The sequence below is a fragment of the Anser brachyrhynchus genome, assembly GCF_964034855.1.
Source record: "Anser brachyrhynchus genome assembly, contig: SCAFFOLD_187, whole genome shotgun sequence".
Classification (NCBI taxonomy): Eukaryota; Metazoa; Chordata; class Aves; order Anseriformes; family Anatidae; genus Anser; species Anser brachyrhynchus.
The window spans coordinates 1-269,893 of record NW_027663572.1 but is presented as its reverse complement, the minus strand read 5'-3'; the positions used below and the strand labels follow the sequence as shown (position 1 = coordinate 269,893).

The window sequence follows — 269,893 nt, the reverse complement described above, 5'->3', positions numbered from 1 at the left end:
AAAAAACAGTTCTGCTCTCAACAGTCAGGCTAACCCAGAAGATGTCCTGGAAGAAACACAGCTATAGCTATAGCACCAGCACCTCCTCTTGCAAGAGCCTTCTAAAGCTGTTGCTGTATTTTGTAGAAGACTGACTCTGCGGCATACATCGGGTACGATCGGAGAATTCCCACCTGACCAAAAGCCCCAGGAACTACGGTTAAATAAAAGATAAATTAATATAAATGAATATAATTAATAATAAAAATTAATAATAAAAATTAATATCCAGAAAGCTGACAATCATGAGCTAGGCATCCTGCTAATCATCCCTCCTGCAGGCAGGGGGAAAAAAAAAAGGTAAATTAGATCCAGGACTAGTTCCCAGGAACTTTGAAGCTGCTAACTATACTGCCTACAGTGCCCAGGCACCTTCAGAGCTTAATGGTAAGAGACAGAGGGTTTGGTGGGCTGTAATTAGGATCACAAGCACACAAAACACATCTATTTAAGTATTTCTAAGAATCGACTTATCGACTAAAGTTGTAGGGGGAAGGATGAGAAAAACAGCGGGGTAGGGATCAGAACCAGAGGTATAACCTCACAAAATCGCATCGGTCGCTTTCGTGCCTCCCCAACTGCATCACTGAGAGACAATTAACATTAAGCCACAGAACCTTCTGCAGAGTGGACATGATATTGAAGATAAACTGAAATTAATTGACAAATGCTCTAAGCAAGCTATCTGCTCAAAGCTCGTCCTTTTACGTTATGAACATTTGCACGATTCGTCTGGTTACAAAGCTAACTGCTATAATAAATGCACACATGTAACACCTATCAGTTTGTCTATTTATCAAATCATTAAAATTCTTCCCCGATAAGTTACTGTTAATTTGATCTGCGCTGGATGTGCAGCAGCCATTCTCTGTGCAGAATCCCCCAGATATCCCCACGCACGTGTTTGCTCTGGCACACTCTTTAAATAAACCTACTGGAAAACACGCAGAGATAACAGACAATGGAAAAGTTAGAAAACCATCTCCACTGATTATTTTTAATCCACGTGTAAGGTTTATCAGTTAGCTACACAGTGTCGGCACACGCAAGCTATGGCACTTTCAACATTAATGCACTGTTCAAGCCAGAGGTTTCAACGGTTGCTCTGTAAGCGTGGGGAATGTTTGCATTGCCCTTCCAGGCCAGCTTTAGATGGACAAGATTGATTGTCAATATGTGGTATAAGGGACTTGGCATTTCTGCAAGTGATAAAAACCTAATTGAGCAGCTATCCATGCGTAGCGCTCCCTTGGTTTTGCATATGATAATCAATCCCCTCAGCTACGTTGCTCATTTAATAGCGGAGAGGTTTTGGCTGAACAAACATGTGCAGAGGGCATCTCCAGAGCATCTCTCTGGGCGTCCTGACATTTCTTAGCAAAGAGCTGCTGGGAGGGATCTCGGCGCGTCCCCCCTCCAGCACGGGGATTTTCACACCCCGAATTGACGGACCGCTTTCACCGTCAACCTGCTGTACCCTACAGCACAAACGAGAAGCAAAGCCTGGCAGGTAACGTTCAGAGAATTGATGATGGGCTGAGGAGGGGTGCAGGGAGCGGGGAAAGCCCTGGGGGTGGCACTGGGGGTCCTGAGGGCAGCGGGCTGGGGGTGAAGGGGAGGGGGAGGAGGGGGGTAATGGGCTGGGTAGAGGGGTAAGGGGGTAAGTAAGGGGCTGAGGGGATAACTGAGGGGGTTAGGAAGGGGCTGAGGGGGTAACTAAGGGGGTAACTAAGCCGTTGAGGGGGTAACTAAGGGGGTAAGGAGGTGGGTAGGGGGTAACTAAGGGGATAAAGGGGCGGGTAAGGTAAGGGGGTAAGTAAGGGGGTAACTAAACGGTTGAGGGGGTAACTAAGGGGGTAACTAAGCCGTTGAGGGGGTAACTAAGGGGGTAACTAAGCGGTCGAGGGGGTAACTAAGGGGGTAAGGAGGTGGGTAGGGGGTAACTAAGGGGATAAAGGGGCGGGTAAGGTAAGGGGGTAAGTAAGGGGGTAACTGGTGGGCTGAGGGGGAAGGGCCCGCTGTGGGGGGGCCGCTCCTCACCCGCTTGCTCCTGGCACAGGGGGGCTTCGCGGCGCCCAAACGGTGGCGCCGCCTCTTCACCTTGCCGCCGGCCGCTCCTCCTCCTCCTCCTCCTCCTCCTGCTCCTCCTCCTCCTGATCGGGCTCCTGGGCTGCCGCCCGGCGCCCCGCCGCCACCGGCCCTGCCACCGCCGGCCATGCCGCTGCCGGTCGCGCCGCTACCGGTCGCGCCGCCCGAGGCCATACCGCCCCCCCCCCCGCGTTCGGTGCCGTCACGGGGCCCCCCCGCCCCCCGCCGCCACGCGCCGCGGGGCCTGCCCTGCCCCTCGTGGGAATAAAAATGTTGTTTTTGCAGAGTTACGTTGTTTAAAGGTAAGGAATGGGGTATTGAGGTGTGCTTGCAGCGATAAGAACGCTTAGCAGGCGACCTTGTAAAATGCAGACAACCAGACTCCGTAGAACAATTCGGGGAAAATCACGGTGTTGAGTCAAGTCAGGTAAGTGAAGAACCATTACCGCTTCAACCAGTAAAAAAGTCGAAAGAAATTCGAAATTTAACAGGCCGGCAACTGAAGGCCATGCATTGTCTGGGAAGCATCAGACAGATTGTGAGCCTGGATCACCCCCTCAGTGGGGAAACAGGGGAGGGTCCCGTCATCAAAAAGTATATAAACTGGGTTTTGGAACCAGCAGGGGCGCTCCTGCTCGTGGGACGCCCGCCACTGCGATCGCGAATAAATTCCTGCTTCGCTGAGCTCCTCGCCTGAGCCCAAGTTATTGGCTACGGAGTGTTTCTCACAATTTGGGGGCTCGTCCGGGAGCCAGTCGCCTACTGGGGAGCCCCACCGCCGCAGCAGCAGGAAGGCATGCCCCGCTGATTTCAGCGGTCCTGTGCATCGACGGCGGCGGTTCTGCGGAGAGCTGACAGAGGGCCCGAGACTGATGAAAGAGGCAGGATCCGTGAAGGAGTGGGGAAGGGAAGAAGGCAGGCACTCCGGCTTTGAGAATTGATCCGGTAACTCTGTGCACAGACCAAGGTAAGAAATAGGAAGTATTGCCTTGGGGGTCGGGTGAGACTCTGTGTGCCGTGTGATTGAGACGTACTTTTGTACGGAGCGAGTGTGGAGTCCTGATCCGCGGTTCCGCAGCTCCGCGAGGGGCGCGGCCGGAGACGGACGAAGCGTGAGATAAGGGAGAGAAAGGAAGAGTCTCGGGAAATGTGGTGTATGGTAAGCCCTTGCACGGGGAAGTGCTTGGCAATACACCAGGGAAATTTGGTGTGCGGTAGTCCTCGCACGGACGGGACGCCCGCCACTGCGATCGCGAATAAATTCCTGCTTCGCCGAGCTCCTCGCCTGAGCCCAAGTTATTGGCTACGGAGTGTTTCTCACACCCTCCCCCTCCCTCCCTCGCGCGCCCCCTCCCCTCACGGGAACGCGCGCCCCCCCCTCCCGCTGCCGCTCCCGTTCCTCGCCCCGCCCCGGTCCCGTCCCGGTCCCGCCGCCCTCCCGCTCCCGCCCTCAGGACCCGGCCGCCATAATGAACCCCGGCCCGGCCACCGTAAGCACGGGGCTAGGAGTCACCTCCAGAGCCTCCCCGCGCCGTGGCGCCGACCGCTGGTGTGCCGCAGCACCGCGCCGGGCGTGGGACGGCGCCCCGAGCCCACAGTGCTCGTCAGAAAAGCCCCGCACCGACAACCGATACCCCCGCACCGACAACCAACAGCCCCCACGCCGACAACCAACGCACAAGCAGTGTTTTAGGCCGGATTCGTGGCCCCGTTGGTCCGGGAGGCAGTCGTCACGCTAAATTCTACCCCACGGCAGGGGAACGATGGGCATCGTGACAGATCGCCGCCCCAGAAAATAAACACATAAATAAAGAATAAAAACGATAACGGGACATGAATCGTGCCCTTAATAACAGACATTGGGCAGTGAAATCACCGACTTCTGCAACAATACGTGCTCAGGGAACTGACTAAAACCCCTCCTGCATCGGCCATGTAATAGCTAGGCAAACATCACATAATACTTCCCTCCCTCATGTACACCAAACCTATTAAGGCAACCATAGTAGCGTGATAACGTGATTTTTCTCCTCCAGATCAGCGTCAAAGGCAGCTACGCTAGGTTTGCTCATAAGTTCAAACGCTGCTTTATTTATTTATTTAAATGCCATTTTTCTTATTTAGAAGGATTTCCATAGGGTGACAGGCCTTTAATGACACTCACGACTCAGAAACATTTGCCGATGCAGTCAAACGGTGTCTATTAACGCGAGGCACTGAAGTTAATTGGTATTAAAAATGAGCCAAAACGAAAGGCAAGTATCTGCGTGTCCAGCAGAATGACAGCGATCATCACCATTTGATCAACCTTCCCTGTGAGTTCTATCTGCAAGTTACTTTGAGGTAGCGCTAGAAAGAAGCGGTTGGTCCAGAGCATCCCTGCAAAAAGAAACATCCACGGCTTAAGTACCGTTTACTCTTTTGGTATCCTTTTAAGTACTTTTTACCCGTTTCGGACTCCTGCCTCTTCCCGGCTCACTGATGACAGCATTAGCAGCCCCTCAAGCTACTGTCCTACAGCCTTTCCCATCAGTGAAGAGATAGGAAAAACCCCACTGCTTCTTGGAAGAGAAAACCAGCAGGTTTTTGAATAAAAGCACTCTCTGTTGCAGCTAGGTACAATGAAAAGAGTTTATGAAATCATTACGGGACATTCTTGTAGAAAACTTCCTCAAGCTTGGAAGAAAAAAAACATTTCAGCTAAGTAAAACAGAAAATAACTGGAAGAAGTGAAGTATGGCGGTGTTGGAAAAGTTGCTTCAAAGACTTGTTTAATTAAAAAGAAGGAAAAAAGCAAGTTCCTACTGCAATCCCATCTTTGTCAAACTGATGGCGGGCACCAGTACGATGTGTTCAGCTAACACAGGCTGGAAGTTGTAACTGCAGCTGTGAAGTTTACCCAGTAAAAAGACTCCGCAAAGCATTCTAGCAGTTCCGATGCAATCACTGCTTCCTGAATTTGTGACTCACGGTTAACACGGCAGTACAGGAAGAAGTCTGGCATTCACTGTGCTCTTACGGTAAAGAATCTGCCCTGCGCACACCATCCCAAGCCAGGTATGCGCTCCTAACAGGAAAGGACGATAGGCTGATAAGTCTCAGCAGAGGGAAAAAGACATCAGAGAACTACTTTATAACAGCAGCACGCGGGCTGCAACCAACGTTCTCTTCCTCTCATCATTTTCATTTCTGTGGACTCCAAGAGAATACACTCCCAACATTTTTCAGCTCTGGAGAACAAACAGCCCAACCAATCTCATTCACTGAACTACAAAACTGGTATTTTTGCTATCTAGTCCGGAAAAGGAGGCGCACGTCTCTAACGTACAGTGTAGAGACCTTGTTAATAGGCAAAGTCTGCATAAAATAGGTGGCCACAGCCTGATTTTCTGACGTTCAGGGCCTTGGGTCACACACCACCACAGCATCAGACTTAATGAAGTCACCAATCTATGTGGGCCTCTCGTTACACAGGTCACATGTTATGGACCAACCTCTCAAAGGCCAAAAACCAGCACTGATACTGCCGGGCCAACACATATCTGTAGCATCCCATTTCTGGGTGACAACACAATGAATGTTTCCACAAAGTACTCGATGCAACCTAACTACTGTGTTTGGTGATGCAAAGCAAGCCGTGTCAAAGCAGCGTAGCACCCAGGCACATTCCTGGAAGATGTTTTGCTGCTCACATTGAAGAAAATAGATAAAAAAATCCTGTGCAGTTTGCACTTCTGAGCTCAAGTACCACAGCTATGCACTGCAATTGAAGTGGCATCAAACCTTGTAAGGTTTTGAAGCTTCAGCACTGCCATCCAAATTCAAGGAGGCTGCATCTATTATCTTGAATTTGCCCCAGCTCAGTCCCCTGAAACAATTCCATAGACACGTACAAGCAACCCTTTTCCCACCCAGATTCTTTGCTTCATCTATTCCACCTCTACCTTGTGTCATATTCTTATTAATCTGCCCCTCAAAAGACTCCCTGGCTCACACAAAGAAGCAACCCAACAAATCCCTGTTCCCAGCCACGTTGCTTTCATGCTTTGGGAAGAGTTAACTGCAACAGCTCTAACTGTGATGCCACCTCACCCCCTCCACCTATGTGAGGTTCTTTGCCTTCTGTCTCCTCCTACGTGTACACCTGCACTAGAACCAGGAAGAATGTGCTTCCTACAATACTCCAAGAGCCTCTTCTGTTTCAGGATGTCATCATTTCAATTCAGGACTGAAAGTATTCCTAGCAAAAACCCAACAGCTAATAGCTAACAGAAGCAGTTGCTGGTGATCAGCTACAAGTAACCTGGAAGTACTGAGGAGTCACAAAAGAGAATTTGCATTACATTTAAGAACAGCATGCAGCTTAGGACCACTGCTTTCACTGACTACACTAAGCCATAAAAAAGAATTGGATTCTTACCTGCCATCACAGCAATTATGGTTTATGTTGCCCCCAAAACACACACGGCAGTACCAGAACTGTGTCAACTAGCTTTAACAGCTTCCCCAGCTATTAAGTACAGTAATTTCTGCTTCCTTTTTTTTCTTGGAGGAATATTCTTTTGTTTCCAGCCTCACTTACTTATTATACACACTGTTAATTAGCAACTATTTCTCCATACTCATAGGGTTATGGAGTCCCTATGACTGGAAAAGACTCTGTACCCTTCAAGATAAGAACAGCATAAAGGCAGCAACTCGCAAGACTGCTCTAGCTTAAAGCAAAGCTTTCCTCATTGCTCTCATCTCCTTTGACTTGAGTGCTGTCATCCTTCTACCAGAGCTTTAAAAACTTCATTACCACGAATGAAGGAAGACCAGAGCAATCAGAGAGGGTAGCAGAGGGTATAACTTAAGGAGCTGTTACTAGGATTTTTTTGTTGTTCCTGGTGGACTATTTTTCTCCTTGCCAGCAAGGAGGGAAAACCAGCAAGTTGTTTTCTCCAAGATTTTTTTTTTTTAGGTTTAAGAACACGGATTATGTTGTAGCAATTTCTTCGCTGTAAAGCGTCAGCTGAGAAGTCTAACAGTAAGAAGGGCAAGGGAAAACTGAATGCTGATGCAGAGAGTGCCAGCAGACATCATCCTCATTCCACGGGATGTTTGTAGCTATGGCAGTTGAAGTCTACACTTCCATATGCTTAACATACCCTATTTATAAGCCAATTTTAGCTGACCTAGCATGTATCAGTAGTACAGTTAGAGCCAGCAGCCTGCAGGAAAAAGTGGGCACAGGTGTTTCCATAGCAAGGCCTGTGAGTGTCTCCCATACATACTTCCAGTCTAAGCAAGCACATGAAAGGCTTGGCTTGTCGCTTACCTAAGGAACCAGGAAAACAAGGGGAAGCTAGATTTTGCTTGTGTCCTAATGCCCATATAAAAATAAAGACAGATGAAATACCCTTACTACCTTGTTAAATTCCATAAGCCGGAAGAGAACGTGCTGCACACAGGTACAAGTAAAATCCCTTGCTGGCAGGTTTGCAGAAACAAATTTTTTATTTACACAGGCAAGTCTATCTTTAGACCCCATTTACCTCTTTACATTTCTCGAATATTTACATGACTTCATGATGCTCCAAGAAGGGAGTGATGAACAAAAAGATTACAGAAACTGTCAAAAGCATAGCAAAAAAAACCCAACCTATCATTGTGCTTTAAAACTTATGAGCTAGAATAATGTAGAAGAAATGTAGTTTTAGCACTTTGGTCCTAACGGTCATGCTCTAGAAGACACTTAAATAGCAGAGGGGATTTCAGAAGTGACCGTATCCAGAGGTTGCCAGTGACAATTCATGAGTGAATCGTAGAGTTCTTCGCTTGTCTCCGTGAATTGTCTGTTCATTTCATCAACATCCAAGTAGAGCTGTGGATCTGAAAATAAAAGCCTGGTAAGTCCAAGTATCAAATCTGAGGCATGCGCACAAAAAAACTTCACGTGAAATGGCTAATAAAATGTATTTTAAGCTAAGTGTAATAAGCTATTAGATCTACTAATTTTAGTGAGGTATTTAGTCCTCTAAAATTTTGAGCCTCACAACTCCAACTTTTGGGAATTTGTATATTAGAAGGCTGGGACTAGAACTGTCTTTCAAGATAAAGACAAAGACAATGTTTAAGATAGTAAAGATAACGTTTACGGATAATCAGCCATGAAACCCTCCCAAGAGTCATTTAATTCACTTCTACGGCAATACACGTTACATAGGATAGTTTCTAAACACTAACACAAAATGCCTCCACGTGAGGAACTTTGCAAACCTTCCAGGACACAAATATGTTTTGTACCGTATTTGTAAGTGCAAGCTGAATCCTCCTTTTGGAATCTGCAACATAAGCTTTTACCTCAGGGTGGAGAACAAAGCTTTTGCATATTACTGAGTTTCTAATATAAAATCTGTTTAGCGGAACCAATACAAAGAACAAAATTCTGTCTTAGACCATTTTCAAATGGGAATGAAGGCACAGGTACAAGAAACCTGCTGCGAAGCATTGACAGTGTCCCGTTTTACTTGATGCGGTCAGTGTATGCTGTATCAGCTTTAAAACCCCAGCTGATTGCAGATCAACCCCACAGAGGTTTGACCTCAGCTGAACTTTCAAGATGTTCTTCATCCAGTAGAGGTTGGCTTGTATTGTTAAAAGGCACAAGGATGGCTAAACTCAAGTGACAATGATAGAACCCTTATTACCGTCAGTAATTAGGTCATCACCGATTGCAGTCATAACTGAAGATTCCTGAAAGACAGAAAAGGCTAAGTTTAATCATAACTCATTTCAGAAAGCATCACAGATTCAAAGTGCTGCAGTCTCAACCCATTCCTTCTTCCTACAACTACAAGGATAGATGGCATTTTATCTACTTATTTTTAGAAGAAAGCCAATATTACAGTACAGGTTGGAAGGGACCTCCGGAGGTCACAACTAATACATCGACCACGATAAGTCCACTTACAACAACTGTTTAATTTGCTTTAAGCAAAGCAAATCAGAAGAACAGGAACAGAAGAAGCGTACGCAATTATGCTGTCAAAACCATTCTTTGGTATGCGTGAACAAATAATGGTGTATAAATCACTAATTCTATGGATTTACTATTTAAGCACTTAAATACAAACACCTCTGAATGGAATCTGCTCTTTTAACTTCACACTAAGCAGAAAGCATGTTTTCAACTTCGGATTCTTTTTGCTGATTCACACAAATCTGTACAACGTATTATCTGTGAAATATTTTCTTTACAGCAAGCGTGCAGTATCTTTACCTCAAAAACAGCTGGAGCCATTAAAGAATCTCCTAAAGAGCAGTCTCCAACAGCTTGCATGCTGTCATAGGGAGCATAGGAGCTGTAGTTGTAGTCAGCGTGAGCATCTTAACTCCTCTGCGAGTGGTAGTTCTGGTAATCTTGGCAATAATCATTATAGTTGTATGACTGGTACCGCTGCAATTCTGCTTTCAGTCTGAAACATGAGAAGTTGCATACAGTCAGAGAACAGAAACTGTAAACCCAGTTCTGAACTTAAACAATTTGTCAGCTTACATACTTCAAAACTTAAAAGGAAGCTTTCCTAAACAGTCACCTAAGTGACAGCTTAAGTCACAGCTCAAAACCTCATTTCTATAGAAGCAAGCATCCTCACCTTTGCCAATACCAGAAGGAATTGTTCTCATGGATTAACTCCAGAGCCTTGACATGGTTACCTGTACACATCAAGTATTTTTAGCGTTGGCATAAGCAAGCTGCTGCTAAGTCTCTGTGCTTTGCTAAAGATTGATTTAAGACCAGAGACATTTATCAAGCACAGCTGCTTTAAAGATGCAGTCTTAACCCTTCTATCTTTTGTTTGGTTAATTACTAGATCTTATTTCCAGAAAGAAGTGAATGGAGTCAGATTATCCATTTCAAAGAAGCATCTGACGCTGCCTGTCAGTTTGCCATGTCTACCTCCACCTGCTCAGTTTTTTTGTTTGTTTAAAGTCCATTAAACATTCAACAGCTGCCAACTATACCGCTCAGGTGAAGTCAGTCTTGCTTAACAACACAATCGCGATTCTCCAGCATGACGCCTTATTATTAGTGGGAGAATTACAAAATACACTGGTTCTTAAGAAGAAAGGGCCAGCTGATTAGCTTTCACTACTTTCCCTTTCAAGATTTTCTCAGGGGCAGCTTCAGACTAATGACAAGAACCAAGACAAGTGCTATCTGTACTAAAACTGAGGTACACTGCATAAAGAACATTCAGATAACCCAGCTGCATATTCAAAAAAATCCGCTGTTTAGACTTGTCTTCACTGATTCTGTACAGGCAGACCTCCTGTGGTTGCAGTGCCCAGTTTCTCTGACTTGAATTGGGGATGCAGAGAAGTGAGTTCTATGCTTTTGGGGAAGAATACAAGCTGAAGGCATTCTGAAATAGCTTCCAAACTCAGCAAACATGAGGGACAAACTAATCCAATGGCTGGGTATTTCAATGCTAAGAGAGCACGGTACTCAGCCATTCAGAAACGTATTACTGATGTGTATTTTAATACCTACATTTGTTTCAATACTGCAAAGCTACACAAGTTCTAATAAAGAGGTAATCCATTGTCTTGTTACTGTAGTAAACAAACAGAAGATACATCATCTTAGGTCTTCTGCTTCCAACTGCACTCTTCCTACATACAGTTGTGTAGGGAAGGAAAATCTGAAAATACTGTTGACGTTCTTCTGGATAGCCGAAGCAAGAAAACATGTTTGTGGCTTATTCTTGTTTTCAAAATAAAACAATATTAATTTAATCAAAAAATTTTGGCAAAGAAGTTTGGACAGTGCTCTCTTGGAGAAGAGCATTTCCATTCTAAAGCAGAAGGAGGCAACATTTGCAGAATTATGCTAGGTAAACAGAAACAGAAGTGTCATTTTTTACTATTTAACAGAACACACAAGCTAACCTCATGAACATACTGAAATTGTTTATATGAAGTCCTGTTTTGTCAGTATCCTGGATCAGAGTTCATCAAATTTGGTATCAATTCTTTAACCGTTCAGAGACCTGAATTGCCTTAAATAAGTGATAGAACTGAGCCGGTAGAGTAAGAAACCCTCTCAGGAAGTGCTAAGCTTTAAACTCCCCATTGCCCTAAGCTCATGAAAAGCAAAGAATAGCATTCTAAACCTGTTCTAGTAATAACGCCTTTGGCTATCTCCCTGCGTTCCCATTTTTCCCCCCCACTTCTTTCCTGTCAACCCACTATAAAACTAATTATGTGCTTCTCTCAAACTAGAGGGAAAGCTCTAAGAACAAGAACTCCCTAGCATATAAAACCACTTCTTGTCCCTTCTACCTTATGCAGGCCCAAACCTGAAAATATTTACCAATGCGTTCAGCTTTGCTACTGTTGAGAAACAAGGCTGGTTACAATGGCAGCTAAGCCCAAGTTGCGCTGTCTGGCTAGACTTAACAGTTGGATTCCCCCAGCCATCCTGAAGCAGGTTGATGAATCCAGGGAGTCAAAACATAGGACTTCTGCATTTCTGGTTTTGTAGACTGCATCGTGTGTACAGCCACTACAGCAAGGGCCACAGACTTTCCAAAGGCAGAGCTACAAGAATCTGATTATTTAGAATAACTGTATCAATGCACAACTCCTTGGTTACCTTTTAGAAATTCCTATGCTCAGCCGGATTCCTTTTCCCCCCAGACCTGGTGCGTTCTGGCAGTCTTGCAGTGCCCTCATCTGATCACCTTGCTCACCAAATCTGACATAGGCATACCCTCTACTATTTTCAAAAGGGAGAAAACCAATTCTGGTATGCATAACAGTTACAAAGCTAACGAATTCAGTTTCTGTCTTCTACAAAAAACAGAAGATAGCAGCTACTATAGCTTCTATTACTTAAGCAACCTCTCTGGCATGTCCACGTGCACAGAAAAGGCTTTCACCAAATTAAAACACTTGGGCCAGAAGCAAAAAGCTTATTCCTTGGTAGCATTAAGATGCAACTCACTGAGAGCCAGCAAAACAATACATTTTAAGTGCTCTCTGCGTAAGTAATCAGATTCCATATTTCTGCATATACAGCAGTTAATCAGTTAGCACTAACCCACTCCTTTTGGAGCCACAAACTTTATTGGTCACAAACACCAAGAGCTGGCTGTAATTATCTGAACCAGTATTAACCGGTACCTCTGAACTCTTCAAACAAAAATATCTTTCAGGTGCTCTTAGAAGAACAACATCAATTGCCTGCAACAATTTGATGGCTTTGCTAAACGGAGCACTGAAAAGCACAGTGGTACAGTTTCTTTTGTAGCCTGTTCAGAAATTATAGCCCCGTGCCTACAGCTTCAAATCAGGCCAAGCTTACCAGCCCAACTCTTACAGCTTAAGTTCACTGCACTCGAATGCCTTCAAGACGTGCTTTTAGGAGCCATGGAGAAGAACCCTCTGGTAAGACCACCATTATAAAGTACTGAGTGTTGTTTTACACTTAAAATAGAACTATCTGTTACAGTCATTCATCAGCTTTCCCTAGGCTGCTGCTCTCTCACTACTGAATGTGATCCTGCTCTCAGTTTCCCACTAACTTTTTCCCCCAGCGTTTATGGCCTCTTTTCATCTATGACACTTTTAAGGGACTACACCGTGTTGAAAAATGCTGGTTAACATTTCCTTTTACACAAGGTGCCTCATCGAATTTTCCTGACTAAACCAAACCCCAGAACCTTAACTAGAAGAGGAAGCACACAAACACACACGCCTCCCTGGCCACCATATCTCCCCAAAACATATCTGTTCAGTAACAGACCAACTGTAAGAATACTGCGATTAAAATCAGTATAGCTCTATACACTGCTTTTGTTCGGGATTACTAGCTAATGTCCTTCCCCTTACCCCTTCTGGAATTAATACTGAATTCTGTACTCCAAAACGCGGTTCTTAAGTCATACAAATGACATTTAACAATCAGAATTTTTCCACACAGTGATCCTCAATAAAAACTTCAATCCTCTACTGCAGTCTTTCAACAAATTAAAGGAATACAAAACTGGCTAATAACTGTTCAGTGATTTTTGGACCTTTGTAGCACTAGAGTAACAGCAGTACACTCTGCAGCATAGTTGCAAGTACGTGGGAATAAGATACTCTCTCTCATCTCTTTTTTTCTCTGAAAAGTGTGAGGCCTCTATTTCACCCTACTAAAGATTTTACCACCAACTGTACTGCTAGCATTGAGACACTGCAACTTCTGTGCTTGTATGAGATGCAGGACAGGTTCCTTAAGGTGTCGCAATTTTTTGTCTAAACCTAGTGTTGAGATCAAAAAAGGGATTGCTACTAATTGCGTACGTATCAATAACCAGGACAGAAGACATGCTGCATATAGGAATTAAACTTTTTCTAAAGCTCTAGTACATGAACATATCAAATCCCGCAGATTTTTTCTAGTATGGTTTCAGAGGTCTTACTTGATGGACATAAGCGCACAAGTGAAGACAAAAGATATTCTGTTTACCTGAAGTACATGAAGGTTTGAACTACATTCTAGTCCTGATCTTTCCAGTCAAAACTGTTTAAAAAACAACCCACCAAACAGTAAAACAAACAAGAAAACCCCATGCTTCCTCTCTACATAAAACTTTTCACAATTGTGTTTTCTGCCCACCACCTGGCTTTAAAAAGTATACGAATTTCTTTGAAAGATCATGTTTTTAGTCTGAACTCCAAATGAACAACGTGTAGGGCATGTAAAGAACAAGCACGTCATTAATGAAAGCTTTTCTCTAAAAAGGATAAACTTATTCTTGGGGAAAAGTGTGGAAACAGATGTTATCTAGGCAATATTCCTACAGGAAAAACGAATAATTTTGCCACACCTCAAAGGAAAAAATAATTGTGCTTAACAGGTAAGAAAATAAAAAAAATCAGAGCAAACCAAAAAATAAATCACAGAATATGCATCCTCGTTTTAATCATTAAGTATTACCTCTGAGCTCTGCTTTGGTGCTTGGCTTTGCACTTTCACAGGCTACACACTTCGTGGCCTCTGCTTTGTTTTGAACCAAGCAGGTCTCCCAATCCCAGCTTCCTTCAGGCTTCTTGAATTTGTCTAAATCCAGAAATTCTCCAGAAGGAGCAGAAAATGCAGATGCACTGCTACTGGTCACAGGTGTTGGACCCTCTGTGAGACAAACAAGACAGTTAACCATCCTGTTTGAACATGAACTATAAAATGAACATTAACTTTTAAATTTGATTTGTCAAATCCCACAGAAATGTTCAAAACTACTCCGCAACTCCCCCCCCCCCGCCCCTGAAAAAAATAAAAGCCACCAAAAACCCACAAAGAAACAAACAAACAAACAAAAAAAACAGAGTGGAACTCAAAGCTTCCAAACAACACACAACTCTGTTCAGCACACAAGCTTCTGCTGCTGTTGACCACAGTGTAACCTCCATAAAGAGGCCTGACAGGTGCCTTTTAAAAAAAAGGTGCCTTTTAAGAGAGAAGCAGAAGATAACGCTTCAAATTCAAAACCGGAAAGACAAGAATGGTTCTTCCCTTCCACAGCACACGCAGAAAACTTTTATCCTAGTATTACTTGCATCGCTCTTCCTCTTGACAAGTGCAACGTAACCGTGCAATTCACTGCACCATGGTCACAGTAAACCCCTCATTTCCAGAATTCCTCCTTGCAATGGCAAGAGCCTCAGACAAAGATGCCGACTGACCGCTCAGAGGTTGGAAGTCCAAGAGAATCAACTCTGTCTGAAATCCATTATCTTACCTCATGAAATTTCAGTCTTACCGCACAGGATGATTACAAAAGCCCGGTCTAGTCCATCTTAATTTGTTTCTTCCACGATATATTTGCACAGGTGTTTTTCGATGTAATGGCATGTTAAATGACATTTAGAGTCAAAGTTAGAATTAGAATCGTATTTTAAAAACAATACAACCACGCTCAAAATCAATTACGGTCACACACAATGGGAAACAACCCAGTACTGCCCTGAAGAAGTTACCCAGCGGGTCACTCGCTTTCTTGAAGCCTACCACTGACCTTCATAGGCATCTCTCTGCTTTAGCTTAAGACTAGTTAAGACTACACTGTCTTGAAATCTGGCTTCACATCTCCCCTCAATTACATACAAACGGTGAGTAGAGGCATTTTGGCCACATTCTGTAATTTTTTTTACTTATTTTTTGAAAGAGAAAAACGCAGTCATTTTTAACTCTTTCTATGGAGTTCTCATTTTCGCCAGTGAAAAATCACTATGTTGTTTTTAAATTAAGTCACCCACTTCAGCCATCTTCCCTCACCAGCTGCAAAGCCGGGGGTATCTGCATTGATCCAGCTCCGTACTAATACATTTCACAATCAGTTCAATTTATGCGACAGGCTGGAACCTGGGCTGAGACCTCTGAAGTGCCTGTAAACCAATCCTGCAGACAGCCGCTAACCCATCAACCGTACCTGGGAATCGTGTTGCTTAAAATATTCCATATATGCAACGTACTTTTATTCTGTACAAGATTCACAGAGGCTAGGATGGAAACAACAGGAAAAAAAGGACCATACCTGGTTTCTCAGACTGACAGGCTACACATTTGTTATCTTCCGTCTTATTTGGTACAAGGCATATTCCACAGTCCCAAGAGCCTTTCGCCTTCTTAAATTTGTCTCCAAAGCCCAGAGTGGCTGTTGTGTCAGTGCTGCTCGAGGAGGATGTCACTGTCACCGAGCTGTCTGTGACCACTGGTCATGTCAGAGCAGGCATTACTCCCGTTCCAGGTTTTGGTGTCTCACATGCTATACATTTTGTAGCTTCCGGTTTGTTTTGGACAAGACATGTATCACAATCCCACGTTCCAGGTACTGTTTTGAATTTGTCTCCAAAGCCCAGCATCCCTGCTGGGGGCGCTGCTGGCTTTGAGGTGTCGCATTGACTTGAACTTACTGTCTGTTTCATACTCTCAACTGTTGACGCTTTAGTAGCTTGACAAGTTACACATTTGTCCTTTATGTCTTTGTTTTGCAGAAAAGGGTCACATGTATCAGATTGCCAGTACGATGCTTGTTTAGAAGTCTCTTTACCTGCAGAAAAAGTTGTTATTGCAGGCCTAGTATAAACCACTGTGCTTGTTGTAGGTTGTGCAGACGTAGAAGAGCGTGTTTTCAACAATCCAAAGTCTAGGAAGCAAGAAAAAAAAGTCTTCCTGTTAGCGCAGCACCTCACTACATGTAACTAAGTGACTTTACTAGAGGGCAAAAATTTCAACCCAGGTGCCAATGGTTACAACTAGACATTCAGACCGAGCGCAACAGGAAGTCCCCAGAAATCTTATCTAAACGGATGAAATTTCATCTGCTGCACTGGGTCACAACAGAACATTTCGTTAAAGCTTCATTTAACTCTTTGTTTCCAAGCAAGCTTTAAATCAACATTTTCACTGGTCGATACAAGTACAAACAGACAGTAGCTGACTGAAATCTGACAGTCCAACGTGGAATGGAAATAATACAATTTGATTAAGACGCGATGCCCAATCGAATCAGATTTCTAAAGCTCCTCCTTCCGTAGCAGATGACTCAAATCTACTCCAGTAACTGTACAGAAGTTTGTACTCGGAGCAGCAATCCATACGGTATTTTCCCACAGATGCTGAATATTAATTAAATAATAAAAACTCAAGACAATTGAACAACTGTCTAATTTTCTATAATTAGGACAACTCCTTATTTAAAAGGTGGCAATTTTAACAGAAAAGACAAGCTACTAATACAGAAAGACTAAAGGAAATGCATCTTAAACAGCAGCTCAAGTTGCTTGTAAATCTACCTTGAACATAGTTGTTTTGTGGTTTGTTTGTTGGTTTTTTTTAATCAAAAATGAAGTCTTTGAACAATGTGGATTTAGATTCTGCTTCTTTTAAACCGATAAAGAAAGTGAATGTCACTTCACTCAGAGGTCTTTCCTTAAACAAAATGCACAATGTATTTTCTCTCACTTAGCTCTTTCCAACAGAGAAATGTGCTGCCTTCTTAACAAGTATGTAAGTTAGAAGAAGACTTTTGGGAAAAGATCAAATTCAATAAAGCCCTTTTTCTTAAAAGATATCTTTTCCACAGACACACTTTATGAAACTGTTGAAAACAATTGCAATTGCTTAAAAACAAAATTCAGAAAAGGGTTTTTAACGTAAAACACTCCACTTCTGTTTGCAGTTTAAATTTTAATCCACAGGAGCCATTGTAAGCTAAGGCCCAAAGATTCGCAGCTTTCGCCATGTATTTGGAACTGAAGCTCTTTCCTATTCTTTCTTCACCTGGGCTGAAGGTGGGACAGGAGTGTTGAGCTTTACAAACATTTCCTTTTCAATTCCACAAATTGTATTTACTTAAAATGAAACACCGATTATCTGGCTAATTCTCTTAGTACCTCATTTACAATTACATCCTAACACGTAAAGGAGATGCAACCCATCTGCTTTTCATCTTGCAGTTTTACTTCCAGCAACAAACACCACTTAGAATAGAAGGGGGCAGATGCACCCTAACAAACGCAGCGCTTAATGTAATGCTCTCCTACATTCATATTTATAGCAGATACTCTATTAACCATAAGTCGTGTGTTGGTTTTTTTTTAATAAAAAATGCTAGCGTATTTTTTGCAGCATCTTTTTAAAAGGAGTTCATTATCTCACCAGGATTTTTTAGAACGTCTAAGACGCTTCCTTCCTTTAATACGTGGGCAGTGGTGAAGGGACCACCAGCAAAATCTTTGACCTCCTCTTTCTGTGTGTTGATGTTGGTTGAGGTGGTGGTGTCTTTTGAAACAAAAGAAAACAAAAACAGCTTTCACAATGTGACCTAGTTAGAGCAGATTATACTCACTTTTGTTAGAAACAAGAATTTCCAGCTTCATGCTTCTCACATAAGAATCTTCACAAATTCTACTTACTTTGCAATGCTTTATGATTACAAGCAAAACAAAAAGCAACAAAACAAAACAAAAATTATAAAAGCAGATCTGTCACTGGAAAAATACTGCAGAAGTCCAACACTGCCTGGAATTGCTAGCATGCGCAGACAGGACAGATTGAAGATTTAATAAAGAAAAAAAGGAAAATCAGCACTTCAGATCTGAAGTGCTAAAGTTTCAGTTACCTAGGGTAAGAAAGGGCGTCACTGGAGTACCACTGGGTCCAGAAAGTTCTGCCGATTTTACAACGGGAACACTAAATGTAAACCCAATCTGCTATGAACAAGAGAGGTTTTTCAGATTCTCAAGCCACAGGAACTCCAATCGAATGCACACACAAAACCAAATCTGAAAGCTGCTCTTCACATTTGTAGCACGCATGCTGAATGACAAATTATAAGCCAGAAGCCTACATACTTTTCTCCATCAAGGCAGATTCTGCTTTAGTGTTCTGCAACAGCCTACTAAATGCCTAAGAAAAAAAGTCAAGCTCCTTTATTATTTTACTTACAGAAGACGTAGGTAGCACTTCTGCCTCAGTAGATTTCACAACTGGAGATGAAAACGCAAACTCAGGACTGCTAACAGTACTTGTTGGTTGTATCTGTATTTTCAAAAGAATTAAAGGTTTATATTTAAGAGCAACAACTACCTGAATTCACTATCCAACAGAAGTCCCGCAGTGACGTCGAAAAACCTGATGTTTGAGTTATTTTGCAGATAAAAGTAATAATAAAACACAGGGAAGTTTCCAAGTGGGTATAGGACAATATCTTCAAAACCAAATTCCAGAAACTGAGAGGAAAAGCTGGAGATGCTACTTAGGTCTAAATGCACGGAAAAGCAAGCCAGGAAGCTGAAGAACGGCAAACTCAGCCCAATGATACTCCAAGAACTTCAGCAAACACCTCAACATGTTAAAGCAGCTGTCTACTTCAAACCGTACAAAAAATATTTCAAGTACTCTGGAACAGATTAATGTTTATTTTATTGCAATAATATGCCAATTATTGCACCCTAGGCTCATTCTATGTGAGGCTCATATGACCACGTTACCTCTAATTTAATAACTTAAATAAAGTTGTGGTTTAACCATTGCAGGCAACTAAGCACCACACAGCCACTCGCTCACTCCCTCCAAGTGGAACAGGGAAAAGAACTGGAAATAAAGAAGTAAAGTTGTTAAATTTGAGGTAGCATTAATGACTCATCGCATGTAATGGCTACCTGGAAAGACAAATGCCATAACCCTGTACATACTCCCCACTCCTTCCCCTTCTTTCCCCCAGCATTTATTGCTGAGCACGATGCTAAATGGTGTGGAATATCCCTTCGGTCCTCTGGGCTCCGCTGTCCTGGCTGAGTGCCCTCCCAGCCTCTTGTGCATCCCCGACCTCCTCGCTGGCAGGGCAGCGTGAGAAACAGAAAAGGACTTGTCACTGTGTAAGCACTGCTCAGCAACAGCTAAAACACCAGTGCCTTACCAACACTGTTTTGCTCACAAATCTGCAACACAGCATCATCTACTACGAAGAAAATTAACTCTACCCCTGCCAAAACCACTATAAATAACTTGGCATAAAGTCCACACCCCCCTTCCCCCGCAGACTTCCACAGCATTTGAAGCAGTTATACAATCACGTTAAATGGGAGTTGGCAGGCTCTAAGACTGAGAGAAGCAGAATCAAAACATTTATGCCTTTTTCCCCAAACTGGCATACAACCCCAATTCATTCAGCTGCGTAGAAACTAATATTTGTTAGTTTCATGAGCACCACAGAAAAAGTCAACTCGCAATAAAGCAGTATACTCATTGTAAACATTATTTATAGCATAAAGATTTACCTTGCCCGCCGCCGTCGCTGCTGCATCTGCCATGCCTGCCGCCTCCGTTGAATTTGCCACGCTTGTCGTTGCCGCTGTTGACCTTGATATGTCCTTTGTCATCAGCAGGTATGGCATGCCCGCCGCCATTATTGGATATGTCAAGCCTGAGGGCACTGTTGAACACGTTATGCCTGACGTCGCCGTTGTATATATCATGTCCTCCACCTCCTCCTCTGATAGATCTGTCAAGTCCTCCACCTCCGATGGATCTGTCATGCCCTCCACCTCTGATGGATTTGCCATGCCCGTCGCAGCTGCTGGAGTTGCCGTGCTCATTGCTGCTGTTGAAACAGCGCTCGGTGACGCTGAGACAGCGCTACTACCAACGAAACTGGAATTGAACTGAGGCAGCGATGCAGCACTGATGGGTAGGGGTATTTTCGGTAGCACTGGTTCCTCCACTTCCTAAAGTTGCAAATTTTAATTTTTCTTATACAAGACATACTACTTTCTCACCCCATCCCACCCAATTTATTAACAAAATTAAATAGAACAAAAATCCATACAAATTAAGAGAAAGCAAGTTTCCAGAAGAAATCCCGATCTCCCCACCTCTGTCTACCACGTCATTTTAATTTATGGCAGGCCTGCTTCCACATTATACTCTATTCAACAACTGTACAGCAAGAACACTGAAAGTTAACTCAAAACCTGTGCGGAACATTGATGCACAGATCACATTTTTTTTCTTTCTTCTCTGTACTTTAGTCATCAAAGCTCTAGAGAAGCATCATCCTTTCTAACTACCCTCGCATGGCTTCAATTAAGAGTACACTCTCAAAACAAGTGAGAAAGTGTTCCTCTTGCAAAATTAGGCAGGATAGCTGCCAAAGTTTCTAAAGTCACTACAGCAGTGAACGTGGAAAAAGGTAATGTTTAAAGAAGCAGGTAGGTTCAAAAACCAAACTAAACACAAAAAGCACCAAAGAAAGTCAGACTAGCAGCACTGAAGATTGTGTTCTGGTAAATACAGTCTATACCATGTATCAGGATGCAAATATAAAAATCAGAAAACAGCCTCTTAACAACTTCAATTTTCATCCCTGCCACTTACTTTATTTGATTACTAAGATTGGATGAGTTATGTTTTAAATGGCATAGGAAATCTGACCAAAATTTGTACAGTACTATCATGATCTACTTAGAAATGACTAGGCAGGGATGTAAGTTGGTACTACTGATATTCAGTGCATCCTGTAGCTTACATCTGTTTCACAGTTTTGATTTGAAAAGTTTATGGAACTTTTGATATTTGGACCATTATTTTATTTGTGTTACAGGAATAAACAACAGTGTTTACGATTTCTTTATATTGCATCATCCTGAAGTCCCATTTAATGATTTGAAACTTAAATTAACTTAAATACTTAATATTAACTTAATATTAATTAAATACTTAATATTAACATAAATACTTAAATTAACTTACAGGCAGCTTATATAACATCCAATAAAAGAAAAATTAATCTGAATATTCATGGTCATAGTTTTATGGAATAGATTTTTCCTATTAAAATGAGAAAAAAACTCTCTCACAATGAGTTTGGTGAGTATCAAAAACTGAGTCATCGTTAGCAGACATGCAGAATGCTGTCTTCTACTACTCTTTCAAACTCTTGGCCTGTATCTTTCTGTATGACTTAAATATGAAACCAAAAATTAAGCTTTTTTTTTTCTTTTTATACTTGGCACTCGTTTCAAGTATCATTCCTGTAGAAAAACTATACAAACCTTCACCAAAACATTACTTCTCTTCTTAGGACTCATTCATTCAATTGCTAACGAGAAATGTTATAGTTTGAAGAATCTCCAAGGTAAGAGAATTAAAAATTTCAAAATTACATAAGCAAAGTTCAGGTATTCAAAGACAGGAAATCAATTGGAGCCTGCTCTGAAACCCACAAGAAAACAAAAACAATGCAAAAATAAAGCGGTATTGTTATAATTTACTATGATGCAATAAAACTGACACACTTAGCTAGTTACTTCAGTAAGCTCAGTGACAGCAATTAATTTAAGAGTCACTTACCTGTTCTTGTACAGCTCTTGATAAATAGTGTATTCCTCTTTCCCTTCTCATTTTGCCGCCTCCGCTACTCACTCCTGAAGACAGACCATTGGACGCAGCAGTACTGAATTTGTAGCTGGTCACATTGCTAGCACACGACAGTACAGAAGTTGGGGGAAACAAGAGAAAAAAAAATCACCAGCCAAATTTTTTTTCAAGATATTAGAGCTGTTATTAGTCCTAGAATTGAAACCTGCTGATCAGAAAAAAACTAAAGCTGTCTCACAAGTTGCTAAACGCTGGTAAATACTTGATGTTCTAAATAGGAAAAACTTTATTAACAGCAGCAATGAAAAGGACATACATAAGTGCACCGTTCACATGGGAACAATGACTAAGCCAGAAGACCTGAAATAGAAGAGCTGATTTAGATTGTTATTTTCCAGTGCTTCCTTTAAATAGGACTGGTTCTCTGATTCTGCGATGCACGTGTATCTTTTGCAGGGATATAAAAGAACAGCTCACAAAAATACAGAAAGAGTGCACATATGCACACATACACATGGGAAACACTGCCAACAGCTCTGATAGAATAGGGACGCCTTAGACTTGTGTGGCAAGGTAATATGGCCTAAGCTTCAGAAGCAGCTCTGGCTTTCATGTGGCCATCAGCAGGAACAGCAGAGGTGTTTGGGTATGCCAACATTCCAGAAGTCTTTTCAGACATGAATACAGATCCCTTTTGTAAGGCATACAAAGGCGTTTTTCTGGTACTTAAAAAAGCCTAGCTCAAAACCAGAAAGATATCCTAATCCAAGAGCAAATGGGGAAAAAATAACCCAAACCAGAAGTGGAATAGGGAATAACTCTAACAAAAGTACTATGGCAAGAAAATGAAGTATGCCTGGAAAAACTGTGACCTCAAAGCTTATCTTGCAGCCAATCAGTCAGTCAGTACAAAAGTGCATTAGATCGCACTGGAAGACACCAGGTCAAACTCCCACAATACTGAGGAGGAGAACTGGTCTAAACTTGTCAAATACTTGACAACAGCCTGCTTAGCACTGTAACTGCATAGAGGAAGACAGATCCCTAAGGCAGATGCTCAGACTTTTCTCTAATCCAAACTGTCAATCCATTAGAATTCTGAAAAAAGTCTTACATCAAAATAGATCTTCATTCAGACAACTATCGCTTGCCCATAACAGCCCATATTCCTCTTTCTGTTAACACCTGTGAGCTTCAAGGGGGCAATGACAGTTGTCAGCCTTCAAGCAAGTCTAATCTACAATTGGACTCAGGATATAAAATATATATATATACACACACACGCATAGATATATAGCATTGGTGGGCCAGAGATTTACTGAGTATTCCAACTCAACTGTCCAAAGGGACTCTTGCCAGCAGATCAGTGTGGTGCTCCTGCTCCAGAACATGGCACCCAACAGAGACCAGCATCACAAAAAACACTACCACCACTACCTACTCTACAAACAAAAGGTAGGGCACTGCAATAAACTTTGTGAACGAAATCAAAAGCAGTGTGAGTTTTCTGTATCTCCTTCCTAAATGGAGAAGTAGAAAGGAGTTCTAACAAAGACAATTTAGAACAGTTTGAAAAAAACATAATTAAAACCCAGCACCTGATTGCACCTGTACCAGAACCTTAAAGCCAGTCGCTTCCACCCCTAAAAAGGTGGTTGTTGTGAAGTCCAACTTTTAGATGCCAAAACAAAGTGTTGAGTTCTTTCTGCAAGCCAAAGAATGCCCATGGTCACCTAAGAATTGCTTGGCAGATGAGCATAGAGTCAACAAAATTCCCTGCTACTGTTCTTTGAAAAGAGCGACTCCCTAAAAACCGAGTGCAAAGTCCCTTAACTCAAGCATTATTACCCAAAACACCATTTGCCCAGAAGGAAAAGCCATCAATATTATCTGGAGGATAACTCATTTGACCTAAACCAAGAAAGCAGTATAACACAAAGCAGTCTCCTCAAGAAGAAATTCAATTAATTCTGCTGGATTTTTTTTATTTTAGAGATGAGTTAGCATTTGGCCTCAAATGATTCTAAAGAACACATGGTCTTCATGTGAACTCAAAGCAGACAATTAACTTCATCATGAAAGGAGTATTAAAAAAAAGAATAATAAATCATAAATCTTCCTCCATGTTTTTGCTTAAAAAATAAAGAAAAAAACACATCAATAAACATCCTCCTGAACTGTAACTCACTTCGCCTACTTCACCTTCTAAAGAATGCTTCAGAAAGAATCATCCCATTAGGACAGAGCTTTCAAACTGCAAGCAATTAAATAGCTAAAACTAATAGCTTTTCCCCTAGGGAACATTAAGAGGGACAAATTATTTTGTTATAAGTAAACTGAGTTATAAACCATGAAATATCTGTCAAAGCAAAATTTGTAACGCTACAGATTTAGTTAAACTACAAAATGAGCCATATTTCCTGTAGAAGGAAAAAATAAGGCCTCCAATAGCAAAGATCCTTTCTGTGGATACAGCATTATAACGTGCTTCGTTTCCCATCTTCGTATCCTTCTCAGAAGATAAACTTGGGATAAAAAGCGGTGTATCAGTACTTTTATTCTTGCTCATCTTCCTTCCTTTCATAAAAACAACAATTTTCTCAAAGTTATATTGATCTTCAAACACAATCCAGACTTTGCAGCTGCCTCAAAATACAAAATTTTCATTGGATTTCCCATTCCTTTTACTGAGAACTGTCACCACCTTTCAGGTGCAGACCGTACTGAAAAAGGAGATTTCTTTCTTTCTTCAAGTAAGTTTTAAATTAATAGATGTCATACCTTTCAGATGGTTCTGCTCGCTGTTCTGCAGGCAAAGTCTTCTCTCTCATCCCCTGCAAGTTAAGTTTAGTTCAAGACTTAGCTGAATATGTACAGAATACACAAAGTACCAACAACCACTTCATGTGTTTTTTTGTGGTTTTTATTTTATTTATTTATTTTTAATTTTATAGCCCTGAATACACCTCACCTACTTAACGTTGTTCCCTAATTCAGCATTGTGGGTACAGTTCAGTTAAATTTTGGGGCTAAAGTAAGCATCACTGCTTCACTCAGCATTGAGGACAAACTGATAGAACACTAAATCAAATTTGTCAAATCCTCTAACAAAGAAAGTAATTATTTTAAACAAAATGACAAAAATTGTGTGTGTGGGGGGGAGAGTTTTCATCAAAACTTGTGTTTGCCAACCCCGTAAAAGGGACATACTTTTCTGTTTTCTATCATTTATCAACAAACAAGAAAAAAAAAAACTCTACCCCCCTAAAAACTAAGCAGTTGCTGCTACATTCATTTTAGAACTTTACCAAATGGAGATTGTGCTGGCTAAACAATACAGAGATTGAAAGAGTTAAAAGCAATAAGCAACCAGTATTACTGTCCACTTTGATTTCCAGCCTAAGAAGCCCATACACTTAACACGTGGTCATTTGTACACTCAGACTGATACTGGAAACACAGATGTTTTCGCAGAAAGAGATGCCCATTTAATTTTATGGAAAATTTATCAGACTCCATCTACTCCAAAGCAATCAAAACCGATAACTCAGCACATTGTCAGAACTCTCACTTGGAGCACATAGCTCACCTGGAATAGTTTACACAGAACACGAGCATGTTTCATCAGTGACAGCTTTGTGTACATGAGAATATAAAAGGAAAACATTTCTGTCTTTTAATATTCTTTCACTGAGAACAGGATGACTCAATAGCACATCATGACATCGTGAAAACAACCACAAGACACTGAGTGTTCCAAAAACAGAATTAAATCCATAAAAGCTCAATCTATTTCACAATGGTTCCCACTGCCTTAAAGCTCGCCTCAAACATACTATCAGTACTTTTTGCAAAGATAGGATAACAATTGGTTTGAGAAACATTCCAAGACTGGAAAAAAAAAACAGGCACATAAGGACTCAAAAATGTACTCACTTGGAACTTTGTGTCTACTCTCTGGCAAATTTTGCTGGACTGAGTAGTTGAAGTCGGTGATGGTTCAGAATACCGCGTATAACGCATCGGTTGACGGTTTACCGTTGGTGTCACAAGTCTCTTAACAGGTGGAGGCTGGAATGCATTCTGGGATTCCAGCTTTGAAAGGGAAACAGCAATCAATTTATCCTTACGTCCACCCAAATTAATTCCAATATTTATTGATGAAAACAAATTACAGAACTATAAACCTCCCCCCATCGGTCTTGGCACTCAGTGAATACGATTTGAAAATTCTGAAGACCGTTCAACTTGTAGAGGGAAATCACCAGAAAACCAGTAACGAAATCCATAAAGCTATATATAAGTAGCCAAAGTCTGACTGAATTCCATTTCAAAATTTGGCAGTTAGCTTCATAGACAAAATAATTCATGCTACCATAATTAAAATAACCCATGTTCCTAGAATATGCTCCTATCTTTTCCTCTGCCCACACTGTGATTTTTTTTTTTCAGTAGCTTAATTCATTAATTTAACATTCGAAGTGTTAAGCAACTAATTATACAGGCTTCTGGGCTTCACATCCCCTACATTTTCCCTCTTCAAAGTTACACAAACAATAGAACACACTCAAAAAAACCAACTTGTCAGTCTTACAATAATCTCATTCATTAAAATATGATCCAATGCTTTACATGTGCATTAGATGCACTTCAAGTAGTGGGTTTGACTTCCCTTTTCAAAGCATTTTCACAGACCAGAGTTAATTTTTAACACAGACCACTGCGTGTTCTGCAAAACTGACTTAACTGAACTGTCAGACAGAAAACAAACCCTAAAGGCTACAAGATTTACCGATGGCTCCGCCTGCGGTCTTAAGGATCAGAAAATACAGTCTTAGGAAGCATGCTATTGTTCAAATCAATACCAACAGGAAATTTTTGTTTACGCTGCAGCTTTAATTTCACAGTATCTCCCAGCTCTTAGTAATAGGATTCACACTCTCTCTAAAGTATATAAAAATACATCTTTCTAAAAAATATTACATTCAGTTTGAAACCTTGAATAAGACATGTTTTATGTAAGTTCACAAATCTACTTCGAGTGAACGACGGTTCATTGCTGGTTTTAAAGGTAAAAAAGAAAAATATTAATTCCCCCAGTTAGGCATTCAATACACCAAGAGCTATTCTGCCTGGTACAGTTCCTTGAAATAAGAAAAATACCACATCACTGCTACCCACTGCAGAAGTTTAGCCCGAGTGCACAAGTGTTCCGTCAACCGCATGTTCACTTTAGCAGGAAAACACACGATCGTCTCCTCAGCAAATAATTGCTTCTCATCACGGGCTACCCTTCTCCCGCCACCATTATGAATTCTAGTATTATGAATAGACAATCTATCTCCTTTCACCCACTGACAGCTGCGTGCAACATTCATTTAGTGGCTGATAATTTCAGGCTCTCTGTTGCAAATCTGGCAGATCTTTCTTAATGCCTTATCACAGGTGTATTGCTATAATATAACTGAGAATTCACACCAGATTTGGTTTTAGTTATTTGGATAATATTTATGATATACTTCACTTCTCCATGCCCTTGTAATTTGGCAGATGGTGAAAAGATGGTCCAGGAAATCTGAGATGTTTGTAAACTCTGAAGTGATTGTAAACTTAATTATACATCCATCCAATCAAGGAATTGGCACAGAAACTTCTTGAGACACTGTCCCTTTTCTCATTAGAACAGAAGATGAAAAGTTTGCACATCTTGTTATTTCCTTCAGTCACCTGATCTTCAAGTGGTCATTTAAGGGTTTTGCAATTTAATAAGCCCAAGGATACCCCTAACTAAAGTCGTCAAAAAAAGATGACTAGTTTTCATTTTTTAAAGAAAATGAAAGGAAATCATGCTTTACCACAGCATTATCACCAGTTCTGTGCTACCTCCAAATAGGAATTTAGGAGCGTTAAGATTTATAGCGTCAGAAAAGAAAAAGAAAAAAAAAAACCTCTACCCCCCTAAAAACTAAGCAGTTGCTGCTACATTCATTTTAGAACTTTACCAAATGGAGATTGTGCTGGCTAAACAATACAGAGATTGAAAGAGTTAAAAGCAATAAGCAACCAGTATTACTGTCCACTTTGATTTCCAGCCTAAGAAGCCCATACACTTAACAAGTGGTCATTTGTACACTCAGACTGATACTGGAAACACAAATGTTTTCGCAGAAAGAGATGCCCATTTAATTTTATGGAAAATTTATCAGACTCCAACGATGGTTCATCGCTGGTTTTAAAGGTAAAAATGAAAAATATTAATTCCCCCAGTTAGGCATTTAATACACCAAGAGCTATTGTGCCTGGTACAGTTTTGCAATTTAATGATACCCCTAACTAAAGTCATCAAAAAAAGATGACTAGTTTTCATTTTTTAAACAAAATGAAAGGAAATCATGCTTTACCACAGCATTCTCACCAGTTCTGTGCTACCTCCAAATAGGAATTTAGGAGCGTAAGATTTATAGCGTCGGAAATTAACAATTTTCCTCCTCTTTACTTTGAATGGTGATAAAAAGCACAAAAACTAGTTTTCTGTGCCCGAATGAACACGGAAGTCTGTACAAAGTCTATATGACCACTCAATCAGTATTTTTCTATTTGTGATCATTTCTTCAAGAGCAAACTTGCCTCAACAGGAATTTTAATATGCAGCTTCACCCCAAGTTGGGGGACAAGATAAAACGACTTGGTGTGTTCTAGAGTTGTTGCTCTCAACTTACAAAGATAACATAATTCTTAACCTGAGTAATCTTCACAGCCCATCATCTATTGTGGATACATGCCAATATTAACTTGATTTGATGTCTATGTTGTCACTGAGGTTTGAGAAAATTTTTCTAATAGTGATAAAGCATTGAAAAAGTTATCTACCTCAGCTTAAGACATTATTGGTTCTTACCTTTCTTCGTTTGGACTGGAAGTCAGTAATATCCGGTTTATCTATGTCCGGAGGCTAAGGGAAAAAACAAAGCATAACTATTAGAGGGCAATTTTTTTTTCCTGAGAGAGAGGGTTCCCTGCAACAAAAATGTGGGGGTTCATGGTCAACTTACACAACACAGCGGCAAAAGAGATGTCATTCTTTTAGCATCCTGTTGAAAAAATAGCGCAATAAATTAAACCGGCCACAGCGTAAGGAAGAATAGTTTTATCTTTATCCTTTGATGGCACATTTACTAAGTTTTATAAACACATGAAGCAAAAACAGATTAAAAGAAGTGCTATTTACCAACAAAGCGGTTGACAGCTTCTCCACTGCCTCCAAGATGCACCACGCTGAGGTACTCAAGGTAGCGTGGGACCACACAGTTTCTTGTCTAGCTTTCGCTCTCTTTTGTGCCTGAAAAATTAGCATTTTAAGTGTTACAATGGTCAATTCTCAGCTAAGGAGGCATGTATTTTATGTCCCAAGGCTACACTGATGATACAATCAATATATTCTGATGACAGAGAAACATGCAGTCACTGGGAGTTCAAGCCATAAAGAAGAGAATACATTCGGAGTTTAATGAAGTTTACCTTGGGCCTCAGTGCATCTTGCACGTGCTTGTTGCACGAGCAATAAAAGAACTCCGTACTTGTAAAAGGTCAAGACGGATGATGCCAGGACTGCTAAGGCCTCCGAAGCAGTAATCAGGGAAACAGAACTCAAGAAAAGGCTTGTGGTACAGAAAGCATTTTCAGTAACAACACAGACCTCAGAGTTTCACGATGGTCTAAGTGTACCATCTTAAAATCAGTGTATACAATCATAACCAGGAACTAGTTTTACTTCTCTCTTGCTTCCTCCCTTCCCCCAAGATTAAAGTTGGCTGCAAATCTTTGTCTTAAAAGATAAAGATCTGATTTAAACTGTAACAGATCTAAACATTACACTGAAAAAGTAAACTGTTTATTTGCACCACCCAACTTCAAATATCAGTCAAAAACTTCCTTTGGTGTGACTTTTTTTCTTCCCAGGTTAAACCCCTCATATAACCACACTGTGCTTATCACACGATGTGAAGACAGGAAGCAGACCACGCAGCATGTAAAAACACAAGTGAGACTCACAGAACCACAGAATGGTTAAGGTTGGAAGTGACCTCTAGAGATCGCCTGGTCTACCCCCCCGCTCAAGCAGGGCCACCCCGAGCAGGTTGCCCAGGACCATGTCAAGTCAGCTCTTGAAGACCTCCAAAGAGGGAGACTCCACAGCCTCTCCGGGCAACCCGTGCCAGGGCTCCATCAGCCGCACAGTGCAAAAGCATTTCCTGATGCTCAGACAGAGCCTCACGTTTCAGTTTGTGCCTGTTGCCTCTTGACCTGGCACTGGGCACCGCTGAAAACACAATGGCTCTCTATGCTCTTTGCACCATCCATTCAGGTATTTATATACACCAATAAGATCCCCCCTGAACCTCATCTCCTCCATACTAAACAGGCCCAGCAGTCCCTGCCTCTCCTCAGAGGAGAGGTGCTCCCAGTCCCTTGATCTTCTTGGTGGCCCTTCGCTGGACTCTCTAGTACCTTGCTGTCATTCACAGCAAGCAGCAAGAAGCAAGCTACTCTCTCCTTTAAAAGCCTAGTATTTTGGTTCCTCTTTTTACCATAATGCAGTAATATTGTAAAAAACAAAAATAGCCGACCAAAGAGGGTTCCCAGCTTTGCACCACAAGGTTTCAAGGTTTCCCGTAAGTGAGGTACTTGTACTGCCCTTTTTCCGTTGCACAAATGGACTGTCAGAACAGAGCCAGCAAACCCGCGTTTTCATTTTCTTCAAATTCCTTTTGATTTATCGATAAAAGTCACTTTCATTTAAATACATTCCTACCAAACCTGATTTGACTTTCCTTTTCGATTCAGCTCTAGCTAATCAGAGTTGTCAGCAGTTTTTATTTGCTATTTCCAAGAACTCTTGGGGGCAAATAACTCTCTCCAAGAACTATATGAATCATTCAAAACAGAAAGCATGTTACTGCTTATCTTGGGACTGCATTTAGTCCTGCATGCCTCTGTGTAACAGAAGAACAAAGGATCAGCAAAGTTGATTTTAGATATTTTCAAAGACTGCAGGTTTATACAACATATCCATAGCATGAATGTAGGCATGCTTGGAAAAGAAGATCCACAGATAAATATTAGCCAGGTTTGACTACTGTAGCTTTTGCTACCATAAACACAAGTTTTCAAAGTTATGCTGTCATTGGTTTTTTTGCATCAAGTTATTTTAACGTAATGTAGTCAGAGGCAGACAATGGCACTTGAATGGAATTTTTTGAAAGACCTAACAACAGAGGAAACCCCAACTACCAACAACTAGCCCAAACTGTCATTCTTGTTCTTTCTGACAAGTATTACCTGTGGTAAAAACTGTCATTAAAGAATTTAAACAGAAATCAATCTCGTCTATTTTTGTAGACCAAGAAGGCAGAAGAGCAACTGTTACCACATATTCAGCTCCCTGCTCAAAGCTCCTTTGGCAGTGCTGCTTTTTTTATTTCCATCACTATTTCCCACTACACTACTTTTCTCATACCTGATAAGGTTCCGTCTTTGGCTGCCTTGATCTTACAGCTGCACCACCGGCATAGGCCGTCTTTCCGGGGTAAAATGGAGAAAACCCAAGCTGGTTTTGCTTAAAAACAGACGTGCTTCCACGTACCTACGGAAACACAGTATGAGAAGTGGATAGAAAAACAGGTACACATTCAAACTGATTAAAAGAAATACTGTGCAGTACTTACAGGACACAGTCCTCCAAAAACAAATAAACTGAATGCAGGTTTCTTAGAGCTAGCTGCAGAATGCTGCGAGAGGGAATGAGTTCTTTCAGCTTCTGTGGGCCAGAGCAGTGACGATGAAGTATTTTTTAAAACTGCAACATCTGCCAAAATGACGTATGCTAGATGTAAATGCCTCTCGTACGTACAGAACTTTAACAATAAAGATCACACTAATTCAAGTTCTTCAATACAGAAAAATAAGCATGACTTCAGCTTCTTTAAATAGATCAACTTCACGTACAGACTGAAAACCAAGTATCACCTACAAACTTGAAAACTGTTCACAGAGCTGCAAGTAGTTTTCACCAATCTTACCAAGTTAATACTGTGCTTCCAATGCAGGTATTTTTTTCCTTCAGGCTAAGATAAAAGAGGACCGCATAAACATCAGTGCATTTGTACGGACAAAGCTTTTTTCTGTGTTGGTAAAAGGCTGGAGGCCAGCACAGATCATAATCGCACAGGTTTTAAACCTGGAAGATTCCCCAAAGGCTGCTCTAAGAGTTAACGATCTTCTGCCCATGTATGTTTTACGAAGACACACCAGAAAGTTCTAGTGCACTCAGGTTATATTGCTAAAGCCCAGCAACTCTACTCTCAGCTGTACAAAAGTTCTCTGGAAAACCTGCTGAGCACACGTCAGTCCCTGTCTATATGGGGGACTAGAAAAAGCTGCAAACCTGCTGTTCGCCCTTTCAGCGAGAAGACCTACGTACCAACCTACATCGACACGATGCTTATTTTTTATTTTAAAATGGTGTGCTTTCCTCAATGAATTTGGCAAAAGACATGAAAGTATTGACAGCTGAAGCCTTCTACCAAGAAAGGTCAAAAAACAGCCTATAGCTTATGACAGAGTAGTTTCTTTATCTTCTCTTGCTGAAACACAGGAAAACATCTCGTGTTCCTATTTGTCACCTGCACTTATTCACATTTAACCAGCTGTCTGTTAGATATTCTGAGTCACTCTTCCTTCTAGACAATCAGCCTAGTTGTCAAGCTACGGCAAGTCAGCCTGATTTCCTACCGTCCCAGTTCAAAATTTACATATAACCTAGCTGAATGTGTATATTTCAGCATTGACTCTTTCTAACATCAGGGTATCATAAACGTATTCCAAAGCACGCTTCTATTAAAAAGGTGATAGGATTATATACTTCTAAAACACTAAAAATTCAATTTAATTCTCGCATCCAAAGTTGACATTCACCTATTTTATTTACTAAGGTGATGTGGAATATTAAAGAACGCAAGGTACTTCACATTAAAAAAAAAGTCAATTAAACAGAGAACACAAAAATCACCTTCATCAGATGCTCTAGAGGAGGAATCACTGGTTGTTGAGATGTTATCATCGTCTTGTTGAGAGGTAGAATCTTCTATTTCTTTTATGAAGGACAGCCTAGGACTGCCAATGCCAAATATAGAAGATGTCGAGGGCTGACAAGGTGGGACAGGAGAATCCAGCATGGTATAATTCAGACGGCTCCGATGAAGAGAGGGCCTTGTTAACACAACTGGGAAGTTCAGTGCTGATCTACTTGTGGATGGTTCTAGACAAGAACAGGGAGATAATTAGCTTTGCTATAGACAAGCTCACAGAAGCCAAAACCTGTTTCCTATCGACAGCCATGCTATTGCCAAGTTCTAAGCGCAAAAAGAGAGAAGCCAAATTTAACTTCTTCCTCACCCAGATACGGTTGCATCTAACTGTCTGGCTACAACAACAACACTGCTTGCGATACACAGTATTAATGTTGCATCCAGAAGTAGTTAACTATGAGGTTTTACAACACCACATTCTGACCCCGTGCTCAAATGCTCTAACGCTGACTTGGCCGTTCACTAAATCAAACATATATACTCCTTCTCCCATGTACAGCTTGCAATAAGCTTTACAAAATTTGAGATTACACGGTAAATTACAGATAACACTGCAGCTTCCATAATATTGGAACAAAGGTTACATTAATCTGAATACACAACATGAAAATGAACGTTTGCAGTACTTTTTTCCCAAGTTCTTCCATATCAGCTCACGTTAGAGGCAAAACATCATCTCCTACCCATTAACTATTGGGAATTTGACCCAAGGGACAAGGATGTTGACCCAAGTAACCAGATGAGCATTTTTCCCTCTTGAAGCAAAGGGTCTGCAAACAACGCCAGTGGCCTGGAATAGGTGGCCTTGAAGTCTATCTTGCTAAAAAAAATCTTATTCTTAAGCATAGTATTCGACACCCACGGACAGCAACATAAGCTGCAAAAGGTTCCAGGGTGTCCACCTGCTCCTGATCTCCTGGAGTTAGCAAGCTTGCAGTGCAGCTGTTCTTACTGAAAGCTCCTTTCACGCAGTTACATAGGAAAGCCAACATGTGTTCCTCAGTCACGAAGACCTTCTCTATTCTTTTCTCCAAACTCATTCCCAAGCTACAGCTACACAGAAAGCCATCAATCTCCTTGTTTACAATTAGATGAGGATGTTTCTTTTTGCAGGGATGCTCTGGACCAACCGCTTCTTTCTAGCGCTACCTCAAAGTAACTTGCAGATAGAACTCACAGGGAAGGTTGATCAAATGGTGATGATCGCTGTCATTCTGCTGGACACGCAGATACTTGCCTTTCGTTTTGGCTCATTTTTAATACCAATTAACTTCAGTGCCTCGCGTTAATAGACACCGTTTGACTGCATCGGCAAATGTTTCTGAGTCGTGAGTGTCATTAAAGGCCTGTCACCCTATGGAAATCCTTCTAAATAAGAAAAATGGCATTCAAATAAATAAATAAAGCAGCGTTTGAACTTATGAGCAAACCTAGCGTAGCTGCCTTTGACGCTGATCTGGAGGAGAAAAATCACGTTATCACACTACTATGGTTGCCTTAATAGGTTTGGTGTACATGAGGGAGGGAAGTATTATGTGATGTTTGCCTAGCTATTACATGGCCGATGCAGGAGGGGTTTTAGTCAGTTCCCTGAGCACGTATTGTTGCAGAAGTCGGTGATTTCACTGCCCAATGTCTGTTATTAAGGGCACGATTCATGTCCCGTTATCGTTTTTATTCTTTATTTATGTGTTTATTTTCTGGGGCGGCGATCTGTCACGATGCCCATCGTTCCCCTGCCGTGGGGTAGAATTTAGCGTGACGACTGCCTCCCGGACCAACGGGGCCACGAATCCGGCCTAAAACACTGCTTGTGCGTTGGTTGTCGGCGTGGGGGCTGTTGGTTGTCGGTGCGGGGGTATCGGTTGTCGGTGCGGGGCTTTTCTGACGAGCACTGTGGGCTCGGGGCGCCGTCCCACGCCCGGCGCGGTGCTGCGGCACACCAGCGGTCGGCGCCACGGCGCGGGGAGGCTCTGGAGGTGACTCCTAGCCCCGTGCTTACGGTGGCCGGGCCGGGGTTCATTATGGCGGCCGGGTCCTGAGGGCGGGAGCGGGAGGGCGGCGGGACCGGGACGGGACCGGGGCGGGGCGAGGCGAGGAACGGGAGCGGCAGCGGGAGGGGGGGGCGCGCGTTCCCGTGAGGGGAGGGGGCGCGCGAGGGAGGGAGGGGGAGGGTGTGAGAAACACTCCGTAGCCAATAACTTGGGCTCAGGCGAGGAGCTCGGCGAAGCAGGAATTTATTCGCGATCGCAGTGGCGGGCGTCCCGTCCGTGCGAGGACTACCGCACACCAAATTTCCCTGGTGTATTGCCAAGCACTTCCCCGTGCAAGGGCTTACCATACACCACATTTCCCGAGACTCTTCCTTTCTCTCCCTTATCTCACGCTTCGTCCGTCTCCGGCCGCGCCCCTCGCGGAGCTGCGGAACCGCGGATCAGGACTCCACACTCGCTCCGTACAAAAGTACGTCTCAATCACACGGCACACAGAGTCTCACCCGACCCCCAAGGCAATACTTCCTATTTCTTACCTTGGTCTGTGCACAGAGTTACCGGATCAATTCTCAAAGCCGGAGTGCCTGCCTTCTTCCCTTCCCCACTCCTTCACGGATCCTGCCTCTTTCATCAGTCTCGGGCCCTCTGTCAGCTCTCCGCAGAACCGCCGCCGTCGATGCACAGGACCGCTGAAATCAGCGGGGCATGCCTTCCTGCTGCTGCGGCGGTGGGGCTCCCCAGTAGGCGACTGGCTCCCGGACGAGCCCCCAAATTGTGAGAAACACTCCGTAGCCAATAACTTGGGCTCAGGCGAGGAGCTCAGCGAAGCAGGAATTTATTCGCGATCGCAGTGGCGGGCGTCCCACGAGCAGGAGCGCCCCTGCTGGTTCCAAAACCCAGTTTATATACTTTTTGATGACGGGACCCTCCCCTGTTTCCCCACTGAGGGGGTGATCCAGGCTCACAATCTGTCTGATGCTTCCCAGACAATGCATGGCCTTCAGTTGCCGGCCTGTTAAATTTCGAATTTCTTTCGACTTTTTTACTGGTTGAAGCGGTAATGGTTCTTCACTTACCTGACTTGACTCAACACCGTGATTTTCCCCGAATTGTTCTACGGAGTCTGGTTGTCTGCATTTTACAAGGTCGCCTGCTAAGCGTTCTTATCGCTGCAAGCACACCTCGATACCCCATTCCTTACCTTTAAACAACGTAACTCTGCAAAAACAACATTTTTATTCCCACGAGGGGCAGGGCAGGCCCCGCGGCGCGTGGCGGCGGGGGGCGGGGGGGCCCCGTGACGGCACCGAACGCGGGGGGGGGGCGGTATGGCCTCGGGCGGCGCGACCGGTAGCGGCGCGACCGGCAGCGGCATGGCCGGCGGTGGCAGGGCCGGTGGCGGCGGGGCGCCGGGCGGCAGCCCAGGAGCCCGATCAGGAGAAGGAGGAGCAGGAGGAGGAGGAGGAGGAGGAGGAGGAGGAGGAGGAGCGGCCGGCGGCAAGGTGAAGAGGCGGCGCCACCGTTTGGGCGCCGCGAAGCCCCCCTGTGCCAGGAGCAAGCGGGTGAGGAGCGGCCCCCCCACAGCGGGCCCTTCCCCCTCAGCCCACCAGTTACCCCCTTACTTACCCCCTTACCTTACCCGCCCCTTTATCCCCTTAGTTACCCCCTACCCACCTCCTTACCCCCTTAGTTACCCCCTCGACCGCTTAGTTACCCCCTTAGTTACCCCCTCAACGGCTTAGTTACCCCCTTAGTTACCCCCTCAACCGTTTAGTTACCCCCTTACTTACCCCCTTACCTTACCCGCCCCTTTATCCCCTTAGTTACCCCCTACCCACCTCCTTACCCCCTTAGTTACCCCCTCAACGGCTTAGTTACCCCCTTAGTTACCCCCTCAGCCCCTTCCTAACCCCCTCAGTTATCCCCTCAGCCCCTTACTTACCCCCTTACCCCTCTACCCAGCCCATTACCCCCCTCCTCCCCCTCCCCTTCACCCCCAGCCCGCTGCCCTCAGGACCCCCAGTGCCACCCCCAGGGCTTTCCCCGCTCCCTGCACCCCTCCTCAGCCCATCATCAATTCTCTGAACGTTACCTGCCAGGCTTTGCTTCTCGTTTGTGCTGTAGGGTACAGCAGGTTGATGGTGAAAGCGGTCCGTCAATTCGGGGTGTGAAAATCCCCGTGCTGGAGGGGGGACGCGCCGAGATCCCTCCCAGCAGCTCTTTGCTAAGAAATGTCAGGACGCCCAGAGAGATGCTCTGGAGATGCCCTCTGCACATGTTTGTTCAGCCAAAACCTCTCCGCTATTAAATGAGCAACGTAGCTGAGGGGATTGATTATCATATGCAAAACCAAGGGAGCGCTACGCATGGATAGCTGCTCAATTAGGTTTTTATCACTTGCAGAAATGCCAAGTCCCTTATACCACATATTGACAATCAATCTTGTCCATCTAAAGCTGGCCTGGAAGGGCAATGCAAACATTCCCCACGCTTACAGAGCAACCGTTGAAACCTCTGGCTTGAACAGTGCATTAATGTTGAAAGTGCCATAGCTTGCGTGTGCCGACACTGTGTAGCTAACTGATAAACCTTACACGTGGATTAAAAATAATCAGTGGAGATGGTTTTCTAACTTTTCCATTGTCTGTTATCTCTGCGTGTTTTCCAGTAGGTTTATTTAAAGAGTGTGCCAGAGCAAACACGTGCGTGGGGATATCTGGGGGATTCTGCACAGAGAATGGCTGCTGCACATCCAGCGCAGATCAAATTAACAGTAACTTATCGGGGAAGAATTTTAATGATTTGATAAATAGACAAACTGATAGGTGTTACATGTGTGCATTTATTATAGCCGTTAGCTTTGTAACCAGACGAATCGTGCAAATGTTCATAACGTAAAAGGACGAGCTTTGAGCAGATAGCTTGCTTAGAGCATTTGTCAATTAATTTCAGTTTATCTTCAATATCATGTCCACTCTGCAGAAGGTTCTGTGGCTTAATGTTAATTGTCTCTCAGTGATGCAGTTGGGGAGGCACGAAAGCGACCGATGCGATTTTGTGAGGTTATACCTCTGGTTCTGATCCCTACCCCACTGTTTTTCTCATCCTTCCCCCTACAACTTTAGTCGATAAGTCGATTCTTAGAAATACTTAAATAGATGTGTTTTGTGTGCTTGTGATCCTAATTACAGCCCACCAAACCCTCTGTCTCTTACCATTAAGCTCTGAAGGTGCCTGGGCACTGTAGGCAGTATAGTTAGCAGCTTCAAAGTTCCTGGGAACTAGTCCTGGATCTAATTTACCTTTTTTTTCCCCCTGCCTGCAGGAGGGATGATTAGCAGGATGCCTAGCTCATGATTGTCAGCTTTCTGGATATTAATTTTTATTATTAATTTTTATTATTAATTTATTCATTTATATTAATTTATCTTTTATTTAACCGTAGTTCCTGGGGCTTTTGGTCAGGTGGGAATTCTCCGATCGTACCCGATGTATGCCGCAGAGTCAGTCTTCTACAAAATACAGCAACAGCTTTAGAAGGCTCTTGCAAGAGGAGGTGCTGGTGCTATAGCTATAGCTGTGTTTCTTCCAGGACATCTTCTGGGTTAGGCTGACTGTTGAGAGCAGAACTGTTTTTTGTGCGTATAGTCACTGCAATTCAGCATTACTAAAATTGAAAATATTTAGATTCACTGATTTTAATGGGTAGTATGGTCCTGACTGTCGCAGTAGATAATTGCTGAACTTCTGGTTTAGTTGGTTTTCACGGGAGGGTGCGAAGAGGAAGAGTCCTGGAACAAGTCTGTAGGTCAGGAGCTGTTCAGGCGTAGAGTTTCCTGATAGCCTTGCAGATTGACGACCTGCTGGTGAATTTTGGCAGAGGTTTCAAAACTTTGAACCTTGCCAAGGTCACTTGGAAGTGCAGAAAGTGATAGGTAGTTGTAAATCAATCTTAGGTGAATTTTAGGTTTACCAGAAGTGTAGCGATCCTATGCCAGGGATCAACCTCGTCGTCGTCTTCTGAATATTTGCTGTATAATATCTGTCTTCAAGGTCCGTGGAAGGTGGTATCGCAGCATATGCTGTTGACTGCGTTTCTGTAATTAAACAAGTGTTTTTTCTTTCAAGCAGGGAATAATTAGCAGAATGACAGAAACTGTGAAAAATATTGTACCGGCCTGGCTGCAGAAGTATTTCAATAAGCGTGAGGAGGAGTGTGTAGACAGAAATGAATCTGCAAACCAGGAGGAGACTCCGGTAAACTATCACCACGATTATTCAGATGAAGATACCATAATCGATGAGAGATTCACGCCTGAACCAGCAGGAATTAGTAGACGAGGTATGTGAAAAATCATTTGGAATTCTGGCCATCTGTATTTATTCACAGATTTCTAGTTTTGAATCTGAATTTCAAAAGGAAATTGGAATGAGGGTTTTGACAGAATGAAAAAAAACCCAAAAAAAGTCAAAACAACTGTTTGTGAAACCGTCTTAGCTTTAAACTGTATACACAGTTACGAAGCATACATCTTATGCTCTTGGAAGGCATCAGTTAACTTTAGGTACTCTATTAGCCAGGTGCTAAATGCTGAAAATAAGTCATTTGCAAGTGTGCTGGGTTGCATTTTCCATCTTTTAAAAGATATGGAATGAAAATCTGTCTAATTGCCTAAGGCAATTAAAAAAATTAATTTGTTTTGCAGTCTTCGAAACAAAAGACTAGATGCTAGAATGGCAGAGGAAAATTCCGTCTCGTGTCCCGACTTTGTTTGTTTTGTTTTGTTTTTTTTTTTGTTTTGGGCTTTGATCAATTTAGTAAAGTTCCTCGTTAACTTGATGGTGAACTGGGGAACTTGTGCACGGATGTGGTTTATGAGATTATTATCCTTAAAATATTCAATAACTTTAAGGTCTACGCGGGGGGAGGGGGTGTCTTTGAGAAGGTATTTGGACCGTTGGCAACGAGGTTTGCAACTCCTTTACCTCATGAAAGATTAATTTGTCTTATATCCAGTGCCCCTCACTGTTCCTGTAGTCCTGTTGTATAAATTTGCATCTATTCTTATTTGAGTTTCTCTTAAATTAGCTGTTTTGGGGAAGTCAGCTTTTAATAAGTAAAGAAGTTTTGTCTGAGCGTGCGTAGGTAACCATAGATAATGTGGAAAGTCAGTTGCTTCTGTTGTTGGCAGAATCAAAAAATAAGGAGGAAATATCTTTGCCTCCAATCTCATCTAATTGTAAACAAGGAGATTGATGGCTTTCTGTGTAGCTGTAGCTTGGGAATGAGTTTGGAGAAAAGAATAGAGAAGGTCTTCGTGACTGAGGAACACATGTTGGCTTTCCTATGTAACTGCGTGAAAGGAGCTTTCAGTAAGAACAGCTGCACTGCAAGCTTGCTAACTCCAGGAGATCAGGAGCAGGTGGACACCCTGGAACCTTTTGCAGCTTATGTTGCTGTCCGTGGGTGTTGCTTACTATGCTTAAGAATAAGATTTTTTTTTTTAATTATTACTACATTTTGAAACCAATGTGTTTCTTCAGTTCTGAGGTATCAGTGTGCTGGAGCCTATATTGGGTGGCCTTCCGCCTGAAGAACTTTCTGTATCTCAAATGGTGCTGTCCTAAAAATCTGCTCATGGTTTGGAGAGCTAATTAGTGGTACTGCAGTGGTTATGAAGATTGAACTAACTAGTTTAAGCTTCAGTTCAAGTATCAAGAGGATAGTGGCTCAAAGTCATTTGAATTGCCCAGATTCCTGGGAGAGACAGTAGGCTTTCATCAGGCAAAATACCCATGAATAGTTCCATTCATTTAGCAAGATAGACTTCAAGGCCACCTATTCCAGGCCACTGGCATTGTTTGCAGACCCTTTGCTTCAAGAGGGAAAAATGCTCATCTGGTTACTTGGGTCAACATCCTTGTCCCTTGGGTCAAAATCCCAATAGTTAATGGGTAGGAGATGATGTTTTGCCTCTAACGTGAGCTGATATGGAAGAACTTGGGAAAAAAGTACTGCAAACGTTCATTTTCATGTTGTGTATTCAGATTAATGTAACCTTTGTTCCAATATTATGGAAGCTGCAGTGTTATCTGTAATTTACCGTGTAATCTCAAATTTTGTAAAGCTTATTGCAAGCTGTACATGGGAGAAGGAGTATATATGTTTGATTTAGTGAACGGCCAAGTCAGCGTTAGAGCATTTGAGCACGGGGTCAGAATGTGGTGTTGTAAAACCTCATAGTTAACTACTTCTGGATGCAACATTAATACTGTGTATCTCAAGCAGTGTTGTTGTTGTAGCCAGACAGTTAGATGCAACCGTATCTGGGTGAGGAAGAAGTTAAATTTGGCTTCTCTCTTTTTGCGCTTAGAACTTGGCAATAGCATGGCTGTCGATAGGAAACAGGTTTTGGCTTCTGTGAGCTTGTCTATAGCAAAGCTAATTATCTCCCTGTTCTTGTCTAGAACCATCCACAAGTAGATCAGCACTGAACTTCCCAGTTGTGTTAACAAGGCCCTCTCTTCATCGGAGCCGTCTGAATTATACCACGCTGGATTCTCCTGTCCCACCTTGTCAGCCCTCGACATCTTCTGTATTTGGCATTGGCAGTCCTAGGCTGTCCTTGATAAAAGAAATAGAAGATTCTACCTCTCAACAAGACGATGATAACATCTCAACAACCAGTGATTCCTCCTCTAGAGCATCTGATGAAGGTGATTTTTGTGTTCTCTGTTTAATTGACTTTTTTTTTAATGTGAAGTACCTTGCGTTCTTTAATATTCCACATCACCTTAGTAAATAAAATAGGTGAATGTCAACTTTGGATGCGAGAATTAAATTGAATTTTTAGTGTTTTAGAAGTATATAATCCTATCACCTTTTTAATAGAAGCGTGCTTTGGAATACGTTTATGATACCCTGATGTTAGAAAGAGTCAATGCTGAAATATACACATTCAGCTAGGTTATATGTAAATTTTGAACTGGGACGGTAGGAAATCAGGCTGACTTGCCGTAGCTTGACAACTAGGCTGATTGTCTAGAAGGAAGAGTGACTCAGAATATCTAACAGACAGCTGGTTAAATGTGAATAAGTGCAGGTGACAAATAGGAACACGAGATGTTTTCCTGTGTTTCAGCAAGAGAAGATAAAGAAACTACTCTGTCATAAGCTATAGGCTGTTTTTTGACCTTTCTTGGTAGAAGGCTTCAGCTGTCAATACTTTCATGTCTTTTGCCAAATTCATTGAGGAAAGCACACCATTTTAAAATAAAAAATAAGCATCGTGTCGATGTAGGTTGGTACGTAGGTCTTCTCGCTGAAAGGGCGAACAGCAGGTTTGCAGCTTTTTCTAGTCCCCCATATAGACAGGGACTGACGTGTGCTCAGCAGGTTTTGCAGAGAACTTTTGTACAGCTGAGTAGTAGAGTAGAGTTGCTGGGCTTTAGCAATATAACCTGAGTGCACTAGAACTTTCTGGTGTGTCTTCGTAAAACATACATGGGCAGAAGATCGTTAACTCTTAGAGCAGCCTTTGGGGAATCTTCCAGGTTTAAAACCTATGCGATTATGATCTGTGCTGGCCTCCAGCCTTTTACCAACATAGAAAAAAGCTTTGTCCGTACAAATGCACTGATGTTTATGCGGTCCTCTTTTATCTTAGCCTGAAGGAAAAAAATATCTGCATTGGAAGCACAGTATTAACTTGGTAAGATTGGTGAAAACTACTTGCAGCTCTGTGAACAGTTTTCAAGTTTGTAGGTGATACTTGGTTTTCAGTCTGTACGTGAAGTTGATCTATTTAAAGAAGCTGAAGTCATGCTTATTTTTCTGTATTGAAGAACTTGAATTAGTGTGATCTTTATTGTTAAAGTTCTGTACGTACGAGAGGCATTTACATCTAGCATACGTCATTTTGGCAGATGTTGCAGTTTTAAAAAATACTTCATCGTCACTGCTCTGGCCCACAGAAGCTGAAAGAACTCATTCCCTCTCGCAGCATTCTGCAGCTAGCTCTAAGAAACCTGCATTCAGTTTATTTGTTTTTGGAGGACTGTGTCCTGTAAGTACTGCACAGTATTTCTTTTAATCAGTTTGAATGTGTACCTGTTTTTCTATCCACTTCTCATACTGTGTTTCCGTAGGTACGTGGAAGCACGTCTGTTTTTAAGCAAAACCAGCTTGGGTTTTCTCCATTTTACCCCGGAAAGACGGCCTATGCCGGTGGTGCAGCTGTAAGATCAAGGCAGCCAAAGACGGAACCTTATCAGGTATGAGAAAAGTAGTGTAGTGGGAAATAGTGATGGAAATAAAAAAAGCAGCACTGCCAAAGGAGCTTTGAGCAGGGAGCTGAATATGTGGTAACAGTTGCTCTTCTGCCCTCTTGGTCTACAAAAATAGACGTCTGAGATTGATTTCTGTTTAAATTCTTTAATGACAGTTTTTACCACAGGTAATACTTGTCAGAAAGAACAAGAATGACAGTTTGGGCTAGTTGTTGGTAGTTGGGGTTTCCTCTGTTGTTAGGTCTTTCAAAAAATTCCATTCAAGTGCCATTGTCTGCCTCTGACTACATTACGTTAAAATAACTTGATGCAAAAAAACCAATGACAGCATAACTTTGAAAACTTGTGTTTATGGTAGCAAAAGCTACAGTAGTCAAACCTGGCTAATATTTATCTGTGGATCTTCTTTTCCAAGCATGCCTACATTCATGCTATGGATATGTTGTATAAACCTGCAGTCTTTGAAAATATCTAAAATCAACTTTGCTGATCCTTTGTTCTTCTGGTACACAGAGGCATGCAGGACTAAATGCAGTCCCAAGATAAGCAGTAACATGCTTTCTGTTTTGAACGATTCATATAGTTCTTGGAGAGAGTTATTTGCCCCCAAGAGTTCTTGGAAATAGCAAATAAAAACTGCTGACAACTCTGATTAGCTAGAGCTGAATCGAAAAGGAAAGTCAAATCAGGTTTGGTAGGAATGTATTTAAATGAAAGTGACTTTTATCGATAAATCAAAAGGAATTTGAAGAAAATGAAAACGCGGGTTTGCTGGCTCTGTTCTGACAGTCCATTTGTGCAACGGAAAAAGGGCAGTACAAGTACCTCACTTACGGGAAACCTTGAAACCTTGTGGTGCAAAGCTGGGAACCCTCTTTGGTCGGCTATTTTTGTTTTTTACAATATTACTGCATTATGGTAAAAAGAGGAACCAAAATACTAGGCTTTTAAAGGAGAGAGTAGCTTGCTTCTTGCTGCTTGCTGTGAATGACAGCAAGGTACTAGAGAGTCCAGCGAAGGGCCACCAAGAAGATCAAGGGACTGGGAGCACCTCTCCTCTGAGGAGAGGCAGGGACTGCTGGGCCTGTTTAGCATGGAGGAGAGGAGGTTTGGGGGGATCTTATTGGTGTATATAAATACCTGAATGGATGGTGCAAAGAGCATAGAGAGCCATTGTGTTTTCAGCGGTGCCCAGTGCCAGGTCAAGAGGCAACAGGCACAAACTGAAACGTGAGGCTCTGTCTGAGCATCAGGAAATGCTTTTGCACTGTGCGGGTGATGGAGCCCTGGCACAGGTTGCCCGGAGAGGCTGTGGAGTCTCCCTCTTTGGAGGTCTTCAAGAGCTGACTTGACATGGTCCTGGGCAACCTGCTCGGGGTGGCCCTGCTTGAGCGGGGGGGTAGACCAGGCGATCTCTAGAGGTCACTTCCAACCTTAACCATTCTGTGGTTCTGTGAGTCTCACTTGTGTTTTTACATGCTGCGTGGTCTGCTTCCTGTCTTCACATCGTGTGATAAGCACAGTGTGGTTATTTGAGGGGTTTAACCTGGGAAGAAAAAAAGTCACACCAAAGGAAGTTTTTGACTGATATTTGAAGTTGGGTGGTGCAAATAAACAGTTTACTTTTTCAGTGTAATGTTTAGATCTGTTACAGTTTAAATCAGATCTTTATCTTTTAAGACAAAGATTTGCAGCCAACTTTAATCTTGGGGGAAGGGAGGAAGCAAGAGAGAAGTAAAACTAGTTCCTGGTTATGATTGTATACACTGATTTTAAGATGGTACACTTAGACCATCGTGAAACTCTGAGGTCTGTGTTGTTACTGAAAATGCTTTCTGTACCACAAGCCTTTTCTTGAGTTCTGTTTCCCTGATTACTGCTTCGGAGGCCTTAGCAGTCCTGGCATCATCCGTCTTGACCTTTTACAAGTACGGAGTTCTTTTATTGCTCGTGCAACAAGCACGTGCAAGATGCACTGAGGCCCAAGGTAAACTTCATTAAACTCCGAACGTATTCTCTTCTTTATGGCTTGAACTCCCAGTGACTGCATGTTTCTCTGTCATCAGAATATATTGATTGTATCATCAGTGTAGCCTTGGGACGTAAAAAACATGCCTCCTTAGCTGAGAATTGACCATTGTAACACTTAAAATGCTAATTTTTCAGGCACAAAAGAGAGCGAAAGCTAGAGAAGAAACTGTGCGGTCCCACGCTACCTTGAGTACCTCAGCGTGGTGCATCTTGGAGGCAGTGGAGAAGCTGTCAAGCCCTTTGTTGGTAAATAGCACTTCTTTTAATCTGTTTTTGCTTCATGTGTTTATAAAACTTAGTAAATGTGCCATCAAAGGATAAAGATAAAACTATTCTTCCTTACGTTGTGGCCGGTTTAATTTATTGCGCTGTTTTTTCAACAGGATGCTAAAAGAATGACATCTCTTTTGCCGCTGTGTTGTGTAAGTTGACCATGAACCCCCACATTTTTGTTGCAGGGAACCCTCTCTCTCAGGAGAAAAAAATTGCCCTCTAATATTTATGCTTTGTTTTTTCCCTCAGCCTCCGGACATAGATAAACCGGATATTACTGACTTCCAGTCCAAACGAAGAAAGGTAAGAACCAATAATGTCTTAAGCTGAGGTAGATAACTTTTTCAATGCTTTATCACTATTAGAAAAATTTTCTCAAACCTCAGTGACAACATAGACATCAAATCAAGTTAATATTGGCATGTATCCACAATAGATGATGGGCTGTGAAGATTACTCAGGTTAAGAATTATGTTATCTTTGTAAGTTGAGAGCAACAGCTCTAGAACACACCAAGTCGTTTTATCTTGTCCCCCAACTTGGGGTGAAGCTGCATATTAAAATTCCTCTTGAGGCAAGTTTTCTCTTGAAGAAATGATCACAAATAGAAAAATACTGCTTGAGTGGTCATATAGACTTTGTACAGACTTCCGTGTTCATTCGGGCACAGAAAACTAATTTTTCTGCTTTTTATCACCATTCAAAGTAAAGAGGAGGAAAATTGTTAATTTCCGACGCTATAAATCTTACGCTCCTAAATTCCTATTTGGAGGTAGCACAGAACTGGTGAGAATGCTGTGGTAAAGCATGATTTCCTTTCATTTTGTTTAAAAAATGAAAACTAGTCATCTTTTTTTGATGACTTTAGTTAGGGGTATCATTAAATTGCAAAACTGTACCAGGCACAATAGCTCTTGGTGTATTAAATGCCTAACTGGGGGAATTAATATTTTTCATTTTTACCTTTAAAACCAGCGATGAACCATCGTTGGAGTCTGATAAATTTTCCATAAAATTAAATGGGCATCTCTTTCTGCGAAAACATCTGTGTTTCCAGTATCAGTCTGAGTGTACAAATGACCACTTGTTAAGTGTATGGGCTTCTTAGGCTGGAAATCAAAGTGGACAGTAATACTGGTTGCTTATTGCTTTTAACTCTTTCAATCTCTGTATTGTTTAGCCAGCACAATCTCCATTTGGTAAAGTTCTAAAATGAATGTAGCAGCAACTGCTTAGTTTTTAGGGGGGTAGAGGTTTTTTTTTTTCTTTTTCTTTTCTGACGCTATAAATCTTAACGCTCCTAAATTCCTATTTGGAGGTAGCACAGAACTGGTGATAATGCTGTGGTAAAGCATGATTTCCTTTCATTTTGTTTAAAAAATGAAAACTAGTCATCTTTTTTTGATGACTTTAGTTAGGGGTATCCTTGGGCTTATTAAATTGCAAAACCCTTAAATGACCACTTGAAGATCAGGTGACTGAAGGAAATAACAAGATGTGCAAACTTTTCATCTTCTGTTCTAATGAGAAAAGGGACAGTGTCTCAAGAAGTTTCTGTGCTAATTCCTTGACTGGATGGATGTATAATTAAGTTTACAATCACTTCAGAGTTTACAAACATCTCAGATTTCCTGGACCATCTTTTCACCATCTGCCAAATTACAAGGGCATGGAGAAGTGAAGTATATCATAAATATTATCCAAATAACTAAAACCAAATCTGGTGTGAATTCTCAGTTATATTATATCAATACACCTGTGATAAGGCATTAAGAAAGATCTGCCAGATTTGCAACAGAGAGCCTGAAATTGTCAGCCACTAAATGAATGTTGCACGCAGCTGTCAGTGGGTGAAAGGAGATAGATTGTCTATTCATAATACTAGAATTCATAATGGTGGCGGGAGAAGGGTAGCCCGTGATGAGAAGCAATTATTTGCTGAGGAGACGATCGTGTGTTTTCCTGCTAAAGTGAACATGCGGTTGACGGAACACTTGTGCACTCGGGCTAAACTTCTGCAGTGGGTAGCAGTGATGTGGTATTTTTCTTATTTCAAGGAACTGTACCAGGCAGAATAGCTCTTGGTGTATTGAATGCCTAACTGGGGGAATTAATATTTTTCTTTTTTACCTTTAAAACCAGCAATGAACCGTCGTTCACTCGAAGTAGATTTGTGAACTTACATAAAACATGTCTTATTCAAGGTTTCAAACTGAATGTAATATTTTTTAGAAAGATGTATTTTTGTATACTTTAGAGAGAGTGTGAATCCTATTACTAAGAGCTGGGAGATACTGTGAAATTAAAGCTGCGGTGTAAACGATTTCCTGTTGGTATTGATTTGAACAATAGCATGCTTCCTAAGACTGTATTTTCTGATCCTTAAGACCGCAGGCGGAGCCATCGGTAAATCTTGTAGCCTTTAGGGTTTGTTTTCTGTCTGACAGTTCAGTTAAGTCAGTTTTGCAGAACACGCAGTGGTCTGTGTTAAAAATTAACTCTGGTCTGTGAAAATGCTTTGAAAAGGGAAGTCAAACCCACTACTTGAAGTGCATCTAATGCACATGTAAAGCATTGGATCATATTTTAATGAATGAGATTATTGTAAGATTGACAAGTTGTTTTTTTTGAGTGTGTTCTATTGTTTGTGTAACTTTGAAGGGGGAAAATGTAGGGGATGTGAAGCCCAGAAGCCTGTATAATTAGTTGCTTATCACTTCAAATGTTAAATTAATGAATTAAGCTACTAAAAAAAAAAAATCACAGTGTGGGCAGAGGAAAAGATAGGAGCATATTCTAGGAACATGGATTATTTTAATTATGGTAGCATGAATTATTTTGTCTATGAAGCTAACTGCCAAATTTTGAAACGGAATTCAGTCAGACTTTGGCTACTTATATATAGCTTTATGGATTTCGTTACTGGTTTTCTGGTGATTTCCCTCTACAAGTTGAACGGTCTTCAGAATTTTCAAATTGTATTCACTGAGTGCCAAGACCGATGGGGGGAGGTTTATAGTTCTGTAATTTGTTTTCATCAATAAATATTGGAATTAATTTGGGTGGACATAAGGATAAATTGATTGCTGTTTCCCTTTCAAAGCTGGAATCCCAGAATGCATTCCAGCCTCCACCTGTTAAGAGACTTGTGACACCAACAGTAAACCGTCAGCCGATGCGTTATACGCGGTATTCTGAACCATCACCGACTTCAACTACTCAGTCCAGCAAAATTTGCCAGAGAGGAGACACAAAGTTCCAAGTGAGTACATTTTTGAGTCCTTATGTGCCTGTTTTTTTTTTCCAGTCTTGGAATGTTTCTCAAACCAATTGTTATCCTATCTTTGCAAAAAGTACTGATAGTATGTTTGAGGCGAGCTTTAAGGCAGTGGGAACCATTGTGAAATAGATTGAGCTTTTATGGATTTAATTCTGTTTTTGGAACACTCAGTGTCTTGTGGTTGTTTTCACGATGTCATGATGTGCTATTGAGTCATCCTGTTGTCAGTGAAAGAATATTAAAAGACAGAAATGTTTTCCTTTTATATTCTCATGTACACGAAGCTGTCACTGATGAAACATGCTCGTGTTCTGTGTAAACTATTCCAGGTGAGCTATGTGCTCCAAGTGAGAGTTCTGACAATGTGCTGAGTTATCGGTTTTGATTGCTTTGGAGTAGATGGAGTCTGATAAATTTTCCATAAAATTAAATGGGCATCTCTTTCTGCGAAAACATCTGTGTTTCCAGTATCAGTCTGAGTGTACAAATGACCACTTGTTAAGTGTATGGGCTTCTTAGGCTGGAAATCAAAGTGGACAGTAATACTGGTTGCTTATTGCTTTTAACTCTTTCAATCTCTGTATTGTTTAGCCAGCACAATCTCCATTTGGTAAAGTTCTAAAATGAATGTAGCAGCAACTGCTTAGTTTTTAGGGGGGTAGAGGTTTTTTTTTTCTTGTTTGTTGATAAATGACAGAAAACAGAAAAGTATGTCCCTTTTACGGGGTTGGCAAACACAAGTTTTGATGAAAACTCTCCCCCCCACACACACAATTTTTGTCATTTTGTTTAAAATAATTACTTTCTTTGTTAGAGGATTTGACAAATTTGATTTAGTGTTCTATCAGTTTGTCCTCAATGCTGAGTGAAGCAGTGATGCTTACTTTAGCCCCAAAATTTAACTGAACTGTACCCACAATGCTGAATTAGGGAACAACGTTAAGTAGGTGAGGTGTATTCAGGGCTATAAAATTAAAAATAAATAAATAAAATAAAAACCACAAAAAAACACATGAAGTGGTTGTTGGTACTTTGTGTATTCTGTACATATTCAGCTAAGTCTTGAACTAAACTTAACTTGCAGGGGATGAGAGAGAAGACTTTGCCTGCAGAACAGCGAGCAGAACCATCTGAAAGGTATGACATCTATTAATTTAAAACTTACTTGAAGAAAGAAAGAAATCTCCTTTTTCAGTACGGTCTGCACCTGAAAGGTGGTGACAGTTCTCAGTAAAAGGAATGGGAAATCCAATGAAAATTTTGTATTTTGAGGCAGCTGCAAAGTCTGGATTGTGTTTGAAGATCAATATAACTTTGAGAAAATTGTTGTTTTTGTGAAAGGAAGGAAGATGAGCAAGAATAAAAGTACTGATACACCACTTTTTATCCCAAGTTTATCTTCTGAGAAGGATACGAAGATGGGAAACGAGGCACGTTATAATGCTGTATCCACAGAAAGGATCTTTGCTATTGGAGGCCTTATTTTTTCCTTCTACAGGAAATATGGCTCATTTTGTAGTTTAACTAAATCTGTAGCGTTACAAATTTTGCTTTGACAGATATTTCATGGTTTATAACTCAGTTTACTTATAACAAAATAATTTGTCCCTCTTAATGTTCCCTAGGGGAAAAGCTATTAGTTTTAGCTATTTAATTGCTTGCAGTTTGAAAGCTCTGTCCTAATGGGATGATTCTTTCTGAAGCATTCTTTAGAAGGTGAAGTAGGGGAAGTGAGTTACAGTTCAGGAGGATGTTTATTGATGTGTTTTTTTCTTTATTTTTTAAGCAAAAACATGGAGGAAGATTTATGATTTATTATTCTTTTTTTTAATACTCCTTTCATGATGAAGTTAATTGTCTGCTTTGAGTTCACATGAAGACCATGTGTTCTTTAGAATCATTTGAGGCCAAATGCTAACTCATCTCTAAAATAAAAAAAATCCAGCAGAATTAATTGAATTTCTTCTTGAGGAGACTGCTTTGTGTTACACTGCTTTCTTGGTTTAGGTCAAATGAGTTATCCTCCAGATAATATTGATGGCTTTTCCTTCTGGGCAAATGGTGTTTTGGGTAATAATGCTTGAGTTAAGGGACTTTGCACTCTGTTTTTAGGGAGTCGCTCTTTTCAAAGAACAGTAGCAGGGAATTTTGTTGACTCTATGCTCATCTGCCAAGCAATTCTTAGGTGACCATGGGCATTCTTTGGCTTGCAGAAAGAACTCAACACTTTGTTTTGGCATCTAAAAGTTGGACTTCACAACAACCACCTTTTTAGGGGTGGAAGCGACTGGCTTTAAGGTTCTGGTACAGGTGCAATCAGGTGCTGGGTTTTAATTATGTTTTTTTCAAACTGTTCTAAATTGTCTTTGTTAGAACTCCTTTCTACTTCTCCATTTAGGAAGGAGATACAGAAAACTCACACTGCTTTTGATTTCGTTCACAAAGTTTATTGCAGTGCCCTACCTTTTGTTTGTAGAGTAGGTAGTGGTGGTAGTGTTTTTTGTGATGCTGGTCTCTGTTGGGTGCCATGTTCTGGAGCAGGAGCACCACACTGATCTGCTGGCAAGAGTCCCTTTGGACAGTTGAGTTGGAATACTCAGTAAATCTCTGGCCCACCAATGCTATATATCTATGCGTGTGTGTGTATATATATATATTTTATATCCTGAGTCCAATTGTAGATTAGACTTGCTTGAAGGCTGACAACTGTCTTTGCCCCCTTGAAGCTCACAGGTGTTAACAGAAAGAGGAATATGGGCTGTTATGGGCAAGCGATAGTTGTCTGAATGAAGATCTATTTTGATGTAAGACTTTTTTCAGAATTCTAATGGATTGACAGTTTGGATTAGAGAAAAGTCTGAGCATCTGCCTTAGGGATCTGTCTTCCTCTATGCAGTTACAGTGCTAAGCAGGCTGTTGTCAAGTATTTGACAAGTTTAGACCAGTTCTCCTCCTCAGTATTGTGGGAGTTTGACCTGGTGTCTTCCAGTGCGATCTAATGCACTTTTGTACTGACTGACTGATTGGCTGCAAGATAAGCTTTGAGGTCACAGTTTTTCCAGGCATACTTCATTTTCTTGCCATAGTACTTTTGTTAGAGTTATTCCCTATTCCACTTCTGGTTTGGGTTATTTTTTCCCCATTTGCTCTTGGATTAGGATATCTTTCTGGTTTTGAGCTAGGCTTTTTTAAGTACCAGAAAAACGCCTTTGTATGCCTTACAAAAGGGATCTGTATTCATGTCTGAAAAGACTTCTGGAATGTTGGCATACCCAAACACCTCTGCTGTTCCTGCTGATGGCCACATGAAAGCCAGAGCTGCTTCTGAAGCTTAGGCCATATTACCTTGCCACACAAGTCTAAGGCGTCCCTATTCTATCAGAGCTGTTGGCAGTGTTTCCCATGTGTATGTGTGCATATGTGCACTCTTTCTGTATTTTTGTGAGCTGTTCTTTTATATCCCTGCAAAAGATACACGTGCATCGCAGAATCAGAGAACCAGTCCTATTTAAAGGAAGCACTGGAAAATAACAATCTAAATCAGCTCTTCTATTTCAGGTCTTCTGGCTTAGTCATTGTTCCCGTGTGAACGGTGCACTTATGTATGTCCTTTTCATTGCTGCTGTTAATAAAGTTTTTCCTATTTAGAACATCAAGTATTTACCAGCGTTTAGCAACTTGTGAGACAGCTTTAGTTTTTTTCTGATCAGCAGGTTTCAATTCTAGGACTAATAACAGCTCTAATATCTTGAAAAAAAAATTTGGCTGGTAATTTTTTTTTCTCTTGTTTCCCCCAACTTCTGTACTGTCGTGTGCTAGCAATGTGACCAGCTACAAATTCAGTACTGCTGCGTCCAATGGTCTGTCTTCAGGAGTGAGTAGCGGAGGTGGCAAAATGAGAAGGGAAAGAGGAATACACTATTTATCAAGAGCTGTACAAGAACAGGTAAGTGACTCTTAAATTAATTGCTGTCACTGAGCTTACTGAAGTAACTAGCTAAGTGTGTCAGTTTTATTGCATCATAGTAAATTATAACAATACCGCTTTATTTTTGCATTGTTTTTGTTTTCTTGTGGGTTTCAGAGCAGGCTCCAATTGATTTCCTGTCTTTGAATACCTGAACTTTGCTTATGTAATTTTGAAATTTTTAATTCTCTTACCTTGGAGATTCTTCAAACTATAACATTTCTCGTTAGCAATTGAATGAATGAGTCCTAAGAAGAGAAGTAATGTTTTGGTGAAGGTTTGTATAGTTTTTCTACAGGAATGATACTTGAAACGAGTGCCAAGTATAAAAAGAAAAAAAAAAGCTTAATTTTTGGTTTCATATTTAAGTCGTACAGAAAGATACAGGCCAAGAGTGTGAAAAAGAGTAGTAGAAGAGAGCATTCTGCATGTCTGCTAACGATGACTCAGTTTTTGATACTCACCCAACTCATTGTGAGAGAGTTTTTTTCTCATTTTAATAGGAAAAATCTATTCCATAAAACTATGACCATGAATATTCAGATTATTTTTTCTTTTATTGGATGTTATATAAGCTGCCTGTAAGTTAATTTAAGTATTTACGTTAACATTAAGTATTTAATTAATATTAAGTTAATATTAAGTATTTAAGTTAATTTAAGTTTCAAATCATTAAATGGGACTTCTGGATGATGCAATATAAAGAAATCGTAAACACTGTTGTTTATTCCTGTAACGCAAATAAAATAATGGTCCAAATATCAAAAGTTCCATAAACTTTTCAAATCAAAACTGTGAAACAGATGTAAGCTACAGGATGCACTGAATATCAGTAGTACCAACTTACATCCCTGCCTAGTCATTTCTAAGTAGATCATGATAGTACTGTACAAATTTTGGTCAGATTTTCTATGCCATTTAAAACATAACTCATCCAATCTTAGTAATCAAATAAAGTAAGTGGCAGGGATGAAAATTGAAGTTGTTAAGAGGCTCTCTTCTGATTTTTATATTTGCATCCTGATACATGGTATAGACTGTATTTACCAGAACACAATCTTCAGTGCTGCTAGTCTGACTTTCTTTGGTGCTTTTTGTGTTTAGTTTGGTTGTTGAACCTACCTGCTTCTTTAAACATTACCTTTTTCCACGTTCACTGCTGTAATGACTTTAGAAACTTTGGCAGCTATCCTGCCTAATTTTGCAAGAGGAACACTTTCTCACTTGTCTTGAGAGTGTACTCTTAATTGAAGCCATGCGAGGGTAGTTAGAAAGGATGATGCTTCTCTAGAGCTTTGATGACTAAAGTATAGAAAAGAAAGAAAAAAAATGTGATCTGTGCCTCTCTGTTCTGCACAGGTTTTGAGTTAACTTTCAGTGTTCTTGCTGTACAGTTGTTGAATAGAGTATAATGTGGAAGCAGGCCTGCCATAAATTAAAATGACGTGGTAGACAGAGGTGGGGAGATCGGGATTTCTTCTGGAAACTTGCTTTCTCTTAATTTGTATGGATTTTTGTTCTATTTAATTTTGTTAATAAATTGGGTGCGATGGGGTGAGAAAGTAGTATGTCTTGTATAAGAAAAATTAAAATTTGCAACTTTAGGAAGTGGAGGAACCAGTGCTACCGAACATACCCCTACCCATCAGTGCTGCATCGCTGCCTCAGTTCAATTCTAGTTTCGTTGGTAGTAGCGCTGTCTCAGCGTCACCGAGCGCTGTTTCAACAGCAGCAATGAGCACGGCAACTCCAGCAGCTGCGACGGGCATGGCAAATCCATCAGAGGTGGAGGGCATGACAGATCCATCAGAGGTGGAGGGCATGATAGATCCATCGGAGGTGGAGGACTTGACAGATCTATCAGAGGAGGAGGTGGAGGACATCATATATACAACGGCGACGTCGGGCATAACATGTTCAACAGTGCCCTCAGGCTTGACATGTCCAATAATGGCGGCGGGCATGCCATATTTGCTGATGACAAAGGACAAGGCAAAGTCAACAGTGGCAACGACAAGCGTGGCAAATTCAACGGAGGCGGCAGGCATGGCAGATGCAGCAGCGACGGCGGCGGGCAAGGTAAATCTTTATGCTATAAATAATGTTTACAATGAGTATACTGCTTTATTGCGAGTTGACTTTTTCTGTGGTGCTCATGAAACTAACAAATATTAGTTTCTACGCAGCTGAATGAATTGGGGTTGTATGCCAGTTTGGGGAAAAAGGCATAAATGTTTTGATTCTGCTTCTCTCAGTCTTAGAGCCTGCCAACTCCCATTTAACGTGATTGTATAACTGCTTCAAATGCTGTGGAAGTCTGGGGGGGAAGGGGGGTGTGGACTTTATGCCAAGTTATTTATAGTGGTTTGGGCAGGGGTAGAGTTAATTTTCTTCGTAGTAGATGATGCTGTGTTGCAGATTTGTGAGCAAAACAGTGTTGGTAAGGCACTGGTGTTTTAGCTGTTGCTGAGCAGTGCTTACACAGTGACAAGTCCTTTTCTGTTTCTCACGCTGCCCTGCCAGCGAGGAGGTCGGGGATGCACAAGAGGCTGGGAGGGCACTCAGCCAGGACAGCGGAGCCCAGAGGACCGAAGGGATATTCCACACCATTTAGCATCGTGCTCAGCAATAAATGCTGGGGGAAAGAAGGGGAAGGAGTGGGGAGTATGTACAGGGTTATGGCATTTGTCTTTCCAGGTAGCCATTACATGCGATGAGTCATTAATGCTACCTCAAATTTAACAACTTTACTTCTTTATTTCCAGTTCTTTTCCCTGTTCCACTTGGAGGGAGTGAGCGAGTGGCTGTGTGGTGCTTAGTTGCCTGCAATGGTTAAACCACAACTTTATTTAAGTTATTAAATTAGAGGTAACGTGGTCATATAAGCCTCACATAGAATGAGCCTAGGGTGCAATAATTGGCATATTATTGCAATAAAATAAACATTAATCTGTTCCAGAGTACTTGAAATATTTTTTGTACGGTTTGAAGTAGACAGCTGCTTTAACATGTTGAGGTGTTTGCTGAAGTTCTTGGAGTATCATTGGGCTGAGTTTGCCGTTCTTCAGCTTCCTGGCTTGCTTTTCCGTGCATTTAGACCTAAGTAGCATCTCCAGCTTTTCCTCTCAGTTTCTGGAATTTGGTTTTGAAGATATTGTCCTATACCCACTTGGAAACTTCCCTGTGTTTTATTATTACTTTTATCTGCAAAATAACTCAAACATCAGGTTTTTCGACGTCACTGCGGGACTTCTGTTGGGTAGTGAATTCAGGTAGTTGTTGCTCTTAAATATAAACCTTTAATTCTTTTGAAAATACAGATACAACCAGCAAGTACTGTTAGCAGTCCTGAGTTCGCGTTTTCATCTCCAGTTGTGAAATCTACTGAGGCAGAAGTGCTACCTACGTCTTCTGTAAGTAAAATAATAAAGGAGCTTGACTTTTTTTCTTAGGCATTTAGTAGGCTGTTGCAGAACACTAAAGCAGAATCTGCCTTGATGGAGAAAAGTATGTAGGCTTCTGGCTTATAATTTGTCATTCAGCATGCGTGCTACAAATGTGAAGAGCAGCTTTCAGATTTGGTTTTGTGTGTGCATTCGATTGAAGTTCCTGTGGCTTGAGAATCTGAAAAACCTCTCTTGTTCATAGCAGATTGGGTTTACATTTAGTGTTCCCGTTGTAAAATCGGCAGAACTTTCTGGACCCAGTGGTACTCCAGTGATGCCCTTTCTTACCCTAGGTAACTGAAACTTTAGCACTTCAGATCTGAAGTGCTGATTTTCCTTTTTTTCTTTATTAAATCTTCAATCTGTCCTGTCTGCGCATGCTAGCAATTCCAGGCAGTGTTGGACTTCTGCAGTATTTTTCCAGTGACAGATCTGCTTTTATAATTTTTTTTTGTTTTGTTGCTTTTTGTTTTGCTTGTAATCATAAAGCATTGCAAAGTAAGTAGAATTTGTGAAGATTCTTATGTGAGAAGCATGAAAGCTGGAAATTCTTGTTTCTAACAAAAGTGAGTATAATCTGCTCTAACTAGGTCACATTGTGAAAGCTGTTTTTGTTTTCTTTTGTTTCAAAAGACACCACCACCTCAACCAACATCAACACACAGAAAGAGGAGGTCAAAGATTTTGCTGGTGGTCCCTTCACCACTGCCCACGTCTTAAAGGAAGGAAGCGTCTTAGACGTTCTAAAAAATCCTGGAGAGATAATGAACTCCTTTTAAAAAGATGCTGCAAAAAATACGCTAGCATTTTTTATTAAAAAAAAAACCAACACACGACTTATGGTTAATAGAGTATCTGCTATAAATATGAATGTAGGAGAGCATTACATTAAGCGCTGCGTTTGTTAGGGTGCATCTGCCCCCTTCTATTCTAAGTGGTGTTTGTTGCTGGAAGTAAAACTGCAAGATGAAAAGCAGATGGGTTGCATCTCCTTTACGTGTTAGGATGTAATTGTAAATGAGGTACTAAGAGAATTAGCCAGATAATCGGTGTTTCATTTTAAGTAAATACAATTTGTGGAATTGAAAAGGAAATGTTTGTAAAGCTCAACACTCCTGTCCCACCTTCAGCCCAGGTGAAGAAAGAATAGGAAAGAGCTTCAGTTCCAAATACATGGCGAAAGCTGCGAATCTTTGGGCCTTAGCTTACAATGGCTCCTGTGGATTAAAATTTAAACTGCAAACAGAAGTGGAGTGTTTTACGTTAAAAACCCTTTTCTGAATTTTGTTTTTAAGCAATTGCAATTGTTTTCAACAGTTTCATAAAGTGTGTCTGTGGAAAAGATATCTTTTAAGAAAAAGGGCTTTATTGAATTTGATCTTTTCCCAAAAGTCTTCTTCTAACTTACATACTTGTTAAGAAGGCAGCACATTTCTCTGTTGGAAAGAGCTAAGTGAGAGAAAATACATTGTGCGTTTTGTTTAAGGAAAGACCTCTGAGTGAAGTGACATTCACTTTCTTTATCGGTTTAAAAGAAGCAGAATCTAAATCCACATTGTTCAAAGACTTCATTTTTGACTAAAAAAAACCCAACAAACAAACCACAAAACAACTATGTTCAAGGTAGATTTACAAGCAACTTGAGCTGCTGTTTAAGATGCATTTCCTTTAGTCTTTCTGTATTAGTAGCTTGTCTTTCCTGTTAAAATTGCCACCTTTTAAATAAGGAGTTGTCCTGTGTCCGATGCATTCTGAAAAAGATTATAGAAAATTAGACAGTTGTTCAATTGTCTTGAGTTTTTATTATTTAATTAATATTCAGCATCTGTGGGAAAATACCGCATGGATTGCTGCTCCGAGTACAAACTTCTGTACAGTTACTGGAGTAGATTTGAGTCATCTGCTACGGAAGGAGGAGCTTTAGAAATTTGATTCGATTGGGCATCGCGTCTTAATCAAATTGTATTATTTCCATTCCACGTTGGACTGTCAGATTTCAGTCAGCTACTGTCTGTTTGTACTTGTATCGACCAGTGAAAATGTTGATTTAAAGCTTGCTTGGAAACAAAGAGTTAAATGAAGCTTTAACGAAATGTTCTGTTGTGACCCAGTGCAGCAGATGAAATTTCATCCGTTTAGATAAGATTTCTGGGGACTTCCTGTTGCGCTCGGTCTGAATGTCTAGTTGTAACCATTGGCACCTGAGCTGAAAGTTTTGCCCTCTAGTAAAGTCACTTAGTTACATGTAGTGAGGTGCCGCGCTAACAGGAAGACTTTTTTTTCTTGCTTCCTAGACTTTGGATTGTTGAAAACACGCTCTTCTACGTCTGCACAACCTACAACAAGCACAGTGGTTTATACTAGGCCTGCAATAACAACTTTTTCTGCAGGTAAAGAGACTTCTAAACAAGCATCGTACTGGCAATCTGATACATGTGACCCTTTTCTGCAAAACAAAGACATAAAGGACAAATGTGTAACTTGTCAAGCTACTAAAGCGTCAACAGTTGAGAGTATGAAACAGACAGTAAGTTCAAGTCAATGCGACACCTCAAAGCCAGCAGCGCCCCCAGCAGGGATGCTGGGCTTTGGAGACAAATTCAAAACAGTACCTGGAACGTGGGATTGTGATACATGTCTTGTCCAAAACAAACCGGAAGCTACAAAATGTATAGCATGTGAGACACCAAAACCTGGAACGGGAGTAATGCCTGCTCTGACATGACCAGTGGTCACAGACAGCTCGGTGACAGTGACATCCTCCTCGAGCAGCACTGACACAACAGCCACTCTGGGCTTTGAAGACAAATTTAAGAAGGCGAAAGGCTCTTGGGACTGTGGAATATGCCTTGTACCAAATAAGACGGAAGATAACAAATGTGTAGCCTGTCAGTCTGAGAAACCAGGTATGGTCCTTTTTTTCCTGTTGTTTCCATCCTAGCCTCTGTGAATCTTGTACAGAATAAAAGTACGTTGCATATATGGAATATTTTAAGCAACACGATTCCCAGGTACGGTTGATGGGTTAGCGGCTGTCTGCAGGATTGGTTTACAGGCACTTCAGAGGTCTCAGCCCAGGTTCCAGCCTGTCGCATAAATTGAACTGATTGTGAAATGTATTAGTACGGAGCTGGATCAATGCAGATACCCCCGGCTTTGCAGCTGGTGAGGGAAGATGGCTGAAGTGGGTGACTTAATTTAAAAACAACATAGTGATTTTTCACTGGCGAAAATGAGAACTCCATAGAAAGAGTTAAAAATGACTGCGTTTTTCTCTTTCAAAAAATAAGTAAAAAAAATTACAGAATGTGTCCAAAATGCCTCTACTCACCGTTTGTATGTAATTGAGGGGAGATGTGAAGCCAGATTTCAAGACAGTGTAGTCTTAACTAGTCTTAAGCTAAAGCAGAGAGATGCCTATGAAGGTCAGTGGTAGGCTTCAAGAAAGCGAGTGACCCGCTGGGTAACTTCTTCAGGGCAGTACTGGGTTGTTTCCCATTGTGTGTGACCGTAATTGATTTTGAGCGTGGTTGTATTGTTTTTAAAATACGATTCTAATTCTAACTTTGACTCTAAATGTCATTTAACATGCCATTACATCGAAAAACACCTGTGCAAATATATCGTGGAAGAAACAAATTAAGATGGACTAGACCGGGCTTTTGTAATCATCCTGTGCGGTAAGACTGAAATTTCCTGAGGTAAGATAATGGATTTCAGACAGAGTTGATTCTCTTGGACTTCCAACCTCTGAGCGGTCAGTCGGCATCTTTGTCTGAGGCTCTTGCCATTGCAAGGAGGAATTCTGGAAATGAGGGGTTTACTGTGACCATGGTGCAGTGAATTGCACGGTTACGTTGCACTTGTCAGGAGGAAGAGCGATGCAAGTAATACTAGGATAAAAGTTTTCTGCGTGTGCTGTGGAAGGGAAGAGCCATTCTTGTCTTTCCGGTTTTGAATTTGAAGCGTTATCTTCTGCTTCTCTCTTAAAAGGCACCTTTTTTTTAAAAGGCACCTGTCAGGCCTCTTTATGGAGGTTACACTGTGGTCAACAGCAGCAGAAGCTTGTGTGCTGAACAGAGTTGTGTGTTGTTTGGAAGCTTTGAGTTCCACTCTGGTTTTTTTGTTTGTTTCTTTGTTTCTTTGTGGGTTTTTGGTGGCTTTTATTTTTTTCAGGGGCGGGGGGGGGGGGGGGGAGTTGCGGAGTAATTTTGAACATTTCTGTGGGATTTGACAAATCAAATTTAAAAGTTAATGTTCATTTTATAGTTCATGTTCAAACAGGATGGTTAACTGTCTTGTTTGTCTCACAGAGGGTCCAACACCTGTGACCAGTAGCAGTGCATCTGCATTTTCTGCTCCTTCTGGAGAATTTCTGGATTTAGACAAATTCAAGAAGCCCGAAGGAAGCTGGGATTGGGAGACCTGCTTGGTTCAAAACAAAGCAGAGGCCACGAAGTGTGTAGCCTGTGAAAGTGCAAAGCCAAGCACCAAAGCAGAGCTCAGAGGTAATACTTAATGATTAAAACGAGGATGCATATTCTGTGATTTATTTTTTGGTTTGCTCTGATTTTTTTTATTTTCTTACCTGTTAAGCACAATTATTTTTTCCTTTGAGGTGTGGCAAAATTATTCGTTTTTCCTGTAGGAATATTGCCTAGATAACATCTGTTTCCACACTTTTCCCCAAGAATAAGTTTATCCTTTTTAGAGAAAAGCTTTCATTAATGACGTGCTTGTTCTTTACATGCCCTACACGTTGTTCATTTGGAGTTCAGACTAAAAACATGATCTTTCAAAGAAGTTCGTATACTTTTTAAAGCCAGGTGGTGGGCAGAAAACACAGTTGTGAAAAGTTTTATGTAGAGAGGAAGCATGGGGTTTTCTTGTTTGTTTTACTGTTTGGTGGGTTGTTTGTTAAACAGTTTTGACTGGAAAGATCAGGACTAGAATGTAGTTCAAACCTTCACGTACTGCAGATACACCGTGGGTTACGGACTTGACATTCACTTATTTCTGCAGGTTTTGGTGCTGCGGCTGCGTCCACAAAATGCTGCCTTGCCATCATTTACATTCGGTGTTCACTCAGAGTGTTCAGGTGCAGAGTCTGCAGCTGCCTCACAGTTTATTTTGGGAAGGACAGAAGAGAAGCAGTACTTGCAAACCAGTACTTCAGGTAAACAGAGTATCTTTTGTCTTCACTTGTGCGCTTATGTCCATCAAGTAAGACCTCTGAAACCATACTAGAAAAAATCTGCGGGATTTGATATGTTCATGTACTAGAGCTTTAGAAAAAGTTTAATTCCTATATGCAGCATGTCTTCTGTCCTGGTTATTGATACGTACGCAATTAGTAGCAATCCCTTTTTTGATCTCAACACTAGGTTTAGACAAAAAATTGCGACACCTTAAGGAACCTGTCCTGCATCTCATACAAGCACAGAAGTTGTAGTGTCTCAATGCTAGCAGTACAGTTGGTGGTAAAATCTTTAGTAGGGTGAAATAGAGGCCTCACACTTTTCAGAGAAAAAAAGAGATGAGAGAGAGTATCTTATTCCCACGTACTTGCAACTATGCTGCAGAGTGTACTGCTGTTACTCTAGTGCTACAAAGGTCCAAAAATCACTGAACAGTTATTAGCCAGTTTTGTATTCCTTTAATTTGTTGAAAGACTGCAGTAGAGGATTGAAGTTTTTATTGAGGATCACTGTGTGGAAAAATTCTGATTGTTAAATGTCATTTGTATGACTTAAGAACCACGTTTTGGAGTACAGAATTCAGTATTAATTCCAGAAGGGGTAAGGGAAAGGACATTAGCTAGTAATCCCGAACAAAAGCAGTGTATAGAGCTATACTGATTTTAATCGCAGTATTCTTACAGTTGGTCTGTTACTGAACAGATATGTTTTGGGGAGATATGGTGGCCAGGGAGGCGTGTGTGTTTGTGTGCTTCCTCTTCTAGTTAAGGTTCTGGGGTTTGGTTTAGTCAGGAAAATTCGATGAGGCACCTTGTGTAAAAGGAAATGTTAACCAGCATTTTTCAACACGGTGTAGTCCCTTAAAAGTGTCATAGATGAAAAGAGGCCATAAACGCTGGGGGAAAAAGTTAGTGGGAAACTGAGAGCAGGATCACATTCAGTAGTGAGAGAGCAGCAGCCTAGGGAAAGCTGATGAATGACTGTAACAGATAGTTCTATTTTAAGTGTAAAACAACACTCAGTACTTTATAATGGTGGTCTTACCAGAGGGTTCTTCTCCATGGCTCCTAAAAGCACGTCTTGAAGGCATTCGAGTGCAGTGAACTTAAGCTGTAAGAGTTGGGCTGGTAAGCTTGGCCTGATTTGAAGCTGTAGGCACGGGGCTATAATTTCTGAACAGGCTACAAAAGAAACTGTACCACTGTGCTTTTCAGTGCTCCGTTTAGCAAAGCCATCAAATTGTTGCAGGCAATTGATGTTGTTCTTCTAAGAGCACCTGAAAGATATTTTTGTTTGAAGAGTTCAGAGGTACCGGTTAATACTGGTTCAGATAATTACAGCCAGCTCTTGGTGTTTGTGACCAATAAAGTTTGTGGCTCCAAAAGGAGTGGGTTAGTGCTAACTGATTAACTGCTGTATATGCAGAAATATGGAATCTGATTACTTACGCAGAGAGCACTTAAAATGTATTGTTTTGCTGGCTCTCAGTGAGTTGCATCTTAATGCTACCAAGGAATAAGCTTTTTGCTTCTGGCCCAAGTTTTTTAATTTGGTGAAAGCCTTTTCTGTGCACGTGCACATGCCAGAGAGGTTGCTTAAGTAATAGAAGCTATAGTAGCTGCTATCTTCTGTTTTTTGTAGAAGACAGAAATTGAATTCATTAGCTTTGTAACTGTTATGCATACTAGAATTGGTTTTCTCCCTTTTGAAAATAGTAGAGGGTATGCCTATGTCAGATTTGGTGAGCAAGGTGATCAGATGAGGGCACTGCAAGACTGCCAGAACGCACCAGGCCTGGGGGGAAAAGGAATCCGGCTGAGCATAGGAATTTCTAAAAGGTAACCAAGGAGTTGTGCATTGATACAATTATTCTAAATAATCAGATTCTTGTAGCTCTGCCTTTGGAAAGTCTGTGGCCCTTGCTCTAGTGGCTGTACACAGGATGCAGTCTACAAAACCAGAAATGCAGAAGTCCTATGTTTTGACTCCCTGGATTCATCAACCTGCTTCAGGATGGCTGGGGGAATCCAACTGTTAAGTCTAGCCAGACAGCGCAACTTGGGCTTAGCTGCCATTGTAACCAGCCTTGTTTCTCAACAGCAGCAAAGCTGAATGCATTGGAAAATATTTTCAGGTTTGGGCCTGCATAAGGTAGAAGGGACAAGAAGTGGTTTTATATGCTAGGGAGTTCTTGTTCTTAGAGCTTTCCCTCTAGTTTGAGAGAAGCACATAACTAGTTTTACAGTGGGTTGACAGGAAAGAAGTGGGGGGAAAAATGGGAACGCAGGGAGAAAGCCAAAGGCGTTATTACTAGAACAGGTTTAGAATGCTATTCTTTGCTTTTCATGAGCTTAGGGCAATGGGGAGTTTAAAGCTTAGCACTTCCTGAGAGGGTTTCTTACTCTACCGGCTCAGTTCTATCACTTATTTAAGGCAATTCAGGTCTCTGAACGGTTAAAGAATTGACACCAAATTTGATGAACTTTGATCCAGGATACTGACAAAACAGGACTTCATATAAACAATTTCAGTATGTTCATGAGGTTAGCTTGTGTGTTCTGTTAAATAGTAAAAAATGACACTTCTGTTTCTGTTTACCTAGCATAATTCTGCAAATGTTGCCTCCTTCTGCTTTAGAATGGAAATGCTCTTCTCCAAGAGAGCACTGTCCAAACTTCTTTGCCAAAATTTTTTGATTAAATTAATATTGTTTTATTTTGAAAACAAGAATAAGCCACAAACATGTTTTCTTGCTTCGGCTATCCAGAAGAACGTCAACAGTATTTTCAGATTTTCCTTCCCTACACAACTGTATGTAGGAAGAGTGCAGTTGGAAGCAGAAGACCTAAGATGATGTATCTTCTGTTTGTTTACTACAGTAACAAGACAATGGATTACCTCTTTATTAGAACTTGTGTAGCTTTGCAGTATTGAAACAAATGTAGGTATTAAAATACACATCAGTAATACGTTTCTGAATGGCTGAGTACCGTGCTCTCTTAGCATTGAAATACCCAGCCATTGGATTAGTTTGTCCCTCATGTTTGCTGAGTTTGGAAGCTATTTCAGAATGCCTTCAGCTTGTATTCTTCCCCAAAAGCATAGAACTCACTTCTCTGCATCCCCAATTCAAGTGAGAGAAACTGGGCACTGCAGACACAGGAGGTCTGCCTGTACAGAATCAGTGAAGACAAGTCTAAACAGCGGATTTTTTTGAATATGCAGCTGGGTTATCTGAATGTTCTTTATGCAGTGTACCTCAGTTTTAGTACAGATAGCACTTGTCTTGGTTCTTGTCATTAGTCTGAAGCTGCCCCTGAGAAAATCTTGAAAGGGAAAGTAGTGAAAGCTAATCAGCTGGCCCTTTCTTCTTAAGAACCAGCGTATTTTGTAATTCTCCCACTAATAATAAGGCGTCATGCTGGAGAATCGCGATTGTGTTGTTAAGCAAGACTGACTTCACCTGAGCGGTATAGTTGGCAGCTGTTGAATGTTTAATGGACTTTAAACAAACAAAAAAACTGAGCAGGTGGAGGTAGACATGGCAAACTGACAGGCAGCGTCAGATGCTTCTTTGAAATGGATAATCTGACTCCATTCACTTCTTTCTGGAAATAAGATCTAGTAATTAACCAAACAAAAGATAGAAGGGTTAAGACTGCATCTTTAAAGCAGCTGTGCTTGATAAATGTCTCTGGTCTTAAATCAATCTTTAGCAAAGCACAGAGACTTAGCAGCAGCTTGCTTATGCCAACGCTAAAAATACTTGATGTGTACAGGTAACCATGTCAAGGCTCTGGAGTTAATCCATGAGAACAATTCCTTCTGGTATTGGCAAAGGTGAGGATGCTTGCTTCTATAGAAATGAGGTTTTGAGCTGTGACTTAAGCTGTCACTTAGGTGACTGTTTAGGAAAGCTTCCTTTTAAGCTTTGAAGTATGTAAGCTAACAAATTGTTTAAGTTCAGAACTGGGTTTACAGTTTCTTGTTCTCTGACTGTATGCAACTCCTCATGTTTCAGACTGAAAGCAGAATTGCAGCGGTACCAGTCATACAACTATAATGATTATTACCAAGATTACCAGAACTACTATTCGCAGAGGAGTTACGATGCTTACGCTGACTACAACTACAGCTCCTATGCTCCCTATGACAGCATGCAAGCTGTTGGAGACTGCTCTTTAGGAGATTCTTTAATGGCTCCAGCTGTTTTTGAGGTAAAGATAGTGCACGCTTGCTGTAAAGAAAATATTTCACAGATAATATGTTGTACAGATTTGTGTGAATCAGCAAAAAGAATCCGAAGTTGAAAACATGCTTTCTGCTTAGTGTGAAGTTAAAAGAGCAGATTCCATTCAGAGGTGTTTGTATTTAAGTGCTTAAATAGTAAATCCATAGAATTAGTGATTTATACACCATTATTTGTTCACGCATACCAAAGAATGGTTTTGACAGCATAATTGCGTACGCTTCTTCTGTTCCTGTTCTTCTGATTTGCTTTGCTTAAAGCAAATTAAACAGTTGTTGTAAGTGGTCTTATCGTGGTCAATGTATTAGTTGTGACCTCCGGAAGTCCCTTCCAACCTGTACTGTAATATTGGCTTTCTTCTTAAAATAAATAGATAAAATGCCATCTATCCTTGTAGTTGTAGGAAGAAGGAATGGGTTGAGACTGCAGCACTTTGAATCTGTGATGCTTTCTGAAATGAGTTATGATTAAACTTAGCCTTTTCTGTCTTTCAGGAATCTTCAGTTATGACTGCAATCGGTGATGACCTAATTACTGACGGTAATAAGGGTTCTGTCATTGTCACTTGAGTTTAGCCATACTTGTGCCTTTTAACAATACAAGCCAACCTCTACTGGATGAAGAACATCTTGAAAATTCAGCTGAGGTCAAACCTCTGTGGGGTTGATCTGCATTCAGCTGGGGTTTTAAAGCTGATACAGCATACACTGACCGCATCAAGTAAAACGGGACACTGTCAATGCTTCGCAGCAGGTTTCTTGTACCTGTGCCTTCATTCCCATTTGAAAATGGTCTAATACAGAATTTTGTTCTTTGTATTGGTTCCGCTAAACAGATTTTGTATTAGAAACTCAGTAATATGCAAAAGCTTTGTTCTCCACCCTGAGGTAAAAGCTTATGTTGCAGATTCCAAAAGGAGGATTCAGCTTGCACTTACAAATACGGTACAAAACATATTTGTGTCCTGGAAGGTTTGCAAAGTTCCTCACGTGGAGGCATTTTGTGTTAGTGTTTAGAAACTATCCTATGTAACGTGTATTGCCGTAGAAGTGAATTAAATGACTCTTGGGAGGGTTTCATGGCTGATTATCCTTAAACGTTATCTTTACTATCTTAAACATTGTCTTTGTCTTTATCTTGAAAGACAATTCTAGTCCCAGCCTTCTAATATACAAATTCCCAAAAGTTGGAGCTGTGAGGCTCAAAATTTTAGAGGACTAAATACCTCACTAAAATTAGTAGATCTAATAGCTTATTACACTTAGCTTAAAATACATTTTGTTAGCCATTTCACATGAAGTTTTTTTGTGCGCATGCCTCAGATTTGATACTTGGACTTACCAGGCTTTTATTTTCAGATCCACAGCTCTACTTGGATGTTGATGAAATGAACAGACAATTCACGGAGACAAGCGAAGAACTCTACGATTCACTCATGAATTGTCACTGGCAACCTCTGGATACGGTCACTTCTGAAATCCCCTCTGCTATTTAAGTGTCTTCTAGAGCATGACCGTTAGGACCAAAGTGCTAAAACTACATTTCTTCTACATTATTCTAGCTCATAAGTTTTAAAGCACAATGATAGGTTGGGTTTTTTTTGCTATGCTTTTGACAGTTTCTGTAATCTTTTTGTTCATCACTCTCTTCTTGGAGCATCATGAAGTCATGTAAATATTCGAGAAATGTAAAGAGGTAAATGGGGTCTTATCTTAAAGATAAGACTTGCCTGTGTAAATAAAAAATTTGTTTCTGCAAACCTGCCAGCAAGGGATTTTACTTGTACCTGTGTGCAGCACGTTCTCTTCCGGCTTATGGAATTTAACAAGGTAGTAAGGGTATTTCATCTGTCTTTATTTTTATATGGGCATTAGGACACAAGCAAAATCTAGCTTCCCCTTGTTTTCCTGGTTCCTTAGGTAAGCGACAAGCCAAGCCTTTCATGTGCTTGCTTAGACTGGAAGTATGTATGGGAGACACTCACAGGCCTTGCTATGGAAACACCTGTGCCCACTTTTTCCTGCAGGCTGCTGGCTCTAACTGTACTACTGATACATGCTAGGTCAGCTAAAATTGGCTTATAAATAGGGTATGTTAAGCATATGGAAGTGTAGACTTCAACTGCCATAGCTACAAACATCCCGTGGAATGAGGATGATGTCTGCTGGCACTCTCTGCATCAGCATTCAGTTTTCCCTTGCCCTTCTTACTGTTAGACTTCTCAGCTGACGCTTTACAGCGAAGAAATTGCTACAACATAATCCGTGTTCTTAAACCTAAAAAAAAAAATCTTGGAGAAAACAACTTGCTGGTTTTCCCTCCTTGCTGGCAAGGAGAAAAATAGTCCACCAGGAACAACAAAAAAATCCTAGTAACAGCTCCTTAAGTTATACCCTCTGCTACCCTCTCTGATTGCTCTGGTCTTCCTTCATTCGTGGTAATGAAGTTTTTAAAGCTCTGGTAGAAGGATGACAGCACTCAAGTCAAAGGAGATGAGAGCAATGAGGAAAGCTTTGCTTTAAGCTAGAGCAGTCTTGCGAGTTGCTGCCTTTATGCTGTTCTTATCTTGAAGGGTACAGAGTCTTTTCCAGTCATAGGGACTCCATAACCCTATGAGTATGGAGAAATAGTTGCTAATTAACAGTGTGTATAATAAGTAAGTGAGGCTGGAAACAAAAGAATATTCCTCCAAGAAAAAAAAGGAAGCAGAAATTACTGTACTTAATAGCTGGGGAAGCTGTTAAAGCTAGTTGACACAGTTCTGGTACTGCCGTGTGTGTTTTGGGGGCAACATAAACCATAATTGCTGTGATGGCAGGTAAGAATCCAATTCTTTTTTATGGCTTAGTGTAGTCAGTGAAAGCAGTGGTCCTAAGCTGCATGCTGTTCTTAAATGTAATGCAAATTCTCTTTTGTGACTCCTCAGTACTTCCAGGTTACTTGTAGCTGATCACCAGCAACTGCTTCTGTTAGCTATTAGCTGTTGGGTTTTTGCTAGGAATACTTTCAGTCCTGAATTGAAATGATGACATCCTGAAACAGAAGAGGCTCTTGGAGTATTGTAGGAAGCACATTCTTCCTGGTTCTAGTGCAGGTGTACACGTAGGAGGAGGCAGAAGGCAAAGAACCTCACATAGGTGGAGGGGGTGAGGTGGCATCACAGTTAGAGCTGTTGCAGTTAACTCTTCCCAAAGCATGAAAGCAACGTGGCTGGGAACAGGGATTTGTTGGGTTGCTTCTTTGTGTGAGCCAGGGAGTCTTTTGAGGGGCAGATTAATAAGAATATGACACAAGGTAGAGGTGGAATAGATGAAGCAAAGAATCTGGGTGGGAAAAGGGTTGCTTGTACGAGTCTATGGAATTGTTTCAGGGGACTGAGCTGGGGCAAATTCAAGATAATAGATGCAGCCTCCTTGAATTTGGATGGCAGTGCTGAAGCTTCAAAACCTTACAAGCTTTGATGCCACTTCAATTGTAGTGCATAGCTGTGGTACTTGAGCTCAGAAGTGCAAACTGCACAGGATTTTTTTATCTATTTTCTTCAATGTGAGCAGCAAAACATCTTCCAGGAATGTGCCTGGGTGCTACGCTGCTTTGACACGGCTTGCTTTGCATCACCAAACACAGTAGTTAGGTTGCATCGAGTACTTTGTGGAAACATTCATTGTGTTGTCACCCAGAAATGGGATGCTACAGATGTGTGTTGGCCCGGCAGTATCAGTGCTGGTTTTTGGCCTTTGAGAGGTTGGTCCATAACATGTGACCTGTGTAATGAGGGGCCCACATAGATTGGTGACTTCATTAAGTCTGATGCTGTGGTGGTGTGTGACCCAAGGCCCTGAACGTCAGAAAATCAGGCTGTGGCCACCTATTTTATGCAGACTTTGCCTATTAACAAGGTCTCTACACTGTACGTTAGAGACGTGCGCCTCCTTTTCCGGACTAGATAGCGAAAATACCAGTTTTGTAGTTCAGTGAATGAGATTGGTTGGGCTGTTTGTTCTCCAGAGCTGAAAAATGTTGGGAGTGTATTCTCTTGGAGTCCACAGAAATGAAAATGATGAGAGGAAGAGAACGTTGGTTGCAGCCCGCGTGCTGCTGTTATAAAGTAGTTCTCTGATGTCTTTTTCCCTCTGCTGAGACTTATCAGCCTATCGTCCTTTCCTGTTAGGAGCGCATACCTGGCTTGGGATGGTGTGCACAGGGCAGATTCTTTACCGTAAGAGCACAGTGAATGCCAGACTTCTTCCTGTACTGCCGTGTTAACCGTGAGTCACAAATTCAGGAAGCAGTGATTGCATCGGAACTGCTAGAATGCTTTGCGGAGTCTTTTTACTGGGTAAACTTCACAGCTGCAGTTACAACTTCCAGCCTGTGTTAGCTGAACACATTGTACTGGTGCCCGCCATCAGTTTGACAAAGATGGGATTGCAGTAGGAACTTGCTTTTTTCCTTCTTTTTAATTAAACAAGTCTTTGAAGCAACTTTTCCAACACCGCCATACTTCACTTCTTCCAGTTATTTTCTGTTTTACTTAGCTGAAATGTTTTTTTTTCTTCCAAGCTTGAGGAAGTTTTCTACAAGAATGTCCCGTAATGATTTCATAAACTCTTTTCGTTGTACCTAGCTGCAACAGAGAATGCTTTTATTCAAAAACCTGCTGGTTTTCTTTTCCAAGAAGTAGTGGGGTTTTTCCTATCTCTTCACTGATGGGAAAGGCTGTAGGACAGTAGCTTGAGGGGCTGCTAATGCTGTCATCAGTGAGCCGGGAAAAGGCAGGAGTCCGAAACGGGTAAAAAGTACTTAAAAGGATACCAAAAGAGTAAACGGTACTTAAGCCGTGGATGTTTCTTTTTGCAGGGATGCTCTGGACCAACCGCTTCTTTCTAGCGCTACCTCAAAGTAACTTGCAGATAGAACTCACAGGGAAGGTTGATCAAATGGTGATGATCGCTGTCATTCTGCTGGACACGCAGATACTTGCCTTTCGTTTTGGCTCATTTTTAATACCAATTAACTTCAGTGCCTCGCGTTAATGGACACCGTTTGACTGCATCGGCAAATGTTTCTGAGTCGTGAGTGTCGTTAAAGGCCTGTCACCTGTTGTGGTTTAACCCGGCTGGCAGCTAAACACCACACAGCCGTTCGCTCACCCTCCCCCCTCCCTCTCTGGGATGGGGGAGAGAAACGGGAAAGTGAAGCCGGTGAGTTGAGATAAAGACAGTTTATTAAGACAGGAATATAATAATAACAATAATAGTAATAATAGTGATAATGGTAATAGTATTAATAATAATAATGTGTAAGAAAACAAGTGATGCACAATGCAATTGCTCACCACCCGCTGACCGATGCCCAGCCTATCCCCTAGCAGCCGGCCCCCCACCCCAGCCAGCCACCCCTATGTATTGTTTAGCATGACGCCAGATGGTATGGAATACCCCTTTGGCCAGTTTGGGTCAGCTGTCCTGGGTCTGTCCCCTCCCAGCTCCTGCTGCACCCCCAGCCTGCTCGCTGGCAGGACAGAGCGAGAAGCCGAAAAGTCCTTGGCCTGGTGTAAACACTGCTCTGCAACAATTAAAACATCAGCATGTTATCAGCGCTCTTCTCATCCTAATCCAAAACATAGCACCCTACCAGCTACTATGAGGGAAAATTAACTCTGTCCTAACTGGAACCAGGACAAACTGCTTCAGCACTTTTGATCTTTTACAAACTCAGCTAAATTATTTAAGTTCTACTTTGGGCACCGTGTTCCTTCATCAGCCAGGATTTTGTGGATAGAGTTGAGTCTTCTTATCACGCGAGGCCAATAAAACAACTGAGTAATTTAAACCTTTGTGGCTGCTCCCACCCCCAACACTTTCCCATTCCCATGACGACTTCTCATCCCCCAAATGACTTCTCACCCCCAGGTCTCACTCGGGGACCCACCACCCGCAGCCGCTCCCCATCAGGAGCAGACATCCCCAAACCAATTGGCGACGCGGGCAGCGGCAGAGGGCTGCGTTCAGCCCCCACCCCCCCCCCACCCCCCCCCCCGCTGACCGATGCAGGAAATAAGTGCAGGCAGAGGCTTTGCAGGGTGGAACAGTTTGTAATTTATTCCCGGGGTAATTAATTGTGGCTGCCACCCCCAGCCCGTCCCCAGGTGAGGCCCGGCCGCCTGCTCAGGCGGGGGGCCCGGCCTGCCGGCCCGTGCGGTCTCCGGCCCCCGGCTCCTCCTGCCTGACCCTATGCAGCCAGGACGTGTCCCCGACGTCGTCGTCCTGCTGGGACCTTGGCAGTCTGCGCCCCACCTGCCCCGCGTGCCAGGAGAAGCTCCTGACGAGCTCTCCTGCCATGGAGGGGCTGCGCTCCCTGCGCCGGGGCGAGACGCTGCGGGAGCGGTAGCTGGAGGGGCTCGTCTGGCGCTGCTGCTGCTGCTGCCGCTGCCCCAGCCGTGCGTTGCGCTGGAACCTCCTGCGTGGTCGTCGGGCCAGGCGCACGATGCCAATGATGTGCCCGCGGCCTATTGCCGAGGCAATAGGGTGACATCACCAGGGTCTCGGGGTGCCCCTGTTGGCAGCACTGACAGAGATCACCTGACTGTTGCGAGAAAATGCTGATGTGAGATGGCTGCTCCATGCTGACAGAAGCCAAGCAAGGAGAGCGGTATTAGGCTAATTAAGAAAAGCCATCTCGGAAGAGACCGAACCCAAGAGTGGGCCAAGGAGTGGGCCCTAAGGTATCAAGAATAAAGTGTCACTTCAAATACGTTCAAATACGTGAGACTCCCATCAAGTCAGTGCTTGATGGGCACCCCGAGACCCTGGTGATGTCACCCTATTGCCTCACAAGAGGTGGCTGGCTATAAATGCCCTGAGCGGCGCGCCTGCGGCCAGTCCAGCTGGCGGTATCGAAAGCTCGAGGTCCTAAGGCTGGAAGGAAAGAGAGAGGCGGAGGTGTGCCGAGAGGCACACGCGAAGCCATTGCTGTTGCACCCGAGCCATCGAGGTCCTTCGGTAATGTTCTCAAATCTATAGACATCTATCTGCCTCATCTGTCCTAAGCGCGGTCTTGCCATGTATAACCTACCACAAGCAGATTTGCCATTCTAACGGCAATGTCTGCAATCCATACACAGAACAGTTACCGCTACAGTACTCTAGACAATTGGTTGAACCTAGAAAGCTGATGTCTCTTTGCTGCTGCAATGTTTTCTTCCTGCTCCTATCTGCAGTAGTCCTGCTGGTGTCACGCCAAGCGTCGAGATCCAGACAGCGACACGCAAGGCATCGAGGTCCTGCCGGCGACCCGGGGGGTGCTGAAGACCCCAGGCTGCTGCTAAGTGCCTGGCACCAGGGCAGCCTCCCCCAGACGAAAACCAGCTCCACGTTGCGGCGGCCACAGGCATCATGAGCTGGCGGCCACGGCGGCAGCCAGAGGAGGCCCCCGAGGAGGAGACGTGCCCCATCTGTTTGGAGCGCATGTCCAGCGCGGCTCGCATCGACCCCTGCAGGCACATCTTCTGCCTGGAGTGTGTCCACGTCTGGGCTGCCGAAAGAGACACCTGCCCGCTGTGCCGCGGGCACATCATTGGCATCGTGCGCCTGGCCCGACGACCACGCAGGAGGTTCCAGCGCAACGCACGGCTGGGGCAGCGGCAGCAGCAGCAGCAGCGCCAGACGAGCCCCTCCAGCTACCGCTCCCGCAGCGTCTCGCCCCGGCGCAGGGAGCGCAGCCCCTCCATGGCAGGAGAGCTCGTCAGGAGCTTCTCCTGGCACGCGGGGCAGGTGGGGCGCAGACTGCCAAGGTCCCAGCAGGACGACGACGTCGGGGACACGTCCTGGCTGCATAGGGTCAGGCAGGAGGAGCCGGGGGCCGGAGACCGCACGGGCCGGCAGGCCGGGCCCCCCGCCTGAGCAGGCGGCCGGGCCTCACCTGGGGACGGGCTGGGGGTGGCAGCCACAATTAATTACCCCGGGAATAAATTACAAACTGTTCCACCCTGCAAAGCCTCTGCCTGCACTTATTTCCTGCATCGGTCAGTGGGGGGGGGTGGGGGGGGGGTGGGGGCTGAACGCAGCCCTCTGCCGCTGCCCGCGTCGCCAATTGGTTTGGGGATGTCTGCTCCTGATGGGGAGCGGCTGCGGGTGGTGGGTCCCCGAGTGAGACCTGGGGGTGAGAAGTCATTTGGGGGATGAGAAGTCGTCATGGGAATGGGAAAGTGTTGGGGGTGGGAGCAGCCACAAAGGTTTAAATTACTCAGTTGTTTTATTGGCCTCGCGTGATAAGAAGACTCAACTCTATCCACAAAATCCTGGCTGATGAAGGAACACGGTGCCCAAAGTAGAACTTAAATAATTTAGCTGAGTTTGTAAAAGATCAAAAGTGCTGAAGCAGTTTGTCCTGGTTCCAGTTAGGACAGAGTTAATTTTCCCTCATAGTAGCTGGTAGGGTGCTATGTTTTGGATTAGGATGAGAAGAGCGCTGATAACATGCTGATGTTTTAATTGTTGCAGAGCAGTGTTTACACCAGGCCAAGGACTTTTCGGCTTCTCGCTCTGTCCTGCCAGCGAGCAGGCTGGGGGTGCAGCAGGAGCTGGGAGGGGACAGACCCAGGACAGCTGACCCAAACTGGCCAAAGGGGTATTCCATACCATCTGGCGTCATGCTAAACAATACATAGGGGTGGCTGGCTGGGGTGGGGGGCCGGCTGCTAGGGGATAGGCTGGGCATCGGTCAGCGGGTGGTGAGCAATTGCATTGTGCATCACTTGTTTTCTTACACATTATTATTATTAATACTATTACCATTATCACTATTATTACTATTATTGTTATTATTATATTCCTGTCTTAATAAACTGTCTTTATCTCAACTCACCGGCTTCACTTTCCCGTTTCTCTCCCCCATCCCAGAGAGGGAGGGGGGAGGGTGAGCGAACGGCTGTGTGGTGTTTAGCTGCCAGCCGGGTTAAACCACAACAGGTGACAGGCCTTTAACGACACTCACGACTCAGAAACATTTGCCGATGCAGTCAAACGGTGTCTATTAACGCGAGGCACTGAAGTTAATTGGTATTAAAAATGAGCCAAAACGAAAGGCAAGTATCTGCGTGTCCAGCAGAATGACAGCGATCATCACCATTTGATCAACCTTCCCTGTGAGTTCTATCTGCAAGTTACTTTGAGGTAGCGCTAGAAAGAAGCGGTTGGTCCAGAGCATCCCTGCAAAAAGAAACATCCACGGCTTAAGTACCGTTTACTCTTTTGGTATCCTTTTAAGTACTTTTTACCCGTTTCGGACTCCTGCCTTTTCCCGGCTCACTGATGACAGCATTAGCAGCCCCTCAAGCTACTGTCCTACAGCCTTTCCCATCAGTGAAGAGATAGGAAAAACCCCACTACTTCTTGGAAAAGAAAACCAGCAGGTTTTTGAATAAAAGCATTCTCTGTTGCAGCTAGGTACAACGAAAAGAGTTTATGAAATCATTACGGGACATTCTTGTAGAAAACTTCCTCAAGCTTGGAAGAAAAAAAAACATTTCAGCTAAGTAAAACAGAAAATAACTGGAAGAAGTGAAGTATGGCGGTGTTGGAAAAGTTGCTTCAAAGACTTGTTTAATTAAAAAGAAGGAAAAAAGCAAGTTCCTACTGCAATCCCATCTTTGTCAAACTGATGGCGGGCACCAGTACAATGTGTTCAGCTAACACAGGCTGGAAGTTGTAACTGCAGCTGTGAAGTTTACCCAGTAAAAAGACTCCGCAAAGCATTCTAGCAGTTCCGATGCAATCACTGCTTCCTGAATTTGTGACTCACGGTTAACACGGCAGTACAGGAAGAAGTCTGGCATTCACTGTGCTCTTACGGTAAAGAATCTGCCCTGCGCACACCATCCCAAGCCAGGTATGCGCTCCTAACAGGAAAGGACGATAGGCTGATAAGTCTCAGCAGAGGGAAAAAGACATCAGAGAACTACTTTATAACAGCAGCACGCGGGCTGCAACCAACGTTCTCTTCCTCTCATCATTTTCATTTCTGTGGACTCCAAGAGAATACACTCCCAACATTTTTCAGCTCTGGAGAACAAACAGCCCAACCAATCTCATTCACTGAACTACAAAACTGGTATTTTCGCTATCTAGTCCGGAAAAGGAGGCGCACGTCTCTAACGTACAGTGTAGAGACCTTGTTAATAGGCAAAGTCTGCATAAAATAGGTGGCCACAGCCTGATTTTCTGACGTTCAGGGCCTTGGGTCACACACCACCACAGCATCAGACTTAATGAAGTCACCAATCTATGTGGGCCCCTCATTACACAGGTCACATGTTATGGACCAACCTCTCAAAGGCCAAAAACCAGCACTGATACTGCCGGGCCAACACACATCTGTAGCATCCCATTTCTGGGTGACAACACAATGAATGTTTCCACAAAGTACTCGATGCAACCTAACTACTGTGTTTGGTGATGCAAAGCAAGCCGTGTCAAAGCAGCGTAGCACCCAGGCACATTCCTGGAAGATGTTTTGCTGCTCACATTGAAGAAAATAGATAAAAAAATCCTGTGCAGTTTGCACTTCTGAGCTCAAGTACCACAGCTATGCACTACAATTGAAGTGGCATCAAAGCTTGTAAGGTTTTGAAGCTTCAGCACTGCCATCCAAATTCAAGGAGGCTGCATCTATTATCTTGAATTTGCCCCAGCTCAGTCCCCTGAAACAATTCCATAGACACGTACAAGCAACCCTTTTCCCACCCAGATTCTTTGCTTCATCTATTCCACCTCTACCTTGTGTCATATTCTTATTAATCTGCCCCTCAAAAGACTCCCTGGCTCACACAAAGAAGCAACCCAACAAATCCCTGTTCCCAGCCACGTTGCTTTCATGCTTTGGGAAGAGTTAACTGCAACAGCTCTAACTGTGATGCCACCTCACCCCCTCCACCTATGTGAGGTTCTTTGCCTTCTGCCTCCTCCTACGTGTACACCTGCACTAGAACCAGGAAGAATGTGCTTCCTACAATACTCCAAGAGCCTCTTCTGTTTCAGGATGTCATCATTTCAATTCAGGACTGAAAGTATTCCTAGCAAAAACCCAACAGCTAATAGCTAACAGAAGCAGTTGCTGGTGATCAGCTACAAGTAACCTGGAAGTACTGAGGAGTCACAAAAGAGAATTTGCATTACATTTAAGAACAGCATGCAGCTTAGGACCACTGCTTTCACTGACTACACTAAGCCATAAAAAAGAATTGGATTCTTACCTGCCATCACAGCAATTATGGTTTATGTTGCCCCCAAAACACACACGGCAGTACCAGAACTGTGTCAACTAGCTTTAACAGCTTCCCCAGCTATTAAGTACAGTAATTTCTGCTTCCTTTTTTTTCTTGGAGGAATATTCTTTTGTTTCCAGCCTCACTTACTTATTATACACACTGTTAATTAGCAACTATTTCTCCATACTCATAGGGTTATGGAGTCCCTATGACTGGAAAAGACTCTGTACCCTTCAAGATAAGAACAGCATAAAGGCAGCAACTCGCAAGACTGCTCTAGCTTAAAGCAAAGCTTTCCTCATTGCTCTCATCTCCTTTGACTTGAGTGCTGTCATCCTTCTACCAGAGCTTTAAAAACTTCATTACCACGAATGAAGGAAGACCAGAGCAATCAGAGAGGGTAGCAGAGGGTATAACTTAAGGAGCTGTTACTAGGATTTTTTTGTTGTTCCTGGTGGACTATTTTTCTCCTTGCCAGCAAGGAGGGAAAACCAGCAAGTTGTTTTCTCCAAGATTTTTTTTTTTAGGTTTAAGAACACGGATTATGTTGTAGCAATTTCTTCGCTGTAAAGCGTCAGCTGAGAAGTCTAACAGTAAGAAGGGCAAGGGAAAACTGAATGCTGATGCAGAGAGTGCCAGCAGACATCATCCTCATTCCACGGGATGTTTGTAGCTATGGCAGTTGAAGTCTACACTTCCATATGCTTAACATACCCTATTTATAAGCCAATTTTAGCTGACCTAGCATGTATCAGTAGTACAGTTAGAGCCAGCAGCCTGCAGGAAAAAGTGGGCACAGGTGTTTCCATAGCAAGGCCTGTGAGTGTCTCCCATACATACTTCCAGTCTAAGCAAGCACATGAAAGGCTTGGCTTGTCGCTTACCTAAGGAACCAGGAAAACAAGGGGAAGCTAGATTTTGCTTGTGTCCTAATGCCCATATAAAAATAAAGACAGATGAAATACCCTTACTACCTTGTTAAATTCCATAAGCCGGAAGAGAACATGCTGCACACAGGTACAAGTAAAATCCCTTGCTGGCAGGTTTGCAGAAACAAATTTTTTATTTACACAGGCAAGTCTATCTTTAGACCCCATTTACCTCTTTACATTTCTCGAATATTTACATGACTTCATGATGCTCCAAGAAGGGAGTGATGAACAAAAAGATTACAGAAACTGTCAAAAGCATAGCAAAAAAAACCCAACCTATCATTGTGCTTTAAAACTTATGAGCTAGAATAATGTAGAAGAAATGTAGTTTTAGCACTTTGGTCCTAACGGTCATGCTCTAGAAGACGCTTAAATAGCAGAGGGGATTTCAGAAGTGACCGTATCCAGAGGTTGCCAGTGACAATTCATGAGTGAATCGTAGAGTTCTTCGCTTGTCTCCGTGAATTGTCTGTTCATTTCATCAACATCCAAGTAGAGCTGTGGATCTGAAAATAAAAGCCTGGTAAGTCCAAGTATCAAATCTGAGGCATGCGCACAAAAAAACTTCACGTGAAATGGCTAATAAAATGTATTTTAAGCTAAGTGTAATAAGCTATTAGATCTACTAATTTTAGTGAGGTATTTAGTCCTCTAAAATTTTGAGCCTCACAGCTCCAACTTTTGGGAATTTTTATATTAGAAGGCTGGGACTAGAACTGTCTTTCAAGATAAAGACAAAGACAATGTTTAAGATAGTAAAGATAACGTTTACGGATAATCAGCCATGAAACCCTCCCAAGAGTCATTTAATTCACTTCTACGGCAATACACGTTACATAGGATAGTTTCTAAACACTAACACAAAATGCCTCCACGTGAGGAACTTTGCAAACCTTCCAGGACACAAATATGTTTTGTACCGTATTTGTAAGTGCAAGCTGAATCCTCCTTTTGGAATCTGCAACATAAGCTTTTACCTCAGGGTGGAGAACAAAGCTTTTGCATATTACTGAGTTTCTAATATAAAATCTGTTTAGCGGAACCAATACAAAGAACAAAATTCTGTCTTAGACCATTTTCAAATGGGAATGAAGGCACAGGTACAAGAAACCTGCTGCGAAGCATTGACAGTGTCCCGTTTTACTTGATGCGGTCAGTGTATGCTGTATCAGCTTTAAAACCCCAGCTGATTGCAGATCAACCCCACAGAGGTTTGACCTCAGCTGAATTTTCAAGATGTTCTTCATCCAGTAGAGGTTGGCTTGTATTGTTAAAAGGCACAAGGATGGCTAAACTCAAGTGACAATGATAGAACCCTTATTACCGTCAGTAATTAGGTCATCACCGATTGCAGTCATAACTGAAGATTCCTGAAAGACAGAAAAGGCTAAGTTTAATCATAACTCATTTCAGAAAGCATCACAGATTCAAAGTGCTGCAGTCTCAACCCATTCCTTCTTCCTACAACTACAAGGATAGATGGCATTTTATCTACTTATTTTTAGAAGAAAGCCAATATTACAGTACAGGTTGGAAGGGACCTCCGGAGGTCACAACTAATACATTGACCACGATAAGACCACTTACAACAACTGTTTAATTTGCTTTAAGCAAAGCAAATCAGAAGAACAGGAACAGAAGAAGCGTACGCAATTATGCTGTCAAAACCATTCTTTGGTATGCGTGAACAAATAATGGTGTATAAATCACTAATTCTATGGATTTACTATTTAAGCACTTAAATACAAACACCTCTGAATGGAATCTGCTCTTTTAACTTCACACTAAGCAGAAAGCATGTTTTCAACTTCGGATTCTTTTTGCTGATTCACACAAATCTGTACAACATATTATCTGTGAAATATTTTCTTTACAGCAAGCGTGCACTATCTTTACCTCAAAAACAGCTGGAGCCATTAAAGAATCTCCTAAAGAGCAGTCTCCAACAGCTTGCATGCTGTCATAGGGAGCATAGGAGCTGTAGTTGTAGTCAGCGTAAGCATCGTAACTCCTCTGCGAGTGGTAGTTCTGGTAATCTTGGCAATAAGCATTATAGTTGTATGACTGGTACCGCTGCAATTCTGCTTTCAGTCTGAAACATGAGAAGTTGCATACAGTCAGAGAACAGAAACTGTAAACCCAGTTCTGAACTTAAACAATTTGTCAGCTTACATACTTCAAAACTTAAAAGGAAGCTTTCCTAAACAGTCACCTAAGTGACAGCTTAAGTCACAGCTCAAAACCTCATTTCTATAGAAGCAAGCATCCTCACCTTTGCCAATACCAGAAGGAATTGTTCTCATGGATTAACTCCAGAGCCTTGACATGGTTACCTGTACACATCAAGTATTTTTAGCGTTGGCATAAGCAAGCTGCTGCTAAGTCTCTGTGCTTTGCTAAAGATTGATTTAAGACCAGAGACATTTATCAAGCACAGCTGCTTTAAAGATGCAGTCTTAACCCTTCTATCTTTTGTTTGGTTAATTACTAGATCTTATTTCCAGAAAGAAGTGAATGGAGTCAGATTATCCATTTCAAAGAAGCATCTGACGCTGCCTGTCAGTTTGCCATGTCTACCTCCACCTGCTCAGTTTTTTTGTTTGTTTAAAGTCCATTAAACATTCAACAGCTGCCAACTATACCGCTCAGGTGAAGTCAGTCTTGCTTAACAACACAATCGCGATTCTCCAGCGTGACGCCTTATTATTAGTGGGAGAATTACAAAATACACTGGTTCTTAAGAAGAAAGGGCCAGCTGATTAGCTTTCACTACTTTCCCTTTCAAGATTTTCTCAGGGGCAGCTTCAGACTAATGACAAGAACCAAGACAAGTGCTATCTGTACTAAAACTGAGGTACACTGCATAAAGAACATTCAGATAACCCAGCTGCATATTCAAAAAAATCCGCTGTTTAGACTTGTCTTCACTGATTCTGTACAGGCAGACCTCCTGTGTTTGCAGTGCCCAGTTTCTCTGACTTGAATTGGGGATGCAGAGAAGTGAGTTCTATGCTTTTGGGGAAGAATACAAGCTGAAGGCATTCTGAAATAGCTTCCAAACTAAGCAAACATGAGGGACAAACTAATCCAATGGCTGGGTATTTCAATGCTAAGAGAGCACGGTACTCAGCCATTCAGAAATGTATTACTGATGTGTATTTTAATACCTACATTTGTTTCAATACTGCAAAGCTACACAAGTTCTAATAAAGAGGTAATCCATTGTCTTGTTACTGTAGTAAACAAACAGAAGATACATCACCTTAGGTCTTCTGCTTCCAACTGCACTCTTCCTACATACAGTTGTGTAGGGAAGGAAAATCTGAAAATACTGTTGACGTTCTTCTGGATAGCCGAAGCAAGAAAACATGTTTGTGGCTTATTCTTGTTTTCAAAATAAAACAATATTAATTTAATCAAAAAATTTTGGCAAAGAAGTTTGGACAGTGCTCTCTTGGAGAAGAGCATTTCCATTCTAAAGCAGAAGGAGGCAACATTTGCAGAATTATGCTAGGTAAACAGAAACAGAAGTGTCATTTTTTACTATTTAACAGAACGCACAAGCTAACCTCATGAACATACTGAAATTGTTTATATGAAGTCCTGTTTTGTCAGTATCCTGGATCAAAGTTCATCAAATTTGGTATCAATTCTTTAACCGTTCAGAGACCTGAATTGCCTTAAATAAGTGATAGAACTGAGCCGGTAGAGTAAGAAACCCTCTCAGGAAGTGCTAAGCTTTAAACTCCCCATTGCCCTAAGCTCATGAAAAGCAAAGAATAGCATTCTAAACCTGTTCTAGTAATAACGCCTTTGGCTTTCTCCCTGCGTTCCCATTTTTCCCCCCCACTTCTTTCCTGTCAACCCACTGTAAAACTAGTTATGTGCTTCTCTCAAACTAGAGGGAAAGCTCTAAGAACAAGAACTCCCTAGCATATAAAACCACTTCTTGTCCCTTCTACCTTATGCAGGCCCAAACCTGAAAATATTTTCCAATGCATTCAGCTTTGCTACTGTTGAGAAACAAGGCTGGTTACAATGGCAGCTAAGCCCAAGTTGCGCTGTCTGGCTAGACTTAACAGTTGGATTCCCCCAGCCATCCTGAAGCAGGTTGATGAATCCAGGGAGTCAAAACATAGGACTTCTGCATTTCTGGTTTTGTAGACTGCATCCTGTGTACAGCCACTACAGCAAGGGCCACAGACTTTCCAAAGGCAGAGCTACAAGAATCTGATTATTTAGAATAACTGTATCAATGCACAACTCCTTGGTTACCTTTTAGAAATTCCTATGCTCAGCCGGATTCCTTTTCCCCCCAGACCTGGTGCGTTCTGGCAGTCTTGCAGTGCCCTCATCTGATCACCTTGCTCACCAAATCTGACATAGGCATACCCTCTACTATTTTCAAAAGGGAGAAAACCAATTCTGGTATGCATAACAGTTACAAAGCTAACGAATTCAGTTTCTGTCTTCTACAAAAAACAGAAGATAGCAGCTACTATAGCTTCTATTACTTAAGCAACCTCTCTGGCATGTGCACGTGCACAGAAAAGGCTTTCACCAAATTAAAAAACTTGGGCCAGGAGCAAAAAGCTTATTCCTTGGTAGCATTAAGATGCAACTCACTGAGAGCCAGCAAAACAATACATTTTAAGTGCTCTCTGCGTAAGTAATCAGATTCCATATTTCTGCATATACAGCAGTTAATCAGTTAGCACTAACCCACTCCTTTTGGAGCCACAAACTTTATTGGTCACAAACACCAAGAGCTGGCTGTAATTATCTGAACCAGTATTAACCGGTACCTCCAAACTCTTCAAACAAAAATATCTTTCAGGTGCTCTTAGAAGAACAACATCAATTGCCTGCAACAATTTGATGGCTTTGCTAAACGGAGCACTGAAAAGCACAGTGGTACAGTTTCTTTTGTAGCCTGTTCAGAAATTATAGCCCCGTGCCTACAGCTTCAAATCAGGCCAAGCTTACCAGCCCAACTCTTACAGCTTAAGTTCACTGCACTCGAATGCCTTCAAGACGTGCTTTTAGGAGCCATGGAGAAGAACCCTCTGGTAAGACCACCATTATAAAGTACTGAGTGTTGTTTTACACTTAAAATAGAACTATCTGTTACAGTCATTCATCAGCTTTCCCTAGGCTGCTGCTCTCTCACTACTGAATGTGATCCTGCTCTCAGTTTCCCACTAACTTTTTCCCCCAGCGTTTATGGCCTCTTTTCATCTATGACACTTTTAAGGGACTACACCGTGTTGAAAAATGCTGGTTAACATTTCCTTTTACACAAGGTGCCTCATCGAATTTTCCTGACTAAACCAAACCCCAGAACCTTAACTAGAAGAGGAAGCACACAAACACACACGCCTCCCTGGCCACCATATCTCCCCAAAACATATCTGTTCAGTAACAGACCAACTGTAAGAATACTGCGATTAAAATCAGTATAGCTCTATACACTGCTTTTGTTCGGGATTACTAGCTAATGTCCTTTCCCTTACCCCTTCTGGAATTAATACTGAATTCTGTACTCCAAAACGTGGTTCTTAAGTCATACAAATGACATTTAACAATCAGAATTTTTCCACACAGTGATCCTCAATAAAAACTTCAATCCTCTACTGCAGTCTTTCAACAAATTAAAGGAATACAAAACTGGCTAATAACTGTTCAGTGATTTTTGGACCTTTGTAGCACTAGAGTAACAGCAGTACACTCTGCAGCATAGTTGCAAGTACGTGGGAATAAGATACTCTCTCTCATCTCTTTTTTTCTCTGAAAAGTGTGAGGCCTCTATTTCACCCTACTAAAGATTTTACCACCAACTGTACTGCTAGCATTGAGACACTGCAACTTCTGTGCTTGTATGAGATGCAGGACAGGTTCCTTAAGGTGTCGCAATTTTTTGTCTAAACCTAGTGTTGAGATCAAAAAAGGGATTGCTACTAATTGCGTACGTATCAATAACCAGGACAGAAGACATGCTGCATATAGGAATTAAACTTTTTCTAAAGCTCTAGTACATGAACATATCAAATCCCGCAGATTTTTTCTAGTATGGTTTCAGAGGTCTTACTTGATGGACATAAGCGCACAAGTGAAGACAAAAGATATTCTGTTTACCTGAAGTACATGAAGGTTTGAACTACATTCTAGTCCTGATCTTTCCAGTCAAAACTGTTTAAAAAACAACCCACCAAACAGTAAAACAAACAAGAAAACCCCATGCTTCCTCTCTACATAAAACTTTTCACAATTGTGTTTTCTGCCCACCACCTGGCTTTAAAAAGTATACGAACTTCTTTGAAAGATCATGTTTTTAGTCTGAACTCCAAATGAACAACGTGTAGGGCATGTAAAGAACAAGCACGTCATTAATGAAAGCTTTTCTCTAAAAAGGATAAACTTATTCTTGGGGAAAAGTGTGGAAACAGATGTTATCTAGGCAATATTCCTACAGGAAAAACGAATAATTTTGCCACACCTCAAAGGAAAAAATAATTGTGCTTAACAGGTAAGAAAATAAAAAAAATCAGAGCAAACCAAAAAATAAATCACAGAATATGCATCCTCGTTTTAATCATTAAGGATTACCTTTGAGCTCTGCTTTGGTGCTTGGCTTTGCACTTTCACAGGCTACACACTTCGTGGCCTCTGCTTTGTTTTGAACCAAGCAGGTCTCCCAATCCCAGCTTCCTTCAGGCTTCTTGAATTTGTCTAAATCCAGAAATTCTCCAGAAGGAGCAGAAAATGCAGATGCACTGCTACTGGTCACAGGTGTTGGACCCTCTGTGAGACAAACAAGACAGTTAACCATCCTGTTTGAACATGAACTATAAAATGAACATTAACTTTTAAATTTGATTTGTCAAATCCCACAGAAATGTTCAAAACTACTCCGCAACTCCCCCCCCCCCCCGCCCCTGAAAAAAATAAAAGCCACCAAAAACCCACAAAGAAACAAAGAAACAAACAAAAAAACCAGAGTGGAACTCAAAGCTTCCAAACAACACACAACTCTGTTCAGCACACAAGCTTCTGCTGCTGTTGACCACAGTGTAACCTCCATAAAGAGGCCTGACAGGTGCCTTTTAAAAAAAAGGTGCCTTTTAAGAGAGAAGCAGAAGATAACGCTTCAAATTCAAAACCGGAAAGACAAGAATGGCTCTTCCCTTCCACAGCACACGCAGAAAACTTTTATCCTAGTATTACTTGCATCGCTCTTCCTCCTGACAAGTGCAACGTAACCGTGCAATTCACTGCACCATGGTCACAGTAAACCCCTCATTTCCAAAATTCCTCCTTGCAATGGCAAGAGCCTCAGACAAAGATGCCGACTGACCGCTCAGAGGTTGGAAGTCCAAGAGAATCAACTCTGTCTGAAATCCATTATCTTACCTCATGAAATTTCAGTCTTACCGCACAGGATGATTACAAAAGCCCGGTCTAGTCCATCTTAATTTGTTTCTTCCACGATATATTTGCACAGGTGTTTTTCGATGTAATGGCATGTTAAATGACATTTAGAGTCAAAGTTAGAATTAGAATCGTATTTTAAAAACAATACAACCACGCTCAAAATCAATTACGGTCACACACAATGGGAAACAACCCAGTACTGCCCTGAAGAAGTTACCCAGCGGGTCACTCGCTTTCTTGAAGCCTACCACTGACCTTCATAGGCATCTCTCTGCTTTAGCTTAAGACTAGTTAAGACTACACTGTCTTGAAATCTGGCTTCACATCTCCCCTCAATTACATACAAACGGTGAGTAGAGGCATTTTGGACACATTCTGTAATTTTTTTTACTTATTTTTTGAAAGAGAAAAACGCAGTCATTTTTAACTCTTTCTATGGAGTTCTCATTTTCGCCAGTGAAAAATCACTATGTTGTTTTTAAATTAAGTCACTCACTTCAGCCACCTTCCCTCACCAGCTGCAAAGCCGGGGGTATCTGCATTGATCCAGCTCCGTACTAATACATTTCACAATCAGTTCAATTTATGCGACAGGCTGGAACCTGGGCTGAGACCTCTGAAGTGCCTGTAAACCAATCCTGCAGACAGCCGCTAACCCATCAACCGTACCTGGGAATCGTGTTGCTTAAAATATTCCATATATGCAACGTACTTTTATTCTGTACAAGATTCACAGAGGCTAGGATGGAAACAACAGGAAAAAAAGGACCATACCTGGTTTCTCAGACTGACAGGCTACACATTTGTTATCTTCCGTCTTATTTGGTACAAGGCATATTCCACAGTCCCAAGAGCCTTTCGCCTTCTTAAATTTGTCTCCAAAGCCCAGAGTGGCTGTTGTGTCAGTGCTGCTCGAGGAGGATGTCACTGTCACCGAGCTGTCTGTGACCACTGGTCATGTCAGAGCAGGCATTACTCCCGTTCCAGGTTTTGGTGTCTCACATGCTATACATTTTGTAGCTTCCGGTTTGTTTTGGACAAGACATGTATCACAATCCCACGTTCCAGGTACTGTTTTGAATTTGTCTCCAAAGCCCAGCATCCCTGCTGGGGGCGCTGCTGGCTTTGAGGTGTCGCATTGACTTGAACTTACTGTCTGTTTCATACTCTCAACTGTTGACGCTTTAGTAGCTTGACAAGTTACACATTTGTCCTTTATGTCTTTGTTTTGCAGAAAAGGGTCACATGTATCAGATTGCCAGTACGATGCTTGTTTAGAAGTCTCTTTACCTGCAGAAAAAGTTGTTATTGCAGGCCTAGTATAAACCACTGTGCTTGTTGTAGGTTGTGCAGACGTAGAAGAGCGTGTTTTCAACAATCCAAAGTCTAGGAAGCAAGAAAAAAAAGTCTTCCTGTTAGCGCAGCACCTCACTACATGTAACTAAGTGACTTTACTAGAGGGCAAAAATTTCAACTCAGGTGCCAATGGTTACAACTAGACATTCAGACCGAGCGCAACAGGAAGTCCCCAGAAATCTTATCTAAACGGATGAAATTTCATCTGCTGCACTGGGTCACAACAGAACATTTCGTTAAAGCTTCATTTAACTCTTCGTTTCCAAGCAAGCTTTAAATCAACATTTTCACTGGTCGATACAAGTACAAACAGACAGTAGCTGACTGAAATCTGACAGTCCAACGTGGAATGGAAATAATACAATTTGATTAAGACGCGATGCCCAATCGAATCAGATTTCTAAAGCTCCTCCTTCCGTAGCAGATGACTCAAATCTACTCCAGTAACTGTACAGAAGTTTGTACTCGGAGCAGCAATCCATACGGTATTTTCCCACAGATGCTGAATATTAATTAAATAATAAAAACTCAAGACAATTGAACAACTGTCTAATTTTCTATAATTAGGACAACTCCTTATTTAAAAGGTGGCAATTTTAACAGAAAAGACAAGCTACTAATACAGAAAGACTAAAGGAAATGCATCTTAAACAGCAGCTCAAGTTGCTTGTAAATCTACCTTGAACATAGTTGTTTTGTGGTTTGTTTGTTGGTTTTTTTTAATGAAAAATGAAGTCTTCGAACAATGTGGATTTAGATTCTGCTTCTTTTAAACCGATAAAGAAAGTGAATGTCACTTCACTCAGAGGTCTTTCCTTAAACAAAATGCACAATGTATTTTCTCTCACTTAGCTCTTTCCAACAGAGAAATGTGCTGCCTTCTTAACAAGTATGTAAGTTAGAAGAAGACTTTTGGGAAAAGATCAAATTCAATAAAGCCCTTTTTCTTAAAAGATATCTTTTCCACAGACACACTTTATGAAACTGTTGAAAACAATTGCAATTGCTTAAAAACAAAATTCAGAAAAGGGTTTTTAACGTAAAACACTCCACTTCTGTTTGCAGTTTAAATTTTAATCCACAGGAGCCATTGTAAGCTAAGGCCCAAAGATTCGCAGCTTTCGCCATGTATTTGGAACTGAAGCTCTTTCCTATTCTTTCTTCACCTGGGCTGAAGGTGGGACAGGAGTGTTGAGTTTTACAAACATTTCCTTTTCAATTCCACAAATTGTATTTACTTAAAATGAAACACCGATTATCTGGCTAATTCTCTTAGTACCTCATTTACAATTACATCCTAACACGTAAAGGAGATGCAACCCATCTGCTTTTCATCTTGCAGTTTTACTTCCAGCAACAAACACCACTTAGAATAGAAGGGGGCAGATGCACCCTAACAAACGCAGCGCTTAATGTAATGCTCTCCTACATTCATATTTATAGCAGATACTCTATTAACCATAAGTCGTGTGTTGGTTTTTTTTTAATAAAAAATGCTAGCGTATTTTTTGCAGCATCTTTTTAAAAGGAGTTCATTATCTCACCAGGATTTTTTAGAACGTCTAAGACGCTTCCTTCCTTTAATACGTGGGCAGTGGTGAAGGGACCACCAGCAAAATCTTTGACCTCCTCTTTCTGTGTGTTGATGTTGGTTGAGGTGGTGGTGTCTTTTGAAACAAAAGAAAACAAAAACAGCTTTCACAATGTGACCTAGTTAGAGCAGATTATACTCACTTTTGTTAGAAACAAGAATTTCCAGCTTCATGCTTCTCACATAAGAATCTTCACAAATTCTACTTACTTTGCAATGCTTTATGATTACAAGCAAAACAAAAAGCAACAAAACAAAACAAAAATTATAAAAGCAGATCTGTCACTGGAAAAATACTGCAGAAGTCCAACACTGCCTGGAATTGCTAGCATGCGCAGACAGGACAGATTGAAGATTTAATAAAGAAAAAAAGGAAAATCAGCACTTCAGATCTGAAGTGCTAAAGTTTCAGTTACCTAGGGTAAGAAAGGGCGTCACTGGAGTACCACTGGGTCCAGAAAGTTCTGCCGATTTTACAACGGGAACACTAAATGTAAACCCAATCTGCTATGAACAAGAGAGGTTTTTCAGATTCTCAAGCCACAGGAACTCCAATCGAATGCACACACAAAACCAAATCTGAAAGCTGCTCTTCACATTTGTAGCACGCATGCTGAATGACAAATTATAAGCCAGAAGCCTACATACTTTTCTCCATCAAGGCAGATTCTGCTTTAGTGTTCTGCAACAGCCTACTAAATGCCTAAGAAAAAAAGTCAAGCTCCTTTATTATTTTACTTACAGAAGACGTAGGTAGCACTTCTGCCTCAGTAGATTTCACAACTGGAGATGAAAACGCAAACTCAGGACTGCTAACAGTACTTGTTGGTTGTATCTGTATTTTCAAAAGAATTAAAGGTTTATATTTAAGAGCAACAACTACCTGAATTCACTATCCAACAGAAGTCCCGCAGTGACGTCGAAAAACCTGATGTTTGAGTTATTTTGCAGATAAAAGTAATAATAAAACACAGGGAAGTTTCCAAGTGGGTATAGGACAATATCTTCAAAACCAAATTCCAGAAACTGAGAGGAAAAGCTGGAGATGCTACTTAGGTCTAAATGCACGGAAAAGCAAGCCAGGAAGCTGAAGAACGGCAAACTCAGCCCAATGATACTCCAAGAACTTCAGCAAACACCTCAACATGTTAAAGCAGCTGTCTACTTCAAACCGTACAAAAAATATTTCAAGTACTCTGGAACAGATTAATGTTTATTTTATTGCAATAATATGCCAATTATTGCACCCTAGGCTCATTCTATGTGAGGCTCATATGACCACGTTACCTCTAATTTAATAACTTAAATAAAGTTGTGGTTTAACCATTGCAGGCAACTAAGCACCACACAGCCACTCGCTCACTCCCTCCAAGTGGAACAGGGAAAAGAACCGGAAATAAAGAAGTAAAGTTGTTAAATTTGAGGTAGCATTAATGACTCATCGCATGTAATGGCTACCTGGAAAGACAAATGCCATAACCCTGTACATACTCCCCACTCCTTCCCCTTCTTTCCCCCAGCATTTATTGCTGAGCACGATGCTAAATGGTGTGGAATATCCCTTCGGTCCTCTGGGCTCCGCTGTCCTGGCTGAGTGCCCTCCCAGCCTCTTGTGCATCCCCGACCTCCTCGCTGGCAGGGCAGCGTGAGAAACAGAAAAGGACTTGTCACTGTGTAAGCACTGCTCAGCAACAGCTAAAACACCAGTGCCTTACCAACACTGTTTTGCTCACAAATCTGCAACACAGCATCATCTACTACGAAGAAAATTAACTCTACCCCTGCCAAAACCACTATAAATAACTTGGCATAAAGTCCACACCCCCCTTCCCCCGCAGACTTCCACAGCATTTGAAGCAGTTATACAATCACGTTAAATGGGAGTTGGCAGGCTCTAAGACTGAGAGAAGCAGAATCAAAACATTTATGCCTTTTTCCCCAAACTGGCATACAACCCCAATTCATTCAGCTGCGTAGAAACTAATATTTGTTAGTTTCATGAGCACCACAGAAAAAGTCAACTCGCAATAAAGCAGTATACTCATTGTAAACATTATTTATAGCATAAAGATTTACCTTGCCCGCCGCCGTCGCTGCTGCATCTGCCATGCCTGCCGCCTCCGTTGAATTTGCCACGCTTGTCGTTGCCGCTGTTGACCTTGATATGTCCTTTGTCATCAGCAGGTATGGCATGCCCGCCGCCATTATTGGATATGTCAAGCCTGAGGGCACTGTTGAACACGTTATGCCTGACGTCGCCGTTGTATATATCATGTCCTCCACCTCCTCCTCTGATAGATCTGTCAAGTCCTCCACCTCCGATGGATCTGTCATGCCCTCCACCTCTGATGGATTTGCCATGCCCGTCGCAGCTGCTGGAGTTGCCGTGCTCATTGCTGCTGTTGAAACAGCGCTCGGTGACGCTGAGACAGCGCTACTACCAATGAAACTAGAATTGAACTGAGGCAGCGATGCAGCACTGATGGGTAGGGGTATTTTCGGTAGCACTGGTTCCTCCACTTCCTAAAGTTGCAAATTTTAATTTTTCTTATACAAGACATACTACTTTCTCACCCCATCCCACCCAATTTATTAACAAAATTAAATAGAACAAAAATCCATACAAATTAAGAGAAAGCAAGTTTCCAGAAGAAATCCCGATCTCCCCACCTCTGTCTACCACGTCATTTTAATTTATGGCAGGCCTGCTTCCACATTATACTCTATTCAACAACTGTACAGCAAGAACACTGAAAGTTAACTCAAAACCTGTGCGGAACAGAGATGCACAGATCACATTTTTTTTCTTTCTTCTCTGTACTTTAGTCATCAAAGCTCTAGAGAAGCATCATCCTTTCTAACTACCCTCGCATGGCTTCAATTAAGAGTACACTCTCAAGACAAGTGAGAAAGTGTTCCTCTTGCAAAATTAGGCAGGATAGCTGCCAAAGTTTCTAAAGTCATTACAGCAGTGAACGTGGAAAAAGGTAATGTTTAAAGAAGCAGGTAGGTTCAACAACCAAACTAAACACAAAAAGCACCAAAGAAAGTCAGACTAGCAGCACTGAAGATTGTGTTCTGGTAAATACAGTCTATACCATGTATCAGGATGCAAATATAAAAATCAGAAAACAGCCTCTTAACAACTTCAATTTTCATCCCTGCCACTTACTTTATTTGATTACTAAGATTGGATGAGTTATGTTTTAAATGGCATAGAAAATCTGACCAAAATTTGTACAGTACTATCATGATCTACTTAGAAATGACTAGGCAGGGATGTAAGTTGGTACTACTGATATTCAGTGCATCCTGTAGCTTACATCTGTTTCACAGTTTTGATTTGAAAAGTTTATGGAACTTTTGATATTTGGACCATTATTTTATTTGCGTTACAGGAATAAACAACAGTGTTTACGATTTCTTTATATTGCATCATCCAGAAGTCCCATTTAATGATTTGTAACTTAAATTAACTTAAATACTTAATATTAACTTAATATTAATTAAATACTTAATGTTAACGTAAATACTTAAATTAACTTACAGGCAGCTTATATAACATCCAATAAAAGAAAAAATAATCTGAATATTCATGGTCATAGTTTTATGGAATAGATTTTTCCTATTAAAATGAGAAAAAAACTCTCTCACAATGAGTTTGGTGAGTATCAAAAACTGAGTCATCGTTAGCAGACATGCAGAATGCTCTCTTCTACTACTCTTTTTCACACTCTTGGCCTGTATCTTTCTGTATGACTTAAATATGAAACCAAAAATTAAGCTTTTTTTTTTCTTTTTATACTTGGCACTCGTTTCAAGTATCATTCCTGTAGAAAAACTATACAAACCTTCACCAAAACATTACTTCTCCTCTTAGGACTCATTCATTCAATTGCTAACGAGAAATGTTATAGTTTGAAGAATCTCCAAGGTAAGAGAATTAAAAATTTCAAAATTACATAAGCAAAGTTCAGGTATTCAAACACAGGAAATCAATTGGAGCCTGCTCTGAAACCCACAAGAAAACAAAAACAATGCAAAAATAAAGCGGTATTGTTATAATTTACTATGATGCAATAAAACTGACACACTTAGCTAGTTACTTCAGTAAGCTCAGTGACAGCAATTAATTTAAGAGTCACTTACCTGTTCTTGTACAGCTCTTGATAAATAGTGTATTCCTCTTTCCCTTCTCATTTTGCCGCCTCCGCTACTCACTCCTGAAGACAGACCACTGGACGCAGCAGTACTGAATTTGTAGCTGGTCACATTGCTAGCACACGACAGTACAGAAGTTGGGGGAAACAAGAGAAAAAAAAATTACCAGCCAAATTTTTTTTTCAAGATATTAGAGCTGTTATTAGTCCTAGAATTGAAACCTGCTGATCAGAAAAAAACTAAAGCTGTCTCACAAGTTGCTAAACGCTGGTAAATACTTGATGTTCTAAATAGGAAAAACTTTATTAACAGCAGCAATGAAAAGGACATACATAAGTGCACCGTTCACATGGGAACAATGACTAAGCCAGAAGACCTGAAATAGAAGAGCTGATTTAGATTGTTATTTTCCAGTGCTTCCTTTAAATAGGACTGGTTCTCTGATTCTGCGATGCACGTGTATCTTTTGCAGGGATATAAAAGAACAGCTCACAAAAATACAGAAAGAGTGCACATATGCACACATACACATGGGAAACACTGCCAACAGCTCTGATAGAATAGGGATGCCTTAGACTTGTGTGGCAAGGTAATATGGCCTAAGCTTCAGAAGCAGCTCTGGCTTTCATGTGGCCATCAGCAGGAACAGCAGAGGTGTTTGGGTATGCCAACATTCCAGAAGTCTTTTCAGACATGAATACAGATCCCTTTTGTAAGGCATACAAAGGCGTTTTTCTGGTACTTAAAAAAGCCTAGCTCAAAACCAGAAAGATATCCTAATCCAAGAGCAAATGGGGAAAAAATAACCCAAACCAGAAGTGGAATAGGGAATAACTCTAACAAAAGTACTATGGCAAGAAAATGAAGTATGCCTGGAAAAACCGTGACATCAAAGCTTATCTTGCAGCCAATCAGTCAGTCAGTACAGAAGTGCATTAGATCGCACTGGAAGACACCAGGTCAAACTCCCACAATACTGAGGAGGAGAACTGGTCTAAACTTGTCAAATACTTGACAACAGCCTGCTTAGCACTGTAACTGCATAGAGGAAGACAGATCCCTAAGGCAGATGCTCAGACTTTTCTCTAATCCAAACTGTCAATCCATTAGAATTCTGAAAAAAAGTCTTACGTCAAAATAGATCTTCATTCAGACAACTATCGCTTGCCCATAATAGCCCATATTCCTCTTTCTGTTAACACCTGTGAGCTTCAAGGGGGCAAAGACAGTTGTCAGCCTTCAAGCAAGTCTAATCTACAATTGGACTCAGGATATAAAATATATATATATATACACACACACGCATAGATATATAGCATTGGTGGGCCAGAGATTTACTGAGTATTCCAACTCAACTGTCCAAAGGGACTCTTGCCAGCAGATCAGTGTGGTGCTCCTGCTCCAGAACATGGCACCCAACAGAGACCAGCATCACAAAAAACACTACCACCACTACCTACTCTACAAACAAAAGGTAGGGCACTGCAATAAACTTTGTGAACGAAATCAAAAGCAGTATGAGTTTGCTGTATCTCCTTCCTAAATGGAGAAGTAGAAAGGAGTTCTAGCAAAGACAATTTAGAACAGTTTGAAAAAAACATAATTACAACCCAGCACCTGATTGCACCTGTACCAGAACCTTAAAGCCAGTCGCTTCCACCCCTAAAAAGGTGGTTGTTGTGAAGTCCAACTTTTAGATGCCAAAACAAAGTGTTGAGTTCTTTCTGCAAGCCAAAGAATGCCCATGGTCACCTAAGAATTGCTTGGCAGATGAGCATAGAGTCAACAAAATTCCCTGCTACTGTTCTTTGAAAAGAGCGGCCCCCCTAAAAACCGAGTGCAAAGTCCCTTAACTCAAGCATTATTACCCAAAACACCATTTGCCCAGAAGGAAAAGCCATCAATATTATCTGGAGGATAACTCATTTGACCTAAACCAAGAAAGCAGTATAACACAAAGCAGTCTCCTCAAGAAGAAATTCAATTAATTCTGCTGGATTTTTTTTATTTTAGAGATGAGTTAGCATTTGGCCTCAAATGATCCTAAAGAACACATGGTCTTCATGTGAACTCAAAGCAGACAATTAACTTCATCATGAAAGGAGTATTAAAAAAAAGAATAATAAATCATAAATCTTCCTCCATGTTTTTGCTTAAAAAATAAAGAAAAAAACACATCAATAAACATCCTCCTGAACTGTAACTCACTTCCCCTACTTCACCTTCTAAAGAATGCTTCAGAAAGAATCATCCCATTAGGACAGAGCTTTCAAACTGCAAGCAATTAAATAGCTAAAACTAATAGCTTTTCCCCTAGGGAACATTAGGAGGGACAAATTATTTTGTTATAAGTAAACTGAGTTATAAACCATGAAATATCTGTCAAAGCAAAATTTGTAACGCTACAGATTTAGTTAAACTACAAAATGAGCCATATTTCCTGTAGAAGGAAAAAATTAGGCCTCCAATAGCAAAGATCCTTTCTGTGGATACAGCATTATAACGTGCCTCGTTTCCCATCTTCGTATCCTACTCAGAAGATAAACTTGGGATAAAAAGTGGTGTATCAGTACTTTTATTCTTGCTCATCTTCCTTCCTTTCATAAAAACAACAATTTTCTCAAAGTTATATTGATCTTCAAACACAATCCAGACTTTGCAGCTGCCTCAAAATACAAAATTTTCATTGGATTTCCCATTCCTTTTACTGAGAACTGTCACCACCTTTCAGGTGCAGACCATACTGAAAAAGGAGATGTCTTTCTTCCTTCAAGTAAGTTTTAAATTAATAGATGTCATACCTTTCAGATGGTTCTGCTCGCTGTTCTGCAGGCAAAGTCTTCTCTCTCATCCCCTGCAAGTTAAGTTTAGTTCAAGACTTAGCTGAATATGTACAGAATACACAAAGTACCAACAACCACTTCATGTGGTTTTTTGTGGTTTTTATTTTATTTATTTATTTTTAATTTTATAGCACTGAATACACCTCACCTACTTAACGTTGTTCCCTAATTCAGCATTGTGGGTACAGTTCAGTTAAATTTTGGGGCTAAAGTAAGCACACTGGTTCACTCAGCATTGAGGACAAACTGATAGAACACTAAATCAAATTTGTCAAATCCTCTAACAAAGAAAGTAATTATTTTAAACAAAATGACAAAAATTGTGTGTGGGGGGGAGAGTTTTCATCAAAACTTGTGTTTACCAACCCCGTAAAAGGGACATACTTTTCTGTTTTCTGTCATTTATGAACAAACAAGGAAAAAAAAAACCTCTACCCCCCTAAAAACTAAGCAGTTGCTGCTACATTCATTTTAGAACTTTACCAAATGGAGATTGTGCTGGCTAAACAATACAGAGATTGAAAGAGTTAAAAGCAATAAGCAACCAGTATTACTGTCCACTTTGATTTCCAGCCTAAGAAGCCCATACACTTAACACGTGGTCATTTGTACACTCAGACTGATACTGGAAACACAGATGTTTTCGCAGAAAGAGATGCCCATTTAATTTTATGGAAAATTTATCAGACTCCATCTACTCCAAAGCAATCAAAACCGATAACTCAGCACATTGTCAGAACTCTCACTTGGAGCACATAGCTCACCTGGAATAGTTTACACAGAACACGAGCATGTTTCATCAGTGACAGCTTTGTGTACATGAGAATATAAAAGGAAAACATTTCTGTCTTTTAATATTCTTTCACTGAGAACAGGATGACTCAATAGCACATCATGACATCGTGAAAACAACCACAAGACACTGAGTGTTCCAAAAACAGAATTAAATCCATAAAAGCTCAATCTATTTCACAATGGTTCCCACTGCCTTAAAGCTCGCCTCAAACATACTATCAGTACTTTTTGCAAAGATAGGATAACAATTGGTTTGAGAAACATTCCAAGACTGGAAAAAAAAAACAGGCACATAAGGACTCAAAAATGTACTCACTTGGTACTTTGTGTCTACTCTCTGGCAAATTTTGCTGGACTGAGTAGTTGAAGTCGGTGATGGTTCAGAATACCGCGTATAACGCATCGGTTGACGGTTTACCGTTGGTGTCACAAGTCTCTTAACAGGTGGAGGCTGGAATGCATTCTGGGATTCCAGCTTTGAAAGGGAAACAGCAATCAATTTATCCTTACGTCCACCCAAATTAATTCCAATATTTATTGATGAAAACAAATTACAGAACTATAAACCTCCCCCCATCGGTCTTGGCACTCAGTGAATACAATTTGAAAATTCTGAAGACCGTTCAACTTGTAGAGGGAAATCACCAGAAAACCAGTAACGAAATCCATAAAGCTATATATAAGTAGCCAAAGTCTGACTGAATTCCATTTCAAAATTTGGCAGTTAGCTTCATAGACAAAATAATTCATGCTACCATAATTAAAATAACCCATGTTCCTAGAATATGCTCCTATCTTTTCCTCTGCCCACACTGTGATTTTTTTTTTTTAGTAGCTTAATTCATTAATTTAACATTTGAAGTGTTAAGCAACTAATTATACAGGCTTCTGGGCTTCACATTCCCTACATTTTCCCTCTTCAAAGTTACACAAACAATAGAACACACTCAAAAAAACCAACTTGTCAGTCTTACAATAATCTCATTCATTAAAATATGATCCAATGCTTTACATGTGCATTAGATGCACTTCAAGTAGTGGGTTTGACTTCCCTTTTCAAAGCATTTTCACAGACCAGAGTTAATTTTTAACACAGACCACTGCGTGTTCTGCAAAACTGACTTAACTGAACTGTCAGACAGAAAACAAACCCTAAAGGCTACAAGATTTACCGATGGCTCCGCCTGCGGTCTTAAGGATCAGAAAATACAGTCTTAGGAAGCATGCTATTGTTCAAATCAATACCAACAGGAAATTTTTGTTTACGCTGCAGCTTTAATTTCACAGTATCTCCCAGCTCTTAGTAATAGGATTCACACTCTCTCTAAAGTATATAAAAATACATCTTTCTAAAAAATATTACATTCAGTTTGAAACCTTGAATAAGACATGTTTTATGTAAGTTCACAAATCTACTTCGAGTGAACGACGGTTCATTGCTGGTTTTAAAGGTAAAAAAGAAAAATATTAATTCCCCCAGTTAGGCATTCAATACACCAAGAGCTATTCTGCCTGGTACAGTTCCTTGAAATAAGAAAAATACCACATCACTGCTACCCACTGCAGAAGTTTAGCCCGAGTGCACAAGTGTTCCGTCAACCGCATGTTCACTTTAGCAGGAAAACACACGATCGTCTCCTCAGCAAATAATTGCTTCTCATCACGGGCTACCCTTCTCCCGCCACCATTATGAATTCTAGTATTATGAATAGACAATCTATCTCCTTTCACCCACTGACAGCTGCGTGCAACATTCATTTAGTGGCTGACAATTTCAGGCTCTCTGTTGCAAATCTGGCAGATCTTTCTTAATGCCTTATCACAGGTGTATTGCTATAATATAACTGAGAATTCACACCAGATTTGGTTTTAGTTATTTGGATAATATTTATGATATACTTCACTTCTCCATGCCCTTGTAATTTGGCAGATGGTGAAAAGATGGTCCAGGAAATCTGAGATGTTTGTAAACTCTGAAGTGATTGTAAACTTAATTATACATCCATCCAATCAAGGAATTAGCACAGAAACTTCTTGAGACACTGTCCCTTTTCTCATTAGAACAGAAGATGAAAAGTTTGCACATCTTGTTATTTCCTTCAGTCACCTGATCTTCAAGTGGTCATTTAAGGGTTTTGTAATTTAATAAGCCCAAGGATACCCCTAACTAAAGTCGTCAAAAAAAGATGACTAGTTTTCATTTTTTAAAGAAAATGAAAGGAAATCATGCTTTACCACACCATTCTCACCAGTTCTGTGCTACCTCCAAATAGGAATTTAGGAGCGTAAGATTTATAGCGTCGGAAAAGAAAAAGAAAAAAAAAAACCTCTACCCCCCTAAAAACTAAGCAGTTGCTGCTACATTCATTTTAGAACTTTACCAAATGGAGATTGTGCTGGCTAAACAATACAGAGATTGAAAGAGTTAAAAGCAATAAGCAACCAGTATTACTGTCCACTTTGATTTCCAGCCTAAGAAGCCCATACACTTAACAAGTGGTCATTTGTACACTCAGACTGATACTGGAAACACAGATGTTTTCGCAGAAAGAGATGCCCATTTAATTTTATGGAAAATTTATCAGACTCCAACGATGGTTCATCGCTGGTTTTAAAGGTAAAAATGAAAAATATTAATTCCCCCAGTTAGGCATTTAATACACCAAGAGCTATTGTGCCTGGTACAGTTTTGCAATTTAATGATACCCCTAACTAAAGTCATCAAAAAAAGATGACTAGTTTTCATTTTTTAAAGAAAATGAAAGGAAATCATGCTTTACCACAGCATTCTCACCAGTTCTGTGCTACCTCCAAATAGGAATTTAGGAGCGTAAGATTTATAGCGTCGGAAATTAACAATTTTCCTCCTCTTTACTTTGAATGGTGATAAAAAGCACAAAAACTAGTTTTCTGTGCCCGAATGAACACGGAAGTCTGTACAAAGTCTATATGACCACTCAGTCAGTATTTTTCTATTTGTGATCATTTCTTCAAGAGCAAACTTGCCTCAACAGGAATTTTAATATGCAGCTTCACCCCAAGTTGGGGGACAAGATAAAACGACTTGGTGTGTTCTAGAGTTGGTGCTCTCAACTTACAAAGATAACATAATTCTTAACCTGAGTAATCTTCACAGCCCATCATCTACTGTGGATACATGCCAATATTAACTTGATTTGATGTCTATGTTGTCACTGAGGTTTGAGAAAATTTTTCTAATAGTGATAAAGCATTGAAAAAGTTATCTACCTCAGCTAAAGACATTATTGGTTCTTACCTTTCTTCGTTTGGACTGGAAGTCAGTAATATCCGGTTTATCTATGTCCGGAGGCTGAGGAAAAAACAAAGCATAACTATTAGAGGGCAATTTTTTTCTCCTGAGAGAGAGGGTTCCCTGCAACAAAAATGTGGGGGTTCATGGTCAACTTACACAACACAGCAGCAAAACAGATGCCATTCTTTTAGCATCCTGTTGAAAAAACAGCGCAATAAATTAAACCGGCCACAACGTAAGGAAGAATAGTTTTATCTTTATCCTTTGATGGCACATTTACTAAGTTTTATAAACACATGAAGCAAAAACAGATTAAAAGAAGTGCTATTTACCAACAAAGGGCTTGACAGCTTCTCCATTGCCTCCAAGATGCGCCGTGCTGAGGTACTTAACGTAGCGCGGGACCACACAGTTTCTTGTCTAGCTTTCGCTCTCCTTTGTGCCTGAAAAATTAGCATTTTAAGTGTTACAATGGTCAATTCTGAGCTAAAGAGGCATGTATTTTACGTCCCAAGGCTACACTGATGATACAATCAATATATTCTGATGACAGAGAAAAATGCAGTCACTGGGAGTTCAAGCCATAAAGAAGAGAATACATTCGGAGTTTAATGAAGTTTACCTTGGGCCTCAGTGCATCTTGCACGTGCTTGTTGCACGAGCAATAAAAGAACTCCGTACTTGTAAAAGGTCAAGACGGATGATGCTAGGACTGCTAAGGCCTCCGAAGCAGTAATCAGGGAAACAGAACTCAAGAAAAGGCTTGTGGTACAGAAAGCATTTTCAGTAACAACACAGACCTCAGAGTTTCACGATGGTCTAAGTGTACCATCTTAAAATCAGTGTATACAATCATAACCAGGAACTAGTTTTACTTCTCTCTTGCTTCCTCCCTTCCCCCAAGATTAAAGTTGGCTGCAAATCTTTGTCTTAAAAGATAAAGGTCTGATTTAAACTGTAACAGATCTAAACATTACACTGAAAAAGTAAACTGTTTATTTGCACCACCCAACTTCAAATATCAGTCGAAAACTTCCTTTGGTGTGACTTTTTTTCTTCCCAGGTTAAACCCCTCATATAACCACACTGTGCTTATCACACGATGTGAAGACAGGAAGCAGACCACGCAGCATGTAAAAACACAAGTGAGACTCACAGAACCACAGAATGGTTAAGGTTGGAAATGACCTCTAGAGATCGCCTGGTCTACCCCCCCGCTCGAGCAGGGCCACCCCGAGCAGGTTGCCCAGGAACATGTCAAGTCAGCTCTTGAAGACCTCCAAAGAGGGAGACTCCACAGCCTCTCTGGGCAACCCGTGCCAGGGCTCCATCACCCGCACAGTGCAAAAGCATTTCCTGATGCTCAGACAGAGCCTCACGTTTCAGTTTGTGCCTGTTGCCTCTTGACCTGGCACTGGGCACCGCTGAAAACACAATGGCTCTCTATGCTCTTTGCACCATCCATTCAGGTATTTATATACACCAATAAGATCCCCCCAAACCTCCTCTCCTCCATGCTAAACAGGCCCAGCAGTCCCTGCCTCTCCTCAGAGGAGAGGTGCTCCCAGTCCCTTGATCTTCTTGGTGGCCCTTCGCTGGACTCTCTAGTACCTTGCTGTCATTCACAGCAAGCAGCAAGAAGCAAGCTACTCTCTCCTTTAAAAGCCTAGTATTTTGGTTCCTCTTTTTACCATAATGCAGTAATATTGTAAAAAACAAAAATAGCCGACCAAAGAGGGTTCCCAGCTTTGCACCACAAGGTTTCAAGGTTTCCCGTAAGTGAGGTACTTGTACTGCCCTTTTTCCGTTGCACAAATGGACTGTCAGAACAGAGCCAGCAAACCCGCGTTTTCATTTTCTTCAAATTCCTTTTGATTTATCGATAAAAGTCACTTTCATTTAAATACATTCCTACCAAACCTGATTTGACTTTCCTTTTCGATTCAGCTCTAGCTAATCAGAGTTGTCAGCAGTTTTTATTTGCTATTTCCAAGAACTCTTGGGGGCAAATAACTCTCTCCAAGAACTATATGAATCGTTCAAAACAGAAAGCATGTTACTGCTTATCTTGGGACTGCATTTAGTCCTGCATGCCTCTGTGTACCAGAAGAACAAAGGATCAGCAAAGTTGATTTTAGATATTTTCAAAGACTGCAGGTTTATACAACATATCCATAGCATGAATGTAGGCATGCTTGGAAAAGAAGATCCACAGATAAATATTAGCCAGGTTTATCTACTGTAGCTTTTGCTACCATAAACACAAGTTTTCAAAGTTATGCTGTCATTGGCTTTTTTGCATCAAGTTATTTTAACGTAATGTAGTCAGAGGCAGACAATGGCACTTAAATGGAATTTTTTGAAAGACCTAACAACAGAGGAAACCCCAACTACCAACAACTAGCCCAAACTGTCATTCTTGTTCTTTCTGACAAGTATTACCTGTGGTAAAAACTGTCATTAAAGAATTTAAACAGAAATCAATCTCAGACGTCTATTTTTGTAGACCAAGAGGGCAGAAGAGCAACTGTTACCACATATTCAGCTCCCTGCTCAAAGCTCCTTTGGCAGTGCTGCTTTTTTTATTTCCATCACTATTTCCCACTACACTACTTTTCTCATACCTGATAAGGTTCCGTCTTTGGCTGCCTTGATCTTACAGCTGCACCACCGGCATAGGCCGTCTTTCCGGGGTAAAATGGAGAAAACCCAAGCTGGTTTTGCTTAAAAACAGACGTGCTTCCACGTACCTACGGAAACACAGTATGAGAAGTGGATAGAAAAGCAGGTACACATTCAAACTGATTAAAAGAAATACTGTGCAGTACTTACAGGACACAGTCCTCCAAAAACAAATAAACTGAATGCAGGTTTCTTAGAGCTAGCTGCAGAATGCTGCGAGAGGGAATGAGTTCTTTCATCTTGTGTGGGCCAGAGCAGTGACGATGAAGTATTTTTTAAAACTGCAACATCTGCCAAAATGACGTATGCTAGATGTAAATGCCTCTCGTACGTACAGAACTTTAACAATAAAGATCACACTAATTCAAGTTCTTCAATACAGAAAAATAAGCATGACTTCAGCTTCTTTAAATAGATCAACTTCACGTACAGACTGAAAACCAAGTATCACCTACAAACTTGAAAACTGTTCACAGAGCTGCAAGTAGTTTTCACCAATCTTACCAAGTTAATACTGTGCTTCCAATGCAGATTTTTTTTTCCTTCAGGCTAAGATAAAAGAGGACCGCATAAACATCAGTGCATTTGTACGGACAAAGCTTTTTTCTGTGTTGGTAAAAGGCTGGAGGCCAGCACAGATCATAATCGCACAGGTTTTAAACCTGGAAGATTCCCCAAAGGCTGCTCTAAGAGTTAACGATCTTCTGCCCATGTATGTTTTACGAAGACACACCAGAAAGTTCTAGTGCACTCAGGTTATATTGCTAAAGCCCAGCAACTCTACTCTCAGCTGTACAAAAGTTCTCTGGAAAACCTGCTGAGCACACGTCAGTCCCTGTCTATATGGGGGACTAGAAAAAGCTGCAAACCTGCTGTTCGCCCTTTCAGCGAGAAGACCTACGTACCAACCTACATCGACACGATGCTTATTTTTTATTTTAAAATGGTGTGCTTTCCTCAATGAATTTGGCAAAAGACATGAAAGTATTGACAGCTGAAGCCTTCTACCAAGAAAGGTCAAAAAACAGCCTATAGCTTATGACAGAGTAGTTTCTTTATCTTCTCTTGCTGAAACACAGGAAAACATCTCGTGTTCCTATTTGTCACCTGCACTTATTCACATTTAACCAGCTGTCTGTTAGATATTCTGAGTCACTCTTCCTTCTAGACAATCAGCCTAGTTGTCAAGCTACGGCAAGTCAGCCTGATTTCCTACCGTCCCAGTTCAAAATTTACATATAACCTAGCTGAATGTGTATATTTCAGCATTGACTCTTTCTAACATCAGGGTATCATAAACGTATTCCAAAGCACGCTTCTATTAAAAAGGTGATAGGATTATATACTTCTAAAACACTAAAAATTCAATTTAATTCTCGCATCCAAAGTTGACATTCACCTATTTTATTTACTAAGGTGATGTGGAATATTAAAGAACGCAAGGTACTTCACATTAAAAAAAAAGTCAATTAAACAGAGAACACAAAAATCACCTTCATCAGATGCTCTAGAGGAGGAATCACTGGTTGTTGAGATGTTATCATCGTCTTGTTGAGAGGTAGAATCTTCTATTTCTTTTATCAAGGACAGCCTAGGACTGCCAATGCCAAATACAGAAGATGTCGAGGGCTGACAAGGTGGGACAGGAGAATCCAGCATGGTATAATTCAGACGGCTCCGATGAAGAGAGGGCCTTGTTAACACAACTGGGAAGTTCAGTGCTGATCTACTTGTGGATGGTTCTAGACAAGAACAGGGAGATAATTAGCTTTGCTATAGACAAGCTCACAGAAGCCAAAACCTGTTTCCTATCGACAGCCATGCTATTGCCAAGTTCTAAGCGCAAAAAGAGAGAAGCCAAATTTAACTTCTTCCTCACCCAGATACGGTTGCATCTAACTGTCTGGCTACAACAACAACACTGCTTGCGATACACAGTATTAATGTTGCATCCAGAAGTAGTTAACTATGAGGTTTTACAACACCACATTCTGACCCCGTGCTCAAATGCTCTAACGCTGACTTGGCCGTTCACTAAATCAAACATATATACTCCTTCTCCCATGTACAGCTTGCAATAAGCTTTACAAAATTTGAGATTACACGGTAAATTACAGATAACACTGCAGCTTCCATAATATTGGAACAAAGGTTACATTAATCTGAATACACAACATGAAAATGAACGTTTGCAGTACTTTTTTCCCAAGTTCTTCCATATCAGCTCACGTTAGAGGCAAAACATCATCTCCTACCCATTAACTATTGGGATTTTGACCCAAGGGACAAGGATGTTGACCCAAGTAACCAGACGAGCATTTTTCCCTCTTGAAGCAAAGGGTCTGCAAACAATGCTAGTGGCCTGGAATAGGTGGCCTTGAAGTCTATCTTGCTAAATGAATGGAACTATTCATGGGTATTTTGCCTGATGAAAGCCTACTGTCTCTCCCAGGAATCTGGGCAATTCAAATGACTTTGAGCCACTATCCTCTTGATACTTGAACTGAAGCTTAAACTAGTTAGTTCAATCTTCATAACCACTGCAGTACCACTAATTAGCTCTCCAAACCATGAGCAGATTTTTAGGACAGCACCGTTTGAGATACAGAAAGGTATTCAGGCGGAAGGCCACCCAATATAGGCTCCAGCACACTGATACCTCAGAACTGAAGAAACACATTGGTTTCAAAATGTAGTAATAATTAAAAAAAAAAATCTTATTCTTAAGCATAGTAAGCGACACCCACGGACAGCAACATAAGCTGCAAAAGGTTCCAGGGTGTCCACCTGCTCCTGATCTCCTGGAGTTAGCAAGCTTGCAGTGCAGCTGTTCTTACTGAAAGCTCCTTTCACGCAGTTACATAGGAAAGCCAACATGTGTTCCTCAGTCACGAAGACCTTCTCTATTCTTTTCTCCAAACTCATTCCCAAGCTACAGCTACACAGAAAGCCATCAATCTCCTTGTTTACAATTAGATGAGATTGGAGGCAAAGATATTTCCTCCTTATTTTTTGATTCTGCCAACAACAGAAGCAACTGACTTTCCACATTATCTATGGTTACCTACGCACGCTCAGACAAAACTTCTTTACTTATTAAAAGCTGACTTCCCCAAAACAGCTAATTTAAGAGAAACTCAAATAAGAATAGATGCAAATTTATACAACAGGACTACAGGAACAGTGAGAGGCACTGGATATAAGACAAATTAATCTTTCATGAGGTAAAGGAGTTGCAAACCTCGTTGCCAACGGTCCAAATACCTTCTCAAAGACACCCCCTCCCCCCGCGTAGACCTTAAAGTTATTGAATATTTTAAGGATAATAATCTCATAAACCACATCCGTGCACAAGTTCCCCAGTTCACCATCAAGTTAACGAGGAACTTTACTAAATTGATCAAAGCCCAAAACAAAAAAAAAAACAAAACAAAACAAACAAAGTCGGGACACGAGACGGAATTTTCCTCTGCCATTCTAGCATCTAGTCTTTTGTTTCGAAGACTGCAAAACAAATTAATTTTTTTAATTGCCTTAGGCAATTAGACAGATTTTCATTCCATATCTTTTAAAAGATGGAAAATGCAACCCAGCACACTTGCAAATGACTTATTTTCAGCATTTAGCACCTGGCTAATAGAGTACCTAAAGTTAACTGATGCCTTCCAAGAGCATAAGATGTATGCTTCGTAACTGTGTATACAGTTTAAAGCTAAGACGGTTTCACAAACAGTTGTTTTGACTTTTTTTGTTTTTTTTTTCATTCTGTCAAAACCCTCATTCCAATTTCCTTTTGAAATTCAGATTCAAAACTAGAAATCTGTGAATAAATACAGATGGCCAGAATTCCAAATGATTTTTCACATACCTCGTCTACTAATTCCTGCTGGTTCAGGCGTGAATCTCTCATCGATTATGGTATCTTCATCTGAATAATCGTGGTGATAGTTTACCGGAGTCTCCTCCTGGTTTGCAGATTCATTTCTGTCTACACACTCCTCCTCACGCTTATTGAAATACTTCTGCAGCCAGGCCGGTACAATATTTTTCACCGTTTCTGTCATTCTGCTAATTATTCCCTGCTTGAAAGAAAAAACACTTGTTTAATTACAGAAACGCAGTCAACAGCATATGCTGCGATACCACCTTCCACGGACCTTGAAGACAGATATTATACAGCAAATATTCAGAAGACGACGACGAGGTTGATCCCTGGCATAGGATCGCTACACTTCTGGTAAACCTAAAATTCACCTAAGATTGATTTACAACTACCTATCACTTTCTGCACTTCCAAGTGACCTTGGCAAGGTTCAAAGTTTTGAAACCTCTGCCAAAATTCACCAGCAGGTCGTCAATCTGCAAGGCTATCAGGAAACTCTACGCCTGAACAGCTCCTGACCTACAGACTTGTTCCAGGACTCTTCCTCTTCGCACCCTCCCGTGAAAACCAACTAAACCAGAAGTTCAGCAATTATCTACTGCGACAGTCAGGACCATACTACCCATTAAAATCAGTGAATCTAAATATTTTCAATTTTAGTAATGCTGAATTGCAGTGACTATACGCACAAAAAACAGTTCTGCTCTCAACAGTCAGGCTAACCCAGAAGATGTCCTGGAAGAAACACAGCTATAGCTATAGCACCAGCACCTCCTCTTGCAAGAGCCTTCTAAAGCTGTTGCTGTATTTTGTAGAAGACTGACTCTGCGGCATACATCGGGTACGATCGGAGAATTCCCACCTGACCGAAAGCCCCAGGAACTACGGTTAAATAAAAGATAAATTAATATAAATGAATAAATTAATAATAAAAATTAATAATAAAAATTAATATCCAGAAAGCTGACAATCATGAGCTAGGCATCCTGCTAATCATCCCTCCTGCAGGCAGGGGGAAAAAAAAAAGGTAAATTAGATCCAGGACTAGTTCCCAGGAACTTTGAAGCTGCTAACTATACTGTCTACAGTGCCCAGGCACCTTCAGAGCTTAATGGTAAGAGACAGAGGGTTTGGTGGGCTGTAATTACGATCACAAGCACACAAAACACATCTATTTAAGTATTTCTAAGAATCGACTTATCGACTAAAGTTGTAGGGGGAAGGATGAGAAAAACAGCGGGGTAGGGATCAGAACCAGAGGTATAACCTCACAAAATCGCATCGGTCGCTTTCGTGCCTCCCCAACTGCATCACTGAGAGACAATTAACATTAAGCCACAGAACCTTCTGCAGAGTGGACATGATATTGAAGATAAACTGAAATTAATTGACAAATGCTCTAAGCAAGCTATCTGCTCAAAGCTCGTCCTTTTACGTTATGAACATTTGCACGATTCGTCTGGTTACAAAGCTAACTGCTATAATAAATGCACACATGTAACACCTATCAGTTTGTCTATTTATCAAATCATTAAAATTCTTCCCCGATAAGTTACTGTTAATTTGATCTGCGCTGGATGTGCAGCAGCCATTCTCTGTGCAGAATCCCCCAGATATCCCCACGCACGTGTTTGCTCTGGCACACTCTTTAAATAAACCTACTGGAAAACACGCAGAGATAACAGACAATGGAAAAGTTAGAAAACCATCTCCACTGATTATTTTCAATCCACGTGTAAGGTTTATCAGTTAGCTACACAGTGTCGGCACACGCAAGCTATGGCACTTTCAACATTAATGCACTGTTCAAGCCAGAGGTTTCAACGGTTGCTCTGTAAGCGTGGGGAATGTTTGCATTGCCCTTCCAGGCCAGCTTTAGATGGACAAGATTGATTGTCAATATGTGGTATAAGGGACTTGGCATTTCTGCAAGTGATAAAAACCTAATTGAGCAGCTATCCATGCGTAGCGCTCCCTTGGTTTTGCATATGATAATCAATCCCCTCAGCTACGTTGCTCATTTAATAGCGGAGAGGTTTTGGCTGAACAAACATGTGCAGAGGGCATCTCCAGAGCATCTCTCTGGGCGTCCTGACATTTCTTAGCAAAGAGCTGCTGGGAGGGATCTCGGCGCGTCCCCCCTCCAGCACGGGGATTTTCACACCCCGAATTGACGGACCGCTTTCACCGTCAACCTGCTGTACCCTACAGCACAAACGAGAAGCAAAGCCTGGCAGGTAACGTTCAGAGAATTGATGATGGGCTGAGGAGGGGTGCAGGGAGCGGGGAAAGCCCTGGGGGTGGCACTGGGGGTCCTGAGGGCAGCGGGCTGGGGGTGAAGGGGAGGGGGAGGAGGGGGGTAATGGGCTGGGTAGAGGGGTAAGGGGGTAAGTAAGGGGCTGAGGGGGTAACTGAGGGGGTTAGGAAGGGGCTGAGGGGGTAACTGAGGGGGTTAGGAAGGGGCTGAGGGGGTAACTAAGGGGGTAACTAAGCCGTTGAGGGGGTAACTAAGGGGGTAACTAAGCGGTCGAGGGGGTAACTAAGGGGGTAAGGAGGTGGGTAGGGGGTAACTAAGGGGATAAAGGGGCGGGTAAGGTAAGGGGGTAAGTAAGGGGGTAACTGGCGGGCTGAGGGGGAAGGGCCCGCTGTGGGGGGGCCGCTCCTCACCCGCTTGCTCCTGGCACAGGGGGGCTTCGCGGCGCCCAAACGGTGGCGCCGCCTCTTCACCTTGCCGCCGGCCGCTCCTCCTCCTCCTCCTCCTCCTCCTCCTCCTCCTCCTGCTCCTCCTCCTCCTGATCGGGCTCCTGGGCTGCCGCCCGGCGCCCCGCCGCCACCGGCCCTGCCACCGCCGGCCATGCCGCTGCCGGTCGCGCCGCTACCGGTCGCGCCGCCCGAGGCCATACCGCCCCCCCCCCCGCGTTCGGTGCCGTCACGGGGCCCCCCCGCCCCCCGCCGCCACGCGCCGCGGGGCCTGCCCTGCCCCTCGTGGGAATAAAAATGTTGTTTTTGCAGAGTTACGTTGTTTAAAGGTAAGGAATGGGGTATCGAGGTGTGCTTGCAGCGATAAGAACGCTTAGCAGGCGACCTTGTAAAATGCAGACAACCAGACTCCGTAGAACAATTCGGGGAAAATCACGGTGTTGAGTCAAGTCAGGTAAGTGAAGAACCATTACCGCTTCAACCAGTAAAAAAGTCGAAAGAAATTCGAAATTTAACAGGCCGGCAACTGAAGGCCATGCATTGTCTGGGAAGCATCAGACAGATTGTGAGCCTGGATCACCCCCTCAGTGGGGAAACAGGGGAGGGTCCCGTCATCAAAAAGTATATAAACTGGGTTTTGGAACCAGCAGGGGCGCTCCTGCTCGTGGGACGCCCGCCACTGCGATCGCGAATAAATTCCTGCTTCGCTGAGCTCCTCGCCTGAGCCCAAGTTATTGGCTACGGAGTGTTTCTCACAATTTGGGGGCTCGTCCGGGAGCCAGTCGCCTACTGGGGAGCCCCACCGCCGCAGCAGCAGGAAGGCATGCCCCGCTGATTTCAGCGGTCCTGTGCATCGACGGCGGCGGTTCTGCGGAGAGCTGACAGAGGGCCCGAGACTGATGAAAGAGGCAGGATCCGTGAAGGAGTGGGGAAGGGAAGAAGGCAGGCACTCCGGCTTTGAGAATTGATCCGGTAACTCTGTGCACAGACCAAGGTAAGAAATAGGAAGTATTGCCTTGGGGGTCGGGTGAGACTCTGTGTGCCGTGTGATTGAGACGTACTTTTGTACGGAGCGAGTGTGGAGTCCTGATCCGCGGTTCCGCAGCTCCGCGAGGGGCGCGGCCGGAGACGGACGAAGCGTGAGATAAGGGAGAGAAAGGAAGAGTCTCGGGAAATGTGGTGTATGGTAAGCCCTTGCACGGGGAAGTGCTTGGCAATACACCAGGGAAATTTGGTGTGCGGTAGTCCTCGCACGGACGGGACGCCCGCCACTGCGATCGCGAATAAATTCCTGCTTCGCCGAGCTCCTCGCCTGAGCCCAAGTTATTGGCTACGGAGTGTTTCTCACACCCTCCCCCTCCCTCCCTCGCGCGCCCCCTCCCCTCACGGGAACGCGCGCCCCCCCCTCCCGCTGCCGCTCCCGTTCCTCGCCCCGCCCCGGTCCCGTCCCGGTCCCGCCGCCCTCCCGCTCCCGCCCTCAGGACCCGGCCGCCATAATGAACCCCGGCCCGGCCACCGTAAGCACGGGGCTAGGAGTCACCTCCAGAGCCTCCCCGCGCCGTGGCGCCGACCGCTGGTGTGCCGCAGCACCGCGCCGGGCGTGGGACGGCGCCCCGAGCCCACAGTGCTCGTCAGAAAAGCCCCGCACCGACAACCGATACCCCCGCACCGACAACCAACAGCCCCCACGCCGACAACCAACGCACAAGCAGTGTTTTAGGCCGGATTCGTGGCCCCGTTGGTCCGGGAGGCAGTCGTCACGCTAAATTCTACCCCACGGCAGGGGAACGATGGGCATCGTGACAGATCGCCGCCCCAGAAAATAAACACATAAATAAAGAATAAAAACGATAACGGGACATGAATCGTGCCCTTAATAACAGACATTGGGCAGTGAAATCACCGACTTCTGCAACAATACGTGCTCAGGGAACTGACTAAAACCCCTCCTGCATCGGCCATGTAATAGCTAGGCAAACATCACATAATACTTCCCTCCCTCATGTACACCAAACCTATTAAGGCAACCATAGTAGCGTGATAACGTGATTTTTCTCCTCCAGATCAGCGTCAAAGGCAGCTACGCTAGGTTTGCTCATAAGTTCAAACGCTGTTTTATTTATTTATTTAAATGCCATTTTTCTTATTTAGAAGGATTTCCATAGGGTGACAGGCCTTTAATGACACTCACGACTCAGAAACATTTGCCGATGCAGTCAAACGGTGTCTATTAACGCGAGGCACTGAAGTTAATTGGTATTAAAAATGAGCCAAAACGAAAGGCAAGTATCTGCGTGTCCAGCAGAATGACAGCGATCATCACCATTTGATCAACCTTCCCTGTGAGGTCTATCTGCAAGTTACTTTGAGGTAGCGCTAGAAAGAAGCGGTTGGTCCAGAGCATCCCTGCAAAAAGAAACATCCACGGCTTAAGTACCGTTTACTCTTTTGGTATCCTTTTAAGTACTTTTTACCCGTTTCGGACTCCTGCCTTTTCCCGGCTCACTGATGACAGCATTAGTAGCCCCTCAAGCTACTGTCCTACAGCCTTTCCCATCAGTGAAGAGATAGGAAAAACCCCACTACTTCTTGGAAAAGAAAACCAGCAGGTTTTTGAATAAAAGCACTCTCTGTTGCAGCTAGGTACAACGAAAAGAGTTTATGAAATCATTACGGGACATTCTTGTAGAAAACTTCCTCAAGCTTGGAAGAAAAAAAAACATTTCAGCTAAGTAAAACAGAAAATAACTGGAAGAAGTGAAGTATGGCGGTGTTGGAAAAGTTGCTTCAAAGACTTGTTTAATTAAAAAGAAGGAAAAAAGCAAGTCCCTACTGCAATCCCATCTTTATCAAACTGATGGCGGGCACCAGTACGATGTGTTCAGCTAACACAGGCTGGAAGTTGTAACTGCAGCTGTGAAGTTTACCCAGTAAAAAGACTCCGCAAAGCATTGTAGCAATTCCGATGCAATCACTGCTTCCTGAATTTGTGACTCACGGTTAACACGGCAGTACAGGAAGAAGTCTGGCATTCACTGCGCTCTTACGGTAAAGAATCTGCCCTGCGCACACCATCCCAAGCCAGGTATGCGCTCCTAACAGGAAAGGACGATAGGCTGATAAGTCTCAGCAGAGGGAAAAAGACATCAGAGAACTACTTTATAACAGCAGCACGCGGGCTGCAACCAACGTTCTCTTCCTCTCATCATTTTCATTTCTGTGGACTCCAAGAGAATACACTCCCAACATTTTTCAGCTCTGGAGAACAAACAGCCCAACCAATCTCATTCACTGAACTACAAAACTGGTATTTTCGCTATCTAGTCCAGAAAAGGAGGCGCACGTCTCTAACGTACAGTGTAGAGACCTTGTTAATAGGCAAAGTCTGCATAAAATAGGTGGCCACAGCCTGATTTTCTGACGTTCAGGGCCTTGGGTCACACACCACCACAGCATCAGACTTAATGAAGTCACCAATCTATGTGGGCCCCTCATTACACAGGTCACATGTTATGGACCAACCTCTCAAAGGCCAAAAAACAGCACTGATACTGCCGGGCCAACACACATCTGTAGCATCCCATTTCTGGGTGACAACACAATGAATGTTTCCACAAAGTACTCGATGCAACCTAACTACTGTGTTTGGTGATGCAAAGCAAGCCGTGTCAAAGCAGCGTAGCACCCAGGCACATTCCTGGAAGATGTTTTGCTGCTCACGTTGAAGAAAATAGATAAAAAAATCCTGTGCAGTTTGCACTTCTGAGCTCAAGTACCACAGCTATGCACTACAATTGAAGTGGCATCAAAGCTTGTAAGGTTTTGAAGCTTCAGCACTGCCATCCAAATTCAAGGAGGCTGCATCTATTATCTTGAATTTGCCCCAGCTCAGTCCCCTGAAACAATTCCATAGACACGTACAAGCAACCCTTTTCCCACCCAGATTCTTTGCTTCATCTATTGCACCTCTACCTTGTGTCATATTCTTATTAATCTGCCCCTCAAAAGACTCCCTGGCTCACACAAAGAAGCAACCCAACAAATCCCTGTTCCCAGCCACGTTGCTTTCATGCTTTGGGAAGAGTTAACTGCAACAGCTCTAACTGTGATGCCACCTCACCCCCTCCACCTATGTGAGGTTCTTTGCCTTCTGTCTCCTCCTACGTGTACACCTGCACTAGAACCAGGAAGAATGTGCTTCCTACAATACTCCAAGAGCCTCTTCTGTTTCAGGATGTCATCATTTCAATTCAGGACTGAAAGTATTCCTAGCAAAAACCCAACAGCTAATAGCTAACAGAAGCAGTTGCTGGTGATCAGCTACAAGTAACCTGGAAGTACTGAGGAGTCACAAAAGAGAATTTGCATTACATTTAAGAACAGCATGCAGCTTAGGACCACTGCTTTCACTGACTACACTAAGCCATAAAAAAGAATTGGATTCTTACCTGCCATCACAGCAATTATGGTTTATGTTGCCCCCAAAACACACACGGCAGTACCAGAACTGTGTCAACTAGCTTTAACAGCTTCCCCAGCTATTAAGTACAGTAATTTCTGCTTCCTTTTTTTTCTTGGAGGAATATTCTTTTGTTTCCAGCCTCACTTACTTATTATACACACTGTTAATTAGCAACTATTTCTCCATACTCATAGGGTTATGGAGTCCCTATGACTGGAAAAGACTCTGTACCCTTCAAGATAAAGAACAGCATAAAGGCAGCAACTCGCAAGACTGCTCTAGCTTAAAGCAAAGCTTTCCTCATTGCTCTCATCTCCTTTGACTTGAGTACTGTCATCCTTCTACCAGAGCTTTAAAAACTTCATTACCACGAATGAAGGAAGACCAGAGCAATCAGAGAGGGTAGCAGAGGGTATAACTTAAGGAGCTGTTACTAGGATTTTTTTGTTGTTCCTGGTGGACTATTTTTCTCCTTGCCAGCAAGGAGGGAAAACCAGCAAGTTGTTTTCTCCAAGATTTTTTTTTTTTTAGGTTTAAGAACACGGATTATGTTGTAGCAATTTCTTCGCTGTAAAACGTCAGCTGAGAAGTCTAACAGTAAGAAGGGCAAGGGAAAACTGAATGCTGATGCAGAGAGTGCCAGCAGACATCATCCTCATTCCACGGGATGTTTGTAGCTATGGCAGTTGAAGTCTACACTTCCATATGCTTAACATACCCTATTTATAAGCCAATTTTAGCTGACCTAGCATATATCAGTAGTACAGTTAGAGCCAGCAGCCTGCAGGAAAAAGTGGGCACAGGTGTTTCCATAGCAAGGCCTGTGAGTGTCTCCCATACATACTTCCAGTCTAAGCAAGCACATGAAAGGCTTGGCTTGTCGCTTACCTAAGGAACCAGGAAAACAAGGGAAAGCTAGATTTTGCTTGTGTCCTAATGCCCATATAAAAATAAAGACAGATGAAATACCCTTACTACCTTGTTAAATTCCATAAGCCGGAAGAGAACGTGCTGCACACAGGTACAAGTAAAATCCCTTGCTGGCAGGTTTGCAGAAACAAATTTTTTATTTACACAGGCAAGTCTTATCTTTAAGATAAGACCCCATTTACCTCTTTACATTTCTCGAATATTTACATGACTTCATGATGCTCCAAGAAGAGAGTGATGAACAAAAAGATTACAGAAACTGTCAAAAGCATAGCAAAAAAAACCCAACCTATCATTGTGCTTTAAAACTTATGAGCTAGAATAATGTAGAAGAAATGTAGTTTTAGCACTTTGGTCCTAACGGTCATGCTCTAGAAGACACTTAAATAGCAGAGGGGATTTCAGAAGTGACCGTATCCAGAGGTTGCCAGTGACAATTCATGAGTGAATCGTAGAGTTCTTCGCTTGTCTCCGTGAATTGTCTGTTCATTTCATCAACATCCAAGTAGAGCTGTGGATCTGAAAATAAAAGCCTGGTAAGTCCAAGTATCAAATCTGAGGCATGCGCACAAAAAAACTTCATGTGAAATGGCTAATAAAATGTATTTTAAGCTAAGTGTAATAAGCTATTAGATCTACTAATTTTAGTGAGGTATTTAGTCCTCTAAAATTTTGAGCCTCACAGCTCCAACTTTTGGGAATTTTTATATTAGAAGGCTGGGACTAGAACTGTCTTTCAAGATAAAGACAAAGACAATGTTTAAGATAGTAAAGATAACGTTTACGGATAATCAGCCATGAAACCCTCCCAAGAGTCATTTAATTCACTTCTACGGCAATACACGTTACATAGGATAGTTTCTAAACACTAACACAAAATGCCTCCACGTGAGGAACTTTGCAAACCTTCCAGGACACAAATATGTTTTGTACCGTATTTGTAAGTGCAAGCTGAATCCTCCTTTTGGAATCTGCAACATAAGCTTTTACCTCAGGGTGGAGAACAAAGCTTTTGCATATTACTGAGTTTCTAATATAAAATCTGTTTAGCGGAACCAATACAAAGAACAAAATTCTGTATTAGACCATTTTCAAATGGGAATGAAGGCACAGGTACAAGAAACCTGCTGCGAAGCATTGACAGTGTCCCGTTTTACTTGATGCGGTCAGTGTATGCTGTATCAGCTTTAAAACCCCAGCTGATTGCAGATCAACCCCACAGAGGTTTGACCTCAGCTGAATTTTCAAGATGTTCTTCATCCAGTAGAGGTTGGCTTGTATTGTTAAAAGGCACAAGGATGGCTAAACTCAAGTGACAATGATAGAACCCTTATTACCGTCAGTAATTAGGTCATCACCGATTGCAGTCATAACTGAAGATTCCTGAAAGACAGAAAAGGCTAAGTTTAATCATAACTCATTTCAGAAAGCATCACAGATTCAAAGTGCTGCAGTCTCAATCCATTCCTTCTTCCTACAACTACAAGGATAGATGGCATTTTATCTATTTATTTTTAGAAGAAAGCCAATATTACAGTACAGGTTGGAAGGGACCTCCGGAGGTCACAACTAATAAATTGACCACGATAAGACCACTTGCAACAACTGTTTAATTTGCTTTAAGCAAAGCAAATCAGAAGAACAGGAACAGAAGAAGCGTACGCAATTATGCTGTCAAAACCATTCTTTGGTATGCGTGAACAAATAATGGTGTATAAATCACTAATTCTATGGATTTACTATTTAAGCACTTAAATACAAACACCTCTGAATGGAATCTGCTCTTTTAACTTCACACTAAGCAGAAAGCATGTTTTCAACTTCGGATTCTTTTTGCTGATTCACACAAATCTGTACAACGTATTATCTGTGAAATATTTTCTTTACAGCAAGCGTGCACTATCTTTACCTCAAAAACGGCTGGAGCCATTAAAGAATCTCCTAAAGAGCAGTCTCCAACAGCTTGCATGCTGTCATAGGGAGCATAGGAGCTGTAGTTGTAGTCAGCGTAAGCATCGTAACTCTTCTGCGAGTGGTAGTTCTGGTAATCTTGGCAATAAGCATTATAGTTGTATGACTGGTACCGCTGCAATTCTGCTTTCAGTCTGAAACATGAGAAGTTGCATACAGTCAGAGAACAAGAGACTGTAAACCCAGTTCTGAACTTAAACAATTTGTCAGCTTACATACTTCAAAGCTTAAAAGGAAGCTTTCCTAAACAGTCACCTAAGTGACAGCTTAAGTCACAGCTCAAAACCTCATTTCTATAGAAGCAAGCATCCTCACCTTTGCCAATACCAGAAGGAATTGTTCTCATGGATTAACTCCAGAGCCTTGACATGGTTACCTGTACACATCAAGTATTTTTAGCGTTGGCATAAGCAAGCTGCTGCTATGTCTCTGTGCTTTGCTAAAGATTGATTTAAGACCAGAGACATTTATCAAGCACAGCTGCTTTAAAGATGCAGTCTTAACCCTTCTATCTTTTGTTTGGTTAATTACTAGATCTTATTTCCAGAAAGAAGTGAATGGAGTCAGATTATCCATTTCAAAGAAGCATCTGACGCTGCCTGTTAGTTTGCCATGTCTACCTCCACCTGCTCAGTTTTTTTGTTTGTTTAAAGTCCATTAAACATTCAACAGCTGCCAACTATACCGCTCAGGTGAAGTCAGTCTTGCTTAACAACACAATCGCGATTCTCCAGCGTGACGCCTTATTATTAGTGGGAGAATTACAAAATACGCTGGTTCTTAAGAAGAAAGGGCCAGCTGATTAGCTTTCACTACTTTCCCTTTCAAGATTTTCTCAGGGGCAGCTTCAGACTAATGACAAGAACCAAGACAAGTGCTATCTGTACTAAAACTGAGGTACACTGCATAAAGAACATTCAGATAACCCAGCTGCATATTCAAAAAAATCCGCTGTTTAGACTTGTCTTCACTGATTCTGTACAGGCAGACCTCCTGTGTCTGCAGTGCCCAGTTTCTCTGACTTGAATTGGGGATGCAGAGAAGTGAGTTCTATGCTTTTGGGGAAGAATACAAGCTGAAGGCATTCTGAAATAGCTTCCAAACTAAGCAAACATGAGGGACAAACTAATCCAATGGCTGGGTATTTCAATGCTAAGAGAGCACGGTACTCAGCCATTCAGAAACGTATTACTGATGTGTATTTTAATACCTACATTTGTTTCAATACTGCAAAGCTACACAAGTTCTAATAAAGAGGTAATCCATTGTCTTGTTACTGTAGTAAACAAACAGAAGATACATCATCTTAGGTCTTCTGCTTCCAACTGCACTCTTCCTACATACAGTTGTGTAGGGAAGGAAAATCTGAAAATACTGTTGACGTTCTTCTGGATAGCCGAAGCAAGAAAACATGTTTGTGGCTTATTCTTGTTTTCAAAATAAAACAATATTAATTTAATCAAAAAATTTTGGCAAAGAAGTTTGGACAGTGCTCTCTTGGAGAAGAGCATTTCCATTCTAAAGCAGAAGGAGGCAACATTTGCAGAATTATGCTAGGTAAACAGAAACAGAAGTGTCATTTTTTACTATTTAACAGAACACACAAGCTAACCTCATGAACATACTGAAATTGTTTATATGAAGTCCTGTTTTGTCAGTATCCTGGATCAAAGTTCATCAAATTTGGTATCAGTTCTTTAACCGTTCAGAGACCTGAATTGCCTTAAATAAGTGATAGAACTGAGCCGGTAGAGTAAGAAACCCTCTCAGGAAGTGCTAAGCTTTAAACTCCCCATTGCCCTAAGCTCATGAAAAGCAAAGAATAGCATTCTAAACCTGTTCTAGTAATAACGCCTTTGGCTTTCCCCCTGCGTTCCCATTTTTCCCCCCCACTTCTTTCCTGTCAACCCACTGTAAAACTAGTTATGTGCTTCTCTCAAACTAGAGGGAAAGCTCTAAGAACAAGAACTCCCTAGCATATAAAACCACTTCTTGTCCCTTCTACCTTATGCAGGCCCAAACCTGAAAATATTTACCAATGCATTCAGCTTTCCTACTGCTGAGAAACAAGGCTGGTTACAATGGCAGCTAAGCCCAAGTTGCGCTGTCTGGCTAGACTTAACAGTTGGATTCCCCCAGCCATCCTGAAGCAGGTTGATGAATCCAGGGAGTCAAAACATAGGACTTCTGCATTTCTGGTTTTGTAGACTGCATCCTGTGTGCAGCCACTACAGCAAGGGCCACAGACTTTCCAAAGGCAGAGCTACAAGAATCTGATTATTTAGAATAACTGTATCAATGCACAACTCCTTGGTTACCTTTTAGAAATTCCTATGCTCAGCCGGATTCCTTTTCCCCCCAGACCTGGTGCGTTCTGGCAGTCTTGCAGTGCCCTCATCTGATCACCTTGCTCACCAAATCTGACATAGGCATACCCTCTACTATTTTCAAAAGGGAGAAAACCAATTCTAGTATGCATAACAGTTACAAAGCTAACGAATTCAATTTCTGTCTTCTACGAAAAACAGAAGATAGCTGCTACTATAGCTTCTATTGCTTAAGCAACCTCTCTGGCATGTGCACGTGCACAGAGAAGGCTTTCACCAAATTAAAAAACTTGGGCCAGAAGCAAAAAGCTTTACAGCAACTTTGTAGCAGCAACTGCTTAGTTTTTTGTGGGGGTAGAGGTTTTTTTTTTTCTTGTTTGTTGATAAATGATTGAAAACCGAAAAGTACGTCCCTTTTACGGGGTTGGTAAACACAAGTTTTGATGAAAACTCTCCCCCCCACACACACAATTTTTGTCATTTTGTTTAAAGTAATTACTTTCTTTGTTAGAGGATTTGACAAATTTGATTTAGTGTTCTATCAGTTTGTCCTCAATGCTGAGTGAAGCAGTGATGCTTACTTTAGCCTCAAAATTTAACTGAACTGTACCCACAATGCTGAATTAGGGAACAACGTTAAGTAGGTGAGGTGTATTCAGTGCTATAAAATTAAAAATAAATAAATAAAATAAAAACCACAAAAAACCACATTAAGTGGTTGTTGGTACTTTGTGTATTCTGTACATATTCAGCTAAGTCTTGAACTAAACTTAACTTGCAGGGGATGAGAGAGAAGACTTTGCCTGCAGAACAGCGAGCAGAACCATCTGAAAGGTATGACATCTATTAATTTAAAACTTACTTGAAGGAAGAAAGAAATCTCCTTTTTCAGTACGGTCTGCATGCCTGTCTTTTTGGAAAGGTGGTGACAGTTCTCAGTAAAAGGAATGTGAAATCCAATGAAAATTTTGTATTTTGAGGGAGCTGCAAAGTCTGGATTGTGTTTGAAGATCAATAGAACTTTGAGAAAATTGTTGTTTTTATGAAAGGAAGGAAGATGAGCAAGAATAAAAGTACTGATACACCACTTTTTATCCCAAGTTTATCTTCTGAGTAGGATACGAAGATGGGAAACGAGGCACGTTATAATGCTGTATCCACAGAAAGGATCTTTGCTATTGGAGGCCTAATTTTTTCCTTCTACAGGAAATATGGCTCATTTTGTAGTTTAACTAAATCTGTAGCGTTACAAATTTTGCTTTGACAGATATTTCATGGTTTATAACTCAGTTTACTTATAACAAAATAATTTGTCCCTCCTAATGTTCCCTAGGGGAAAAGCTATTAGTTTTAGCTATTTAATTGCTTGCAGTTTGAAAGCTCTGTCCTAATGGGATGATTCTTTCTGAAGTATTCTTTAGAAGGTGAAGTAGGGGAAGTGAGTTACAGTTCAGGAGGATGTTTATTGATGTGTTTTTTTCTTTATTTTTTAAGCAAAAACATGGAGGAAGATTTATGATTTATTATTCTTCTTTTTAATACTCCTTTCATGATGAAGTTAATTGTCTGCTTTGAGTTCACATGAAGACCATGTGTTCTTTAGAATCATTTGAGGCCAAATGCTAACTCATCTCTAAAATAAAAAAAATCCAGCAGAATTAATTGAATTTCTTCTTGAGGAGACTGCTTTGTGTTATACTGCTTTCTTGGTTTAGGTCAAATGAGTTATCCTCCAGATAATATTGATGGCTTTTCCTTCTGGGCAAATGGTGTTTTGGGTAATAATGCTTGAGTTAAGGGACTTTGCACTCGGTTTTTAGGGAGTCGCTCTTTTCAAAGAACAGTAGCAGGGAATTTTGTTGACTCTGTGCTCATCTGCCAAGCAATTCTTAGGTGACCATGGGCATTCTTTGGCTTGCAGAAAGAACTCAACACTTTGTTTTGGCATCTAAAAGTTGGACTTCACAACAACCACCTTTTTAGGGGTGGAAGCGACTGGCTTTAAGGTTCTGGTACAGGTGCAATCAGGTGCTGGGTTTTAATTATGTTTTTTTCAAACTGTTCTAAATTGTCTCTGTTAGAACTCCTTTCTACTTCTCCATTTAGGAAGGAGATACAGAAAACTCACACTGCTTTTGATTTCGTTCACAAAGTTTATTGCAGTGCCCTACCTTTTGTTTGTAGAGTAGGTAGTGGTGGTAGTGTTTTTTGTGATGCTGGTCTCTGTTGGGTGCCATGTTCTGGAGCAGGAGCACCACACTGATCTGCTGGCAAGAGTCCCTTTGGACAGTTGAGTTGGAATACTCAGTAAATCTCTGGCCCACCAATGCTATATATCTATGCGTGTGTGTGTGGGTATATATATATTTTATATCCTCAGTCCAATTGTAGATTAGACTTGCTTGAAGGCTGACAACTGTCTTTGCCCCCTTGAAGCTCACAGGTGTTAACAGAAAGAGGAATATGGGCTGTTATGGGCAAGCGATAGTTGTCTGAATGAAGATCTGTTTTGATGTAAGACTTTTTTCAGAATTCTAATGGATTGACAGTTTGGATTAGAGAAAAATCTGAGCATATGCCTTAGGGATCTTTCTTCCTCTATGCAGTTACAGTGCTAAGCAGGCTATATAGCAAACTATAACATTTCTCGTTAGCAATTGAATGAATGAGTCCTAAGAAGAGAAGTTTTGGTGAAGGTTTGTATAGTTTTTCTACAGGAATGATACTTGAAACGAGTGCCAAGTATAAAAAGAAAAAAAAAGCTTAATTTTTGGTTTCATATTTAAGTCACACAGAAAGATACAGGCCAAGAGTGTGAAAAAGAGTAGTAGAAGAGAGCATTCTGCATGTCTGCTAACGATGACTCAGTTTTTGATACTCACCAAACTCATTGTGAGAGAGTTTTTTTCTCATTTTAATAGGAAAAATCTATTCCATAAAACTATGACCATGAATATTCAGATTATTTTTTCTTTTATTGGATGTTATATAAGCTGCCTGTAAGTTAATTTAAGTATTTACGTTAACATTAAGTATTTAATTAATATTAAGTTAATATTAAGTATTTAAGTTAATTTAAGTTTCAAATCATTAAATGGGACTTCCGGATGATGCAATATAAAGAAATCGTAAACACTGTTGTTTATTCCTGTAACACAAATAAAATAATGGTCCAAATATCAAAAGTTCCATAAACTTTTCAAATCAAAACTGTGAAACAGATGTAAGCTACAGGATGCACTGAATATCAGTAGTACCAACTTACATCCCTGCCTAGTCATTTCTAAGTAGATCATGATAGTACTGTACAAATTTTGGTCAGATTTCCTATGCCATTTAAAACATAACTCATCCAATCTTAGTAATCGAATAAAGTAAGTGGCAGGGATGAAAATTGAAGTTGTTAAGAGGCTGTTTTCTAATTTTTATATTTGCATCCTGATACATGGTATAGCCTGTATTTACCAGAACACAATCTTCAGTGCTGCTAGTCTGACTTTCTTTGGTGCTTTTTGTGTTTAGTTTGGTTGTTGAACCTACCTGCTTCTTTAAACATTACCTTTTTCCACGTTCACTGCTGTAATGACTTTAGAAACTTTGGCAGCTATCCTGCCTAATTTTGCAAGAGGAACACTTTCTCACTTGTCTTGAGAGTGTACTCTTAATTGAAGCCATGCGAGGGTAGTTAGAAAGGATGATGCTTCTCCAGAGCTTTGATGACTAAAGTATAGAAAAGAAAGAAAAAAAATGTGATCTGTGCGTCTCTGTTCTGCACAGGTTTTGAGTTAACTTTCAGTGTTCTTGCTGTACAGTTGTTGAATAGAGTATAATGTGGAAGCAGGCCTGCCATAAATTAAAATGACGTGGTAGACAGAGGTGGGGAGATCGGGATTTCTTCTGGAAACTTGCTTTCTCTTAATTTGTATGGATTTTTGTTCTATTTAATTTTGTTAATAAATTGGGTGCGATGGGGTGAGAAAGTAGTATGTCTTGTATAAGAAAAATTAAAATTTGCAACTTTAGGAAGTGGAGGAACCAGTGCTACCGAACATACCCCTACCCATCAGTGCTGCATCGCTGCCTCAGTTCAATTCTAGTTTCGTTGGTAGTAGCGCTGTCTCAGCGTCACCGAGCGCTGTTTCAACAGCAGCAATGAGCACGGCAACTCCAGCAGCTGCGACGGGCATGGCAAATCCATCAGAGGTGGAGGGCATGACAGATCCATCAGAGGTGGAGGGCATGACAGATCCATCGGAGGTGGAGGACTTGACAGATCTATCAGAGGAGGAGGTGGAGGACATGATATATACAACAGCGACGTCGGGCATAACGTGTTCAACAGTGCCCTCAGGCTTGACATATCCAATAATGGCGGCGGGCATGCCATATCTACTGATGACAAAGGACATATCAAGGTCAACAGCGGCAACGACAAGCGTGGCAAATTCAACGGAGGCGGCAGGCATGGCAGATGCAGCAGCGACGGCGGCGGGCAAGGTAAATCTTTATGCTATAAATAATGTTTACAATGAGTATACTGCTTTATTGCGAGTTGACTTTTTCTGTGGTGCTCATGAAACTAACAAATATTAGTTTCTACGCAGCTGAATGAATTGGGGTTGTATGCCAGTTTGGGGAAAAAGGCATAAATGTTTTGATTCTGCTTCTCTCAGTCTTAGAGCCTGCCAACTCCCATTTAACGTGATTGTATAACTGCTTCAAATGCTGTGGAAGTCTGCGGGGGAAGGGGGGTGTGGACTTTATGCCAAGTTATTTATAGTGGTTTTGGCAGGGGTAGAGTTAATTTTCTTCGTAGTAGATGATGCTGTGTTGCAGATTTGTGAGCAAAACAGTGTTGGTAAGGCACTGGTGTTTTAGCTGTTGCTGAGCAGTGCTCACACAGTGACAAGTCCTTTTCTGTTTCTCACGCTGCCCTGCCAGCGAGGAGGTCGGGGATGCACAAGAGGCTGGGAGGGCACTCAGCCAGGACAGCGGAGCCCAGAGGACCGAAGGGATATTCCACACCATTTAGCATCGTGCTCAGCAATAAATGCTGGGGGAAAGAAGGGGAAGGAGTGGGGAGTATGTACAGGGTTATGGCATTTGTCTTTCCAGGTAGCCATTACATGCGATGAGTCATTAATGCTACCTCAAATTTAACAACTTTACTTCTTTATTTCCGGTTCTTTTCCCTGTTACACTTGGAGGGAGTGAGCGAGTGGCTGTGTGGTGCTTAGTTGCCTGCAATGGTTAAACCACAACTTTATTTAAGTTATTAAATTAGAGGTAACGTGGTCATATAAGCCTCACATAGAATGAGCCTAGGGTGCAATAATTGGCATATTATTGCAATAAAATAAACATTAATCTGTTCCAGAGTACTTGAAATATTTTTTGTACGGTTTGAAGTAGACAGCTGCTTTAACATGTTGAGGTGTTTGCTGAAGTTCTTGGAGTATCATTGGGCTGAGTTTGCCGTTCTTCAGCTTCCTGGCTTGCTTTTCCGTGCATTTAGACCTAAGTAGCATCTCCAGCTTTTCCTCTCAGTTTCTGGAATTTGGTTTTGAAGATATTGTCCTATACCCACTTGGAAACTTCCCTGTGTTTTATTATTACTTTCATCTGCAAAATAACTCAAACATCAGGTTTTTCGACGTCACTGCGGGACTTCTGTTGGGTAGTGAATTCAGGTAGTTGTTGCTCTTAAATATAAACCTTTAATTCTTTTGAAAATACAGATACAACCAGCAAGTACTGTTAGCAGTCCTGAGTTCGCGTTTTCATCTCCAGTTGTGAAATCTACTGAGGCAGAAGTGCTACCTACGTCTTCTGTAAGTAAAATAATAAAGGAGCTTGACTTTTTTTCTTAGGCATTTAGTAGGCTGTTGCAGAACACTAAAGCAGAATCTGCCTTAATGGAGAAAAGTATGTAGGCTTCTGGCTTATAATTTGTCATTCAGCATGCGTGCTACAAATGTGAAGAGCAGCTTTCAGATTTGGTTTTGTGTGTGCATTCGATTGAAGTTCCTGTGGCTTGAGAATCTGAAAAACCTCTCTTGTTCATAGCAGATTGGGTTTACATTTAGTGTTCCCGTTGTAAAATCGGCAGAACTTTCTGGACCCAGTGGTACTCCAGTGACGCCCTTTCTTACCCTAGGTAACTGAAACTTTAGCACTTCAGATCTGAAGTGCTGATTTTCCTTTTTTTCTTTATTAAATCTTCAATCTGTCTTGTCTGCGCATGCTAGCAATTCCAGGCAGTGTTGGACTTCTGCAGTATTTTTCCAGTGACAGATCTGCTTTTATATTTTTTTTTTGTTTTGTTGCTTTTTGTTTTGCTTGTAATCATAAAGCATTGCAAAGTAAGTAGAATTTGTGAAGAGTCTTATGTGAGAAGCATGAAAGCTGGAAATTCTTGTTTCTAACAAAAGTGAGTATAATCTGCTCTAACTAGGTCACATTGTGAAAGCTGTTTTTGTTTTCTTTTGTTTCAAAAGACACCACCACCTCAACCAACATCAACACACAGAAAGAGGAGGTCAAAGATTTTGCTGGTGGTCCCTTCACCACTGCCCACGTATTAAAGGAAGGAAGCGTCTTAGACGTTCTAAAAAATCCTGGTGAGATAATGAACTCCTTTTAAAAAGATGCTGCAAAAAATACGCTAGCATTTTTTATTAAAAAAAAAACCAACACACGACTTATGGTTAATAGAGTATCTGCTATAAATATGAATGTAGGAGAGCATTACATTAAGCGCTGCGTTTGTTAGGGTGCATCTGCCCCCTTCTATTCTAAGTGGTGTTTGTTGCTGGAAGTAAAACTGCAAGATGAAAAGCAGATGGGTTGCACCTCCTTTACGTGTTAGGATGTAATTGTAAATGAGGTACTAAGAGAATTAGCCAGATAATCGGTGTTTCATTTTAAGTAAATACAATTTGTGGAATTGAAAAGGAAATGTTTGTAAAGCTCAACACTCCTGTCCCACCTTCAGCCCAGGTGAAGAAAGAATAGGAAAGAGCTTCAGTTCCAAATACATGGCGAAAGCTGCGAATCTTTGGGCCTTAGCTTACAATGGCTCCTGTGGATTAAAATTTAAACTGCAAACAGAAGTGGAGTGTTTTACGTTAAAAACCCTTTTCTGAATTTTGTTTTTAAGCAATTGCAATTGTTTTCAACAGTTTCATAAAGTGTGTCTGTGGAAAAGATATCTTTTAAGAAAAAGGGCTTTATTGAATTTGATCTTTTCCCAAAAGTCTTCTTCTAACTTACATACTTGTTAAGAAGGCAGCACATTTCTCTGTTGGAAAGAGCTAAGTGAGAGAAAATACATTGTGCATTTTGTTTAAGGAAAGACCTCTGAGTGAAGTGACATTCACTTTCTTTATCGGTTTAAAAGAAGCAGAATCTAAATCCACATTGTTCAAAGACTTCATTTTTGACTAAAAAAAACCCAACAAACAAACCACAAAACAACTATGTTCAAGGTAGATTTACAAGCAACTTGAGCTGCTGTTTAAGATGCATTTCCTTTAGTCTTTCTGTATTAGTAGCTTGTCTTTTCTGTTAAAATTGCCACCTTTTAAATAAGGAGTTGTCCTGTGTCCGATGCATTTTGAAAAAGATTATAGAAAATTAGACAGTTGTTCAATTGTCTTGAGTTTTTATTATTTAATTAATATTCAGCATCTGTGGGAAAATACCGTATGGATTGCTGCTCCGAGTACAAACTTCTGTACAGTTACTGGAGTAGATTTGAGTCATCTGCTACGGAAGGAGGAGCTTTAGAAATTTGATTCGATTGGGCATCGCGTCTTAATCAAATTGCATTATTTCCATTCCACGTTGGACTGTCAGATTTCAGTCAGCTACTGTCTGTTTGTACTTGTATCGACCAGTGAAAATGTTGATTTAAAGCTTGCTTGGAAACAAAGAGTTAAATGAAGCTTTAACGAAATGTTCTGTTGTGACCCAGTGCAGCAGATGAAATTTCATCCGTTTAGATAAGATTTCTGGGGACTTCCTGTTGCGCTCGGTCTGAATGTCTAGTTGTAACCATTGGCACCTGGGTTGAAATTTTTGCCCTCTAGTAAAGTCACTTAGTTACATGTAGTGAGGTGCTGGGCTAACAGGAAGACTTTTTTTTCTTGCTTCCTAGACTTTGGATTGTTGAAAACACGCTCTTCTACGTCTGCACAACCTACAACAAGCACAGTGGTTTATACTAGGCCTGCAATAACAACTTTTTCTGCAGGTAAAGAGACTTCTAAACAAGCATCGTACTGGCAATCTGATACATGTGACCCTTTTCTGCAAAACAAAGACATAAAGGACAAATGTGTAACTTGTCAAGCTACTAAAGCGTCAACAGTTGAGAGTATGAAACAGACAGTAAGTTCAAGTCAATGCGACACCTCAAAGCCAGCAGCGCCCCCAGCAGGGATGCTGGGCTTTGGAGACAAATTCAAAACAGTACCTGGAACGTGGGATTGTGATACATGTCTTGTCCAAAACAAACCGGAAGCTACAAAATGTATAGCATGTGAGACACCAAAACCTGGAACGGGAGTAATGCCTGCTCTGACATGACCAGTGGTCACAGACAGCTCGGTGACAGTGACATCCTCCTCGAGCAGCACTGACACAACAGCCACTCTGGGCTTTGGAGACAAATTTAAGAAGGCGAAAGGCTCTTGGGACTGTGGAATATGCCTTGTACCAAATAAGACGGAAGATAACAAATGTGTAGCCTGTCAGTCTGAGAAACCAGGTATGGTCCTTTTTTTCCTGTTGTTTCCATCCTAGCCTCTGTGAATCTTGTACAGAATAAAAGTACGTTGCATATATGGAATATTTTAAGCAACACGATTCCCAGGTACGGTTGATGGGTTAGCGGCTGTCTGCAGGATTGGTTTACAGGCACTTCAGAGGTCTCAGCCCAGGTTCCAGCCTGTCGCATAAATTGAACTGATTGTGAAATGTATTAGTACGGAGCTGGATCAATGCAGATACCCCCGGCTTTGCAGCTGGTGAGGGAAGATGGCTGAAGTGGGTGACTTAATTTAAAAACAACATAGTGATTTTTCACTGGCGAAAATGAGAACTCCATAGAAAGAGTTAAAAATGACTGCGTTTTTCTCTTTCAAAAAATAAGTAAAAAAAATTACAGAATGTGTCCAAAATGCCTCTACTCACCGTTTGTATGTAATTGAGGGGAGATGTGAAGCCAGATTTCAAGACAGTGTAGTCTTAACTAGTCTTAAGCTAAAGCAGAGAGATGCCTATGAAGGTCAGTGGTAGGCTTCAAGAAAGCGAGTGACCCGCTGGATAACTTCTTCAGGGCAGTACTGGGTTGTTTCCCATTGTGTGTGACCGTAATTGATTTTGAGCGTGGTTGTATTGTTTTTAAAATACGATTCTAATTCTAACTTTGACTCTAAATGTCATTTAACATGCCATTACATCGAAAAACACCTGTGCAAATATATCGTGGAAGAAACAAATTAAGATGGACTAGACCGGGCTTTTGTATTCATCCTGTGCGGTAAGACTGAAATTTCATGAGGTAAGATAATGGATTTCAGACAGAGTTGATTCTCTTGGACTTCCAACCTCTGAGCGGTCAGTCGGCATCTTTGTCTGAGGCTCTTGCCATTGCAAGGAGGAATTTTGGAAATGAGGGGTTTACTGTGACCATGGTGCAGTGAATTGCACGGTTACGTTGCACTTGTCAAGAGGAAGAGCGATGCAAGTAATACTAGGATAAAAGTTTTCTGCGTGTGCTGTGGAAGGGAAGAGCCATTCTTGTCTTTCCGGTTTTGAATTTGAAGCGTTATCTTCTGCTTCCCTCTTAAAAGGCACCTTTTTTTTAAAAGGCACCTGTCAGGCCTCTTTATGGAGGTTACACTGTGGTCAACAGCAGCAGAAGCTTGTGTGCTGAACAGAGTTGTGTGTTGTTTGGAAGCTTTGAGTTCCACTCTGGTTTTTTTGTTTGTTTGTTTGTTTCTTTGTGGGTTTTTGGTGGCTTTTATTTTTTTCAGGGGCGGGGGGGGGAGTTGTGGAGTAGTTTTGAACATTTCTGTGGGATTTGACAAATCAGATTTAAAAGTTAATGCTCATTTTATAGTTCATGTTCAAACAGGATGGTTAACTGTCTTGTTTGTCTCACAGAGGGTCCAACACCTGTGACCAGTAGCAGTGCATCTGCATTTTCTGCTCCTTCTGGAGAATTTCTGGATTTAGACAAATTCAAGAAGCCTGAAGGAAGCTGGGATTGGGAGACCTGCTTGGTTCAAAACAAAGCAGAGGCCACGAAGTGTGTAGCCTGTGAAAGTGCAAAGCCAAGCACCAAAGCAGAGCTCAAAGGTAATCCTTAATGATTAAAACGAGGATGCATATTCTGTGATTTATTTTTTGGTTTGCTCTGATTTTTTTTATTTTCTTACCTGTTAAGCACAATTATTTTTTCCTTTGAGGTGTGGCAAAATTATTCGTTTTTCCTGTAGGAATATTGCCTAGATAACATCTGTTTCCACACTTTTCCCCAAGAATAAGTTTATCCTTTTTAGAGAAAAGCTTTCATTAATGACGTGCTTGTTCTTTACATGCCCTACACGTTGTTCATTTGGAGTTCAGACTAAAAACATGATCTTTCAAAGAAGTTCGTATACTTTTTAAAGCCAGGTGGTGGGCAGAAAACACAATTGTGAAAAGTTTTATGTAGAGAGGAAGCATGGGGTTTTCTTGTTTGTTTTACTGTTTGGTGGGTTGTTTTTTAAACAGTTTTGACTGGAAAGATCAGGACTAGAATGTAGTTCAAACCTTCATGTACTTCAGGTAAACAGAATATCTTTTGTCTTCACTTGTGCGCTTATGTCCATCAAGTAAGACCTCTGAAACCATACTAGAAAAAATCTGCGGGATTTGATATGTTCATGTACTAGAGCTTTAGAAAAAGTTTAATTCCTATATGCAGCATGTCTTCTGTCCTGGTTATTGATACGTACGCAATTAGTAGCAATCCCTTTTTTGATCTCAACACTAGGTTTAGACAAAAAATTGCGACACCTTAAGGAACCTGTCCTGCATCTCATACAAGCACAGAAGTTGCAGTGTCTCAATGCTAGCAGTACAGTTGGTGGTAAAATCTTTAGTAGGGTGAAATAGAGGCCTCACACTTTTCAGAGAAAAAAAGAGATGAGAGAGAGTATCTTATTCCCACGTACTTGCAACTATGCTGCAGAGTGTACTGCTGTTACTCTAGTGCTACAAAGGTCCAAAAATCACTGAACAGTTATTAGCCAGTTTTGTATTCCTTTAATTTGTTGAAAGACTGCAGTAGAGGATTGAAGTTTTTATTGAGGATCACTGTGTGGAAAAATTCTGATTGTTAAATGTCATTTGTATGACTTAAGAACCGCGTTTTGGAGTACAGAATTCAGTATTAATTCCAGAAGGGGTAAGGGAAAGGACATTAGCTAGTAATCCCGAACAAAAGCAGTGTATAGAGCTATACTGATTTTAATCGCAGTATTCTTACAGTTGGTCTGTTACTGAACAGATATGTTTTGGGGAGATATGGTGGCCAGGGAGGCATGTGTGTTTGTGTGCTTCCTCTTCTAGTTAAGGTTCTGGGGTTTGGTTTAGTCAGGAAAATTCGATGAGGCACCTTGTGTAAAAGGAAATGTTAACCAGCATTTTTCAACACGGTGTAGTCCCTTAAAAGTGTCATAGATGAAAAGAGGCCATAAACGCTGGGGGAAAAAGTTAGTGGGAAACTGAGAGCAGGATCACATTCAGTAGTGAGAGAGCAGCAGCCTAGGGAAAGCTGATGAATGACTGTAACAGATAGTTCTATTTTAAGTGTAAAACAACACTCAGTACTTTATAATGGTGGTCTTACCAGAGGGTTCTTCTCCATGGCTCCTAAAAGCACGTCTTGAAGGCATTCGAGTGCAGTGAACTTAAGCTGTAAGAGTTGGGCTGGTAAGCTTGGCCTGATTTGAAGCTGTAGGCACGGGGCTATAATTTCTGAACAGGCTACAAAAGAAACTGTACCACTGTGCTTTTCAGTGCTCCGTTTAGCAAAGCCATCAAATTGTTGCAGGCAATTGATGTTGTTCTTCTAAGAGCACCTGAAAGATATTTTTGTTTGAAGAGTTCAGAGGTACCGGTTAATACTGGTTCAGATAATTACAGCCAGCTCTTGGTGTTTGTGACCAATAAAGTTTGTGGCTCCAAAAGGAGTGGGTTAGTGCTAACTGATTAACTGCTGTATATGCAGAAATATGGAATCTGATTACTTACGCAGAGAGCACTTAAAATGTATTGTTTTGCTGGCTCTCAGTGAGTTGCATCTTAATGCTACCAAGGAATAAGCTTTTTGCTCCTGGCCCAAGTTTTTTAATTTGGTGAAAGCCTTTTCTGTGCACGTGCACATGCCAGAGAGGTTGCTTAAGTAATAGAAGCTATAGTAGCTGCTATCTTCTGTTTTTTGTAGAAGACAGAAACTGAATTCGTTAGCTTTGTAACTGTTATGCATACCAGAATTGGTTTTCTCCCTTTTGAAAATAGTAGAGGGTATGCCTATGTCAGATTTGGTGAGCAAGGTGATCAGATGAGGGCACTGCAAGACTGCCAGAACGCACCAGGTCTGGGGGGAAAAGGAATCCGGCTGAGCATAGGAATTTCTAAAAGGTAACCAAGGAGTTGTGCATTGATACAGTTATTCTAAATAATCAGATTCTTGTAGCTCTGCCTTTGGAAAGTCTGTGGCCCTTGCTGTAGTGGCTGTACACAGGATGCAGTCTACAAAACCAGAAATGCAGAAGTCCTATGTTTTGACTCCCTGGATTCATCAACCTGCTTCAGGATGGCTGGGGGAATCCAACTGTTAAGTCTAGCCAGACAGCGCAACTTGGGCTTAGCTGCCATTGTAACCAGCCTTGTTTCTCAACAGTAGCAAAGCTGAATGCATTGGAAAATATTTTCAGGTTTGGGCCTGCATAAGGTAGAAGGGACAAGAAGTGGTTTTATATGCTAGGGAGTTCTTGTTCTTAGAGCTTTCCCTCTAGTTTGAGAGAAGCACATAACTAGTTTTACAGTGGGTTGACAGGAAAGAAGTGGGGGGGAAAAATGGGAACGCAGGGAGAAAGCCAAAGGCGTTATTACTAGAACAGGTTTAGAATGCTATTCTTTGCTTTTCATGAGCTTAGGGCAATGGGGAGTTTAAAGCTTAGCACTTCCTGAGAGGGTTTCTTACTCTACCGGCTCAGTTCTATCACTTATTTAAGGCAATTCAGGTCTCTGAACGGTTAAAGAATTGATACCAAATTTGATGAACTCTGTCTGGTGAAGTCAGTCTTGCTTAACAACACAATCGCGATTCTCCAGCATGACGCCTTATTATTAGTGGGAGAATTACAAAATACGCTGGTTCTTAAGAAGAAAGGGCCAGCTGATTAGCTTTCACTACTTTCCCTTTCAAGATTTTCTCAGGGGCAGCTTCAGACTAATGACAAGAACCAAGACAAGTGCTATCTGTACTAAAACTGAGGTACACTGCATAAAGAACATTCAGATAACCCAGCTGCATATTCAAAAAAATCCGCTGTTTAGACTTGTCTTCACTGATTCTGTACAGGCAGACCTCCTGTGTTTGCAGTGCCCAGTTTCTCTCACTTGAATTGGGGATGCAGAGAAGTGAGTTCTATGCTTTTGGGGAAGAATACAAGCTGAAGGCATTCTGAAATAGCTTCCAAACTAAGCAAACATGAGGGACAAACTAATCCAATGGCTGGGTATTTCAATGCTAAGAGAGCACGGTACTCAGCCATTCAGAAACGTATTACTGATGTGTATTTTAATACCTACATTTGTTTCAATACTGCAAAGCTACACAAGTTCTAATAAAGAGGTAATCCATTGTCTTGTTACTGTAGTAAACAAACAGAAGATACATCATCTTACGTCTTCTGCTTCCAACTGCACTCTTCCTACATACAGTTGTGTAGGGAAGGAAAATCTGAAAATACTGTTGACGTTCTTCTGGATAGCCGAAGCAAGAAAACATGTTTGTGGCTTATTCTTGTTTTCAAAATAAAACAATATTAATTTAATCAAAAAATTTTGGCAAAGAAGTTTGGACAGTGCTCTCTTGGAGAAGAGCATTTCCATTCTAAAGCAGAAGGAGGCAACATTTGCAGAATTATGCTAGGTAAACAGAAACAGAAGTGTCATTTTTTACTATTTAACAGAACACACAAGCTAACCTCATGAACATACTGAAATTGTTTATATGAAGTCCTGTTTTGTCAGTATCCTGGATCAGAGTTCATCAAATTTGGTATCAATTCTTTAACCGTTCAGAGACCTGAATTGCCTTAAATAAGTGATAGAACTGAGCCGGTAGAGTAAGAAACCCTCTCAGGAAGTGCTAAGCTTTAAACTCCCCATTGCCCTAAGCTCATGAAAAGCAAAGAATAGCATTCTAAACCTGTTCTAGTAATAACGCCTTTGGCTTTCTCCCTGCGTTCCCATTTTTCCCCCCCACTTCTTTCCTGTCAACCCACTGTAAAACTAGTTATGTGCTTCTCTCAAACTAGAGGGAAAGCTCTAAGAACAAGAACTCCCTAGCATATAAAACCACTTCTTGTCCCTTCTACCTTATGCAGGCCCAAACCTGAAAATATTTTCCAATGCATTCAGCTTTGCTACTGTTGAGAAACAAGGCTGGTTACAATGGCAGCTAAGCCCAAGTTGCGCTGTCTGGCTAGACTTAACAGTTGGATTCCCCCAGCCATCCTGAAGCAGGTTGATGAATCCAGGGAGTCAAAACACAGGACTTCTGCATTTCTGGTTTTGTAGACTGCATCCTGTGTACAGCCACTACAGCAAGGGCCACAGACTTTCCAAAGGCAGAGCTACAAGAATCTGATTATTTAGAATAACTGTATCAATGCACAACTCCTTGGTTACCTTTTAGAAATTCCTATGCTCAGCCGGATTCCTTTTCCCCCCAGACCTGGTGCGTTCTGGCAGTCTTGCAGTGCCCTCATCTGATCACCTTGCTCACCAAATCTGACATAGGCATACCCTCTACTATTTTCAAAAGGGAGAAAACCAATTCTGGTATGCATAACAGTTACAAAGCTAACGAATTCAGTTTCTGTCTTCTACAAAAAACAGAAGATAGCAGCTACTATAGCTTCTATTACTTAAGCAACCTCTCTGGCATGTGCACGTGCACAGAAAAGGCTTTCACCAAATTAAAAAACTTGGGCCAGGAGCAAAAAGCTTATTCCTTGGTAGCATTAAGATGCAACTCACTGAGAGCCAGCAAAACAATACATTTTAAGTGCTCTCTGCGTAAGTAATCAGATTCCATATTTCTGCATATACAGCAGTTAATCAGTTAGCACTAACCCACTCCTTTTGGAGCCACAAACTTTATTGGTCACAAACACCAAGAGCTGGCTGTAATTATCTGAACCAGTATTAACCGGTACCTCTGAACTCTTCAAACAAAAATATCTTTCAGGTGCTCTTAGAAGAACAACATCAATTGCCTGCAACAATTTGATGGCTTTGCTAAACGGAGCACTGAAAAGCACAGTGGTACAGTTTCTTTTGTAGCCTGTTCAGAAATTATAGCCCCGTGCCTACAGCTTCAAATCAGGCCAAGCTTACCAGCCCAACTCTTACAGCTTAAGTTCACTGCACTCGAATGCCTTCAAGACGTGCTTTTAGGAGCCATGGAGAAGAACCCTCTGGTAAGACCACCATTATAAAGTACTGAGTGTTGTTTTACACTTAAAATAGAACTATCTGTTACAGTCATTCATCAGCTTTCCCTAGGCTGCTGCTCTCTCACTACTGAATGTGATCCTGCTCTCAGTTTCCCACTAACTTTTTCCCCCAGCGTTTATGGCCTCTTTTCATCTATGACACTTTTAAGGGACTACACCGTGTTGAAAAATGCTGGTTAACATTTCCTTTTACACAAGGTGCCTCATCGAATTTTCCTGACTAAACCAAACCCCAGAACCTTAACTAGAAGAGGAAGCACACAAACACACACGCCTCCCTGGCCACCATATCTCCCCAAAACATATCTGTTCAGTAACAGACCAACTGTAAGAATACTGCGATTAAAATCAGTATAGCTCTATACACTGCTTTTGTTCGGGATTACTAGCTAATGTCCTTCCCCTTACCCCTTCTGGAATTAATACTGAATTCTGTACTCCAAAACGCGGTTCTTAAGTCATACAAATGACATTTAACAATCAGAATTTTTCCACACAGTGATCCTCAATAAAAACTTCAATCCTCTACTGCAGTCTTTCAACAAATTAAAGGAATACAAAACTGGCTAATAACTGTTCAGTGATTTTTGGACCTTTGTAGCACTAGAGTAACAGCAGTACACTCTGCAGCATAGTTGCAAGTACGTGGGAATAAGATACTCTCTCTCATCTCTTTTTTTCTCTGAAAAGTGTGAGGCCTCTATTTCACCCTACTAAAGATTTTACCACCAACTGTACTGCTAGCATTGAGACACTGCAACTTCTGTGCTTGTATGAGATGCAGGACAGGTTCCTTAAGGTGTCGCAATTTTTTGTCTAAACCTAGTGTTGAGATCAAAAAAGGGATTGCTACTAATTGCGTACGTATCAATAACCAGGACAGAAGACATGCTGCATATAGGAATTAAACTTTTTCTAAAGCTCTAGTACATGAACATATCAAATCCCGCAGATTTTTTCTAGTATGGTTTCAGAGGTCTTACTTGATGGACATAAGCGCACAAGTGAAGACAAAAGATATTCTGTTTACCTGAAGTACATGAAGGTTTGAACTACATTCTAGTCCTGATCTTTCCAGTCAAAACTGTTTAAAAAACAACCCACCAAACAGTAAAACAAACAAGAAAACCCCATGCTTCCTCTCTACATAAAACTTTTCACAATTGTGTTTTCTGCCCACCACCTGGCTTTAAAAAGTATACGAACTTCTTTGAAAGATCATGTTTTTAGTCTGAACTCCAAATGAACAACGTGTAGGGCATGTAAAGAACAAGCACGTCATTAATGAAAGCTTTTCTCTAAAAAGGATAAACTTATTCTTGGGGAAAAGTGTGGAAACAGATGTTATCTAGGCAATATTCCTACAGGAAAAACGAATAATTTTGCCACACCTCAAAGGAAAAAATAATTGTGCTTAACAGGTAAGAAAATAAAAAAAATCAGAGCAAACCAAAAAATAAATCACAGAATATGCATCCTCGTTTTAATCATTAAGGATTACCTTTGAGCTCTGCTTTGGTGCTTGGCTTTGCACTTTCACAGGCTACACACTTCGTGGCCTCTGCTTTGTTTTGAACCAAGCAGGTCTCCCAATCCCAGCTTCCTTCAGGCTTCTTGAATTTGTCTAAATCCAGAAATTCTCCAGAAGGAGCAGAAAATGCAGATGCACTGCTACTGGTCACAGGTGTTGGACCCTCTGTGAGACAAACAAGACAGTTAACCATCCTGTTTGAACATGAACTATAAAATGAGCATTAACTTTTAAATCTGATTTGTCAAATCCCACAGAAATGTTCAAAACTACTCCACAACTCCCCCCCCCGCCCCTGAAAAAAATAAAAGCCACCAAAAACCCACAAAGAAACAAACAAACAAACAAAAAAACCAGAGTGGAACTCAAAGCTTCCAAACAACACACAACTCTGTTCAGCACACAAGCTTCTGCTGCTGTTGACCACAGTGTAACCTCCATAAAGAGGCCTGACAGGTGCCTTTTAAAAAAAAGGTGCCTTTTAAGAGAGAAGCAGAAGATAACGCTTCAAATTCAAAACCGGAAAGACAAGAATGGCTCTTCCCTTCCACAGCACACGCAGAAAACTTTTATCCTAGTATTACTTGCATCGCTCTTCCTCTTGACAAGTGCAACGTAACCGTGCAATTCACTGCACCATGGTCACAGTAAACCCCTCATTTCCAAAATTCCTCCTTGCAATGGCAAGAGCCTCAGACAAAGATGCCGACTGACCGCTCAGAGGTTGGAAGTCCAAGAGAATCAACTCTGTCTGAAATCCATTATCTTACCTCATGAAATTTCAGTCTTACCGCACAGGATGAATACAAAAGCCCGGTCTAGTCCATCTTAATTTGTTTCTTCCACGATATATTTGCACAGGTGTTTTTCGATGTAATGGCATGTTAAATGACATTTAGAGTCAAAGTTAGAATTAGAATCGTATTTTAAAAACAATACAACCACGCTCAAAATCAATTACGGTCACACACAATGGGAAACAACCCAGTACTGCCCTGAAGAAGTTATCCAGCGGGTCACTCGCTTTCTTGAAGCCTACCACTGACCTTCATAGGCATCTCTCTGCTTTAGCTTAAGACTAGTTAAGACTACACTGTCTTGAAATCTGGCTTCACATCTCCCCTCAATTACATACAAACGGTGAGTAGAGGCATTTTGGACACATTCTGTAATTTTTTTTACTTATTTTTTGAAAGAGAAAAACGCAGTCATTTTTAACTCTTTCTATGGAGTTCTCATTTTCGCCAGTGAAAAATCACTATGTTGTTTTTAAATTAAGTCACCCACTTCAGCCATCTTCCCTCACCAGCTGCAAAGCCGGGGGTATCTGCATTGATCCAGCTCCGTACTAATACATTTCACAATCAGTTCAATTTATGCGACAGGCTGGAACCTGGGCTGAGACCTCTGAAGTGCCTGTAAACCAATCCTGCAGACAGCCGCTAACCCATCAACCGTACCTGGGAATCGTGTTGCTTAAAATATTCCATATATGCAACGTACTTTTATTCTGTACAAGATTCACAGAGGCTAGGATGGAAACAACAGGAAAAAAAGGACCATACCTGGTTTCTCAGACTGACAGGCTACACATTTGTTATCTTCCGTCTTATTTGGTACAAGGCATATTCCACAGTCCCAAGAGCCTTTCGCCTTCTTAAATTTGTCTCCAAAGCCCAGAGTGGCTGTTGTGTCAGTGCTGCTCGAGGAGGATGTCACTGTCACCGAGCTGTCTGTGACCACTGGTCATGTCAGAGCAGGCATTACTCCCGTTCCAGGTTTTGGTGTCTCACATGCTATACATTTTGTAGCTTCCGGTTTGTTTTGGACAAGACATGTATCACAATCCCACGTTCCAGGTACTGTTTTGAATTTGTCTCCAAAGCCCAGCATCCCTGCTGGGGGCGCTGCTGGCTTTGAGGTGTCGCATTGACTTGAACTTACTGTCTGTTTCATACTCTCAACTGTTGACGCTTTAGTAGCTTGACAAGTTACACATTTGTCCTTTATGTCTTTGTTTTGCAGAAAAGGGTCACATGTATCAGATTGCCAGTACGATGCTTGTTTAGAAGTCTCTTTACCTGCAGAAAAAGTTGTTATTGCAGGCCTAGTATAAACCACTGTGCTTGTTGTAGGTTGTGCAGACGTAGAAGAGCGTGTTTTCAACAATCCAAAGTCTAGGAAGCAAGAAAAAAAAGTCTTCCTGTTAGCCCAGCACCTCACTACATGTAACTAAGTGACTTTACTAGAGGGCAAAAATTTCAACCCAGGTGCCAATGGTTACAACTAGACATTCAGACCGAGCGCAACAGGAAGTCCCCAGAAATCTTATCTAAACGGATGAAATTTCATCTGCTGCACTGGGTCACAACAGAACATTTCGTTAAAGCTTCATTTAACTCTTTGTTTCCAAGCAAGCTTTAAATCAACATTTTCACTGGTCGATACAAGTACAAACAGACAGTAGCTGACTGAAATCTGACAGTCCAACGTGGAATGGAAATAATGCAATTTGATTAAGACGCGATGCCCAATCGAATCAAATTTCTAAAGCTCCTCCTTCCGTAGCAGATGACTCAAATCTACTCCAGTAACTGTACAGAAGTTTGTACTCGGAGCAGCAATCCATACGGTATTTTCCCACAGATGCTGAATATTAATTAAATAATAAAAACTCAAGACAATTGAACAACTGTCTAATTTTCTATAATCTTTTTCAAAATGCATCGGACACAGGACAACTCCTTATTTAAAAGGTGGCAATTTTAACAGAAAAGACAAGCTACTAATACAGAAAGACTAAAGGAAATGCATCTTAAACAGCAGCTCAAGTTGCTTGTAAATCTACCTTGAACATAGTTGTTTTGTGGTTTGTTTGTTGGGTTTTTTTTAGTCAAAAATGAAGTCTTTGAACAATGTGGATTTAGATTCTGCTTCTTTTAAACCGATAAAGAAAGTGAATGTCACTTCACTCAGAGGTCTTTCCTTAAACAAAATGCACAATGTATTTTCTCTCACTTAGCTCTTTCCAACAGAGAAATGTGCTGCCTTCTTAACAAGTATGTAAGTTAGAAGAAGACTTTTGGGAAAAGATCAAATTCAATAAAGCCCTTTTTCTTAAAAGATATCTTTTCCACAGACACACTTTATGAAACTGTTGAAAACAATTGCAATTGCTTAAAAACAAAATTCAGAAAAGGGTTTTTAACGTAAAACACTCCACTTCTGTTTGCAGTTTAAATTTTAATCCACAGGAGCCATTGTAAGCTAAGGCCCAAAGATTCGCAGCTTTCGCCATGTATTTGGAACTGAAGCTCTTTCCTATTCTTTCTTCACCTGGGCTGAAGGTGGGACAGGAGTGTTGAGTTTTACAAACATTTCCTTTTCAATTCCACAAATTGTATTTACTTAAAATGAAACACCGATTATCTGGCTAATTCTCTTAGTACCTCATTTACAATTACATCCTAACACGTAAAGGAGATGCAACCCATCTGCTTTTCATCTTGCAGTTTTACTTCCAGCAACAAACACCACTTAGAATAGAAGGGGGCAGATGCACCCTAACAAACGCAGCGCTTAATGTAATGCTCTCCTACATTCATATTTATAGCAGATACTCTATTAACCATAAGTCGTGTGTTGGTTTTTTTTTAATAAAAAATGCTAGCGTATTTTTTGCAGCATCTTTTTAAAAGGAGTTCATTATCTCACCAGGATTTTTTAGAACGTCTAAGACGCTTCCTTCCTTTAATACGTGGGCAGTGGTGAAGGGACCACCAGCAAAATCTTTGACCTCCTCTTTCTGTGTGTTGATGTTGGTTGAGGTGGTGGTGTCTTTTGAAACAAAAGAAAACAAAAACAGCTTTCACAATGTGACCTAGTTAGAGCAGATTATACTCACTTTTGTTAGAAACAAGAATTTCCAGCTTTCATGCTTCTCACATAAGACTCTTCACAAATTCTACTTACTCTGCAATGCTTTATGATTACAAGCAAAACAAAAAGCAACAAAACAAAAAAAAAATATAAAAGCAGATCTGTCACTGGAAAAATACTGCAGAAGTCCAACACTGCCTGGAATTGCTAGCATGCGCAGACAAGACAGATTGAAGATTTAATAAAGAAAAAAAGGAAAATCAGCACTTCAGATCTGAAGTGCTAAAGTTTCAGTTACCTAGGGTAAGAAAGGGCGTCACTGGAGTACCACTGGGTCCAGAAAGTTCTGCCGATTTTACAACGGGAACACTAAATGTAAACCCAATCTGCTATGAACAAGAGAGGTTTTTCAGATTCTCAAGCCACAGGAACTTCAATCGAATGCACACACAAAACCAAATCTGAAAGCTGCTCTTCACATTTGTAGCACGCATGCTGAATGACAAATTATAAGCCAGAAGCCTACATACTTTTCTCCATTAAGGCAGATTCTGCTTTAGTGTTCTGCAACAGCCTACTAAATGCCTAAGAAAAAAAGTCAAGCTCCTTTATTATTTTACTTACAGAAGACGTAGGTAGCACTTCTGCCTCAGTAGATTTCACAACTGGAGATGAAAACGCGAACTCAGGACTGCTAACAGTACCTGCTGGTTGTATCTGTATTTTCAAAAGAATTAAAGGTTTATATTTAAGAGCAACAACTACCTGAATTCACTACCCAACAGAAGTCCCGCAGTGACGTCGAAAAACCTGATGTTTGAGTTATTTTGCAGATGAAAGTAATAATAAAACACAGGGAAGTTTCCAAGTGGGTATAGGACAATATCTTCAAAACCAAATTCCAGAAACTGAGAGGAAAAGCTGGAGATGCTACTTAGGTCTAAATGCACGGAAAAGCAAGCCAGGAAGCTGAAGAACGGCAAACTCAGCCCAATGATACTCCAAGAACTTCAGCAAACACCTCAACATGTTAAAGCAGCTGTCTACTTCAAACCGTACAAAAAATATTTCAAGTACTCTGGAACAGATTAATGTTTATTTTATTGCAATAATATGCCAATTATTGCACCCTAGGCTCATTCTATGTGAGGCTCATATGACCACGTTACCTCTAATTTAATAACTTAAATAAAGTTGTGGTTTAACCATTGCAGGCAACTAAGCACCACACAGCCACTCGCTCACTCCCTCCAAGTGGAACAGGGAAAAGAACCGGAAATAAAGAAGTAAAGTTGTTAAATTTGAGGTAGCATTAATGACTCATCGCATGTAATGGCTACCTGGAAAGACAAATGCCATAACCCTGTACATACTCCCCACTCCTTCCCCTTCTTTCCCCCAGCATTTATTGCTGAGCACGATGCTAAATGGTGTGGAATATCCCTTCGGTCCTCTGGGCTCCGCTGTCCTGGCTGAGTGCCCTCCCAGCCTCTTGTGCATCCCCGACCTCCTCGCTGGCAGGGCAGCGTGAGAAACAGAAAAGGACTTGTCACTGTGTGAGCACTGCTCAGCAACAGCTAAAACACCAGTGCCTTACCAACACTGTTTTGCTCACAAATCTGCAACACAGCATCATCTACTACGAAGAAAATTAACTCTACCCCTGCCAAAACCACTATAAATAACTTGGCATAAAGTCCACACCCCCCTTCCCCCGCAGACTTCCACAGCATTTGAAGCAGTTATACAATCACGTTAAATGGGAGTTGGCAGGCTCTAAGACTGAGAGAAGCAGAATCAAAACATTTATGCCTTTTTCCCCAAACTGGCATACAACCCCAATTCATTCAGCTGCGTAGAAACTAATATTTGTTAGTTTCATGAGCACCACAGAAAAAGTCAACTCGCAATAAAGCAGTATACTCATTGTAAACATTATTTATAGCATAAAGATTTACCTTGCCCGCCGCCGTCGCTGCTGCATCTGCCATGCCTGCCGCCTCCGTTGAATTTGCCACGCTTGTCGTTGCCGCTGTTGACCTTGATATGTCCTTTGTCATCAGTAGATATGGCATGCCCGCCGCCATTATTGGATATGTCAAGCCTGAGGGCACTGTTGAACACGTTATGCCCGACGTCGCTGTTGTATATATCATGTCCTCCACCTCCTCCTCTGATAGATCTGTCAAGTCCTCCACCTCCGATGGATCTGTCATGCCCTCCACCTCTGATGGATCTGTCATGCCCTCCACCTCTGATGGATTTGCCATGCCCGTCGCAGCTGCTGGAGTTGCCGTGCTCATTGCTGCTGTTGAAACAGCGCTCGGTGACGCTGAGACAGCGCTACTACCAACGAAACTAGAATTGAACTGAGGCAGCGATGCAGCACTGATGGGTAGGGGTATGTTCGGTAGCACTGGTTCCTCCACTTCCTAAAGTTGCAAATTTTAATTTTTCTTATACAAGACATACTACTTTCTCACCCCATCCCACCCAATTTATTAACAAAATTAAATAGAACAAAAATCCATACAAATTAAGAGAAAGCAAGTTTCCAGAAGAAATCCCGATCTCCCCACCTCTGTCTACCACGTCATTTTAATTTATGGCAGGCCTGCTTCCACATTATACTCTATTCAACAACTGTACAGCAAGAACACTGAAAGTTAACTCAAAACCTGTGCAGAACAGAGACGCACAGATCACATTTTTTTTCTTTCTTTTCTATACTTTAGTCATCAAAGCTCTGGAGAAGCATCATCCTTTCTAACTACCCTCGCATGGCTTCAATTAAGAGTACACTCTCAAGACAAGTGAGAAAGTGTTCCTCTTGCAAAATTAGGCAGGATAGCTGCCAAAGTTTCTAAAGTCATTACAGCAGTGAACGTGGAAAAAGGTAATGTTTAAAGAAGCAGGTAGGTTCAACAACCAAACTAAACACAAAAAGCACCAAAGAAAGTCAGACTAGCAGCACTGAAGATTGTGTTCTGGTAAATACAGTCTATACCATGTATCAGGATGCAAATATAAAAATTAGAAAACAGCCTCTTAACAACTTCAATTTTCATCCCTGCCACTTACTTTATTCGATTACTAAGATTGGATGAGTTATGTTTTAAATGGCATAGGAAATCTGACCAAAATTTGTACAGTACTATCATGATCTACTTAGAAATGACTAGGCAGGGATGTAAGTTGGTACTACTGATATTCAGTGCATCCTGTAGCTTACATCTGTTTCACAGTTTTGATTTGAAAAGTTTATGGAACTTTTGATATTTGGACCATTATTTTATTTGTGTTACAGGAATAAACAACAGTGTTTACGATTTCTTTATATTGCATCATCCGGAAGTCCCATTTAATGATTTGAAACTTAAATTAACTTAAATACTTAATATTAACTTAATATTAATTAAATACTTAATGTTAACGTAAATACTTAAATTAACTTACAGGCAGCTTATATAACATCCAATAAAAGAAAAAATAATCTGAATATTCATGGTCATAGTTTTATGGAATAGATTTTTCCTATTAAAATGAGAAAAAAACTCTCTCACAATGAGTTTGGTGAGTATCAAAAACTGAGTCATCGTTAGCAGACATGCAGAATGCTCTCTTCTACTACTCTTTTTCACACTCTTGGCCTGTATCTTTCTGTGTGACTTAAATATGAAACCAAAAATTAAGCTTTTTTTTTCTTTTTATACTTGGCACTCGTTTCAAGTATCATTCCTGTAGAAAAACTATACAAACCTTCACCAAAACTTCTCTTCTTAGGACTCATTCATTCAATTGCTAACGAGAAATGTTATAGTTTGCTATATAGCCTGCTTAGCACTGTAACTGCATAGAGGAAGAAAGATCCCTAAGGCATATGCTCAGATTTTTCTCTAATCCAAACTGTCAATCCATTAGAATTCTGAAAAAAGTCTTACATCAAAACAGATCTTCATTCAGACAACTATCGCTTGCCCATAACAGCCCATATTCCTCTTTCTGTTAACACCTGTGAGCTTCAAGGGGGCAAAGACAGTTGTCAGCCTTCAAGCAAGTCTAATCTACAATTGGACTGAGGATATAAAATATATATATACCCACACACACACGCATAGATATATAGCATTGGTGGGCCAGAGATTTACTGAGTATTCCAACTCAACTGTCCAAAGGGACTCTTGCCAGCAGATCAGTGTGGTGCTCCTGCTCCAGAACATGGCACCCAACAGAGACCAGCATCACAAAAAACACTACCACCACTACCTACTCTACAAACAAAAGGTAGGGCACTGCAATAAACTTTGTGAACGAAATCAAAAGCAGTGTGAGTTTTCTGTATCTCCTTCCTAAATGGAGAAGTAGAAAGGAGTTCTAACAGAGACAATTTAGAACAGTTTGAAAAAAACATAATTAAAACCCAGCACCTGATTGCACCTGTACCAGAACCTTAAAGCCAGTCGCTTCCACCCCTAAAAAGGTGGTTGTTGTGAAGTCCAACTTTTAGATGCCAAAACAAAGTGTTGAGTTCTTTCTGCAAGCCAAAGAATGCCCATGGTCACCTAAGAATTGCTTGGCAGATGAGCACAGAGTCAACAAAATTCCCTGCTACTGTTCTTTGAAAAGAGCGACTCCCTAAAAACCGAGTGCAAAGTCCCTTAACTCAAGCATTATTACCCAAAACACCATTTGCCCAGAAGGAAAAGCCATCAATATTATCTGGAGGATAACTCATTTGACCTAAACCAAGAAAGCAGTATAACACAAAGCAGTCTCCTCAAGAAGAAATTCAATTAATTCTGCTGGATTTTTTTTATTTTAGAGATGAGTTAGCATTTGGCCTCAAATGATTCTAAAGAACACATGGTCTTCATGTGAACTCAAAGCAGACAATTAACTTCATCATGAAAGGAGTATTAAAAAGAAGAATAATAAATCATAAATCTTCCTCCATGTTTTTGCTTAAAAAATAAAGAAAAAAACACATCAATAAACATCCTCCTGAACTGTAACTCACTTCCCCTACTTCACCTTCTAAAGAATACTTCAGAAAGAATCATCCCATTAGGACAGAGCTTTCAAACTGCAAGCAATTAAATAGCTAAAACTAATAGCTTTTCCCCTAGGGAACATTAGGAGGGACAAATTATTTTGTTATAAGTAAACTGAGTTATAAACCATGAAATATCTGTCAAAGCAAAATTTGTAACGCTACAGATTTAGTTAAACTACAAAATGAGCCATATTTCCTGTAGAAGGAAAAAATTAGGCCTCCAATAGCAAAGATCCTTTCTGTGGATACAGCATTATAACGTGCCTCGTTTCCCATCTTCGTATCCTACTCAGAAGATAAACTTGGGATAAAAAGTGGTGTATCAGTACTTTTATTCTTGCTCATCTTCCTTCCTTTCATAAAAACAACAATTTTCTCAAAGTTCTATTGATCTTCAAACACAATCCAGACTTTGCAGCTCCCTCAAAATACAAAATTTTCATTGGATTTCACATTCCTTTTACTGAGAACTGTCACCACCTTTCCAAAAAGACAGGCATGCAGACCGTACTGAAAAAGGAGATTTCTTTCTTCCTTCAAGTAAGTTTTAAATTAATAGATGTCATACCTTTCAGATGGTTCTGCTCGCTGTTCTGCAGGCAAAGTCTTCTCTCTCATCCCCTGCAAGTTAAGTTTAGTTCAAGACTTAGCTGAATATGTACAGAATACACAAAGTACCAACAACCACTTAATGTGGTTTTTTGTGGTTTTTATTTTATTTATTTATTTTTAATTTTATAGCACTGAATACACCTCACCTACTTAACGTTGTTCCCTAATTCAGCATTGTGGGTACAGTTCAGTTAAATTTTGAGGCTAAAGTAAGCATCACTGCTTCACTCAGCATTGAGGACAAACTGATAGAACACTAAATCAAATTTGTCAAATCCTCTAACAAAGAAAGTAATTACTTTAAACAAAATGACAAAAATTGTGTGTGTGGGGGGGAGAGTTTTCATCAAAACTTGTGTTTACCAACCCCGTAAAAGGGACGTACTTTTCGGTTTTCAATCATTTATCAACAAACAAGAAAAAAAAAAACCTCTACCCCCACAAAAAACTAAGCAGTTGCTGCTACAAAGTTGCTGTAAAGCTTTTTGCTTCTGGCCCAAGTTTTTTAATTTGGTGAAAGCCTTCTCTGTGCACGTGCACATGCCAGAGAGGTTGCTTAAGCAATAGAAGCTATAGTAGCAGCTATCTTCTGTTTTTCGTAGAAGACAGAAATTGAATTCGTTAGCTTTGTAACTGTTATGCATACTAGAATTGGTTTTCTCCCTTTTGAAAATAGTAGAGGGTATGCCTATGTCAGATTTGGTGAGCAAGGTGATCAGATGAGGGCACTGCAAGACTGCCAGAACGCACCAGGTCTGGGGGGAAAAGGAATCCGGCTGAGCATAGGAATTTCTAAAAGGTAACCAAGGAGTTGTGCATTGATACAGTTATTCTAAATAATCAGATTCTTGTAGCTCTGCCTTTGGAAAGTCTGTGGCCCTTGCTGTAGTGGCTGCACACAGGATGCAGTCTACAAAACCAGAAATGCAGAAGTCCTATGTTTTGACTCCCTGGATTCATCAACCTGCTTCAGGATGGCTGGGGGAATCCAACTGTTAAGTCTAGCCAGACAGCGCAACTTGGGCTTAGCTGCCATTGTAACCAGCCTTGTTTCTCAGCAGTAGGAAAGCTGAATGCATTGGTAAATATTTTCAGGTTTGGGCCTGCATAAGGTAGAAGGGACAAGAAGTGGTTTTATATGCTAGGGAGTTCTTGTTCTTAGAGCTTTCCCTCTAGTTTGAGAGAAGCACATAACTAGTTTTACAGTGGGTTGACAGGAAAGAAGTGGGGGGGAAAAATGGGAACGCAGGGGGAAAGCCAAAGGCGTTATTACTAGAACAGGTTTAGAATGCTATTCTTTGCTTTTCATGAGCTTAGGGCAATGGGGAGTTTAAAGCTTAGCACTTCCTGAGAGGGTTTCTTACTCTACCGGCTCAGTTCTATCACTTATTTAAGGCAATTCAGGTCTCTGAACGGTTAAAGAACTGATACCAAATTTGATGAACTTTGATCCAGGATACTGACAAAACAGGACTTCATATAAACAATTTCAGTATGTTCATGAGGTTAGCTTGTGCGTTCTGTTAAATAGTAAAAAATGACACTTCTGTTTCTGTTTACCTAGCATAATTCTGCAAATGTTGCCTCCTTCTGCTTTAGAATGGAAATGCTCTTCTCCAAGAGAGCACTGTCCAAACTTCTTTGCCAAAATTTTTTGATTAAATTAATATTGTTTTATTTTGAAAACAAGAATAAGCCACAAACATGTTTTCTTGCTTCGGCTATCCAGAAGAACGTCAACAGTATTTTCAGATTTTCCTTCCCTACACAACTGTATGTAGGAAGAGTGCAGTTGGAAGCAGAAGACCTAAGATGATGTATCTTCTGTTTGTTTACTACAGTAACAAGACAATGGATTACCTCTTTATTAGAACTTGTGTAGCTTTGCAGTATTGAAACAAATGTAGGTATTAAAATACACATCAGTAATACGTTTCTGAATGGCTGAGTACCGTGCTCTCTTAGCATTGAAATACCCAGCCATTGGATTAGTTTGTCCCTCATGTTTGCTTAGTTTGGAAGCTATTTCAGAATGCCTTCAGCTTGTATTCTTCCCCAAAAGCATAGAACTCACTTCTCTGCATCCCCAATTCAAGTCAGAGAAACTGGGCACTGCAGACACAGGAGGTCTGCCTGTACAGAATCAGTGAAGACAAGTCTAAACAGCGGATTTTTTTGAATATGCAGCTGGGTTATCTGAATGTTCTTTATGCAGTGTACCTCAGTTTTAGTACAGATAGCACTTGTCTTGGTTCTTGTCATTAGTCTGAAGCTGCCCCTGAGAAAATCTTGAAAGGGAAAGTAGTGAAAGCTAATCAGCTGGCCCTTTCTTCTTAAGAACCAGCGTATTTTGTAATTCTCCCACTAATAATAAGGCGTCACGCTGGAGAATCGCGATTGTGTTGTTAAGCAAGACTGACTTCACCTGAGCGGTATAGTTGGCAGCTGTTGAATGTTTAATGGACTTTAAACAAACAAAAAAACTGAGCAGGTGGAGGTAGACATGGCAAACTAACAGGCAGCGTCAGATGCTTCTTTGAAATGGATAATCTGACTCCATTCACTTCTTTCTGGAAATAAGATCTAGTAATTAACCAAACAAAAGATAGAAGGGTTAAGACTGCATCTTTAAAGCAGCTGTGCTTGATAAATGTCTCTGGTCTTAAATCAATCTTTAGCAAAGCACAGAGACATAGCAGCAGCTTGCTTATGCCAACGCTAAAAATACTTGATGTGTACAGGTAACCATGTCAAGGCTCTGGAGTTAATCCATGAGAACAATTCCTTCTGGTATTGGCAAAGGTGAGGATGCTTGCTTCTATAGAAATGAGGTTTTGAGCTGTGACTTAAGCTGTCACTTAGGTGACTGTTTAGGAAAGCTTCCTTTTAAGCTTTGAAGTATGTAAGCTGACAAATTGTTTAAGTTCAGAACTGGGTTTACAGTCTCTTGTTCTCTGACTGTATGCAACTTCTCATGTTTCAGACTGAAAGCAGAATTGCAGCGGTACCAGTCATACAACTATAATGCTTATTGCCAAGATTACCAGAACTACCACTCGCAGAAGAGTTACGATGCTTACGCTGACTACAACTACAGCTCCTATGCTCCCTATGACAGCATGCAAGCTGTTGGAGACTGCTCTTTAGGAGATTCTTTAATGGCTCCAGCTGTTTTTGAGGTAAAGATAGTGCACGCTTGCTGTAAAGAAAATATTTCACAGATAATACGTTGTACAGATTTGTGTGAATCAGCAAAAAGAATCCGAAGTTGAAAACATGCTTTCTGCTTAGTGTGAAGTTAAAAGAGCAGATTCCATTCAGAGGTGTTTGTATTTAAGTGCTTAAATAGTAAATCCATAGAATTAGTGATTTATACACCATTATTTGTTCACGCATACCAAAGAATGGTTTTGACAGCATAATTGCGTACGCTTCTTCTGTTCCTGTTCTTCTGATTTGCTTTGCTTAAAGCAAATTAAACAGTTGTTGCAAGTGGTCTTATCGTGGTCAATGTATTAGTTGTGACCTCCGGAGGTCCCTTCCAACCTGTACTGTAATATTGGCTTTCTTCTAAAAATAAATAGATAAAATGCCATCTATCCTTGTAGTTGTAGGAAGAAGGAATGGATTGAGACTGCAGCACTTTGAATCTGTGATGCTTTCTGAAATGAGTTATGATTAAACTTAGCCTTTTCTGTCTTTCAGGAATCTTCAGTTATGACTGCAATCGGTGATGACCTAATTACTGACGGTAATAAGGGTTCTATCATTGTCACTTGAGTTTAGCCATCCTTGTGCCTTTTAACAATACAAGCCAACCTCTACTGGATGAAGAACATCTTGAAAATTCAGCTGAGGTCAAACCTCTGTGGGGTTGATCTGCAATCAGCTGGGGTTTTAAAGCTGATACAGCATACACTGACCGCATCAAGTAAAACGGGACACTGTCAATGCTTCGCAGCAGGTTTCTTGTACCTGTGCCTTCATTCCCATTTGAAAATGGTCTAAGACAGAATTTTGTTCTTTGTATTGGTTCCGCTAAACAGATTTTATATTAGAAACTCAGTAATATGCAAAAGCTTTGTTCTCCACCCTGAGGTAAAAGCTTATGTTGCAGATTCCAAAAGGAGGATTCAGCTTGCACTTACAAATACGGTACAAAACATATTTGTGTCCTGGAAGGTTTGCAAAGTTCCTCACGTGGAGGCATTTTGTGTTAGTGTTTAGAAACTATCCTATGTAACGTGTATTGCCGTAGAAGTGAATTAAATGACTCTTGGGAGGGTTTCATGGCTGATTATCCGTAAACGTTATCTTTACTATCTTAAACATTGTCTTTGTCTTTATCTTGAAAGACAGTTCTAGTCCCAGCCTTCTAATATAAAAATTCCCAAAAGTTGGAGCTGTGAGGCTCAAAATTTTAGAGGACTAAATACCTCACTAAAATTAGTAGATCTAATAGCTTATTACACTTAGCTTAAAATACATTTTGTTAGCCATTTCACATGAAGTTTTTTTGTGCGCATGCCTCAGATTTGATACTTGGACTTACCAGGCTTTTATTTTCAGATCCACAGCTCTACTTGGATGTTGATGAAATGAACAGACAATTCACGGAGACAAGCGAAGAACTCTACGATTCACTCATGAATTGTCACTGGCAACCTCTGGATACGGTCACTTCTGAAATCCCCTCTGCTATTTAAGTGTCTTCTAGAGCATGACCGTTAGGACCAAAGTGCTAAAACTACATTTCTTCTACATTATTCTAGCTCATAAGTTTTAAAGCACAATGATAGGTTGGGTTTTTTTTGCTATGCTTTTGACAGTTTCTGTAATCTTTTTGTTCATCACTCTCTTCTTGGAGCATCATGAAGTCATGTAAATATTCGAGAAATGTAAAGAGGTAAATGGGGTCTTATCTTAAAGATAAGACTTGCCTGTGTAAATAAAAAATTTGTTTCTGCAAACCTGCCAGCAAGGGATTTTACTTGTACCTGTGTGCAGCACGTTCTCTTCCGGCTTATGGAATTTAACAAGGTAGTAAGGGTATTTCATCTGTCTTTATTTTTATATGGGCATTAGGACACAAGCAAAATCTAGCTTTCCCTTGTTTTCCTGGTTCCTTAGGTAAGCGACAAGCCAAGCCTTTCATGTGCTTGCTTAGACTGGAAGTATGTATGGGAGACACTCACAGGCCTTGCTATGGAAACACCTGTGCCCACTTTTTCCTGCAGGCTGCTGGCTCTAACTGTACTACTGATATATGCTAGGTCAGCTAAAATTGGCTTATAAATAGGGTATGTTAAGCATATGGAAGTGTAGACTTCAACTGCCATAGCTACAAACATCCCGTGGAATGAGGATGATGTCTGCTGGCACTCTCTGCATCAGCATTCAGTTTTCCCTTGCCCTTCTTACTGTTAGACTTCTCAGCTGACGTTTTACAGCGAAGAAATTGCTACAACATAATCCGTGTTCTTAAACCTAAAAAAAAAAAAATCTTGGAGAAAACAACTTGCTGGTTTTCCCTCCTTGCTGGCAAGGAGAAAAATAGTCCACCAGGAACAACAAAAAAATCCTAGTAACAGCTCCTTAAGTTATACCCTCTGCTACCCTCTCTGATTGCTCTGGTCTTCCTTCATTCGTGGTAATGAAGTTTTTAAAGCTCTGGTAGAAGGATGACAGTACTCAAGTCAAAGGAGATGAGAGCAATGAGGAAAGCTTTGCTTTAAGCTAGAGCAGTCTTGCGAGTTGCTGCCTTTATGCTGTTCTTTATCTTGAAGGGTACAGAGTCTTTTCCAGTCATAGGGACTCCATAACCCTATGAGTATGGAGAAATAGTTGCTAATTAACAGTGTGTATAATAAGTAAGTGAGGCTGGAAACAAAAGAATATTCCTCCAAGAAAAAAAAGGAAGCAGAAATTACTGTACTTAATAGCTGGGGAAGCTGTTAAAGCTAGTTGACACAGTTCTGGTACTGCCGTGTGTGTTTTGGGGGCAACATAAACCATAATTGCTGTGATGGCAGGTAAGAATCCAATTCTTTTTTATGGCTTAGTGTAGTCAGTGAAAGCAGTGGTCCTAAGCTGCATGCTGTTCTTAAATGTAATGCAAATTCTCTTTTGTGACTCCTCAGTACTTCCAGGTTACTTGTAGCTGATCACCAGCAACTGCTTCTGTTAGCTATTAGCTGTTGGGTTTTTGCTAGGAATACTTTCAGTCCTGAATTGAAATGATGACATCCTGAAACAGAAGAGGCTCTTGGAGTATTGTAGGAAGCACATTCTTCCTGGTTCTAGTGCAGGTGTACACGTAGGAGGAGACAGAAGGCAAAGAACCTCACATAGGTGGAGGGGGTGAGGTGGCATCACAGTTAGAGCTGTTGCAGTTAACTCTTCCCAAAGCATGAAAGCAACGTGGCTGGGAACAGGGATTTGTTGGGTTGCTTCTTTGTGTGAGCCAGGGAGTCTTTTGAGGGGCAGATTAATAAGAATATGACACAAGGTAGAGGTGGAATAGATGAAGCAAAGAATCTGGGTGGGAAAAGGGTTGCTTGTACGTGTCTATGGAATTGTTTCAGGGGACTGAGCTGGGGCAAATTCAAGATAATAGATGCAGCCTCCTTGAATTTGGATGGCAGTGCTGAAGCTTCAAAACCTTACAAGCTTTGATGCCACTTCAATTGTAGTGCATAGCTGTGGTACTTGAGCTCAGAAGTGCAAACTGCACAGGATTTTTTTATCTATTTTCTTCAACGTGAGCAGCAAAACATCTTCCAGGAATGTGCCTGGGTGCTACGCTGCTTTGACACGGCTTGCTTTGCATCACCAAACACAGTAGTTAGGTTGCATCGAGTACTTTGTGGAAACATTCATTGTGTTGTCACCCAGAAATGGGATGCTACAGATGTGTGTTGGCCCGGCAGTATCAGTGCTGGTTTTTGGCCTTTGAGAGGTTGGTCCATAACATGTGACCTGTGTAATGAGGGGCCCACATAGATTGGTGACTTCATTAAGTCTGATGCTGTGGTGGTGTGTGACCCAAGGCCCTGAACGTCAGAAAATCAGGCTGTGGCCACCTATTTTATGCAGACTTTGCCTATTAACAAGGTCTCTACACTGTACGTTAGAGACGTGCGCCTCCTTTTCTGGACTAGATAGCGAAAATACCAGTTTTGTAGTTCAGTGAATGAGATTGGTTGGGCTGTTTGTTCTCCAGAGCTGAAAAATGTTGGGAGTGTATTCTCTTGGAGTCCACAGAAATGAAAATGATGAGAGGAAGAGAACGTTGGTTGCAGCCCGCGTGCTGCTGTTATAAAGTAGTTCTCTGATGTCTTTTTCCCTCTGCTGAGACTTATCAGCCTATCGTCCTTTCCTGTTAGGAGCGCATACCTGGCTTGGGATGGTGTGCGCAGGGCAGATTCTTTACCGTAAGAGCGCAGTGAATGCCAGACTTCTTCCTGTACTGCCGTGTTAACCGTGAGTCACAAATTCAGGAAGCAGTGATTGCATCGGAATTGCTACAATGCTTTGCGGAGTCTTTTTACTGGGTAAACTTCACAGCTGCAGTTACAACTTCCAGCCTGTGTTAGCTGAACACATCGTACTGGTGCCCGCCATCAGTTTGATAAAGATGGGATTGCAGTAGGGACTTGCTTTTTTCCTTCTTTTTAATTAAACAAGTCTTTGAAGCAACTTTTCCAACACCGCCATACTTCACTTCTTCCAGTTATTTTCTGTTTTACTTAGCTGAAATGTTTTTTTTTCTTCCAAGCTTGAGGAAGTTTTCTACAAGAATGTCCCGTAATGATTTCATAAACTCTTTTCGTTGTACCTAGCTGCAACAGAGAGTGCTTTTATTCAAAAACCTGCTGGTTTTCTTTTCCAAGAAGTAGTGGGGTTTTTCCTATCTCTTCACTGATGGGAAAGGCTGTAGGACAGTAGCTTGAGGGGCTACTAATGCTGTCATCAGTGAGCCGGGAAAAGGCAGGAGTCCGAAACGGGTAAAAAGTACTTAAAAGGATACCAAAAGAGTAAACGGTACTTAAGCCGTGGATGTTTCTTTTTGCAGGGATGCTCTGGACCAACCGCTTCTTTCTAGCGCTACCTCAAAGTAACTTGCAGATAGAACTCACAGGGAAGGTTGATCAAATGGTGATGATCGCTGTCATTCTGCTGGACACGCAGATACTTGCCTTTCGTTTTGGCTCATTTTTAATACCAATTAACTTCAGTGCCTCGCGTTAATAGACACCGTTTGACTGCATCGGCAAATGTTTCTGAGTCGTGAGTGTCATTAAAGGCCTGTCACCCTATGGAAATCCTTCTAAATAAGAAAAATGGCATTTAAATAAATAAATAAAACAGCGTTTGAACTTATGAGCAAACCTAGCGTAGCTGCCTTTGACGCTGATCTGGAGGAGAAAAATCACGTTATCACGCTACTATGGTTGCCTTAATAGGTTTGGTGTACATGAGGGAGGGAAGTATTATGTGATGTTTGCCTAGCTATTACATGGCCGATGCAGGAGGGGTTTTAGTCAGTTCCCTGAGCACGTATTGTTGCAGAAGTCGGTGATTTCACTGCCCAATGTCTGTTATTAAGGGCACGATTCATGTCCCGTTATCGTTTTTATTCTTTATTTATGTGTTTATTTTCTGGGGCGGCGATCTGTCACGATGCCCATCGTTCCCCTGCCGTGGGGTAGAATTTAGCGTGACGACTGCCTCCCGGACCAACGGGGCCACGAATCCGGCCTAAAACACTGCTTGTGCGTTGGTTGTCGGCGTGGGGGCTGTTGGTTGTCGGTGCGGGGGTATCGGTTGTCGGTGCGGGGCTTTTCTGACGAGCACTGTGGGCTCGGGGCGCCGTCCCACGCCCGGCGCGGTGCTGCGGCACACCAGCGGTCGGCGCCACGGCGCGGGGAGGCTCTGGAGGTGACTCCTAGCCCCGTGCTTACGGTGGCCGGGCCGGGGTTCATTATGGCGGCCGGGTCCTGAGGGCGGGAGCGGGAGGGCGGCGGGACCGGGACGGGACCGGGGCGGGGCGAGGAACGGGAGCGGCAGCGGGAGGGGGGGGCGCGCGTTCCCGTGAGGGGAGGGGGCGCGCGAGGGAGGGAGGGGGAGGGTGTGAGAAACACTCCGTAGCCAATAACTTGGGCTCAGGCGAGGAGCTCGGCGAAGCAGGAATTTATTCGCGATCGCAGTGGCGGGCGTCCCGTCCGTGCGAGGACTACCGCACACCAAATTTCCCTGGTGTATTGCCAAGCACTTCCCCGTGCAAGGGCTTACCATACACCACATTTCCCGAGACTCTTCCTTTCTCTCCCTTATCTCACGCTTCGTCCGTCTCCGGCCGCGCCCCTCGCGGAGCTGCGGAACCGCGGATCAGGACTCCACACTCGCTCCGTACAAAAGTACGTCTCAATCACACGGCACACAGAGTCTCACCCGACCCCCAAGGCAATACTTCCTATTTCTTACCTTGGTCTGTGCACAGAGTTACCGGATCAATTCTCAAAGCCGGAGTGCCTGCCTTCTTCCCTTCCCCACTCCTTCACGGATCCTGCCTCTTTCATCAGTCTCGGGCCCTCTGTCAGCTCTCCGCAGAACCGCCGCCGTCGATGCACAGGACCGCTGAAATCAGCGGGGCATGCCTTCCTGCTGCTGCGGCGGTGGGGCTCCCCAGTAGGCGACTGGCTCCCGGACGAGCCCCCAAATTGTGAGAAACACTCCGTAGCCAATAACTTGGGCTCAGGCGAGGAGCTCAGCGAAGCAGGAATTTATTCGCGATCGCAGTGGCGGGCGTCCCACGAGCAGGAGCGCCCCTGCTGGTTCCAAAACCCAGTTTATATACTTTTTGATGACGGGACCCTCCCCTGTTTCCCCACTGAGGGGGTGATCCAGGCTCACAATCTGTCTGATGCTTCCCAGACAATGCATGGCCTTCAGTTGCCGGCCTGTTAAATTTCGAATTTCTTTCGACTTTTTTACTGGTTGAAGCGGTAATGGTTCTTCACTTACCTGACTTGACTCAACACCGTGATTTTCCCCGAATTGTTCTACGGAGTCTGGTTGTCTGCATTTTACAAGGTCGCCTGCTAAGCGTTCTTATCGCTGCAAGCACACCTCGATACCCCATTCCTTACCTTTAAACAACGTAACTCTGCAAAAACAACATTTTTATTCCCACGAGGGGCAGGGCAGGCCCCGCGGCGCGTGGCGGCGGGGGGCGGGGGGGCCCCGTGACGGCACCGAACGCGGGGGGGGGGCGGTATGGCCTCGGGCGGCGCGACCGGTAGCGGCGCGACCGGCAGCGGCATGGCCGGCGGTGGCAGGGCCGGTGGCGGCGGGGCGCCGGGCGGCAGCCCAGGAGCCCGATCAGGAGGAGGAGGAGCAGGAGGAGGAGGAGGAGGAGGAGGAGGAGGAGGAGGAGCGGCCGGCGGCAAGGTGAAGAGGCGGCGCCACCGTTTGGGCGCCGCGAAGCCCCCCTGTGCCAGGAGCAAGCGGGTGAGGAGCGGCCCCCCCACAGCGGGCCCTTCCCCCTCAGCCCGCCAGTTACCCCCTTACTTACCCCCTTACCTTACCCGCCCCTTTATCCCCTTAGTTACCCCCTACCCACCTCCTTACCCCCTTAGTTACCCCCTCGACCGCTTAGTTACCCCCTTAGTTACCCCCTCAACGGCTTAGTTACCCCCTTAGTTACCCCCTCAGCCCCTTCCTAACCCCCTCAGTTACCCCCTCAGCCCCTTCCTAACCCCCTCAGTTACCCCCTCAGCCCCTTACTTACCCCCTTACCCCTCTACCCAGCCCATTACCCCCCTCCTCCCCCTCCCCTTCACCCCCAGCCCGCTGCCCTCAGGACCCCCAGTGCCACCCCCAGGGCTTTCCCCGCTCCCTGCACCCCTCCTCAGCCCATCATCAATTCTCTGAACGTTACCTGCCAGGCTTTGCTTCTCGTTTGTGCTGTAGGGTACAGCAGGTTGACGGTGAAAGCGGTCCGTCAATTCGGGGTGTGAAAATCCCCGTGCTGGAGGGGGGACGCGCCGAGATCCCTCCCAGCAGCTCTTTGCTAAGAAATGTCAGGACGCCCAGAGAGATGCTCTGGAGATGCCCTCTGCACATGTTTGTTCAGCCAAAACCTCTCCGCTATTAAATGAGCAACGTAGCTGAGGGGATTGATTATCATATGCAAAACCAAGGGAGCGCTACGCATGGATAGCTGCTCAATTAGGTTTTTATCACTTGCAGAAATGCCAAGTCCCTTATACCACATATTGACAATCAATCTTGTCCATCTAAAGCTGGCCTGGAAGGGCAATGCAAACATTCCCCACGCTTACAGAGCAACCGTTGAAACCTCTGGCTTGAACAGTGCATTAATGTTGAAAGTGCCATAGCTTGCGTGTGCCGACACTGTGTAGCTAACTGATAAACCTTACACGTGGATTGAAAATAATCAGTGGAGATGGTTTTCTAACTTTTCCATTGTCTGTTATCTCTGCGTGTTTTCCAGTAGGTTTATTTAAAGAGTGTGCCAGAGCAAACACGTGCGTGGGGATATCTGGGGGATTCTGCACAGAGAATGGCTGCTGCACATCCAGCGCAGATCAAATTAACAGTAACTTATCGGGGAAGAATTTTAATGATTTGATAAATAGACAAACTGATAGGTGTTACATGTGTGCATTTATTATAGCAGTTAGCTTTGTAACCAGACGAATCGTGCAAATGTTCATAACGTAAAAGGACGAGCTTTGAGCAGATAGCTTGCTTAGAGCATTTGTCAATTAATTTCAGTTTATCTTCAATATCATGTCCACTCTGCAGAAGGTTCTGTGGCTTAATGTTAATTGTCTCTCAGTGATGCAGTTGGGGAGGCACGAAAGCGACCGATGCGATTTTGTGAGGTTATACCTCTGGTTCTGATCCCTACCCCGCTGTTTTTCTCATCCTTCCCCCTACAACTTTAGTCGATAAGTCGATTCTTAGAAATACTTAAATAGATGTGTTTTGTGTGCTTGTGATCGTAATTACAGCCCACCAAACCCTCTGTCTCTTACCATTAAGCTCTGAAGGTGCCTGGGCACTGTAGACAGTATAGTTAGCAGCTTCAAAGTTCCTGGGAACTAGTCCTGGATCTAATTTACCTTTTTTTTTTCCCCCTGCCTGCAGGAGGGATGATTAGCAGGATGCCTAGCTCATGATTGTCAGCTTTCTGGATATTAATTTTTATTATTAATTTTTATTATTAATTTATTCATTTATATTAATTTATCTTTTATTTAACCGTAGTTCCTGGGGCTTTCGGTCAGGTGGGAATTCTCCGATCGTACCCGATGTATGCCGCAGAGTCAGTCTTCTACAAAATACAGCAACAGCTTTAGAAGGCTCTTGCAAGAGGAGGTGCTGGTGCTATAGCTATAGCTGTGTTTCTTCCAGGACATCTTCTGGGTTAGCCTGACTGTTGAGAGCAGAACTGTTTTTTGTGCGTATAGTCACTGCAATTCAGCATTACTAAAATTGAAAATATTTAGATTCACTGATTTTAATGGGTAGTATGGTCCTGACTGTCGCAGTAGATAATTGCTGAACTTCTGGTTTAGTTGGTTTTCACGGGAGGGTGCGAAGAGGAAGAGTCCTGGAACAAGTCTGTAGGTCAGGAGCTGTTCAGGCGTAGAGTTTCCTGATAGCCTTGCAGATTGACGACCTGCTGGTGAATTTTGGCAGAGGTTTCAAAACTTTGAACCTTGCCAAGGTCACTTGGAAGTGCAGAAAGTGATAGGTAGTTGTAAATCAATCTTAGGTGAATTTTAGGTTTACCAGAAGTGTAGCGATCCTATGCCAGGGATCAACCTCGTCGTCGTCTTCTGAATATTTGCTGTATAATATCTGTCTTCAAGGTCCGTGGAAGGTGGTATCGCAGCATATGCTGTTGACTGCGTTTCTGTAATTAAACAAGTGTTTTTTCTTTCAAGCAGGGAATAATTAGCAGAATGACAGAAACGGTGAAAAATATTGTACCGGCCTGGCTGCAGAAGTATTTCAATAAGCGTGAGGAGGAGTGTGTAGACAGAAATGAATCTGCAAACCAGGAGGAGACTCCGGTAAACTATCACCACGATTATTCAGATGAAGATACCATAATCGATGAGAGATTCACGCCTGAACCAGCAGGAATTAGTAGACGAGGTATGTGAAAAATCATTTGGAATTCTGGCCATCTGTATTTATTCACAGATTTCTAGTTTTGAATCTGAATTTCAAAAGGAAATTGGAATGAGGGTTTTGACAGAATGAAAAAAAAAACAAAAAAAGTCAAAACAACTGTTTGTGAAACTGTCTTAGCTTTAAACTGTATACACAGTTACGAAGCATACATCTTATGCTCTTGGAAGGCATCAGTTAACTTTAGGTACTCTATTAGCCAGGTGCTAAATGCTGAAAATAAGTCATTTGCAAGTGTGCTGGGTTGCATTTTCCATCTTTTAAAAGATATGGAATGAAAATCTGTCTAATTGCCTAAGGCAATTAAAAAAATTAATTTGTTTTGCAGTCTTCGAAACAAAAGACTAGATGCTAGAATGGCAGAGGAAAATTCCGTCTCGTGTCCCGACTTTGTTTGTTTTGTTTTGTTTTTTTTTTTGTTTTGGGCTTTGATCAATTTAGTAAAGTTCCTCGTTAACTTGATGGTGAACTGGGGAACTTGTGCACGGATGTGGTTTATGAGATTATTATCCTTAAAATATTCAATAACTTTAAGGTCTACGCGGGGGGAGGGGGTGTCTTTGAGAAGGTATTTGGACCGTTGGCAACGAGGTTTGCAACTCCTTTACCTCATGAAAGATTAATTTGTCTTATATCCAGTGCCTCTCACTGTTCCTGTAGTCCTGTTGTATAAATTTGCATCTATTCTTATTTGAGTTTCTCTTAAATTAGCTGTTTTGGGGAAGTCAGCTTTTAATAAGTAAAGAAGTTTTGTCTGAGCGTGCGTAGGTAACCATAGATAATGTGGAAAGTCAGTTGCTTCTGTTGTTGGCAGAATCAAAAAATAAGGAGGAAATATCTTTGCCTCCAATCTCATCTAATTGTAAACAAGGAGATTGATGGCTTTCTGTGTAGCTGTAGCTTGGGAATGAGTTTGGAGAAAAGAATAGAGAAGGTCTTCGTGACTGAGGAACACATGTTGGCTTTCCTATGTAACTGCGTGAAAGGAGCTTTCAGTAAGAACAGCTGCACTGCAAGCTTGCTAACTCCAGGAGATCAGGAGCAGGTGGACACCCTGGAACCTTTTGCAGCTTATGTTGCTGTCCGTGGGTGTCGCTTACTATGCTTAAGAATAAGATTTTTTTTTTTAATTATTACTACATTTTGAAACCAATGTGTTTCTTCAGTTCTGAGGTATCAGTGTGCTGGAGCCTATATTGGGTGGCCTTCCGCCTGAATACCTTTCTGTATCTCAAACGGTGCTGTCCTAAAAATCTGCTCATGGTTTGGAGAGCTAATTAGTGGTACTGCAGTGGTTATGAAGATTGAACTAACTAGTTTAAGCTTCAGTTCAAGTATCAAGAGGATAGTGGCTCAAAGTCATTTGAATTGCCCAGATTCCTGGGAGAGACAGTAGGCTTTCATCAGGCAAAATACCCATGAATAGTTCCATTCATTTAGCAAGATAGACTTCAAGGCCACCTATTCCAGGCCACTAGCATTGTTTGCAGACCCTTTGCTTCAAGAGGGAAAAATGCTCGTCTGGTTACTTGGGTCAACATCCTTGTCCCTTGGGTCAAAATCCCAATAGTTAATGGGTAGGAGATGATGTTTTGCCTCTAACGTGAGCTGATATGGAAGAACTTGGGAAAAAAGTACTGCAAACGTTCATTTTCATGTTGTGTATTCAGATTAATGTAACCTTTGTTCCAATATTATGGAAGCTGCAGTGTTATCTGTAATTTACCGTGTAATCTCAAATTTTGTAAAGCTTATTGCAAGCTGTACATGGGAGAAGGAGTATATATGTTTGATTTAGTGAACGGCCAAGTCAGCGTTAGAGCATTTGAGCACGGGGTCAGAATGTGGTGTTGTAAAACCTCATAGTTAACTACTTCTGGATGCAACATTAATACTGTGTATCGCAAGCAGTGTTGTTGTTGTAGCCAGACAGTTAGATGCAACCGTATCTGGGTGAGGAAGAAGTTAAATTTGGCTTCTCTCTTTTTGCGCTTAGAACTTGGCAATAGCATGGCTGTCGATAGGAAACAGGTTTTGGCTTCTGTGAGCTTGTCTATAGCAAAGCTAATTATCTCCCTGTTCTTGTCTAGAACCATCCACAAGTAGATCAGCACTGAACTTCCCAGTTGTGTTAACAAGGCCCTCTCTTCATCGGAGCCGTCTGAATTATACCATGCTGGATTCTCCTGTCCCACCTTGTCAGCCCTCGACATCTTCTGTATTTGGCATTGGCAGTCCTAGGCTGTCCTTGATAAAAGAAATAGAAGATTCTACCTCTCAACAAGACGATGATAACATCTCAACAACCAGTGATTCCTCCTCTAGAGCATCTGATGAAGGTGATTTTTGTGTTCTCTGTTTAATTGACTTTTTTTTTAATGTGAAGTACCTTGCGTTCTTTAATATTCCACATCACCTTAGTAAATAAAATAGGTGAATGTCAACTTTGGATGCGAGAATTAAATTGAATTTTTAGTGTTTTAGAAGTATATAATCCTATCACCTTTTTAATAGAAGCGTGCTTTGGAATACGTTTATGATACCCTGATGTTAGAAAGAGTCAATGCTGAAATATACACATTCAGCTAGGTTATATGTAAATTTTGAACTGGGACGGTAGGAAATCAGGCTGACTTGCCGTAGCTTGACAACTAGGCTGATTGTCTAGAAGGAAGAGTGACTCAGAATATCTAACAGACAGCTGGTTAAATGTGAATAAGTGCAGGTGACAAATAGGAACACGAGATGTTTTCCTGTGTTTCAGCAAGAGAAGATAAAGAAACTACTCTGTCATAAGCTATAGGCTGTTTTTTGACCTTTCTTGGTAGAAGGCTTCAGCTGTCAATACTTTCATGTCTTTTGCCAAATTCATTGAGGAAAGCACACCATTTTAAAATAAAAAATAAGCATCGTGTCGATGTAGGTTGGTACGTAGGTCTTCTCGCTGAAAGGGCGAACAGCAGGTTTGCAGCTTTTTCTAGTCCCCCATATAGACAGGGACTGACGTGTGCTCAGCAGGTTTTCCAGAGAACTTTTGTACAGCTGAGAGTAGAGTTGCTGGGCTTTAGCAATATAACCTGAGTGCACTAGAACTTTCTGGTGTGTCTTCGTAAAACATACATGGGCAGAAGATCGTTAACTCTTAGAGCAGCCTTTGGGGAATCTTCCAGGTTTAAAACCTGTGCGATTATGATCTGTGCTGGCCTCCAGCCTTTTACCAACACAGAAAAAAGCTTTGTCCGTACAAATGCACTGATGTTTATGCGGTCCTCTTTTATCTTAGCCTGAAGGAAAAAAAAATCTGCATTGGAAGCACAGTATTAACTTGGTAAGATTGGTGAAAACTACTTGCAGCTCTGTGAACAGTTTTCAAGTTTGTAGGTGATACTTGGTTTTCAGTCTGTACGTGAAGTTGATCTATTTAAAGAAGCTGAAGTCATGCTTATTTTTCTGTATTGAAGAACTTGAATTAGTGTGATCTTTATTGTTAAAGTTCTGTACGTACGAGAGGCATTTACATCTAGCATACGTCATTTTGGCAGATGTTGCAGTTTTAAAAAATACTTCATCGTCACTGCTCTGGCCCACACAAGATGAAAGAACTCATTCCCTCTCGCAGCATTCTGCAGCTAGCTCTAAGAAACCTGCATTCAGTTTATTTGTTTTTGGAGGACTGTGTCCTGTAAGTACTGCACAGTATTTCTTTTAATCAGTTTGAATGTGTACCTGCTTTTCTATCCACTTCTCATACTGTGTTTCCGTAGGTACGTGGAAGCACGTCTGTTTTTAAGCAAAACCAGCTTGGGTTTTCTCCATTTTACCCCGGAAAGACGGCCTATGCCGGTGGTGCAGCTGTAAGATCAAGGCAGCCAAAGACGGAACCTTATCAGGTATGAGAAAAGTAGTGTAGTGGGAAATAGTGATGGAAATAAAAAAAGCAGCACTGCCAAAGGAGCTTTGAGCAGGGAGCTGAATATGTGGTAACAGTTGCTCTTCTGCCCTCTTGGTCTACAAAAATAGACGTCTGAGATTGATTTCTGTTTAAATTCTTTAATGACAGTTTTTACCACAGGTAATACTTGTCAGAAAGAACAAGAATGACAGTTTGGGCTAGTTGTTGGTAGTTGGGGTTTCCTCTGTTGTTAGGTCTTTCAAAAAATTCCATTCAAGTGCCATTGTCTGCCTCTGACTACATTACGTTAAAATAACTTGATGCAAAAAAACCAATGACAGCATAACTTTGAAAACTTGTGTTTATGGTAGCAAAAGCTACAGTAGTCAAACCTGGCTAATATTTATCTGTGGATCTTCTTTTCCAAGCATGCCTACATTCATGCTATGGATATGTTGTATAAACCTGCAGTCTTTGAAAATATCTAAAATCAACTTTGCTGATCCTTTGTTCTTCTGGTACACAGAGGCATGCAGGACTAAATGCAGTCCCAAGATAAGCAGTAACATGCTTTCTGTTTTGAACGATTCATATAGTTCTTGGAGAGAGTTATTTGCCCCCAAGAGTTCTTGGAAATAGCAAATAAAAACTGCTGACAACTCTGATTAGCTAGAGCTGAATCGAAAAGGAAAGTCAAATCAGGTTTGGTAGGAATGTATTTAAATGAAAGTGACTTTTATCGATAAATCAAAAGGAATTTGAAGAAAATGAAAACGCGGGTTTGCTGGCTCTGTTCTGACAGTCCATTTGTGCAACGGAAAAAGGGCAGTACAAGTACCTCACTTACGGGAAACCTTGAAACCTTGTGGTGCAAAGCTGGGAACCCTCTTTGGTCGGCTATTTTTGTTTTTTACAATATTACTGCATTATGGTAAAAAGAGGAACCAAAATACTAGGCTTTTAAAGGAGAGAGTAGCTTGCTTCTTGCTGCTTGCTGTGAATGACAGCAAGGTACTAGAGAGTCCAGCGAAGGGCCACCAAGAAGATCAAGGGACTGGGAGCACCTCTCCTCTGAGGAGAGGCAGGGACTGCTGGGCCTGTTTAGCATGGAGGAGAGGAGGTTTGGGGGGATCTTATTGGTGTATATAAATACCTGAATGGATGGTGCAAAGAGCATAGAGAGCCATTGTGTTTTCAGCGGTGCCCAGTGCCAGGTCAAGAGGCAACAGGCACAAACTGAAACGTGAGGCTCTGTCTGAGCATCAGGAAATGCTTTTGCACTGTGCGGGTGATGGAGCCCTGGCACGGGTTGCCCAGAGAGGCTGTGGAGTCTCCCTCTTTGGAGGTCTTCAAGAGCTGACTTGACATGTTCCTGGGCAACCTGCTCGGGGTGGCCCTGCTCGAGCGGGGGGGTAGACCAGGCGATCTCTAGAGGTCATTTCCAACCTTAACCATTCTGTGGTTCTGTGAGTCTCACTTGTGTTTTTACATGCTGCGTGGTCTGCTTCCTGTCTTCACATCGTGTGATAAGCACAGTGTGGTTATATGAGGGGTTTAACCTGGGAAGAAAAAAAGTCACACCAAAGGAAGTTTTCGACTGATATTTGAAGTTGGGTGGTGCAAATAAACAGTTTACTTTTTCAGTGTAATGTTTAGATCTGTTACAGTTTAAATCAGATCTTTATCTTTTAAGACAAAGATTTGCAGCCAACTTTAATCTTGGGGGAAGGGAGGAAGCAAGAGAGAAGTAAAACTAGTTCCTGGTTATGATTGTATACACTGATTTTAAGATGGTACACTTAGACCATCGTGAAACTCTGAGGTCTGTGTTGTTACTGAAAATGCTTTCTGTACCACAAGCCTTTTCTTGAGTTCTGTTTCCCTGATTACTGCTTCGGAGGCCTTAGCAGTCCTAGCATCATCCGTCTTGACCTTTTACAAGTACGGAGTTCTTTTATTGCTCGTGCAACAAGCACGTGCAAGATGCACTGAGGCCCAAGGTAAACTTCATTAAACTCCGAATGTATTCTCTTCTTTATGGCTTGAACTCCCAGTGACTGCATTTTTCTCTGTCATCAGAATATATTGATTGTATCATCAGTGTAGCCTTGGGACGTAAAATACATGCCTCTTTAGCTCAGAATTGACCATTGTAACACTTAAAATGCTAATTTTTCAGGCACAAAGGAGAGCGAAAGCTAGACAAGAAACTGTGTGGTCCCGCGCTACGTTAAGTACCTCAGCACGGCGCATCTTGGAGGCAATGGAGAAGCTGTCAAGCCCTTTGTTGGTAAATAGCACTTCTTTTAATCTGTTTTTGCTTCATGTGTTTATAAAACTTAGTAAATGTGCCATCAAAGGATAAAGATAAAACTATTCTTCCTTACGTTGTGGCCGGTTTAATTTATTGCGCTGTTTTTTCAACAGGATGCTAAAAGAATGGCATCTGTTTTGCTGCTGTGTTGTGTAAGTTGACCATGAACCCCCACATTTTTGTTGCAGGGAACCCTCTCTCTCAGGAGAAAAAAATTGCCCTCTAATAGTTATGCTTTGTTTTTTCCTCAGCCTCCGGACATAGATAAACCGGATATTACTGACTTCCAGTCCAAACGAAGAAAGGTAAGAACCAATAATGTCTTTAGCTGAGGTAGATAACTTTTTCAATGCTTTATCACTATTAGAAAAATTTTCTCAAACCTCAGTGACAACATAGACATCAAATCAAGTTAATATTGGCATGTATCCACAGTAGATGATGGGCTGTGAAGATTACTCAGGTTAAGAATTATGTTATCTTTGTAAGTTGAGAGCACCAACTCTAGAACACACCAAGTCGTTTTATCTTGTCCCCCAACTTGGGGTGAAGCTGCATATTAAAATTCCTGTTGAGGCAAGTTTGCTCTTGAAGAAATGATCACAAATAGAAAAATACTGACTGAGTGGTCATATAGACTTTGTACAGACTTCCGTGTTCATTCGGGCACAGAAAACTAGTTTTTGTGCTTTTTATCACCATTCAAAGTAAAGAGGAGGAAAATTGTTAATTTCCGACGCTATAAATCTTACGCTCCTAAATTCCTATTTGGAGGTAGCACAGAACTGGTGAGAATGCTGTGGTAAAGCATGATTTCCTTTCATTTTCTTTAAAAAATGAAAACTAGTCATCTTTTTTTGATGACTTTAGTTAGGGGTATCATTAAATTGCAAAACTGTACCAGGCACAATAGCTCTTGGTGTATTAAATGCCTAACTGGGGGAATTAATATTTTTCATTTTTACCTTTAAAACCAGCGATGAACCATCGTTGGAGTCTGATAAATTTTCCATAAAATTAAATGGGCATCTCTTTCTGCGAAAACATCTGTGTTTCCAGTATCAGTCTGAGTGTACAAATGACCACTTGTTAAGTGTATGGGCTTCTTAGGCTGGAAATCAAAGTGGACAGTAATACTGGTTGCTTATTGCTTTTAACTCTTTCAATCTCTGTATTGTTTAGCCAGCACAATCTCCATTTGGTAAAGTTCTAAAATGAATGTAGCAGCAACTGCTTAGTTTTTAGGGGGGTAGAGGTTTTTTTTTTTCTTTTTCTTTTCCGACGCTATAAATCTTACGCTCCTAAATTCCTATTTGGAGGTAGCACAGAACTGGTGAGAATGGTGTGGTAAAGCATGATTTCCTTTCATTTTCTTTAAAAAATGAAAACTAGTCATCTTTTTTTGACGACTTTAGTTAGGGGTATCCTTGGGCTTATTAAATTACAAAACCCTTAAATGACCACTTGAAGATCAGGTGACTGAAGGAAATAACAAGATGTGCAAACTTTTCATCTTCTGTTCTAATGAGAAAAGGGACAGTGTCTCAAGAAGTTTCTGTGCTAATTCCTTGATTGGATGGATGTATAATTAAGTTTACAATCACTTCAGAGTTTACAAACATCTCAGATTTCCTGGACCATCTTTTCACCATCTGCCAAATTACAAGGGCATGGAGAAGTGAAGTATATCATAAATATTATCCAAATAACTAAAACCAAATCTGGTGTGAATTCTCAGTTATATTATAGCAATACACCTGTGATAAGGCATTAAGAAAGATCTGCCAGATTTGCAACAGAGAGCCTGAAATTGTCAGCCACTAAATGAATGTTGCACGCAGCTGTCAGTGGGTGAAAGGAGATAGATTGTCTATTCATAATACTAGAATTCATAATGGTGGCGGGAGAAGGGTAGCCCGTGATGAGAAGCAATTATTTGCTGAGGAGACGATCGTGTGTTTTCCTGCTAAAGTGAACATGCGGTTGACGGAACACTTGTGCACTCGGGCTAAACTTCTGCAGTGGGTAGCAGTGATGTGGTATTTTTCTTATTTCAAGGAACTGTACCAGGCAGAATAGCTCTTGGTGTATTGAATGCCTAACTGGGGGAATTAATATTTTTCTTTTTTACCTTTAAAACCAGCAATGAACCGTCGTTCACTCGAAGTAGATTTGTGAACTTACATAAAACATGTCTTATTCAAGGTTTCAAACTGAATGTAATATTTTTTAGAAAGATGTATTTTTATATACTTTAGAGAGAGTGTGAATCCTATTACTAAGAGCTGGGAGATACTGTGAAATTAAAGCTGCAGCGTAAACAAAAATTTCCTGTTGGTATTGATTTGAACAATAGCATGCTTCCTAAGACTGTATTTTCTGATCCTTAAGACCGCAGGCGGAGCCATCGGTAAATCTTGTAGCCTTTAGGGTTTGTTTTCTGTCTGACAGTTCAGTTAAGTCAGTTTTGCAGAACACGCAGTGGTCTGTGTTAAAAATTAACTCTGGTCTGTGAAAATGCTTTGAAAAGGGAAGTCAAACCCACTACTTGAAGTGCATCTAATGTACATGTAAAGCATTGGATCATATTTTAATGAATGAGATTATTGTAAGACTGACAAGTTGGTTTTTTTGAGTGTGTTCTATTGTTTGTGTAACTTTGAAGAGGGAAAATGTAGGGAATGTGAAGCCCAGAAGCCTGTATAATTAGTTGCTTAACACTTCAAATGTTAAATTAATGAATTAAGCTACTAAAAAAAAAAAATCACAGTGTGGGCAGAGGAAAAGATAGGAGCATATTCTAGGAACATGGGTTATTTTAATTATGGTAGCATGAATTATTTTGTCTATGAAGCTAACTGCCAAATTTTGAAATGGAATTCAGTCAGACTTTGGCTACTTATATATAGCTTTATGGATTTCGTTACTGGTTTTCTGGTGATTTCCCTCTACAAGTTGAACGGTCTTCAGAATTTTCAAATTGTATTCACTGAGTGCCAAGACCGATGGGGGGAGGTTTATAGTTCTGTAATTTGTTTTCATCAATAAATATTGGAATTAATTTGGGTGGACGTAAGGATAAATTGATTGCTGTTTCCCTTTCAAAGCTGGAATCCCAGAATGCATTCCAGCCTCCACCTGTTAAGAGACTTGTGACACCAACGGTAAACCGTCAACCGATGCGTTATACGCGGTATTCTGAACCATCACCGACTTCAACTACTCAGTCCAGCAAAATTTGCCAGAGAGTAGACACAAAGTACCAAGTGAGTACATTTTTGAGTCCTTATGTGCCTGTTTTTTTTTTCCAGTCTTGGAATGTTTCTCAAACCAATTGTTATCCTATCTTTGCAAAAAGTACTGATAGTATGTTTGAGGCGAGCTTTAAGGCAGTGGGAACCATTGTGAAATAGATTGAGCTTTTATGGATTTAATTCTGTTTTTGGAACACTCAGTGTCTTGTGGTTGTTTTCACGATGTCATGATGTGCTATTGAGTCATCCTGTTCTCAGTGAAAGAATATTAAAAGACAGAAATGTTTTCCTTTTATATTCTCATGTACACAAAGCTGTCACTGATGAAACATGCTCGTGTTCTGTGTAAACTATTCCAGGTGAGCTATGTGCTCCAAGTGAGAGTTCTGACAATGTGCTGAGTTATCGGTTTTGATTGCTTTGGAGTAGATGGAGTCTGATAAATTTTCCATAAAATTAAATGGGCATCTCTTTCTGCGAAAACATCTGTGTTTCCAGTATCAGTCTGAGTGTACAAATGACCACGTGTTAAGTGTATGGGCTTCTTAGGCTGGAAATCAAAGTGGACAGTAATACTGGTTGCTTATTGCTTTTAACTCTTTCAATCTCTGTATTGTTTAGCCAGCACAATCTCCATTTGGTAAAGTTCTAAAATGAATGTAGCAGCAACTGCTTAGTTTTTAGGGGGGTAGAGGTTTTTTTTTTCCTTGTTTGTTCATAAATGACAGAAAACAGAAAAGTATGTCCCTTTTACGGGGTTGGTAAACACAAGTTTTGATGAAAACTCTCCCCCCCACACACAATTTTTGTCATTTTGTTTAAAATAATTACTTTCTTTGTTAGAGGATTTGACAAATTTGATTTAGTGTTCTATCAGTTTGTCCTCAATGCTGAGTGAACCAGTGTGCTTACTTTAGCCCCAAAATTTAACTGAACTGTACCCACAATGCTGAATTAGGGAACAACGTTAAGTAGGTGAGGTGTATTCAGTGCTATAAAATTAAAAATAAATAAATAAAATAAAAACCACAAAAAACCACATGAAGTGGTTGTTGGTACTTTGTGTATTCTGTACATATTCAGCTAAGTCTTGAACTAAACTTAACTTGCAGGGGATGAGAGAGAAGACTTTGCCTGCAGAACAGCGAGCAGAACCATCTGAAAGGTATGACATCTATTAATTTAAAACTTACTTGAAGGAAGAAAGACATCTCCTTTTTCAGTATGGTCTGCACCTGAAAGGTGGTGACAGTTCTCAGTAAAAGGAATGGGAAATCCAATGAAAATTTTGTATTTTGAGGCAGCTGCAAAGTCTGGATTGTGTTTGAAGATCAATATAACTTTGAGAAAATTGTTGTTTTTATGAAAGGAAGGAAGATGAGCAAGAATAAAAGTACTGATACACCACTTTTTATCCCAAGTTTATCTTCTGAGTAGGATACGAAGATGGGAAACGAGGCACGTTATAATGCTGTATCCACAGAAAGGATCTTTGCTATTGGAGGCCTAATTTTTTCCTTCTACAGGAAATATGGCTCATTTTGTAGTTTAACTAAATCTGTAGCGTTACAAATTTTGCTTTGACAGATATTTCATGGTTTATAACTCAGTTTACTTATAACAAAATAATTTGTCCCTCCTAATGTTCCCTAGGGGAAAAGCTATTAGTTTTAGCTATTTAATTGCTTGCAGTTTGAAAGCTCTGTCCTAATGGGATGATTCTTTCTGAAGCATTCTTTAGAAGGTGAAGTAGGGGAAGTGAGTTACAGTTCAGGAGGATGTTTATTGATGTGTTTTTTTCTTTATTTTTTAAGCAAAAACATGGAGGAAGATTTATGATTTATTATTCTTTTTTTTAATACTCCTTTCATGATGAAGTTAATTGTCTGCTTTGAGTTCACATGAAGACCATGTGTTCTTTAGGATCATTTGAGGCCAAATGCTAACTCATCTCTAAAATAAAAAAAATCCAGCAGAATTAATTGAATTTCTTCTTGAGGAGACTGCTTTGTGTTATACTGCTTTCTTGGTTTAGGTCAAATGAGTTATCCTCCAGATAATATTGATGGCTTTTCCTTCTGGGCAAATGGTGTTTTGGGTAATAATGCTTGAGTTAAGGGACTTTGCACTCGGTTTTTAGGGGGGCCGCTCTTTTCAAAGAACAGTAGCAGGGAATTTTGTTGACTCTATGCTCATCTGCCAAGCAATTCTTAGGTGACCATGGGCATTCTTTGGCTTGCAGAAAGAACTCAACACTTTGTTTTGGCATCTAAAAGTTGGACTTCACAACAACCACCTTTTTAGGGGTGGAAGCGACTGGCTTTAAGGTTCTGGTACAGGTGCAATCAGGTGCTGGGTTGTAATTATGTTTTTTTCAAACTGTTCTAAATTGTCTTTGCTAGAACTCCTTTCTACTTCTCCATTTAGGAAGGAGATACAGCAAACTCATACTGCTTTTGATTTCGTTCACAAAGTTTATTGCAGTGCCCTACCTTTTGTTTGTAGAGTAGGTAGTGGTGGTAGTGTTTTTTGTGATGCTGGTCTCTGTTGGGTGCCATGTTCTGGAGCAGGAGCACCACACTGATCTGCTGGCAAGAGTCCCTTTGGACAGTTGAGTTGGAATACTCAGTAAATCTCTGGCCCACCAATGCTATATATCTATGCGTGTGTGTGTATATATATATATATTTTATATCCTGAGTCCAATTGTAGATTAGACTTGCTTGAAGGCTGACAACTGTCTTTGCCCCCTTGAAGCTCACAGGTGTTAACAGAAAGAGGAATATGGGCTATTATGGGCAAGCGATAGTTGTCTGAATGAAGATCTATTTTGACGTAAGACTTTTTTTCAGAATTCTAATGGATTGACAGTTTGGATTAGAGAAAAGTCTGAGCATCTGCCTTAGGGATCTGTCTTCCTCTATGCAGTTACAGTGCTAAGCAGGCTGTTGTCAAGTATTTGACAAGTTTAGACCAGTTCTCCTCCTCAGTATTGTGGGAGTTTGACCTGGTGTCTTCCAGTGCGATCTAATGCACTTCTGTACTGACTGACTGATTGGCTGCAAGATAAGCTTTGATGTCACGGTTTTTCCAGGCATACTTCATTTTCTTGCCATAGTACTTTTGTTAGAGTTATTCCCTATTCCACTTCTGGTTTGGGTTATTTTTTCCCCATTTGCTCTTGGATTAGGATATCTTTCTGGTTTTGAGCTAGGCTTTTTTAAGTACCAGAAAAACGCCTTTGTATGCCTTACAAAAGGGATCTGTATTCATGTCTGAAAAGACTTCTGGAATGTTGGCATACCCAAACACCTCTGCTGTTCCTGCTGATGGCCACATGAAAGCCAGAGCTGCTTCTGAAGCTTAGGCCATATTACCTTGCCACACAAGTCTAAGGCATCCCTATTCTATCAGAGCTGTTGGCAGTGTTTCCCATGTGTATGTGTGCATATGTGCACTCTTTCTGTATTTTTGTGAGCTGTTCTTTTATATCCCTGCAAAAGATACACGTGCATCGCAGAATCAGAGAACCAGTCCTATTTAAAGGAAGCACTGGAAAATAACAATCTAAATCAGCTCTTCTATTTCAGGTCTTCTGGCTTAGTCATTGTTCCCATGTGAACGGTGCACTTATGTATGTCCTTTTCATTGCTGCTGTTAATAAAGTTTTTCCTATTTAGAACATCAAGTATTTACCAGCGTTTAGCAACTTGTGAGACAGCTTTAGTTTTTTTCTGATCAGCAGGTTTCAATTCTAGGACTAATAACAGCTCTAATATCTTGAAAAAAAAATTTGGCTGGTAATTTTTTTTTCTCTTGTTTCCCCCAACTTCTGTACTGTCGTGTGCTAGCAATGTGACCAGCTACAAATTCAGTACTGCTGCGTCCAGTGGTCTGTCTTCAGGAGTGAGTAGCGGAGGCGGCAAAATGAGAAGGGAAAGAGGAATACACTATTTATCAAGAGCTGTACAAGAACAGGTAAGTGACTCTTAAATTAATTGCTGTCACTGAGCTTACTGAAGTAACTAGCTAAGTGTGTCAGTTTTATTGCATCATAGTAAATTATAACAATACCGCTTTATTTTTGCATTGTTTTTGTTTTCTTGTGGGTTTCAGAGCAGGCTCCAATTGATTTCCTGTGTTTGAATACCTGAACTTTGCTTATGTAATTTTGAAATTTTTAATTCTCTTACCTTGGAGATTCTTCAAACTATAACATTTCTCGTTAGCAATTGAATGAATGAGTCCTAAGAGGAGAAGTAATGTTTTGGTGAAGGTTTGTATAGTTTTTCTACAGGAATGATACTTGAAACGAGTGCCAAGTATAAAAAGAAAAAAAAAAGCTTAATTTTTGGTTTCATATTTAAGTCATACAGAAAGATACAGGCCAAGAGTGTGAAAAAGAGTAGTAGAAGAGAGCATTCTGCATGTCTGCTAACGATGACTCAGTTTTTGATACTCACCAAACTCATTGTGAGAGAGTTTTTTTCTCATTTTAATAGGAAAAATCTATTCCATAAAACTATGACCATGAATATTCAGATTATTTTTTCTTTTATTGGATGTTATATAAGCTGCCTGTAAGTTAATTTAAGTATTTACGTTAACATTAAGTATTTAATTAATATTAAGTTAATATTAAGTATTTAAGTTAATTTAAGTTACAAATCATTAAATGGGACTTCTGGATGATGCAATATAAAGAAATCGTAAACACTGTTGTTTATTCCTGTAACGCAAATAAAATAATGGTCCAAATATCAAAAGTTCCATAAACTTTTCAAATCAAAACTGTGAAACAGATGTAAGCTACAGGATGCACTGAATATCAGTAGTACCAACTTACATCCCTGCCTAGTCATTTCTAAGTAGATCATGATAGTACTGTACAAATTTTGGTCAGATTTTCTATGCCATTTAAAACATAACTCATCCAATCTTAGTAATCAAATAAAGTAAGTGGCAGGGATGAAAATTGAAGTTGTTAAGAGGCTGTTTTCTGATTTTTATATTTGCATCCTGATACATGGTATAGACTGTATTTACCAGAACACAATCTTCAGTGCTGCTAGTCTGACTTTCTTTGGTGCTTTTTGTGTTTAGTTTGGTTGTTGAACCTACCTGCTTCTTTAAACATTACCTTTTTCCACGTTCACTGCTGTAATGACTTTAGAAACTTTGGCAGCTATCCTGCCTAATTTTGCAAGAGGAACACTTTCTCACTTGTCTTGAGAGTGTACTCTTAATTGAAGCCATGCGAGGGTAGTTAGAAAGGATGATGCTTCTCTAGAGCTTTGATGACTAAAGTACAGAGAAGAAAGAAAAAAAATGTGATCTGTGCATCTCTGTTCCGCACAGGTTTTGAGTTAACTTTCAGTGTTCTTGCTGTACAGTTGTTGAATAGAGTATAATGTGGAAGCAGGCCTGCCATAAATTAAAATGACGTGGTAGACAGAGGTGGGGAGATCGGGATTTCTTCTGGAAACTTGCTTTCTCTTAATTTGTATGGATTTTTGTTCTATTTAATTTTGTTAATAAATTGGGTGGGATGGGGTGAGAAAGTAGTATGTCTTGTATAAGAAAAATTAAAATTTGCAACTTTAGGAAGTGGAGGAACCAGTGCTACCGAAAATACCCCTACCCATCAGTGCTGCATCGCTGCCTCAGTTCAATTCTAGTTTCATTGGTAGTAGCGCTGTCTCAGCGTCACCGAGCGCTGTTTCAACAGCAGCAATGAGCACGGCAACTCCAGCAGCTGCGACGGGCATGGCAAATCCATCAGAGGTGGAGGGCATGACAGATCCATCAGAGGTGGAGGGCATGACAGATCCATCGGAGGTGGAGGACTTGACAGATCTATCAGAGGAGGAGGTGGAGGACATGATTTATACAACGGCGACGTCGGGCATAACGTGTTCAACAGTGCCCTCAGGCTTGACATATCCAATAATGGCGGCGGGCATGCCATATCTACTGATGACAAAGGACATATCAAGGTCAACAGCGGCAACGACAAGCGTGGCAAATTCAACGGAGGCGGCAGGCATGGCAGATGCAGCAGCGACGGCGGCGGGCAAGGTAAATCTTTATGCTATAAATAATGTTTACAATGAGTATACTGCTTTATTGCGAGTTGACTTTTTCTGTGGTGCTCATGAAACTAACAAATATTAGTTTCTACGCAGCTGAATGAATTGGGGTTGTATGCCAGTTTGGGGAAAAAGGCATAAATGTTTTGATTCTGCTTCTCTCAGTCTTAGAGCCTGCCAACTCCCATTTAACGTGATTGTATAACTGCTTCAAATGCTGTGGAAGTCTGCGGGGGAAGGGGGGTGTGGACTTTATGCCAAGTTATTTATAGTGGTTTGGGCAGGGGTAGAGTTAATTTTCTTCGTAGTAGATGATGCTGTGTTGCAGATTTGTGAGCAAAACAGTGTTGGTAAGGCACTGGTGTTTTAGCTGTTGCTGAGCAGTGCTTACACAGTGACAAGTCCTTTTCTGTTTCTCACGCTGCCCTGCCAGCGAGGAGGTCGGGGATGCACAAGAGGCTGGGAGGGCACTCAGCCGGGACAGCGGAGCCCAGAGGACTGAAGGGATATTCCACACCATTTAGCATCGTGCTCAGCAATAAATGCTGGGGGAAAGAAGGGGAAGGAGTGGGGAGTATGTACAGGGTTATGGCATTTGTCTTTCCAGGTAGCCATTACATGCGATGAGTCATTAATGCTACCTCAAATTTAACAACTTTACTTCTTTATTTCCAGTTCTTTTCCCTGTTCCACTTGGAGGGAGTGAGCGAGTGGCTGTGTGGTGCTTAGTTGCCTGCAATGGTTAAACCACAACTTTATTTAAGTTATTAAATTAGAGGTAACGTGGTCATATGAGCCTCACATAGAATGAGCCTAGGGTGCAATAATTGGCATATTATTGCAATAAAATAAACATTAATCTGTTCCAGAGTACTTGAAATATTTTTTGTACGGTTTGAAGTAGACAGCTGCTTTAACATGTTGAGGTGTTTGCTGAAGTTCTTGGAGTATCATTGGGCTGAGTTTGCCGTTCTTCAGCTTCCTGGCTTGCTTTTCCGTGCATTTAGACCTAAGTAGCATCTCCAGCTTTTCCTCTCAGTTTCTGGAATTTGGTTTTGAAGATATTGTCCTATACCCACTTGGAAACTTCCCTGTGTTTTATTATTACTTTTATCTGCAAAATAACTCAAACATCAGGTTTTTCGACGTCACTGCGGGACTTCTGTTGGGTAGTGAATTCAGGTAGTTGTTGCTCTTAAATATAAACCTTTAATTCTTTTGAAAATACAGATACAACCAACAAGTACTGTTAGCAGTCCTGAGTTTGCGTTTTCATCTCCAGTTGTGAAATCTACTGAGGCAGAAGTGCTACCTACGTCTTCTGTAAGTAAAATAATAAAGGAGCTTGACTTTTTTTCTTAGGCATTTAGTAGGCTGTTGCAGAACACTAAAGCAGAATCTGCCTTGATGGAGAAAAGTATGTAGGCTTCTGGCTTATAATTTGTCATTCAGCATGCGTGCTACAAATGTGAAGAGCAGCTTTCAGATTTGGTTTTGTGTGTGCATTCGATTGGAGTTCCTGTGGCTTGAGAATCTGAAAAACCTCTCTTGTTCATAGCAGATTGGGTTTACATTTAGTGTTCCCGTTGTAAAATCGGCAGAACTTTCTGGACCCAGTGGTACTCCAGTGACGCCCTTTCTTACCCTAGGTAACTGAAACTTTAGCACTTCAGATCTGAAGTGCTGATTTTCCTTTTTTTCTTTATTAAATCTTCAATCTGTCCTGTCTGCGCATGCTAGCAATTCCAGGCAGTGTTGGACTTCTGCAGTATTTTTCCAGTGACAGATCTGCTTTTATAATTTTTGTTTTGTTTTGTTGCTTTTTGTTTTGCTTGTAATCATAAAGCATTGCAAAGTAAGTAGAATTTGTGAAGATTCTTATGTGAGAAGCATGAAAGCTGGAAATTCTTGTTTCTAACAAAAGTGAGTATAATCTGCTCTAACTAGGTCACATTGTGAAAGCTGTTTTTGTTTTCTTTTGTTTCAAAAGACACCACCACCTCAACCAACATCAACACACAGAAAGAGGAGGTCAAAGATTTTGCTGGTGGTCCCTTCACCACTGCCCACGTATTAAAGGAAGGAAGCGTCTTAGACGTTCTAAAAAATCCTGGTGAGATAATGAACTCCTTTTAAAAAGATGCTGCAAAAAATACGCTAGCATTTTTTATTAAAAAAAAACCAACACACGACTTATGGTTAATAGAGTATCTGCTATAAATATGAATGTAGGAGAGCATTACATTAAGCGCTGCGTTTGTTAGGGTGCATCTGCCCCCTTCTATTCTAAGTGGTGTTTGTTGCTGGAAGTAAAACTGCAAGATGAAAAGCAGATGGGTTGCATCTCCTTTACGTGTTAGGATGTAATTGTAAATGAGGTACTAAGAGAATTAGCCAGATAATCGGTGTTTCATTTTAAGTAAATACAATTTGTGGAATTGAAAAGGAAATGTTTGTAAAGCTCAACACTCCTGTCCCACCTTCAGCCCAGGTGAAGAAAGAATAGGAAAGAGCTTCAGTTCCAAATACATGGCGAAAGCTGCGAATCTTTGGGCCTTAGCTTACAATGGCTCCTGTGGATTAAAATTTAAACTGCAAACAGAAGTGGAGTGTTTTACGTTAAAAACCCTTTTCTGAATTTTGTTTTTAAGCAATTGCAATTGTTTTCAACAGTTTCATAAAGTGTGTCTGTGGAAAAGATATCTTTTAAGAAAAAGGGCTTTATTGAATTTGATCTTTTCCCAAAAGTCTTCTTCTAACTTACATACTTGTTAAGAAGGCAGCACATTTCTCTGTTGGAAAGAGCTAAGTGAGAGAAAATACATTGTGCATTTTGTTTAAGGAAAGACCTCTGAGTGAAGTGACATTCACTTTCTTTATCGGTTTAAAAGAAGCAGAATCTAAATCCACATTGTTCGAAGACTTCATTTTTGATTAAAAAAAACCAACAAACAAACCACAAAACAACTATGTTCAAGGTAGATTTACAAGCAACTTGAGCTGCTGTTTAAGATGCATTTCCTTTAGTCTTTCTGTATTAGTAGCTTGTCTTTTCTGTTAAAATTGCCACCTTTTAAATAAGGAGTTGTCCTAATTATAGAAAATTAGACAGTTGTTCAATTGTCTTGAGTTTTTATTATTTAATTAATATTCAGCATCTGTGGGAAAATACCGTATGGATTGCTGCTCCGAGTACAAACTTCTGTACAGTTACTGGAGTAGATTTGAGTCATCTGCTACGGAAGGAGGAGCTTTAGAAATCTGATTCGATTGGGCATCGCGTCTTAATCAAATTGTATTATTTCCATTCCACGTTGGACTGTCAGATTTCAGTCAGCTACTGTCTGTTTGTACTTGTATCGACCAGTGAAAATGTTGATTTAAAGCTTGCTTGGAAACAAAGAGTTAAATGAAGCTTTAACGAAATGTTCTGTTGTGACCCAGTGCAGCAGATGAAATTTCATCCGTTTAGATAAGATTTCTGGGGACTTCCTGTTGCGCTCGGTCTGAATGTCTAGTTGTAACCATTGGCACCTGAGTTGAAATTTTTGCCCTCTAGTAAAGTCACTTAGTTACATGTAGTGAGGTGCTGCGCTAACAGGAAGACTTTTTTTTCTTGCTTCCTAGACTTTGGATTGTTGAAAACACGCTCTTCTACGTCTGCACAACCTACAACAAGCACAGTGGTTTATACTAGGCCTGCAATAACAACTTTTTCTGCAGGTAAAGAGACTTCTAAACAAGCATCGTACTGGCAATCTGATACATGTGACCCTTTTCTGCAAAACAAAGACATAAAGGACAAATGTGTAACTTGTCAAGCTACTAAAGCGTCAACAGTTGAGAGTATGAAACAGACAGTAAGTTCAAGTCAATGCGACACCTCAAAGCCAGCAGCGCCCCCAGCAGGGATGCTGGGCTTTGGAGACAAATTCAAAACAGTACCTGGAACGTGGGATTGTGATACATGTCTTGTCCAAAACAAACCGGAAGCTACAAAATGTATAGCATGTGAGACACCAAAACCTGGAACGGGAGTAATGCCTGCTCTGACATGACCAGTGGTCACAGACAGCTCGGTGACAGTGACATCCTCCTCGAGCAGCACTGACACAACAGCCACTCTGGGCTTTGGAGACAAATTTAAGAAGGCGAAAGGCTCTTGGGACTGTGGAATATGCCTTGTACCAAATAAGACGGAAGATAACAAATGTGTAGCCTGTCAGTCTGAGAAACCAGGTATGGTCCTTTTTTTCCTGTTGTTTCCATCCTAGCCTCTGTGAATCTTGTACAGAATAAAAGTACGTTGCATATATGGAATATTTTAAGCAACACGATTCCCAGGTACGGTTGATGGGTTAGCGGCTGTCTGCAGGATTGGTTTACAGGCACTTCAGAGGTCTCAGCCCAGGTTCCAGCCTGTCGCATAAATTGAACTGATTGTGAAATGTATTAGTACGGAGCTGGATCAATGCAGATACCCCCGGCTTTGCAGCTGGTGAGGGAAGGTGGCTGAAGTGAGTGACTTAATTTAAAAACAACATAGTGATTTTTCACTGGCGAAAATGAGAACTCCATAGAAAGAGTTAAAAATGACTGCGTTTTTCTCTTTCAAAAAATAAGTAAAAAAAATTACAGAATGTGTCCAAAATGCCTCTACTCACCGTTTGTATGTAATTGAGGGGAGATGTGAAGCCAGATTTCAAGACAGTGTAGTCTTAACTAGTCTTAAGCTGAAGCAGAGAGATGCCTATGAAGGTCAGTGGTAGGCTTCAAGAAAGCGAGTGACCCGCTGGGTAACTTCTTCAGGGCAGTACTGGGTTGTTTCCCATTGTGTGTGACCGTAATTGATTTTGAGCGTGGTTGTATTGTTTTTAAAATACGATTCTAATTCTAACTTTGACTCTAAATGTCATTTAACATGCCATTACATCGAAAAACACCTGTGCAAATATATCGTGGAAGAAACAAATTAAGATGGACTAGACCGGGCTTTTGTAATCATCCTGTGCGGTAAGACTGAAATTTCATGAGGTAAGATAATGGATTTCAGACAGAGTTGATTCTCTTGGACTTCCAACCTCTGAGCGGTCAGTCGGCATCTTTGTCTGAGGCTCTTGCCATTGCAAGGAGGAATTTTGGAAATGAGGGGTTTACTGTGACCATGGTGCAGTGAATTGCACGGTTACGTTGCACTTGTCAGGAGGAAGAGCGATGCAAGTAATACTAGGATAAAAGTTTTCTGCGTGTGCTGTGGAAGGGAAGAGCCATTCTTGTCTTTCCGGTTTTGAATTTGAAGCGTTATCTTCTGCTTCTCTCTTAAAAGGCACCTTTTTTTTAAAAGGCACCTGTCAGGCCTCTTTATGGAGGTTACACTGTGGTCAACAGCAGCAGAAGCTTGTGTGCTGAACAGAGTTGTGTGTTGTTTGGAAGCTTTGAGTTCCACTCTGGTTTTTTTGTTTGTTTCTTTGTTTCTTTGTGGGTTTTTGGTGGCTTTTATTTTTTTCAGGGGCGGGGGGGGGGGGAGTTGCGGAGTAGTTTTGAACATTTCTGTGGGATTTGACAAATCAAATTTAAAAGTTAATGTTCATTTTATAGTTCATGTTCAAACAGGATGGTTAACTGTCTTGTTTGTCTCACAGAGGGTCCAACACCTGTGACCAGTAGCAGTGCATCTGCATTTTCTGCTCCTTCTGGAGAATTTCTGGATTTAGACAAATTCAAGAAGCCTGAAGGAAGCTGGGATTGGGAGACCTGCTTGGTTCAAAACAAAGCAGAGGCCACGAAGTGTGTAGCCTGTGAAAGTGCAAAGCCAAGCACCAAAGCAGAGCTCAAAGGTAATCCTTAATGATTAAAACGAGGATGCATATTCTGTGATTTATTTTTTGGTTTGCTCTGATTTTTTTTATTTTCTTACCTGTTAAGCACAATTATTTTTTCCTTTGAGGTGTGGCAAAATTATTCGTTTTTCCTGTAGGAATATTGCCTAGATAACATCTGTTTCCACACTTTTCCCCAAGAATAAGTTTATCCTTTTTAGAGAAAAGCTTTCATTAATGACGTGCTTGTTCTTTACATGCCCTACACGTTGTTCATTTGGAGTTCAGACTAAAAACATGATCTTTCAAAGAAGTTCGTATACTTTTTAAAGCCAGGTGGTGGGCAGAAAACACAATTGTGAAAAGTTTTATGTAGAGAGGAAGCATGGGGTTTTCTTGTTTGTTTTACTGTTTGGTGGGTTGTTTTTTAAACAGTTTTGACTGGAAAGATCAGGACTAGAATGTAGTTCAAACCTTCATGTACTTCAGGTAAACAGAATATCTTTTGTCTTCACTTGTGCGCTTATGTCCATCAAGTAAGACCTCTGAAACCATACTAGAAAAAATCTGCGGGATTTGATATGTTCATGTACTAGAGCTTTAGAAAAAGTTTAATTCCTATATGCAGCATGTCTTCTGTCCTGGTTATTGATACGTACGCAATTAGTAGCAATCCCTTTTTTGATCTCAACACTAGGTTTAGACAAAAAATTGCGACACCTTAAGGAACCTGTCCTGCATCTCATACAAGCACAGAAGTTGCAGTGTCTCAATGCTAGCAGTACAGTTGGTGGTAAAATCTTTAGTAGGGTGAAATAGAGGCCTCACACTTTTCAGAGAAAAAAAGAGATGAGAGAGAGTATCTTATTCCCACGTACTTGCAACTATGCTGCAGAGTGTACTGCTGTTACTCTAGTGCTACAAAGGTCCAAAAATCACTGAACAGTTATTAGCCAGTTTTGTATTCCTTTAATTTGTTGAAAGACTGCAGTAGAGGATTGAAGTTTTTATTGAGGATCACTGTGTGGAAAAATTCTGATTGTTAAATGTCATTTGTATGACTTAAGAACCACGTTTTGGAGTACAGAATTCAGTATTAATTCCAGAAGGGGTAAGGGAAAGGACATTAGCTAGTAATCCCGAACAAAAGCAGTGTATAGAGCTATACTGATTTTAATCGCAGTATTCTTACAGTTGGTCTGTTACTGAACAGATATGTTTTGGGGAGATATGGTGGCCAGGGAGGCGTGTGTGTTTGTGTGCTTCCTCTTCTAGTTAAGGTTCTGGGGTTTGGTTTAGTCAGGAAAATTCGATGAGGCACCTTGTGTAAAAGGAAATGTTAACCAGCATTTTTCAACACGGTGTAGTCCCTTAAAAGTGTCATAGATGAAAAGAGGCCATAAACGCTGGGGGAAAAAGTTAGTGGGAAACTGAGAGCAGGATCACATTCAGTAGTGAGAGAGCAGCAGCCTAGGGAAAGCTGATGAATGACTGTAACAGATAGTTCTATTTTAAGTGTAAAACAACACTCAGTACTTTATAATGGTGGTCTTACCAGAGGGTTCTTCTCCATGGCTCCTAAAAGCACGTCTTGAAGGCATTCGAGTGCAGTGAACTTAAGCTGTAAGAGTTGGGCTGGTAAGCTTGGCCTGATTTGAAGCTGTAGGCACGGGGCTATAATTTCTGAACAGGCTACAAAAGAAACTGTACCACTGTGCTTTTCAGTGCTCCGTTTAGCAAAGCCATCAAATTGTTGCAGGCAATTGATGTTGTTCTTCTAAGAGCACCTGAAAGATATTTTTGTTTGAAGAGTTTGGAGGTACCGGTTAATACTGGTTCAGATAATTACAGCCAGCTCTTGGTGTTTGTGACCAATAAAGTTTGTGGCTCCAAAAGGAGTGGGTTAGTGCTAACTGATTAACTGCTGTATATGCAGAAATATGGAATCTGATTACTTACGCAGAGAGCACTTAAAATGTATTGTTTTGCTGGCTCTCAGTGAGTTGCATCTTAATGCTACCAAGGAATAAGCTTTTTGCTCCTGGCCCAAGTTTTTTAATTTGGTGAAAGCCTTTTCTGTGCACGTGCACATGCCAGAGAGGTTGCTTAAGTAATAGAAGCTATAGTAGCTGCTATCTTCTGTTTTTTGTAGAAGACAGAAACTGAATTCGTTAGCTTTGTAACTGTTATGCATACCAGAATTGGTTTTCTCCCTTTTGAAAATAGTAGAGGGTATGCCTATGTCAGATTTGGTGAGCAAGGTGATCAGATGAGGGCACTGCAAGACTGCCAGAACGCACCAGGTCTGGGGGGAAAAGGAATCCGGCTGAGCATAGGAATTTCTAAAAGGTAACCAAGGAGTTGTGCATTGATACAGTTATTCTAAATAATCAGATTCTTGTAGCTCTGCCTTTGGAAAGTCTGTGGCCCTTGCTGTAGTGGCTGTACACAGGATGCAGTCTACAAAACCAGAAATGCAGAAGTCCTATGTTTTGACTCCCTGGATTCATCAACCTGCTTCAGGATAGCTGGGGGAATCCAACTGTTAAGTCTAGCCAGACAGCGCAACTTGGGCTTAGCTGCCATTGTAACCAGCCTTGTTTCTCAACAGTAGCAAAGCTGAATGCATTGGAAAATATTTTCAGGTTTGGGCCTGCATAAGGTAGAAGGGACAAGAAGTGGTTTTATATGCTAGGGAGTTCTTGTTCTTAGAGCTTTCCCTCTAGTTTGAGAGAAGCACATAACTAGTTTTACAGTGGGTTGACAGGAAAGAAGTGGGGGGGAAAAATGGGAACGCAGGGAGAAAGCCAAAGGCGTTATTACTAGAACAGGTTTAGAATGCTATTCTTTGCTTTTCATGAGCTTAGGGCAATGGGGAGTTTAAAGCTTAGCACTTCCTGAGAGGGTTTCTTACTCTACCGGCTCAGTTCTATCACTTATTTAAGGCAATTCAGGTCTCTGAACGGTTAAAGAATTGATACCAAATTTGATGAACTTTGATCCAGGATACTGACAAAACAGGACTTCATATAAACAATTTCAGTATGTTCATGAGGTTAGCTTGTGCGTTCTGTTAAATAGTAAAAAATGACACTTCTGTTTCTGTTTACCTAGCATAATTCTGCAAATGTTGCCTCCTTCTGCTTTAGAATGGAAATGCTCTTCTCCAAGAGAGCACTGTCCAAACTTCTTTGCCAAAATTTTTTGATTAAATTAATATTGTTTTATTTTGAAAACAAGAATAAGCCACAAACATGTTTTCTTGCTTCGGCTATCCAGAAGAACGTCAACAGTATTTTCAGATTTTCCTTCCCTACACAACTGTATGTAGGAAGAGTGCAGTTGGAAGCAGAAGACCTAAGGTGATGTATCTTCTGTTTGTTTACTACAGTAACAAGACAATGGATTACCTCTTTATTAGAACTTGTGTAGCTTTGCAGTATTGAAACAAATGTAGGTATTAAAATACACATCAGTAATACATTTCTGAATGGCTGAGTACCGTGCTCTCTTAGCATTGAAATACCCAGCCATTGGATTAGTTTGTCCCTCATGTTTGCTGAGTTTGGAAGCTATTTCAGAATGCCTTCAGCTTGTATTCTTCCCCAAAAGCATAGAACTCACTTCTCTGCATCCCCAATTCAAGTCAGAGAAACTGGGCACTGCAGACACAGGAGGTCTGCCTGTACAGAATCAGTGAAGACAAGTCTAAACAGCGGATTTTTTTGAATATGCAGCTGGGTTATCTGAATGTTCTTTATGCAGTGTACCTCAGTTTTAGTACAGATAGCACTTGTCTTGGTTCTTGTCATTAGTCTGAAGCTGCCCCTGAGAAAATCTTGAAAGGGAAAGTAGTGAAAGCTAATCAGCTGGCCCTTTCTTCTTAAGAACCAGTGTATTTTGTAATTCTCCCACTAATAATAAGGCGTCACGCTGGAGAATCGCGATTGTGTTGTTAAGCAAGACTGACTTCACCTGAGCGGTATAGTTGGCAGCTGTTGAATGTTTAATGGACTTTAAACAAACAAAAAAACTGAGCAGGTGGAGGTAGACATGGCAAACTGACAGGCAGCGTCAGATGCTTCTTTGAAATGGATAATCTGACTCCATTCACTTCTTTCTGGAAATAAGATCTAGTAATTAACCAAACAAAAGATAGAAGGGTTAAGACTGCATCTTTAAAGCAGCTGTGCTTGATAAATGTCTCTGGTCTTAAATCAATCTTTAGCAAAGCACAGAGACTTAGCAGCAGCTTGCTTATGCCAACGCTAAAAATACTTGATGTGTACAGGTAACCATGTCAAGGCTCTGGAGTTAATCCATGAGAACAATTCCTTCTGGTATTGGCAAAGGTGAGGATGCTTGCTTCTATAGAAATGAGGTTTTGAGCTGTGACTTAAGCTGTCACTTAGGTGACTGTTTAGGAAAGCTTCCTTTTAAGTTTTGAAGTATGTAAGCTGACAAATTGTTTAAGTTCAGAACTGGGTTTACAGTTTCTGTTCTCTGACTGTATGCAACTTCTCATGTTTCAGACTGAAAGCAGAATTGCAGCGGTACCAGTCATACAACTATAATGCTTATTGCCAAGATTACCAGAACTACCACTCGCAGAGGAGTTACGATGCTTACGCTGACTACAACTACAGCTCCTATGCTCCCTATGACAGCATGCAAGCTGTTGGAGACTGCTCTTTAGGAGATTCTTTAATGGCTCCAGCTGTTTTTGAGGTAAAGATAGTGCACGCTTGCTGTAAAGAAAATATTTCACAGATAATATGTTGTACAGATTTGTGTGAATCAGCAAAAAGAATCCGAAGTTGAAAACATGCTTTCTGCTTAGTGTGAAGTTAAAAGAGCAGATTCCATTCAGAGGTGTTTGTATTTAAGTGCTTAAATAGTAAATCCATAGAATTAGTGATTTATACACCATTATTTGTTCACGCATACCAAAGAATGGTTTTGACAGCATAATTGCGTACGCTTCTTCTGTTCCTGTTCTTCTGATTTGCTTTGCTTAAAGCAAATTAAACAGTTGTTGTAAGTGGTCTTATCGTGGTCAATGTATTAGTTGTGACCTCCGGAGGTCCCTTCCAACCTGTACTGTAATATTGGCTTTCTTCTAAAAATAAGTAGATAAAATGCCATCTATCCTTGTAGTTGTAGGAAGAAGGAATGGGTTGAGACTGCAGCACTTTGAATCTGTGATGCTTTCTGAAATGAGTTATGATTAAACTTAGCCTTTTCTGTCTTTCAGGAATCTTCAGTTATGACTGCAATCGGTGATGACCTAATTACTGACGGTAATAAGGGTTCTATCATTGTCACTTGAGTTTAGCCATCCTTGTGCCTTTTAACAATACAAGCCAACCTCTACTGGATGAAGAACATCTTGAAAATTCAGCTGAGGTCAAACCTCTGTGGGGTTGATCTGCAATCAGCTGGGGTTTTAAAGCTGATACAGCATACACTGACCGCATCAAGTAAAACGGGACACTGTCAATGCTTCGCAGCAGGTTTCTTGTACCTGTGCCTTCATTCCCATTTGAAAATGGTCTAATACAGAATTTTGTTCTTTGTATTGGTTCCGCTAAACAGATTTTATATTAGAAACTCAGTAATATGCAAAAGCTTTGCTCTCCACCCTGAGGTAAAAGCTTATGTTGCAGATTCCAAAAGGAGGATTCAGCTTGCACTTACAAATACGGTACAAAACATATTTGTGTCCTGGAAGGTTTGCAAAGTTCCTCACGTGGAGGCATTTTGTGTTAGTGTTTAGAAACTATCCTATGTAACGTGTATTGCCGTAGAAGTGAATTAAATGACTCTTGAGAGGGTTTCATGGCTGATTATCCGTAAACGTTATCTTTACTATCTTAAACATTGTCTTTGTCTTTATCTTGAAAGACAGTTCTAGTCCCAGCCTTCTAATATAAAAATTCCCAAAAGTTGGAGCTGTGAGGCTCAAAATTTTAGAGGACTAAATACCTCACTAAAATTAGTAGATCTAATAGCTTATTACACTTAGCTTAAAATACATTTTATTAGCCATTTCACATGAAGTTTTTTTGTGCGCATGCCTCAGATTTGATACTTGGACTTACCAGGCTTTTATTTTCAGATCCACAGCTCTACTTGGATGTTGATGAAATGAACAGACAATTCACGGAGACAAGCGAAGAACTCTACGATTCACTCATGAATTGTCACTGGCAACCTCTGGATACGGTCACTTCTGAAATCCCCTCTGCTATTTAAGCGTCTTCTAGAGCATGACCGTTAGGACCAAAGTGCTAAAACTACATTTCTTCTACATTATTCTAGCTCATAAGTTTTAAAGCACAATGATAGGTTGGGTTTTTTTTGCTATGCTTTTGACAGTTTCTGTAATCTTTTTGTTCATCACTCCCTTCTTGGAGCATCATGAAGTCATGTAAATATTCGAGAAATGTAAAGAGGTAAATGGGGTCTAAAGATAGACTTGCCTGTGTAAATAAAAAATTTGTTTCTGCAAACCTGCCAGCAAGGGATTTTACTTGTACCTGTGTGCAGCATGTTCTCTTCCGGCTTATGGAATTTAACAAGGTAGTAAGGGTATTTCATCTGTCTTTATTTTTATATGGGCATTAGGACACAAGCAAAATCTAGCTTCCCCTTGTTTTCCTGGTTCCTTAGGTAAGCGACAAGCCAAGCCTTTCATGTGCTTGCTTAGACTGGAAGTATGTATGGGAGACACTCACAGGCCTTGCTATGGAAACACCTGTGCCCACTTTTTCCTGCAGGCTGCTGGCTCTAACTGTACTACTGATACATGCTAGGTCAGCTAAAATTGGCTTATAAATAGGGTATGTTAAGCATATGGAAGTGTAGACTTCAACTGCCATAGCTACAAACATCCCGTGGAATGAGGATGATGTCTGCTGGCACTCTCTGCATCAGCATTCAGTTTTCCCTTGCCCTTCTTACTGTTAGACTTCTCAGCTGACGCTTTACAGCGAAGAAATTGCTACAACATAATCCGTGTTCTTAAACCTAAAAAAAAAAATCTTGGAGAAAACAACTTGCTGGTTTTCCCTCCTTGCTGGCAAGGAGAAAAATAGTCCACCAGGAACAACAAAAAAATCCTAGTAACAGCTCCTTAAGTTATACCCTCTGCTACCCTCTCTGATTGCTCTGGTCTTCCTTCATTCGTGGTAATGAAGTTTTTAAAGCTCTGGTAGAAGGATGACAGCACTCAAGTCAAAGGAGATGAGAGCAATGAGGAAAGCTTTGCTTTAAGCTAGAGCAGTCTTGCGAGTTGCTGCCTTTATGCTGTTCTTATCTTGAAGGGTACAGAGTCTTTTCCAGTCATAGGGACTCCATAACCCTATGAGTATGGAGAAATAGTTGCTAATTAACAGTGTGTATAATAAGTAAGTGAGGCTGGAAACAAAAGAATATTCCTCCAAGAAAAAAAAGGAAGCAGAAATTACTGTACTTAATAGCTGGGGAAGCTGTTAAAGCTAGTTGACACAGTTCTGGTACTGCCGTGTGTGTTTTGGGGGCAACATAAACCATAATTGCTGTGATGGCAGGTAAGAATCCAATTCTTTTTTATGGCTTAGTGTAGTCAGTGAAAGCAGTGGTCCTAAGCTGCATGCTGTTCTTAAATGTAATGCAAATTCTCTTTTGTGACTCCTCAGTACTTCCAGGTTACTTGTAGCTGATCACCAGCAACTGCTTCTGTTAGCTATTAGCTGTTGGGTTTTTGCTAGGAATACTTTCAGTCCTGAATTGAAATGATGACATCCTGAAACAGAAGAGGCTCTTGGAGTATTGTAGGAAGCACATTCTTCCTGGTTCTAGTGCAGGTGTACACGTAGGAGGAGACAGAAGGCAAACAACCTCACATAGGTGGAGGGGGTGAGGTGGCATCACAGTTAGAGCTGTTGCAGTTAACTCTTCCCAAAGCATGAAAGCAACGTGGCTGGGAACAGGGATTTGTTGGGTTGCTTCTTTGTGTGAGCCAGGGAGTCTTTTGAGGGGCAGATTAATAAGAATATGACACAAGGTAGAGGTGCAATAGATGAAGCAAAGAATCTGGGTGGGAAAAGGGTTGCTTGTACGTGTCTATGGAATTGTTTCAGGGGACTGAGCTGGGGCAAATTCAAGATAATAGATGCAGCCTCCTTGAATTTGGATGGCAGTGCTGAAGCTTCAAAACCTTACAAGCTTTGATGCCACTTCAATTGTAGTGCATAGCTGTGGTACTTGAGCTCAGAAGTGCAAACTGCACAGGATTTTTTTATCTATTTTCTTCAATGTGAGCAGCAAAACATCTTCCAGGAATGTGCCTGGGTGCTACGCTGCTTTGACACGGCTTGCTTTGCATCACCAAACACAGTAGTTAGGTTGCATCGAGTACTTTGTGGAAACATTCATTGTGTTGTCACCCAGAAATGGGATGCTACAGATGTGTGTTGGCCCGGCAGTATCAGTGCTGGTTTTTGGCCTTTGAGAGGTTGGTCCATAACATGTGACCTGTGTAATGAGGGGCCCACATAGATTGGTGACTTCATTAAGTCTGATGCTGTGGTGGTGTGTGACCCAAGGCCCTGAACGTCAGAAAATCAGGCTGTGGCCACCTATTTTATGCAGACTTTGCCTATTAACAAGGTCTCTACACTGTACGTTAGAGACGTGCGCCTCCTTTTCCGGACTAGATAGCGAAAATACCAGTTTTGTAGTTCAGTGAATGAGATTGGTTGGGCTGTTTGTTCTCCAGAGCTGAAAAATGTTGGGAGTGTATTCTCTTGGAGTCCACAGAAATGAAAATGATGAGAGGAAGAGAACGTTGGTTGCAGCCCGCGTGCTGCTGTTATAAAGTAGTTCTCTGATGTCTTTTTCCCTCTGCTGAGACTTATCAGCCTATCGTCCTTTCCTGTTAGGAGCGCATACCTGGCTTGGGATGGTGTGCGCAGGGCAGATTCTTTACCGTAAGAGCACAGTGAATGCCAGACTTCTTCCTGTACTGCCGTGTTAACCGTGAGTCACAAATTCAGGAAGCAGTGATTGCATCGGAACTGCTAGAATGCTTTGCGGAGTCTTTTTACTGGGTAAACTTCACAGCTGCAGTTACAACTTCCAGCCTGTGTTAGCTGAACACATTGTACTGGTGCCCGCCATCAGTTTGACAAAGATGGGATTGCAGTAGGAACTTGCTTTTTTCCTTCTTTTTAATTAAACAAGTCTTTGAAGCAACTTTTCCAACACCGCCATACTTCACTTCTTCCAGTTATTTTCTGTTTTACTTAGCTGAAATGTTTTTTTTTCTTCCAAGCTTGAGGAAGTTTTCTACAAGAATGTCCCGTAATGATTTCATAAACTCTTTTCGTTGTACCTAGCTGCAACAGAGAATGCTTTTATTCAAAAACCTGCTGGTTTTCTTTTCCAAGAAGTAGTGGGGTTTTTCCTATCTCTTCACTGATGGGAAAGGCTGTAGGACAGTAGCTTGAGGGGCTGCTAATGCTGTCATCAGTGAGCCGGGAAAAGGCAGGAGTCCGAAACGGGTAAAAAGTACTTAAAAGGATACCAAAAGAGTAAACGGTACTTAAGCCGTGGATGTTTCTTTTTGCAGGGATGCTCTGGACCAACCGCTTCTTTCTAGCGCTACCTCAAAGTAACTTGCAGATAGAACTCACAGGGAAGGTTGATCAAATGGTGATGATCGCTGTCATTCTGCTGGACACGCAGATACTTGCCTTTCGTTTTGGCTCATTTTTAATACCAATTAACTTCAGTGCCTCGCGTTAATAGACACCGTTTGACTGCATCGGCAAATGTTTCTGAGTCGTGAGTGTCGTTAAAGGCCTGTCACCTGTTGTGGTTTAACCCGGCTGGCAGCTAAACACCACACAGCCGTTCGCTCACCCTCCCCCCTCCCTCTCTGGGATGGGGGAGAGAAACGGGAAAGTGAAGCCGGTGAGTTGAGATAAAGACAGTTTATTAAGACAGGAATATAATAATAACAATAATAGTAATAATAGTGATAATGGTAATAGTATTAATAATAATAATGTGTAAGAAAACAAGTGATGCACAATGCAATTGCTCACCACCCGCTGACCGATGCCCAGCCTATCCCCTAGCAGCCGGCCCCCCACCCCAGCCAGCCACCCCTATGTATTGTTTAGCATGACGCCAGATGGTATGGAATACCCCTTTGGCCAGTTTGGGTCAGCTGTCCTGGGTCTGTCCCCTCCCAGCTCCTGCTGCACCCCCAGCCTGCTCGCTGGCAGGACAGAGCGAGAAGCCGAAAAGTCCTTGGCCTGGTGTAAACACTGCTCTGCAACAATTAAAACATCAGCATGTTATCAGCGCTCTTCTCATCCTAATCCAAAACATAGCACCCTACCAGCTACTATGAGGGAAAATTAACTCTGTCCTAACTGGAACCAGGACAAACTGCTTCAGCACTTTTGATCTTTTACAAACTCAGCTAAATTATTTAAGTTCTACTTTGGGCACCGTGTTCCTTCATCAGCCAGGATTTTGTGGATAGAGTTGAGTCTTCTTATCACGCGAGGCCAATAAAACAACTGAGTAATTTAAACCTTTGTGGCTGCTCCCACCCCCAACACTTTCCCATTCCCATGACGACTTCTCATCCCCCAAATGACTTCTCACCCCCAGGTCTCACTCGGGGACCCACCACCCGCAGCCGCTCCCCATCAGGAGCAGACATCCCCAAACCAATTGGCGACGCGGGCAGCGGCAGAGGGCTGCGTTCAGCCCCCACCCCCCCCCCACCCCCCCCCACTGACCGATGCAGGAAATAAGTGCAGGCAGAGGCTTTGCAGGGTGGAACAGTTTGTAATTTATTCCCGGGGTAATTAATTGTGGCTGCCACCCCCAGCCCGTCCCCAGGTGAGGCCCGGCCGCCTGCTCAGGCGGGGGGCCCGGCCTGCCGGCCCGTGCGGTCTCCGGCCCCCGGCTCCTCCTGCCTGACCCTATGCAGCCAGGACGTGTCCCCGACGTCGTCGTCCTGCTGGGACCTTGGCAGTCTGCGCCCCACCTGCCCCGCGTGCCAGGAGAAGCTCCTGACGAGCTCTCCTGCCATGGAGGGGCTGCGCTCCCTGCGCCGGGGCGAGACGCTGCGGGAGCGGTAGCTGGAGGGGCTCGTCTGGCGCTGCTGCTGCTGCTGCCGCTGCCCCAGCCGTGCGTTGCGCTGGAACCTCCTGCGTGGTCGTCGGGCCAGGCGCACGATGCCAATGATGTGCCCGCGGCACAGCGGGCAGGTGTCTCTTTCGGCAGCCCAGACGTGGACACACTCCAGGCAGAAGATGTGCCTGCAGGGGTCGATGCGAGCCGCGCTGGACATGCGCTCCAAACAGATGGGGCACGTCTCCTCCTCGGGGGCCTCCTCTGGCTGCCGCCGTGGCCGCCAGCTCATGATGCCTGTGGCCGCCGCAACGTGGAGCTGGTTTTCGTCTGGGGGAGGCTGCCCTGGTGCCAGGCACTTAGCAGCAGCCTGGGGTCTTCAGCACCCCCCGGGTCGCCGGCAGGACCTCGATGCCTTGCGTGTCGCTGTCTGGATCTCGACGCTTGGCGTGACACCAGCAGGACTACTGCAGATAGGAGCAGGAAGAAAACATTGCAGCAGCAAAGAGACATCAGCTTTCTAGGTTCAACCAATTGTCTAGAGTACTGTAGCGGTAACTGTTCTGTGTATGGATTGCAGACATTGCCGTTAGAATGGCAAATCTGCTTGTGGTAGGTTATACATGGCAAGACCGCGCTTAGGACAGATGAGGCAGATAGATGTCTATAGATTTGAGAACATTACCGAAGGACCTCGATGGCTCGGGTGCAACAGCAATGGCTTCGCGTGTGCCTCTCGGCACACCTCCGCCTCTCTCTTTCCTTCCAGCCTTAGGACCTCGAGCTTTCGATACCGCCAGCTGGACTGGCCGCAGGCGCGCCGCTCAGGGCATTTATAGCCAGCCACCTCTTGTGAGGCAATAGGGTGACATCACCAGGGTCTCGGGGTGCCCATCAAGCACTGACTTGATGGGAGTCTCACGTATTTGAACGTATTTGAAGTGACACTTTATTCTTGATACCTTAGGGCCCACTCCTTGGCCCACTCTTGGGTTCGGTCTCTTCCGAGATGGCTTTTCTTAATTAGCCTAATACCGCTCTCCTTGCTTGGCTTCTGTCAGCATGGAGCAGCCATCTCACATCAGCATTTTCTCGCAACAGTCAGGTGATCTCTGTCAGTGCTGCCAACAGGGGCACCCCGAGACCCTGGTGATGTCACCCTATTGCCTCGGCAATAGGCCGCGGGCACATCATTGGCATCGTGCGCCTGGCCCGACGACCACGCAGGAGGTTCCAGCGCAACGCACGGCTGGGGCAGCGGCAGCAGCAGCAGCAGCGCCAGACGAGCCCCTCCAGCTACCGCTCCCGCAGCGTCTCGCCCCGGCGCAGGGAGCGCAGCCCCTCCATGGCAGGAGAGCTCGTCAGGAGCTTCTCCTGGCACGCGGGGCAGGTGGGGCGCAGACTGCCAAGGTCCCAGCAGGACGACGACGTCGGGGACACGTCCTGGCTGCATAGGGTCAGGCAGGAGGAGCCGGGGGCCGGAGACCGCACGGGCCGGCAGGCCGGGCCCCCCGCCTGAGCAGGCGGCCGGGCCTCACCTGGGGACGGGCTGGGGGTGGCAGCCACAATTAATTACCCCGGGAATAAATTACAAACTGTTCCACCCTGCAAAGCCTCTGCCTGCACTTATTTCCTGCATCGGTCAGCGGGGGGGGGGGTGGGGGGGGGGTGGGGGCTGAACGCAGCCCTCTGCCGCTGCCCGCGTCGCCAATTGGTTTGGGGATGTCTGCTCCTGATGGGGAGCGGCTGCGGGTGGTGGGTCCCCGAGTGAGACCTGGGGGTGAGAAGTCATTTGGGGGATGAGAAGTCGTCATGGGAATGGGAAAGTGTTGGGGGTGGGAGCAGCCACAAAGGTTTAAATTACTCAGTTGTTTTATTGGCCTCGCGTGATAAGAAGACTCAACTCTATCCACAAAATCCTGGCTGATGAAGGAACACGGTGCCCAAAGTAGAACTTAAATAATTTAGCTGAGTTTGTAAAAGATCAAAAGTGCTGAAGCAGTTTGTCCTGGTTCCAGTTAGGACAGAGTTAATTTTCCCTCATAGTAGCTGGTAGGGTGCTATGTTTTGGATTAGGATGAGAAGAGCGCTGATAACATGCTGATGTTTTAATTGTTGCAGAGCAGTGTTTACACCAGGCCAAGGACTTTTCGGCTTCTCGCTCTGTCCTGCCAGCGAGCAGGCTGGGGGTGCAGCAGGAGCTGGGAGGGGACAGACCCAGGACAGCTGACCCAAACTGGCCAAAGGGGTATTCCATACCATCTGGCGTCATGCTAAACAATACATAGGGGTGGCTGGCTGGGGTGGGGGGCCGGCTGCTAGGGGATAGGCTGGGCATCGGTCAGCGGGTGGTGAGCAATTGCATTGTGCATCACTTGTTTTCTTACACATTATTATTATTAATACTATTACCATTATCACTATTATTACTATTATTGTTATTATTATATTCCTGTCTTAATAAACTGTCTTTATCTCAACTCACCGGCTTCACTTTCCCGTTTCTCTCCCCCATCCCAGAGAGGGAGGGGGGAGGGTGAGCGAACGGCTGTGTGGTGTTTAGCTGCCAGCCGGGTTAAACCACAACAGGTGACAGGCCTTTAACGACACTCACGACTCAGAAACATTTGCCGATGCAGTCAAACGGTGTCTATTAACGCGAGGCACTGAAGTTAATTGGTATTAAAAATGAGCCAAAACGAAAGGCAAGTATCTGCGTGTCCAGCAGAATGACAGCGATCATCACCATTTGATCAACCTTCCCTGTGAGTTCTATCTGCAAGTTACTTTGAGGTAGCGCTAGAAAGAAGCGGTTGGTCCAGAGCATCCCTGCAAAAAGAAACATCCACGGCTTAAGTACCGTTTACTCTTTTGGTATCCTTTTAAGTACTTTTTACCCGTTTCGGACTCCTGCCTTTTCCCGGCTCACTGATGACAGCATTAGCAGCCCCTCAAGCTACTGTCCTACAGCCTTTCCCATCAGTGAAGAGATAGGAAAAACCCCACTACTTCTTGGAAAAGAAAACCAGCAGGTTTTTGAATAAAAGCATTCTCTGTTGCAGCTAGGTACAACGAAAAGAGTTTATGAAATCATTACGGGACATTCTTGTAGAAAACTTCCTCAAGCTTGGAAGAAAAAAAAACATTTCAGCTAAGTAAAACAGAAAATAACTGGAAGAAGTGAAGTATGGCGGTGTTGGAAAAGTTGCTTCAAAGACTTGTTTAATTAAAAAGAAGGAAAAAAGCAAGTTCCTACTGCAATCCCATCTTTGTCAAACTGATGGCGGGCACCAGTACGATGTGTTCAGCTAACACAGGCTGGAAGTTGTAACTGCAGCTGTGAAGTTTACCCAGTAAAAAGACTCCGCAAAGCATTCTAGCAGTTCCGATGCAATCACTGCTTCCTGAATTTGTGACTCACGGTTAACACGGCAGTACAGGAAGAAGTCTGGCATTCACTGTGCTCTTACGGTAAAGAATCTGCCCTGCGCACACCATCCCAAGCCAGGTATGCGCTCCTAACAGGAAAGGACGATAGGCTGATAAGTCTCAGCAGAGGGAAAAAGACATCAGAGAACTACTTTATAACAGCAGCACGCGGGCTGCAACCAACGTTCTCTTCCTCTCATCATTTTCATTTCTGTGGACTCCAAGAGAATACACTCCCAACATTTTTCAGCTCTGGAGAACAAACAGCCCAACCAATCTCATTCACTGAACTACAAAACTGGTATTTTCGCTATCTAGTCCGGAAAAGGAGGCGCACGTCTCTAACGTACAGTGTAGAGACCTTGTTAATAGGCAAAGTCTGCATAAAATAGGTGGCCACAGCCTGATTTTCTGACGTTCAGGGCCTTGGGTCACACACCACCACAGCATCAGACTTAATGAAGTCACCAATCTATGTGGGCCTCTCGTTACACAGGTCACATGTTATGGACCAACCTCTCAAAGGCCAAAAACCAGCACTGATACTGCCGGGCCAACACATATCTGTAGCATCCCATTTCTGGGTGACAACACAATGAATGTTTCCACAAAGTACTCGATGCAACCTAACTACTGTGTTTGGTGATGCAAAGCAAGCCGTGTCAAAGCAGCGTAGCACCCAGGCACATTCCTGGAAGATGTTTTGCTGCTCACATTGAAGAAAATAGATAAAAAAATCCTGTGCAGTTTGCACTTCTGAGCTCAAGTACCACAGCTATGCACTGCAATTGAAGTGGCATCAAACCTTGTAAGGTTTTGAAGCTTCAGCACTGCCATCCAAATTCAAGGAGGCTGCATCTATTATCTTGAATTTGCCCCAGCTCAGTCCCCTGAAACAATTCCATAGACACGTACAAGCAACCCTTTTCCCACCCAGATTCTTTGCTTCATCTATTCCACCTCTACCTTGTGTCATATTCTTATTAATCTGCCCCTCAAAAGACTCCCTGGCTCACACAAAGAAGCAACCCAACAAATCCCTGTTCCCAGCCACGTTGCTTTCATGCTTTGGGAAGAGTTAACTGCAACAGCTCTAACTGTGATGCCACCTCACCCCCTCCACCTATGTGAGGTTGTTTGCCTTCTGTCTCCTCCTACGTGTACACCTGCACTAGAACCAGGAAGAATGTGCTTCCTACAATACTCCAAGAGCCTCTTCTGTTTCAGGATGTCATCATTTCAATTCAGGACTGAAAGTATTCCTAGCAAAAACCCAACAGCTAATAGCTAACAGAAGCAGTTGCTGGTGATCAGCTACAAGTAACCTGGAAGTACTGAGGAGTCACAAAAGAGAATTTGCATTACATTTAAGAACAGCATGCAGCTTAGGACCACTGCTTTCACTGACTACACTAAGCCATAAAAAAGAATTGGATTCTTACCTGCCATCACAGCAATTATGGTTTATGTTGCCCCCAAAACACACACGGCAGTACCAGAACTGTGTCAACTAGCTTTAACAGCTTCCCCAGCTATTAAGTACAGTAATTTCTGCTTCCTTTTTTTTCTTGGAGGAATATTCTTTTGTTTCCAGCCTCACTTACTTATTATACACACTGTTAATTAGCAACTATTTCTCCATACTCATAGGGTTATGGAGTCCCTATGACTGGAAAAGACTCTGTACCCTTCAAGATAAGAACAGCATAAAGGCAGCAACTCGCAAGACTGCTCTAGCTTAAAGCAAAGCTTTCCTCATTGCTCTCATCTCCTTTGACTTGAGTGCTGTCATCCTTCTACCAGAGCTTTAAAAACTTCATTACCACGAATGAAGGAAGACCAGAGCAATCAGAGAGGGTAGCAGAGGGTATAACTTAAGGAGCTGTTACTAGGATTTTTTTGTTGTTCCTGGTGGACTATTTTTCTCCTTGCCAGCAAGGAGGGAAAACCAGCAAGTTGTTTTCTCCAAGATTTTTTTTTTTTAGGTTTAAGAACACGGATTATGTTGTAGCAATTTCTTCGCTGTAAAGCGTCAGCTGAGAAGTCTAACAGTAAGAAGGGCAAGGGAAAACTGAATGCTGATGCAGAGAGTGCCAGCAGACATCATCCTCATTCCACGGGATGTTTGTAGCTATGGCAGTTGAAGTCTACACTTCCATATGCTTAACATACCCTATTTATAAGCCAATTTTAGCTGACCTAGCATGTATCAGTAGTACAGTTAGAGCCAGCAGCCTGCAGGAAAAAGTGGGCACAGGTGTTTCCATAGCAAGGCCTGTGAGTGTCTCCCATACATACTTCCAGTCTAAGCAAGCACATGAAAGGCTTGGCTTGTCGCTTACCTAAGGAACCAGGAAAACAAGGGGAAGCTAGATTTTGCTTGTGTCCTAATGCCCATATAAAAATAAAGACAGATGAAATACCCTTACTACCTTGTTAAATTCCATAAGCCGGAAGAGAACGTGCTGCACACAGGTACAAGTAAAATCCCTTGCTGGCAGGTTTGCAGAAACAAATTTTTTATTTACACAGGCAAGTCTTATCTTTAAGATAAGACCCCATTTACCTCTTTACATTTCTCGAATATTTACATGACTTCATGATGCTCCAAGAAGAGAGTGATGAACAAAAAGATTACAGAAACTGTCAAAAGCATAGCAAAAAAACCCCAACCTATCATTGTGCTTTAAAACTTATGAGCTAGAATAATGTAGAAGAAATGTAGTTTTAGCACTTTGGTCCTAACGGTCATGCTCTAGAAGACACTTAAATAGCAGAGGGGATTTCAGAAGTGACCGTATCCAGAGGTTGCCAGTGACAATTCATGAGTGAATCGTAGAGTTCTTCGCTTGTCTCCGTGAATTGTCTGTTCATTTCATCAACATCCAAGTAGAGCTGTGGATCTGAAAATAAAAGCCTGGTAAGTCCAAGTATCAAATCTGAGGCATGCGCACAAAAAAACTTCATGTGAAATGGCTAACAAAATGTATTTTAAGCTAAGTGTAATAAGCTATTAGATCTACTAATTTTAGTGAGGTATTTAGTCCTCTAAAATTTTGAGCCTCACAGCTCCAACTTTTGGGAATTTGTATATTAGAAGGCTGGGACTAGAATTGTCTTTCAAGATAAAGACAAAGACAATGTTTAAGATAGTAAAGATAACGTTTAAGGATAATCAGCCATGAAACCCTCCCAAGAGTCATTTAATTCACTTCTACGGCAATACACGTTACATAGGATAGTTTCTAAACACTAACACAAAATGCCTCCACGTGAGGAACTTTGCAAACCTTCCAGGACACAAATATGTTTTGTACCGTATTTGTAAGTGCAAGCTGAATCCTCCTTTTGGAATCTGCAACATAAGCTTTTACCTCAGGGTGGAGAACAAAGCTTTTGCATATTACTGAGTTTCTAATACAAAATCTGTTTAGCGGAACCAATACAAAGAACAAAATTCTGTCTTAGACCATTTTCAAATGGGAATGAAGGCACAGGTACAAGAAACCTGCTGCGAAGCATTGACAGTGTCCCGTTTTACTTGATGCGGTCAGTGTATGCTGTATCAGCTTTAAAACCCCAGCTGATTGCAGATCAACCCCACAGAGGTTTGACCTCAGCTGAATTTTCAAGATGTTCTTCATCCAGTAGAGGTTGGCTTGTATTGTTAAAAGGCACAAGGATGGCTAAACTCAAGTGACAATGATAGAACCCTTATTACCGTCAGTAATTAGGTCATCACCGATTGCAGTCATAACTGAAGATTCCTGAAAGACAGAAAAGGCTAAGTTTAATCATAACTCATTTCAGAAAGCATCACAGATTCAAAGTGCTGCAGTCTCAACCCATTCCTTCTTCCTACAACTACAAGGATAGATGGCATTTTATCTATTTATTTTAAGAAGAAAGCCAATATTACAGTACAGGTTGGAAGGGACTTCCGGAGGTCACAACTAATACATTGACCACGATAAGACCACTTACAACAACTGTTTAATTTGCTTTAAGCAAAGCAAATCAGAAGAACAGGAACAGAAGAAGCGTACGCAATTATGCTGTCAAAACAATTCTTTGGTATGCGTGAACAAATAATGGTGTATAAATCACTAATTCTATGGATTTACTATTTAAGCACTTAAATACAAACACCTCTGAATGGAATCTGCTCTTTTAACTTCACACTAAGCAGAAAGCATGTTTTCAACTTCGGATTCTTTTTGCTGATTCACACAAATCTGTACAACATATTATCTGTGAAATATTTTCTTTACAGCAAGCGTGCACTATCTTTACCTCAAAAACAGCTGGAGCCATTAAAGAATCTCCTAAAGAGCAGTCTCCAACAGCTTGCATGCTGTCATAGGGAGCATAGGAGCTGTAGTTGTAGTCAGCGTAAGCATCGTAACTCCTCTGCGAATAGTAGTTCTGGTAATCTTGGTAATAATCATTATAGTTGTATGACTGGTACCGCTGCAATTCTGCTTTCAGTCTGAAACATGAGGAGTTGCATACAGTCAGAGAACAAGAAACTGTAAACCCAGTTCTGAACTTAAACAATTTGTTAGCTTACATACTTCAAAGCTTAAAAGGAAGCTTTCCTAAACAGTCACCTAAGTGACAGCTTAAGTCACAGCTCAAAACCTCATTTCTATAGAAGCAAGCATCCTCACCTTTGCCAATACCAGAAGGAATTGTTCTCATGGATTAACTCCAGAGCCTTGACATGGTTACCTGTACACATCAAGTATTTTTAGCGTTGGCATAAGCAAGCTGCTGCTAAGTCTCTGTGCTTTGCTAAAGATTGATTTAAGACCAGAGACATTTATCAAGCACAGCTGCTTTAAAGATGCAGTCTTAACCCTTCTATCTTTTGTTTGGTTAATTACTAGATCTTATTTCCAGAAAGAAGTGAATGGAGTCAGATTATCCATTTCAAAGAAGCATCTCACGCTGCCTGTCAGTTTGCCATGTCTACCTCCACCTGCTCAGTTTTTTTGTTTGTTTAAAGTCCATTAAACATTCAACAGCTGCCAACTATACCGCTCAGGTGAAGTCAGTCTTGCTTAACAACACAATCGCGATTCTCCAGCATGACGCCTTATTATTAGTGGGAGAATTACAAAATACGCTGGTTCTTAAGAAGAAAGGGCCAGCTGATTAGCTTTCACTACTTTCCCTTTCAAGATTTTCTCAGGGGCAGCTTCAGACTAATGACAAGAACCAAGACAAGTGCTATCTGTACTAAAACTGAGGTACACTGCATAAAGAACATTCAGATAACCCAGCTGCATATTCAAAAAAATCCGCTGTTTAGACTTGTCTTCACTGATTCTGTACAGGCAGACCTCCTGTGTCTGCAGTGCCCAGTTTCTCTCACTTGAATTGGGGATGCAGAGAAGTGAGTTCTATGCTTTTGGGGAAGAATACAAGCTGAAGGCATTCTGAAATAGCTTCCAAACTCAGCAAACATGAGGGACAAACTAATCCAATGGCTGGGTATTTCAATGCTAAGAGAGCACGGTACTCAGCCATTCAGAAACGTATTACTGATGTGTATTTTAATACCTACATTTGTTTCAATACTGCAAAGCTACACAAGTTCTAATAAAGAGGTAATCCATTGTCTTGTTACTGTAGTAAACAAACAGAAGATACATCATCTTAGGTCTTCTGCTTCCAACTGCACTCTTCCTACATACAGTTGTGTAGGGAAGGAAAATCTGAAAATACTGTTGACGTTCTTCTGGATAGCCGAAGCAAGAAAACATGTTTGTGGCTTATTCTTGTTTTCAAAATAAAACAATATTAATTTAATCAAAAAATTTTGGCAAAGAAGTTTGGACAGTGCTCTCTTGGAGAAGAGCATTTCCATTCTAAAGCAGAAGGAGGCAACATTTGCAGAATTATGCTAGGTAAACAGAAACAGAAGTGTCATTTTTTACTATTTAACAGAACACACAAGCTAACCTCATGAACATACTGAAATTGTTTATATGAAGTCCTGTTTTGTCAGTATCCTGGATCAAAGTTCATCAAATTTGGTGTCAATTCTTTAACCGTTCAGAGACCTGAATTGCCTTAAATAAGTGATAGAACTGAGCCGGTAGAGTAAGAAACCCTCTCAGGAAGTGCTAAGCTTTAAACTCCCCATTGCCCTAAGCTCATGAAAAGCAAAGAATAGCATTCTAAACCTGTTCTAGTAATAACGCCTTTGGCTTTCTCCCTGCGTTCCCATTTTTCCCCCCACTTCTTTCCTGTCAACCCACTGTAAAACTAGTTATGTGCTTCTCTCAAACTAGAGGGAAAGCTCTAAGAACAAGAACTCCCTAGCATATAAAACCACTTCTTGTCCCTTCTACCTTATGCAGGCCCAAACCTGAAAATATTTTCCAATGCATTCAGCTTTGCTGCTGTTGAGAAACAAGGCTGGTTACAATGGCAGCTAAGCCCAAGTTGCGCTGTCTGGCTAGACTTAACAGTTGGATTCCCCCAGCCATCCTGAAGCAGGTTGATGAATCCAGGGAGTCAAAACATAGGACTTCTGCATTTCTGGTTTTGTAGACTGCATCCTGTGTACAGCCACTAGAGCAAGGGCCACAGACTTTCCAAAGGCAGAGCTACAAGAATCTGATTATTTAGAATAATTGTATCAATGCACAACTCCTTGGTTACCTTTTAGAAATTCCTATGCTCAGCCGGATTCCTTTTCCCCCCAGGCCTGGTGCGTTCTGGCAGTCTTGCAGTGCCCTCATCTGATCACCTTGCTCACCAAATCTGACATAGGCATACCCTCTACTATTTTCAAAAGGGAGAAAACCAATTCTAGTATGCATAACAGTTACAAAGCTAATGAATTCAATTTCTGTCTTCTACAAAAAACAGAAGATAGCAGCTACTATAGCTTCTATTACTTAAGCAACCTCTCTGGCATGTGCACGTGCACAGAAAAGGCTTTCACCAAATTAAAAAACTTGGGCCAGAAGCAAAAAGCTTATTCCTTGGTAGCATTAAGATGCAACTCACTGAGAGCCAGCAAAACAATACATTTTAAGTGCTCTCTGCGTAAGTAATCAGATTCCATATTTCTGCATATACAGCAGTTAATCAGTTAGCACTAACCCACTCCTTTTGGAGCCACAAACTTTATTGGTCACAAACACCAAGAGCTGGCTGTAATTATCTGAACCAGTATTAACCGGTACCTCTGAACTCTTCAAACAAAAATATCTTTCAGGTGCTCTTAGAAGAACAACATCAATTGCCTGCAACAATTTGATGGCTTTGCTAAACGGAGCACTGAAAAGCACAGTGGTACAGTTTCTTTTGTAGCCTGTTCAGAAATTATAGCCCCGTGCCTACAGCTTCAAATCAGGCCAAGCTTACCAGCCCAACTCTTACAGCTTAAGTTCACTGCACTCGAATGCCTTCAAGACGTGCTTTTAGGAGCCATGGAGAAGAACCCTCTGGTAAGACCACCATTATAAAGTACTGAGTGTTGTTTTACACTTAAAATAGAACTATCTGTTACAGTCATTCATCAGCTTTCCCTAGGCTGCTGCTCTCTCACTACTGAATGTGATCCTGCTCTCAGTTTCCCACTAACTTTTTCCCCCAGCGGTTATGGCCTCTTTTCATCTATGACACTTTTAAGGGACTACACTGTGTTGAAAAATGCTGGTTAACATTTCCTTTTACACAAGGTGCCTCATCGAATTTTCCTGACTAAACCAAACCCCAGAACCTTAACTAGAAGAGGAAGCACACAAACACACACGCCTCCCTGGCCACCATATCTCCCCAAAACATATCTGTTCAGTAACAGACCAACTGTAAGAATACTGCGATTAAAATCAGTATAGCTCTATACACTGCTTTTGTTCGGGATTACTAGCTAATGTCCTTCCCCTTACCCCTTCTGGAATTAATACTGAATTCTGTACTCTAAAATGTGGTTCTTAAGTCATACAAATGACATTTAACAATCAGAATTTTTCCACACAGTGATCCTCAATAAAAACTTCAATCCTCTACTGCAGTCTTTCAACAAATTAAAGGAATACAAAACTGGCTAATAACTGTTCAGTGATTTTTGGACCTTTGTAGCACTAGAGTAACAGCAGTACACTCTGCAGCATAGTTGCAAGTACGTGGGAATAAGATACTCTCTCTCATCTCTTTTTTTCTCTGAAAAGTGTGAGGCCTCTATTTCACCCTACTAAAGATTTTACCACCAACTGTACTGCTAGCATTGAGACACTACAACTTCTGTGCTTGTATGAGATGCAGGACAGGTTCCTTAAGGTGTCGCAATTTTTTGTCTAAACCTAGTGTTGAGATCAAAAAAGGGATTGCTACTAATTGCGTACGTATCAATAACCAGGACAGAAGACATGCTGCATATAGGAATTAAACTTTTTCTAAAGCTCTAGTACATGAACATATCAAATCCCGCAGATTTTTTCTAGTATGGTTTCAGAGGTCTTACTTGATGGACATAAGCGCACAAGTGAAGACAAAAGATACTCTGTTTACCTGAAGTACTGGTTTGCAAGTACTGCTTCTCTTCTGTCCTTCCCAAAATAAACTGTGAGGCAGCTGCAGACTCTGCACCTGAACACTCTGAGTGAACACCGAATGTAAATGATGGCAAGGCAGCATTTTGTGGACGCAGCCGCAGCACCAAAACCTGCAGAAATAAGTGAATGTCAAGTCCGTAACCCACGGTGTATCTGCAGTACGTGAAGGTTTGAACTACATTCTAGTCCTGATCTTTCCAGTCAAAACTGTTTAACAAACAACCCACCAAACAGTAAAACAAACAAGAAAACCCCATGCTTCCTCTCTACATAAAACTTTTCACAACTGTGTTTTCTGCCCACCACCTGGCTTTAAAAAGTATACGAACTTCTTTGAAAGATCATGTTTTTAGTCTGAACTCCAAATGAACAACGTGTAGGGCATGTAAAGAACAAGCACGTCATTAATGAAAGCTTTTCTCTAAAAAGGATAAACTTATTCTTGGGGAAAAGTGTGGAAACAGATGTTATCTAGGCAATATTCCTACAGGAAAAACGAATAATTTTGCCACACCTCAAAGGAAAAAATAATTGTGCTTAACAGGTAAGAAAATAAAAAAAATCAGAGCAAACCAAAAAATAAATCACAGAATATGCATCCTCGTTTTAATCATTAAGTATTACCTCTGAGCTCTGCTTTGGTGCTTGGCTTTGCACTTTCACAGGCTACACACTTCGTGGCCTCTGCTTTGTTTTGAACCAAGCAGGTCTCCCAATCCCAGCTTCCTTCGGGCTTCTTGAATTTGTCTAAATCCAGAAATTCTCCAGAAGGAGCAGAAAATGCAGATGCACTGCTACTGGTCACAGGTGTTGGACCCTCTGTGAGACAAACAAGACAGTTAACCATCCTGTTTGAACATGAACTATAAAATGAACATTAACTTTTAAATTTGATTTGTCAAATCCCACAGAAATGTTCAAAATTACTCCGCAACTCCCCCCCCCCCCCCGCCCCTGAAAAAAATAAAAGCCACCAAAAACCCACAAAGAAACAAAGAAACAAACAAAAAAACCAGAGTGGAACTCAAAGCTTCCAAACAACACACAACTCTGTTCAGCACACAAGCTTCTGCTGCTGTTGACCATAGTGTAACCTCCATAAAGAGGCCTGACAGGTGCCTTTTAAAAAAAAGGTGCCTTTTAAGAGAGAAGCAGAAGATAACGCTTCAAATTCAAAACCGGAAAGACAAGAATGGCTCTTCCCTTCCACAGCACACGCAGAAAACTTTTATCCTAGTATTACTTGCATCGCTCTTCCTCCTGACAAGTGCAACGTAACCGTGCAATTCACTGCACCATGGTCACAGTAAACCCCTCATTTCCAAAATTCCTCCTTGCAATGGCAAGAGCCTCAGACAAAGATGCCGACTGACCGCTCAGAGGTTGGAAGTCCAAGAGAATCAACTCTGTCTGAAATCCATTATCTTACCTCATGAAATTTCAGTCTTACCGCACAGGATGATTACAAAAGCCCGGTCTAGTCCATCTTAATTTGTTTCTTCCACGATATATTTGCACAGGTGTTTTTCGATGTAATGGCATGTTAAATGACATTTAGAGTCAAAGTTAGAATTAGAATCGTATTTTAAAAACAATACAACCACGCTCAAAATCAATTACGGTCACACACAATGGGAAACAACCCAGTACTGCCCTGAAGAAGTTACCCAGCGGGTCACTCGCTTTCTTGAAGCCTACCACTGACCTTCATAGGCATCTCTCTGCTTTAGCTTAAGACTAGTTAAGACTACACTGTCTTGAAATCTGGCTTCACATCTCCCCTCAATTACATACAAACGGTGAGTAGAGGCATTTTGGACACATTCTGTAATTTTTTTTACTTATTTTTTGAAAGAGAAAAACGCAGTCATTTTTAACTCTTTCTATGGAGTTCTCATTTTCGCCAGTGAAAAATCACTATGTTGTTTTTAAATTAAGTCACCCACTTCAGCCATCTTCCCTCACCAGCTGCAAAGCCGGGGGTATCTGCATTGATCCAGCTCCGTACTAATACATTTCACAATCAGTTCAATTTATGCGACAGGCTGGAACCTGGGCTGAGACCTCTGAAGTGCCTGTAAACCAATCCTGCAGACAGCCGCTAACCCATCAACCGTACCTGGGAATCGTGTTGCTTAAAATATTCCATATATGCAACGTACTTTTATTCTGTACAAGATTCACAGAGGCTAGGATGGAAACAACAGGAAAAAAAGGACCATACCTGGTTTCTCAGACTGACAGGCTACACATTTGTTATCTTCCGTCTTATTTGGTACAAGGCATATTCCACAGTCCCAAGAGCCTTTCGCCTTCTTAAATTTGTCTTCAAAGCCCAGAGTGGCTGTTGTGTCAGTGCTGCTCGAGGAGGATGTCACTGTCACCGAGCTGTCTGTGACCACTGGTCATGTCAGAGCAGGCATTACTCCCGTTCCAGGTTTTGGTGTCTCACATGCTATACATTTTGTAGCTTCCGGTTTGTTTTGGACAAGACATGTATCACAATCCCACGTTCCAGGTACTGTTTTGAATTTGTCTCCAAAGCCCAGCATCCCTGCTGGGGGCGCTGCTGGCTTTGAGGTGTCGCATTGACTTGAACTTACTGTCTGTTTCATACTCTCAACTGTTGACGCTTTAGTAGCTTGACAAGTTACACATTTGTCCTTCATGTCTTTGTTTTGCAGAAAAGGGTCACATGTATCAGATTGCCAGTACGATGCTTGTTTAGAAGTCTCTTTACCTGCAGAAAAAGTTGTTATTGCAGGCCTAGTATAAACCACTGTGCTTGTTGTAGGTTGTGCAGACGTAGAAGAGCGTGTTTTCAACAATCCAAAGTCTAGGAAGCAAGAAAAAAAAGTCTTCCTGTTAGCGCGGCACCTCACTACATGTAACTAAGTGACTTTACTAGAGGGCAAAAATTTCAGCTCAGGTGCCAATGGTTACAACTAGACATTCAGACCGAGCGCAACAGGAAGTCCCCAGAAATCTTATCTAAACGGATGAAATTTCATCTGCTGCACTGGGTCACAACAGAACATTTCGTTAAAGCTTCATTTAACTCTTTGTTTCCAAGCAAGCTTTAAATCAACATTTTCACTGGTCGATACAAGTACAAACAGACAGTAGCTGACTGAAATCTGACAGTCCAACGTGGAATGGAAATAATACAATTTGATTAAGACGCGATGCCCAATCGAATCAGATTTCTAAAGCTCCTCCTTCCGTAGCAGATGACTCAAATCTACTCCAGTAACTGTACAGAAGTTTGTACTCGGAGCAGCAATCCATGCGGTATTTTCCCACAGATGCTGAATATTAATTAAATAATAAAAACTCAGGACAATTGAACAACTGTCTAATTTTCTATAATCTTTTTCAAAATGCATCGGACACAGGACAACTCCTTATTTAAAAGGTGGCAATTTTAACAGGAAAGACAAGCTACTAATACAGAAAGACTAAAGGAAATGCATCTTAAACAGCAGCTCAAGTTGCTTGTAAATCTACCTTGAACATAGTTGTTTTGTGGTTTGTTTGTTGGGTTTTTTTTAGTCAAAAATGAAGTCTTTGAACAATGTGGATTTAGATTCTGCTTCTTTTAAACCGATAAAGAAAGTGAATGTCACTTCACTCAGAGGTCTTTCCTTAAACAAAACGCACAATGTATTTTCTCTCACTTAGCTCTTTCCAACAGAGAAATGTGCTGCCTTCTTAACAAGTATGTAAGTTAGAAGAAGACTTTTGGGAAAAGATCAAATTCAATAAAGCCCTTTTTCTTAAAAGATATCTTTTCCACAGACACACTTTATGAAACTGTTGAAAACAATTGCAATTGCTTAAAAACAAAATTCAGAAAAGGGTTTTTAACGTAAAACACTCCACTTCTGTTTGCAGTTTAAATTTTAATCCACAGGAGCCATTGTAAGCTAAGGCCCAAAGATTCGCAGCTTTCGCCATGTATTTGGAACTGAAGCTCTTTCCTATTCTTTCTTCACCTGGGCTGAAGGTGGGACAGGAGTGTTGAGCTTTACAAACATTTCCTTTTCAATTCCACAAATTGTATTTACTTAAAATGAAACACCGATTATCTGGCTAATTCTCTTAGTACCTCATTTACAATTACATCCTAACACGTAAAGGAGATGCAACCCATCTGCTTTTCATCTTGCAGTTTTACTTCCAGCAACAAACACCACTTAGAATAGAAGGGGGCAGATGCACCCTAACAAACGCAGCGCTTAATGTAATGCTCTCCTACATTCATATTTATAGCAGATACTCTATTAACCATAAGTCGTGTGTTGGTTTTTTTTTTAATAAAAAATGCTAGCGTATTTTTTGCAGCATCTTTTTAAAAGGAGTTCATTATCTCTCCAGGATTTTTTAGAACGTCTAAGACGCTTCCTTCCTTTAAGACGTGGGCAGTGGTGAAGGGACCACCAGCAAAATCTTTGACCTCCTCTTTCTGTGTGTTGATGTTGGTTGAGGTGGTGGTGTCTTTTGAAACAAAAGAAAACAAAAACAGCTTTCACAATGTGACCTAGTTAGAGCAGATTATACTCACTTTTGTTAGAAACAAGAATTTCCAGCTTTCATGCTTCTCACATAAGAATCTTCACAAATTCTACTTACTTTGCAATGCTTTATGATTACAAGCAAAACAAAAAGCAACAAAACAAAAAAAAATTATAAAAGCAGATCTGTCACTGGAAAAATACTGCAGAAGTCCAACACTGCCTGGAATTGCTAGCATGCGCAGACAGGACAGATTGAAGATTTAATAAAGAAAAAAAGGAAAATCAGCACTTCAGATCTGAAGTGCTAAAGTTTCAGTTACCTAGGGTAAGAAAGGGCATCACTGGAGTACCACTGGGTCCAGAAAGTTCTGCCGATTTTACAACGGGAACACTAAATGTAAACCCAATCTGCTATGAACAAGAGAGGTTTTTCAGATTCTCAAGCCACAGGAACTTCAATCGAATGCACACACAAAACCAAATCTGAAAGCTGCTCTTCACATTTGTAGCACGCATGCTGAATGACAAATTATAAGCCAGAAGCCTACATACTTTTCTCCATCAAGGCAGATTCTGCTTTAGTGTTCTGCAACAGCCTACTAAATGCCTAAGAAAAAAAGTCAAGCTCCTTTATTATTTTACTTACAGAAGACGTAGGTAGCACTTCTGCCTCAGTAGATTTCACAACTGGAGATGAAAACGCGAACTCAGGACTGCTAACAGTACTTGCTGGTTGTATCTGTATTTTCAAAAGAATTAAAGGTTTATATTTAAGAGCAACAACTACCTGAATTCACTACCCAACAGAAGTCCCGCAGTGACGTCGAAAAACCTGATGTTTGAGTTATTTTGCAGATAAAAGTAATAATAAAACACAGGGAAGTTTCCAAGTGGGTATAGGACAATATCTTCAAAACCAAATTCCAGAAACTGAGAGGAAAAGCTGGAGATGCTACTTAGGTCTAAATGCACGGAAAAGCAAGCCAGGAAGCTGAAGAACGGCAAACTCAGCCCAATGATACTCCAAGAACTTCAGCAAACACCTCAACATGTTAAAGCAGCTGTCTACTTCAAACCGTACAAAAAATATTTCAAGTACTCTGGAACAGATTAATGTTTATTTTATTGCAATAATATGCCAATTATTGCACCCTAGGCTCATTCTATGTGAGGCTTATATGACCACGTTACCTCTAATTTAATAACTTAAATAAAGTTGTGGTTTAACCATTGCAGGCAACTAAGCACCACACAGCCACTCGCTCACTCCCTCCAAGTGGAACAGGGAAAAGAACTGGAAATAAAGAAGTAAAGTTGTTAAATTTGAGGTAGCATTAATGACTCATCGCATGTAATGGCTACCTGGAAAGACAAATGCCATAACCCTGTACATACTCCCCACTCCTTCCCCTTCTTTCCCCCAGCATTTATTGCTGAGCACGATGCTAAATGGTGTGGAATATCCCTTCGGTCCTCTGGGCTCCGCTGTCCTGGCTGAGTGCCCTCCCAGCCTCTTGTGCATCCCCGACCTCCTCGCTGGCAGGGCAGCGTGAGAAACAGAAAAGGACTTGTCACTGTGTAAGCACTGCTCAGCAACAGCTAAAACACCAGTGCCTTACCAACACTGTTTTGCTCACAAATCTGCAACACAGCATCATCTACTACGAAGAAAATTAACTCTACCCCTGCCCAAACCACTATAAATAACTTGGCATAAAGTCCACACCCCCCTTCCCCCCCAGACTTCCACAGCATTTGAAGCAGTTATACAATCACGTTAAATGGGAGTTGGCAGGCTCTAAGACTGAGAGAAGCAGAATCAAAACATTTATGCCTTTTTCCCCAAACTGGCATACAACCCCAATTCATTCAGCTGCGTAGAAACTAATATTTGTTAGTTTCATGAGCACCACAGAAAAAGTCAACTCGCAATAAAGCAGTATACTCATTGTAAACATTATTTATAGCATAAAGATTTACCTTGCCCGCCGCCGTCGCTGCTGCATCTGCCATGCCTGCCGCCTCCGTTGAATTTGCCACGCTTGTCGTTGCCGCTGTTGACCTTGATATGTCCTTTGTCATCAGCAGGTATGGCATGCCCGCCGCCATTATTGGATATGTCAAGCCTGAGGGCACTGTTGAACACGTTATGCCTGACGTCGCCGTTGTATATATCATGTCCTCCACCTCCTCCTCTGATAGATCTGTCAAGTCCTCCACCTCCGATGGATCTGTCATGCCCTCCACCTCTGATGGATTTGCCATGCCCGTCGCAGCTGCTGGAGTTGCCGTGCTCATTGCTGCTGTTGAAACAGCGCTCGGTGACGCTGAGACAGCGCTACTACCAACGAAACTGGAATTGAACTGAGGCAGCGATGCAGCACTGATGGGTAGGGGTATTTTCGGTAGCACTGGTTCCTCCACTTCCTAAAGTTGCAAATTTTAATTTTTCTTATACAAGACATACTACTTTCTCACCCCATCGCACCCAATTTATTAACAAAATTAAATAGAACAAAAATCCATACAAATTAAGAGAAAGCAAGTTTCCAGAAGAAATCCCGATCTCCCCACCTCTGTCTACCACGTCATTTTAATTTATGGCAGGCCTGCTTCCACATTATACTCTATTCAACAACTGTACAGCAAGAACACTGAAAGTTAACTCAAAACCTGTGCAGAACAGAGAGGCACAGATCACATTTTTTTTCTTTCTTTTCTATACTTTAGTCATCAAAGCTCTAGAGAAGCATCATCCTTTCTAACTACCCTCGCATGGCTTCAATTAAGAGTACACTCTCAAGACAAGTGAGAAAGTGTTCCTCTTGCAAAATTAGGCAGGATAGCTGCCAAAGTTTCTAAAGTCATTACAGCAGTGAACGTGGAAAAAGGTAATGTTTAAAGAAGCAGGTAGGTTCAACAACCAAACTAAACACAAAAAGCACCAAAGAAAGTCAGACTAGCAGCACTGAAGATTGTGTTCTGGTAAATACAGTCTATACCATGTATCAGGATGCAAATATAAAAATCAGAAGAGAGCCTCTTAACAACTTCAATTTTCATCCCTGCCACTTACTTTATTTGATTACTAAGATTGGATGAGTTATGTTTTAAATGGCATAGAAAATCTGACCAAAATTTGTACAGTACTATCATGATCTACTTAGAAATGACTAGGCAGGGATGTAAGTTGGTACTACTGATATTCAGTGCATCCTGTAGCTTACATCTGTTTCACAGTTTTGATTTGAAAAGTTTATGGAACTTTTGATATTTGGACCATTATTTTATTTGCGTTACAGGAATAAACAACAGTGTTTACGATTTCTTTATATTGCATCATCCAGAAGTCCCATTTAATGATTTGAAACTTAAATTAACTTAAATACTTAATATTAACTTAATATTAATTAAATACTTAATGTTAACGTAAATACTTAAATTAACTTACAGGCAGCTTATATAACATCCAATAAAAGAAAAAATAATCTGAATATTCATGGTCATAGTTTTATGGAATAGATTTTTCCTATTAAAATGAGAAAAAAACTCTCTCACAATGAGTTGGGTGAGTATCAAAAACTGAGTCATCGTTAGCAGACATGCAGAATGCTCTCTTCTACTACTCTTTTTCACACTCTTGGCCTGTATCTTTCTGTACGACTTAAATATGAAACCAAAAATTAAGCTTTTTTTTTTCTTTTTATACTTGGCACTCGTTTCAAGTATCATTCCTGTAGAAAAACTATACAAACCTTCACCAAAACATTACTTCTCTTCTTAGGACTCATTCATTCAATTGCTAACGAGAAATGTTATAGTTTGAAGAATCTCCAAGGTAAGAGAATTAAAAATTTCAAAATTACATAAGCAAAGTTCAGGTATTCAAACACAGGAAATCAATTGGAGCCTGCTCTGAAACCCACAAGAAAACAAAAACAATGCAAAAATAAAGCGGTATTGTTATAATTTACTATGATGCAATAAAACTGACACACTTAGCTAGTTACTTCAGTAAGCTCAGTGACAGCAATTAATTTAAGAGTCACTTACCTGTTCTTGTACAGCTCTTGATAAATAGTGTATTCCTCTTTCCCTTCTCATTTTGCCACCTCCGCTACTCACTCCTGAAGACAGACCATTGGACGCAGCAGTACTGAATTTGTAGCTGGTCACATTGCTAGCACACGACAGTACAGAAGTTGGGGGAAACAAGAGAAAAAAAAATTACCAGCCAAATTTTTTTTTCAAGATATTAGAGCTGTTATTAGTCCTAGAATTGAAACCTGCTGATCAGAAAAAAACTAAAGCTGTCTCACAAGTTGCTAAACGCTGGTAAATACTTGATGTTCTAAATAGGAAAAACTTTATTAACAGCAGCAATGAAAAGGACATACATAAGTGCACCGTTCACACGGGAACAATGACTAAGCCAGAAGACCTGAAATAGAAGAGCTGATTTAGATTGTTATTTTCCAGTGCTTCCTTTAAATAGGACTGGTTCTCTGATTCTGCGATGCACGTGTATCTTTTGCAGGGATATAAAAGAACAGCTCACAAAAATACAGAAAGAGTGCACATATGCACACATACACATGGGAAACACTGCCAACAGCTCTGATAGAATAGGGACGCCTTAGACTTGTGTGGCAAGGTAATATGGCCTAAGCTTCAGAAGCAGCTCTGGCTTTCATGTGGCCATCAGCAGGAACAGCAGAGGTGTTTGGGTATGCCAACATTCCAGAAGTCTTTTCAGACATGAATACAGATCCCTTTTGTAAGGCATACAAAGGCGTTTTTCTGGTACTTAAAAAAGCCTAGCTCAAAACCAGAAAGATATCCTAATCCAAGAGCAAATGGGGAAAATATAACCCAAACCAGAAGTGGAATAGGGAATAACTCTAACAAAAGTACTATGGCAAGAAAATGAAGTATGCCTGGAAAAACTGTGACCTCAAAGCTTATCTTGCAGCCAATCAGTCAGTCAGTACAAAAGTGCATTAGATCGCACTGGAAGACACCAGGTCAAACTCCCACAATACTGAGGAGGAGAACTGGTCTAAACTTGTCAAATACTTGACAACAGCCTGCTTAGCACTGTAACTGCATAGAGGAAGACAGATCCCTAAGGCAGATGCTCAGACTTTTCTCTAATCCAAACTGTCAATCCATTAGAATTCTGAAAAAAGTCTTACATCAAAATAGATCTTCATTCAGACAACTATCGCTTGCCCATAACAGCCCATATTCCTCTTTCTGTTAACACCTGTGAGCTTCAAGGGGGCAAAGACAGTTGTCAGCCTTCAAGCAAGTCTAATCTACAATTGGACTCAGGATATAAAATATATATATATACACACACACGCATAGATATATAGCATTGGTGGGCCAGAGATTTACTGAGTATTCCAACTCAACTGTCCAAAGGGACTCTTGCCAGCAGATCAGTGTGGTGCTCCTGCTCCAGAACATGGCACCCAACAGAGACCAGCATCACAAAAAACACTACCACCACTACCTACTCTACAAACAAAAGGTAGGGCACTGCAATAAACTTTGTGAACGAAATCAAAAGCAGTGTGAGTTTTCTGTATCTCCTTCCTAAATGGAGAAGTAGAAAGGAGTTCTAACAAAGACAATTTAGAACAGTTTGAAAAAAACATAATTAAAACCCAGCACCTGATTGCACCTGTACCAGAACCTTAAAGCCAGTCGCTTCCACCCCTAAAAAGGTGGTTGTTGTGAAGTCCAACTTTTAGATGCCAAAACAAAGTGTTGAGTTCTTTCTGCAAGCCAAAGAATGCCCATGGTCACCTAAGAATTGCTTGGCAGATGAGCATAGAGTCAACAAAATTCCCTGCTACTGTTCTTTGAAAAGAGCGACTCCCTAAAAACCGAGTGCAAAGTCCCTTAACTCAAGCATTATTACCCAAAACACCATTTGCCCAGAAGGAAAAGCCATCAATATTATCTGGAGGATAACTCATTTGACCTAAACCAAGAAAGCAGTATAACACAAAGCAGTCTCCTCAAGAAGAAATTCAATTAATTCTGCTGGATTTTTTTTATTTTAGAGATGAGTTAGCATTTGGCCTCAAATGATTCTAAAGAACACATGGTCTTCATGTGAACTCAAAGCAGACAATTAACTTCATCATGAAAGGAGTATTAAAAAAAAGAATAATAAATCATAAATCTTCCTCCATGTTTTTGCTTAAAAAATAAAGAAAAAAACACATCAATAAACATCCTCCTGAACTGTAACTCACTTCCCCTACTTCACCTTCTAAAGAATGCTTCAGAAAGAATCATCCCATTAGGACAGAGCTTTCAAACTGCAAGCAATTAAATAGCTAAAACTAATAGCTTTTCCCCTAGGGAACATTAAGAGGGACAAATTATTTTGTTATAAGTAAACTGAGTTATAAACCATGAAATATCTGTCAAAGCAAAATTTGTAACGCTACAGATTTAGTTAAACTACAAAATGAGCCATATTTCCTGTAGAAGGAAAAAATAAGGCCTCCAATAGCAAAGATCCTTTCTGTGGATACAGCATTATAACGTGCTTCGTTTCCCATCTTCGTATCCTTCTCAGAAGATAAACTTGGGATAAAAAGCGGTGTATCAGTACTTTTATTCTTGCTCATCTTCCTTCCTTTCATAAAAACAACAATTTTCTCAAAGTTATATTGATCTTCAAACACAATCCAGACTTTGCAGCTGCCTCAAAATACAAAATTTTCATTGGATTTCCCATTCCTTTTACTGAGAACTGTCACCACCTTTCAGGTGCAGACCGTACTGAAAAAGGAGATTTCTTTCTTTCTTCAAGTAAGTTTTAAATTAATAGATGTCATACCTTTCAGATGGTTCTGCTCGCTGTTCTGCAGGCAAAGTCTTCTCTCTCATCCCCTGCAAGTTAAGTTTAGTTCAAGACTTAGCTGAATATGTACAGAATACACAAAGTACCAACAACCACTTCATGTGTTTTTTTGTGGTTTTTATTTTATTTATTTATTTTTAATTTTATAGCCCTGAATACACCTCACCTACTTAACGTTGTTCCCTAATTCAGCATTGTGGGTACAGTTCAGTTAAATTTTGGGGCTAAAGTAAGCATCACTGCTTCACTCAGCATTGAGGACAAACTGATAGAACACTAAATCAAATTTGTCAAATCCTCTAACAAAGAAAGTAATTATTTTAAACAAAATGACAAAAATTGTGTGTGTGGGGGGGAGAGTTTTCATCAAAACTTGTGTTTGCCAACCCCGTAAAAGGGACATACTTTTCTGTTTTCTATCATTTATCAACAAACAAGAAAAAAAAAAACTCTACCCCCCTAAAAACTAAGCAGTTGCTGCTACATTCATTTTAGAACTTTACCAAATGGAGATTGTGCTGGCTAAACAATACAGAGATTGAAAGAGTTAAAAGCAATAAGCAACCAGTATTACTGTCCACTTTGATTTCCAGCCTAAGAAGCCCATACACTTAACACGTGGTCATTTGTACACTCAGACTGATACTGGAAACACAGATGTTTTCGCAGAAAGAGATGCCCATTTAATTTTATGGAAAATTTATCAGACTCCATCTACTCCAAAGCAATCAAAACCGATAACTCAGCACATTGTCAGAACTCTCACTTGGAGCACATAGCTCACCTGGAATAGTTTACACAGAACACGAGCATGTTTCATCAGTGACAGCTTTGTGTACATGAGAATATAAAAGGAAAACATTTCTGTCTTTTAATATTCTTTCACTGAGAACAGGATGACTCAATAGCACATCATGACATCGTGAAAACAACCACAAGACACTGAGTGTTCCAAAAACAGAATTAAATCCATAAAAGCTCAATCTATTTCACAATGGTTCCCACTGCCTTAAAGCTCGCCTCAAACATACTATCAGTACTTTTTGCAAAGATAGGATAACAATTGGTTTGAGAAACATTCCAAGACTGGAAAAAAAAAACAGGCACATAAGGACTCAAAAATGTACTCACTTGGAACTTTGTGTCTACTCTCTGGCAAATTTTGCTGGACTGAGTAGTTGAAGTCGGTGATGGTTCAGAATACCGCGTATAACGCATCGGTTGACGGTTTACCGTTGGTGTCACAAGTCTCTTAACAGGTGGAGGCTGGAATGCATTCTGGGATTCCAGCTTTGAAAGGGAAACAGCAATCAATTTATCCTTACGTCCACCCAAATTAATTCCAATATTTATTGATGAAAACAAATTACAGAACTATAAACCTCCCCCCATCGGTCTTGGCACTCAGTGAATACGATTTGAAAATTCTGAAGACCGTTCAACTTGTAGAGGGAAATCACCAGAAAACCAGTAACGAAATCCATAAAGCTATATATAAGTAGCCAAAGTCTGACTGAATTCCATTTCAAAATTTGGCAGTTAGCTTCATAGACAAAATAATTCATGCTACCATAATTAAAATAACCCATGTTCCTAGAATATGCTCCTATCTTTTCCTCTGCCCACACTGTGATTTTTTTTTTTCAGTAGCTTAATTCATTAATTTAACATTCGAAGTGTTAAGCAACTAATTATACAGGCTTCTGGGCTTCACATCCCCTACATTTTCCCTCTTCAAAGTTACACAAACAATAGAACACACTCAAAAAAACCAACTTGTCAGTCTTACAATAATCTCATTCATTAAAATATGATCCAATGCTTTACATGTGCATTAGATGCACTTCAAGTAGTGGGTTTGACTTCCCTTTTCAAAGCATTTTCACAGACCAGAGTTAATTTTTAACACAGACCACTGCGTGTTCTGCAAAACTGACTTAACTGAACTGTCAGACAGAAAACAAACCCTAAAGGCTACAAGATTTACCGATGGCTCCGCCTGCGGTCTTAAGGATCAGAAAATACAGTCTTAGGAAGCATGCTATTGTTCAAATCAATACCAACAGGAAATTTTTGTTTACGCTGCAGCTTTAATTTCACAGTATCTCCCAGCTCTTAGTAATAGGATTCACACTCTCTCTAAAGTATATAAAAATACATCTTTCTAAAAAATATTACATTCAGTTTGAAACCTTGAATAAGACATGTTTTATGTAAGTTCACAAATCTACTTCGAGTGAACGACGGTTCATTGCTGGTTTTAAAGGTAAAAAAGAAAAATATTAATTCCCCCAGTTAGGCATTCAATACACCAAGAGCTATTCTGCCTGGTACAGTTCCTTGAAATAAGAAAAATACCACATCACTGCTACCCACTGCAGAAGTTTAGCCCGAGTGCACAAGTGTTCCGTCAACCGCATGTTCACTTTAGCAGGAAAACACACGATCGTCTCCTCAGCAAATAATTGCTTCTCATCACGGGCTACCCTTCTCCCGCCACCATTATGAATTCTAGTATTATGAATAGACAATCTATCTCCTTTCACCCACTGACAGCTGCGTGCAACATTCATTTAGTGGCTGACAATTTCAGGCTCTCTGTTGCAAATCTGGCAGATCTTTCTTAATGCCTTATCACAGGTGTATTGCTATAATATAACTGAGAATTCACACCAGATTTGGTTTTAGTTATTTGGATAATATTTATGATATACTTCACTTCTCCATGCCCTTGTAATTTGGCAGATGGTGAAAAGATGGTCCAGGAAATCTGAGATGTTTGTAAACTCTGAAGTGATTGTAAACTTAATTATACATCCATCCAATCAAGGAATTGGCACAGAAACTTCTTGAGACACTGTCCCTTTTCTCATTAGAACAGAAGATGAAAAGTTTGCACATCTTGTTATTTCCTTCAGTCACCTGATCTTCAAGTGGTCATTTAAGGGTTTTGCAATTTAATAAGCCCAAGGATACCCCTAACTAAAGTCATCAAAAAAAGATGACTAGTTTTCATTTTTTAAACAAAATGAAAGGAAATCATGCTTTACCACAGCATTATCACCAGTTCTGTGCTACCTCCAAATAGGAATTTAGGAGCGTTAAGATTTATAGCGTCAGAAAAGAAAAAGAAAAAAAAAAACCTCTACCCCCCTAAAAACTAAGCAGTTGCTGCTACATTCATTTTAGAACTTTACCAAATGGAGATTGTGCTGGCTAAACAATACAGAGATTGAAAGAGTTAAAAGCAATAAGCAACCAGTATTACTGTCCACTTTGATTTCCAGCCTAAGAAGCCCATACACTTAACAAGTGGTCATTTGTACACTCAGACTGATACTGGAAACACAGATGTTTTCGCAGAAAGAGATGCCCATTTAATTTTATGGAAAATTTATCAGACTCCAACGATGGTTCATCGCTGGTTTTAAAGGTAAAAATGAAAAATATTAATTCCCCCAGTTAGGCATTTAATACACCAAGAGCTATTGTGCCTGGTACAGTTTTGCAATTTAATGATACCCCTAACTAAAGTCATCAAAAAAAGATGACTAGTTTTCATTTTTTAAACAAAATGAAAGGAAATCATGCTTTACCACAGCATTCTCACCAGTTCTGTGCTACCTCCAAATAGGAATTTAGGAGCGTAAGATTTATAGCGTCGGAAATTAACAATTTTCCTCCTCTTTACTTTGAATGGTGATAAAAAGCAGAAAAATTAGTTTTCTGTGCCCGAATGAACACGGAAGTCTGTACAAAGTCTATATGACCACTCAAGCAGTATTTTTCTATTTGTGATCATTTCTTCAAGAGCAAACTTGCCTCAACAGGAATTTTAATATGCAGCTTCACCCCAAGTTGGGGGACAAGATAAAACGACTTGGTGTGTTCTAGAGCTGTTGCTCTCAACTTACAAAGATAACATAATTCTTAACCTGAGTAATCTTCACAGCCCATCATCTATTGTGGATACATGCCAATATTAACTTGATTTGATGTCTATGTTGTCACTGAGGTTTGAGAAAATTTTTCTAATAGTGATAAAGCATTGAAAAAGTTATCTACCTCAGCTTAAGACATTATTGGTTCTTACCTTTCTTCGTTTGGACTGGAAGTCAGTAATATCCGGTTTATCTATGTCCGGAGGCTGAGGGAAAAAACAAAGCATAAATATTAGAGGGCAATTTTTTTCTCCTGAGAGAGAGGGTTCCCTGCAACAAAAATGTGGGGGTTCATGGTCAACTTACACAACACAGCGGCAAAAGAGATGTCATTCTTTTAGCATCCTGTTGAAAAAACAGCGCAATAAATTAAACCGGCCACAACGTAAGGAAGAATAGTTTTATCTTTATCCTTTGATGGCACATTTACTAAGTTTTATAAACACATGAAGCAAAAACAGATTAAAAGAAGTGCTATTTACCAACAAAGGGCTTGACAGCTTCTCCACTGCCTCCAAGATGCACCACGCTGAGGTACTCAAGGTAGCGTGGGACCGCACAGTTTCTTCTCTAGCTTTCGCTCTCTTTTGTGCCTGAAAAATTAGCATTTTAAGTGTTACAATGGTCAATTCTCAGCTAAGGAGGCATGTTTTTTACGTCCCAAGGCTACACTGATGATACAATCAATATATTCTGATGACAGAGAAACATGCAGTCACTGGGAGTTCAAGCCATAAAGAAGAGAATACGTTCGGAGTTTAATGAAGTTTACCTTGGGCCTCAGTGCATCTTGCACGTGCTTGTTGCACGAGCAATAAAAGAACTCCGTACTTGTAAAAGGTCAAGACGGATGATGCCAGGACTGCTAAGGCCTCCGAAGCAGTAATCAGGGAAACAGAACTCAAGAAAAGGCTTGTGGTACAGAAAGCATTTTCAGTAACAACACAGACCTCAGAGTTTCACGATGGTCTAAGTGTACCATCTTAAAATCAGTGTATACAATCATAACCAGGAACTAGTTTTACTTCTCTCTTGCTTCCTCCCTTCCCCCAAGATTAAAGTTGGCTGCAAATCTTTGTCTTAAAAGATAAAGATCTGATTTAAACTGTAACAGATCTAAACATTACACTGAAAAAGTAAACTGTTTATTTGCACCACCCAACTTCAAATATCAGTCAAAAACTTCCTTTGGTGTGACTTTTTTTCTTCCCAGGTTAAACCCCTCAAATAACCACACTGTGCTTATCACACGATGTGAAGACAGGAAGCAGACCACGCAGCATGTAAAAACACAAGTGAGACTCACAGAACCACAGAATGGTTAAGGTTGGAAGTGACCTCTAGAGATCGCCTGGTCTACCCCCCCGCTCAAGCAGGGCCACCCCGAGCAGGTTGCCCAGGACCATGTCAAGTCAGCTCTTGAAGACCTCCAAAGAGGGAGACTCCACAGCCTCTCCGGGCAACCCGTGCCAGGGCTCCATCACCCGCACAGTGCAAAAGCATTTCCTGATGCTCAGACAGAGCCTCACGTTTCAGTTTGTGCCTGTTGCCTCTTGACCTGGCACTGGGCACCGCTGAAAACACAATGGCTCTCTATGCTCTTTGCACCATCCATTCAGGTATTTATATACACCAATAAGATCCCCCCAAACCTCCTCTCCTCCATGCTAAACAGGCCCAGCAGTCCCTGCCTCTCCTCAGAGGAGAGGTGCTCCCAGTCCCTTGATCTTCTTGGTGGCCCTTCGCTGGACTCTCTAGTACCTTGCTGTCATTCACAGCAAGCAGCAAGAAGCAAGCTACTCTCTCCTTTAAAAGCCTAGTATTTTGGTTCCTCTTTTTACCATAATGCAGTAATATTGTAAAAAACAAAAATAGCCGACCAAAGAGGGTTCCCAGCTTTGCACCACAAGGTTTCAAGGTTTCCCGTAAGTGAGGTACTTGTACTGCCCTTTTTCCGTTGCACAAATGGACTGTCAGAACAGAGCCAGCAAACCCGCGTTTTCATTTTCTTCAAATTCCTTTTGATTTATCGATAAAAGTCACTTTCATTTAAATACATTCCTACCAAACCTGATTTGACTTTCCTTTTCGATTCAGCTCTAGCTAATCAGAGTTGTCAGCAGTTTTTATTTGCTATTTCCAAGAACTCTTGGGGGCAAATAACTCTCTCCAAGAACTATATGAATCGTTCAAAACAGAAAGCATGTTACTGCTTATCTTGGGACTGCATTTAGTCCTGCATGCCTCTGTGTACCAGAAGAACAAAGGATCAGCAAAGTTGATTTTAGATATTTTCAAAGACTGCAGGTTTATACAACATATCCATAGCATGAATGTAGGCATGCTTGGAAAAGAAGATCCACAGATAAATATTAGCCAGGTTTGACTACTGTAGCTTTTGCTACCATAAACACAAGTTTTCAAAGTTATGCTGTCATTGGTTTTTTTGCATCAAGTTATTTTAACGTAATGTAGTCAGAGGCAGACAATGGCACTTGAATGGAATTTTTTGAAAGACCTAACAACAGAGGAAACCCCAACTACCAACAACTAGCCCAAACTGTCATTCTTGTTCTTTCTGACAAGTATTACCTGTGGTAAAAACTGTCATTAAAGAATTTAAACAGAAATCAATCTCAGACGTCTATTTTTGTAGACCAAGAGGGCAGAAGAGCAACTGTTACCACATATTCAGCTCCCTGCTCAAAGCTCCTTTGGCAGTGCTGCTTTTTTTATTTCCATCACTATTTCCCACTACACTACTTTTCTCATACCTGATAAGGTTCCGTCTTTGGCTGCCTTGATCTTACAGCTGCACCACCGGCATAGGCCGTCTTTCCGGGGTAAAATGGAGAAAACCCAAGCTGGTTTTGCTTAAAAACAGACGTGCTTCCACGTACCTACGGAAACACAGTATGAGAAGTGGATAGAAAAACAGGTACACATTCAAACTGATTAAAAGAAATACTGTGCAGTACTTACAGGACACAGTCCTCCAAAAACAAATAAACTGAATGCAGGTTTCTTAGAGCTAGCTGCAGAATGCTGCGAGAGGGAATGAGTTCTTTCAGCTTCTGTGGGCCAGAGCAGTGACGATGAAGTATTTTTTAAAACTGCAACATCTGCCAAAATGACGTATGCTAGATGTAAATGCCTCTCGTACGTACAGAACTTTAACAATAAAGTTCACACTAATTCAAGTTCTTCAATACAGAAAAATAAGCATGACTTCAGCTTCTTTAAATAGATCAACTTCACGTATAGACTGAAAACCAAGTATCACCTACAAACTTGAAAACTGTTCACAGAGCTGCAAGTAGTTTTCAGCAATCTTACCAAGTTAATACTGTGCTTCCAATGCAGATATTTTTTTCCTTCAGGCTAAGATAAAAGAGGACCGCATAAACATCAGTGCATTTGTACGGACAAAGCTTTTTTCTATGTTGGTAAAAGGCTGGAGGCCAGCACAGATCATAATCGCATAGGTTTTAAACCTGGAAGATTCCCCAAAGGCTGCTCTAAGAGTTAACGATCTTCTGCCCATGTATGTTTTACGAAGACACACCAGAAAGTTCTAGTGCACTCAGGTTATATTGCTAAAGCCCAGCAACTCTACTCTACTACTCAGCTGTACAAAAGTTCTCTGCAAAACCTGCTGAGCACACGTCAGTCCCTGTCTATATGGGGGACTAGAAAAAGCTGCAAACCTGCTGTTCGCCCTTTCAGCGAGAAGACCTACGTACCAACCTACATCGACACGATGCTTATTTTTTATTTTAAAATGGTGTGCTTTCCTCAATGAATTTGGCAAAAGACATGAAAGTATTGACAGCTGAAGCCTTCTACCAAGAAAGGTCAAAAAACAGCCTATAGCTTATGACAGAGTAGTTTCTTTATCTTCTCTTGCTGAAACACAGGAAAACATCTCGTGTTCCTATTTGTCACCTGCACTTATTCACATTTAACCAGCTGTCTGTTAGATATTCTGAGTCACTCTTCCTTCTAGACAATCAGCCTAGTTGTCAAGCTACGGCAAGTCAGCCTGATTTCCTACCGTCCCAGTTCAAAATTTACATATAACCTAGCTGAATGTGTATATTTCAGCATTGACTCTTTCTAACATCAGGGTATCATAAACGTATTCCAAAGCACGCTTCTATTAAAAAGGTGATAGGATTATATACTTCTAAAACACTAAAAATTCAATTTAATTCTCGCATCCAAAGTTGACATTCACCTATTTTATTTACTAAGGTGATGTGGAATATTAAAGAACGCAAGGTACTTCACATTAAAAAAAAAGTCAATTAAACAGAGAACACAAAAATCACCTTCATCAGATGCTCTAGAGGAGGAATCACTGGTTGTTGAGATGTTATCATCGTCTTGTTGAGAGGTAGAATCTTCTATTTCTTTTATCAAGGACAGCCTAGGACTGCCAATGCCAAATACAGAAGATGTCGAGGGCTGACAAGGTGGGACAGGAGAATCCAGCGTGGTATAATTCAGACGGCTCCGATGAAGAGAGGGCCTTGTTAACACAACTGGGAAGTTCAGTGCTGATCTACTTGTGGATGGTTCTAGACAAGAACAGGGAGATAATTAGCTTTGCTATAGACAAGCTCACAGAAGCCAAAACCTGTTTCCTATCAACAGCCATGCTATTGCCAAGTTCTAAGCGCAAAAAGAGAGAAGCCAAATTTAACTTCTTCCTCACCCAGATACGGTTGCATCTAACTGTCTGGCTACAACAACAACACTGCTTGCGATACACAGTATTAATGTTGCATCCAGAAGTAGTTAACTATGAGGTTTTACAACACCACATTCTGACCCCGTGCTCAAATGCTCTAACGCTGACTTGGCCGTTCACTAAATCAAACATATATACTCCTTCTCCCATGTACAGCTTGCAATAAGCTTTACAAAATTTGAGATTACACGGTAAATTACAGATAACACTGCAGCTTCCATAATATTGGAACAAAGGTTACATTAATCTGAATACACAACATGAAAATGAACGTTTGCAGTACTTTTTTCCCAAGTTCTTCCATATCAGCTCACGTTAGAGGCAAAACATCATCTCCTACCCATTAACTATTGGGATTTTGACCCAAGGGACAAGGATGTTGACCCAAGTAACCAGATGAGCATTTTTCCCTCTTGAAGCAAAGGGTCTGCAAACAATGCCAGTGGCCTGGAATAGGTGGCCTTGAAGTCTATCTTGCTAAATGAATGGAACTATTCATGGGTATTTTGCCTGATGAAAGCCTACTGTCTCTCCCAGGAATCTGGGCAATTCAAATGACTTTGAGCCACTATCCTCTTGATACTTGAACTGAAGCTTAAACTAGTTAGTTCAATCTTCATAACCACTGCAGTACCACTAATTAGCTCTCCAAACCATGAGCAGATTTTTAGGACAGCACCATTTGAGATACAGAAAGTTCTTCAGGCGGAAGGCCACCCAATATAGGCTCCAGCACACTGATACCTCAGAACTGAAGAAACACATTGGTTTCAAAATGTAGTAATAATTAAAAAAAAAAATCTTATTCTTAAGCATAGTAAGCAACACCCACGGACAGCAACATAAGCTGCAAAAGGTTCCAGGGTGTCCACCTGCTCCTGATCTCCTGGAGTTAGCAAGCTTGCAGTGCAGCTGTTCTTACTGAAAGCTCCTTTCATGCAGTTACATAGGAAAGCCAACATGTGTTCCTCAGTCACGAAGACCTTCTCTATTCTTTTCTCCAAACTCATTCCCAAGCTACAGCTACACAGAAAGCCATCAATCTCCTTGTTTACAATTAGATGAGATTGGAGGCAAAGATATTTCCTCCTTATTTTTTGATTCTGCCAACAACAGAAGCAACTGACTTTCCACATTATCTATGGTTACCTACGCACGCTCAGACAAAACTTCTTTACTTATTAAAAGCTGACTTCCCCAAAACAGCTAATTTAAGAGAAACTCAAATAAGAATAGATGCAAATTTATACAACAGGACTACAGGAACAGTGAGGGGCACTGGATATAAGACAAATTAATCTTTCATGAGGTAAAGGAGTTGCAAACCTCGTTGCCAACGGTCCAAATACCTTTTCAAAGACACCCCCTCCCCCCGCGTAGACCTTAAAGTTATTGAATATTTTAAGGATAATAATCTCATAAACCACATCCGTGCACAAGTTCCCCAGTTCACCATCAAGTTAACGAGGAACTTTACTAAATTGATCAAAGCCCAAAACAAAAAAAAAACAAAACAAAACAAACAAAGTCGGGACACGAGACGGAATTTTCCTCTGCCATTCTAGCATCTAGTCTTTTGTTTCGAAGACTGCAAAACAAATTAATTTTTTTAATTGCCTTAGGCAATTAGACAGATTTTCATTCCATATCTTTTAAAAGATGGAAAATGCAACCCAGCACACTTGCAAATGACTTATTTTCAGCATTTAGCACCTGGCTAATAGAGTACCTAAAGTTAACTGATGCCTTCCAAGAGCATAAGATGTATGCTTCGTAACTGTGTATACAGTTTAAAGCTAAGACGGTTTCACAAACAGTTGTTTTGACTTTTTTTGGGTTTTTTTTCATTCTGTCAAAACCCTCATTCCAATTTCCTTTTGAAATTCAGATTCAAAACTAGAAATCTGTGAATAAATACAGATGGCCAGAATTCCAAATGATTTTTCACATACCTCGTCTACTAATTCCTGCTGGTTCAGGCGTGAATCTCTCATCGATTATGGTATCTTCATCTGAATAATCGTGGTGATAGTTTACCGGAGTCTCCTCCTGGTTTGCAGATTCATTTCTGTCTACACACTCCTCCTCACGCTTATTGAAATACTTCTGCAGCCAGGCCGGTACAATATTTTTCACAGTTTCTGTCATTCTGCTAATTATTCCCTGCTTGAAAGAAAAAACACTTGTTTAATTACAGAAACGCAGTCAACAGCATATGCTGCGATACCACCTTCCACGGACCTTGAAGACAGATATTATACAGCAAATATTCAGAAGACGACGACGAGGTTGATCCCTGGCATAGGATCGCTACACTTCTGGTAAACCTAAAATTCACCTAAGATTGATTTACAACTACCTATCACTTTCTGCACTTCCAAGTGACCTTGGCAAGGTTCAAAGTTTTGAAACCTCTGCCAAAATTCACCAGCAGGTCGTCAATCTGCAAGGCTATCAGGAAACTCTACGCCTGAACAGCTCCTGACCTACAGACTTGTTCCAGGACTCTTCCTCTTCGCACCCTCCCGTGAAAACCAACTAAACCAGAAGTTCAGCAATTATCTACTGCGACAGTCAGGACCATACTACCCATTAAAATCAGTGAATCTAAATATTTTCAATTTTAGTAATGCTGAATTGCAGTGACTATACGCACAAAAAACAGTTCTGCTCTCAACAGTCAGGCTAACCCAGAAGATGTCCTGGAAGAAACACAGCTATAGCTATAGCACCAGCACCTCCTCTTGCAAGAGCCTTCTAAAGCTGTTGCTGTATTTTGTAGAAGACTGACTCTGCGGCATACATCGGGTACGATCGGAGAATTCCCACCTGACCAAAAGCCCCAGGAACTACGGTTAAATAAAAGATAAATTAATATAAATGAATAAATTAATAATAAAAATTAATAATAAAAATTAATATCCAGAAAGCTGACAATCATGAGCTAGGCATCCTGCTAATCATCCCTCCTGCAGGCAGGGGGAAAAAAAAAAGGTAAATTAGATCCAGGACTAGTTCCCAGGAACTTTGAAGCTGCTAACTATACTGCCTACAGTGCCCAGGCACCTTCAGAGCTTAATGGTAAGAGACAGAGGGTTTGGTGGGCTGTAATTAGGATCACAAGCACACAAAACACATCTATTTAAGTATTTCTAAGAATCGACTTATCGACTAAAGTTGTAGGGGGAAGGATGAGAAAAACAGTGGGGTAGGGATCAGAACCAGAGGTATAACCTCACAAAATCGCATCGGTCGCTTTCGTGCCTCCCCAACTGCATCACTGAGAGACAATTAACATTAAGCCACAGAACCTTCTGCAGAGTGGACATGATATTGAAGATAAACTGAAATTAATTGACAAATGCTCTAAGCAAGCTATCTGCTCAAAGCTCGTCCTTTTACGTTATGAACATTTGCACGATTCGTCTGGTTACAAAGCTAACTGCTATAATAAATGCACACATGTAACACCTATCAGTTTGTCTATTTATCAAATCATTAAAATTCTTCCCCGATAAGTTACTGTTAATTTGATCTGCGCTGGATGTGCAGCAGCCATTCTCTGTGCAGAATCCCCCAGATATCCCCACGCACGTGTTTGCTCTGGCACACTCTTTAAATAAACCTACTGGAAAACACGCAGAGATAACAGACAATGGAAAAGTTAGAAAACCATCTCCACTGATTATTTTTAATCCACGTGTAAGGTTTATCAGTTAGCTACACAGTGTCGGCACACGCAAGCTATGGCACTTTCAACATTAATGCACTGTTCAAGCCAGAGGTTTCAACGGTTGCTCTGTAAGCGTGGGGAATGTTTGCATTGCCCTTCCAGGCCAGCTTTAGATGGACAAGATTGATTGTCAATATGTGGTATAAGGGACTTGGCATTTCTGCAAGTGATAAAAACCTAATTGAGCAGCTATCCATGCGTAGCGCTCCCTTGGTTTTGCATATGATAATCAATCCCCTCAGCTACGTTGCTCATTTAATAGCGGAGAGGTTTTGGCTGAACAAACATGTGCAGAGGGCATCTCCAGAGCATCTCTCTGGGCGTCCTGACATTTCTTAGCAAAGAGCTGCTGGGAGGGATCTCGGCGCGTCCCCCCTCCAGCACGGGGATTTTCACACCCCGAATTGACGGACCGCTTTCACCATCAACCTGCTGTACCCTACAGCACAAACGAGAAGCAAAGCCTGGCAGGTAACGTTCAGAGAATTGATGATGGGCTGAGGAGGGGTGCAGGGAGCGGGGAAAGCCCTGGGGGTGGCACTGGGGGTCCTGAGGGCAGCGGGCTGGGGGTGAAGGGGAGGGGGAGGAGGGGGGTAATGGGCTGGGTAGAGGGGTAAGGGGGTAAGTAAGGGGCTGAGGGGATAACTGAGGGGGTTAGGAAGGGGCTGAGGGGGTAACTAAGGGGGTAACTAAGCCGTTGAGGGGGTAACTAAGGGGGTAAGGAGGTGGGTAGGGGGTAACTAAGGGGATAAAGGGGCGGGTAAGGTAAGGGGGTAAGTAAGGGGGTAACTGGTGGGCTGAGGGGGAAGGGCCCGCTGTGGGGGGGCCGCTCCTCACCCGCTTGCTCCTGGCACAGGGGGGCTTCGCGGCGCCCAAACGGTGGCGCCGCCTCTTCACCTTGCCGCCGGCCGCTCCTCCTCCTCCTCCTCCTCCTCCTCCTCCTCCTCCTGCTCCTCCTCCTCCTGATCGGGCTCCTGGGCTGCCGCCCGGCGCCCCGCCGCCACCGGCCCTGCCACCGCCGGCCATGCCGCTGCCGGTCGCGCCGCTACCGGTCGCGCCGCCCGAGGCCATACCGCCCCCCCCCCCGCGTTCGGTGCCGTCACGGGGCCCCCCCGCCCCCCGCCGCCACGCGCCGCGGGGCCTGCCCTGCCCCTCGTGGGAATAAAAATGTTGTTTTTGCAGAGTTACGTTGTTTAAAGGTAAGGAATGGGGTATCGAGGTGTGCTTGCAGCGATAAGAACGCTTAGCAGGCGACCTTGTAAAATGCAGACAACCAGACTCCGTAGAACAATTCGGGGAAAATCACGGTGTTGAGTCAAGTCAGGTAAGTGAAGAACCATTACCGCTTCAACCAGTAAAAAAGTCGAAAGAAATTCGAAATTTAACAGGCCGGCAACTGAAGGCCATGCATTGTCTGGGAAGCATCAGACAGATTGTGAGCCTGGATCACCCCCTCAGTGGGGAAACAGGGGAGGGTCCCGTCATCAAAAAGTATATAAACTGGGTTTTGGAACCAGCAGGGGCGCTCCTGCTCGTGGGACGCCCGCCACTGCGATCGCGAATAAATTCCTGCTTCGCTGAGCTCCTCGCCTGAGCCCAAGTTATTGGCTACGGAGTGTTTCTCACAATTTGGGGGCTCGTCCGGGAGCCAGTCGCCTACTGGGGAGCCCCACCGCCGCAGCAGCAGGAAGGCATGCCCCGCTGATTTCAGCGGTCCTGTGCATCGACGGCGGCGGTTCTGCGGAGAGCTGACAGAGGGCCCGAGACTGATGAAAGAGGCAGGATCCGTGAAGGAGTGGGGAAGGGAAGAAGGCAGGCACTCCGGCTTTGAGAATTGATCCGGTAACTCTGTGCACAGACCAAGGTAAGAAATAGGAAGTATTGCCTTGGGGGTCGGGTGAGACTCTGTGTGCCGTGTGATTGAGACGTACTTTTGTACGGAGCGAGTGTGGAGTCCTGATCCGCGGTTCCGCAGCTCCGCGAGGGGCGCGGCCGGAGACGGACGAAGCGTGAGATAAGGGAGAGAAAGGAAGAGTCTCGGGAAATGTGGTGTATGGTAAGCCCTTGCACGGGGAAGTGCTTGGCAATACACCAGGGAAATTTGGTGTGCGGTAGTCCTCGCACGGACGGGACGCCCGCCACTGCGATCGCGAATAAATTCCTGCTTCGCCGAGCTCCTCGCCTGAGCCCAAGTTATTGGCTACGGAGTGTTTCTCACACCCTCCCCCTCCCTCCCTCGCGCGCCCCCTCCCCTCACGGGAACGCGCGCCCCCCCCTCCCGCTGCCGCTCCCGTTCCTCGCCCCGCCCCGGTCCCGTCCCGGTCCCGCCGCCCTCCCGCTCCCGCCCTCAGGACCCGGCCGCCATAATGAACCCCGGCCCGGCCACCGTAAGCACGGGGCTAGGAGTCACCTCCAGAGCCTCCCCGCGCCGTGGCGCCGACCGCTGGTGTGCCGCAGCACCGCGCCGGGCGTGGGACGGCGCCCCGAGCCCACAGTGCTCGTCAGAAAAGCCCCGCACCGACAACCGATACCCCCGCACCGACAACCAACAGCCCCCACGCCGACAACCAACGCACAAGCAGTGTTTTAGGCCGGATTCGTGGCCCCGTTGGTCCGGGAGGCAGTCGTCACGCTAAATTCTACCCCACGGCAGGGGAACGATGGGCATCGTGACAGATCGCCGCCCCAGAAAATAAACACATAAATAAAGAATAAAAACGATAACGGGACATGAATCGTGCCCTTAATAACAGACATTGGGCAGTGAAATCACCGACTTCTGCAACAATACGTGCTCAGGGAACTGACTAAAACCCCTCCTGCATCGGCCATGTAATAGCTAGGCAAACATCACATAATACTTCCCTCCCTCATGTACACCAAACCTATTAAGGCAACCATAGTAGTGTGATAACGTGATTTTTCTCCTCCAGATCAGCGTCAAAGGCAGCTACGCTAGGTTTGCTCATAAGTTCAAACGCTGCTTTATTTATTTATTTGAATGCCATTTTTCTTATTTAGAAGGATTTCCATAGGGTGACAGGCCTTTAATGACACTCACGACTCAGAAACATTTGCCGATGCAGTCAAACGGTGTCTATTAACGCGAGGCACTGAAGTTAATTGGTATTAAAAATGAGCCAAAACGAAAGGCAAGTATCTGCGTGTCCAGCAGAATGACAGCGATCATCACCATTTGATCAACCTTCCCTGTGAGTTCTATCTGCAAGTTACTTTGAGGTAGCGCTAGAAAGAAGCGGTTGGTCCAGAGCATCCCTGCAAAAAGAAACATCCTCATCTAATTGTAAACAAGGAGATTGATGGCTTTCTGTGTAGCTGTAGCTTGGGAATGAGTTTGGAGAAAAGAATAGAGAAGGTCTTCGTGACTGAGGAACACATGTTGGCTTTCCTATGTAACTGCGTGAAAGGAGCTTTCATTAAGAACAGCTGCACTGCAAGCTTGCTAACTCCAGGAGATCAGGAGCAGGTGGACACCCTGGAACCTTTTGCAGCTTATGTTGCTGTCCGTGGGTGTCGAATACTATGCTTAAGAATAAGATTTTTTTTAGCAAGATAGACATCAAGGCCACCTATTCCAGGCCACTGGCATTGTTTGCAGACCCTTTGCTTCAAGAGGGAAAAATGCTCATCTGGTTACTTGGGTCAACATCCTTGTCCCTTGGGTCAAATTCCCAATAGTTAATGGGTAGGAGATGATGTTTTGCCTCTAACGTGAGCTGATATGGAAGAACTTGGGAAAAAAGTACTGCAAACGTTCATTTTCATGTTATGTATTCAGATTAATGTAACCTTTGTTCCAATATTATGGAAGCTGCAGTGTTATCTGTAATTTACCGTGTAATCTCAAATTTTGTAAAGCTTATTGCAAGCTGTACATGGGAGAAGGAGTATATATGTTTGATTTAGTGAACGGCCAAGTCAGCGTTAGAGCATTTGAGCACGGGGTCAGAATGTGGTGTTGTAAAACCTCATAGTTAACTACTTCTGGATGCAACATTAATACTGTGTATCGCAAGCAGTGTTGTTGTTGTAGCCAGACAGTTAGATGCAACCGTATCTGGGTGAGGAAGAAGTTAAATTTGGCTTCTCTCTTTTTGCGCTTAGAACTTGGCAATAGCATGGCTGTCGATAGGAAACAGGTTTTGGCTTCTGTGAGCTTGTCTATAGCAAAGCTAATTATCTCCCTGTTCTTGTCTAGAACCATCCACAAGTAGATCAGCACTGAACTTCCCAGTTGTGTTAACAAGGCCCTCTCTTCATCGGAGCCGTCTGAATTATACCATGCTGGATTCTCCTGTCCCACCTTGTCAGCCCTCGACATCTTCTATATTTGGCATTGGCAGTCCTAGGCTGTCCTTGATAAAAGAAATAGAAGATTCTACCTCTCAACAAGACGATGATAACATCTCAACAACCAGTGATTCCTCCTCTAGAGCATCTGATGAAGGTGATTTTTGTGTTCTCTGTTTAATTGACTTTTTTTTTAATGTGAAGTACCTTGCGTTCTTTAATATTCCACATCACCTTAGTAAATAAAATAGGTGAATGTCAACTTTGGATGCGAGAATTAAATTGAATTTTTAGTGTTTTAGAAGTATATAATCCTATCACCTTTTTAATAGAAGCGTGCTTTGGAATACGTTTATGATACCCTGATGTTAGAAAGAGTCAATGCTGAAATATACACATTCAGCTAGGTTATATGTAAATTTTGAACTGGGACGGTAGGAAATCAGGCTGACTTGCCGTAACTTGACAACTAGGCTGATTGTCTAGAAGGAAGAGTGACTCAGAATATCTAACAGACAGCTGGTTAAATGTGAATAAGTGCAGGTGACAAATAGGAACACGAGATGTTTTCCTGTGTTTCAGCAAGAGAAGATAAAGAAACTACTCTGACATAAGCTATAGGCTGTTTTTTGACCTTTCTTGGTAGAAGGCTTCAGCTGTCAATACTTTCATGTCTTTTGCCAAATTCATTGAGGAAAGCACACCATTTTAAAATAAAAAATAAGCATCGTGTCGATGTAGGTTGGTACGTAGGTCTTCTCGCTGAAAGGGCGAACAGCAGGTTTGCAGCTTTTTCTAGTCCCCCATATAGACAGGGACTGACGTGTGCTCAGCAGGTTTTCCAGAGAACTTTTGTACAGCTGAGAGTAGAGTTGCTGGGCTTTAGCAATATAACCTGAGTGCACTAGAACTTTCTGGTGTGTCTTCGTAAAACATACATGGGCAGAAGATCGTTAACTCTTAGAGCAGCCTTTGGGGAATCTTCCAGGTTTAAAACCTGTGCGATTATGATCTGTGCTGGCCTCCAGCCTTTTACCAACACAGAAAAAAGCTTTGTCCGTACAAATGCACTGATGTTTATGCGGTCCTCTTTTATCTTAGCCTGAAGGAAAAAAATACCTGCATTGGAAGCACAGTATTAACTTGGTAAGATTGGTGAAAACTACTTGCAGCTCTGTTAACAGTTTTCAAGTTTGTAGGTGATACTTGGTTTTCAGTCTGTACGTGAAGTTGATCTATTTAAAGAAGCTGAAGTCATGCTTATTTTTCTGTATTGAAGAACTTGAATTAGTGTGATCTTTATTGTTAAAGTTCTGTACGTACGAGAGGCATTTACATCTAGCATACGTCATTTTGGCAGATGTTGCAGTTTTAAAAAATACTTCATCGTCACTGCTCTGGCCCACAGAAGCTGAAAGAACTCATTCCCTCTCGCAGCATTCTGCAGCTAGCTCTAAGAAACCTGCATTCAGTTTATTTGTTTTTGGAGGACTGTGTCCTGTAAGTACTGCACAGTATTTCTTTTAATCAGTTTGAATGTGTACCTGTTTTTCTATCCACTTCTCATACTGTGTTTCCGTAGGTACGTGGAAGCACGTCTGTTTTTAAGCAAAACCAGCTTGGGTTTTCTCCATTTTACCCCGGAAAGACGGCCTATGCCGGTGGTGCAGCTGTAAGATCAAGGCAGCCAAAGACGGAACCTTATCAGGTATGAGAAAAGTAGTGTAGTGGGAAATAGTGATGGAAATAAAAAAAGCAGCACTGCCAAAGGAGCTTTGAGCAGGGAGCTGAATATGTGGTAACAGTTGCTCTTCTGCCCTCTTGGTCTACAAAAATAGACGAGATTGATTTCTGTTTAAATTCTTTAATGACAGTTTTTACCACAGGTAATACTTGTCAGAAAGAACAAGAATGACAGTTTGGGCTAGTTGTTGGTAGTTGGGGTTTCCTCTGTTGTTAGGTCTTTCAAAAAATTCCATTCAAGTGCCATTGTCTGCCTCTGACTACATTACGTTAAAATAACTTGATGCAAAAAAACCAATGACAGCATAACTTTGAAAACTTGTGTTTATGGTAGCAAAAGCTACAGTAGTCAAACCTGGCTAATATTTATCTGTGGATCTTCTTTTCCAAGCATGCCTACATTCATGCTATGGATATGTTGTATAAACCTGCAGTCTTTGAAAATATCTAAAATCAACTTTGCTGATCCTTTGTTCTTCTGTTACACAGAGGCATGCAGGACTAAATGCAGTCCCAAGATAAGCAGTAACATGCTTTCTGTTTTGAATGATTCATATAGTTCTTGGAGAGAGTTATTTGCCCCCAAGAGTTCTTGGAAATAGCAAATAAAAACTGCTGACAACTCTGATTAGCTAGAGCTGAATCGAAAAGGAAAGTCAAATCAGGTTTGGTAGGAATGTATTTAAATGAAAGTGACTTTTATCGATAAATCAAAAGGAATTTGAAGAAAATGAAAACGCGGGTTTGCTGGCTCTGTTCTGACAGTCCATTTGTGCAACGGAAAAAGGGCAGTACAAGTACCTCACTTACGGGAAACCTTGAAACCTTGTGGTGCAAAGCTGGGAACCCTCTTTGGTCGGCTATTTTTGTTTTTTACAATATTACTGCATTATGGTAAAAAGAGGAACCAAAATACTAGGCTTTTAAAGGAGAGAGTAGCTTGCTTCTTGCTGCTTGCTGTGAATGACAGCAAGGTACTAGAGAGTCCAGCGAAGGGCCACCAAGAAGATCAAGGGACTGGGAGCACCTCTCCTCTGAGGAGAGGCAGGGACTGCTGGGCCTGTTTAGTATGGAGGAGATGAGGTTCAGGGGGGATCTTATTGGTGTATATAAATACCTGAATGGATGGTGCAAAGAGCATAGAGAGCCATTGTGTTTTCAGCGGTGCCCAGTGCCAGGTCAAGAGGCAACAGGCACAAACTGAAACGTGAGGCTCTGTCTGAGCATCAGGAAATGCTTTTGCACTGTGCGGCTGATGGAGCCCTGGCACGGGTTGCCCGGAGAGGCTGTGGAGTCTCCCTCTTTGGAGGTCTTCAAGAGCTGACTTGACATGGTCCTGGGCAACCTGCTCGGGGTGGCCCTGCTTGAGCGGGGGGGTAGACCAGGCGATCTCTAGAGGTCACTTCCAACCTTAACCATTCTGTGGTTCTGTGAGTCTCACTTGTGTTTTTACATGCTGCGTGGTCTGCTTCCTGTCTTCACATCGTGTGATAAGCACAGTGTGGTTATATGAGGGGTTTAACCTGGGAAGAAAAAAAGTCACACCAAAGGAAGTTTTTGACTGATATTTGAAGTTGGGTGGTGCAAATAAACAGTTTACTTTTTCAGTGTAATGTTTAGATCTGTTACAGTTTAAATCAGATCTTTATCTTTTAAGACAAAGATTTGCAGCCAACTTTAATCTTGGGGGAAGGGAGGAAGCAAGAGAGAAGTAAAACTAGTTCCTGGTTATGATTGTATACACTGATTTTAAGATGGTACACTTAGACCATCGTGAAACTCTGAGGTCTGTGTTGTTACTGAAAATGCTTTCTGTACCACAAGCCTTTTCTTGAGTTCTGTTTCCCTGATTACTGCTTCGGAGGCCTTAGCAGTCCTGGCATCATCCGTCTTGACCTTTTACAAGTACGGAGTTCTTTTATTGCTCGTGCAACAAGCACGTGCAAGATGCACTGAGGCCCAAGGTAAACTTCATTAAACTCCGAATGTATTCTCTTCTTTATGGCTTGAACTCCCAGTGACTGCATGTTTCTCTGTCATCAGAATATATTGATTGTATCATCAGTGTAGCCTTGGGACATAAAATACATGCCTCCTTAGCTGAGAATTGACCATTGTAACACTTAAAATGCTAATTTTTCAGGCACAAAAGAGAGCGAAAGCTAGACAAGAAACTGTGTGGTCCCACGCTACCTTGAGTACCTCAGCGTGGTGCATCTTGGAGGCAGTGGAGAAGCTGTCAACCGCTTTGTTGGTAAATAGCACTTCTTTTAATCTGTTTTTGCTTCATGTGTTTATAAAACTTAGTAAATGTGCCATCAAAGGATAAAGATAAAACTATTCTTCCTTACGCTGTGGCCGGTTTAATTTATTGCGCTATTTTTTCAACAGGATGCTAAAAGAATGACATCTCTTTTGCCGCTGTGTTGTGTAAGTTGACCATGAACCCCCACATTTTTGTTGCAGGGAACCCTCTCTCTCAGGAAAAAAAAATTGCCCTCTAATAGTTATGCTTTGTTTTTTCCCTTAGCCTCCGGACATAGATAAACCGGATATTACTGACTTCCAGTCCAAACGAAGAAAGGTAAGAACCAATAATGTCTTAAGCTGAGGTAGATAACTTTTTCAATGCTTTATCACTATTAGAAAAATTTTCTCAAACCTCAGTGACAACATAGACATCAAATCAAGTTAATATTGGCATGTATCCACAATAGATGATGGGCTGTGAAGATTACTCAGGTTAAGAATTATGTTATCTTTGTAAGTTGAGAGCAACAACTCTAGAACACACCAAGTCGTTTTATCTTGTCCCCCAACTTGGGGTGAAGCTGCATATTAAAATTCCTGTTGAGGCAAGTTTGCTCTTGAAGAAATGATCACAAATAGAAAAATACTGATTGAGTGGTCATATAGACTTTGTACAGACTTCCGTGTTCATTCGGGCACAGAAAACTAGTTTTTGTGCTTTTTATCACCATTCAAAGTAAAGAGGAGGAAAATTGTTAATTTCCGACGCTATAAATCTTACGCTCCTAAATTCCTATTTGGAGGTAGCACAGAACTGGTGAGAATGCTGTGGTAAAGCATGATTTCCTTTCATTTTGTTTAAAAAATGAAAACTAGTCATCTTTTTTTGATGACTTTAGTTAGGGGTATCATTAAATTGCAAAACTGTACCAGGCACAATAGCTCTTGGTGTATTAAATGCCTAACTGGGGGAATTAATATTTTTCATTTTTACCTTTAAAACCAGCGATGAACCATCGTTGGAGTCTGATAAATTTTCCATAAAATTAAATGGGCATCTCTTTCTGCGAAAACATTTGTGTTTCCAGTATCAGTCTGAGTGTACAAATGACCACTTGTTAAGTGTATGGGCTTCTTAGGCTGGAAATCAAAGTGGACAGTAATACTGGTTGCTTATTGCTTTTAACTCTTTCAATCTCTGTATTGTTTAGCCAGCACAATCTCCATTTGGTAAAGTTCTAAAATGAATGTAGCAGCAACTGCTTAGTTTTTAGGGGGGTAGAGGTTTTTTTTTTTCTTTTTCTTTTCTGACGCTATAAATCTTAACGCTCCTAAATTCCTATTTGGAGGTAGCACAGAACTGGTGATAATGCTGTGGTAAAGCATGATTTCCTTTCATTTTCTTTAAAAAATGAAAACTAGTCATCTTTTTTTGACGACTTTAGTTAGGGGTATCCTTGGGCTTATTAAATTGCAAAACCCTTAAATGACCACTTGAAGATCAGGTGACTGAAGGAAATAACAAGATGTGCAAACTTTTCATCTTCTGTTCTAATGAGAAAAGGGACAGTGTCTCAAGAAGTTTCTGTGCCAATTCCTTGATTGGATGGATGTATAATTAAGTTTACAATCACTTCAGAGTTTACAAACATCTCAGATTTCCTGGACCATCTTTTCACCATCTGCCAAATTACAAGGGCATGGAGAAGTGAAGTATATCATAAATATTATCCAAATAACTAAAACCAAATCTGGTGTGAATTCTCAGTTATATTATAGCAATACACCTGTGATAAGGCATTAAGAAAGATCTGCCAGATTTGCAACAGAGAGCCTGAAATTGTCAGCCACTAAATGAATGTTGCACGCAGCTGTCAGTGGGTGAAAGGAGATAGATTGTCTATTCATAATACTAGAATTCATAATGGTGGCGGGAGAAGGGTAGCCCGTGATGAGAAGCAATTATTTGCTGAGGAGACGATCGTGTGTTTTCCTGCTAAAGTGAACATGCGGTTGACGGAACACTTGTGCACTCGGGCTAAACTTCTGCAGTGGGTAGCAGTGATGTGGTATTTTTCTTATTTCAAGGAACTGTACCAGGCAGAATAGCTCTTGGTGTATTGAATGCCTAACTGGGGGAATTAATATTTTTCTTTTTTACCTTTAAAACCAGCAATGAACCGTCGTTCACTCGAAGTAGATTTGTGAACTTACATAAAACATGTCTTATTCAAGGTTTCAAACTGAATGTAATATTTTTTAGAAAGATGTATTTTTATATACTTTAGAGAGAGTGTGAATCCTATTACTAAGAGCTGGGAGATACTGTGAAATTAAAGCTGCAGCGTAAACAAAAATTTCCTGTTGGTATTGATTTGAACAATAGCATGCTTCCTAAGACTGTATTTTCTGATCCTTAAGACCGCAGGCGGAGCCATCGGTAAATCTTGTAGCCTTTAGGGTTTGTTTTCTGTCTGACAGTTCAGTTAAGTCAGTTTTGCAGAACACGCAGTGGTCTGTGTTAAAAATTAACTCTGGTCTGTGAAAATGCTTTGAAAAGGGAAGTCAAACCCACTACTTGAAGTGCATCTAATGCACATGTAAAGCATTGGATCATATTTTAATGAATGAGATTATTGTAAGACTGACAAGTTGGTTTTTTTGAGTGTGTTCTATTGTTTGTGTAACTTTGAAGAGGGAAAATGTAGGGGATGTGAAGCCCAGAAGCCTGTATAATTAGTTGCTTAACACTTCGAATGTTAAATTAATGAATTAAGCTACTGAAAAAAAAAAATCACAGTGTGGGCAGAGGAAAAGATAGGAGCATATTCTAGGAACATGGGTTATTTTAATTATGGTAGCATGAATTATTTTGTCTATGAAGCTAACTGCCAAATTTTGAAATGGAATTCAGTCAGACTTTGGCTACTTATATATAGCTTTATGGATTTCGTTACTGGTTTTCTGGTGATTTCCCTCTACAAGTTGAACGGTCTTCAGAATTTTCAAATCGTATTCACTGAGTGCCAAGACCGATGGGGGGAGGTTTATAGTTCTGTAATTTGTTTTCATCAATAAATATTGGAATTAATTTGGGTGGACGTAAGGATAAATTGATTGCTGTTTCCCTTTCAAAGCTGGAATCCCAGAATGCATTCCAGCCTCCACCTGTTAAGAGACTTGTGACACCAACGGTAAACCGTCAACCGATGCGTTATACGCGGTATTCTGAACCATCACCGACTTCAACTACTCAGTCCAGCAAAATTTGCCAGAGAGTAGACACAAAGTTCCAAGTGAGTACATTTTTGAGTCCTTATGTGCCTGTTTTTTTTTTCCAGTCTTGGAATGTTTCTCAAACCAATTGTTATCCTATCTTTGCAAAAAGTACTGATAGTATGTTTGAGGCGAGCTTTAAGGCAGTGGGAACCATTGTGAAATAGATTGAGCTTTTATGGATTTAATTCTGTTTTTGGAACACTCAGTGTCTTGTGGTTGTTTTCACGATGTCATGATGTGCTATTGAGTCATCCTGTTCTCAGTGAAAGAATATTAAAAGACAGAAATGTTTTCCTTTTATATTCTCATGTACACAAAGCTGTCACTGATGAAACATGCTCGTGTTCTGTGTAAACTATTCCAGGTGAGCTATGTGCTCCAAGTGAGAGTTCTGACAATGTGCTGAGTTATCGGTTTTGATTGCTTTGGAGTAGATGGAGTCTGATAAATTTTCCATAAAATTAAATGGGCATCTCTTTCTGCGAAAACATCTGTGTTTCCAGTATCAGTCTGAGTGTACAAATGACCACGTGTTAAGTGTATGGGCTTCTTAGGCTGGAAATCAAAGTGGACAGTAATACTGGTTGCTTATTGCTTTTAACTCTTTCAATCTCTGTATTGTTTAGCCAGCACAATCTCCATTTGGTAAAGTTCTAAAATGAATGTAGCAGCAACTGCTTAGTTTTTAGGGGGGTAGAGTTTTTTTTTTTCTTGTTTGTTGATAAATGATAGAAAACAGAAAAGTATGTCCCTTTTACGGGGTTGGCAAACACAAGTTTTGATGAAAACTCTCCCCCCCACACACACAATTTTTGTCATTTTGTTTAAAATAATTACTTTCTTTGTTAGAGGATTTGACAAATTTGATTTAGTGTTCTATCAGTTTGTCCTCAATGCTGAGTGAAGCAGTGATGCTTACTTTAGCCCCAAAATTTAACTGAACTGTACCCACAATGCTGAATTAGGGAACAACGTTAAGTAGGTGAGGTGTATTCAGGGCTATAAAATTAAAAATAAATAAATAAAATAAAAACCACAAAAAAACACATGAAGTGGTTGTTGGTACTTTGTGTATTCTGTACATATTCAGCTAAGTCTTGAACTAAACTTAACTTGCAGGGGATGAGAGAGAAGACTTTGCCTGCAGAACAGCGAGCAGAACCATCTGAAAGGTATGACATCTATTAATTTAAAACTTACTTGAAGAAAGAAAGAAATCTCCTTTTTCAGTACGGTCTGCACCTGAAAGGTGGTGACAGTTCTCAGTAAAAGGAATGGGAAATCCAATGAAAATTTTGTATTTTGAGGCAGCTGCAAAGTCTGGATTGTGTTTGAAGATCAATATAACTTTGAGAAAATTGTTGTTTTTATGAAAGGAAGGAAGATGAGCAAGAATAAAAGTACTGATACACCGCTTTTTATCCCAAGTTTATCTTCTGAGAAGGATACGAAGATGGGAAACGAAGCACGTTATAATGCTGTATCCACAGAAAGGATCTTTGCTATTGGAGGCCTTATTTTTTCCTTCTACAGGAAATATGGCTCATTTTGTAGTTTAACTAAATCTGTAGCGTTACAAATTTTGCTTTGACAGATATTTCATGGTTTATAACTCAGTTTACTTATAACAAAATAATTTGTCCCTCTTAATGTTCCCTAGGGGAAAAGCTATTAGTTTTAGCTATTTAATTGCTTGCAGTTTGAAAGCTCTGTCCTAATGGGATGATTCTTTCTGAAGCATTCTTTAGAAGGTGAAGTAGGCGAAGTGAGTTACAGTTCAGGAGGATGTTTATTGATGTGTTTTTTTCTTTATTTTTTAAGCAAAAACATGGAGGAAGATTTATGATTTATTATTCTTTTTTTTAATACTCCTTTCATGATGAAGTTAATTGTCTGCTTTGAGTTCACATGAAGACCATGTGTTCTTTAGAATCATTTGAGGCCAAATGCTAACTCATCTCTAAAATAAAAAAAATCCAGCAGAATTAATTGAATTTCTTCTTGAGGAGACTGCTTTGTGTTATACTGCTTTCTTGGTTTAGGTCAAATGAGTTATCCTCCAGATAATATTGATGGCTTTTCCTTCTGGGCAAATGGTGTTTTGGGTAATAATGCTTGAGTTAAGGGACTTTGCACTCGGTTTTTAGGGAGTCGCTCTTTTCAAAGAACAGTAGCAGGGAATTTTGTTGACTCTATGCTCATCTGCCAAGCAATTCTTAGGTGACCATGGGCATTCTTTGGCTTGCAGAAAGAACTCAACACTTTGTTTTGGCATCTAAAAGTTGGACTTCACAACAACCACCTTTTTAGGGGTGGAAGCGACTGGCTTTAAGGTTCTGGTACAGGTGCAATCAGGTGCTGGGTTTTAATTATGTTTTTTTCAAACTGTTCTAAATTGTCTTTGTTAGAACTCCTTTCTACTTCTCCATTTAGGAAGGAGATACAGAAAACTCACACTGCTTTTGATTTCGTTCACAAAGTTTATTGCAGTGCCCTACCTTTTGTTTGTAGAGTAGGTAGTGGTGGTAGTGTTTTTTGTGATGCTGGTCTCTGTTGGGTGCCATGTTCTGGAGCAGGAGCACCACACTGATCTGCTGGCAAGAGTCCCTTTGGACAGTTGAGTTGGAATACTCAGTAAATCTCTGGCCCACCAATGCTATATATCTATGCGTGTGTGTGTATATATATATATTTTATATCCTGAGTCCAATTGTAGATTAGACTTGCTTGAAGGCTGACAACTGTCTTTGCCCCCTTGAAGCTCACAGGTGTTAACAGAAAGAGGAATATGGGCTGTTATGGGCAAGCGATAGTTGTCTGAATGAAGATCTATTTTGATGTAAGACTTTTTTCAGAATTCTAATGGATTGACAGTTTGGATTAGAGAAAAGTCTGAGCATCTGCCTTAGGGATCTGTCTTCCTCTATGCAGTTACAGTGCTAAGCAGGCTGTTGTCAAGTATTTGACAAGTTTAGACCAGTTCTCCTCCTCAGTATTGTGGGAGTTTGACCTGGTGTCTTCCAGTGCGATCTAATGCACTTTTGTACTGACTGACTGATTGGCTGCAAGATAAGCTTTGAGGTCACAGTTTTTCCAGGCATACTTCATTTTCTTGCCATAGTACTTTTGTTAGAGTTATTCCCTATTCCACTTCTGGTTTGGGTTATTTTTTCCCCATTTGCTCTTGGATTAGGATATCTTTCTGGTTTTGAGCTAGGCTTTTTTAAGTACCAGAAAAACGCCTTTGTATGCCTTACAAAAGGGATCTGTATTCATGTCTGAAAAGACTTCTGGAATGTTGGCATACCCAAACACCTCTGCTGTTCCTGCTGATGGCCACATGAAAGCCAGAGCTGCTTCTGAAGCTTAGGCCATATTACCTTGCCACACAAGTCTAAGGCGTCCCTATTCTATCAGAGCTGTTGGCAGTGTTTCCCATGTGTATGTGTGCATATGTGCACTCTTTCTGTATTTTTGTGAGCTGTTCTTTTATATCCCTGCAAAAGATACACGTGCATCGCAGAATCAGAGAACCAGTCCTATTTAAAGGAAGCACTGGAAAATAACAATCTAAATCAGCTCTTCTATTTCAGGTCTTCTGGCTTAGTCATTGTTCCCATGTGAACGGTGCACTTATGTATGTCCTTTTCATTGCTGCTGTTAATAAAGTTTTTCCTATTTAGAACATCAAGTATTTACCAGCGTTTAGCAACTTGTGAGACAGCTTTAGTTTTTTTCTGATCAGCAGGTTTCAATTCTAGGACTAATAACAGCTCTAATATCTTGAAAAAAAATTTGGCTGGTGATTTTTTTTTCTCTTGTTTCCCCCAACTTCTGTACTATCGTGTGCTAGCAATGTGACCAGCTACAAATTCAGTACTGCTGCGTCCAATGGTCTGTCTTCAGGAGTGAGTAGCGGAGGCGGCAAAATGAGAAGGGAAAGAGGAATACACTATTTATCAAGAGCTGTACAAGAACAGGTAAGTGACTCTTAAATTAATTGCTGTCACTGAGCTTACTGAAGTAACTAGCTAAGTGTGTCAGTTTTATTGCATCATAGTAAATTATAACAATACCGCTTTATTTTTGCATTGTTTTTGTTTTCTTGTGGGTTTCAGAGCAGGCTCCAATTGATTTCCTGTCTTTGAATACCTGAACTTTGCTTATGTAATTTTGAAATTTTTAATTCTCTTACCTTGGAGATTCTTCAAACTATAACATTTCTCGTTAGCAATTGAATGAATGAGTCCTAAGAAGAGAAGTAATGTTTTGGTGAAGGTTTGTATAGTTTTTCTACAGGAATGATACTTGAAACGAGTGCCAAGTATAAAAAGAAAAAAAAAAGCTTAATTTTTGGTTTCATATTTAAGTCATACAGAAAGATACAGGCCAAGAGTTTGAAAGAGTAGTAGAAGACAGCATTCTGCATGTCTGCTAACGATGACTCAGTTTTTGATACTCACCAAACTCATTGTGAGAGAGTTTTTTTCTCATTTTAATAGGAAAAATCTATTCCATAAAACTATGACCATGAATATTCAGATTAATTTTTCTTTTATTGGATGTTATATAAGCTGCCTGTAAGTTAATTTAAGTATTTATGTTAATATTAAGTATTTAATTAATATTAAGTTAATATTAAGTATTTAAGTTAATTTAAGTTTCAAATCATTAAATGGGACTTCAGGATGATGCAATATAAAGAAATCGTAAACACTGTTGTTTATTCCTGTAACACAAATAAAATAATGGTCCAAATATCAAAAGTTCCATAAACTTTTCAAATCAAAACTGTGAAACAGATGTAAGCTACAGGATGCACTGAATATCAGTAGTACCAACTTACATCCCTGCCTAGTCATTTCTAAGTAGATCATGATAGTACTGTACAAATTTTGGTCAGATTTCCTATGCCATTTAAAACATAACTCATCCAATCTTAGTAATCAAATAAAGTAAGTGGCAGGGATGAAAATTGAAGTTGTTAAGAGGCTGTTTTCTGATTTTTATATTTGCATCCTGATACATGGTATAGACTGTATTTACCAGAACACAATCTTCAGTGCTGCTAGTCTGACTTTCTTTGGTGCTTTTTGTGTTTAGTTTGGTTTTTGAACCTACCTGCTTCTTTAAACATTACCTTTTTCCACGTTCACTGCTGTAGTGACTTTAGAAACTTTGGCAGCTATCCTGCCTAATTTTGCAAGAGGAACACTTTCTCACTTGTTTTGAGAGTGTACTCTTAATTGAAGCCATGCGAGGGTAGTTAGAAAGGATGATGCTTCTCCAGAGCTTTGATGACTAAAGTATAGAAAAGAAAGAAAAAAAATGTGATCTGTGCATCAATGTTCCGCACAGGTTTTGAGTTAACTTTCAGTGTTCTTGCTGTACAGTTGTTGAATAGAGTATAATGTGGAAGCAGGCCTGCCATAAATTAAAATGACGTGGTAGACAGAGGTGGGGAGATCGGGATTTCTTCTGGAAACTTGCTTTCTCTTAATTTGTATGGATTTTTGTTCTATTTAATTTTGTTAATAAATTGGGTGGGATGGGGTGAGAAAGTAGTATGTCTTGTATAAGAAAAATTAAAATTTGCAACTTTAGGAAGTGGAGGAACCAGTGCTACCGAAAATACCCCTACCCATCAGTGCTGCATCGCTGCCTCAGTTCAATTCCAGTTTCGTTGGTAGTAGCGCTGTCTCAGCGTCACCGAGCGCTGTTTCAACAGCAGCAATGAGCACGGCAACTCCAGCAGCTGCGACGGGCATGGCAAATCCATCAGAGGTGGAGGGCATGACAGATCCATCGGAGGTGGAGGACTTGACAGATCTATCAGAGGAGGAGGTGGAGGACATGATATATACAACGGCGACGTCAGGCATAACGTGTTCAACAGTGCCCTCAGGCTTGACATATCCAATAATGGCGGCGGGCATGCCATACCTGCTGATGACAAAGGACATATCAAGGTCAACAGCGGCAACGACAAGCGTGGCAAATTCAACGGAGGCGGCAGGCATGGCAGATGCAGCAGCGACGGCGGCGGGCAAGGTAAATCTTTATGCTATAAATAATGTTTACAATGAGTATACTGCTTTATTGCGAGTTGACTTTTTCTGTGGTGCTCATGAAACTAACAAATATTAGTTTCTACGCAGCTGAATGAATTGGGGTTGTATGCCAGTTTGGGGAAAAAGGCATAAATGTTTTGATTCTGCTTCTCTCAGTCTTAGAGCCTGCCAACTCCCATTTAACGTGATTGTATAACTGCTTCAAATGCTGTGGAAGTCTGCGGGGGAAGGGGGGTGTGGACTTTATGCCAAGTTATTTATAGTGGTTTTGGCAGGGGTAGAGTTAATTTTCTTCGTAGTAGATGATGCTGTGTTGCAGATTTGTGAGCAAAACAGTGTTGGTAAGGCACTGGTGTTTTAGCTGTTGCTGAGCAGTGCTTACACAGTGACAAGTCCTTTTCTGTTTCTCACGCTGCCCTGCCAGCGAGGAGGTCGGGGATGCACAAGAGGCTGGGAGGGCACTCAGCCAGGACAGCGGAGCCCAGAGGACCGAAGGGATATTCCACACCATTTAGCGTCGTGCTCAGCAATAAATGCTGGGGGAAAGAAGGGGAAGGAGTGGGGAGTATGTACAGGGTTATGGCATTTGTCTTTCCAGGTAGCCATTACATGCGATGAGTCATTAATGCTACCTCAAATTTAACAACTTTACTTCTTTACTTCCGGTTCTTTTCCCTGTTCCACTTGGAGGGAGTGAGCGAGTGGCTGTGTGGTGCTTAGTTGCCTGCAATGGTTAAACCACAACTTTATTTAAGTTATTAAATTAGAGGTAACGTGGTCATATGAGCCTCACATAGAATGAGCCTAGGGTGCAATAATTGGCATATTATTGCAATAAAATAAACATTAATCTGTTCCAGAGTACTTGAAATATTTTTTGTACGGTTTGAAGTAGACAGCTGCTTTAACATGTTGAGGTGTTTGCTGAAGTTCTTGGAGTATCATTGGGCTGAGTTTGCCGTTCTTCAGCTTCCTGGCTTGCTTTTCCGTGCATTTAGACCTAAGTAGCATCTCCAGCTTTTCCTCTCAGTTTCTGGAATTTGGTTTTGAAGATATTGTCCTATACCCACTTGGAAACTTCCCTGTGTTTTATTATTACTTTTATCTGCAAAATAACTCAAACATCAGGTTTTTCGACGTCACTGCGGGACTTCTGTTGGATAGTGAATTCAGGTAGTTGTTGCTCTTAAATATAAACCTTTAATTCTTTTGAAAATACAGATACAACCAACAAGTACTGTTAGCAGTCCTGAGTTTGCGTTTTCATCTCCAGTTGTGAAATCTACTGAGGCAGAAGTGCTACCTACGTCTTCTGTAAGTAAAATAATAAAGGAGCTTGACTTTTTTTCTTAGGCATTTAGTAGGCTGTTGCAGAACACTAAAGCAGAATCTGCCTTGATGGAGAAAAGTATGTAGGCTTCTGGCTTATAATTTGTCATTCAGCATGCGTGCTACAAATGTGAAGAGCAGCTTTCAGATTTGGTTTTGTGTGTGCATTCGATTGGAGTTCCTGTGGCTTGAGAATCTGAAAAACCTCTCTTGTTCATAGCAGATTGGGTTTACATTTAGTGTTCCCGTTGTAAAATCGGCAGAACTTTCTGGACCCAGTGGTACTCCAGTGATGCCCTTTCTTACCCTAGGTAACTGAAACTTTAGCACTTCAGATCTGAAGTGCTGATTTTCCTTTTTTTCTTTATTAAATCTTCAATCTGTCCTGTCTGCGCATGCTAGCAATTCCAGGCAGTGTTGGACTTCTGCAGTATTTTTCCAGTGACAGATCTGCTTTTATAATTTTTGTTTTGTTTTGTTGCTTTTTGTTTTGCTTGTAATCATAAAGCATTGCAAAGTAAGTAGAATTTGTGAAGATTCTTATGTGAGAAGCATGAAGCTGGAAATTCTTGTTTCTAACAAAAGTGAGTATAATCTGCTCTAACTAGGTCACATTGTGAAAGCTGTTTTTGTTTTCTTTTGTTTCAAAAGACACCACCACCTCAACCAACATCAACACACAGAAAGAGGAGGTCAAAGATTTTGCTGGTGGTCCCTTCACCACTGCCCACGTATTAAAGGAAGGAAGCGTCTTAGACGTTCTAAAAAATCCTGGTGAGATAATGAACTCCTTTTAAAAAGATGCTGCAAAAAATACGCTAGCATTTTTTATTAAAAAAAAACCAACACACGACTTATGGTTAATAGAGTATCTGCTATAAATATGAATGTAGGAGAGCATTACATTAAGCGCTGCGTTTGTTAGGGTGCATCTGCCCCCTTCTATTCTAAGTGGTGTTTGTTGCTGGAAGTAAAACTGCAAGATGAAAAGCAGATGGGTTGCATCTCCTTTACGTGTTAGGATGTAATTGTAAATGAGGTACTAAGAGAATTAGCCAGATAATCGGTGTTTCATTTTAAGTAAATACAATTTGTGGAATTGAAAAGGAAATGTTTGTAAAGCTCAACACTCCTGTCCCACCTTCAGCCCAGGTGAAGAAAGAATAGGAAAGAGCTTCAGTTCCAAATACATGGCGAAAGCTGCGAATCTTTGGGCCTTAGCTTACAATGGCTCCTGTGGATTAAAATTTAAACTGCAAACAGAAGTGGAGTGTTTTACGTTAAAAACCCTTTTCTGAATTTTGTTTTTAAGCAATTGCAATTGTTTTCAACAGTTTCATAAAGTGTGTCTGTGGAAAAGATATCTTTTAAGAAAAAGGGCTTTATTGAATTTGATCTTTTCCCAAAAGTCTTCTTCTAACTTACATACTTGTTAAGAAGGCAGCACATTTCTCTGTTGGAAAGAGCTAAGTGAGAGAAAATACATTGTGCATTTTGTTTAAGGAAAGACCTCTGAGTGAAGTGACATTCACTTTCTTTATCGGTTTAAAAGAAGCAGAATCTAAATCCACATTGTTCAAAGACTTCATTTTTGATTAAAAAAAACCAACAAACAAACCACAAAACAACTATGTTCAAGGTAGATTTACAAGCAACTTGAGCTGCTGTTTAAGATGCATTTCCTTTAGTCTTTCTGTATTAGTAGCTTGTCTTTTCTGTTAAAATTGCCACCTTTTAAATAAGGAGTTGTCCTAATTATAGAAAATTAGACAGTTGTTCAATTGTCTTGAGTTTTTATTATTTAATTAATATTCAGCATCTGTGGGAAAATACCGTATGGATTGCTGCTCCGAGTACAAACTTCTGTACAGTTACTGGAGTAGATTTGAGTCATCTGCTACGGAAGGAGGAGCTTTAGAAATCTGATTCGATTGGGCATCGCGTCTTAATCAAATTGTATTATTTCCATTCCACGTTGGACTGTCAGATTTCAGTCAGCTACTGTCTGTTTGTACTTGTATCGACCAGTGAAAATGTTGATTTAAAGCTTGCTTGGAAACAAAGAGTTAAATGAAGCTTTAACGAAATGTTCTGTTGTGACCCAGTGCAGCAGATGAAATTTCATCCGTTTAGATAAGATTTCTGGGGACTTCCTGTTGCGCTCGGTCTGAATGTCTAGTTGTAACCATTGGCACCTGGGTTGAAATTTTTGCCCTCTAGTAAAGTCACTTAGTTACATGTAGTGAGGTGCTGCGCTAACAGGAAGACTTTTTTTTCTTGCTTCCTAGACTTTGGATTGTTGAAAACACGCTCTTCTACGTCTGCGCAACCTACAACAAGCACAGTGGTTTATACTAGGCCTGCAATAACAACTTTTTCTGCAGGTAAAGAGACTTCTAAACAAGCATCGTACTGGCAATCTGATACATGTGACCCTTTTCTGCAAAACAAAGACATGAAGGACAAATGTGTAACTTGTCAAGCTACTAAAGCGTCAACAGTTGAGAGTATGAAACAGACAGTAAGTTCAAGTCAATGCGACACCTCAAAGCCAGCAGCGCCCCCAGCAGGGATGCTGGGCTTTGGAGACAAATTCAAAACAGTACCTGGAACGTGGGATTGTGATACATGTCTTGTCCAAAACAAACCGGAAGCTACAAAATGTATAGCATGTGAGACACCAAAACCTGGAACGGGAGTAATGCCTGCTCTGACATGACCAGTGGTCACAGACAGCTCGGTGACAGTGACATCCTCCTCGAGCAGCACTGACACAACAGCCACTCTGGGCTTTGGAGACAAATTTAAGAAGGCGAAAGGCTCTTGGGACTGTGGAATATGCCTTGTACCAAATAAGACGGAAGATAACAAATGTGTAGCCTGTCAGTCTGAGAAACCAGGTATGGTCCTTTTTTTCCTGTTGTTTCCATCCTAGCCTCTGTGAATCTTGTACAGAATAAAAGTACGTTGCATATATGGAATATTTTAAGCAACACGATTCCCAGGTACGGTTGATGGGTTAGCGGCTGTCTGCAGGATTGGTTTACAGGCACTTCAGAGGTCTCAGCCCAGGTTCCAGCCTGTCGCATAAATTGAACTGATTGTGAAATGTATTAGTACGGAGCTGGATCAATGCAGATACCCCCGGCTTTGCAGCTGGTGAGGGAAGATGGCTGAAGTGGGTGACTTAATTTAAAAACAACATAGTGATTTTTCACTGGCGAAAATGAGAACTCCATAGAAAGAGTTAAAAATGACTGCGTTTTTCTCTTTCAAAAAATAAGTAAAAAAAATTACAGAATGTGGCCAAAATGCCTCTACTCACCGTTTGTATGTAATTGAGGGGAGATGTGAAGCCAGATTTCAAGACAGTGTAGTCTTAACTAGTCTTAAGCTAAAGCAGAGAGATGCCTATGAAGGTCAGTGGTAGGCTTCAAGAAAGCGAGTGACCCGCTGGGTAACTTCTTCAGGGCAGTACTGGGTTGTTTCCCATTGTGTGTGACCGTAATTGATTTTGAGCGTGGTTGTATTGTTTTTAAAATACGATTCTAATTCTAACTTTGACTCTAAATGTCATTTAACATGCCATTACATCGAAAAACACCTGTGCAAATATATCGTGGAAGAAACAAATTAAGATGGACTAGACCGGGCTTTTGTAATCATCCTGTGCGGTAAGACTGAAATTTCATGAGGTAAGATAATGGATTTCAGACAGAGTTGATTCTCTTGGACTTCCAACCTCTGAGCGGTCAGTCGGCATCTTTGTCTGAGGCTCTTGCCATTGCAAGGAGGAATTCTGGAAATGAGGGGTTTACTGTGACCATGGTGCAGTGAATTGCACGGTTACGTTGCACTTGTCAAGAGGAAGAGCGATGCAAGTAATACTAGGATAAAAGTTTTCTGCGTGTGCTGTGGAAGGGAAGAACCATTCTTGTCTTTCCGGTTTTGAATTTGAAGCGTTATCTTCTGCTTCTCTCTTAAAAGGCACCTTTTTTTTAAAAGGCACCTGTCAGGCCTCTTTATGGAGGTTACACTGTGGTCAACAGCAGCAGAAGCTTGTGTGCTGAACAGAGTTGTGTGTTGTTTGGAAGCTTTGAGTTCCACTCTGTTTTTTTTGTTTGTTTGTTTGTTTCTTTGTGGGTTTTTGGTGGCTTTTATTTTTTTCAGGGGCGGGGGGGGGGGAGTTGCGGAGTAGTTTTGAACATTTCTGTGGGATTTGACAAATCAAATTTAAAAGTTAATGTTCATTTTATAGTTCATGTTCAAACAGGATGGTTAACTGTCTTGTTTGTCTCACAGAGGGTCCAACACCTGTGACCAGTAGCAGTGCATCTGCATTTTCTGCTCCTTCTGGAGAATTTCTGGATTTAGACAAATTCAAGAAGCCTGAAGGAAGCTGGGATTGGGAGACCTGCTTGGTTCAAAACAAAGCAGAGGCCACGAAGTGTGTAGCCTGTGAAAGTGCAAAGCCAAGCACCAAAGCAGAGCTCAAAGGTAATCCTTAATGATTAAAACGAGGATGCATATTCTGTGATTTATTTTTTGGTTTGCTCTGATTTTTTTTATTTTCTTACCTGTTAAGCACAATTATTTTTTCCTTTGAGGTGTGGCAAAATTATTCGTTTTTCCTGTAGGAATATTGCCTAGATAACATCTGTTTCCACACTTTTCCCCAAGAATAAGTTTATCCTTTTTAGAGAAAAGCTTTCATTAATGACGTGCTTGTTCTTTACATGCCCTACACGTTGTTCATTTGGAGTTCAGACTAAAAACATGATCTTTCAAAGAAATTCGTATACTTTTTAAAGCCAGGTGGTGGGCAGAAAACACAATTGTGAAAAGTTTTATGTAGAGAGGAAGCATGGGGTTTTCTTGTTTGTTTTACTGTTTGGTGGGTTGTTTTTTAAACAGTTTTGACTGGAAAGATCAGGACTAGAATGTAGTTCAAACCTTCATGTACTTCAGGTAAACAGAATATCTTTTGTCTTCACTTGTGCGCTTATGTCCATCAAGTAAGACCTCTGAAACCATACTAGAAAAAATCTGCGGGATTTGATATGTTCATGTACTAGAGCTTTAGAAAAAGTTTAATTCCTATATGCAGCATGTCTTCTGTCCTGGTTATTGATACGTACGCAATTAGTAGCAATCCCTTTTTTGATCTCAACACTAGGTTTAGACAAAAAATTGCGACACCTTAAGGAACCTGTCCTGCATCTCATACAAGCACAGAAGTTGCAGTGTCTCAATGCTAGCAGTACAGTTGGTGGTAAAATCTTTAGTAGGGTGAAATAGAGGCCTCACACTTTTCAGAGAAAAAAAGAGATGAGAGAGAGTATCTTATTCCCACGTACTTGCAACTATGCTGCAGAGTGTACTGCTGTTACTCTAGTGCTACAAAGGTCCAAAAATCACTGAACAGTTATTAGCCAGTTTTGTATTCCTTTAATTTGTTGAAAGACTGCAGTAGAGGATTGAAGTTTTTATTGAGGATCACTGTGTGGAAAAATTCTGATTGTTAAATGTCATTTGTATGACTTAAGAACCGCGTTTTGGAGTACAGAATTCAGTATTAATTCCAGAAGGGGTAAGGGGAAGGACATTAGCTAGTAATCCCGAACAAAAGCAGTGTATAGAGCTATACTGATTTTAATCGCAGTATTCTTACAGTTGGTCTGTTACTGAACAGATATGTTTTGGGGAGATATGGTGGCCAGGGAGGCGTGTGTGTTTGTGTGCTTCCTCTTCTAGTTAAGGTTCTGGGGTTTGGTTTAGTCAGGAAAATTCGATGAGGCACCTTGTGTAAAAGGAAATGTTAACCAGCATTTTTCAACACGGTGTAGTCCCTTAAAAGTGTCATAGATGAAAAGAGGCCATAAACGCTGGGGGAAAAAGTTAGTGGGAAACTGAGAGCAGGATCACATTCAGTAGTGAGAGAGCAGCAGCCTAGGGAAAGCTGATGAATGACTGTAACAGATAGTTCTATTTTAAGTGTAAAACAACACTCAGTACTTTATAATGGTGGTCTTACCAGAGGGTTCTTCTCCATGGCTCCTAAAAGCACGTCTTGAAGGCATTCGAGTGCAGTGAACTTAAGCTGTAAGAGTTGGGCTGGTAAGCTTGGCCTGATTTGAAGCTGTAGGCACGGGGCTATAATTTCTGAACAGGCTACAAAAGAAACTGTACCACTGTGCTTTTCAGTGCTCCGTTTAGCAAAGCCATCAAATTGTTGCAGGCAATTGATGTTGTTCTTCTAAGAGCACCTGAAAGATATTTTTGTTTGAAGAGTTCAGAGGTACCGGTTAATACTGGTTCAGATAATTACAGCCAGCTCTTGGTGTTTGTGACCAATAAAGTTTGTGGCTCCAAAAGGAGTGGGTTAGTGCTAACTGATTAACTGCTGTATATGCAGAAATATGGAATCTGATTACTTACGCAGAGAGCACTTAAAATGTATTGTTTTGCTGGCTCTCAGTGAGTTGCATCTTAATGCTACCAAGGAATAAGCTTTTTGCTTCTGGCCCAAGTGTTTTAATTTGGTGAAAGCCTTTTCTGTGCACGTGCACATGCCAGAGAGGTTGCTTAAGTAATAGAAGCTATAGTAGCTGCTATCTTCTGTTTTTTGTAGAAGACAGAAACTGAATTCGTTAGCTTTGTAACTGTTATGCATACCAGAATTGGTTTTCTCCCTTTTGAAAATAGTAGAGGGTATGCCTATGTCAGATTTGGTGAGCAAGGTGATCAGATGAGGGCACTGCAAGACTGCCAGAACGCACCAGGTCTGGGGGGAAAAGGAATCCGGCTGAGCATAGGAATTTCTAAAAGGTAACCAAGGAGTTGTGCATTGATACAGTTATTCTAAATAATCAGATTCTTGTAGCTCTGCCTTTGGAAAGTCTGTGGCCCTTGCTGTAGTGGCTGTACACACGATGCAGTCTACAAAACCAGAAATGCAGAAGTCCTATGTTTTGACTCCCTGGATTCATCAACCTGCTTCAGGATGGCTGGGGGAATCCAACTGTTAAGTCTAGCCAGACAGCGCAACTTGGGCTTAGCTGCCATTGTAACCAGCCTTGTTTCTCAACAGTAGCAAAGCTGAACGCATTGGTAAATATTTTCAGGTTTGGGCCTGCATAAGGTAGAAGGGACAAGAAGTGGTTTTATATGCTAGGGAGTTCTTGTTCTTAGAGCTTTCCCTCTAGTTTGAGAGAAGCACATAACTAGTTTTATAGTGGGTTGACAGGAAAGAAGTGGGGGGGAAAAATGGGAACGCAGGGAGATAGCCAAAGGCGTTATTACTAGAACAGGTTTAGAATGCTATTCTTTGCTTTTCATGAGCTTAGGGCAATGGGGAGTTTAAAGCTTAGCACTTCCTGAGAGGGTTTCTTACTCTACCGGCTCAGTTCTATCACTTATTTAAGGCAATTCAGGTCTCTGAACGGTTAAAGAATTGATACCAAATTTGATGAACTCTGATCCAGGATACTGACAAAACAGGACTTCATATAAACAATTTCAGTATGTTCATGAGGTTAGCTTGTGTGTTCTGTTAAATAGTAAAAAATGACACTTCTGTTTCTGTTTACCTAGCATAATTCTGCAAATGTTGCCTCCTTCTGCTTTAGAATGGAAATGCTCTTCTCCAAGAGAGCACTGTCCAAACTTCTTTGCCAAAATTTTTTGATTAAATTAATATTGTTTTATTTTGAAAACAAGAATAAGCCACAAACATGTTTTCTTGCTTCGGCTATCCAGAAGAACGTCAACAGTATTTTCAGATTTTCCTTCCCTACACAACTGTATGTAGGAAGAGTGCAGTTGGAAGCAGAAGACGTAAGATGATGTATCTTCTGTTTGTTTACTACAGTAACAAGACAATGGATTACCTCTTTATTAGAACTTGTGTAGCTTTGCAGTATTGAAACAAATGTAGGTATTAAAATACACATCAGTAATACGTTTCTGAATGGCTGAGTACCGTGCTCTCTTAGCATTGAAATACCCAGCCATTGGATTAGTTTGTCCCTCATGTTTGCTGAGTTTGGAAGCTATTTCAGAATGCCTTCAGCTTGTATTCTTCCCCAAAAGCATAGAACTCACTTCTCTGCATCCCCAATTCAAGTCAGAGAAACTGGGCACTGCAACCACAGGAGGTCTGCCTGTACAGAATCAGTGAAGACAAGTCTAAACAGCGGATTTTTTTGAATATGCAGCTGGGTTATCTGAATGTTCTTTATGCAGTGTACCTCAGTTTTAGTACAGATAGCACTTGTCTTGGTTCTTGTCATTAGTCTGAAGCTGCCCCTGAGAAAATCTTGAAAGGGAAAGTAGTGAAAGCTAATCAGCTGGCCCTTTCTTCTTAAGAACCAGTGTATTTTGTAATTCTCCCACTAATAATAAGGCGTCATGCTGGAGAATCGCGATTGTGTTGTTAAGCAAGACTGACTTCACCTGAGCGGTATAGTTGGCAGCTGTTGAATGTTTAATGGACTTTAAACAAACAAAAAAACTGAGCAGGTGGAGGTAGACATGGCAAACTGACAGGCAGCGTCAGATGCTTCTTTGAAATGGATAATCTGACTCCATTCACTTCTTTCTGGAAATAAGATCTAGTAATTAACCAAACAAAAGATAGAAGGGTTAAGACTGCATCTTTAAAGCAGCTGTGCTTGATAAATGTCTCTGGTCTTAAATCAATCTTTAGCAAAGCACAGAGACTTAGCAGCAGCTTGCTTATGCCAACGCTAAAAATACTTGATGTGTACAGGTAACCATGTCAAGGCTCTGGAGTTAATCCATGAGAACAATTCCTTCTGGTATTGGCAAAGGTGAGGATGCTTGCTTCTATAGAAATGAGGTTTTGAGCTGTGACTTAAGCTGTCACTTAGGTGACTGTTTAGGAAAGCTTCCTTTTAAGTTTTGAAGTATGTAAGCTGACAAATTGTTTAAGTTCAGAACTGGGTTTACAGTTTCTGTTCTCTGACTGTATGCAACTTCTCATGTTTCAGACTGAAAGCAGAATTGCAGCGGTACCAGTCATACAACTATAATGATTATTGCCAAGATTACCAGAACTACCACTCGCAGAGGAGTTAAGATGCTCACGCTGACTACAACTACAGCTCCTATGCTCCCTATGACAGCATGCAAGCTGTTGGAGACTGCTCTTTAGGAGATTCTTTAATGGCTCCAGCTGTTTTTGAGGTAAAGATAGTGCACGCTTGCTGTAAAGAAAATATTTCACAGATAATACGTTGTACAGATTTGTGTGAATCAGCAAAAAGAATCCGAAGTTGAAAACATGCTTTCTGCTTAGTGTGAAGTTAAAAGAGCAGATTCCATTCAGAGGTGTTTGTATTTAAGTGCTTAAATAGTAAATCCATAGAATTAGTGATTTATACACCATTATTTGTTCACGCATACCAAAGAATGGTTTTGACAGCATAATTGCGTACGCTTCTTCTGTTCCTGTTCTTCTGATTTGCTTTGCTTAAAGCAAATTAAACAGTTGTTGTAAGTGGACTTATCGTGGTCAATGTATTAGTTGTGACCTCCGGAGGTCCCTTCCAACCTGTACTGTAATATTGGCTTTCTTCTAAAAATAAGTAGATAAAATGCCATCTATCCTTGTAGTTGTAGGAAGAAGGAATGGGTTGAGACTGCAGCACTTTGAATCTGTGATGCTTTCTGAAATGAGTTATGATTAAACTTAGCCTTTTCTGTCTTTCAGGAATCTTCAGTTATGACTGCAATCGGTGATGACCTAATTACTGACGGTAATAAGGGTTCTATCATTGTCACTTGAGTTTAGCCATCCTTGTGCCTTTTAACAATACAAGCCAACCTCTACTGGATGAAGAACATCTTGAAAGTTCAGCTGAGGTCAAACCTCTGTGGGGTTGATCTGCAATCAGCTGGGGTTTTAAAGCTGATACAGCATACACTGACCGCATCAAGTAAAACGGGACACTGTCAATGCTTCGCAGCAGGTTTCTTGTACCTGTGCCTTCATTCCCATTTGAAAATGGTCTAAGACAGAATTTTGTTCTTTGTATTGGTTCCGCTAAACAGATTTTATATTAGAAACTCAGTAATATGCAAAAGCTTTGTTCTCCACCCTGAGGTAAAAGCTTATGTTGCAGATTCCAAAAGGAGGATTCAGCTTGCACTTACAAATACGGTACAAAACATATTTGTGTCCTGGAAGGTTTGCAAAGTTCCTCACGTGGAGGCATTTTGTGTTAGTGTTTAGAAACTATCCTATGTAACGTGTATTGCCGTAGAAGTGAATTAAATGACTCTTGGGAGGGTTTCATGGCTGATTATCCGTAAACGTTATCTTTACTATCTTAAACATTGTCTTTGTCTTTATCTTGAAAGACAGTTCTAGTCCCAGCCTTCTAATATACAAATTCCCAAAAGTTGGAGTTGTGAGGCTCAAAATTTTAGAGGACTAAATACCTCACTAAAATTAGTAGATCTAATAGCTTATTACACTTAGCTTAAAATACATTTTATTAGCCATTTCACGTGAAGTTTTTTTGTGCGCATGCCTCAGATTTGATACTTGGACTTACCAGGCTTTTATTTTCAGATCCACAGCTCTACTTGGATGTTGATGAAATGAACAGACAATTCACGGAGACAAGCGAAGAACTCTACGATTCACTCATGAATTGTCACTGGCAACCTCTGGATACGGTCACTTCTGAAATCCCCTCTGCTATTTAAGTGTCTTCTAGAGCATGACCGTTAGGACCAAAGTGCTAAAACTACATTTCTTCTACATTATTCTAGCTCATAAGTTTTAAAGCACAATGATAGGTTGGGTTTTTTTTGCTATGCTTTTGACAGTTTCTGTAATCTTTTTGTTCATCACTCCCTTCTTGGAGCATCATGAAGTCATGTAAATATTCGAGAAATGTAAAGAGGTAAATGGGGTCTAAAGATAGACTTGCCTGTGTAAATAAAAAATTTGTTTCTGCAAACCTGCCAGCAAGGGATTTTACTTGTACCTGTGTGCAGCACGTTCTCTTCCGGCTTATGGAATTTAACAAGGTAGTAAGGGTATTTCATCTGTCTTTATTTTTATATGGGCATTAGGACACAAGCAAAATCTAGCTTCCCCTTGTTTTCCTGGTTCCTTAGGTAAGCGACAAGCCAAGCCTTTCATGTGCTTGCTTAGACTGGAAGTATGTATGGGAGACACTCACAGGCCTTGCTATGGAAACACCTGTGCCCACTTTTTCCTGCAGGCTGCTGGCTCTAACTGTACTACTGATACATGCTAGGTCAGCTAAAATTGGCTTATAAATAGGGTATGTTAAGCATATGGAAGTGTAGACTTCAACTGCCATAGCTACAAACATCCCGTGGAATGAGGATGATGTCTGCTGGCACTCTCTGCATCAGCATTCAGTTTTCCCTTGCCCTTCTTACTGTTAGACTTCTCAGCTGACGCTTTACAGCGAAGAAATTGCTACAACATAATCCGTGTTCTTAAACCTAAAAAAAAAAAATCTTGGAGAAAACAACTTGCTGGTTTTCCCTCCTTGCTGGCAAGGAGAAAAATAGTCCACCAGGAACAACAAAAAAATCCTAGTAACAGCTCCTTAAGTTATACCCTCTGCTACCCTCTCTGATTGCTCTGGTCTTCCTTCATTCGTGGTAATGAAGTTTTTAAAGCTCTGGTAGAAGGATGACAGCACTCAAGTCAAAGGAGATGAGAGCAATGAGGAAAGCTTTGCTTTAAGCTAGAGCAGTCTTGCGAGTTGCTGCCTTTATGCTGTTCTTATCTTGAAGGGTACAGAGTCTTTTCCAGTCATAGGGACTCCATAACCCTATGAGTATGGAGAAATAGTTGCTAATTAACAGTGTGTATAATAAGTAAGTGAGGCTGGAAACAAAAGAATATTCCTCCAAGAAAAAAAAGGAAGCAGAAATTACTGTACTTAATAGCTGGGGAAGCTGTTAAAGCTAGTTGACACAGTTCTGGTACTGCCGTGTGTGTTTTGGGGGCAACATAAACCATAATTGCTGTGATGGCAGGTAAGAATCCAATTCTTTTTTATGGCTTAGTGTAGTCAGTGAAAGCAGTGGTCCTAAGCTGCATGCTGTTCTTAAATGTAATGCAAATTCTCTTTTGTGACTCCTCAGTACTTCCAGGTTACTTGTAGCTGATCACCAGCAACTGCTTCTGTTAGCTATTAGCTGTTGGGTTTTTGCTAGGAATACTTTCAGTCCTGAATTGAAATGATGACATCCTGAAACAGAAGAGGCTCTTGGAGTATTGTAGGAAGCACATTCTTCCTGGTTCTAGTGCAGGTGTACACGTAGGAGGAGACAGAAGGCAAAGAACCTCACATAGGTGGAGGGGGTGAGGTGGCATCACAGTTAGAGCTGTTGCAGTTAACTCTTCCCAAAGCATGAAAGCAACGTGGCTGGGAACAGGGATTTGTTGGGTTGCTTCTTTGTGTGAGCCAGGGAGTCTTTTGAGGGGCAGATTAATAAGAATATGACACAAGGTAGAGGTGGAATAGATGAAGCAAAGAATCTGGGTGGGAAAAGGGTTGCTTGTACGTGTCTATGGAATTGTTTCAGGGGACTGAGCTGGGGCAAATTCAAGATAATAGATGCAGCCTCCTTGAATTTGGATGGCAGTGCTGAAGCTTCAAAACCTTACAAGGTTTGATGCCACTTCAATTGCAGTGCATAGCTGTGGTACTTGAGCTCAGAAGTGCAAACTGCACAGGATTTTTTTATCTATTTTCTTCAATGTGAGCAGCAAAACATCTTCCAGGAATGTGCCTGGGTGCTACGCTGCTTTGACACGGCTTGCTTTGCATCACCAAACACAGTAGTTAGGTTGCATCGAGTACTTTGTGGAAACATTCATTGTGTTGTCACCCAGAAATGGGATGCTACAGATATGTGTTGGCCCGGCAGTATCAGTGCTGGTTTTTGGCCTTTGAGAGGTTGGTCCATAACATGTGACCTGTGTAACGAGAGGCCCACATAGATTGGTGACTTCATTAAGTCTGATGCTGTGGTGGTGTGTGACCCAAGGCCCTGAACGTCAGAAAATCAGGCTGTGGCCACCTATTTTATGCAGACTTTGCCTATTAACAAGGTCTCTACACTGTACGTTAGAGACGTGCGCCTCCTTTTCCGGACTAGATAGCAAAAATACCAGTTTTGTAGTTCAGTGAATGAGATTGGTTGGGCTGTTTGTTCTCCAGAGCTGAAAAATGTTGGGAGTGTATTCTCTTGGAGTCCACAGAAATGAAAATGATGAGAGGAAGAGAACGTTGGTTGCAGCCCGCGTGCTGCTGTTATAAAGTAGTTCTCTGATGTCTTTTTCCCTCTGCTGAGACTTATCAGCCTATCGTCCTTTCCTGTTAGGAGTGCATACCTGGCTTGGGATGGTGTGCGCAGGGCAGATTCTTTACCGTAAGAGCACAGTGAATGCCAGACTTCTTCCTGTACTGCCGTGTTAACCGTGAGTCACAAATTCAGGAAGCAGTGATTGCATCGGAACTGCTAGAATGCTTTGCGGAGTCTTTTTACTGGGTAAACTTCACAGCTGCAGTTACAACTTCCAGCCTGTGTTAGCTGAACACATCGTACTGGTGCCCGCCATCAGTTTGACAAAGATGGGATTGCAGTAGGAACTTGCTTTTTTCCTTCTTTTTAATTAAACAAGTCTTTGAAGCAACTTTTCCAACACCGCCATACTTCACTTCTTCCAGTTATTTTCTGTTTTACTTAGCTGAAATGTTTTTTTTCTTCCAAGCTTGAGGAAGTTTTCTACAAGAATGTCCCGTAATGATTTCATAAACTCTTTTCATTGTACCTAGCTGCAACAGAGAGTGCTTTTATTCAAAAACCTGCTGGTTTTCTCTTCCAAGAAGCAGTGGGGTTTTTCCTATCTCTTCACTGATGGGAAAGGCTGTAGGACAGTAGCTTGAGGGGCTGCTAATGCTGTCATCAGTGAGCCGGGAAGAGGCAGGAGTCCGAAACGGGTAAAAAGTACTTAAAAGGATACCAAAAGAGTAAACGGTACTTAAGCCGTGGATGTTTCTTTTTGCAGGGATGCTCTGGACCAACCGCTTCTTTCTAGCGCTACCTCAAAGTAACTTGCAGATAGAACTCACAGGGAAGGTTGATCAAATGGTGATGATCGCTGTCATTCTGCTGGACACGCAGATACTTGCCTTTCGTTTTGGCTCATTTTTAATACCAATTAACTTCAGTGCCTCGCGTTAATAGACACCGTTTGACTGCATCGGCAAATGTTTCTGAGTCGTGAGTGTCATTAAAGGCCTGTCACCCTATGGAAATCCTTCTAAATAAGAAAAATGGCATTTAAATAAATAAATAAAGCAGCGTTTGAACTTATGAGCAAACCTAGCGTAGCTGCCTTTGACGCTGATCTGGAGGAGAAAAATCACGTTATCACGCTACTATGGTTGCCTTAATAGGTTTGGTGTACATGAGGGAGGGAAGTATTATGTGATGTTTGCCTAGCTATTACATGGCCGATGCAGGAGGGGTTTTAGTCAGTTCCCTGAGCACGTATTGTTGCAGAAGTCGGTGATTTCACTGCCCAATGTCTGTTATTAAGGGCACGATTCATGTCCCGTTATCGTTTTTATTCTTTATTTATGTGTTTATTTTCTGGGGCGGCGATCTGTCACGATGCCCATCGTTCCCCTGCCGTGGGGTAGAATTTAGCGTGACGACTGCCTCCCGGACCAACGGGGCCACGAATCCGGCCTAAAACACTGCTTGTGCGTTGGTTGTCGGCGTGGGGGCTGTTGGTTGTCGGTGCGGGGGTATCGGTTGTCGGTGCGGGGCTTTTCTGACGAGCACTGTGGGCTCGGGGCGCCGTCCCACGCCCGGCGCGGTGCTGCGGCACACCAGCGGTCGGCGCCACGGCGCGGGGAGGCTCTGGAGGTGACTCCTAGCCCCGTGCTTACGGTGGCCGGGCCGGGGTTCATTATGGCGGCCGGGTCCTGAGGGCGGGAGCGGGAGGGCGGCGGGACCGGGACGGGACCGGGGCGGGGCGAGGAACGGGAGCGGCAGCGGGAGGGGGGGGCGCGCGTTCCCGTGAGGGGAGGGGGCGCGCGAGGGAGGGAGGGGGAGGGTGTGAGAAACACTCCGTAGCCAATAACTTGGGCTCAGGCGAGGAGCTCGGCGAAGCAGGAATTTATTCGCGATCGCAGTGGCGGGCGTCCCGTCCGTGCGAGGACTACCGCACACCAAATTTCCCTGGTGTATTGCCAAGCACTTCCCCGTGCAAGGGCTTACCATACACCACATTTCCCGAGACTCTTCCTTTCTCTCCCTTATCTCACGCTTCGTCCGTCTCCGGCCGCGCCCCTCGCGGAGCTGCGGAACCGCGGATCAGGACTCCACACTCGCTCCGTACAAAAGTACGTCTCAATCACACGGCACACAGAGTCTCACCCGACCCCCAAGGCAATACTTCCTATTTCTTACCTTGGTCTGTGCACAGAGTTACCGGATCAATTCTCAAAGCCGGAGTGCCTGCCTTCTTCCCTTCCCCACTCCTTCACGGATCCTGCCTCTTTCATCAGTCTCGGGCCCTCTGTCAGCTCTCCGCAGAACCGCCGCCGTCGATGCACAGGACCGCTGAAATCAGCGGGGCATGCCTTCCTGCTGCTGCGGCGGTGGGGCTCCCCAGTAGGCGACTGGCTCCCGGACGAGCCCCCAAATTGTGAGAAACACTCCGTAGCCAATAACTTGGGCTCAGGCGAGGAGCTCAGCGAAGCAGGAATTTATTCGCGATCGCAGTGGCGGGCGTCCCACGAGCAGGAGCGCCCCTGCTGGTTCCAAAACCCAGTTTATATACTTTTTGATGACGGGACCCTCCCCTGTTTCCCCACTGAGGGGGTGATCCAGGCTCACAATCTGTCTGATGCTTCCCAGACAATGCATGGCCTTCAGTTGCCGGCCTGTTAAATTTCGAATTTCTTTCGACTTTTTTACTGGTTGAAGCGGTAATGGTTCTTCACTTACCTGACTTGACTCAACACCGTGATTTTCCCCGAATTGTTCTACGGAGTCTGGTTGTCTGCATTTTACAAGGTCGCCTGCTAAGCGTTCTTATCGCTGCAAGCACACCTCGATACCCCATTCCTTACCTTTAAACAACGTAACTCTGCAAAAACAACATTTTTATTCCCACGAGGGGCAGGGCAGGCCCCGCGGCGCGTGGCGGCGGGGGGCGGGGGGGCCCCGTGACGGCACCGAACGCGGGGGGGGGGCGGTATGGCCTCGGGCGGCGCGACCGGTAGCGGCGCGACCGGCAGCGGCATGGCCGGCGGTGGCAGGGCCGGTGGCGGCGGGGCGCCGGGCGGCAGCCCAGGAGCCCGATCAGGAGGAGGAGGAGGAGGAGGAGGAGGAGGAGGAGGAGGAGCGGCCGGCGGCAAGGTGAAGAGGCGGCGCCACCGTTTGGGCGCCGCGAAGCCCCCCTGTGCCAGGAGCAAGCGGGTGAGGAGCGGCCCCCCCACAGCGGGCCCTTCCCCCTCAGCCCACCAGTTACCCCCTTACTTACCCCCTTACCTTACCCGCCCCTTTATCCCCTTAGTTACCCCCTACCCACCTCCTTACCCCCTTAGTTACCCCCTCGACCGCTTAGTTACCCCCTTAGTTACCCCCTCAACGGCTTAGTTACCCCCTTAGTTACCCCCTCAACCGTTTAGTTACCCCCTTACTTACCCCCTTACCTTACCCGCCCCTTTATCCCCTTAGTTACCCCCTACCCACCTCCTTACCCCCTTAGTTACCCCCTCAACGGCTTAGTTACCCCCTTAGTTACCCCCTCAGCCCCTTCCTAACCCCCTCAGTTATCCCCTCAGCCCCTTACTTACCCCCTTACCCCTCTACCCAGCCCATTACCCCCCTCCTCCCCCTCCCCTTCACCCCCAGCCCGCTGCCCTCAGGACCCCCAGTGCCACCCCCAGGGCTTTCCCCGCTCCCTGCACCCCTCCTCAGCCCATCATCAATTCTCTGAACGTTACCTGCCAGGCTTTGCTTCTCGTTTGTGCTGTAGGGTACAGCAGGTTGATGGTGAAAGCGGTCCGTCAATTCGGGGTGTGAAAATCCCCGTGCTGGAGGGGGGACGCGCCGAGATCCCTCCCAGCAGCTCTTTGCTAAGAAATGTCAGGACGCCCAGAGAGATGCTCTGGAGATGCCCTCTGCACATGTTTGTTCAGCCAAAACCTCTCCGCTATTAAATGAGCAACGTAGCTGAGGGGATTGATTATCATATGCAAAACCAAGGGAGCGCTACGCATGGATAGCTGCTCAATTAGGTTTTTATCACTTGCAGAAATGCCAAGTCCCTTATACCACATATTGACAATCAATCTTGTCCATCTAAAGCTGGCCTGGAAGGGCAATGCAAACATTCCCCACGCTTACAGAGCAACCGTTGAAACCTCTGGCTTGAACAGTGCATTAATGTTGAAAGTGCCATAGCTTGCGTGTGCCGACACTGTGTAGCTAACTGATAAACCTTACACGTGGATTAAAAATAATCAGTGGAGATGGTTTTCTAACTTTTCCATTGTCTGTTATCTCTGCGTGTTTTCCAGTAGGTTTATTTAAAGAGTGTGCCAGAGCAAACACGTGCGTGGGGATATCTGGGGGATTCTGCACAGAGAATGGCTGCTGCACATCCAGCGCAGATCAAATTAACAGTAACTTATCGGGGAAGAATTTTAATGATTTGATAAATAGACAAACTGATAGGTGTTACATGTGTGCATTTATTATAGCAGTTAGCTTTGTAACCAGACGAATCGTGCAAATGTTCATAACGTAAAAGGACGAGCTTTGAGCAGATAGCTTGCTTAGAGCATTTGTCAATTAATTTCAGTTTATCTTCAATATCATGTCCACTCTGCAGAAGGTTCTGTGGCTTAATGTTAATTGTCTCTCAGTGATGCAGTTGGGGAGGCACGAAAGCGACCGATGCGATTTTGTGAGGTTATACCTCTGGTTCTGATCCCTACCCCGCTGTTTTTCTCATCCTTCCCCCTACAACTTTAGTCGATAAGTCGATTCTTAGAAATACTTAAATAGATGTGTTTTGTGTGCTTGTGATCCTAATTACAGCCCACCAAACCCTCTGTCTCTTACCATTAAGCTCTGAAGGTGCCTGGGCACTGTAGGCAGTATAGTTAGCAGCTTCAAAGTTCCTGGGAACTAGTCCTGGATCTAATTTACCTTTTTTTTTTCCCCCTGCCTGCAGGAGGGATGATTAGCAGGATGCCTAGCTCATGATTGTCAGCTTTCTGGATATTAATTTTTATTATTAATTTTTATTATTAATTATATTCATTTATATTAATTTATCTTTTATTTAACCGTAGTTCCTGGGGCTTTTGGTCAGGTGGGAATTCTCCGATCGTACCCGATGTATGCCGCAGAGTCAGTCTTCTACAAAATACAGCAACAGCTTTAGAAGGCTCTTGCAAGAGGAGGTGCTGGTGCTATAGCTATAGCTGTGTTTCTTCCAGGACATCTTCTGGGTTAGCCTGACTGTTGAGAGCAGAACTGTTTTTTGTGCGTATAGTCACTGCAATTCAGCATTACTAAAATTGAAAATATTTAGATTCACTGATTTTAATGGGTAGTATGGTCCTGACTGTCGCAGTAGATAATTGCTGAACTTCTGGTTTAGTTGGTTTTCACGGGAGGGTGCGAAGAGGAAGAGTCCTGGAACAAGTCTGTAGGTCAGGAGCTGTTCAGGCGTAGAGTTTCCTGATAGCCTTGCAGATTGACGACCTGCTGGTGAATTTTGGCAGAGGTTTCAAAACTTTGAACCTTGCCAAGGTCACTTGGAAGTGCAGAAAGTGATAGGTAGTTGTAAATCAATCTTAGGTGAATTTTAGGTTTACCAGAAGTGTAGCGATCCTATGCCAGGGATCAACCTCGTCGTCGTCTTCTGAATATTTGCTGTATAATATCTGTCTTCAAGGTCCGTGGAAGGTGGTATCGCAGCATATGCTGTTGACTGCGTTTCTGTAATTAAACAAGTGTTTTTTCTTTCAAGCAGGGAATAATTAGCAGAATGACAGAAACTGTGAAAAATATTGTACCGGCCTGGCTGCAGAAGTATTTCAATAAGCGTGAGGAGGAGTGTGTAGACAGAAATGAATCTGCAAACCAGGAGGAGACTCCGGTAAACTATCACCACGATTATTCAGATGAAGATACCATAATCGATGAGAGATTCACGCCTGAACCAGCAGGAATTAGTAGACGAGGTATGTGAAAAATCATTTGGAATTCTGGCCATCTGTATTTATTCACAGATTTCTAGTTTTGAATCTGAATTTCAAAAGGAAATTGGAATGAGGGTTTTGACAGAATGAAAAAAACCCAAAAAAAGTCAAAACAACTGTTTGTGAAACCGTCTTAGCTTTAAACTGTATACACAGTTACGAAGCATACATCTTATGCTCTTGGAAGGCATCAGTTAACTTTAGGTACTCTATTAGCCAGGTGCTAAATGCTGAAAATAAGTCATTTGCAAGTGTGCTGGGTTGCATTTTCCATCTTTTAAAAGATATGGAATGAAAATCTGTCTAATTGCCTAAGGCAATTAAAAAAATTAATTTGTTTTGCAGTCTTCGAAACAAAAGACTAGATGCTAGAATGGCAGAGGAAAATTCCGTCTCGTGTCCCGACTTTGTTTGTTTTGTTTTGTTTTTATTTTGTTTTGGGCTTTGATCAATTTAGTAAAGTTCCTCGTTAACTTGATGGTGAACTGGGGAACTTGTGCACGGATGTGGTTTATGAGATTATTATCCTTAAAATATTCAATAACTTTAAGGTCTACGCGGGGGGAGGGGGTGTCTTTGAAAAGGTATTTGGACCGTTGGCAACGAGGTTTGCAACTCCTTTACCTCATGAAAGATTAATTTGTCTTATATCCAGTGCCCCTCACTGTTCCTGTAGTCCTGTTGTATAAATTTGCATCTATTCTTATTTGAGTTTCTCTTAAATTAGCTGTTTTGGGGAAGTCAGCTTTTAATAAGTAAAGAAGTTTTGTCTGAGCGTGCGTAGGTAACCATAGATAATGTGGAAAGTCAGTTGCTTCTGTTGTTGGCAGAATCAAAAAATAAGGAGGAAATATCTTTGCCTCCAATCTCATCTAATTGTAAACAAGGAGATTGATGGCTTTCTGTGTAGCTGTAGCTTGGGAATGAGTTTGGAGAAAAGAATAGAGAAGGTCTTCGTGACTGAGGAACACATGTTGGCTTTCCTATGTAACTGCGTGAAAGGAGCTTTCAGTAAGAACAGCTGCACTGCAAGCTTGCTAACTCCAGGAGATCAGGAGCAGGTGGACACCCTGGAACCTTTTGCAGCTTATGTTGCTGTCCGTGGGTGTTGCTTACTATGCTTAAGAATAAGATTTTTTTTTTTAATTATTACTACATTTTGAAACCAATGTGTTTCTTCAGTTCTGAGGTATCAGTGTGCTGGAGCCTATATTGGGTGGCCTTCCGCCTGAATACCTTTCTGTATCTCAAACGGTGCTGTCCTAAAAATCTGCTCATGGTTTGGAGAGCTAATTAGTGGTACTGCAGTGGTTATGAAGATTGAACTAACTAGTTTAAGCTTCAGTTCAAGTATCAAGAGGATAGTGGCTCAAAGTCATTTGAATTGCCCAGATTCCTGGGAGAGACAGTAGGCTTTCATCAGGCAAAATACCCATGAATAGTTCCATTCATTTAGCAAGATAGACTTCAAGGCCACCTATTCCAGGCCACTGGCATTGTTTGCAGACCCTTTGCTTCAAGAGGGAAAAATGCTCATCTGGTTACTTGGGTCAACATCCTTGTCCCTTGGGTCAAAATCCCAATAGTTAATGGGTAGGAGATGATGTTTTGCCTCTAACGTGAGCTGATATGGAAGAACTTGGGAAAAAAGTACTGCAAACGTTCATTTTCATGTTGTGTATTCAGATTAATGTAACCTTTGTTCCAATATTATGGAAGCTGCAGTGTTATCTGTAATTTACCGTGTAATCTCAAATTTTGTAAAGCTTATTGCAAGCTGTACATGGGAGAAGGAGTATATATGTTTGATTTAGTGAACGGCCAAGTCAGCGTTAGAGCATTTGAGCACGGGGTCAGAATGTGGTGTTGTAAAACCTCATAGTTAACTACTTCTGGATGCAACATTAATACTGTGTATCGCAAGCAGTGTTGTTGTTGTAGCCAGACAGTTAGATGCAACCGTATCTGGGTGAGGAAGAAGTTAAATTTGGCTTCTCTCTTTTTGCGCTTAGAACTTGGCAATAGCATGGCTGTCGATAGGAAACAGGTTTTGGCTTCTGTGAGCTTGTCTATAGCAAAGCTAATTATCTCCCTGTTCTTGTCTAGAACCATCCACAAGTAGATCAGCACTGAACTTCCCAGTTGTGTTAACAAGGCCCTCTCTTCATCGGAGCCGTCTGAATTATACCACGCTGGATTCTCCTGTCCCACCTTGTCAGCCCTCGACATCTTCTGTATTTGGCATTGGCAGTCCTAGGCTGTCCTTGATAAAAGAAATAGAAGATTCTACCTCTCAACAAGACGATGATAACATCTCAACAACCAGTGATTCCTCCTCTAGAGCATCTGATGAAGGTGATTTTTGTGTTCTCTGTTTAATTGACTTTTTTTTTAATGTGAAGTACCTTGCGTTCTTTAATATTCCACATCACCTTAGTAAATAAAATAGGTGAATGTCAACTTTGGATGCGAGAATTAAATTGAATTTTTAGTGTTTTAGAAGTATATAATCCTATCACCTTTTTAATAGAAGCGTGCTTTGGAATACGTTTATGATACCCTGATGTTAGAAAGAGTCAATGCTGAAATATACACATTCAGCTAGGTTATATGTAAATTTTGAACTGGGACGGTAGGAAATCAGGCTGACTTGCCGTAGCTTGACAACTAGGCTGATTGTCTAGAAGGAAGAGTGACTCAGAATATCTAACAGACAGCTGGTTAAATGTGAATAAGTGCAGGTGACAAATAGGAACACGAGATGTTTTCCTGTGTTTCAGCAAGAGAAGATAAAGAAACTACTCTGTCATAAGCTATAGGCTGTTTTTTGACCTTTCTTGGTAGAAGGCTTCAGCTGTCAATACTTTCATGTCTTTTGCCAAATTCATTGAGGAAAGCACACCATTTTAAAATAAAAAATAAGCATCGTGTCGATGTAGGTTGGTACGTAGGTCTTCTCGCTGAAAGGGCGAACAGCAGGTTTGCAGCTTTTTCTAGTCCCCCATATAGACAGGGACTGACGTGTGCTCAGCAGGTTTTGCAGAGAACTTTTGTACAGCTGAGTAGTAGAGTAGAGTTGCTGGGCTTTAGCAATATAACCTGAGTGCACTAGAACTTTCTGGTGTGTCTTCGTAAAACATACATGGGCAGAAGATCGTTAACTCTTAGAGCAGCCTTTGGGGAATCTTCCAGGTTTAAAACCTATGCGATTATGATCTGTGCTGGCCTCCAGCCTTTTACCAACATAGAAAAAAGCTTTGTCCGTACAAATGCACTGATGTTTATGCGGTCCTCTTTTATCTTAGCCTGAAGGAAAAAAATATCTGCATTGGAAGCACAGTATTAACTTGGTAAGATTGCTGAAAACTACTTGCAGCTCTGTGAACAGTTTTCAAGTTTGTAGGTGATACTTGGTTTTCAGTCTGTACGTGAAGTTGATCTATTTAAAGAAGCTGAAGTCATGCTTATTTTTCTGTATTGAAGAACTTGAATTAGTGTGATCTTTATTGTTAAAGTTCTGTACGTACGAGAGGCATTTACATCTAGCATACGTCATTTTGGCAGATGTTGCAGTTTTAAAAAATACTTCATCGTCACTGCTCTGGCCCACAGAAGCTGAAAGAACTCATTCCCTCTCGCAGCATTCTGCAGCTAGCTCTAAGAAACCTGCATTCAGTTTATTTGTTTTTGGAGGACTGTGTCCTGTAAGTACTGCACAGTATTTCTTTTAATCAGTTTGAATGTGTACCTGTTTTTCTATCCACTTCTCATACTGTGTTTCCGTAGGTACGTGGAAGCACGTCTGTTTTTAAGCAAAACCAGCTTGGGTTTTCTCCATTTTACCCCGGAAAGACGGCCTATGCCGGTGGTGCAGCTGTAAGATCAAGGCAGCCAAAGACGGAACCTTATCAGGTATGAGAAAAGTAGTGTAGTGGGAAATAGTGATGGAAATAAAAAAAGCAGCACTGCCAAAGGAGCTTTGAGCAGGGAGCTGAATATGTGGTAACAGTTGCTCTTCTGCCCTCTTGGTCTACAAAAATAGACGTCTGAGATTGATTTCTGTTTAAATTCTTTAATGACAGTTTTTACCACAGGTAATACTTGTCAGAAAGAACAAGAATGACAGTTTGGGCTAGTTGTTGGTAGTTGGGGTTTCCTCTGTTGTTAGGTCTTTCAAAAAATTCCATTCAAGTGCCATTGTCTGCCTCTGACTACATTACGTTAAAATAACTTGATGCAAAAAAACCAATGACAGCATAACTTTGAAAACTTGTGTTTATGGTAGCAAAAGCTACAGTAGTCAAACCTGGCTAATATTTATCTGTGGATCTTCTTTTCCAAGCATGCCTACATTCATGCTATGGATATGTTGTATAAACCTGCAGTCTTTGAAAATATCTAAAATCAACTTTGCTGATCCTTTGTTCTTCTGGTACACAGAGGCATGCAGGACTAAATGCAGTCCCAAGATAAGCAGTAACATGCTTTCTATTTTGAACGATTCATATAGTTCTTGGAGAGAGTTATTTGCCCCCAAGAGTTCTTGGAAATAGCAAATAAAAACTGCTGACAACTCTGATTAGCTAGAGCTGAATCGAAAAGGAAAGTCAAATCA

At 41.6% G+C, this 269,893-nt stretch overlaps 15 protein-coding genes and 3 pseudogenes across 31 annotated transcripts; 9 read left to right on the top strand and 9 right to left on the bottom strand.

Moving 5' to 3' along the window:
• Window positions 1–7,610: 7,610 nt before the first annotated feature.
• Window positions 7,611–16,310, bottom strand: LOC308187247 (uncharacterized protein C6orf52). The gene is made up of 4 exons (XM_080609416.1): window positions 14,102–16,310; window positions 9,392–9,587; window positions 8,820–8,865; window positions 7,611–8,001 (listed from the first exon to the last, which is right to left on the bottom strand). Exons 2-4 carry the CDS (start codon window positions 9,449–9,451, stop codon window positions 7,865–7,867), a joined length of 243 nt encoding a protein of 80 aa, XP_080465542.1. The 5' UTR covers window positions 9,452–9,587; window positions 14,102–16,310; the 3' UTR covers window positions 7,611–7,864.
• Window positions 16,311–18,144: 1,834 nt separating this feature from the next.
• LOC308187246 (uncharacterized protein) lies at window positions 18,145–20,416 on the bottom strand. Its single transcript, XM_080609415.1, has 3 exons — window positions 19,948–20,416; window positions 18,614–18,706; window positions 18,145–18,375 (listed from the first exon to the last, which is right to left on the bottom strand). The coding sequence occupies exons 1-3, from the start codon at window positions 20,263–20,265 to the stop codon at window positions 18,280–18,282; spliced, it is 507 nt and encodes a 168-aa protein (XP_080465541.1). The 5' UTR covers window positions 20,266–20,416; the 3' UTR covers window positions 18,145–18,279.
• Window positions 20,417–28,212: 7,796 nt separating this feature from the next.
• On the bottom strand, window positions 28,213–33,891 carry LOC308187242 (nuclear pore complex protein Nup153-like). 2 transcript variants are annotated; one of them, XM_080609409.1, is made up of 6 exons: window positions 33,114–33,891; window positions 31,771–31,910; window positions 31,563–31,688; window positions 29,274–29,384; window positions 29,098–29,136; window positions 28,213–28,997 (listed from the first exon to the last, which is right to left on the bottom strand). In XM_080609409.1, the coding sequence occupies exons 1-6, from the start codon at window positions 33,277–33,279 to the stop codon at window positions 28,917–28,919; spliced, it is 663 nt and encodes a 220-aa protein (XP_080465535.1). In that variant the 5' UTR covers window positions 33,280–33,891; the 3' UTR covers window positions 28,213–28,916. The 2 variants fall into 2 exon arrangements, with proteins under 2 accessions (XP_080465535.1, XP_080465536.1); XM_080609410.1 differs by lacking the exon at window positions 29,098–29,136.
• A 4,989-nt stretch (window positions 33,892–38,880) lies between these two features.
• On the top strand, window positions 38,881–52,630 carry LOC308187233 (nuclear pore complex protein Nup153-like). The gene is made up of 9 exons (XM_080609397.1): window positions 38,881–39,528; window positions 41,655–41,903; window positions 43,113–43,252; window positions 43,335–43,460; window positions 45,642–45,752; window positions 45,890–45,928; window positions 46,029–46,082; window positions 48,883–49,041; window positions 50,144–52,630. The coding sequence occupies exons 1-9, from the start codon at window positions 39,333–39,335 to the stop codon at window positions 50,210–50,212; spliced, it is 1,143 nt and encodes a 380-aa protein (XP_080465523.1). The 5' UTR covers window positions 38,881–39,332; the 3' UTR covers window positions 50,213–52,630.
• A 1,745-nt stretch (window positions 52,631–54,375) lies between these two features.
• LOC308187243 (uncharacterized protein) lies at window positions 54,376–57,337 on the top strand. The gene is made up of 2 exons (XM_080609411.1): window positions 54,376–55,105; window positions 56,347–57,337. The coding sequence occupies exons 1-2, from the start codon at window positions 54,761–54,763 to the stop codon at window positions 56,476–56,478; spliced, it is 477 nt and encodes a 158-aa protein (XP_080465537.1). The 5' UTR covers window positions 54,376–54,760; the 3' UTR covers window positions 56,479–57,337.
• Window positions 57,338–58,086: 749 nt separating this feature from the next.
• On the top strand, window positions 58,087–59,450 carry LOC308187251 (nuclear pore complex protein Nup153-like; annotated as a pseudogene). The gene is made up of 2 exons: window positions 58,087–58,095; window positions 58,712–59,450. The product of its transcript is annotated as a nuclear pore complex protein Nup153-like (transcript).
• Window positions 59,451–60,654: 1,204 nt separating this feature from the next.
• Window positions 60,655–154,979, top strand: LOC308187239 (uncharacterized protein). 5 transcript variants are annotated; one of them, XR_013944545.1, is made up of 3 exons: window positions 60,655–60,980; window positions 61,495–61,648; window positions 66,414–68,334. XR_013944545.1 is itself a non-coding variant. In XM_080609405.1 (3 exons), the coding sequence occupies exons 1-3, from the start codon at window positions 60,758–60,760 to the stop codon at window positions 148,677–148,679; spliced, it is 666 nt and encodes a 221-aa protein (XP_080465531.1). In that variant the 5' UTR covers window positions 60,655–60,757; the 3' UTR covers window positions 148,680–154,979. The 5 variants fall into 5 exon arrangements, 2 of the variants coding, with proteins under 2 accessions (XP_080465531.1, XP_080465530.1); XR_013944546.1 differs by lacking the exon at window positions 66,414–68,334 and adding an exon at window positions 64,438–65,685; XR_013944547.1 differs by lacking the exon at window positions 66,414–68,334 and adding an exon at window positions 63,386–63,784.
• On the bottom strand, window positions 78,233–91,954 carry LOC308187245 (uncharacterized protein). Of its 3 annotated transcripts, XM_080609414.1 has the most exons (6): window positions 90,575–91,954; window positions 89,241–89,333; window positions 84,727–86,937; window positions 80,017–80,212; window positions 79,445–79,490; window positions 78,233–78,626 (listed from the first exon to the last, which is right to left on the bottom strand). In XM_080609414.1, exons 1-3 carry the CDS (start codon window positions 90,890–90,892, stop codon window positions 86,923–86,925), a joined length of 426 nt encoding a protein of 141 aa, XP_080465540.1. In that variant the 5' UTR covers window positions 90,893–91,954; the 3' UTR covers window positions 78,233–78,626; window positions 79,445–79,490; window positions 80,017–80,212; window positions 84,727–86,922. The 3 variants fall into 3 exon arrangements, 2 of the variants coding, with proteins under 2 accessions (XP_080465540.1, XP_080465539.1); XM_080609413.1 differs by having other exon boundaries at window positions 78,233–80,212; XR_013944549.1 differs by lacking the exons at window positions 84,727–86,937; window positions 89,241–89,333; window positions 90,575–91,954 and adding an exon at window positions 81,383–82,921 and having other exon boundaries at window positions 78,233–80,212.
• LOC308187235 (nuclear pore complex protein Nup153-like) lies at window positions 94,755–107,039 on the bottom strand. Of its 4 annotated transcripts, XR_013944544.1 has the most exons (8): window positions 106,122–107,039; window positions 103,747–103,995; window positions 102,404–102,543; window positions 102,196–102,321; window positions 99,904–100,014; window positions 99,728–99,766; window positions 96,614–99,628; window positions 94,755–95,513 (listed from the first exon to the last, which is right to left on the bottom strand). XR_013944544.1 is itself a non-coding variant. In XM_080609401.1 (7 exons), the coding sequence occupies exons 1-7, from the start codon at window positions 106,315–106,317 to the stop codon at window positions 99,612–99,614; spliced, it is 900 nt and encodes a 299-aa protein (XP_080465527.1). In that variant the 5' UTR covers window positions 106,318–107,039; the 3' UTR covers window positions 96,131–99,611. The 4 variants fall into 4 exon arrangements, 3 of the variants coding, with proteins under 3 accessions (XP_080465527.1, XP_080465525.1, XP_080465526.1); XM_080609401.1 differs by lacking the exon at window positions 94,755–95,513 and having other exon boundaries at window positions 96,131–99,650; XM_080609399.1 differs by lacking the exon at window positions 94,755–95,513 and having other exon boundaries at window positions 96,131–99,628.
• On the top strand, window positions 121,976–129,458 carry LOC308187244 (uncharacterized protein). Of its 2 annotated transcripts, XM_080609412.1 has the most exons (3): window positions 121,976–123,023; window positions 124,265–124,357; window positions 126,685–129,458. In XM_080609412.1, exons 1-3 carry the CDS (start codon window positions 122,679–122,681, stop codon window positions 126,697–126,699), a joined length of 453 nt encoding a protein of 150 aa, XP_080465538.1. In that variant the 5' UTR covers window positions 121,976–122,678; the 3' UTR covers window positions 126,700–129,458. The 2 variants fall into 2 exon arrangements, 1 of the variants encoding a protein (XP_080465538.1); XR_013944548.1 differs by lacking the exons at window positions 121,976–123,023; window positions 124,265–124,357 and adding an exon at window positions 124,365–125,146.
• LOC308187237 (uncharacterized protein) lies at window positions 135,267–215,833 on the bottom strand. Its single transcript, XM_080609402.1, has 6 exons — window positions 215,681–215,833; window positions 214,526–214,578; window positions 211,717–211,843; window positions 141,701–142,174; window positions 140,367–140,459; window positions 135,267–138,040 (listed from the first exon to the last, which is right to left on the bottom strand). The coding sequence occupies exons 1-6, from the start codon at window positions 215,765–215,767 to the stop codon at window positions 138,026–138,028; spliced, it is 849 nt and encodes a 282-aa protein (XP_080465528.1). The 5' UTR covers window positions 215,768–215,833; the 3' UTR covers window positions 135,267–138,025.
• LOC308187250 (nuclear pore complex protein Nup153-like) lies at window positions 155,671–186,517 on the top strand (annotated as a pseudogene). Its single transcript has 18 exons — window positions 155,671–155,919; window positions 158,391–158,601; window positions 160,728–160,976; window positions 162,180–162,319; window positions 162,402–162,527; window positions 164,709–164,819; window positions 164,957–164,995; window positions 165,095–165,170; window positions 165,552–165,631; window positions 167,951–168,109; window positions 169,210–169,262; window positions 171,949–172,075; window positions 173,702–174,175; window positions 175,417–175,542; window positions 176,149–176,299; window positions 177,814–178,459; window positions 179,773–183,367; window positions 184,538–186,517. The product of its transcript is annotated as a nuclear pore complex protein Nup153-like (transcript).
• LOC308187240 (uncharacterized protein) lies at window positions 198,366–204,090 on the bottom strand. Its single transcript, XM_080609406.1, has 3 exons — window positions 203,771–204,090; window positions 203,103–203,256; window positions 198,366–199,059 (listed from the first exon to the last, which is right to left on the bottom strand). The coding sequence occupies exons 1-3, from the start codon at window positions 203,991–203,993 to the stop codon at window positions 198,771–198,773; spliced, it is 666 nt and encodes a 221-aa protein (XP_080465532.1). The 5' UTR covers window positions 203,994–204,090; the 3' UTR covers window positions 198,366–198,770.
• Window positions 204,970–209,928, bottom strand: LOC308187248 (nuclear pore complex protein Nup153-like; annotated as a pseudogene). The gene is made up of 3 exons (XR_013956119.1): window positions 209,644–209,928; window positions 208,310–208,402; window positions 204,970–206,037 (listed from the first exon to the last, which is right to left on the bottom strand). The product of XR_013956119.1 is annotated as a nuclear pore complex protein Nup153-like (transcript).
• On the bottom strand, window positions 209,514–226,087 carry LOC308187234 (nuclear pore complex protein Nup153-like). The gene is made up of 7 exons (XM_080609398.1): window positions 225,196–226,087; window positions 222,822–223,070; window positions 221,473–221,612; window positions 221,265–221,390; window positions 218,973–219,083; window positions 218,797–218,835; window positions 209,514–218,696 (listed from the first exon to the last, which is right to left on the bottom strand). Exons 1-7 carry the CDS (start codon window positions 225,389–225,391, stop codon window positions 218,616–218,618), a joined length of 942 nt encoding a protein of 313 aa, XP_080465524.1. The 5' UTR covers window positions 225,392–226,087; the 3' UTR covers window positions 209,514–218,615.
• Window positions 226,088–230,766: 4,679 nt separating this feature from the next.
• Window positions 230,767–236,345, top strand: LOC308187241 (nuclear pore complex protein Nup153-like). Of its 2 annotated transcripts, XM_080609407.1 has the most exons (6): window positions 230,767–231,444; window positions 232,648–232,787; window positions 232,870–232,995; window positions 235,174–235,284; window positions 235,422–235,460; window positions 235,561–236,345. In XM_080609407.1, exons 1-6 carry the CDS (start codon window positions 231,279–231,281, stop codon window positions 235,639–235,641), a joined length of 663 nt encoding a protein of 220 aa, XP_080465533.1. In that variant the 5' UTR covers window positions 230,767–231,278; the 3' UTR covers window positions 235,642–236,345. The 2 variants fall into 2 exon arrangements, with proteins under 2 accessions (XP_080465533.1, XP_080465534.1); XM_080609408.1 differs by lacking the exon at window positions 235,422–235,460.
• A 79-nt stretch (window positions 236,346–236,424) lies between these two features.
• On the top strand, window positions 236,425–261,573 carry LOC308187232 (nuclear pore complex protein Nup153-like). Of its 2 annotated transcripts, XM_080609395.1 has the most exons (10): window positions 236,578–238,576; window positions 239,679–239,731; window positions 242,413–242,539; window positions 244,164–244,610; window positions 245,852–245,944; window positions 246,183–246,270; window positions 248,248–250,456; window positions 254,971–255,166; window positions 255,693–255,738; window positions 256,557–261,573. In XM_080609395.1, exons 1-7 carry the CDS (start codon window positions 238,490–238,492, stop codon window positions 248,676–248,678), a joined length of 1,326 nt encoding a protein of 441 aa, XP_080465521.1. In that variant the 5' UTR covers window positions 236,578–238,489; the 3' UTR covers window positions 248,679–250,456; window positions 254,971–255,166; window positions 255,693–255,738; window positions 256,557–261,573. The 2 variants fall into 2 exon arrangements, with proteins under 2 accessions (XP_080465522.1, XP_080465521.1); XM_080609396.1 differs by lacking the exons at window positions 246,183–246,270; window positions 254,971–255,166; window positions 255,693–255,738; window positions 256,557–261,573 and having other exon boundaries at window positions 236,425–238,576; window positions 248,248–251,023.
• A 1,356-nt stretch (window positions 261,574–262,929) lies between these two features.
• LOC308187238 (nuclear pore complex protein Nup153-like) lies at window positions 262,930–269,760 on the top strand. The gene is made up of 4 exons (XM_080609403.1): window positions 262,930–265,260; window positions 267,385–267,633; window positions 268,843–268,982; window positions 269,065–269,760. Exons 1-4 carry the CDS (start codon window positions 265,065–265,067, stop codon window positions 269,194–269,196), a joined length of 717 nt encoding a protein of 238 aa, XP_080465529.1. The 5' UTR covers window positions 262,930–265,064; the 3' UTR covers window positions 269,197–269,760.
• The last annotated feature ends 133 nt before the right edge of the window (window positions 269,761–269,893 follow it).

Bases quoted from the DNA above. Each gene is read 5' to 3' on its own strand.
- LOC308187239 (XM_080609405.1), top strand. From the start codon at position 60,758: ATGGTTAACTGTCTTGTTTGTCTCACAGAGGGTCCAACACCTGTGACC. The intron at 60,981-61,494 runs GTAATACTTAAT...TTATTTCTGCAG, and splicing joins CACCAAAGCAGAGCTCAGAG to GTTTTGGTGCTGCGGCTGCG. The intron at 61,649-148,390 runs GTAAACAGAGTA...CTCATGTTTCAG, and splicing joins CTTGCAAACCAGTACTTCAG to ACTGAAAGCAGAATTGCAGC.
- LOC308187243 (XM_080609411.1), top strand. From the start codon at position 54,761: ATGAGCACGGCAACTCCAGCAGCTGCGACGGGCATGGCAAATCCATCA. The intron at 55,106-56,346 runs GTAAATCTTTAT...TTGAAAATACAG, and splicing joins CAGCGACGGCGGCGGGCAAG to ATACAACCAGCAAGTACTGT.
- LOC308187233 (XM_080609397.1), top strand. From the start codon at position 39,333: ATGACAGAAACTGTGAAAAATATTGTACCGGCCTGGCTGCAGAAGTAT. The intron at 45,753-45,889 runs GTAAATAGCACT...TTTTTTCAACAG, and splicing joins AGCTGTCAAGCCCTTTGTTG to GATGCTAAAAGAATGACATC. The intron at 49,042-50,143 runs GTGAGTACATTT...CTTAACTTGCAG, and splicing joins GAGGAGACACAAAGTTCCAA to GGGATGAGAGAGAAGACTTT.
- LOC308187240 (XM_080609406.1), bottom strand. From the start codon at position 203,993: ATGGTTAACTGTCTTGTTTGTCTCACAGAGGGTCCAACACCTGTGACC. The intron at 203,257-203,770 runs GTAATACTTAAT...TTATTTCTGCAG, and splicing joins CACCAAAGCAGAGCTCAGAG to GTTTTGGTGCTGCGGCTGCG. The intron at 199,060-203,102 runs GTAAACAGAGTA...CTCATGTTTCAG, and splicing joins CTTGCAAACCAGTACTTCAG to ACTGAAAGCAGAATTGCAGC.
- LOC308187247 (XM_080609416.1), bottom strand. From the start codon at position 9,451: ATGCAAGCTGTTGGAGACTGCTCTTTAGGAGATTCTTTAATGGCTCCA. The intron at 8,866-9,391 runs GTAAAGATACTG...TCTGTCTTTCAG, and splicing joins TGGCTCCAGCTGTTTTTGAG to GAATCTTCAGTTATGACTGC. The intron at 8,002-8,819 runs GTAATAAGGGTT...TTTTATTTTCAG, and splicing joins TGATGACCTAATTACTGACG to ATCCACAGCTCTACTTGGAT.
- LOC308187234 (XM_080609398.1), bottom strand. From the start codon at position 225,391: ATGACAGAAACTGTGAAAAATATTGTACCGGCCTGGCTGCAGAAGTAT. The intron at 221,391-221,472 runs GTAAGTACTGCA...GTGTTTCCGTAG, and splicing joins TTTTTGGAGGACTGTGTCCT to GTACGTGGAAGCACGTCTGT. The intron at 218,697-218,796 runs GTAAGTTGACCA...TTTTTCCCTCAG, and splicing joins CTCTTTTGCCGCTGTGTTGT to CCTCCGGACATAGATAAACC.
- LOC308187246 (XM_080609415.1), bottom strand. From the start codon at position 20,265: ATGAGCACGGCAACTCCAGCAGCTGCGACGGGCATGGCAAATCCATCA. The intron at 18,707-19,947 runs GTAAATCTTTAT...TTGAAAATACAG, and splicing joins CAGCGACGGCGGCGGGCAAG to ATACAACCAACAAGTACTGT. The intron at 18,376-18,613 runs GTAAGTAAAATA...TGTTCATAGCAG, and splicing joins AAGTGCTACCTACGTCTTCT to ATTGGGTTTACATTTAGTGT.
- LOC308187232 (XM_080609395.1), top strand. From the start codon at position 238,490: ATGCGTTATACGCGGTATTCTGAACCATCACCGACTTCAACTACTCAG. The intron at 238,577-239,678 runs GTGAGTACATTT...CTTAACTTGCAG, and splicing joins GAGTAGACACAAAGTTCCAA to GGGATGAGAGAGAAGACTTT. The intron at 239,732-242,412 runs GTATGACATCTA...ATCGTGTGCTAG, and splicing joins CGAGCAGAACCATCTGAAAG to CAATGTGACCAGCTACAAAT.
- LOC308187245 (XM_080609413.1), bottom strand. From the start codon at position 90,892: ATGAGCACGGCAACTCCAGCAGCTGCGACGGGCATGGCAAATCCATCA. The intron at 89,334-90,574 runs GTAAATCTTTAT...TTGAAAATACAG, and splicing joins CAGCGACGGCGGCGGGCAAG to ATACAACCAACAAGTACTGT.
- LOC308187242 (XM_080609409.1), bottom strand. From the start codon at position 33,279: ATGCTGGATTCTCCTGTCCCACCTTGTCAGCCCTCGACATCTTCTATA. The intron at 31,911-33,113 runs GTGATTTTTGTG...TCATTTTGGCAG, and splicing joins CTCTAGAGCATCTGATGAAG to ATGTTGCAGTTTTAAAAAAT. The intron at 31,689-31,770 runs GTAAGTACTGCA...GTGTTTCCGTAG, and splicing joins TTTTTGGAGGACTGTGTCCT to GTACGTGGAAGCACGTCTGT.
- LOC308187238 (XM_080609403.1), top strand. From the start codon at position 265,065: ATGACAGAAACTGTGAAAAATATTGTACCGGCCTGGCTGCAGAAGTAT. The intron at 265,261-267,384 runs GTATGTGAAAAA...GTTCTTGTCTAG, and splicing joins AGCAGGAATTAGTAGACGAG to AACCATCCACAAGTAGATCA. The intron at 268,983-269,064 runs GTAAGTACTGCA...GTGTTTCCGTAG, and splicing joins TTTTTGGAGGACTGTGTCCT to GTACGTGGAAGCACGTCTGT.
- LOC308187244 (XM_080609412.1), top strand. From the start codon at position 122,679: ATGAGCACGGCAACTCCAGCAGCTGCGACGGGCATGGCAAATCCATCA. The intron at 123,024-124,264 runs GTAAATCTTTAT...TTGAAAATACAG, and splicing joins CAGCGACGGCGGCGGGCAAG to ATACAACCAGCAAGTACTGT.
- LOC308187235 (XM_080609399.1), bottom strand. From the start codon at position 106,317: ATGACAGAAACGGTGAAAAATATTGTACCGGCCTGGCTGCAGAAGTAT. The intron at 102,544-103,746 runs GTGATTTTTGTG...TCATTTTGGCAG, and splicing joins CTCTAGAGCATCTGATGAAG to ATGTTGCAGTTTTAAAAAAT. The intron at 99,767-99,903 runs GTAAATAGCACT...TTTTTTCAACAG, and splicing joins AGCTGTCAAGCCCTTTGTTG to GATGCTAAAAGAATGGCATC.
- LOC308187237 (XM_080609402.1), bottom strand. From the start codon at position 215,767: ATGCGTTATACGCGGTATTCTGAACCATCACCGACTTCAACTACTCAG. The intron at 142,175-211,716 runs GTAAGTGACTCT...TTGCAACTTTAG, and splicing joins CAAGAGCTGTACAAGAACAG to GAAGTGGAGGAACCAGTGCT. The intron at 140,460-141,700 runs GTAAATCTTTAT...TTGAAAATACAG, and splicing joins CAGCGACGGCGGCGGGCAAG to ATACAACCAGCAGGTACTGT.
- LOC308187241 (XM_080609407.1), top strand. From the start codon at position 231,279: ATGCTGGATTCTCCTGTCCCACCTTGTCAGCCCTCGACATCTTCTATA. The intron at 231,445-232,647 runs GTGATTTTTGTG...TCATTTTGGCAG, and splicing joins CTCTAGAGCATCTGATGAAG to ATGTTGCAGTTTTAAAAAAT. The intron at 235,461-235,560 runs GTAAGTTGACCA...TTTTTCCCTTAG, and splicing joins CTCTTTTGCCGCTGTGTTGT to CCTCCGGACATAGATAAACC.